Source organism: Rattus norvegicus, chromosome X (assembly GCF_021556685.1).
Source record: "Rattus norvegicus strain SHRSP/BbbUtx chromosome X, alternate assembly SHRSP_T2T, whole genome shotgun sequence".
NCBI classification, from domain to species: domain Eukaryota; kingdom Metazoa; phylum Chordata; class Mammalia; order Rodentia; family Muridae; genus Rattus; species Rattus norvegicus.
Genome location: NC_141554.1, coordinates 77,254,076 through 77,542,433, shown reverse-complemented (window position 1 = coordinate 77,542,433; position 288,358 = coordinate 77,254,076). Strand labels below are relative to the sequence as shown.

At 38.3% G+C, this 288,358-nt stretch overlaps 1 protein-coding gene across 1 annotated transcript; it reads left to right on the top strand.

Annotated features, from left to right (window-relative positions):
- Positions 1-75,297: 75,297 nt before the first annotated feature.
- On the top strand, positions 75,298-216,473 carry Abcb7 (ATP binding cassette subfamily B member 7). The gene is given in 16 exon segments (NM_212518.1): positions 75,298-75,477; positions 141,874-141,951; positions 150,178-150,264; positions 164,494-164,613; positions 185,303-185,435; positions 186,285-186,553; positions 187,474-187,562; positions 187,652-187,739; positions 189,370-189,544; positions 190,388-190,545; positions 191,447-191,610; positions 191,761-191,890; positions 198,699-198,870; positions 199,554-199,657; positions 201,756-201,863; positions 216,161-216,473. Coding segments are annotated over 16 exon segments (2,259 nt in total). The 5' UTR covers positions 75,298-75,309; the 3' UTR covers positions 216,377-216,473.
- The last annotated feature ends 71,885 nt before the right edge of the window (positions 216,474-288,358 follow it).

The following is a 288,358-nucleotide window of genomic DNA, read 5'->3' as shown; positions in this document are numbered from 1 at the left end:
GCTAGCTAATCTTGAAAGGTCGGGAGGTCAGATCCTAGCAAATAGGGAAAAGACACAGTCATGACCACCTAAGTCAGAAAAAAAGCCAAGTTCACTTCCTGTCTTTGTGCTCACTCTGCCGTGCACACACACCCTTTTGGTCAAGAGTAAAGTTCACCTTGGTCCGAGACTTTAACTGGGGTAGTGGTCTGCTTTTCTGCTTCATCAAACTTATTGCTAACTGATGTTTTCTCTTTCTAGATGATTCTAGCTTTTATCAAGTTAAAAAAAATAAAAATTAAAAAGAAAAACTAAACCCTTTGACTAAGAGTTCCTTATTCCCACATCCCACCAGGCCCGGCAATCACCATTTGTACTCTCTAATTCATTTTTTTTATTTCAGAGCATATGTCCAGTATGTGTCTTTCTGTGTCTGCACCATTTCATTTATATCCTCCAAGCTAACTGATTTTTACAGGATTTCAGAAACTCTAATGTCTTTTTAAATATGTATTGCTTAATCATTGGAAGTTAGCTTGCTGAGTACAAAGCCTTCCCTAGAGATAGATCCTAAGAGTCTCCGGCAAGTATGTGGCACAGTGTAGGCAGATCTCATATAAAAGAGTGCACATTATAATGTATAAAAGAAAGTATACAAAATTGGCATGCTAAGAACCGAGATCTTAGCATTCCAAGTTCCTGGTTTCTGGTTAGTTTCCTCACTTCTTAACCCCTTAATCATTAATAAAGTGTTTATTTAAAAAAATCAAAGAGAAAGACAGCATAATTCTTTTGAACTCTGTGAGAGGCTTTACCGTGAGGAGTAAGGCATGGAATGAAAAATATGAAATATGAAAACTATGAAGAAACTGGTATAAGTAAATGGGGCAGGGAAAGTGGGATGCAAAGAGAGACAAGTGGGATGGATACTGACACCCCCATCTTCCATGAAGAACTTTAACACTAAGCCCTTTGCCACCTGCAATGCTACCTTACCAGATATGCAACAGCTAATTCCCTCACTAAGAATGATCCCAGGCTGAGTCTGAGAGATCTGCTCTGTTCAATGTACGGCACACTGTTTTATTCCACAGGGCAGACTGCATCCTGTGCGAATATAAAGACTCCTGTCCTTCTGTGGTGGTTAGTTTCAGTTGTCAGTCTGGTTGGACTAACGAGCATGGCATTAATGAGACATGCGTGTCTACCAGAGCTTTTCCAGAGAGGATTAACTGAGGAGGTGAAGGCCAACCCTGAGTGTGAAAAGGTACTGTCCCCAGGGGTGTGGTTCAGACGGAATACATAAAGAAAAGAGGGAGGTCAGCCTTCTGACATTGCTCCTTTCCCTGTTCTGGAGCTGCTGAAATGTGAGCAAGCAATTGCCCAGTGCACATGCAGTAGCTGCTCGGCTGCCATGCCTTCTCCACCATGATGTGCTATATTCCCCGAACCAGGAGCCAAAATAAGTCTCTGTTCTCAGAAAGTGCTTCTAGGAAGATATTTAGTTGCAGCAACAAAAAAGGAAACTAATTTATCCTGACTTAATTTGAAGTGCCCAGTCCAATCCCCTGAACTTCTCTTCTCATTTGTTGCATCTCTCTCTCTCTCTCTCTCTCTCTCTCTCTCTCTCTCTCTCTCTCTCTCTCATTTTGTTTTGTTTGTATCTGGCAGTTCTGGAATTCACTATATGGACCAAGCTGGCCTCAAACTCAGAGAGCCTCCTGGCTCTGCCTCCCAGCCTCCAGACTGACTGCTTAGGATTAAAGGACTGTACCAAGCAGGGATCAATGATACTTTTTTAGTCCATGGCAAATATTCTTAAAAATACTTCCCAAAGAACAAGAATACCTTTGGCAGGGAATAGAGAGGCAAAGATTAAAACAGAGACAGAAGGAACACCCATTCAGAGCCTGCCCCACCTGTGGCCCATACATATACAGCCACCCAATTAGATAAAAATGGATGAAGCAAAGAAGTGCAGGCTGACAGGAACCGGATGTAGATCTCTCGTGAGAGACACAGCCAGAATACGGCAAATACAGAGGCGAATCCCAGCAGCAAACCACTGAACTGAGAACGGGACCTCCGTTGAAGGAATCAGAGAAAGAACTGGAAGAGCTTGAAGGGGCTCGAGACCCCATATGAACAACAATGCCAAGCAACCAGAGCTTCCAGGGACTAAGCCACTACCTAAAGACTATACATGGACTGACCCTGGACTCTGACCTCATAGGTAGCAATGAATAGCCTAGTAAGAGCACCAGTGGAAGGGGAAGCCCTTGGTCCTGCCAAGACTGAACCCCCAGTGAACGTGATTGTTGGGGGGAGGGCGGCAATGGGGGGAGGATGGGGAGGGGAACACCCATAAAGAAGGGGAGGGGGAGGGATTAGGGCGATGTTGGCCCAGAAACCGGGAAAGGGACTAACACTCGAAATGTAAATAAGAAATACTCAAGTTAATAAAAAAAATTAAAAATTCTGTCAAAAAAAAAGAGAATACTCCCCAAATAAATTTCCTTCATTCAAACCTCTACTTTTGAGCCTATTTCTGAGGTATCCAATCTGTGGCAGAAAGAAACATTATTGCAGGTAACCTCATATCAAAGTGCCTGCATGAACTTGATTCAAGCTGTCAAAAGAAAATCAAAAGAGATCATGCTTGCAGTTGATTGAACTTTTACTTTGGAAATTGCAGTATCAGACCTACTGATCAGTGATCTGAATTGACAACATTAATTAAATGAGTTCCAGCTTTGACTGTTAAACTGGAATTACAAGAGTATGAACTAGTACGTACCTGATTACACCTATACCTTAATTATGCTGAGATGAAATCCCCTTGGTAAGTATGAAATCATGTATTATATAGTAGTTCTGCCTTAGTTACAGTTTTAGTCTTCTCAATTTCACTTACTCCCAATAAGCCACAAGATCTTTGGAGAGAGTCAATGATCTCTTACTGTGTTTTATACTTACAAATGAAGTTGTTCATGTCTATGGAAAACTCTCTCTCTCTCTCTCTCTCTCTCTCTCTCTCTCTCTCTCTCTGTGTGTGTGTGTGTGTGTGTGTGTGTGTGTTTGTGTGTGTATTTGTTGCAAGTAAGGAGTCACCCACCATACTACATCTGGTTTATATTATATTGTGTTTGCCTATCTTAGGAGTTCTCTTCAGTTGGGGTAGCCCACATAAGACATTAGACTAAAAGAAAAGAGAAAAGATGTTAATTTCTCCATTTTGCTCCATGTAGCAATTTAATCAAGTTTCTTCTGCTCTGTGGGCCTTGTGTTCTTCAGTCATGAATTGTAGAGATGGTGGTTCAGAGTTCCTTTCAGATATCAAACTACTCTATTTTTTAAAAGATTTATTTACTTATTATATGTAAGTACACTGTAGCTATCTTCAGACAAACCAGCAGAGGACAACTGATCTCATTACAGATGGTCGTGAGCCACCATGTGGTGGCTGGGAATTGAGCTAGGACCTCTGGAAGACCAGTCAGTCCTCTTAACCACTGAGCCATCCTCCAGCCCAAACTACTCTATTTTTAGGGTATTGTAAGGCTTAAAGTGAGTCTTGACTACCAGGAGACCCCCTCCCAAGTGAGACACAAGAATGGAGTTCGATGCAATCACAAGAGGTTTTATTTTCCGGCACGTTGGAGTCGACCTTCAATCAGCCCCTCGTGGCGAGTGACTAGAAGGTGACCCTGAATGGCTATAACAAGCAGTTCTTACACTTTTTAGGTGTACAGGTTACATCAACAAAATTACAGTTTAAACTTATTGGCTAAGCATATTGACCTTTGAATCTATTGGCTAGCACCATATGACATGCGTTCAAACTCTTTCTGAGACCAGAGGGTCAGGTGACTATCAGTAAATTCTGCGATTTTTTTCAAGAATGTCCCTGCTCCTCCCGAGAACTATGGGTAGTGAATGTAACTTGGCCTAGCCTTGACCAGAAGTAGGAAGCTGGTACTTGGCCTAATCTTGACCTGAGGTGGTGGGTGTAAGGCTGGCGAAAGCCCCTAGGGTCCTTCACTAGCTATAAAATCTATTGATGGTCTGGAATTAGACTCTATAATGAGAGACTAATGTTCTGAGTAAAAGAATGAATGAAACTGATCTGGACTCTGCATCCAGGCCCACAACATTTATATTCCAAACAAAACTCACACCACCTTCACTCTCTTCTCCTGAAGCCCATGCATATGCATGCATTCAAAGTTCTGACTATACCAGTTGATAGAATGTAGAGGGAATTTTAAACCAGCCAGTTTATCTCAACTTGATCAGGGGAGACCTGTATACTCCGAGATTGGGAAAGTCTGTCATGACCCAAATGATGTCTAGATCAAGTACCTAGTGACTAGATTAGATGGTGGGGCTGAGCTATATTAGACACTCAAAAGCTCATTTCCCTATGAACCCAATTTTTAATGAGGAAAAAGCTCCCCTGCTTCACTCAAAAGCTGGTAATTCAGCCATTTAGCAAATATTGATAACCAACTTTATGCACAAGTCTTCTTAGAGTTGGATGGTAATAAATAAAAAGGTCTTTATTCCTGTAAGTACTATAACCAATTGGCAGGAACACAAAGAAGCATTAAGTAAACTATTCATTATTTTAAAGAGTGGCAAGCAGGAAGGGAAATGGGAAGTGTTATTAGTTACTTTCATGTCACTATGACCCAAATACTTAACAACTTAAGGGAAGTAAAATTTTCTTTAGACCTCACTTTCAGAAACTTTGGTCTATCGTTGCAAGAAGGGAGAAGGAAGTCATCATCTGTATCTGTGGGAGGATAAGGGAAAGCTGCTCTCGGGGTCACAAACCAAGAATCTGTTAGTACAGGTCAGAGCCAGTGACATATTCTTAGTGACCTACTTTCACCACCTAGGCACGCAGCTTTCAAATTCGTGCTACAGCTGGAAAGGAAACACTCAAACTGCAAACTTGCAGGGACATTTCTGATCCAAATTAAAATGGACAGTGATGGCAGAGAGGACATCAGGTTTAAATGGGAATGATTATAAAAGCCTCCTTGAAAAGGTGCTGTAAGAAGAAAGACCTTGGGACGGCAGGGGGGAGGTTGGATCTCACTAAGCATTTAACATGTATAAAGCCCTGCTTTCCATCCCTGCGCTGCTAAAAACAAGAACAAAGACATGAAGGAAATAAGAATACAATTTGCGGAAACAGGTGAAGGAAGAGTGTCCCTGGCAGATTGAATAAGAAATAAATGCAGAGGTGCTGAGAGAAAGCACTGTGTAAAGGGGCGGAGTAAATAGGGTGGTGTAGCCTGAGGGTGACAGATGACGGTAATGGCTTGGGGTCAGAGGCTGAACTGAACAGGGAGAAGAAAGCAATTGTGGGCTCAATGAGGGCATTTGTAAGAACATGGCCTTCTCTGACATCAGATAGTTGTAAGAAGAGGTGTACGATGGTGCAATTTAACTTTTAACCAGATGAAACTGGCCTGTCAAGCAACCCAGGGAAGTCCGCTGAAGGTAGGCAAAGGATCAATCAGAAAGCTATCGCACTATTCCAATGAAGAGATAATAGTGCCTAAGACCTGGCCAAATATTTGTGTGTTTTATAGATAAAGGCATGTGATGTAGGATAAGATTAAGGAAATGGGTATAGATAATTTAACAAGAAGAGATTTAAGCACAGACCTTTATTTAAGGAAGTGACTTCTGGCAGGAGAGGGTAATCAATTCTGCTAACCTACATCCCAATACAATTAGTGAAATAAGCTAGCTAGTATTTCAAAACCACAACCTTGAAAGCCTCTGGGAATGGTCATAAAAACAAATATAAGGGGGTTGGGGATTTAGCTCAGTGGTAGAGCGCTTGCCTAGCAAGCGCAAGGCCCTGGGTTCGGTCCCCAGCTCCGAAAAAAAAAAAGAAAAAAGAAAAAAAGAAAAACAAATATAAGAAAAAATAAATCTACGAGAACAACCAATATTATTCTTTCTTCCCCCAGCTCCCAGCTCAATGATGAGCAAACTTAGTTCAGACTGATGCAGGCACACTCTTGGCTCGCACCTAAGAAGCCGGAGGACATTCTTCATAGGAAGAGGAGAACCCTAGTTTTAGATTAAAGCCCGGGCACTATGATGAGTTAAGTGGAACTCCTCTGCTGCTCACTGTAAAATAGAACTTCTAACTCGAGCACCTAATGCAATCCTGGTTCCATAGCAGGATAAGTAAATGGGAAAGAACTTTGGTCACTGCAGCCCTGCACAACAAATGCTCAGCTCCCACAGTGGGATGAGCTTCGCACATGGGTGTGGGATGCTTGCCATTGTCTCCACCTCCAGCTCAAAGCCTTGGCTAACAAATTCTTCCTAAGAATCAGAGGTGATGATGGGGTTGGGGGAATAACCAGGTTATAAAATGGATTGTTCTCCACCTCTTCTTAAAGGAACTGAATTCATTTGCAACTAAGTTAGAGCTGTTTAGCCCTAAGAGCCCTCACAACAGAATGAGGTTATAATGAAGGGATTTGGGAGGAGATTACTAGATCTAATGACAACAGAGCCTAGAATATTGGCAGCAAACATGCAGGAGACAATGAATGAATAAAATAAATTGAAAGAGCCTGCCAGAGTTCAAAACAAATATCAAACATTGACTAAAATATTCCTTTGGATCAGGTATTGGGGGAGGGGGCAGGAATGATGCCCTGAGGCCAGCAGAAAGAATGGAAACAGACAATTTCTGGAGGTACGAAGTGGGAGGACTCTCTAAAATGTACCAGAGACCTGGGAAGTAAGAGACTCTCAGGACTCAAAGAAAGGGACATTAGATGGAATGCTCAACAGTGGGGAGAGGGAACTTGTAGAGTTGACCTCCAGCAGAAACACAGGACATCACATGGAGGGATGAGGTTGCCATCCCACAGTCAAAAACTCTGACCCAGAATTATTCCTGTCTGAAAGAACTGCAGGGACAAAAATGGAGAAGAGACTGAGGAAAAGGAGATCCAGTGACCTGCCCAACTTGGGGTCCATCTCAAGGGGAGGCCCCAAGGCCTGACACTATTACTAATGCTGTGGTGTGCTTACAGACAGGAGCCTAGCATTGCTGTCCTCTGAGAGGCCCTACCAGCAGCTGACTGAGACAGATGCAGATATTTACACCCAAACAATGGACAGAAGCCAGAGAACCCTGTGGTTGAATTAGGGAAAAGCTGGAAGAAGCTGAGGAGGAGGGTGACCCCATAGGAAGACAGTAGTCTCAGCTGACCTGGACCTCTCCCACCTCCTGAGATCTCTCAGACACTGAGCCACCAACCAGACAGCATATACTAGCTGGTCCAAGGTCCTCAACACATATACAGGAGAGGATTGCCTGGTTTGGACTCAGTAAGAGAAGATGCACCTAACCCTCCAGAGACTTGAGGCTTCAGGGAGTGGGGAGGTTTGGTGGGGTGGGGGTAGGGAGGTGAGGATACCCTGATGGAGATGGTGGGGGGAGGGTGTATGGGATGTGGAACAGTTAGAGGGCAGACTGGGAGAGGGATAACAACTGGACTGTAAAAAGATTAAATAATAGTAGTAATAATAATAATAATAATAATAATAAACAGGAACTCTCAGTTTCCTGCCCCTCCCACCATGTTTGTGACTTGATCATGTGCTTTTGCCTCACCATAATGGACTCTTATCTCTCTGGAACTGCCAGATAAAATAAACTCTGTTTTCTCAAGTTACTTTTGTTGTTTTATCATAGCAACCGAAAAGTAACTAATACAATTAGATTACAATAGTTCTCCGATAGCCACCAGTCACTCATTCCAGGATACCCAGTAGATTATTAAAACTGCAGACAGTTCCAAAACTGTGTGTGTGTGTGTGTGTGTGTGTGTGTGTGTGTGTGTGCGTGTGTGTGTGTGTACATGTACATATAAACGTATATATTCTAGTATACATCGAGCTTCTCCTCAGCACATGTACCTTCCAGAGATAGCAGGGGCGGAAGCAGATCTGTGCTACCGCCCACAGCACCATAAGGAAATCCCTTCCTTCTTAAGGACCTCCACTTCAATAAATCAGAACAAGTCAGTAAGAAGTACACTTAGTTTTAAGACACGTTTTTAAAGATTTATTTATTTTATTTATATAAGTACACTGTGGCTGTCTTCAGACACACCAGAAGAAGGCATCGGATCCCATTATAGATGGTTATGAGTCACCATGTGGTTGCTTGGAATTGAACTCAGGACTCTGGAGAGCAGCCAGTGCTCTTAACCACTGAGCCATCTCTCCAGCCTCCACTATACAACACTTTTAACATAAGACCTTAAGAAGGGGGTCAAGACAAAGAGAAGTTCTCTGGGAAAGAAAGGCTGACAGCATAGGTATATACTTCTCAAAGTAGAGTCATATCTCATTTTCCTTACAGTGACCGTGTGTGTGTGTGGGTGTGGGGGCAGACAGATAGACAGAGGTAAAGACACAGACAGGCAGAACGAGCTTGTGGTTTTGTTTTGTTTTGTTTTTTACATTGCTCTGTATATAGTTTACAAGGTTAAAAGGTTAGGCAAGCTTAAAATTTTAAGTAAAATTTAAAACGAAATAAAATATATGGACTTGTTTATTTCTTTTACAGAATTTCATCTTGTAAACAAAATTGTAAGTTGGTTTTATGTGGTGTGTTGTTTAGATTTGTGGATAATGGAAGAGTACTGATGGTAAAAACTTAAGATTATAAGCATTCCAAACCAAAGCAGACTTGGGTCTCCTATTATCCTTTATATCCTTGTTTGGAATATCCTTTGGAAAACATGCTTTTTTTTCTGCAAGTAATTTTGTTTTTATCAATAGTATGGAGTCTCTTGATTCTTCCAGAAGAAAGGCAAACTGTATCCCTTAATTTTCTTTTTGTTCTGTCTCACCCGCTGATAAAGCTTAATTTATAAATTAGAAACAGTAATAGATTGATAAAAAAGCAACAACAACAGCAAAACCCAGAACAAGTATAATAATATACTGGTAAAAAAGTTGAGTTAGGGGGATTGGAGAGATGGTTCAATGGTTAAAAGCATTGGCTGTCTTCTAGAAGACCAGACTGGATTCCCAGCACCCATATGGTCATATGGTATTTTACAACTATATGTAACTATAGCCCAGAGGATCTAATACTCTCTTTTAGTTTCCATTGGCATCAGAAAGACAAATGGTACACAGACATACAGATAGGCAAAAAACCCATACATATAAAGTAAAAAATTAAATTTAAAAAATGCTGTGCTTAGTCTTTCTCTTTCTTGCAAGATATTGTACTATATTCACCCTATTCTTCTTTACTTGATGTGATGTGATAACACTACCTATATGATTAAATAAAGTGAGCTACATGATATAGGGAATGGTGATACAGTATTGGGCTGCTACTTGGAAGTCAGTACTGTAACACCCAACAATTAATCTGATTTTTTTCACAGTGGCTAAAATGTCTACTAACAAGTGGAAAGTGTGGAAATGTTCGACAAAATGATGTTTAATGTCCTGAGAAAGCTGAACAGAGATTTCAACATACTGCTCAGAACATATACAATTTAAATTAAGAATTCTTTGTTTCTGGAATTTTCTATTTGATATTTTCTGATTGCCGAATACTGAAACCATTGAACACTCGACTACAGATAGAGGAAGACAACTTTGAAGTGGAATGTATGCCCCAAAACTCATCATGGATGTATAGGATCTCAATGGTTAGATGTGGTTAGGGAATGAGTAAAAGAGAATGACAGTACCAGTGCACTATTGTGCCTAGTAGCTGGCATGCCCAAAGCTATATGTGTGTGAGGAGCACCATGAGATGCTAACCACTGTGGCTTACCATGAAGAGAAAGAACAGATAAACTTCATTGCAATAATTCAGCCACTCTAGAAGCAAATAAGTGTAATTTGGGAAGTAATACCCTGAGCTGCTGCACTATATCAACTAATGTCCAGTATCTACCAGTAACAACAGCAACAACAACAACAGCAACAAAAACAACAACAGCAACAACAACAACAGCAACAACAACAACAACAGCAACAGCAACAACAACAACAACAACAACAACAGCAACAACAGCAACAACAGCAACAACAAAGCATGAGTGGAAACAGATCAGCCTGCAAGAATGACCAGGTACAGGATTTAACAGGATAATAATATTATTATCTAATATATCTATGGAACTAAAGAAAAGCTTGATTCAAGAATTAAACAAAGATAAAATGTCATTGTGGCATCAAATGGAAGCTATCAAGAAACACAACTTACTTAAAATAAATAAAGGAAGTTTGGGGCTTGAAAAATTAGTAATTATGGCCTACAACTTTAACCCCAGCATTCAGGAGGCAAAGGCAGGCAGATCTCTGAGTTTGAGGCCAGCCTGGTCTACAGAGTAAGTTCTAGGACAGCCAGGGCTACACAGAGAAACCCTGTCTCAAAATAAAAAAAGGAAGGAAGGAAGGAAGGAAAGAAGAGAGAGAGAGAAAGAGAGAGAGAGACAGACAGACAGACAGACAGACAGAGAGAGAAATTAAACTCAAATTTGGTAACACTTGTATGTAATCCCAGTACTTAGGAATAGAAGTGATAGAGTCGAGAGTTGTAGATCAGTAAAGAATGAAAAAAACAAATATGAAGAAATAAACAAAGCCACAAGGAAATGTGGGGGATTATGAATTACACAATGTATCTAATAACTATAAAAAACAGAAACAGGGCATGAAAAATATTTAGATAAATTATGGCTAAAATTCCCTAACTTTATTGACAAAATCCTGCACATTCAGGAGGCACAATAAAACACAAGTAAGATAAATGCCAATAATCCATAAACAGTTACAGTACAGTAAAAATGATGAAAGTCAAAGACCAGGAGAAAACATGAAAATGACAAGAGAAAAATCTATGTCACTTGTAAGATCTTTATAGCAGAGACAATGAAGGTCAGAAGATAGAAGAATACCATATTCATAGTTGTCTATGAACAAACTGTCAACCAATCATCCTATGTTTAACAAAGCTACTGTTAGTAAATAATCATAGTACCTGAGTACTCATTTTTACTGTGGCTCTATTCAGAATATCCAGGTTTGAAGTCAAAGGGCCTACCGACAGAAGAACAAATAATAAAAATATGACATGCATACATACATAATGGAGTTTTATTTAGCCATATTGAAGAGAATATTATTTGAAGGATAATGAGAAACTGGAGAAAACATGTTAAACAAAATAAGCCAGACTTGGAGATACAACTATTAAATATGTGCACTCTCATCCAAAGAAACTTACACTTTAAAAAAAATAGAAGACCTGAAAACACAAGGAGGCTTATTTTGGAAAAAGAAGGGGTATCAATGAAAGCAAAAAGGGAAACAAGATAGGAAAGTGGGAGGCTCAAAGTACATTAAATACATGTTGTTTTCAAAATTAAGATTTAGAAGCTGGAGAGAAGGTCAGTATTTCAGAGGACATGGGTTCAATTCCTAGCATCCACATGGTGGCTCACAGCCATATTTAACTCCATGCCCAAGGGATCTAACACTCTCCTATGGTCTCCATAGGTACTGCACACATGTGATACACAGACATACATTCAGGCAAAAGACCTATACCCATAATTTTAAAATAAATTATAAAAAGCATCAAAAGAATTTTTGAAGTACTATTGAGATTTTACAAATTCATTTTAATATACTGCGGTGGCTTGGATGAGAATGGTCCCCATAGGCTCATATATTTGAGGTCCTAAGTTAGTGGAACTGTTTGGGAAGGATTAGGAGGTATGGCTTTGTTGGAGGAGGTGTGTTACTGGGGCTTTTGAGGTTTCAAATGCTCACACTGTTCTCACCTCTTTCTACCTCATGGTTATGTCTCAAGATATGAGCTCTCAATTACCCAGACCAGGCCTGCCTATCTTCTTCCATGCTCCCCGCCGTTATTGTTATGGACTCACCCTCTGAAACTGTAATCCCTCCCAAAACTATTTTTTTCTTTTATAAACAATTGGATATTTGATGTATTTACATTTTAAATGTTATCCCCTTTGTCCCCTCTCCCTTACACCCTCCCCCTCCCCCTGCCTCCCGCCCTCCCACCCACCCATTCTAACCTCAACATCCGGGCATTCCCTACATTGGAAAAATGAGCTTTCACAGGAACAAAGGCTTCTCCTCCTATGATGCCAGACTAGGCCATTCTCTATGACATATGTGCCTGGAGCCATGGGTTCCCTCTATGTGTACTCTTGGGATGGTGGTTTAGTCCCTGGGAGCTCTGGGGATCTGGTTGGTTGGTACTGCTGTTCTTATGGGGTTGCAAACCCCTTCAACTCCTTCAGTCCTTTTCTCTAACTCCTCCATTGGGGTCCCTGTGCTCAGTCCAATGGTTAGCTGCAACCATCCTCATCTGTATCAGTAGGGCTCTGGCAGAGCCTCTCATGAGACACCCGTATCAGGCTTCTGTCAGCAAGCACTTTGTGGCATCAGCAATAGTAACTGGGTTTGGTGGCTGCATATGGGATGGATCCCCAGGTGGGGCAGTCTCTGGATGACCTTTTCTTCAGTCCCTGCTCCACTCTTTGTCCCTGTATTAACTCCTGTAATTATTTTGTTCCCCTTTCTAAGAAGGACTGAAGCATCCACATTTTGGTCTTCCTTCTTCTTGAGTTTCATATGGTCTGTGAATTTTTTCTTGGGTATTCTGAGCTTTGGGAGTAATATCCACTTAGCCAGTTGTGGTGATACATGCCAGTGGGACTTGCTCAAGGAGGAACAGGTAGAAGGATCACAAGTTCAAGGCCAGCCTGGGCTACACATTTAAGGGCTGGAGAGATGGCTCAGCCCTTAAAAAGGCTAGACTCACAGTCAAAACTATTTTTTCTATAACTTACATTGGTCATAATATGTTATCATTGTAAGAGAAAAGTAGCTAAAACATAGGCTTTCCCAGAAAAACAAAACTTGAAGTAATTTATTTCTATTATAACCATTATATAAGAAAAACTTATGAAAATCATGTAGCTTAAAACAAAAACTTCTGACAATATCTCGAATCCATAAGAACAAAAAAGGAGTATCCATAGTACACATAGGTAATTATGTAAGCATAATGCACTCGCTATTGATGGATTTTTCTACTTTCTTCTTTTTTTTTTTTTTTTGTTCTTTTTTTCGGAGCTGGGGACCGAACCCAGGGCCTTGCGCTTCCTAGGTAAGCGCTCTACCACTGAGCTAAATCCCCAGCCCTACTTTCTTCTTTTAATGAACTTAAAAGGCTATAGTAAAATAATAAAAATCAGTATTTATTGCTGAACCTATAATATATAGCAATGTTTACACACACATACACAAGCGCGCGCGCGTGCATTGGCTTTCAATACCAGCAAAAAGGAGAAAAATAATAATAGGTTAAGAAAATTATAGCAAATGGTAAAATGTCAATAACAACAATATGTTGTTGAGTTTGTAGTATGAATAACTATATACTAGCTTTTTGTTAGTAGACTAGGAACTGAAGTTAATTAACTAATACAAATTAAAAGGTTTATTTGGGACTTCAGGTTTATAGATTTCAGTCTACCATCAATCAGCCCTGGGTTTGGGCTTTGAGTTTGTGGCAGCACAAAACTACCCATCTCGTGGATTAAAAAATGAAGAAGAAAGTTAGAGGAGGATACCAGAATACAAACTTCCTTTAGACATGTTCCAAATGGCCAAAGGACTTCCTACTAGTTCATAAAAGTTCTATCCCCTTCCCAAAGTATCAAACTACTACAGATCTAGCCTTCATGGTATGAGATGTTGGGTTATAGTCCAAGTCAAAACTATAGCACAATAGTACTGTAAGGCAAGGAAAAGAGGAATAGAATTACTAAGATATCTATTGGTGGAATTAAGCAAATCTGAGCTTGAATGTGATATGTTAATGTGCATGTCTATATTAAAATCCCTAGAGCAACCACTAAAAATAGAAAAATGTTGTACAATTATTAGTAAAACGAATATACTACATTAAAATTATTCATTTGAAGTTAAGGATAGCAGTAAAGAAAGAAAGCAGAAGACATGAGTGCTGATAAACAAAGAAATGTGGCAGGCATAAACCCAAAGTATATCTATAATAACAGGAAATGTGAGTCAATTCAAGAATCCAATCGAAAGGCAGCACTGTTAAGACTAGGAAGAACCATGGTCGGGACTGGAGAGATGACTCAGTGGTTAAGAGCACCGACTGCTCATCCAGAGGTCCTGAGTTCAATTCCCAGCAACCACATGGTAGCTCACAGCCATCTGTAATGGGATCCGATGCCCTATTCTGGTGTGTCTGAAGTCAGCTACAGTGTGCTCATATACATAAATAAATTTTAAAAAGCCTTAAAAAAAAAAGCAAGAACCATGGTCCAACTATGTGTTGTCAACAAAAACAAAAAAAAATATACTTTAGGTTCAAAGATACAAATAGCTTGAAAGTGAAGGAATGGATACATGCTGTGAGAGCAACACCAGGAAGCTTTGGTTACACTAATGTCCAACAAAATATATTTAAAAAGCCATTACTAGGGGTTGGGGATTAAGCTCAGTGGTAGAGCGCTTGCCTAGGAAGCGCAAGGCCCTGGGTTCTGTCCCCAGCTCCGAAAAAAAGAACCAAAAAAAAAAAAGCCATTACTAGATGGGTGCATACTTCAACAAATAAAAATCAGCACACAGAGATGCCAGCATATCCATTTTTATCTCAAAACTATTCATAAGACACAAGTTATGGAACCAGCATAGGTGCCCACCAATGAATGAGTAGATAAAGAGAATAGGGTTGGATACGTGCTTAAAGAGAAAAGTTACATTATTTGTAAGACAGCGAAGGAAATTGGAGATCATCATGTGAAATGAGCTAAGTCAGGCTCAGAAAGACAAATTTCACGTTTTCTTCATATGTGGGATCCAGATTGGAAAAAGCTGTCAAAGTAAAAGACAATTTGGGAAGAGAATGGGAACTTTGGGGAGGAAGGACAGAAGAGAAGGTGATGGGTAAATATGATCAAAGTGCAGTATGTACATATCTTAAAATATCATAATGAGACCCATTATTGTACACAATAAGCATAAAATGTTAGAAATTGTGGGGAATATTTTACAATTATAAAAGGACCAAGCTGTTATTAACATAGATTGCAATAACAGCACTAGAAAACGTAAAGCAAAGACTGAAAGAAACGAGGGAGCCAGAAACAGTTTTACAATAGTAGCTGGAGAATTCCAAACCCTGTGCTGTGAAATGTATTATAAGTGTGTGAATGCAAAGTGACTTACAGAACACAGTGACCAGAAAACCAAACTACTGACATCTAGGATCTGACTGGGCTAAAGAGGGAAAGTGTCTGGGCTCTCAGCTGGAGAAACCACAGCAGCCTGGAAGCTCAGCATGTTTATTATATAGAGTTGAGCACAGAGGTGGGGTTACAGCATACAGATGAGTAAAGAGGCAGGATTTACAGTATACAACTGGATCAAGGACACAGGATTCACTAATCTTGGTAGAAGCAGTCTCTGTAGGGGAGCAGGCTTCAGGCTGTAAACATTCAGGGGAGTGAAAGCTGTAATTGGCATTTTGTGTACACACTGTCAACACTTGCATCCAGTCTCCAAATGGTTCAGAGATTTGCCATGCCTCTGAAGCTCACCCCAGGGTGAAGGCTTTACCATACTTTCATGGATCTGAGGCTCTGGGATCTCTGACAAGGCCTATTCATCTTAACATATAACACATTCGCCAAGGGCTTTCTCCACTTCCTACACTCCTTTTCAAGAAGATTGGCTAGATTGTAGGGAGCCCTAATAATCCTGTCAAGCATTGAGGAAATGAAGCGAATAAGCACATGGCTTAGTACAGCACCAGTAACTTTATACTTTTCACAGTTTATAGACATTTGGGTACAGGGAATGATGTGACAAGTTCCCTGTATTTCCTTTTACTTTGCTATCTTGGACTAGGTTTGAGAGAGGTTAATAATCCCGAAACACCAATGGGCACAAACCAAAATACTCTGATAAAGCTTTCCTCTAGCTTGGCTTTCATCACAGCTAACAACAAAGAAACCTTTCTCAACAAGGTAGAAAGCACGGATGGTCACCCGAAGTTGTCTTCTGAAAGCACACACACACACACACACACACACACACACACACACACACACACACACACACACACGAGAGTAAGGGTCTCAAATAGGTAATTGACATTTGTAAAAACACATGGAAAAGAAAAGAAATGCAAAGGATCCGAAGGAACGAACTAATAAAGAACAGAAATCGACACAATTGAAAACTGAAAATCAATAAAGTAAAAGAGGGAGGAAAGGGCTGCTTCTTTGAGAAAATGGATCCAAACAACTACTCCAGAGAACAATTGGAATGCAAAAGAGGAATTCCCCCCAGACCCTTGTAGCTGCCACAGCAGGACTCAGGCTGCCCCACCCTTTGAAAGGCGGGCCTGATTTCAAACTATTTGCAGCATACTCTGATTTGCTCCCAGGCTGCCTGGCCTCTAACATTATGACTCATATTTCCATTACTAGCCTCACAATTTGGCAGAGCAGAAATAAATGAGCTCCGTAGTTAGAGCTGGATTTTGTTTCCTTATGCTCTCTAAATTTTGAAGCCAAAATAATTGCCTTGAGGCTCTTTTTCCTCCTGAGGATATTGAAAAGCATGTGATTTCCCCTCTCTCAGGCTTATCCTGAGAATGAAAGAAAACTGGCATGTACATTGTTAACAAATGAAGGACACTCAGAAAATGTGAATTCTCTCTCCGCTTGTCACAATTGTACTTCCGGACGATGCCAAAAGAATTCGTGGAGGCAATGATGTCTTAAAGCAATGACTGAAAGAAAACTGATCAATGCAACTTGTCAGAAATCTTAAAACATTGCCCATGATAGTCTACTGAATTCCCAAAAGGATAATAGCTCGGAGCTTACTGACGTGCTGATACGTTAACAGGCTGTGCCCCTCAAGGACAAGGTCATGGTTTTCACTTTATGTTTGCAGGGTTTATCACAGGAATGTGTACAATGGTCTATATGTTAGATCAGTGCCTAGGATGAAGAAGACTCGGAACTGCTTTATCATTTTGACTTACTGTTAATAAGTCACTCCCGAGTTATCTTCATATGAATAGAATCATTCAGACCATCTTCTTAGACCACCTGATACAAAAATTTCACCCAAATCCATGAAAATTCACCAAAGCCATAAGGTGAAAACAATCAGTATTTACTTGATCTTTGTAACTAATAAATTGGATGCATTTATTATCTTTCCAACTACTAAAGTTACAGAGAATATCACTGATTATTAAAGCATGGTTTATCTAGAAGAGGAAGACATCCGGAAAGTCATAGGACTATTTACTTATTTGTCTATATTTGTTATAGTCTGAAATAAGTTATTTTACAATTTAAGACAAAAGTAAAAAGAAAAATGCTTTTGAAAACCATTTAACATCATCTATCTTTTAATTAAAACCAAGAAAGAATTTTGCTTTCCTCATCAAAGAAAGACAGTATGAGGACCTTTGCACATGCCCACTTACATTCAAGTTTTTGGACTATTCCCAAAACAGGACCAAAAATATTCTTGCATTTTCTTTTATTGCACCCAAAGAAAACAAAAATACACATGTACTGTCTATGGTACAAAACCTTTACCTTCAGTTACTTTGGTTAGAAAACATTTGTGGCTTCTTATTGGTTATTAATTATATAGAATTCTATTCAAAGGCAAATGAATGGGAAGTATCAGAATTCAATTAGCAGGTGTCTTACAAATTTGCAAGGCTTTAACTTCCTGTGCAACAATTTCCCATTTTTTTTTAAATCATGAACTTCTGTATTCATAATAAAATTACCTTATACTGATCCATACATTAACCAAAATGAACTCTTCCTTCTCTAACCGCCCACAGGTACAAAAATGTCCCTAAAAGGTTCCACTCATTTCTGAATTAGATCTTTTCAGATCATGCTTACCGTCAGCTCATTTTGAAACAAACAAAAACATGTTCTTTATAGGTGAGAAGTTCTTAACCTAGGCAGACTATTATCAGGTGAATGGTCAAGCAGAATAGATTCGACATTCCCATGCACAGAAATCCCCTACTAAAATTGTGAATGTCATCCTCTTCAATGCAGTTCTCTTTAAAATACGTAAGACCCTGTGCAATGCCACGCATATCATCCCATGTAGTTATCACTCACTCTTCTCAATATGCTGCGTTTCCTGATTCTAGCAACAAAACCCTCAAGATGACTTCAGAGAATTATTCAAATTTTATTTTAATAAGCACCCATACTCCTCATTCAAGAGTAGACATACATATGACTCAGGTTACTCAGAATTTCTATTTCAATGACCATGTTGTGTGGAGCAGAGAACTTGAAATAAGGCTCTGCAAATTGTTAGCGCTACAGTTTCCATCTCAGAACCATTTCTTCCTTCCTTCCTTTTTTCCTCCTCTCTCTCTCTCTCTCTCTCTCTCTCTCTCTCTCTCTCTCTCTCTCTCTCTTGGATATTTTATTTATTTACAATTCAAATGTTATTCCCCTTTCTGCTTTCCCTTCCACAAACCCCCTTCCCATCCTCCCTCCTCTTTGCCTCTGTGAGGGTGCTTCCCCCATCACCCACACCTACCTCACCTCCCTAGCATCCCCCTACGCTGCGGCATCAAGCCTCCAGAGGACCTAGGTCCTCCCCTCCCACTGATGCCAGACAATGCCATCCTCTGCTACATATGCAGCTGGAGTCATGGGTCCCTCCATGTGTACTCTTTGGTTGGTGATTTAGTCCCTGGGAGCTCTGGGGGGTCTGGTTGGTTGATATTATTGTTCTTCCTATGAGGTTGCAAACCCCTTCAGTTCCTTCATTCAGTCCTTCCCCTAACTCTTCTTTTGGAGTCCTGGTGCTTAGTTAAATGGTTAGCTGTGAGTATCTGCATCTTTATTACTCAGGTGCTGACAGAGCCTCTCAGGGGACAGCCATACCAGCATCCTGTCACCAAGCACTTCTTGGTATCAGCAATAGTGTCTGGATTTATCACCAGTAAGTAACCCATCATTTAATCTTCACTGAGAAGGCACCAGAACAACACTACAAAGAAAACCTAAGAACAAGGCATGGTAGGACACATCTTAATCCCAGAGCTCAGAAGGCAGAGGCAGCCAGATCTCTGTGAATTCAAGGCCAGTAAGTTGCAGGACAATCAGGGCTACAGTAGAAAGATCCTGTCTAAAATGAAAGAAAGAAAGAAAGAAAGAAAGAAAGAAAGAAAGAAAGAAAGGAAGAAAGAAAGAAAGGGAGAAAGAAAGTGAAAAACATAAGGTGTGGCTCTTGGTAGGTTGACTATTCTCCAGTGGAGGGGTACACAAATAAGAATATATGTAAAACTCAAATTGTACTCATTGGTTTTTTTTTTTTAATTAGGACACGAAGTTGGGCAAATGTGGAATGGAGTAAAGATCTGGGAGGAGTTAGAAGAAGAGTGAAAATGAGCAAACTACAAACAAAATTCTCAAAGAATCCACTAAAAAAAGATGACATTCATAATTTTAGTGGAAGATAACTGTGGAAGCGTGTTTTGAGTATATTCTGTTTGACCATTCACATGATAATAATCTTTCTTGAGTTAAGAAGCTTTCACCTTTAAAAGAATTTGAATTTAAGTCCTTATGCTTGTATGGAAAATTCCAGATGTTTCTAGTTTAATCAGCTGCAGGGATCAAATGAGGGGGTAACAATTTATAAATCAGACCTCATAAAACTAAAAAGTTTCTATACAACAAAGGAAGCAATCAGTCAAGTGAAGAGGAAGCTTCCAGAATGGGAGAGAATCTTTGCCAGTGTACATCCAATAGAAGAATAATATCCAAAATATGCAAAGAATTCAAAAATTAAAGAAATAAAAGGAGCAACTCAACTAAAAATGGGCTTTACTTGAACAGAGAATTCTCAAAAGAAGAAATAAAAATGGCTACAAAGTACCTTTAAAAACTGTTCCGCATCCTTAGCCATCAAGGAAATGCAAATTAAAACTAATTTGAGATTTCATTTTATCACATTCAGAATGGCCAAGATTAAGAAAGAAAATGACAACAAACACTGGCAAGGATTTGGGGAAAAGAGAACATTTTACTGTTTGTGGGGATGCAAACCAGTACAGCTACTGTGTGTGTGTGTGGGGGGGGGGGGTTCTTCAGAAAACTAAACATAGATCTACCATATGACCCAGTTCTACTGCACCTTTGCATATACCTAAAAGAGTCAGCATCCCGATACTGGCTCAACCTTATTCCTCGTCATTCTATTCACAATAACTAGGAAGTGGAAACAGCCTACGTGTCCATCAACTGATGAATAGATAATGGAAGTATTGTGCATACATACAATAGAATTCTATTCAGCTGTGAAGAGAAAATAAATCATAAGATCTGCAGGTAAAAGGACAGAAATGGAAATTATTATACTGAGTGAGGTAACCCAGACCCAGCAAGATAAACACTGCATGTTCTCTCTTTTATGCAGATCCTACCTTGAATCTTAAGGTTTGAATATATAATTTGGAGTAACTGTAGAAGCCAGGAAATTAGGAAGGAACCACAGTGGGAGGTAGGGAGAAGGAGCTATAAAGGGAAGCACAAAATACAAGTGTTATGAAAGGGAAGGGGAAAAGGGGAAATACAGGGAGAGGGAGACCTAAGTAGAGAAGAATGAGAGGGTAAAGTAGAGAAAGAGGAAGGAGGGAAGAAGGACAAATACATTGTGGTTGTTTGAAAAAGCTATAGGAATCTTACTATCTTATTACATTATACATATTATGGTATATAGATTTTATATACTTATGAAATATATAATATATATTTATATAAAATATATTTACATATTTATATTTTTAAAATATAGTTTTAATTGGAGTTGCCTCACACAAGGGTATAATGCTCCTCAGAAGCCATAGGCTAACAAAAACCCCACTGACAGAGGCCTCCTTCAAGAGACCCCCAAACAATACAGGATATTACCATTACTATTGATCGCCTGGCAGAACTTGATGGAAAGATTCTGCTGCTGAAAACACCACATACTTGAGTCACAAAACATGGAAAAATCAAATTCAAATTGTTCTAGAAAGCCTCCTCCCTCACTGATAGCTTTTATAATGTTGAAGGTGCTCTTCAAACTACCAAGAGAACAAATACCCAGCTTTAAAGACTGCAAACTACAATAATGCCTGGTCCTGTAAGATACACCTAATAGTGCAAGATTGGCACTAAAACCTTGAGGGCGACCAACAACTATCTGATCAGACTTAAGGCCAATTCAACAGGAGGGAATTCAGGCCCAGTGCTATAATCCTAGCCAAGACCTCAAGTCTGCAGTAGTCATGAGCTCTAGAGGAGATTTTATCACTATCATTTTAATAATTTAAGATGGATTCCAAGTAACTGTCTTCTAAGTATTTTCCTTACACTCATAGATAAGTGCAGCTCTCATGTCAAAGAAGCTTCATTTTTGCAGAAGATAGATGCTATCACAGAGAGTCACAATTAGTCAAACTGCAGAAAATAAGTGGCTATCGAGTACCCAAGAGTCATCTGCAAGCAACCACTACATCCCAGCGAACATTAAGGAAAAGGCAGCACAAAGACTGTACGAACTAGAGGACTGGGAGAATTACTGTGATAGAGTGTCTTCTGGACAGCCATTGCAAATGAATTCTGGAATAACTTTGTTATCCCTCAATACATCTTTAATTTATTTTATTTTTCTTTATTTCTCTTGTCGTATTTTGTGAGTAATATCCTCGTCCTGTCTATTACACAGTGTTTGCGGGTGGACAGAGTTCAGATAAATGAAGGAATTATTGTACATTAGCCCTTCTCCTGGAGACACATTCCCTTTCAGTGAGACTGCTAAGTAGTGGGAAGGTCTCTTGAAACTAATCATTTTAAACTTTTTACTTGGAGATAATTAATTTTAGAGTTCCTGAAAAATTATAAAAACGGAAGAGGGAATATACACACATCCTTCCTAAGATTCTCTAACATCAATAATTTACATATTCAAACCACTATAATAAAACCCTCTGTAGGAATAGTTAGTTTGATATAAATACTAAAGTAACACAACATTACGGATGCAATTTTAGCAGTATTTCTTTGAAAGTCTGTTCTTATTTTCTAGTATTTAATTCAAAGTCTCACATGGTATTAGTTGCTGATACTCCCTGATCTACTCCAATGTGTGACAGCTCCTCAGCCTTTCATAGCACATGACCTTAACACTTTTGATGAATATTTAGCAGTTACTTTGTAGGTTCTCAAAATTTGAGCACATGTGGTATTTTCTTTTGATTTGAGTTTTGGCAAGAATACTACAGAGATGATTTCTTTATATCGCACCATACCCACAAAAGGTTGGCATGTTTTACTAGGGATGTTATCTTTGATCACTTGATAAAGATACTTCCTACTGTGTTTCTACTCTGAAAAGTTACTATTTTTTTTCTTTATAAATTATAAATATATTATAGCAAATGCATTGCTATTATGTGAATATTCTTGTCTTCTCAAAATGCTACCTTCCATTTTTAAGATATAGCAGTGGGCTTTTTTTTTTAAAGAAAAGTTTTCTTTGTGTGACTCTGGCTGCCCTGAAACCATGCAGACCAGAATGGCTTCTAACTCACAAATCCACCTGCCTCTGCCTCCCTCTGTCTCCTGAGTGCTGGGATTAAAAGTGTGCACCACCACACCCAGCACATCAGTGGACTTTGTGTATAACAATTATTACTTGGATATTTTCCCAACTGTGATGGTCTGTTTTGTTGATTTTTACAGTTAGCATATAGAGTACTGAGTTCCATCATGGTATTTTAGAAGTGTGTGACATTATATTGTTCTCAATTATTTACCTCTCTTATTGCCCTTTTCCATGTCCCTTAGGGCATTCCCTGGCTAGCTTCTTTCCTTCCTCTAGATAATCTCAACTTCCACTTTTGTGTCTCATACGGTCCATTACTCAGTGTTTGCCCTCTTCCTTTGGGATCTCTCCTTTCCCTCTCATGCTCTCTACATTGTTTTTGTGGCACCCACTCCCACACACATGCACATACACACAGAGGCAGTTTGTTTTGCCCTGTTATGGTTTGTTTGTTTTTGCTTTGTCTTATTTTATTATTCTTTAGATGCCTGTTTGTTTTCCAAGGAGAGACAGAAAGGTTGTGGATTCAATTGGGAGGGGAGGAGGGAAGGATCTTGGAGGAGTTGCGGGTAGGAAAACATAATCAGAATATATTGTATGAAAATAAATCTATTTTCAATAAAAGAAAAACATTATCTAAAAGTAAAACAAACAAACAAGTTTAAAATACACATGTTGGCTACGTCGATTCCTTCTGTGGGCCATGACATAGAATCTGTTCTATGCGTTCTAGCTTCTAATTGGTTCCTGGCATTCTTTGGCTGATAGACGTTTTACTTCAATCTCTTCCTTCATTTTTACCTAACTCTCTCTCTTCATAGCATCTGCCTTCTGTGTGTGTTTGTCTCCATGTCCAATTTCTCCCATTTTATAAGGACCTAAGTCAAACTGGATTGGGGACCACGTGTTCAAATAAATGAATTTATAGGGAGCATTTCTCATCCAAACTACCACAGGACCATTTTGCCTTGATTATTCCTAGTTCCAAGCAAAAGCACATTATAAGGCAAGCGATTTAACAAATTGCTATCGGAAGACACATTTTAGTCCACCTAACTCTCACATTAGTATTTTCTTCCTCACCTTTGTGAGTAATACTATAGTTATATTGTACATTTATAATCCAGTCACGTATAGGAGCTACTCTGTACTCCGTTTTAGGCCATTCCTGTCTCTCTACCTCCAAGATGACTGATTTTAATTATTTAATTTGAAAGCATGTGAACCCTTCCTATGTTATTAAGTGTCAATGTTATATAAAAAGGCATAATCAGACAGGGGTTATTCCCCTCTCATTCTACATATTCTGATTTGCCCATTATGTAAATCTCATTCACAACTGAACCGTGTGTATAACAAATCATTTTCCTATTTGTTCTCTTCTTTTTATACTCTACACAAATGACATTCTGAATTTCTAATATTTCCTTTACTTTTATAAAGGGGAATGTTCTTTAGATATTATTTTATATGTTGTTTCTTAATTTAACAGTATGTACTAGAAAGTATGACACAACGGTAACTAGCTTCTTCATTCTTTTTGACAGCTACATAGTGCTTGAGACAATCTGAGTCAAAGGCTGGGCTATGATCTCTGCCTCCTGAGGTTCATACCTTTGTGCAATTCCCTTCCCCTGACTGTAGACATACATACTTGGTAAATTTCCCTTATTTAAAAGAATAAAATAGAATATGAAAAAGTTAATGAGATGACACTTCCATGATTATTCTGTATTATTTCATCTACTTGCTGTGTATATTGAGTTTTGCAGGGTTTGTTTTGTTTTTGCTAGCTTTGCTGATGGATATGAATAGTAAAGGCCACACACCAGAGAACTATGAGAAACCTCCCATTGCTGAAGACAGATTCCATGTAATCTTAGGGTCTCCAGGAGAAGGTTCAGGAGTCATATACAAGGTATCAAGGTTTTAACTAACCTCATTGAGTGAAAGGTTTGTGTAAATAAAATTGATAGTTCCTCAAGTCCAAAATTCTGAAGATCTTGGTTGTTGTTCACAGTGAAATGGTATGAGAAGAATGTCTTTGGGAAATACACACACACACACACACACACACACACACACACACACACACACACACACATATACACTAGGGCTGGGAGTGGCATGGTAGCAGAAGGAATAGGGGTTTTGCAATAAATATCTGACTCCCAGTCTTAGAATGTCCTGTTACTAAAAAAGTGAATTTGATGAATTTTCTGAAACTCTCTCAGGTCTATTTTTTATCCACAAAGATATAAATAATGTCAATTTCCTGACAGGTTGCTGTGAAGATTAACATCTCCCCCACCCCACCTCTCTCTCTCTCTCTCTCTCTCTCTCTCTCTCTCTCTCTCTCTCTCTCTCTCTCTCTCTCTGTGTGTGTGTGTGTGTACTTCTCATGAATAGAAATTTTATCTCCTCCTTTTTACTCCTCTCATTGAAGAAAAAAGTGAGAAAAGTAAAAATTACAGAAATGAGTAATAAAGCCAGGGATAGTGATTGCATGCCTTTAAAGTCAGCATTTGGGAGGCAGAGACAGAAGGGTCAATGTGAATTTGAGGCCAGTCTGGTCTACATAGTGAGTTTCAGGATAGCCAGAACTACTAGAGCTCTATCTTGGAAAAAAAGTAATAAAATAATTACTTATATTCTGGGCTTTCAGAAACCATTTCAGAATTTAAACAAAGTTTAATATAGAAATTATATTCTTGGTTGAAATATGCTCCTCTTACTCTCTACTTCACCATACCTTATTCTATCTAGATGTATTGGATCTGTATAATTATGCCACACTTTCAACTACTTAGTCATTTTTACACATTCACATAAGAATTTATTGAGCACAGGCTGCCCTGTGGGAGGCCTTATCACAGTCATACCATACAATGTCACAGCATAAAAAAAGTTTGGATATGACCTGGTTTGACCTTAACATTTTGACAAATTAAAAGAAATAAGCCAAAAGAAAGGCATTCACTTACCCAATATTTCATAGTAAATTAACTATGGGAAACCTCCCATTGCTGAATACAGATTCCATGTAATCATAGGATCTCCAGGAGAAGGTTTGGGAATCATATGTAAGGTATGAAGGTTTTAAATAACCTCATTGAGTGAAAGGTTTGTGTAAATAAAAACTTCCTAACAGCAGAATCCTAAGAACCTTGGTTTCCTAACACTTGAGCCAATGAGAATTTCTAAGTTTATTGTGGAGTTTCTATGCTCTCTATATAGTCTATAAGTTAACCCATGAAACTTTTTGAGAAGAACAAAACAAACTAAAATTAGTAAGTAGTTAACAGAGGGCTGGCTGCCCAGGGCAACAAACAGTCTGATGGACGACAATGTGATTTCAACAGATGGATTTCTCAGTCCCTTTATAAAGTCCAGTTTGCTGCTTCTACTTCTGGCTTGCCTAAACTTAGGCTATGTTCATTAGAAAAGAGAAGATATATGAGTCTCAGACTTGGCTTCTTCACTTTCCTCCACATCAGAGGACAACAAAGCATATTTTGGTTAAAAATAGTTCTCCAGGGCCCCACACTCAAGAGGCAGGTGGATCTCTGAGGTCAGCCTGATCTACATAGCTAGTTCCAGAACACCGACAGCTAAGACTCTATCTAAAAAAGAAACAAACAAAACATAGTTCTCCAAAGCAAAGGTTTGTTTATAACCAGACTGCATCCTGGGTCTTTGTAGCTGTGAAAAGAGGCAATGAAAGATAATTCAGGTCTAAGAATTAAATCTTTTCCCAAAGAGTCTGTCCAGTGCCCGTACTCATAGCAGTCACTATAACACTGTCTTCAAGGCACCTAAAATCTACTTATTCACTGCCACCAAGAACAAATCTTTATGATATAGGGGGTTTGAAATAGGTGCTACAGAAGAAGCCCAAATAGTCTGCTGTAGGAACAGAAAAGGAGTAATAATTACTAACAATTACTTTCCAGTGAAGCAGATAAAATTGGCTTCAAAGAAAGATGGCATTTTAGTTGGGCTGTGAAAGGTAAGGATTTTGTTGATTACAGAACAAGTAAAAGGACACTTTGCACTTAAGAACTGCAGAAGACAGAGCCTAGGGGGTGTTAAAGGAACTGACTTTGCTGCAAACAGGAATTATAGACATTTAGGTTAAGTGCAGACTTTTTACATGTGACTCTGGCAAGGCTAGGCCATTTAAAGAAAATGTAAAAGCCGTGCACATTAAATGTTTGGACTTCAATATATGCAGATATGTTTTTTAGAAAAAGAATGCTCTTTAAAAGCCTCTTTAAAGGAATACTTACGGACTGGGTAAACAGCTTGATATCCTGGTGTATGTGGGGCTCTGGGTTTTACCCCAGCACCACAAATATTCTTAATTTTTTATTCTTAGTAATGGTGTGCTCCTGTAATCACAGCACTCACAGAAAGAGGAAGAATTATTGCAAGTTTGAGGCCAGCCTATGCTATATATGTGGAGACCCTGCCCAAAAAAATTAAAATGAAATAAAAAATGGAATTCTTTTAACAGCAATGTGGGGCTTATAGCACAACCATGGGGGCTACAAACAAAAATGAGCCAGTGCAGGAGTCCAGTGATGGCGGAGGTAAGGACAAGGCAATGAAGATGGAAGAAAATAGATTATGAGCATATTCCAGAAATAGAACAGATGAAGTAGACAAATTGCTCTTGCTACTAGGGAAAGAACGCACCAAAGGATTTCACCTGAAGGACCAATTGAATTGCCATTAGCCAAAGTAGGGAATAAGGGAGAGAAACACAATTTGGAAGATGAGAAGATGATAGAAGATGATAAAATCCCAAGTTTGGTAGTTATTTTATGAACATAAAAGTATAGCGTTCAGGAAATAAGGCTGGGATTCAAGATGAGAGTCATTGGCTGGCAATAAGGTTTAGCAGGTAAAGCAGCTTGCTGACAAGCTTGATAACCTGAATTCAACCACTGGGGTCAACATGGTGGAAGGAGAAAAACCCACTCCTACAGCTTCTCTTCTGACCCCCACACATATACTGTGAAATACCTTCAACAGAAATTAAAATTTTTTTATTTGTTTGATTTGGTTTGGTTTGAGACGAGGATTCACTACATAGTTCTGACTTAGAACTCACTCTGCACACCAGGCTGGCCTTGAACTCACAGAGATCTTTTCTACTTCCTGAGTGCTGGGATTGAAGCATATGTCACCACCTCTGGTTTTAATATATTTCTAAAGGATTGGATAGTTATTTAAGCAGAGTTGAACTGGATGTAATGGTGCATATCTGTAATCCTAGTACTTCCGAGTAGAGGCTGGAGGATTGGGAATAGCTGGTTAGTCAGAAATATCCATTAAAATGTCTCAAAATAAAGCTAGCACCTAAAGTCATTACATTTATCACCTGGAAAGAACAGGACTATACTCCTCATGGAATCTGGGGTCATTTCCCATTATATGAAAGGATGTGTAAATGAAGGTTGTTTATTGCTTAAACTTTTCTTCATAGGCATTCATAAGTTTTAAAAATGAAATAAAAGCATTGTGTCAAAGTTTATAAAATTTATTGTGTCAATATGTTGTGTCAAACATTACAAAATTTCAGAACAATACCTGTATCTACATTATATCAATATTATTTTCTCATTTATTCATGTTGCTTTCCAGTCTTAATGAATTTCTAAAGATGCACTTATATGACTGCAACTGATAATTATATGCTATTTTCTCTTTTATTCAATTTAGTTTTCCATTGTAACTTATTTTCTTTTATCTCTTTTTCTTGAGCTTTGTATAATTCCATTAGGTTGATATATCATAATTTAGGTAGCTATTTCAAAAATCATCTGTAAGAACTTGACCGAGACTCTCCTTCATTCTTCCCTCAGGACAATGGCAGGAAGCAGGGGGACACAGATCGGAAATGTTTGGGACTACTGTTTGGTAAATCTTTTCAGGGCATAAAAAGTAGTGTAATCATGATTCCCAGGAACAATGTCTGCATGTGAGTAAAAAGTTCCTTTTTCAAGTATCCACAGTTCAAGGATAAAGCCAAAAACTTTACTTCTCTGTAATTTTATTTAGGGCTTATGAACAACCTCCAATTCATGCCACTCTTCTGTTACAGAACTTCTGATTAAGCCATGAAGCCACTTGCCCATGGCATCTGAATCAAAATTACTATTGCTTCCCCCACACCCTACCTTCTGCCATATGCCCCTGTGCTGGTTCCTTTTATATCAAGTTGACACAAACTAGAGTCATTAGGAAGGATGACACTTCAACTGAGCAAATGCCTCCATAAGATCTGACTGCAAGCAGGTCTATAGGGCATTTTCTTAATTAGGAATTGATGACAGAGGGCCTATCACACTGTGGGTGTTACCATCCCTAGGCCTTGGGTTTTATAAAAGAGAACAAGCTCAACAAGCCATGAGGAACAAGCCAGTAATCAGCACCTGTCCATGGCTTCTATAGCAGCCCCGCATCCTGGTTCCTGCCCTGTAAATGAGGGACAACGGTGTAGAAGTATAAGCATGCACAATTTGCTTTTGGTCACGGTGTTTCATCATAGCAACAGTAACCCTAAAACAGCACTCAAAACAATTCTAAAATTCTCTCCTTCTCAAGCTTATTGAGCTTGAGTCTCAGCTCCAGTTTGAGCTCTTTATCTGTTCCTCTGTTTTCAACCCACTGCTTTGTTCCTGCGTTTATGGTTCATTTGTTCTCTCTGCTTCCCACCTTCTGCTTTCCTGACTTAATACTCAACACACTGACTCCTCAGGTTTGGACCTAGCTGTTTGGCCTCAGAGTTACATCAAAGACGTCCCTCTTGTCAAAGAATGCCAGCATTCCTGAGCCCTGAAAGATCAGGTGCTGAAACATATTTTTCTCACTTCTCCATAAATCAACCTTTTCTCCAAACACCACTTTCATTTGAATTTTATTCCTTTGCATTATCCAACTCTAGGGAATAATTTAGAATGTCAGAGTGACAATGACTGTTCTTCAATGACTGTAGATTCACAGTCAACTCTAATAGATAATACTTTCAGGTTTCAGTACAAGATATAAAATCGAAATGCGAATTTTTATTGTAACTATAATTGCATAATTATAAAACAATAAAAATGGAATATGTTAACAGATACAAGCAGTACTGATAGTGTAACTGGGAAGACATGATTTCAAACTGGCCAAATAAATTCATTCATTTGTTTGTCCATATTAAAACTGACAGTCTGGGGAGGGGCTGCAGTTCATCTCCCAAAACTAATTCTTGGGAGGAAAAAGTCACATGTGTGTGGGGAGGGTGGGGGAAGGGTTAATACACACAAAGGTCAGAGGTTAACATGTGGCAGTTAGCTCTTTCTTTTCATCCTGTGGGTACCAAAGATTGAGTTCAGGTTGTCGGGCCTAGCAGCAAGTGCTTTTACCCACTGAGCCATCTGACTGGTCCCAAACTAACTCTGGAGCATGACTGTTTAGGCCGGCCACCCATATTGATTCGTTTCTAGTCTTATCTCTTGCTAGTTACCTTCATGTGCATAATACAAACTCGTATATATTTTCTATTTGGAATGCAATTTGGTTTGGGGGTATTTTCCTGCACTAAGCAGTTTACATTATTTGATCTCAAATAGTCTTCCTAAGTGTTTGCTGTGATTGGGTATCATATAATTACCTATCCTCTCTCCCGTCTTTACAGATGAAGAACCTGTTGCCAAAAGCGATGCTCTGACTCAGCAGAGGGGAGAGAAAGACTTAGCAAAGGCTTTGTGATTTGAATCCAATTTAATATCACTCTGGAGTACATATTCTTTTTTTTTTTTTTTTGGTTCTTTTTTTCGGAGCTGGGGACCGAACCCAGGGCCTTGCGCTTCCTAGGTAAGCGCTCTACCACTGAGCTAAATCCCCAGCCCCTGGAGTCCATATTCTTAAATACATAGTTATTATATTTACCACCATCTCCAAGGCCTAAATTAAATGGGGATCTGAGCTTTAGAGAGGACCCAGTTTTCCTTTGTTAATACTATAATTAGTAGCCCAGGAGGTCTGGTTTAACCCCCTGCTGGAGGGGTGTGATTGTGAGCAACAGACTGACATTTGCTTTTTCCTTCCTTCTACATTGTAACAATTTTTGTGTTCAGGTCTGAGAAAGCAAGCACTTGAGAAGGCTGTTAATTTTCTTCCATATACTTTGTCTCCAATTAGAACAGACTGTCATCAAGTAAATGGTAGTAATTTCTTTATCATCATATGGTTTCAACATCTAGACATAATTTGGTGGAGAAAAGAAAGGATTATGATTTTCACTTCAAATTTGCTTTTCCAATACAACAAAACTCTTAAGACATCGGTGATCAGTATCCAGCAACCTATGAAGATGGTCCCTATACGAAGCTGAAATGACATGACTTTGTGGGCCTGCCACTCATACTGAACTCTTTCTGATCTTATCTCTTGTTACTCATCTTCTTGTACTTAATACAAGCTCTTGTTTATATTTTCAATTTTGGAATGCCATTTCTTAGTCAGTGGCTTTCCAGTATTTTCTTGATCTCTAATAATCTTCCTTTTATCATAGAGTTATTGTCAGGATTCAATTTCTAAATACAAGTGAAGTGAAAAGCATATAATAAGGGTTAATAGTTCTTATTATAAAATACCACAATTATATTATAAATGTACGGAAATTTTTGAGATGATATTTAAAGAAATACAAGCACCAATTTAGAAAAATTAACCCATAAGTCCATGTTCCTTACTCATTTGTGGGCGCAGACAGCATCTTCCCATGTGGCCCCAAGCTAAGGAAGTCTTTTCCTCAAGTCTTGCAGTTTTTGACAGTCACCACACAATACTAGAGTATCTCTAGATTCTGCATTTGTGTATAGGTCTGTAAGTGACCTAGTGGGCAGGATTCTATCAGCAAACACTGAACATTTGCCATGAACCATCTATGTGGCAGCATTGCCTTTTGCAATTCCATGACCCATGAGCCGATCAACTGTACTCTTTAGTGACTGATAAAAAAAGAAAGCTCTCCTTTTACATCACTGCAAAGCTAGCATTGCCTTATGAACCAATAGCAATGTTCCCTACTTTATGCTGCTATTGCTTTGTTTCTGTTTCACCATGCTGGAGATTGATTGCAAGACTTTGTGACTATTAGGCAAGCACTCTACCATTGAGCTCTATCCCCACATTGCTACTGTGCTTTTATTTATGTATTTTACAAAACATATCTCAACATAGTTTTCTTTTGGAAATTTGAAGTTTTGAGGCTTAACTATTAAATAAATGCTATCACAATTCAGGATTTTCCAGTCAGAAGACATAGGGGGTTAAAATGAAGCTCCTCTGCTTTATTGCAGTTAAAAGAATCCCCGTCTTGCAAATAACCTATTCAGAAATAATTGAGAGCACGTCATTGTTCTTCAGTGTGGTATTGCTGTACCTTTTCTAGCCACTGTTGAGCTTTATTACTTTGACGGCAAATATAAAAACAAATACTGAAGGTTCATGAGCGACCTAACATCGTTAAATTTTATATTAAATGTCTTGTGAAAACCACAACCCAAACAGCCATAAATTAAGCTAGATATTCAGATTTGAAATCTGTAAAGAGCCAGCCACATCTTCCGTTTCGTAGCAGCAGCTGGCTGAAGCAACAAATACTGCCTTTAATACAGAGTGAAAGAAAATGTTGTATGCCTCTCCACTGTCTGCCGGAGCCATCAATGTTGAAGGCACTTGAAGTATAACAAGGCTTCGGAAGCAGCAGTCGGCATCAAATTGTTTTTTACGGTGTGCTTCCTACTTTAAGGCAGAGCAAAACAATCAGCTGCCATTTGCCATTAAGTACAGCGCTGCAATCATGAGCAGTGTTCTATGTAGAATCTGCTGTAATAATCATTGCCCTATAATTCCAAGTGCATTAAGATGAATACAGATTTGGAAAGGCATGGCAGGTAACATTCACATCATAGGCACGAGAGTTGCAGTGTGGTTTCTGAGTATGAGGCTGAAGACACCTCTGCAAATTTTTTCCTTCATCATTGCTTAGTGATAGAATAAAAAGCATAACATCTCACTATCAAAATGTACCAACTGGCCACACAAACCAACCAGCTAAATAATTATTAAATACATTTATATTTAAATATATATGTAAATACTCAATCCAGTGCTGGACTTGTTATGAGCAAAATGCAGAGAAAATATTCTTGTCACAAAATATTGGCATTATGCTCATTTTGCCAGCACATATACTAAGATAAAAATGATACACAGATGAGCATAATCTCTGCACAATAGCAAATGTTTGATGTGATGGATATGCAAATTACCCTGATCAGATCATTACAGATTATATATATTAAAATGCCACACAGTATCACACAAATATGTACCCATACACAATGTCTGTTGAAAATAAAGAAATATAAAAAAGCTTATTTACCAAAAAATTTATTGATAAACATACAAGTCATATGTATTAAATAACAACAAATAATAGATATAGAGTTAAACTGTGATGTAGGTTATATTTAATAATACTAACTTGAAAAACAAAAACAATTGACAGGATTTTAAGCTGGACTCGATGTAGTCTGGGCTAGCAAAGAAGATGTAATCAAAGACAATTGGATAGGTGGGTGCCAGAAGGAAGAATGAATTAACAGAATTAATAATAAGCAAAATGTCCTCAAATTTGCTACATAGTTCAAGGTAGTCAGGAACTCTTGATCCTCTTGCCTAAGATTCTCAAGTTCCAGGATTACAGGTATGCACCACTATAGCCAGTTACAATATAGTAGAAGCTCTCAGAAAGTGATTGCCAGGGCAATATATAATGTGTGTGCATGTGTGTGTGTGTGTGTGTGTGTGTGTGTGTGTGTGTGTGTGTATTGTATATATGATATATATAATAATCAATATATATAATCTCTATATATAATCAATATATCTTCAGGTTTATCTTAGTTAAGGTTTTATTGCTGTGAAGAGACACCATGACCAAGGCAACTCTTATAAAGGACAACATTTAATTGGGGTTTGCTTACAGTTTCAGAGGTTCAGTCCATTATCATCAAAGTGGGAAACATGGCAGCATCCAGGCAGACTTGGTGCTGGAGGAGTCAAGAGTTCTACATCTTCATCTGAAGGCAGCCAGGAAGAGACTGACTCTTCCGCACTGGGCAGTTTGAGCAGTAGGAGCCCTCGAAGAGAGTTTACACAGTCACACACTTCCTCCAACAAGGCCACACCTATTCCAATAAGGCCACACTTCCTAATAGTGCCACTTCCCATGGGGCAAGCATATTCAAACCACCACAGGTTCTCTAGAGGAACAGAAATTACAGAAAGAGAGAAAGAGTATTTATCAGAATGGCTTACAGATTGTGATCCTACTAGTACAACAATGTCTGTCTACTAATGGAAGGTCCAAGAATCCAGTGGTTGTTCAGTACACAAGGATGGATGTCTCCATCCTTTCTTTATGATATGCCAGAATCTCAAAGAAATAGACTTTTATGCCAATGAAAGAATGGACTTGCTAGCAAGAGTAAGAGCAAACAGGCAAGCTTCTTTCTTCCACTTCCTTTATAGCCATCACAAGTCTGCCCCTTGTACACTTGACATACAACCATTTCTCCTTATGTTATACTCAATTTCCAAATGGAAGTAATAACCACTTCATAATTATGCATAATATGATATAACTATCCCTCATAAAACAATAATCAAATTATGTATTTTAGACTAGGTGGCAATGTCTTTTGAGGGACAATCTTTAGGTAACTCAAACTTATGTATGATAATTACTGATATTTTCTTAGTTTATGTTACATTACATAATAAAATCAAGACAAGAACATAAATATCTATATGAACACATTCTTAACTAAATATCACACTTGTGTCAACTACAATCCTCCTTTCTGCTGGCATTTATAATTGCTTTCCTCTACTATCCATTCTATATTTCCTCCACTGCCAGAAAGCATCTCAGCAGGTCTTGGCATTTTTTCTGGAGTAGTGATCCATACTTTCATTCCTGAAAGATCTGTGCCATTTTTTATCCTGCCTAGATTGGGTTGTTGTAGTTTCCTGTTGACGTTAATCACCAGACACGGTAGCACCAAGAGACATCCTGAAGGATCCCCTGCACTCCAGATATAATCTTTTTACCTCCATTGTGGAGAAGCAATCCAATTTCCCCTTGGTAATCTGGATAGATCATCCCTCCTAACACTATTATTCTTTCCTGAACCTGTCAGCTTAAGGCCAAAGTGGACAGGTGGAAGTCTGAACTTCCAGCTCAATAAAATAATTGTTGTGTTTCCTGATAGGAACACTCCCACCTCTGGGACCAAAACTTCTAAGCTGGCAGAACTTAAGGTCGTGGGATCAGGAAGCAAAAATGTTAGGGAGTCACTAGGGGTGATAGTGAATAGAACTATTCCCTTTTCCACTCTTTGATCCCAGATGCTCGCAAGTTAACAACCAAGAATAGCCATCACAATCAGAAACTGGGAGAGAGGACAGCAAACTCTACTTTACCAAGTTATCCAAATGACTTTGGCCAATTTTTAACATTTGAAAGCCACTGATGTGGAAGAGTGGGAAAGTGATATAGAGAAATGAGAGTGTGGTAGGATATGGGCCTCGAAAGTTGAGCAGAAGGTATTTCCTTTGACATACTAGCAAATGCTTACTTGGGGTTTTGGAGAACAGAGGTAAAAAGTATTACTGCAATAGCTGACCAGAGAACAGGGAATCTGTGGGAGGCTGTAGTAGCCATTCAGCATTAAGTGACCCTCAGTTAGCAATATCAGAGATGGAGAGACATGTGTGCTCAGCACTGTGCTACGTCCTTTATTCATGCAAACGTACTTAAATTTCATACCAATCGTGAGATTAATACTGCTATCATTTCCATTTCACAGAAGAAGAGTTTGGGCATCAGAGCCTGGTTCTGAGGGGACATAGTAATTAGGTTATACATAATAGTTCTTATATTTAAACTTGGGAAATTTTCTTACTTTTTCCTTGACATAAACTCTTTATCACATCTGAAGTATACAGATGGCCCTTCCTAGGCCTCCTCCTGCCCATTTCTGAGCTCTAAGGAAATATAGATCACCAGGGAATTCAAAATTAATTATTTTTACTTTGGAAAGCTTTTAGAATCTGAGAAACATACCAGAGCATTTTATAATTCAGTTCACTTTTGTTTGATTCAAAAATTTAATGTACTATATAATTATCTCAATTACGGGTACATAATAGATGGGTACATCTCAATACAGAAATGATTCAGAGTTCATATATTTTTAAATGCTAACAAACACGCTGGAATTTCAGAATTTAAAAATAGTACAATGTGTAGAGGTCCACAAAACCACCCTGAAGATCAGGGATTAGCTAGAAATATTCACAAGACTCAAAACATAGTTGTATTTATGGCTGACATTTATAACAGCAAAATGATCGAGCACAGTAAGAGAGGAAAAGATTCATGGGGTGAAATATGAAGGAAAACAAGTACAAACTTCTCCGAATCTCCAAGTAGAGTTATACAGACGTGATTCCTCTACTACTGAATTGTCACTGCATATATAAAGACTGTATCACAGCAGCCCATTCCTCAGTGGCAAGGTTTTCTCTTGGGAGGTAGTGAGATACATAACTGACTGCCTAACATGTACCAGAACTCCTGTCTTGAAGAAGGGATGTCTGAGAGCTAAGGCTCATACATTTAGGCACTAAGCCGGCCTAATCAACTAAGGTATTATGGAAACCTACCAGAAGTCTAAACCGCCAGATACAAGAGAAGGTACAACTCTATAAGCTATTCTTACTGAAAAAGCACGGTCTCAGGCTGTCCTGTACTGTAATGAACTCTTGCCTGCACATATGGCATGCTGGAACACCAGAGAATCTAAACTATAAAATTGTGTCTCACATTTGATCTTATTCTAGTCCCAGGTACCTATAGAGCTATATGCATCTGATGAATAAAGAATTAAATCAGTAACTCTGTGAAACCATGCAAATAAATTTATAATTGCCTTCTACCCCGCTTAACTTGTTTGAACACATGAGAATGCCTTTCACTCTTTCTCTCTAGTACTATAAAGGAGACTCAATTTCTCTGAAATAATAACCAAGACTTGTCTATATATGACATTCTACTAGATTTATACTATACAATTCTTTTGTAAATTTGATTATGGAATGTGTGATCAAATTTGAGGCAAAGAAAAATACCTTTGGAGCCATTTTACACAAAAATAACACATCCGTCCCGGTGAGTATGCATTACAGTGATGGGTGCTGTCAAGCTTCTGATAAATGATACAGATGAATAAATTCATGTACTACCAGCTTTCTTCCACCTAGCTCATCATATCAATCTCTGAAAGACATTAAATATTAGGAACATTGCTGACATTACCTGCTGTTACCAAAACCACCTAAGGAAACTACATGTTAATATCCGTGTAATCCAATAATTTAAATCATCATTGTAACTCAGATTTAAACCATTTCACCCGACGATATTTATCTAGTGCACTCCCACGATAAACCAATCAAAGTGAGGCACTGATTCCCAAGTACAATACAGATACCATAGAAATAAGAAAATAATGTCATTAAAATAGAAATAAGAAAATTATGTCATTAAAATTTCAAGATTGTTAAGGTTAGGAAAGACTTTCAAGGTTGGCTGTTTTTGTTGGGCATTAATGGGAGGAGAGGCCCTTGGTCCTGTGAAGGCTTGATTCCCATTGTAGGGGAATGCCGAGGGGGGGTCCGGGGGGGAGGGTAGGCAGGAGGGGGTAGGTGGGTGCGTGGGGGAGCACCCTCATGGAGGCAGGGGGTAGGGGGATGGGATGGGGGTTTCCAGAGGGAAAACTGGGAAAGGGAATAACATTTGAAATTTAAATAAAGAAAATATCCAATAAAAGACATAAATATCCATGTAACCCAGGCTGACCTCCAACTCTCATCCATCTCAGGATGGTAAAACAATTGGAACTTGAAGGTAGTCCTTCTAATTGGGCACTAGTTTTCTAATTGGGCACTCAAGTCTACTGTTGGGCTACTGTCTCTACAGTAAGCATACATTAAAGTGAGCATGGAGAAAGAGTCTATGTTAAGAACTAATTCAGTAATGACTCAGAAAAAGTGATCCCTTGATAAATGGCCAGGAATGTCCTTTAATTTTTCTAATCTTTTTCTCTTTCAAATTTTTTTAACTATTTTACACTTAGTTTTCAACCTCATTACCCTGTATCATCTCCTGACTCCCTCCTCCACTGAAACCTTTCTTCTTCCCAACCAGCTCACTCCTATTTTAGTGACTTTCTTTTCAGTTTAATTATGGTTGCTGGCATGAGCAGGATGTATGGTGGTGTTTGGTTTGTTTGTTTTGACCATTTTTACTTACATTCTAGAAATGCTCTATGTGATGAGTTCTGCAGAAAAAAAATATCCAAATATATTTACTTCTCCTAAAATCACAGTATCTTATCCTCTTAATCCCTAAGAGTGATATATCCGTGAGTCCAAACGAAAATATTACTCTGAAAATGGTAAAAGAATTGCTGCGAAACCTGCAGACATGAGTTCAAGTCTCCAGATCTCACATCATATGATAGAAGGAGAGAACTGACTCTTACAAGTTAACCTCTGATTTCCATAATATGAAAACATACACAATAAATAAATAAATGTAAATTTTAGGTTTTTATTTTGCTTTGTTTTTTGAGACAGAGTCTCATAGAGAAGCTGGCTGCTCTGGAAGTCATTATGTAGACCAGACTAGCCTTGAACTCACAGAGATCCATCTGCCTCTTGAGTGTTGGGGATAGAAGGCATATGCCACCACACTGGAAAGAAATGTAATTAAAAAAAATCCTTGTACTAAAACAGCACTGAACATTCAAAAGACATTGTAAATAGTATTCATGGATAAAATTAAATGGTAACTATTCTTACCAATTTTCTAAGACAGTTTGGCATCTATGTAAGGTATTAATTAATTACTAAATGTGGCTTCTGGATATTTTTCACTAAGGAATATTTTAAATAGATGATATCTATCACATCACAATTTACAAGGATGTTAATGTTGCTTTTTTTTTTTTTTTTGAGACAGGTCCCGTGCTGGCCTCGAGTTCCTGATCCTCTTGCCTCAGCCTCCCAAGGAGGGAGATTACAGATCTTCACAACCAGGCCAGGCTGTAGAGATAGGTTTTTGAACCCATAGCCTAGGTTGGCCTCACATTCACAGCATTCCTCTTACCTCAGCCGTCTAAGTGCTGGGATTAGAGGTGTACTACCATGCCTAGATGGAAAGCTTTTTCAATAGAAACAGACATAAGGCCAGTTAGTTTTGGGGATGGTTTTTTAATTGCACTTCATGAATAATTACTTGTGTTGCTGGATTAAGCTTTTAAATAGAAGAGTCTCAAGAAAATAATAACTTGTTTTATTATTTACCCTCTCTTTGTCTGACATATCTCTATTGTTTGAAAAGATCAGAATCTAACTCACTTGAAAAAAATCAAAGGACTCTTACTCTACAGGGATATATTATTTAATATTTTGCAGAGTGTATATAAGCCAAAACAACTACATTTCCTATGTATCTGGAGGAAAGAGATAATCATAGCTGTTCAGTGAGATCCCACGATCAAACATTATATACTTTGAACAAAGTTCTTTTCAGTGAATAAAAAAATCTATGAAGAAAAAAAAGAATCTATGAGCCAGGATTCTTTTAAAGGGTCATTCTTTTGTTTTGGTTAGTTTGTTGTTATTGTTCTATGAGATAGAGCTGGTCATGTAGCCCAGGCTGACCTCCAATTCTCAGTCTTTCTGCCTGCATCAGAATGCTTTGATTATAGTCATGCACCATTAAGCATAGCTAGACTCAAAAAACCATTCTATAGTTTTAAAACACTGTAGCTAAAAGTAATTAGTGGGATTATTTCACTAAACTCTTTTAATTACCTGAAGTATAGAAATGAAATTATTAAAAATTCATGAGATCACTCAATAGGAAAATTGTCTCTTACTTTTCCTGCTCTGAATTAGCTAGCTGAGAGTGTTCAGCTGAAAATGCACACACCGTTCATGATGCGCTTACTTTCATTGGGAAGCATCGACAGTAACTTTGCAGGCTGGTGCGTTTCTTGTGATTTTATTATTTTATGTGTAAGTTGCTGGATTTTAAATTCATCTGTTTTAAGAACTTCTGTGTCGCTGCACAAATCTCCTATGAACACTTTTACCGATATGAGTTTATTCTACATATGCTGCTAAGCCATTTTATGTATCTGTCAGTAGACTGCCTAAAACACGCGAGCCAATGAGAGCTACGTGGATGTGGGAAATCATTAGCCTCTAGAAATGATGTTTTTATTTCTTTTTACTCTAGGATTGGAATACTTAAAAGTGAACCTTTAAACAGTGATGGAGAAAGCATCTTTTTTTTTTTTATTAACTTGAGTATTTCTTATTTACAGTTCAATTGTTATTCCCTTTCCTGGTTTCTGGGCCAACATCCCCTTAACCCCTCCCCCTCCCCTTCTTTATGGGTGTTCCCCTCCCCATCCTCCCTCCATTGCCGCCCTCCCCCCAACAATCACGTTCACTGGGGGTTCAGTCTTGGCAGGACCAAGGGCTTCCCCTTCCACTGGTGCTCTTACTAGGATATTCAATGCTACCTATGAGGTTGGAGCCCAGGGTCAGTCCATGTATAGTCTTTGGGTAGTGGCTTAGTCCCTGGAAGCTCTGGCTGCTTGGCATTGTTGTTCATAAGGGGTCTCCAGACCCTTCAAGCTCTTTCAGTCCTTTCTCTGATTCCTTCAACAGGGGTCCCGTTCTCAGTTCAGTGGTTTGCTGCTGGCATTCGCCTCTGTGTTTCTGTATTCTGGCTGTGTCTCTCGGGAGAGATCTACATCCGGTTCCTGTCAGCCTGCACTTATTTGCTTCATCCACCTTATCTAGTTTGGTGGCTGTATATGTATGGGCCACATGTGGGGCAGGCTCTGAATGGGTGTTCCTTCTGCCTCTGTTCTACACTTTGCCTCCCTATTCCCTCCCAAGGGTATTCTTGTTCCCCTTTTAAAGAAGGAGCAAAGCATTTGCATTTTGGTCATCCTTCTTGAGTTTCATGTGTAGCATTTTTCTTTTTTTTAATTTTTATTATATATTTCTTTACTTAACATTTCAAAGGTTATTCCCCTTCCTGGTTTCCTGTACATAAGCTCTCATTCCCTCCCGTCTCCCTCCCCTATAGGAACGGGTATTCCCCCATGCATCCCCGTTATTGCCCTCCCCCATCCATATTCCCCTGCACTGCGGGTCCAACCTCGGCAAGACCAAGGTCTTCCCCTTCCACTGGTGCCCCAACAAGGCTATTCATTGCTACCTATGAGGTCAGAGTCCAGGGTCAGTCCATGTATAGTCTTTGGGTAGTGTTTTAGTCCCTGGAAGATCTGGTTGGTTGGCATTGTTGTTTTTATGGGGTTGCAAGCTCCTTCAACTCTTTCAATACTTCCTCTAATCCCTCCCCCCCCCCCTCTCTCTCTCTCTCTCTCTGTGTGTGTGTGTGTGTGTGTGTGTGTGTGTGTGTGTGTGTGTGTGTGTGTGTTTGGAGTACAGGTGCCTGCAAAGGGAGCTGGCGTTTGTAGGTGATTGTGAGCTGATTGATATGGGTGCTGGGAATTGAACTCAGGTTCTCTGGAAGAAGAGTATGTGCTCTTCGCTACTGATATATTTTAAACCTTTCCATCATCCTTATATGTTAAGCGTTTGCCCTCTGCACCCTCTTTATTTGTCAGGTTTTTTTTCCCTGAGGAGAGATTGCATTTGAGAAGAATGACAGTGTGACAACAGCCAGGACATCAGATTTCCCACTTGACAGGGAAAAGTTTGGAGAGCTCAAATTTGGCAGTTTCTCTCTAACGTTTGGTAGAGAAGAGGAAGCCTGAAAGAGTTTGACATCCTTCTTTGTAGTGAAGGTGACTACATGATAAGATGGTTTGATGCCCCAGTCTTCAAGACCACTCAGATTCTCTGGGCAATAAATAGCACTTGACACTGAGTGATGCCAATTCTGTGGCACCAGTCCTCACAAAAAGAAAGAACTTTATTGCAAGGAAAACAAAAATGTCAAATTCACTTTTTCCCCTGATGTGTTACTATGGAGGCGTTTACAAAAATGGAATGGAGCGTGGTTCTTGTTAATGGGCTGGTAAGAACAGAAGGCTTTAGGCTAATACTTCTTCATGGTTGCACATTTCTGTTCCACAATCATCAAAGATATTTGAACTTGAGTGTCACAAGGTCATTGTCAGAATAAGCAGTCTTCTTTTGTGTGTGTTCCTTCTTGAAATGCCAATCTCAAACTCTCCTGAGAAGATTCTTGAGGCGTTTTCTGGAAAACATTTAAGCACTTTGTTATTAAAGGGATGTATGACTGGTATGTCTACACCTTAACTGATTTTACCTTCTTTCTCTTCTTCATTTTCTTATCACTTTTATGGCATAGAATGTTAATTGGAGTCAATATGTGAGTATGACTTAGAGGGCTGGGTTCCCTAGCACTGCGAAGAAAACATAATTAAAAGTATGAAATGGAAAGGAGCATTTCTGTGAATTCTTTTCAAAAACTGACCATATTCCAAGCAGCTGCCAGTCATAGGGGAAAAAATCTGAGCATTTAGAATGCCTAGAATCACATTGAAATTAAAGAAACTTTTAAATCCCTTCTTTAGATATTCATGCCCTTATTTTCAGTTTTATTTAATGGACTGTCCTAGTTAGGATTACTATTGCTATGATTAAAACCATGACAAAGCAAGCTGGGGAGGAAAGGGTTTATTTGGCTCACTCTTCCACGTTGTAACCCATCACTGACAGGACCTTAAACATGACAGGATACTGAAGACAGAAGCAGAGGCAGAGGCCATGACGGAGCTTTGCTTACTGGTTTGCTCCCCATGCCTTGCTCAGCCTGCTTTTTTATATAATCTAGGATGCCACCACCCACAATAGTCTGGACCTTCCCATATCAATACTTAGTAAGAAAAGGCCCTACCACTGAATTTTATGGAGGCATTTTCTCACTTGAGGTTCCCTTTTTTTCAGAGGACTCTACTCTGGTGTCAAGATGATTTTAAAACTAGCCCTCACATGGACTCACACAGAGATACTGGCATCCAGTACCTTTTTTACACTTGTTTGTTTGTTTGTTTGTTTGTTTGTTTGTGTTAGAGGAAGGTAGCCTATGCCATGGTGCATGAGTGGAGGCCAGAGGACAACTAATGACAGTTGCTTCTTTCTTTCTGGCATATGGAAGGAAGGCTTGGCAGCATATAATTTTAACCACTGAGGCACGTTACTGGCCCTATCCAGTATTTTTTTTTCTGAGACAAGGCCTCACTACAAAATCCATTCTGCCTTTAAGCGCATAGTTTTCCTGCTCATCTTCTTAGGGGCGAGAATTATATGTGCACCACCATACCTGGCTCACATGTAGTTTTATTTTATGATGATTTTTGTTACATCAGTATTTTTGCCAACATTTTATTTGTCAAGTAAATCCTGATGGTTCAAAAAACTGTATTACATATTTTTATTATCATGTAGTGTTCCTTTATATAAATATGCCTCATATGTTCCTCTGTCTTCTTATAAATGCACATTTGGGGGTCTGGTGAATCATCCCTTGGTGCATACACTTTTATCTCCTTGTTCTGTTGTATGATAATATCTCCACACTTCTAATTTTTCTGTTTAGTTGGAACTTTATACAGTTTCGCACTTTAAAATATATTTTCACAATTAATATATCCTCTTAGAAATGCTTATTTACAGCTTTTACTAACTTTTATATTTTTTTTATTGTTGTTTTACCTTTTTGAGACATGGCCTCTGTGTATTGCTGCGATTAAAGGCATGCCACCATGCCAGGCCCCAAGGATTCATTTGTAATATTTGATGACATGCCTTTATTCCTTTACTTAGGAAATTTGTTTTTATTCTATTAAGTCTCTATTCTTTCATGATTATCAAAATTCTCTACATTTATCTCAGAGTTATTCGGTTTCCTCAAATTTATTGTACATTATCTTATTTAAGTGGTCTGCCTTTGTGTTTAGTTGTATTAAATACAGGCATTTCCAACCACTTCATATAGTATCTTTAAGCAAGGTATTTCAGTAAAGATTGGTGTGGGGAGGACTTCAGGTAATATTTTCCAGCCACAGTTACTGAATTTGTTTAAAGAAATGCCTCCTTTTAAGACCCTTGGATATATTAAAATTCAAACTCATCATCATCAATATCCTTGCCAACGTTTGAGCAAGGGCACCAGACACTAGGAAGTGTAACAAGACTTGTGTGACAGTGGAACCATTAGTATGCAACTTGCAGCTGATGCATACTGGGCCCTTTCGATAGTGGCAGTCATGACTCTCTTTGTGGTTTAAAATGCCAAGGGAAATGAATGAGCTGTTACTCTGACTTAAAGGAAGACATTTTTATGATTGAAATTCTGCAACCATGTATATTTTTGGATAAAGAACTTTAAAGATGGTTCATTGAATTCATATGGTGCCAATATCTGTCTGTCTATGTGGTCTGCCAGACCCACAGCTGCAACATGTTCCAGAAGATACTCACTCACCTTTCCCAAACTTCTCATCCACCTACCCCAAGACCTACTCCTCTACAGCATCTCTTTTGTGTAAGTACACTGCCGTCTTCTCAGTCATCATGATTAGCGATGCCCTACTTCTTTCACGTTTCTATTTAAGTAACCACCAAATCCTCTCCAGTCTACCCCTCCAATATCCAATCTGTCCTCTCCTCATTTCCTCCACTCCTACCTTTTTCCATCTTATCTTCTTCTTAAACTGTTCCCTGGCTTACTAACAGGTGTTTTTGTTTTCCTTAGTATCCCTTCTTCTCAGACATCCTTCTCACTCTTGCCAGTTAGCTTCCTAACACAGGACAAATCATAGTCATGCTCTCAGACGACTTATCATTGCTTACAAAATAAACTCCAATATCCTGAAGTAGCAGGGCCTAGTGATTAAGAGCACAGACCTGTGACTAGAGCAGATCTGCATCTGAACCTTTGCGAGACTACTTCCTCCTTGTTAATTATAAGGCTAACCTCTCGGAACTTTCCTTCATCCTCCGTAAAATAAAACTCACCAGATTCTGCTGTATGCTTCTTATAGCATAAGAGCTAGTAAGTGTTAATTTTAATTATCAGACTGCCATAATCTTAACTTGCCCTACCCCTACAGCCTCATCTGCCACTGCATTCCTTTTACTGCATTGCAAAACATTCTTGTACGGGCGCCTTTTCTGGTTCATTAACCTGGAATGCACCCCCCAACACACAGTCTCATTTTTTCTCATCCTGGAATTCTATCCTCCCAGACTCAGGTCAACTACTTTTTTTTTTAATGTCAAAATGACTTTCTTCTCTCTCACCAACTCCATCTCTTTATTCTTCTATTTGGTATATCGTTTACTCTGCCTTTCATTACTTGTTTACTTCTCCATGCCCTTTGCTAAAGTTTGAATTCTTTAAAGGACAATGATCCATTACTGTGACATTTAATTTTTTCACCAATTTCAGTGCTTCTTAAATGTTACAGTGCCTTGTTACACAAGTGCTCTGAATGAATAAATGAATGAATGAATGAGTGAATGAACGAATGAACACATAATGTCCATTAAGGGGGAAAGGGAATCTTTTATATCTACATACTTTTTTTAAGTTGTAGGAGGTCTCTTAAAATTATCACAAAATTTAGAAATCCATATTTCAACATCGTTTCACTAGCTTTCAATGAAATGTGAAACATAATTGCTAGATATACAAGTCACAAAAAGTCTGGTACAGAAGAGCAACAAGAGATAAATTAAGAACTGCAAGGCACGTTCTGTGGCCATATCCACAACTAAGAAAATGATAGCAGAGGAAATGCTAATATAGACAGGGGCATCGAATGAAAAATGTCTGAAGAATCAAATGAATTTCAGCACTTGTACATTATGGGGACAAAGATAAGGATAAAAATCTCACTCTGGCCAAAGGGATTGTAAGAATAATGTGGTAATCACCATCATATTTTCCCAGTGGCCTTCTTGACTTTGGTATTCTACAGTCTTATTTGGTATTCTACAATCTTAGCATATTTCTAATTTTGCTCACATGAGGATTGTTGGTTACATTAGAGCTTCTGTGGCTTTCTGGGGAAAGTAGTTCATACCTGTAATCACAGCACCAGAGAGGCTGAGGCAAAAGGATTGGTACAACTTCTCGGTTAGCCTTGGCTAGATGGTGAGTTCCAGATCAGTTTATATACAGGAGACCCTCTCTGAAAACAAACAAGAAAAAGAGCCTCATTTGCTTTAATATAATTACTACTATCAACATCAACGTGAGCTCTTTTGCATTGTTTAGATTTATGTGAATCTTGCAATAAGTGTAATTTTATTTCACCTTTGGCATAGGTATTGTTTCTTTTAAACTTTTCAATTGAGTACCCAATCTTTTTAGCCTTGAAGCCATTGTGCACATGAAAATTTAAAGGAGTCCTCTTTTAAATGTTGTGGGGGAAAATGTTATATAGTAAAGTGTGAAAATTACCTTTGAAAATATTCATATGTACAAAACAGTCCATGACATTTAAAAGCTACACAGAAATCACCTACCATCTTCTTCAATTATGTAATCCAAATCTTGCATGTCAGTCAGCTTCACACTTCTGTATCAAAATATCAGATAAAATTAATTTACACAGAGGAAAGGAATATTTTGGCTCACTGTTATAGAAGTTCCAATCCCAGACCAGCTTGTTGTTTTGAACCAATGTCAAAGGCAGTATGTCATTGCACACTAAATTTCTTGTATCAGCAGGAATCAAAAGAAAGAGATGAGATATGGTTGATATATTCCCATTAGGCTTATACCCTCAATGATCTAAGAGTCCCACATAAAACTCTATCTCTCAAATGCTCTACTATTTACTAATAGGGCATCATTCTTGAGACCAGGCCATTAACACAGAGATGAAATGTAGCTATTTCCTATGAATTGGAACATTCTTTCCCAGGGAAAGGAGAGTGCATACTGAGTTTCAGAAGGCAAAGTTAACATATAAGACTCAGGAAGCACTAGAAACTTGCAAGATTCATAAGAGCACCCCCCCTTTCAAAGTTGTATTAACAGTAAGCAACTGCTGGGAAGAATAGATACTCCAACTAGCCAAGCTGCCTACAAGTTGTGTAGGGATTAAAAAAAAGTTGTCCAAGGATAAAAATTGTATGAATCATCACCCATGCTAGGATGGGCTTTTTCTGTGATACATTTTTCAGCAACAGTGCCTTTCCTATAAGTATCCTCAACCATACTCTTGTGATTAAACCCCCAGTATATTCACTGATTCATTAAGCTAGACTCAGGAACAATCATGTATTAGGTATAGCATCAATGCCCTTTCTGGTATGAAGATACTTCATCATGTTTTCCCAGGAAAAGTCATAAAACAGGGTGGCATTCAGTAGATAGAGCAGTTTTAACTCTGTTTGGGAGCTACTGTATTGCTTAGTTTCCAAAAGATACTTAAAGACACGTAACGTTCAAGTCCATGGATCACTTATAAAGTGATCACTATGTGTTTGTGTGTGTGTGTGTGTGTGTGTGTGTGTCTGTGTCTGTGTCTGTGGGTCTGTGTGTATCTGTGTCTGTGTGTCCATGCATGTGTTTCTACATTTAAAAGTACAACCTTCTCAGTCCATATAATGTTACTTGTATGTATATGAGTTCAGGGCTGACCATTTGATATTAGAAAAACTTTTGGTCATAGCGCTGAGTGCCTGCAGAAAGAAACAGGAAAGAGCATATGTCAGCAGCTTGACAGCACACCTAAAAGCTCTAGAACAAAAAGAAGCAAATACACCCAGGAGGAGTAGAAGGCAGGAAATAATCAAACTCAGAGCTGAAATCAACCAAGTAGAAACAAAAAGGACCATAGAAAGAATCAACAGAACCAAAAGTTGGTTCTTTGAGAAAATCAAAAAGATAGATAAACCCTTAGCCAGACTAACGAGAGGACACAGAGAGTGCGTCCAAATTAACAAAATTAGAAATGAAAAGGGAGACATAACTACAGATTCAGAGGAAATTCAAAAAATCATCAGATCTTACTATAAAAACCTATATTCAACAAAACTTGAAAATCTTCAGGAAATGGACAATTTCCTAGACAGATACCAGGTATCGAAGTTAAATCAGGAACAGATAAACCAGTTAAACAACCCCATAACTCCTAAGGAAATAGAAGCAGTCATTAAAGGTCTTCCAACCAAAAAGAGCCCAGGTCCAGACGGGTTTAGTGCAGAATTCTATCAAACCTTCATAGAAGACCTCATACCAATATTATCCAAACTATTCCACAAAATTGAAACAGATGGAGCACTACCGAATTCCTTCTACGAAGCCACAATTACTCTTATACCTAAACCACACAAAGACACAACAAAGAAAGAGAACTTCAGACCAAAATCCCTTATGAATATCGACGCAAAAATACTCAATAAAATTCTGGCAAACCGAATTCAAGAGCACATCAAAACAATCATCCACCATGATCAAGTAGGCTTCATCCCAGGCATGCAGGGATGGTTTAATATACGGAAAACCATCAACGTGATCCATCATATAAACAAACTGAAAGAACAAAACCACATGATCATTTCATTAGATGCTGAGAAAGCATTTGACAAAATTCAACACCCCTTCATGATAAAAGTCCTGGAAAGAATAGGAATTCAAGGCCCATACCTAAACATAGTAAAAGCCATATACAGCAAACCAGTTGCTAACATTAAACTAAATGGAGAGAAACTCGAAGCAATCCCACTAAAATCAGGGACTAGACAAGGCTGCCCACTCTCTCCCTACTTATTCAATATAGTTCTTGAAGTTCTAGCCAGAGCAATCAGACAACAAAAGGAGATCAAGGGGATACAGATCGGAAAAGAAGAAGTCAAAATATCACTATTTGCAGATGACATGATAGTATATTTAAGTGATCCCAAAAGTTCCACCAGAGAACTACTAAAGCTGATAAACAACTTCAGCAAAGTGGCTGGGTATAAAATTAACTCAAATAAATCAGTTGCCTTCCTCTATACAAAAGAGAAACAAGCCGAGAAAGAAATTAGGGAAACGACACCCTTCATAATAGACCCAAATAATATAAAGTACCTCGGTGTGACTTTAACCAAGCAAGTAAAAGATCTGTACAATAAGAACTTCAAGACACTGAGGAAAGAAATTGAAGAAGACCTCAGAAGATGGAAAGATCTCCCATGCTCATGGATTGGCAGGATTAATATAGTAAAAATGGCCATTTTACCAAAAGCAATCTACAGATTCAATGCAATCCCCATCAAAATACCAATCCAATTCTTCAAAGAGTTAGACAGAACAATTTGCAAATTCATCTGGAATAACAAAAAACCCAGGATAGCTAAAGCTATCCTCAACAATAAAAGGACTTCAGGGGGAATCACTATCCCTGAACTCAAGCAGTATTACAGAGCAATAGTGATAAAAACTGCATGGTATTGGTACAGAGACAGACAGATAGACCAATGGAATAGAATTGAAGACCCAGAAATGAACCCACACACCTATGGTCACTTGATTTTTGACAAAGGAGCCAAAACCATCCAATGGAAAAAAGATAGCATTTTCAGCAAATGGTGCTGGTTCAACTGGAGGGCAACATGTAGAAGAATGCAGATCGATCCATGCTTATCACCCTGTACAAAGCTTAAGTCCAAGTGGATCAAGGACCTCCACATCAAACCAGACACACTCAAACTAATAGAAGAAAAACTAGGGAAGCATCTGGAACACATGGGCACTGGAAAAAATTTCCTGAACAAAACACCAATGGCTTATGCTCTAAGATCAAGAATCGACAAATGGGATCTCATAAAACTGCAAAGCTTCTGTAAGGCAAAGGACACGGTGGTTAGGACAAAACGGCAACCAACAGATTGGGAAAAGATCTTTACCAATCCTACAACAGATAGAGGCCTTATATCCAAAATATACAAAGAACTCAAGAAGTTAGACCGCAGGGAAACAAATAACCCTATTAAAAAATGGGGTTCAGAGCTAAACAAAGAATTCACAGCTGAGGAATGCCGAATGGCTGAGAAACACCTAAAGAAATGTTCAACATCTTTAGTCATAAGGGAAATGCAAATCAAAACAACCCTGAGATTTCACCTCACACCAGTGAGAATGGCTAAGATCAAAAACTCAGGTGACAGCAGATGCTGGCGAGGATGTGGAGAAAGAGGAACACTCCTCCATTGTTGGTGGGATTGCAGACTGATAAAACCATTCTGGAAATCAGTCTGGAGGATCCTCAGAAAATTGGACATTGAACTGCCTGAGGATCCAGCTATACCTCTCTTGGGCATATACCCAAAAGATGCCTCAACATATAAAAGAGACACGTGCTCCACTATGTTCATCGCAGCCTTATTTATAATAGCCAGAAAATGGAAAGAACCCAGATGCCCTTCAACAGAGGAATGGATACAGAAAATGTGGTACATCTACACAATGGAATATTACTCAGCTATCAAAAACAACGAGTCTACGAAATTCGTAGGCAAATGGTTGGAACTGGAAAATATCATCCTGAGTGAGCTAACCCAATCACAGAAAGACATACATGGTATGCACTCATTGATAAGTGGCTATTAGCCCAAATGCTTGAATTACCCTAGATCCCTAGAACAAACGAAACTCAAGACGGATGATCAAAATGTCAATGCTTCACTCCTTCTTTAAATGAGGAAAAAGAATACCCTTGGCTGGGAAGGGAGAGGCAAAGATTAAAACAGAGACTGAAGGAACACCCATTCAGAGCCTGCCCCACAGGTGGCCCATACATATACAGCCACCCAATTGGACAAGATGGATGAAGCAAAGAAGTGCAGACCGACAGGAGCCGGATGTAGATCGCTCCTGAGAGACACAGCCAGAATACAGCAAATACAGAGGCGAATGCCAGCAGCAAACCACTGAGCTGAGAATAGGTCCCCCGTTGAAGGAATCAGAGAAAGAACTGGAAGAGCTTGAAGGGCCTCGAGACCCCAAAAGTACAACAATGTCAAGCAACCAGAGCTTCCAGGGACTAAGCCACTACCTAAAGACTATATATGGACTGACCCTGGACTCTGACCCCATAGGTAGCAATGAATATCCTAGTAAGAGCACCAGTGGAAGGGGAAGCCCTGGGTCCTGCTAAGACTGAACCCCCAGTGAACTAGACTATGGGGGGAGGGCGGCAATGGGGGGAGGGTTGGGAGGGGAACACCCATAAGGAAGGGGAGGGGGGAGGGGGATTTTGCCCGGAAACCGGGAAAGGGAATAACACTTGAAATGTATATAAGAAATACTCAAGTTAATAAAAAAAAAATAAATAAATAAAAAAAAATAAAAAAAAATAAAAAAAAAAAAGAAAAACTTTTGGAAGCTCTTCCATGAGGTCAACTATCTCTCTAGTTCACCACATTCCTACTGGGAAGAGTCCAGAAGAAAGATCACAAAGATTGATTGTAAGAGTCAGAGGGGCAGGAAGTTCCCTTTGAGATTGCATCTCCTAGAATTTTCAACACCCATAAATCTTGACATTCATTTTTTAAAAATTACTATTGTCTACAAGCCACCATCTGCTCATTTGGTCAGCCTCAGTTCCTTTCCATGTAAGATTGAACCATATGTCAATTTTCTTCTTAAAGCCAATAAAAGAAAACAAGAAAAACCCCTATCAAGGTGGGTGCTACATTTTCTATGTGTTATCATTTAATTTTGACAGAAACAACTTAAGAGAGGAAACACTTACTTTGGCTCACAATTTCAAAGGTCTGCCTAATGATTACTTGACACATTTCTAGGAGAGGCAGAGCATCCAGACAGTGGGAGCATGTGCTAGAAGCTACTCACTGCTGGCAGAATGTATAAAGAAACAAAACCCTATAACTTTCAAAGATATACCTTTACTTGCTCTAGCTAGACGTGCAGCCCCATCTCCCAAAATAGTACCACTATCTGGACCAAGCATTCAATTTATGAACCCATGGGTAATATTTCATATATAAACCATAGTTGGGTGTGCTGGTACAAGCTAATCATAGCATTCGAGAGGCAGAGGCAGGTAAATATCTCTGAGTTTTAGTACAGCCTGGTCTATAAATTGAGTTCCAGGAGATCTAGGGCTGTTACACAGAGAAACTCTATCTCAAAAACCCAAACAAACACTTATCAGTAGCTAATCATATCCATATCATATAGCTTTTTTTTTTTTTTTTTTTTTTTAGTTATACGAATGCCTGGATGAAGATTTTGTGGTCGACCCTAAAGTTTGTCTGCTACCAAGAAATGTTTGAAATCTAATTTCCTGGAGAAACTTGTACATGTAGGCATCAAGAGAAATGGAGCATCACTATTTATAATAAATAAAACCTTTAAAGAAATCAACGATTCATAGAGGATTGGTTGTAAAGTGCATTGTAGTCATAAAATAGAGTGTTTTGCGGAGTGAGAATGAATGAAATGATAGCTACATGAAACGATACGAACCAATCTTAATAACATGATAGAGAGAAAACGAATGGGTTTCCAAAGTACCTGCGTCATGATACTACTTCTACACAGTTTGTCCAATTGGAAATGACTAAAGATGCAATATATGAGAAAAAATTAGGAAAGAAAGCAAAGCAACAATAAGGGCAAATTTTGGCCAGAAGCTATATCTGCAGAGAGAACAAAGGCAATAAAATTTGGCATGGTTTGATGATTTATATATAATCAGCCCAGGGAGTGGCACTTTTAGAAGGTGTGGCACTGTTGGAGTAGGTGTGGCCTTGTTGGAGTAGATGCGTCACTGTGGTTTTAATACCTTTATCCTAACTGTCCAGAAGAGCCAGTATTCTACTAACAGCCTTCAGATGAAGATGTAGAACTCTCAGCTCCTCCTGCACCATGCCTGCCTGGATGCTGGAATGTTCCTGCCTTGATGACAATAGACTGAACCTCTGAACCTGTAAGCCAGCTCCAATTAAATATAAAAGTTGCCTTGGTCCGCCAAAGCATGACAAATACAGAAGCAAATGCTAGCAGCCAAGCACTGAACTGAGAATGGGGTCCCCATTGGAAGAGTTAGAGAAAGGTTTAAAGAAGCTGAAGGGGCTTGCAACTCCATAAGAACAACAATACCAACCAACCAGAGCTCCCAGGGACTAAACCACTACCCAAAGAGTACACATGGACAGACCCATGGCTCCAGCTGCATATGTAGCCTTGTTCGGCCCCAATGGGAGGAGAAGCCCTTGGTCCCACCAAGGCTGGACCTCCCAGTGTAGGGGAATATCAGGGCAGGGAGGCGGGAAGAGGTGTGGTTGGGGGGGAACACCCTCATCAAAGAAGGGGGAGGGCGATGGGATAAGGGCTTTATGGATGGGAAACAGGGAAAGGGGATAGATAACATTTGAAATGTAAATAAAAAATATCCAATAAAAAGTGCCTTGGTCATGGTGTCTGTTCATAGCAATAAAACCCTATTTATGACATATGGATTCATGATTCTCACAAATTGGGTAGAGAGCTAGAGTATTTTAGAAGTATGTGGGCTTTGTGGTTAGAATCAAATTCTAGGCTTCACACATGCTAAGTAACTGCTTTACAACTGTGCAACATTCCTAGTTCTAAGAGATATGTGATTCTTTGTTTCTGTATATATTTTAAAAAACACTGCCAACTCAATATTTAATAAAGACAAATTTTAAAATTCAAGTTCCTATTTGTTAATACACTGGCCAATTTTAGTGTTGAATTCAAGAGGATCTGAAACATTACAGATTTGAAGATCATTTCTCTGCAAAAAAGAAGGGCAAAGAAAAATGTTTTGTCCAATACAGAGGTCAATGCTAGCAGCAAACCACCGAACTGAGGAGAGAGAGAGAGAGAGAGAGAGAGAGAGAGAGAGAGAGAGAGAGAGAGAGACAGAGAGACAGAGAGACAGAGAGACAGAGAGACAGAGACAGAGACGGAGACAGAGACGGAGACAGAGAGGGAGGGAGGGAGGGAGGGGAGGAGGGAGGGAGAGGGAGAGGGAGAGGGAGAGGGAGAGGGAGAGGGAGAGGGAGAGGGAGAGGGAGAGGGAGAGGGAGAGGGAGAGGGAGAGAGAATTTAAAGTCCGTACTAAGGATTTGGGGATAATGTTGTTCTGGATAGAATCTGCAGTCCTGCATAATCTTCTTGTGTGGCACATGGGTGAAAACACAGCATTCGGAAGGTAGAGAATCAGAAGTTCAAGATCAGTTTTAGCTCCATTCTGAGTTGAGGTCAGACTGAGATCTATGACACTATCTCAACAATAAATAATAATCAGGCTCAAAAGGCGAAGAGTGGGAGCTCATGGTGAAATGATGGCCTGAGGTAATGATTGGCCAGATCATGCCTAGACTAGGATGAGCTGAACTCCGACCAAGAGAGCTCCCAATCAGGTCAACATGTAGAAGAATGCAGATCGATCCATGCTTATCACCCTGTACAAAGCTTAAGTCCAAGTGGATCAAGGACCTCCACATCAAACCAGACACACTCAAACTAATAGAAGAAAAACTAGGGAAGCATCTGGAACACATGGGCACTGGAAAAAATTTCCTGAACAAAACACCAATGGCTTACGCTCTAAGATCAAGAATTGACAAATGGGATCTCATAAAACTGCAAAGCTTCTGTAAGGCAAAGGACACTGTGGTTAGGACAAAACGGCAACCAACAGATTGGGAAAAGATCTTTACCAAATCCTACAACAGATAGAGGCCTTATATCCAAAATATACAAAGAACTCAAGAAGTTAGACCACAGGGAAACAAATAACCCTATTAAAAAATGGGGCTCAGAGCTAAACAAAGAATTCACAGCTGAGGAATGCCGAATGGCGGAGAAACACCTAAAGAAATGTTCAACATCTTTAGTCATAAGGGAAATGCAAATCAAAACAACCCTGAGATTTCACCTCACACCAGTGAGAATGGCTAAGATCAAAAATTCAGGTGACAGCAGATGCTGGCGAGGATGTGGAGAAAGAGGAACACTCCTCCATTGTTGGTGGGATTGCAAACTGGTACAACCATTCTGGAAATCAGTCTGGAGGATCCTCAGAAAATTGGACATTGAACTGCCTGAGGATCCAGCTATACCTCTCTTGGGCATATACCCAAAAGATGCCCCAACATATAATAAAGACACGTGCTCCACTATGTTCATTGCAGCCTTATTTATAATAGCCAGAAGCTGGAAAGAACCCAGATGCCCTTCAACAGAGGAATGGATACAGAAAATGTGGTACATCTACACAATGGAATATTACTCAGCTATCAAAAACAACGACTTTATGAAATTCGTAGGCAAATGGCTGGAACTGGAAAATATCATCCTGAGTGAGCTAACCCAAACACAGAAAGACATACATGGTATGCACTCTCTGATAAGTGGCTATTAGCCCAAATGCTTGAATTACCCTAAATGCCTAGAACAAATGAAACTCAAGACAGATGATCAAAATGTGAATGGTTCACTCCTTCTTTAAAAGGGGAACAAGAATACCCTTGGCAGGGAAGAGAGAGGCAAAGATTAAAACAGAGACTGAAGGAACACCCATTCAGAGTCTGCCCCACATGTGGCCCATGCATATACAGCCATCCAATTAGACAAGATGGATGAAGCAAAGAAGTGCAGACCGACAGGAGCTGGATGTAGATCGCTCCTGAGAGACACAGCCAGAATACAGCAAATACAGAGGCAAATACCAGCAGCAAACCACTGAACTGAGAATAGGACCCCCGTTGAAGGAATCAGAGAAAGAACTGGAAGAGCTTGAAGGGGCTCGAGACCCCATATGTACAACAATGCCAAGCAACCAGAGCTTCCAGGGACTAAGTCACTACCTAAAGACTATACATGGACTGACCCTGGACTCTGACCTCATAGGTAGCAATGAATATCCTAGTAAGAGCACCAGTGGAAGGGGAAGCCCTGGGTCCTGCTAAGACTGAACCCCCAGTGAACTAGACTGTTGGGGGGAGGGGGACAATGGGGGGAGGGTGGGGAGGGGAACACCGATAAGAAAGGGGAGGGGGGAGGGGGATGTTTGCCCGGAAACTGGGAAAGGGAATAACACTCGAAATGTATATAAGAAATACTCAAGTTAATAATAAAAAAAAAAGTGACCAGAAGGAAAAAAAAAGTAATTATACGATATCAAAAGTGATGCTTTCTTAAAGTTTTAAAAATGAGAAAATAAAAGGAACAATATTCACCATTCACAAATATTATGAATATAAACTAATTTCCAGAAGAAAGTTTAAAATGATCAATTCCATCAGTAAGAATTTTATTGTTTTTATTATAATTAAGAAACTGTACATTTAATACCAAGATTAAATGCACAAAAAATAATTTCTTCCCAATTTCTGACAAAAAAGTCATATTTTCTGTTCATCCTGATTTTCAAATTTGGAAGTAATGATTTAATACGGCATCTTATGTGGATTAATTCATTATATTGTAATCTTTCCCAATATTGGATGTGACCATATCCCAATTGATTTCTCTATGGTTTTCAATCCATAATCTCATTTAGGAATAACTCAATTATTTTATATTGTTATCTATAAATATACTAGGTATCTACTATGTTACACTAAATATTCCATAATCTTTTCTATAGCAGCCATGTATTTGAAACTCTTATAGAGGTAAACTATTTTCTCAGGTAACATAAAGCAGAAAGGAGGTCACTGAGCTATCTCCAGAGAAGTGACCTAGGGAAATCTACAATCCACTTTCCTCCCCATTCATGCAAACAGCTAACATAATTGTAGTGTCAACATACCCTCAGACAACAGAATGTCTTCAATAACTGTGAAGCACATGTAATATTCAAAATGGTCAGGGAAGTGAATAAAGGATTGCCATTCTGAAAAAAAAAAAAAGAGAGAGCTCCCAATCGATGCTGTTGTTCCCTTCTCCTATATAATGCTGAGGCCATTGTAAGCACTCTGAAAACAGAATGAATTCAGTAGGTCTGTGTATTTACCTGTGATGCCATGCTATTAATAAGACTCCTTATCCTGCTTTCGTCACTTTAAATGGCTTCCCATGATGACCAGCTGGATATAGTCCTTTTGGGCTTCCTGGAGTCACAGCTTTTGCCTGCACATACCTCTGGCATGTGAAGGACCACCAAAACACATTATATTTAAAATCCTAAATTTACAACATATTGTATTATGTACTTTGGTAATGGTTTTCTACCCTAATCCTACTAATAATCGGTCTCCAGAAACACACTGTAGAATGAGTTGTGTTTCAGACACTTCCCATGGCATGTGAATTCTCTTGTCATTTAAATTTATATTTAGTGATAGTAACAATAGTGATAGTATTTTGAAACAGAATCTCATATAGCAGATGCTGGCACGGAAATCCCTACATCTCCAAAGATGACCGGAAACTTCAGATTCTCCTGCTTCTATCTCCCAAATGCTAGAGATTAAGTATGTATGCCAATATACCTGGTCTACATGTATTATTTAATAAACAAGAAGAATATTAGAAAACCACTAAAGTTCTTAAAATGACAAGTGCTTATATGTAAATATGCTTAGGGCTGACCGGTTGGGATTATATAATCTATCAGAAGGTTCATCCGTGGAGAAGACTGAACCTTTCTTTCTTTGTAGACATTAATTGCCTATAACTCTTTCATCTGCTGCTTAAAATTTTAGAGAATTGTAATTCCTACAGGATCTTCTTAGTTTTAATAAAACGAAATGTTTCTTTCAGCGCCCTCACTCTTCCTTTGACCTTTGCTTTAAACATTACACGGTATAGACAGATTCCTGAGTAAATCTTACTTTTAAGCCTGACATCCTGCTTTGTCTCATATTATAAAAAAGATCATATGAAGGGCAATGATATTTCAATTTATGAGTAAAGGTTAAGGAAATTGGACTTGTTTAGCTTTGAAACTGGATTAGTTCATTGATGTGGGGAAGAAGGATTGAGGGATTTTAAATAAAAGATTTGGAGTAAATGAAAGGGTAGACAGGATTGAGCAACTGTTCTCCAGTTCCATTTAAAATGAAAGGGAGCAGACATGTTGGGGTAAGAAGGATCTTTGCCCTGGAAATATACAAATTATATCAAGCCTTCAGAATTGATGTATTTGGTGCTGTTATCAAGACAGCCTTTGAAAGGAATTACAGAGATCCTTTCTTGACTGCAAAGCTACATAATAGAATGCATATTAATTTAAAAATTGTATAGTATTTTGTATAATAATTATTATTCTCTTCCTCCTTACAATTTCTTATTCAAATTTCATAAAAACTGGGAAGTAGACATTATAACTGATTAAAGACAGTATTGTGTTCACTTAATACCATATAAGGATGAGGAAGCTGAGTTTGAATTTCCAAACATCAAAGAAGTTAGCAGGTAGTAAAATTTGATTATTCAAACAGCTTAATAGATATAATTTTATATGACATAATTCACCCCTTAAAGCATAAAGTCAATGGATTTTAGTATATTCATACGGTTTTACAACCATACCACCATCAAATTTAGAACATTTTTATCACCTAAGAAAAAGAACCTAATCCTAGCTGCAGGCAATCACTAATGCACAGTCTTTCTGCATATTTGCTTACTCTGACCATTTCATAGCAACCGACTTGTGCACTGGATGCTTTTCTTGATCTTCTGACTGAGCAAAATGTTGTTAAGGTTCATCCATCTTGTACCAACACTTCATTCCTTTGTATGGCTGGATACTATTTCATTGTATGACTTTATGACATTGTTTAGACACTGGTGATAGACATTTGGTATGTTCTCCATTTTGACTATTATGAAGACTCATCTTTAGAATATTAAAATTTTTAGAGTTTTTGGCTTCTATGAATATTCATGTACATATATTTGAATGGGTATATTTCACTGACGAATTAATGTTGAATGTCAGGGTTTTTGTTGTTATGAGTAAAATTCAAGATAGTTCCAATGATCCCTACTTTATAGTATATATGCCATATAATAACCTCCTTCCTTGGATGTGGCTGGGGCTTTTAAATATAATGAGGTTATACTTCCTTGATTTGATTATACAATATAACAAAGATGAAGGGAATTTATCCATATAAGAAATGCTCTCAAACAGTTTACCTTAATTTAATCAAAAGGGAGATTTTAGGTGGGCTTTCCTTAATCAGATAAGCCCTTTAAGTTAGGATCCAGGTCTCTCCTGAAAGAACAATTCAAAACGAAAGACATTGTCCTGCTGGTTTGGGAGAAACTATCAAGTAACTACTTGTCTACGTGTCAAGGAACAGAAGATTCTGCTAGAAGTTGAGAGGAGTTTCTACAAGAGCAACAATTTCAGAACTGTAATCACAAGGGACTGGTTTTTACCAGTAACCAGTGTGGTTAAAAGAGGATGATTCCCAGGCCAAATGTGGTAGAGTGTGCCTTTAACTCCAACACTCAGCTAGTAGAGACAGGCAGGTTTCTATGAATTCAAAGCCAGCCCGGTCTACATATGAGTTCTAGACCAGCCAGACAAATAAATAAACAAAAATGGCCTCCACGTCTCAGATGAGACTGAACCCCTGGATGGCACCTTGATCTTATTGAGAACTGAATAGAGTATGACTCTGTACTTAGATTCCTGACACATAGAAATTGTGAAATAATGGATAGCTTTCAGCCATTAAACTTCTTATTGTCTAACAGCAAAAAGTGAAAACAATGTTTTGTTGATGCTTTTACCACTACAACACACACAATACATTCATGTACATGAGTTTCCCTCCTTTTCCACTATTTTCATAGTATTTTATAATTATTGTGTTGTCTAGGTAATAACAGAGCTTTAAAAACTACTTCTATAGAGCCTCAATAAATATAATGGAAGTAGTAATTCTGATTCACAGTCTTAGGCACCTTAGATGTAGCTGATTATGCATCTTCATCAGGCTTAGTATTCTTTTTTTTCATCTTTATTAACTTGGGTATTTCTTATTTACATTTCGATTATTATTCCCTTTCCCGGTTTCCGGGCCAACATCCCCCTAACCCCGACCCCTTCCATTCTCTATGGGTGTTCCCCTCCCCATCCTCCCCCCATTACCACCCTCCCCCCAACAATCACATTCACTGGGGGTTCAGTCTTAGCAGGACCCAGGGCTTCCCCTTCCACTGGTGCTCTTACTAGGATATTCATTGCTACCTATGGGGTCAGAGTCCAGGGTCAGTCCATGTATAGTCTTTGGGTAGTGGCTTAGTCCTGGAAGCTCTGGTTGCTTGGCATTGTTGTACATATGGGGTCTCGAGCCCCTTCAAGCTCTTCCAGTTCTTTCTCTGATTCCTTCAACGGGGGTCCTATTCTCAGTTCAGTGGTTTGCTGCTGGCATTCGCCTCTATATTTGCTGTATTCTGGCTCTGTCTCTCAGGAGCGATCTACATCCGGCTCCTATCAGTCTGCACCTCTTTGCTTCATCCATCTTGTCTAATTGGGTGGCTGTATATGTATGGGCCACATATGGGGCAGGCTCTGAATGGGTGTTCCTTCAGTCTCTGTTTTAATCTTTGTTTCTCTGGTTTTGTCATGGAATATCTTGGTTTCTCCATCTATGTTAATTGAGAGTTTTGCAGGATGCAGTAACCTGGGCTGGCATTTGTGTTCTCTTAGGGTCTGTATGACATCAGTCCAGGATCTTCTGGCCTTCATAGTTTCTGGCGAGAAGTCTGGTGTGATTCTGATAGGTCTCCCTTTATGTGTTACTTGACCTTTCCCCCTTACTGCTTTTAATATTCTTTCTTTATTTTGTGCATTTGGTGTTTTGACTATTATGTGACGGGAGGTGTTTCTTTTCTGGTCCAATCCATTTGGAGTTCTGTAGGCTTCTTGTATGCCTATGGGTATCTCTTTTTTTAGGTTAGGGAAGTTTTCTTCTATGATTTTGTTGAAGATATTTACTGGTCCTTTGAGCTGGGAGTCTTCACTCTCTTCTATACCTATTATCCTTAGGTTTGATCTTCTCATTGAGTCCTGGATTTCCTGTATGTTTTGGACCAGTAGCTTTTTCCGCTTTACATTATCTTTGACAGTTGAGTCAATGATTTCTATGGAATCTTCTGCTCCCGAGATTCTCTCTTCCATCTCTTGAATTCTGTTGGTGAAGCTTGTATCTACAGCTCCTTGTCTTTTCTTTTGATTTTCTATGTCCAGGGTTGTTTCCATGTGTTCTTTCTTGATTGCTTCTATTTCCATTTTTAATTCCTTCAACTGTTTGATTGTGTTTTCCTGGAATTCTTTCAGGGATTTTTGCGATTCCTCTCTGTAGGCTTCTACTTGTTCTCTAAGGGAGTTCTTTATGTCTTTCTTGAAGTCCTCCAGCATCATGATCAAATATGATTTTGAAACTAGGTCTTGCTTTTCTGGTGTGTTTGGATATTCCATGTTTGCTTTGGTGGGAGAATTGGGCTCCGATGATGCCATGTAGTCTTGGTTTCTGTTGCTTGGGTTCCTGTGCTTGCCTCTCGCCATCAGATTATCTCTAGTGTTACTTTGTTCTGCTATTTCTGACAGTGGCTAGACTGTCCTATAACCTGTGTGTCAGGAGTGCTGTAGACCTGTTTTCTTTCAGCCAGTTATGGGGACAGAGTGTTCTGCTTTCGGGCGTGTAGTTTTTCCTCTCTACAGGTCTTCAGCTGTTCCTGTGGGCCTGTGTCTTGAGTTCACCAGGCAGGTTTCTTGCAGGGGAAAAGTTGGTCCTACCTGCGGTTCCAAGGCTCAAGTTTGCTCGTGGGGTACTGCCTAAGTCCTCTCTGCTGTGGCAGCAACCGGGAAAATCTGTGCCGCTCCTTCCGGGAGCCTCCGTGCACCAGGGTTTCAGATGACGTTTGGTGTTTTCCTCTGGCGCCTGGATGTGCACAGAGTGCAGTCTCTTCTGGTTTCCCAGGCGTGTCTGCCTCTCTGAAGGTTCAGCTCTCCCTCCCACGGGATTTGGGTGCAGAGAACTGTTTATCCGGTCTGTTTCCTTCAGGTTCTGGCGGTGTCTCAGGCGCAGGGATCCTGCCGCTCCTGGGCCCTCCCCTACGGGAACCCAGCGGCCTTATACAGTTGCCTCTTGGGCCAGGGATGTGGGCAGGGGTGGGCAGTGTTGGTGGTCTCCTCCGCTCTGCAGCCTCAGGAGTGCCCACCTGATCAGGCGGTGAGGTCTCTCTCCCACGGGGTTTGGGAGCAGAGAGCTGCTGCGGTCCGGGATCCGCGGGTGTGGGACTTCCGGTAAACACAGGAAGTGCCCGGCCTTAGAGGAATTTTGCCTCTGTGTGTCCTGAGTTCACCAGGCAGGTTTCTTGCAGGGGAAAAGTTGGTCCTACCTGCAGTTCCAAGGCTCAAGTTTGCTTGTGGGGTACTGCCTAAGTCCTCTCCACTGTGGCAGCAACCGGGAAGATCTGCGCCGCTCTTTCCGGGAGCCTCCGTGCACCAGGGTTCCAGATGGCGTTTGGTGTTTTCCTCTGGCGCCTGGATGTGCACAGAGTGCAGTCTCTTCTGGTTTCCCAGGCGTGTCCGCCTGTCTGAAGGTTCAGCTCTCCCTCCCACGGGATTTGGGTGCAGAGAACTGTTTATCCGGTCTGTTTCCTTCAGGTTCCGGCAGTGTCTCAGGCGCAGGGGTCCTGCCACTCCCGGGCCCTCCCCTACGGGAACCCAGAGGCCTTATACAGTTGCCTCTTGGGCCAGGGATGTGGGCAGGGGTGGGCAGTGTTGGTGGTCTCCTCTGCTCTGCAGCCTCAGGAGTGCCCACCTGATCAGGCGGTGAGGTCTCTCTCCCACGGGGTTTGGGAGCAGAGAGCCAGTTAGCTTTCTTGACTGTATTGTATAACATTTGAATTTGATATTCATACTTTAAGGAAATAAAGTCAAAAAATCATCTCTAAAGAAAAACTAGTTGAATGGCATAACGATGTTTATATCAGTTTTATTCAAAATGGTATCTTTGAAAATTGATCCCAAATATTTTAAAATAAAAAAATTACATGAAACATATGTATGTATAACTGTTCTGATATGTGGAAGGATATTACAAAATAATGTCGAATGAGTCTGATACAGAAAATACATAAACATTTGTTATGTTGGGATTTCCAGAGAGTATAGTCCAAAATAAATATATAGTGTTTTAAGTTTCATTCACCACCTTTTCCCTCTTTTTAAAAGAACACTGGGGGAGGGAGGATGGAATAGGGGGTTTCCAGAGGGGAAACCGGAAAAGGGGATAACATTTGAGATGCAAATAAATAAAGTATCCAATAAAAAAGAACATTTATTGCTCATTTACTCTGTTTTAAGCACTGCACTAGGTTCAAGTAGTATCATCCAATTTAACCCTCTCAAAGCTCACATAGAGTAGTTCCTGTTATGATCCCTACTTTATAAAGACAAGGAAGATTAGGAAACTTGACCACATGGCATAGAAGTGGTAGGGTGAATATTCAAACCCAGGTCTGAGTCCAGAGCCCATGTTCTTTATCACTATGCCTATCTGTTAATCATGTTTTGCTGTGTAAACTGGATTTTAAAAATTATTTGAGGGCCATCAAGAGAGCTCAACTGGTAAAGACACTAGTCCCAAAGCCCAACAGTCTGAGTTCAACCCCTAGGACCCACACACTGGAATTGGATAAGAAGGTATCACAAATTGTTCTCACTCTATAGCACACACTAAGTAAATGTAATTTCTAAACTTCATGTTATTTCTTTTCTTGTTGCTATGGTAGCAGGGACCAAACCTAGGACTTTATTCATCCTAGGCAAGTGGTGTACCACCAAAGCTATGTCCCCAAACCTCGTGCAATGTTGAAATTATATTTTTAACTTAATACAGGCTTAGATATTTTAGTAAATCTTGATTCTGAATTTAAAGGGGGTTGAAATTTCATGTACATGTAGAAATGTGCTGCATCATTTGGCCTATAACATAAAATAATCATGTTAGTCTTTCTCATGTTTAATAACAGCTATTACTTGCAGAGTGCCAATCTGTAGTAGGAACTTGTTTCATGTTTTACAGACTTGAACTCATATAATCTTTGTTTTTTTTCAAGACACGGATTTTCTGTGTAACCTTGGCTGTAGGGATCACAATAGAAACTCTTTTGAGAGGATTCAATTAGATGATACTACTTGAACCTAGTACAGTGCTTAAAGCAGAATAAATGATCAATAAATCTCCTTTTGAAAAAGAGAGGAAGCTCCTTCAGTCCTTCCCCTAGCTCCTCCATTGGGGTCCCTGTGCTCAGTTGATGGTTGGCTGAGTATCTGGATCTGTATTAGTCAGGTGCTGGCAGAACCTCTCAGAAGACAGCCATACCAGGCTTCTGTCTGCAAGCACTACTTGGCTTGGTGTCAGCAATAGTGTCTGGGCATTTTGTGTCTGCAGACAGAATAGATCTCTAGGTGGGGCAGTCTCTGGATGACCTTTCCTTTGGTTTCTGCTCCATTTTTTGTCCCTGTCTTTCTACTGGACAGGAACAATTCTGGATTAAAAAAGTTGACATCACTGGGTGGTCCCATCCCTCAACCGGGGGCCATGCCTATCTACTGAAGATGATCTCTACAGGTTCTTTCTCCCCTTTGTTGGGTATTTCAGCTAAAGTCATCCCTGTTGGGTCCTGGGAGCCTCTCCCTTTCCTGGAATCTGGAACTTTCTACTGGCTACCCCCAGACCCCACTGCTACATTTTTCTATTCAATTCCCTGACCTTCTGAACTTCTCTCCAGTCTCTTCCCATACCTGATCCTGCCCTCCATTTCTCTCCTCCTCCACTCTCTCTCCCAGGTCCCTCCCTCCCTCTACCTCCTGTGAGTACTATGTTCCCCCTTCTATGTAGGATTGAAGCACTCACACATTGGTCTTCCTTCTTGTTAAGCCTTATATGGTTTGTGGGTTGTGTCATGGCTATTCCAAGCTTTTGGGCTAATATCCATTTAGCAGTGAGTGCATACCATGTATGTTCTTTTGTGATTGGGTTACATCATTCAGGATATTTTCTAGTTTTATCCATTTGCCTAAGAATTTCATTGTCATTGTTTTTGATAGCTGAGTAGTACTCCATTATGTAAACATACCACATTTTCTGTATCCATTCCTCTGTTGAAGGACATCTGGGTTGTTTTCAGCTTCTGGCTATTATAAATAAGGCTGCTATGAACATAGTGGATCATGTATCCTTATTATATGTTGGAGCATCTTTTGGGCATATACCCAATAGTGGTATAAGCTAGGTCCTCAGGTAGAACTATTTCCAGTTTTCTGAGGAACCACCAGATTGTTTTGCAAAGTGGTTGTACCAGCTTGCAATTCCACCAGCAATGGAAAAGTGTTCCTCTTTCTCACATCCTCGCCAGCATCTACTATGACCTGAGTTTTTGATCTTAGCCATTCTGACTGGTATGAGGTGGAATCTCAGGGTTGTTTTGATTTGCATTTCCCTGATGACTAAGGATGTTGAACATTTCTTTAGGTGCTTCTCAGCCATTCGATATTCCTCAGCTGTGAATTCTTTGTTTAGCTCTGAACCCCATTTTTAATAGGGTTATTTGTCTCCCTGCGGTCTAACTTCTTGAGTTCTGAAGAACAATATCAACTAACCAGAGGGGTCAGAGGTTCCCAGGGATTAGAACAAATGGAGGGGTTCATGATCCAGATACATAGGTAGCAGAGGATGGCCTTATCTGTCATCAATGGGTGGGGAGGCTCTTGGTCTTGTGGATTCTTGATGCCCCAGTGTAGGGGAATGCCAGGGAGGTGAGGTGAATGTGGGTGAGTGCGTGAAGGAGCACCCTCATAGAGGCAAAAGGGAGAGGGGAGGGGATGGGGGGATTTGTGGATGGGTAAGGGGGATATCATTTGAAATGTAGATGAATAAAATGATTAATTAAAAAAGAGGGAATGGTGATGAATGAAACTTTAAAACACCAGGTATTTATTTTGGACTATACTCTCTTGAAATCCAAACATAACACACACCTATGTATTTTTTATGTCAGATACAGTCAACATTATTTCACTCATATTTTTTTTCACACATCAGAATAGATTCTATGCATACATTTATTTCATGTAGACCAGGCTGGTCTCAAACTCACAGAGATCTGCCTGCCTCCATGAGTGTTAGGATTAAAAGTGTGCACTACCACTGTGAATAATGTATAAAATAGGCAATGTTCTGTACTGCTCATCTAAACTGTGCTGCCTTTCATGTATGGTATTTGCCCTAGACTTTACCAGGGACAACTGGTGCATTGCAAAGCAATGGACCAGGTTAGATTTGTTTGTTTATATTTTCCCAAGACACAGTCAGCTACATAGTTGAGATTTGCCTGGAACTCACCATCCTTTTGTGCAGGCCACCCACCCTAGTGCTGGGATTACAGGTGTGCACTGCCATACCAACCCTATGGGCCAGTTTTCTTTGGAAAGAATTAGCTTAAGCTGAGGATGTAGCCCAGTGTAGAAATGCTTGCCTGGCATGTGCAGAGCTCTCAGTTCATTCCTAGCCCTGCTCTTGAAAAGCTATGTACTGTGGGAATATTCATTATGGGAACAAATACAGCTGGTACAATAAAAATATCTTGCTTAGTAAGCATGATGGCACACAACTCGAGTCCCAGCCATTCAAGTCTGAGGCAAAAATGTTATTTGAAGGCCATCGAGATAGCTTGACTAGAAGAGGGTCTTCTCATAGAAATCTGGCAACCTGAGTTTGATTGTCCAGAACCAACACAAAGGTCGGAGGGGAGAACCAAATCCACATAATTATCCTTTGTTCTCCACATGCACACTGTTGTACTTGTGTCCACACATACACACCTTGCACACATACACATCAGGATGATGGTGGTGGTGATGATAAATAAAATGAACAAAAAGGATATCATCTGAACTCCAAAATGGATACCAACCTGGCTGATACAGCAAATCCCCTTCTTTAAAAATACATCCATTTGAACACTATGTATGTCATTGCTCAGGAATTGATGAAGTAAAAACCTTAGGCATATTTCCAGGTATATGCTGGTTTCAAGTTTCTTGAAGATCTAATTAGATTCATGTTTTTACTCTTGTGTGAAGGAGCCAGTGAACTGAGAAAATGTCTTATTATCTATGTGGTATGCAGGCCTAATAAGAAGCTGCAGATCAAAAGTTTAGAACAGAAGCTGAAGTAACGGCCATTCAGAGCCTGCCCCACATGTGGCCCATACATATACAGCCACCCAATTAGACAAGATGGATGAAGCAAAGAGGTGCAGACTGATAGGAGCCGGATGTAGATCGCTCCTGAGAGACAGAGCCAGAATACAGCAAATACAGAGGCGAATGCCAGCAGCAAACCACTGAACTGAGAATAGGACCCCCGTTGAAGGAATCAGAGAAAGAACTGGAAGAGCTTGAAGGGGCTCGAGACCCCATATGTACAACAATGCCAAGCAACCAGAGCTTCCAGGACTAAGCCACTACCCAAAGACTATACATGGACTGACCCTGGACTCTGACCCCATAGGTAGCAATGAATATCCTAGTAAGAGCACCAGTGGAAGGGGAAGCCCTGGGTCCTGCTAAGACTGAACCCCCAGTGAATGTGATTGTTGGGGGGAGGGTGGTAATGGGGGGAGGATGGGGAGGGGAACACCCATAGAGAATGGAAGGGGTCGGGGTTAGGGGGATGTTGGCCCGGAAACCGGGAAAGGGAATAATAATCGAAATGTAAATAAGAAATACCCAAGTTAATAAAGATGAAAAAAAAGAATACTAAGCCTGATGAAGATGCATAATCAGCTACATCTAAGGTGCCTAAGACTGTGAATCAGAATTACTACTTCCATTATATTTATTGAGGCTCTATAGAAGTAGTTTTTAAAGCTCTGTTATTACCTAGACAACACAATAATTATAAAATACTATGAAAATAGTGGAAAAGGAGGGAAACTCATGTACATGAATGTATTGTGTGTGTTGTAGTGGTAAAAGCATCAACAAAACATTGTTTTCACTTTTTGCTGTTAGACAATAAGAAGTTTAATGGCTGAAAGCTATCCATTATTTCACAATTTCTATGTGTCAGGAATCTAAGTACAGAGTCATACTCTATTCAGTTCTCAATAAGATCAAGGTGCCATCCAGGGGTTCAGTCTCATCTGAGACGTGGAGGCCATTTTTGTTTATTTATTTGTCTGGCTGGTCTAGAACTCATATGTAGACCGGGCTGGCTTTGAATTCATAGAAACCTGCCTGTCTCTACTAGCTGAGTGTTGGAGTTAAAGGCACACTCTACCACATTTGGCCTGGGAATCATCCTCTTTTAAGCACACAGTAAAAACCAGTCCCCTGTGATTATGGCTCTGAAATTGACTTTGTGTCATCTTTGTCCATATTTGGGATTAAATTTATATTATCCTTGAATATGTAGGACAGTAAAGCAGATAACCATGGTAAAATAGTACATGTCACTCTTCTATTTTCTTTTCCAATTTTCAGCCATGATTAAATATTAGTTCTAGGACAGCTAGGGCAATGTAAAGATACTATCTCAAAAAACAAAAAACAAATATATGTGTCTAGTGTAGGAACAATTAGTGACCTTGCTGCAAGGGACAAATAGGAAACCTATTTCCAACAACTACAGAATGATAATAATAAATAAATATATGCTTTTTTATACATTGAGCTAACTCGGTAAAGTTGTAACAAAGTCTACTTGGTAATGATTTAATTTTTTACACAATACAGAATGAATTTAACATTTTAGTTTTTTCTTTATATTTATGAATTAGATGACTTTGTGTCATCCTTGCCCATATTTGGGATTAAATTTATATCATCCTTGAATATGTAGGACAGTAAAGCAGATAACCATGGAAAAATAATTCAACACGCCAGTCTTCACATTTTTTTTTGCAATTTTCAGCCATGATTAAATATTAGTACCAGAAAGCAATAGGTGGTCTACAAGAACTTTCAGACTTTAATGGGTATATGATTAACCTGGAAAATTCTTCCCCTCTCCCTCTCCTCCCCGCTCTCTCTCTCTCTCTCTCTGAACGGGTTTCTCTGTGTAGTTCTGGCTGTCCTGGAATTCTCTCTGTAGACCAGGCAGGCCTCAAACTCAGAGCTCTGCCCATCAGGCCTTCTGGGTACTAGAATAAAGGTCTGTGCTACCATGACCTGGCTACCTGAAAAGTTCTTAACTCCAAATCTTGAACCTTTAGATCTAATTTGAGAACTGAGATACTGAATTTCCAACAATCTCTCAAAGATAATGTCAATGCTGGTGGTTCATAAATAGGAAGATTTTTTTTTGAAAGGGCATCACGCTGTAGCCTAGGCTGCCCTAGACCTACTATAGGGCCAAGTCTGACTAGGAAATCACTATGCAGGCCAGGGTTGCTTTGAACTTGTGGCCAGGCATCTGTTTCACCCTCCCAAGTGCTGAGTCACTACATGCAGCAAATGACAAATGACTCATTATTTTTTTAAGTATTGTATATTGCATCTAGGGCCTTGAGCCTTGCCCATGATAGAGAAGTGTAACACCCCTGACCTACATTCCCAGAAACCTTTCTTTTTTTACATTTTGCTTAAAGACAGGCTCTTCTAAACTCTCCTGCCAGGGAGAGAAGGGGAAGAAGGTGGTGCAAGGTTCTATCTCTATCTGAGGAGTTATTGGCATTTGGCAGTTGTTGAAGAGTCAGTTTTCTTTAAGTTTCCTGTTAGGCTAACCAAGCTCTATGGCAGGACCCACACCCAAGAACAAACTGGACTCAGAGAAGTTAGAAATAAGAACATAATCAGTAACAGCTGTGGTAACATATTTTCATCAGAGCCCAGGTATCCTACCACAGTAGGCCCTGAATATTTCAACATAGCTGAAATACACACACACACACACACACACACACACACACACACACACACAGAGAGAGAGAGAGAGGGGGGGGACTTTAAAATCAACTATATGAAGATTATAGAGGTCTGTAGAGAGGAAATGAACAAATCCCTTAAAGAAATCCAGGAAAATACAATCAGAGGAAATGAATAAATCTCTTAAAGTAAGCCAAGGGGGGAAAAACATAGTTGAAGGGAACAACAAACGAAACTGTTCAACACATGAGACTGGAAGTACAAACAATAAAGAAAACACAAAAATGAGGGAATTCTGGAAGTAAGAAAAAATTAGTTAAGCGAATAGGAACTACAGGGACAAGTGTCCACAACAAAATATAAGAGATGGAAAAAGAATCTCAGGTACTAAAGATATGATAGGAAAAATAGATACATTGGGCAAAGAAAATGTTAAATATAAAAAAATTCCTGACACAAAACAGCAGGAAATCTGAGACACTATGAAAAGACCAAATCTACGAATAATAGGGATAGAGGAAGGAGGAGAATCCCAGCTCAAAGGCATAGAAAATATTTTCAGCCAAATCATAGAGGAAAATTGGGAGATACCTATAAAGGTACAAGAAGCAGATGGAACACCAAATAGACTAGATCTGAAAAGAAAGTCCCATCACCACATAATCAAAACACAGAACAATGAAAGAATATTAAAAGCTGCAAGGGAAAGAGGCTGAGTAGCTTGTAAAGGTAGACCTACTGGAATTACACCCAACTTCTCAATGGAGACTCTTAAAGCCAGAAGCAGTTGGGCTGATGTGCTGCAGACTCTAATAGAGAGACCATAGATGCCAGCCGGCCCTGATTACCATATCCAATAAAACTTTCAATCACCATAGATGGAGAAAATAAGATATTCCATAATAAAGTCTGAAGGAGTCTGAGGGGATGGAAGACAACAGGACACCTACCAAATCAACTAAGCAGGGCTCATATTCAGAGCTTGGGGAACGCACTGAAAGAGAGGACCGAAAGACTGTTGGAGTCAAAGAATCAAGGATACCACGAGAAAATCCACAGAATCAACTAACTGGGGCTCACAGGGGCTCACAGAGACTGAAGTGGCAAACATGTGGCCCTGCATGGATCTATGCCAGGTTCTCTTTATACATTATGGCTGTTAGTTTGATGGTTTTGTGGGAATAACTGTGGAAGCATGTGTCTCTGTCTCTTTTGCCACCTCTTGGGATGTTTTGTTCTATTTGTTGCCTTGCCCAGTCTCAATATCAGGACCTTTTGCCATGTCTTACTGTGGTTTGCTTTATAAGGTTTGTTTGTTGTCTCTTGGAGGCCTGCTCTTTTCTGAAAGGAAACAGAGGGGGGAGTGAATCTGGGAGAGAGGGTAAGTGGAGAGGAGCTGGGAGGAGTGGAGGGAGAGGAAACTGTTGTTGGGGTGTATTGTAGGAGAGAAGAACCTATTGCAATAAATAAAAAAAAAGAGCATGAAGTTGCATGGGTGGAGGTGGCAGTGAATCTGAGAGATGGGCGTGAATATGACCGCAATACATTGTATGAAATTCTCAAAGAATTAATACAAATAGAATAACTAATTCCCCAGCAGGCCTTAAACTTTCAATGGTTCTTCCTTAGTCTAGTGAGTAGTTTGGATTGCAGGCCTGTGCCACCAAGCCCAGCTTGAATAAGAAGATTTTAATGGAAACAGGGCAATGTGGAGAGGCAATGGTGGCAGGGGGTAGATAAGGTACTCTTAGGAAGCTTTTTTAAGCAGATGACATTTGAGCTGAAACCTGAAGGGCAAGAAAAAGTCATTAACAAATCTGCAGGAGAGATGTTCCAGGCAGAGAGGAAAGCAAGTACAAAAGCCCTGAAGTGAGAAGAACTTCTGGCATTTTCAAGTAACAGAAAGATCCTGGTGGTCTCCGCAAAAAATACACACTGTTTTCTTTAAATTCAGTAGTAATAAGTGGAGAGAGCACCGTATTTGGAGTCATTAAATCTAGCTTTCGTCCCAGTTCCCATTAGCTGTGCAACCTCTGTCAAGTCGCAACCTGTTTCCTCATAAATATGCGATAAAACTGTTAATAAATAATGCCCATCTTCCAGGGTTGATGTGAAAATTAAATAAGGTATAAAAAGGCACTTGATGAGTCGAAAACTGCTATGTACAATTAGGTGAAATTATTGCATAAAGTATTATTGTGCGAGCTGTGGCTGCCCAGCTATTAATAGTAGCTTTTCTTGTTTCTACTTCAGTCTCTTTAAGATGTGTCAAGATGCTGCACACCAAGTTGGCCTGTCTATTGCACTGTTCTTGCTCTATTAATGTACAACTTCTATTTCACCTTATATTCCCAGGTTCTATGGAAATTATACTCGCTTTATTTGGTAAATAAATGTTTGCTCCTTTTTAGCTCATTAGAAAATAACTACTTGAATATTCCAAGGTTACTCGTTTTTTTTTTTTAAATTGAGGACCTTTCCTTAAAATGAACAACACTGTAAAATATATTCACTCCCTTTAAAGACCTCAAAATTGGGGCTGCAGAGATGGTTCAGTAGTTAAGAGTATTTACTGCTTTCGCAGAGGACTGAGGTTTAATTCCCAGCATGCATGTCAGGCAGCTAACAACTGCCTGTAAACTCCAGCTCCAGGACATCCAATACTCTCTTTTGGCTCCCTTGGGCACCAGAAGTCATGTGTACATACCCAACAGACACATACTAAACCATCTCCCAATGAATTAACATTATACAAATTTTTTTTTTTGGTTCTTTTTTTCGGAGCTGGGGACCGAACCCAGGGCCTTGCGCTTCCTAGGTAAGCGCTCTACCACTGAGCTAAATCACCAGCCCCAACATTATACAAATTTAACAGTGCATCTTTTAATCCTCAGTGGAGAATCTCGTCATTAAAACAGAAACACATATCTAGTTAACATTCAGAGAATAAGAGATCATGGCCCTATATGGGATAATTTATACCACATGCCTTTTTCCATGGGCTCAGAGAATGCTATGGAAGAGGAAATAATTTAAGAGTCAAAGGTGGTGGACACAACAGGGCAACTGCACATATGAAATCACAGTGGTTGGGACAGCATGCACATGTCTTGCACAAGATCAAGTCAGAATCCCAGCATGAACAAAGGAAATGGTTTGGAAGTCCAACTCCTCATAGAACAATTGGCAGTTGTTAACTGTTGGGGCAGGGAGGGCCAGTTTTCTTCAGGTATGTGGTCCCTACAAAGCTGTCCATGCTCCAGTATACGGTCCTAAGCCCTTGTACATATAGACAGCACCAAGTGGACTCAATGGATTTAAAAAAACAAGCACACGAAGTTTGCAGAGACAAGTGGTGGAAATAGGGAAGCATTTGCAGGAGAATGGGGGAATGGGGGATTAGAGCAAACTTCATTATACATGTATATTTATGAAATTCTCAATAAAAAGGAGGAAAAAACAAAACAATGTCTGAGAACTTTTGTGTGTTTGATAAGTCAATTCCTGTAATTTTTCTCATTTCATTTCAGAAGAAAAAAATTTAATTTCTTCTCACCTTAAAAAAAAATAAATCTTTAAAGACCTGAAGAATGCTGCTTTATGTCAATAGTACCTGTTGTTATTAAAACCTCAGACTTTGAGAAATTATCTATAGTATCAGGTGTAAGCATTTCATATATTTAAAATCTTTTTCTGATTAAAATGTAGGATTCTACATGGTTTCTTGAATTTTTCATTTAGTTTTATGTTTAAGAAGTAGCTAGTGGGGGCTGGAGAGTTGATTTAGCAGTTAGGAGCACTTGTTGCCCTTGCAAAGGATCTGGGTTCAATTCCTATCCATACAGATGGTAACTCACAACTAATTATAGGTCCACTGAACCTCTTTCTAATCCAACACTTCCACTTAAGCCAGAGTGGTTTAATGGATATATAAATATTATTTTACTCTCCTAACTAAGGCACCCAATAGCTGCAGTATACAGCATTGGCTTCTTAAAACGAAACGGAAGGCCTTTTGCCATCAAGACTTTCTGTTCACCCCTGCTTCATCTCCTCCTATTTTGCCATATACTTTCTGGATGCCTGAGCCTGAAAGTTTTCTTTCTTTTAATATATCCATCTTCTTTACATGGAGGGGAGGGATGGTCAACCTCTTTAATCTGAAATTCTAATTATCTTCTTCCACAGAAACCTGGTGTGTGATATGCCTCTCAGAAGAAGGTGAAGCTAGCTGCATGGGCCATATATATCTTTTGACTTTTTTTTCAGGACATCTCTCATTAGTTTATAATGCTTCTACAGAGTTAATTCAAGATTACTTGCCTGCCTTGGGTAAAAGGTTTGAAAATGAGCCCGGTGTGGTTATGCATGCCTTTAATTCCAGTTCTCCAGAGGCAAGGACAGCAGGACATTGGAATTTGTGGCCAGCCTGGTTTACATAGCAAGTTTCACAGTAGCCAGGGCTTCATAAAGAGACCCTGATGGGGGAAGGGAGAGAGAGAGAGAGAGAGAGAGAGAGAGAGAGAGAGAGAGAGAGAGAGAGAGAGAGAGAGAGAGAGAGAGAGAGAGAGAGAGGTGTGTTGTTTAAGGAGAGATTTTTGAGACTGCATTAATGAAATTGTACCTTTTTGACTCCAGGTTTTCAAGTAGCATTTATATTTGGAAATTGTTTCCCAGATACCTGTAAACATAGTTCCGTGGTATTTGGTTTGATTATAGTGCTGACAAAATAATACAAATGTGTCTTTAAATATGCACTTTACTATATAATATGTTCACTTACCATCCACCTAGCAGTTTTTCAATAAGAGACTCCGAAGAAACCAAAGGGAAGAGCTACAAGGAGGCAAATTAATGGAATAAAATATGTGTGTACCCTGAGAGCCTCATTGTCCCAACAGCAAAAGACCAAAGGCAAATCAGGAAAATAAAAGGTTTTACAAGAAAGGGAGCGACTCTCACTGATGAAGCCTCCTCCAGGGGACAATTTGTCTGTACTTTAATCCTAAACGTTAATGCACAGGGAAAATGAGAGTTATGGAGAGGGTGAAGCATGGCATTGAGTTGGAGACAAGAAAGGAATAGAATGGCAGACAAGATAGGGTTGTCATATTTACCAAAGCAATACTTGGGACATAATTATACCAATACATAATTTGTTATTTATCTGAAATAACATTTAAGTGGGCAATCCTGTATTTTATCTGGCAACACTAAGAAAAGAGAGAAGGACAGTAGTCCAATGCTCTGGGCTGTGCAAGAAAAAGCCCGAGTCTCAGGGGAAAAAGAAAAAAGCTATACCTAAGCACAGGCATCCTCAGATACAAGCTATTTCCGGTGTCGGACGCGAGCAGGGGGGGAGGGGAGAAGCATGAAAGCCGCGGCGCTCAGTCCGCCAGCGTCCCACAATCCTCCTCTCTCGGTTCCTTTTCCCTCGCTCAAGATGGCGCTGCTCGCGATACATTCTTGGCGCTGGGCAGCCGCGGCGGTCGCTTTCGAAAAGCACAAGCATTCGGCAGTTCTGACCCGGTCTCTAGTCTCCATCTGCGGCTCAGGCCTGCGGTGGAGTTCGTACCAGAGCGGCGCGTCAGGAAGCGCTCGGCTGTCCCAGGTGTGTTGCCGCGCTTGAGAGAGTAGACTGAAGGACAGGGGAACCTGATAGGGAAAGGGTTGCCCTCCTGACCTTAGGTCAGAGAGAGCACTCTCAAGAAAGATTGTCAGGACGAACTCACAGTGGCGGCGAGTGTAGAAGCTAGGGTTAGGAATTCGAGGTGGAGAAGAAGAAAACCTTTGGGGACAGCAGAGAGCCAGGAGGTTTCAGACACAGGGCACCTGCAGTGCCCGGGTCCTGTAGGGGTTTGCCGGTTGTTTTTTAAATGTGAGGCAGACGGAGCTGCTTTCAAAAGTTAGTCTGGAATTCGGTGCTAAGCAGCTCGTGCTTCAGGTTGTACTAAATCGGAAGTAAAAATCGCGAGTGCACTTCAACAGGACAGACAGTACACCACCTACAAACAAGTAGCACATTTAATTGGTACGTTAACTCCCTCACTGACAAGCGAGCTCCCTCATAGGCAAAAACCATAATTATCCTTTTCTCCAAAATGTACACTGCTCAGAGACAGAAGCTTTATTATCCTTTGCTATGACTATTCAATTACCTTCTTTGCGCACTCCCTTAGGAGTGACTATGGTACCTCAGAATATTGGCTTCCATTAGCTCATTCAATAATAGTTTGTTTTTAAAAATCATCTGTAGTACTTAGACTTCATTTTATGTTTTTCTCATATATTGACAATATTTAATTGCCACCACGTGTTCATCAGTATAACCTTAACATACTGTCATTTTTGTTTGGAAAACAGTTTCTTTTTTTTTTTTTTTTTTTTTTTTTTACCTTATCTTTTATTTTATTTTTTTTATTAACTTGAGTATTTCTTATATACATTTCGAGTGTTATTCCCTTTCCCGGTTTCCGGGCAAACATCCCCCTCCCCCCTCCCCTTCCTTATGGGTGTTCCCCTCCAAACCCTCCCCCCATTGCCACCCTCCCCCCATAGACTAGTTCACTGTGGGTTCAGTCTTAGCAGGACCCAGGGCTTCCCCTTCCACTGGTGCTCTTACTAGGATATTCATTGCTACCTATGGGGTCAGAGTCCAGGGTCAGTCCATGTATAGTCTTTAGGTAGTGGCTTAGTCCCTGGAAGCTCTGGTTGCTTGGCATTGTTGTACTTTTGGGGTCTCGAGCCCCTTCAAGCTCTTCCAGTTCTTTCTCTGATTCCTTCAATAGGGGACCTATTCTCAGTTCAGTGGAAAACAGTTTCTTAAATTATGATTCCCTGTCAACAAACATTTAATGCGTACTACTATAATCATATAACACCGTTTAGATAATAGAGGCCAAGAGAAGCATACAGTTAGACCTTCGAGGAGTGTATGGTTTGGTTTTGTTTTTACAGACAAGGTCTTGCTCCGGAGTCCAGTTAACCCTTAAACTTGTGATCCTCCTGCTTCAGCCTACTGAATACTGGGATGACAGGCATAAAGTGACAAGGATTGTACAATGTTTAAAATTTAAAAATATTTTAAATTGACAAATAATTGGGTATATTTATGAAGTACAATGTGATATTTGATACATGTATAGAGGTGATCAGTTTAGAGTAATTGGCATAGTTTCATCCTGAACGTTTATAAGTATAGAGAATAATATTTTAGAGCTGAAAAGAGTCTTCACTATAATGCTATGAAATGTTAGTAGTTAGAGCAGCACCTATTTTAGGTGAAATAAAGTAATATAGAAAAGAAACTCTAGTGCTTTTTGAATATTAAGGGAGGAATTGTTTTGTGAATTTTTGTTCACATATTCTCACAGTATGTAATTACTGGGATGACTATGAAATGTATTTTTTTGCACTATGCTCTAGAACTGTAGCCACTAGCTTGCTGCAGCCATTAAAATTTTAAAAATTAATTTCTTGGTTTTATTGGCTACATTCCAGGTATTTAATAGCCAGGTGTGGCTGGTACCTGTCAACAACATAGCTGTTGAAAAATACTGTTTTAAAGAATATGGTATCTAGCCCTACTAATTTTGCAGATAAGGAAACTAAGCCGAAAAAGTTGATAAATGAAAGGTTTCAGGGCTATTCATTCATTTATTGCTTTCTTTGTGTCAGGTACTTATGAAATATGACTCTGGTAGGCACTAAGGCCACAGTAAATGTTGACTTGTACTAATAATGAATAGAGTACTATTAATGGTGGGAAACACCTTAAGTATAAACATTTTTCTTAAACTTGGAGGATTTTATATACTATTTAAAGTGTATAGTTCATTATATAGCCACCACTATACGATATTACTTCTATTAAAAAGATTTATAAATCACATTGCAGTGCTGGGGATGAAATTGAAGGCCTTATAAAAGCTCGGCAAGCATTCTACCACTGAGCTACATCCCAGTCCACGAGTTTATATAAGTTGGAGTTTATTTTATTAATATTTAAAATAGTAGAAATTGAGGTATTATGTAGTTTCTTAGTAGTTTTTAGTATAAAAATTCCTGGTTTGTATTAATCCTGACACTCAGCAACACCCTGTGTTCATTTGTAACTCATCCATTTAAAAGGACATAGTAATGGATCCTACATGTTGCCACATTCAATCGCCTCAAAAAGAAACCTAATTTTTCTCTGTCTTTCTATACCTTTTGTCTTCTGACCAGGTCTAATCAACCACTAACTCATACATTCTTTATATATTTGTCTATTCTGGACATTTAATATGAATAGAATTATATGATATGTGTTCTCTTTGTTTGATGTTGTTTCCTTAAACCATTGTCTCCTGGTCAAGACAGGCTGGCTGGTCTTGAAATCTTTCTATGTAGCCTAGTCTATGTTTGAACTGATTATAAGGCATGTATTACCACACCTCTCAGTATATGATGACCTTTTTTGACTGTTGCTTTGATTTTGCATCATTTTTAAAGGTTTGTTTTAACTATGGCACATGTACGTGCAAACTATTTTTTGTGGAAATAATGGTTTGGATATACAAGGTTTTCTTTTTTTTTTCTTTTTTTCTTTTTGGTTTTTCTTTTTTTATGGACTTACTAAGTAGGCTTGACTGTCCTAGAATTTGATATGTAGGCCATGTTGCCCTGGAGCTCATGGAGATGTTAAGATTAAAGGCGTGTGTCACCATACCTGGCATGGTTAAGGTTAGCCCTGAGTTTCTATTTTTTTTCTTTTAAAAATGATTTCATTTTTATTTTTATGTGTATTGGTGTTTTGTTTGAATGCATGTCAGTGTGAGGGTGTGAGATCTCATGGAAGTAGAGTTGTAGACTATTGTCGGCTGCCATATAGGTGCTGGGAATTGAATCCAGGTCCTCTTAACAGCCTGTGCTCTTAATTGTCGAGCCATGTCTCCCACCACATAGTTTGATAATTTCTTGCTGTCTACTCCTTTTGTGTGGTGTCTTCCTTTTGTTGTAGACCTTTCAATTAGTCAATTAAGTTACTAGTGTGAGAGCTCTCCAATTTTTTAGGTAGGTTCTTATGTAGGTACTTCATTCAGTCCTTATGCGTTTGGATTTTCATTTTCATTCAACTTTAGAAAGTCTTTAATTTTTTTACTTAATTTCTATCTTGACATGTTCTTTTTCATTCACCGGAGAGCCATTGAGTTTCCATGATATCCAGATATAATCTGGTAGTAAGATAAGATTCAGGGTGTTATTTCAATTTTCTTGTATCTGTTGAGATTTGATTTGTGTCTGAGTACGTGATAATTTTTAGAGAAAGTTCCATGAGGTGCCGAGAAGAAGATAAATTCTTCTGTGCTTGAGTAAAATGTTCTGTAAATATGTTAGGTTCATTTGGTTAATTTTAAGTTCAGTTAGCTCTGTTTCTTTGTTTAGTTTCTGTCTGGATGACTTGTTTATTGAGGAGGTGGGATTTGAAGTCTCCCAATGTTAGTGTGTGAGGGTCAGTATGGGATTTGAGCTGTAGTGCTGTTTCTTTTATCAACTTGCATGCCCTTTTGTTTGGGCCATTGATGTTAAAATTGCAATGTCTTCTGGGTGGCATTTGCCTTTGACTATGTCTTTCCCTAACTGTTCTGATTAGTATGGTTGGAAGTCTATTTTGTTAGATATTAAAATGATGACTCCAGCTTGCTTCTTAGGTCCATTTCTCTGGAATATCATTTTCTATTTATTTTATCCTGAGTTGATGTCCTTGATGTTAGGTGTGTCTCTATGATGAAGCGGCAAGATGGATCCTGTTTTCTCATCCATTCTGTTTGTGTCTTTTTATTAGGGAATTGAGACCACTGACGTTGAGAGATGTCCATAATTGTTGATTCCTGTTATTTTATTGTTTTTCTGGTGGTAATGGTGGTGGTAGAGAGTTGTGTGTGTGTGTGTGTGTGTGTGTGTGTGTGTGTGTGTGTGTGTGTGTGTGTGTTTATTTCCCATTCCTTAATTTGCTGGTCTGGGATTATTTATTCCTTTGCTTTCTTGCATGTGCCTATGTGCCTAACCATTTTAGGTTGGATTTTCCCCTCTAATGCCTTCTGTAGGGCTGGATTTGTAGATAGATGTTCCTTAAATTTGGTTTTGTCATCAAATGTCTTTATTTTCCCCATCTATTTTGATTGAACATTTTGCTGTATATAGAAGTTTGGGCTGGCATCTGTAGTCTCAGAGTCTGTAGACCATCTGTCTAAGTCCTTATGGCTTTTAGAGTCTCCATTGATAAGTCATGTGTTATTCTAGTAGGTCTTCCTTTATGTGCTACTTAGTCTTTTTTCCTTCTTTCTTTGTTCTGTACATTTAGTGTTTTGATTATTATGTATTGAGGGGACTTTCTATTCTGGTCCAGTCTATTTGGTGTTTTGTATGCCCATCTTTAGGTTAGAGAAATTTTAAAAAATATTTATTTTCTCTTTTATTGAAAATGGGTTCTTTTCTCATCTTGTATATCCTGATTACAGTTTCCCCTCCCTATACTCCTTGCAGTTCCTCCCTCCCACCCGTCCTCCCATCTGGATCCACTCCCTTTCTGTTTCTCATTAAAAAGGAGACAATAAAATATAAAAAACTAAAATATAGTAAGAGAAAGCACAAGTTTTAGAGATCCACTTGTTCACACACATTCATGAGTCCCATTAAAATACTGAAAGCTATAACACATATACAGCGATCCTGGTGTAGACCCATGCAGCTCTTGAGTTTTCTACTTTAGTATCTGCGAGTTCATATGAGCTTTGCTTAGTCAATTTAGAGAGACTTGCTCTCCTGGTGTCCTTCATCCACTTTGACTCTTACAGTCTTTCTGCCTCTTCTTCTGCAGGGTTCCCTGCACCCTCAGGGAAGGGATTTGATGGAGACATTCTATTCCATTTAGACCTGTGTGTTCCAAGACTGTCAGCCTCCCTACCTCCCCCCCCCATGTCTGGCTGTAGGTCTCTGTATTTGTTCTTATTTGTTGCAAGAGGAAGCTTCTCTGGTGGCTAAGTACAGCACTGATCTATGAGTAGACTATAATTAGGTATAGAGGAAGGGACCGGGGACACATGGGTCTCTGAGAGGAGGAAATAGAATAGATTTTATGGGTGGACTGAGGGCAGGGGTGGAAGTTAGGAATGGCAGGATCAGGTGGGTTGGTGAAGGGAAGTGGGGATGAGGAGGGAAAGGCAGCTAGAATTTAAGGGCACTTGAAGGGTAGTGGAAGCCTCTGGAAGGCTAGTACAGTGGACAATTCCTCCAGCTTTTGAAGGCAATCCTAATGAAGTCTCCAAATAATGGTGGAGACAGAGTCTCAGTTGACCATCTCTTGTCACCAAATGAAGCTTCTAGTATGAGAACTGGGATAGTTGAATTGTTTGTCAAAGGAGTCCCATGGAAATTTCTCCAAACAAGCAAGCTTGATACCAAGATAATAGGTTGCTTCCCATAAACTGACATCGAGGCCCCATTGCTGCAGACAGTACCTGTACAATTCGCTGAACATGGATAAATCTAGCTAGTTAGTAACTACATAGAACCTTCCCCCTATGTTTTAGTATCTTTGATAAGGGAAGGTACTCTTCAGGCCAGAAGAGAAACCTAAACACCAACCCAGCCATAAAACCTTTGATCTACAATGCTCTAATAACAGCAAAATATGCTAGGGCAGTGTTGGTGCAAAGCTTGTGGGAGTAACCAACCAAAGTTTGATTTGACTTAAAGCCGTGAGATGGAACCTATATCAGACATTGCTTGGGTTACTGAGAACCCAGAACCAGTAGATAGCTCAGAGAACTGTGGTAAAAACAAGGACTTCTGATCTTAAAAACAACAATAATAACAAAATGTAAACCTGGGGTGGTGGCATACACTTTCAATCCCAGCACTTGGGAGGCAGAGGCAGGTAGAGCTCTGAGTTTGAGGCTAGCTTGGTCTACAGAGCAAGTTCTAGTGCACCCGAGGTTGTTAAACAGAGGAGCCCTGTCTTGAAAAACCAAAAAAGAAAAAGGAGTAGAGAAATTTAATTTTATTTTATGACGTTTTAAAAAATATTTTCTGTGTCTTTGATCTTCTCTTTCTTCTAATCCTATTATTCTTAGATTTCATCATTTCATAGAGTTCTAGATCTCCTGGATGTTTTGTGCCAGGAATTTTTGTAGATTCAACATTTCCTTTGATGTCTCCATTTCTTCTATTGTATCTTTATTGCCTGAGATTCTTTCTACCATCTCTATTGGTGAGGCTTGCCACTGAGTTTTCTGTTCAAGTTCTTAATTTTTTCATTTTTAGATTTCCCTCAGTTTGGGTTTTCTTTATTGATTCTCTTTCCATTTTCAGGTCTTGAAAACTGTTTTATTCATTTCCTGCCACTGTGTGTTTGCGTTTTCATAGATTTCTTTAGGGGATTATTCATTTCATCTTTAAGGATTTCCATAATATTTATTAAGGCTACTTTAAGGTCATTGTCTTGAGCTCCTGCTATGTTGTAATACTAAGGGTCTTTGGTAGAGTTTCTGGCCTCTAATGAAGACATTTATTGTCTTGGCTGTTAATCATTTTTTTGTTTGTTTTTATATTGGCATTTAGGTATCTGGGTTTGGGGAGATTTTAATTCTAGATACTGATATCTGTTTTTTGTTGGGTGGGTATTTCCTTGCTTTCTGTTGCTCTCTCTCATTCTTAGGACAGTGTGGGAGCTGTGTGCTGCCTGGTGGGAAAGTCTCCTGAGACCCTCATAGCTGTGGGCACTGAGTGTTCCAGGTAAAATGTGTTCCTGGTTATTGCAACCTGAGACTCAGGGATGGGCATTGGCTGGGGGCAGTGGAGATGAGACTGGGGGATTGGATTTGGAGGGGAGGATAGAAGTGAAGATTGCCAGTTAGTCTGACTGCTGTCCTGGTCTGTGAGGTTGGTGTGTTTTCAGGGAATGTTTATTTATCATTTCTATCTCTCTCCACTTGTTCTTGTGTGTTTGAGTTACTATCTGGAGTTATTTCCCTAGCTCAGTGGAGCTGTACTCTTCTTTGGGATGTCATTTGCAAATGCATTGCTAAAATTTTAACACATTACATAAATACATCAGTAATTTTATAGTTGCCTTTTACGTCAGATTAAATATGAAAACTGGAAAATTATGCACTTATCCTTGTTTTATAATTATGTAATTACCTTTTCTGATGCTCTTGTTTTTTTTTATATTTATAAACCTGAATTATTATTGCACTCACCCCCTTTTTGTGAGAATTTCCCCCAGGTGTTCTTTTGTAAATGGTTCTTTTGTATTGGTTATTTTATGTATTTACATTTCAAATGTTAACCACCAACCAAAGTGTAAATGGTTCTTTACTAACCCACTTCTCTTCAGGTTTTGCTCCTATAGGAATATCTTTATTTCATGCTAGACTTTTTTGTTTGTCTTTGTTTTTGTTTGTTTTTGTTGTTGTTGTTTTGTTTTTGGAAACAGGGTTTTTCTGTGTAGTCCAGGTTGCCCTGGAACTCACTCTGTAGGAGAGGCTGGCCTCAACCTCGTAGATATCTGCCTGCTTCTGCTTCCCAAGTGCTGGGAACAAAGTGTGTCCCACCGTGCTCTGCTTCACTGCAAGTTTTGAGTGGTCTTTTTGCTTGATAGCTCCCCCCAAAAATTAAGAATATTTGTATGTGTTAACTGATTGTGCTCTGACTTCCTTTTTTTTCCCTGCCAAGAAATCTGCTCTTAATTTGGGAATTCATTTGTTGGAGGAAGTCATTTCCTTGAAGAGTTTCACCTTGTTTTTGGCTTTTAGTATAGGTGTCTGAGGGTGTTTTTATGTTTCTTTTTTTCTGCATGTTAAGCATCTTGGGTGTGTATATTGCTGTGGCTGTTAATGAACTTGGGAAGTTTTCAGCCATTTTTTCATCAAATGATTTTTCTTCCGCTTTTTTACTCTATATCTGATATATGTCATGTTTAAAATTCTCATATTTTTCTGGAGTTCCATTTGTTTTTCATCACTCTTGTTTTCTATTATCCAGTTTGTATAATCTGTTGATCTGTCTTTACAATCACTAAATATTTTGCCATTTCAAATACACCATTAAGCTCTTCTAATGAATTCTTCAGTTATAACACTTTGTACTCCAGTATTTATGTTCCTTTTAAAAATAGTGTATTATCTGGGCTTCATGGTACACACCTTTAATCCTAGTAGTTGGGAGGCAGAGTGAGACAGATCTCCAAGTTTTGAGGCCAGCCTGGTCTACAGAGCATGTTCCAGGATGGACAGGGGTATACAGAGAAACCCTGTCTTTTTTTTTCTTTTATTGGATACTTTTTTATTTACATTTCAAATGTTATTCCCTTTCCCTGTTTCCCAGACATAAGCATCCTCTTCCCCTTCTTCTATAAGGGTGTTCCCCCTCCCCAAACACCCTCTTCCTATTCCTCTGCACTGGGGGGTCCAGCCTTGGCATGACCAAGGGCAAGAAACCCTGTCTTAAAAAACCAAAATCCAAACAACCAAATGAAACAATACAAACAAAAAAATAGCTTATTGATACTCTCTGTCATGACATCTTTATTTTTTCAGCATAAGTCACTTTAGTCTTTGAGCATATCTATAACAACTATTTTAAAGGCCTGTTTTCCTTAATCTTATAATGTCTCTTTATATCTGTAGACATTTCCTTTTGACTTTTTTCCAGGTCATATTTTTCTGGTTCTTAACTTGTGCCATGCTTATTTTTGTTTTTAAAGCCAGACATTTTAGATAATATTTACAGCAATTCTGTATACTGGTCTGCTTCCTCCTGCAGCCCATTATTGACTTATTTGTTTAGGAACTAGTGGGTCATTTTAGTGCTTTCTGCCTTATTACTGCTGGTTCCTCTATTAACCCTTTTACTTTGCTTCTCAGGAGGCACAGTCTATTTATTGTATGCCTGCAGTCAGCCCGGGATGATAATGGTTTGCGCAGGGATCTCTTTGTGTCTTGCCCAGTTACCTACAGTAGTTGCTGGCAGATTGTTTTCAACATGCCCTGGGGCATAAATTGTTGCACTTACTCAAAACTGAGTTCTTTTGAAGAGATGGTTGCTAAGGTCTGTGTTTGAGACATTTTTTCTGACTCCTAGAAAGCCTTTTCTGGTTGTCTCACACCTCAGATTTTTGGTTTTCTCAGGCACACCAGTTTACCTGGTTTAGCTTCTAAGCTACAATTCTACCAGTCCCTTCCTAGTTAATTGTTTTTGCTTTTAAGAACAACTTTTACTCTGAAATGTTTTTTATATCTAGTGGCAAGTGTCATCAATTATTTTTAAAAATTTGTTTTTGTTATATTAACTATGCATATGTGTGTGTCTGTGTGTTTGTGTGTTTCTGTGTATGTAGGTATGTGCATGTATGTTCAGGTACCTGCAGAGGCCAGAGAAAGGAGCAATTCCTCTTGACCTGGAGTCCCACAGGAACTTGTGTGTCTCCTGAAGTGGGTGCTGGGAATTTGAACTTGGGTCCCCTGAAGAGCAGCATGGCAGTATGTGATCTTAACCTCTGAGCCATCTCTCCATCCCCTGCAGTCAATTCTCACTCCTATCAAAATCTCCCAGAAATAGCCGGGAGCTGGAGTGGGCAGTGGTTCACTTGAGAGTGATAGCCTCACCAATTTGGGGGTTGAGTGCTGGGGTGAAGAAGCGGAAGCAATGACTTACCTCATATAGAACCAATGTGTTATAAGCCAGGACCAAGGTAATTGATCTTCCCTCTCAATAGTAGCATACCCAAGATAGACTTTTATTTAGCTCTTGAGCACAGTAGATCAGAGTTTAGCTTCAGAATGCAGTCACTGGGGTCAAGGGGGAGCAATGCTGATGTTTTACCATTCTCAGAAAAGTAGCAATTAGACTGGAGCCTTCAGGAATGACTCTGATAATCTCAAGTAGACTTTCTAGATTGTGACCAGGGAGGGAAACAGGGAATGGGTTCTGAGTCATCTCTTAAGTGATTTTACTCTTTCTGAGCCCTTGGAGACTTTCTAATGTAAATCTTATTTCATATGCTAAGTGGCTCTTTTATGATTTTTTTTTTACCAGTTTTGCTGGGGGTACCACTTCACTAAGAATGTTTGTATCAATTGTAGAATTTTCCTTTTTGCTCGTGTTTGAAACAGCTTCTTGTAACTGGCTTGCCTAGAATTTTCTATATAGACCAGACTTGTTTCAGACTTAGTGTTTGTTCTTGTCTTGGCCTCCCTACTGCTGGAATTACAGCCATGCCTTACTGATAATCCCATGCCTTTACTATATATAACAAAACAGTCTTGTTTTTTCTCTTTGGTTTGTAGGTGATTGTCTCAGTGAGGCCTGGAACACTTTTTATGTCAGTATGCTTTCTTTGCATGTTTCATGTGGAAGTTGTTTTAGATCCTATGGTGGTTTGAATGAGAGTGGCCTTCATAGGCTTATACCCTTAAATACTTAGTCTTCAGTTGGTAGAACTGTTTGAGAAGGATTAGGAGGTATGGCCTTCTTAGAAGAGGTTTGTCACAACATCAGGCATTGAGATTTCAAAAGCCTGCCATTCCCAGTATGTTCTTTGCTTCCTGTTTGCATTTTGAGATGTGAACTCACTTCCTGCCACTGTGTCTTTGCGTTGCCATCATGAACTCTAACCCTCTGAAATCATAAGCCTGATTAAATGCTTTTAAGAAATATATTGCCTTGATTAGGGTTTTATCACAGCAATAAAAAAGTAACTAAGATAGATTCCTTTTTTTTTTTTTTTGAAGAATCTCTACATAGCCGTGGCTGTCCTGGAACTCATAATATAGATCAGACTGGCCTCAAACTCACAGAAGTCTGTCTACTGCCCTTTGCCTCCCAACTGCTGCAGTTAAAGGCGTGTGACAGTATTCCCTACTGTGTTCACTTGTTGGTCTTGACCCCATGAACAGGGGATTGGGGCTTTGCTTTTATTTGGCTCTCCCCATTTTTCCACATCTCACTGGCTGCAGATAGTTAACCAACAATAGAAAAGTTAAACGACTTCTTCTGGATGAATGTAAATTCACCGAAGTGGAACTATAACAACAGCACTAGGCAGCAAGTAATTGTGATTCTATTTTTCAGAGATCCTAGTTCACATTCAATTTTGATAACATAAGGTGCATATTAAGAAATTACAGTGATTACTGAGAAGATACCAAAAGGAATGGAAGTAAAAACTAAAATCACAGGAAACAGCAAAGAGGTCTTTACGTCTTAGTACAGAATTTGAAAGAGTAGGGTGTGAGTCAATGACATTTAAATTATTTGAAAGATGATTATTTAAACAAAATTAAAAGCTTGTTTTACTACTTCTGTGGTAGCCATAGTTATTGCTGATATAACATAGAGCCATGGAAGTAACTGGAAGAGCAATTTAATACATAAAAGAATGGCTTAGACTAATACGTCCATTGTCATTTGGGCTATTGTAACAAAAGACCATAAATTGGATGGTTTATGAACAGTAGGAATTTATTTTCCACAGCTCAGGTTACCAGCAGATGCTGTGTCTGATCCAGGCCAATTTCTGGCTCTTAGGTGGTACCTTTCCGCAACATATTCGCCTGGTGAAGTAAACTAGCTGTGTGTGGCCTCATTTATAAGGGTACACATCACGTTCATGAGGACTATCTTCTTAATGCCCTATTTATTTCCCAGTGGCCTCAGCCTTTTAATTCTGTACAAGTGTGTGTGCGTGTGTGTGTGTGTGTGTGTGTGTGTGTGTGTGTGTGTGTGTGTGTGTTAGGTTTTGTTATTAAGGTGATGTCTTAATTAGGGTTTCGATTGCTGTGAAGAAACACCATGACCACAACTCTTAAAAAGGAAAATGTTTAATTGGGGGGCTGACTTAATAGGTTCAGAGGTTTAGTCCATTATCATGGCAGGAAGCATGGCAGTGTGCAGACAGACATGGTACTGGAGAGGAGCTGAGAGTTCTACATCTGGATCTGCAGGTATCAGGAAGAGGGAGTGATACTGGGCCTGGCTTGAGCATTTCATTCAAACAACTACATTCCAATCCCTGGCCCCCATAGACTTGTAGCCTTATCATAATGTAAAATGCATTTAGTCCAACTTCAAAAGTCTACATAGTCTGTAAGAGTCTCAACATTGTTTAAATGTCCCAAGTTCAAACTCACTTCTGTGACTCATGGGACTCTCTTAACTGTAACCCCCTGTAAAATCAGAATTGAAAAGCAGATCACATACTGGTAACATATAATGGCACAGACTATACGTTACCTTTCCAAAAGGAGGAAAGGTATCATAATGAGGAAATACTCAACCAAAGCAAGATTCAAACTCAGCTGAGCAAACTCCAAGCTCTGCATCTCCATGTCTGATATTCAGGGCTCTTTAGATCTGCAGCTCCTTTCCGCATTGCTAACTTTAACACACCATTCTCTCTCGGGCTGGTTCTATTCCCCAGTACCAGTTTTTTTGGCAGATAATCCATGCCTCTGGCATCTTCAACATCTTGGGGTCTTCAAGGCAGTCCAGGCATCACTGTCACAGCTTCACAAAATGTCCTCTCTGGGTCTCCATGCAGACATCCTGGCCACCTATCTAGCCTCAGTGGCTTTCCTTAGTCTTGAAGGGAGCCTCCATAACCCTTTTCTTGACTCCAAAGCCAGAATCAAATGGCCGAAGCTGCCAAGTTCTGTTGCTTACTGGGGCTGAAGCATGTACATTTTCTCTGACTTTCTGCTTTTGATGTTTTCTTTCACTGCCTAACCTCTGCCGTCTTAGACATTGCTCTGTAGACCAGGCTGGCTTTGAACTCTGAAATATATCCATACATTGTCTATACAATGTTAGTTCCTAAAGGCAGACTAAATAGCTGTTAATCATAGTTTACATAAGTTTTTTGTTATTTTAAATAGTATGTGTCTGTCTGTGTCTCTGTGTGGGTAGGGTTTGTACGTGTGAGTACAGGAGGCCATAGAAGCTGGGGATGTCCTCTGGAAGAGCACCGAGTTATTAACCCTAAGCCATATCTCCAGCCCTAAATAGGTATTCTAAAGATAGAATTCGCTTTGTATCATTCAAGAATGCAACTTACTTTGTTGGCTAATTTAGTAGAAGTAACACAGGTAAAGCATTGGTCACAAGAGTTAGATTGTGTTAAGAGATTCTAGAAAATAATCATTAAACTATACAATAATTAGACAAAGATTGTTAGGAAGAGTTTTTTTTTTTCCTTCCACTGGGATGGAGAGGCAGGATGGGGTGGAGCAAGGTGTCACTGTGTAGCTCAGGCTGGCTTCAAGCTCATCTCCCTTCCTCAGCTTTCAGAGTGCTGGCACTGCTGCACAGCTCCATTTTATGGAGTAGGAAACGTGCTGAACGCAGCTTTGCCTTAGTGTCAGTCAGGACGGTTCCTTGGTTGTAAGGAAGAATAGCAACAGTGTTATAAAACTTTTAAATAAGAATGAAACTTCTAGAGACAAGAGTGATAAGGAATGGTAAAGTTTTAGTGTGAAAGTGGCACTAGAGATTGAGAAGATGAATTCTGAAGATGCATTCAGAATAGTTGAATAAGTAACGCTTTCTCAGCCTTTGACACATTGTTTTGAATTAGTTATTAAGATTATAGAGGGAATAAGTTTCTAACAATGTTTCTAAACTGTGATAATAACACTAGGCCCTTTGAGAATCTACAAAAAAATGAATATACATGCATGCTTAATTTCTAATGTAGTTTCAAGGGGATTATGAACTGTGTCATCCTGATTAAGAATGCTGACTGGACTGGTGATATGGTACAGTGGGTAGAAATGCTTGCCGCACAAGCCTGACAACCTGACCTAAGGTCAGTCCCTGGACCTCGTGATGGAAACAGAGAACCCAGTGAAACTTGCATTCTGATCTCTATACCTCCCTACCATACATTTAAAAAAGAACCCCTGATATTCTGATATAACATGCAGGTTAGTGGGTCTCTAGTCAAGTTCTCTAATAGCGGTAGGATAAAGGGAGCCTGTCTCTGAGTAGTGATGCTTGAAATGGAATGGAAAACTACACAATTTTTTATTAAGTCCATGTTATGTTGTTATGCTATATGAGGTCTGGTAAGATGGCTTACTGAGTAAAGGCACTTGCCAGCAAGCCAGATGACTTAAGTTTGATCCTGGATTCCACATGGTAAAACAAGAGAATCCATTCTTGTAAATTGTCTCTGCCCTCCATATATGTACTGAGGTAGGTATGTACACACACACACACACACACACACACACACACATACACACACACATACACAGACACACACACACATACACAGACACACACACACGTATGCACAGGTGTACACACACGCGCATGCATGCATGTGCAGCATGTCCCAAATAATAAATAGAAATATAATAAAGTTTTAAAAAGAAGTATACTTTCTCATATTCTAACATAAGGTATATAAGAGATAAAATGACATCTTCTGTATTTTATCTTTTAGTGTAGTTTGCGTTTTTAATTGTATAACACAGTATTTAAGAAAACACAATAAAAACATCAACCCTACCTCTTAAACTTTCTGTTCTCCTTTCTGATCTCTATTCTGGTAGATAAGTCTTTTAATTAAGATTTAGGGTTTTTTGTTTTGTTTTTATTTTTGTTTTTTGTTTTGATTTTTGATTTTCAAGTCAGAGTTTCTTTATGTAACCCTGGCTGTCCTGGAACTCACTCTGTACACCAGGCTGGCCTTGAACTCAGAGATCTGCCTATCTCAGCTTCCTAAGTGCTGGAATTAAAGACATGTGCCACTGCACTTAGCTAAGAGAGAAATAGGTAAATATTTTGATTTTTTTAAAGATTTATTTATTAAATGTAAGTACACTGTAGCTGTCCTCAGACACACCAGAAGAGGGCATCAGATCTCATTACAGATGGTTGTGAGCCACCACGTGGTTGCTGGGATTTGAACGCAGGAACTATGGAAGAGCAGTCAGTGCTCTTAACTACTGAGCCATCTCTCCAGCCCTTATATTTAGATTTTTAAACAGGTGGTTTTTCTTTTTTAAAATACTATATATTAATTATACAAAATATGCAAAATAGTGTATATTGTTATGACAGACATAGAGCATATCTATCATACTCTATGTACTGTATAGTATTCCTTAGTTATTAAAAATGGTTATAGCTCCTTCTGTCCTTTGTAATGTTTTAGCTTCTGACCTAGTTTTAGGCTCTTGTTATTATATATGAAACTTCTTCCCCAGCTCCATACATAAGAAATTGCTCTTCTAATGCATCCCATATAGCCCTTCTTCCCAAAGCACACCCTTTGCCACGTCACTTCCCTGCTTATAAATTTCAGTGCTCTTTACATGGTAGGTTGACATTTAAAGTTCTAAAGCCATGTTATAAAGCTATGAATTGTTATATAGCTATATTAACTATTTCTCTAACACTTTCTAGGATCTGCTATCCACCGAGATTAGTTTCTTGTTTTGGGATCTTTGTGCCTTTTCATGTTCTTCATGTTTGCCATCCTTGCCTATCTGGGATCCCGTTTCTGACTCCTCCCTGCTTGTTTTCAGATCTTAGTTTATTCTAGAGTGTCATTTGTGTAGGCTCCTAAGACACTGTTTTTTTTTTTTTCTCATCTGAGTACCTGTAACACCAATTCTTTTTTTTTTTAACTTTTATTAATTGGATTTTTTTATTTACATTTTGAATGTTATTCCCCTTCCTGGTTTCCCATAACCCCCCTATCCCATCCCCCTCTCCTTCTTCTATAAGGATATCCCCCTCCCCAAACACCCCCCTTCCCGACTCCCACCCTGACATTCCCCTACACTGAGGGGTCCAGCCTTGGCAGGACCAAAGGCTTCTCCTTCCATTGGTGCCCAACAAGGCCATCCTCTGCTACATATGTAGCTGGAGCCATGGGTCTGTCCACGTGTACTCTTTGAATGGTGGTTTAGTCCCTGGGAGCTCTGGTTGGTTGATATTGTTGTTCTTATGGGGTTGCAAGCCCCTTTAGCTCCTTCAATCTTTTCTCTAATTTCTTGAACAGGGACCCTGTTCTCAATTCAGTGGTTTGCTGCTAGCATTCGCTTCTGTATTTGACATGCTCTGGCTGAGCCTCTCAGGAGACAGCTATATCCAGTTCCTGTCAGCATGCACTTCTTGGCTTCATCAACATTGTCTAGTTTTGGTGGCTGTGTGTGTGTGTGTGTGTGTGTGTGTGTGTGTGTGTGTGTGTGTGTGTGTGTGTGTTTGTGTGGCCATTCCTTCAGTCTCTGCTCCAAACTTTGTCTCCATATCCCCTTCTATGAATATTTTTGTTCCCCCTTTTAAGGAAGACTGAAGCATCTACTCTTTGGTCATCCTTGAACTTCCTGTGGTTTGTGGACTGCATCTTCCATAATCTAAGCATTTGGGCTAATAGCCACTTATCAATGAGTGCATACCATGTGTGGATTTTTGTGATTGGGTTACCTCACTCAGGAAGATATTTTCCAGTTCCATCCATTTGCCTTTAAATTTCATGAAGTCATTGTTTCTTTCCAGCTTCTGGCTATTGTAAATAAGGCTGCTGTGAACATAGTGGAGCATGTGTCTTTGTTGTATGTTGGAACATCTTTTGGGTATATGCCAAGGGAGGTATAGCTGGATACTCAGGTAGTTCAATATCCTATTTTCTGAGGAACCTCCAGACTGATTTCCAGAGTGGTTGTACCAGCTTGCAATCCCACCAACAATGGAGGAGTGTTCCTCTTTCTCCACATCCTCCCCAGCATCTGCTGTCACCTGAGTTTTTGATCTTAGCCATTCTGATTGGTGTGAGGTGGAGTCTCAGGGTTGTTTCGATTTGCATTTCCCTGATGACTAAGGATGTTGAACATTTCTTTAGGTGCTTCTCAGCCATTTGATATTCCTCAGCTGAGAATTCTTCGTTTAGCTCTATACCCCATTTTTTAATAGGGTTATTTGGATCTCTGCAGTCTAACTTTGTGAGTTCTTTGTATATTTTGGATATTAGCCCTCTCTCAGATGTAGGATGGGTAAAGATCTTTTCCCAATCTCTTGGTTGCTGTTCTGTCCTAATGTTCTGTCCTTTGCCTTACAGAAGCTTTGCAGTTTTATGAGGTCCCATTTGTCCATTCTTGATCTTAGAGCATAAGCCATTGGTGTTTTGTTCAGGAAATTTTCTCCAGTGCCCATGTGATCGAGACTCTTCCCCACTTTTTCTTCTATTAGTTTGAGTGTATCTGATGTGCTGTGAAGGTCCTTGCTCCACTTGGACTTAATCCTTGTACAGGGTGATAAGCATGGATCGATCTGCATTCTTCTACATGCTGACCTCCAGTTGAACCCACACCATTTGTTGACAATGCTATCTTTTTTCCATTGGATAGTTTTAGGTCCTTTTTCAAAGATCAAGTGACCATAGGTGTGTGGGTTAATTTCTGGGTCTTCAATTCTATTCCACTGGTCTATCTGTCTGTCTCTGTACCAATACCATGCAGTTTTTATCACTATTGCTCTGTAATACTGCTTGAGGTCAGGGATGGTGATTCCCCCAGAAGTTCTTTTATTGTTGAGGATAATTTTAGCTATCCTGTGTTTTTCTTATTCCAAATGCTTTTGCAAATTGCTCTTTCTAACTCTATGAAGAATTGTGTTGGAATTTTGATGGGGATTTCATTGAATCTGTAGATTACTTTTGGCAAAATGGACATTTTTACTTTATTAATCCCACCAATCTATGAGCATGGGAGGTCTTTCCATCTTCTGAGATCTTCAGTTTCTTTCTTCAGAGACTTGAAGTTCTTGTCATACAGATCTTTTACTTGCTTGGTTAAAGTCAAACCGAGGTATTTTATATTATTTGGGACTATTATGAAGGGTGTCGTTTCCCTAATTTCATTCTTGGCTTGATTCTCTTTTGTGTAGAGGAAGGCTACTGATTTATTTGAGTTAATTTTATACCCAGCCACTTTGCTGAAGTTATTTATCAGCTTTAGTAGTTCTCTGGTGGAACTTTTGGGATCACTGAAATATACTATCATGTCATCTGCAAATAGTGATATTTTGACTTCTTCTTTTCCAATCTGTATCCCCTTGACCTCCTTTTGTTGTCTGATTGCTCTGGCTAGAACTTCAAGAACTATTTTGAATAAGTAGGGAGAGAGTGGGCAGCCTTGTCTAGTTCCTGATTTTAGTGGGATTGCTTCAAGTTTCTCTCCATTTAGTTTGATATTGGCTACTGGTTTGGTGTATATTGCTTTTACTATGTTTAAGTATAAGCCTTGAGTTCCTAATATTTCCAAGACTTTTAACAAGAAGGGATGTTGAATTTTGTCAAATGTTTTCTCAGCATCTAATGAAATGATCGTGTGGTTTTTTTTTTTGAGTTCATTTACATAGTAGATTTCATTGATGGATTTCCATATATTGAACCATCCCTGCATCCCTGGGATGAAGCCACTTGATCATGATGGGTGATTCTTTTGATGATAATACCAGTTCTTTTAAGTAGCTATCATATGTGTTTTGAGGAGATAAACTTTTATGGGCAAAAGTGACAACTACATTTCTCTCATCTTTTTTCATCCATAGAGCTCAGCATATTTTCTTTCATGGCATTCATTTGTGAAATAAACAATGAGATCCTTAACTCCGCTAAATTGAAGTCTCAACAAAGAATGAATAATATTTATTTTAGTGTTTTTTAGAATCAAAGCCTCAGTTTCTTGACAAGAGCTTCATAAGTAAGGTCTTTGCGTTTTGTCACTGATATACAATATTGTGGTAGGGTAGCATCACTTTGAATTGGGCTTTTTTTGTTTATTTTGTTTGTTTGTTTTTTGAGGCAGGGTTTCTCTGTGTAGCCTGTCCTGTCCTGGAATTCCCTCTGTACAACAAGCTGCCTCCGCCTCCTGTGTGCTGGGATTAAAGGTGTATGCACTGCTGCTGCCATCAGCACACAGTTTGAATGTTTTTTACTTCTAGAACTAAAGCTCATATATTTTTTATCCTATTTTTTTTTGTAGTGCTCCGGCTTGAACCCAGGGCCTTTCTTGTATTTGCTGGCTGAGCACTCTGCCACTGACCTACATCCTCTCTTATTCAGAACTTTCGGTTATACCATTTTTGTAGCTATCTTATTCCAAGAACAAATGGCTTGTAGGATAGATCTCTTTGAGGAGTAGTACATAAAATCTCCTCGTTGTAAAAATTTTACCTGCAGGCTATACCTTGTTATGCTCATTAGTTTTCTGATCAGACTTTCTTTACTATTTCCAGAGGGGAAAAAGATGTTAGAGTGGAGAAAGTATATCCTAGGGGTGTACATTTCGTTTCTCCTGTACTGATGTTTTATCTGAGTTGCCTTTCAAGCCTGTTTTTTTTTTAACTTATCAGTTATTTTTACTGATGTTGAATAAGTTGTGCTACAACCGTTAATTGTTATATATTTTTATATTTTAAATGCATCTTTATTTGCCAGGTATGAACACTCTTCAGCTATTCTAATTATATTGGCTTTACAACTATATAACTGCATATATGTATTTGTTAGTTTGCTATAGCTGCCATAGCAAAGTATCACATATAGACTTCTTTTTGTATTCTGTGATCTTCTGTGTGTGTCTGTGTCTGGATCTCTATAATTTTCCATTATAAAGACGTAATGTCTTTAAAAAGTATATCTAAGTGAAGTCACAATACTGGGGTGTTAGCACTTCAATATGTGAATTTAGAAAGCAGGAATATTTTAGTTATAATCGTGTGTGTGTGTGTGTGTGTGTGTGTGTGTGTGTGTGTATGTGTATGTGTGTGCGTGCATGGGCATACACACATACATGGTCACAGGCTACTGAAGCAAAGCATAGCAAGTTAGAAGGCTGAACCTAAACGTCTGGGGAAAGGATTGGTTAGAAAACTAGTCTAAAAGACAGTCTTCACCTTGCTTTTATAGATACCTGGGCAGTTTAATCTGTTTTTATAATACAAAACAATTAGGCTTTTCAACTAGTGAACTGGCCTTTTCAAATAGGTTGTATTCGTATGTTAATTTATTTGAAGTCTTACTGGGTTTTATCTCCTAGTATTGTATTTTAACAACCCTGAATATTTATTAACATAGGTATTCTTTAACATGTTTAAGAAAGCTTTCCTGAAGTATTCTTCCGTTTCCTTATTCATCTGAGTTTTTCTTTATTATTTTATTGGGGGAACTGAGGTATTCTTTAAAGATTGGGGCTCAGTGTTTCTTGTTCATATTGGTGGGTTCTTCTACATCACAGTGCAGACATTCTGTCTTTGAATCTCTCTCTCTCTCTCTCTCTCTCTGTGTGTGTGTATGTGTGTGTGTGTGTGTGTGTGTGTGTGTGTGTGTTTTATAATTCTTACATAAAGTCCTTCAACTGTACAAACCCACTTCAGGAACACACAAAGTCCAAGAAAGCCGTGCCAGCACTCAGCATCCTGCCACTTAGGTAGAACCTGTACTTACAGTAATAGCAGCTCTTTGTAAAATGCTTTCAGTTTTTACTTCTTCCTGTCTACTTATTTATTTATCAGGATTGGGAAAAAAGGCTCCTCACTTCTTAGACCTTTACTGTCCAGTACTGTAGATAATGGTTTGCACATAGTTGTATAAATATCAATTTAATTATAATGAAAATTTGTTACTTAGCCTTAATAGACAGAGTGCTAAGTTAAATTCAGTTAGATACATGAGTGTCCATCATATTTGACCACACAACAGATGAGCATTCTTTCTCTCATCCCAGGAGGTCCTGTGATTTAGGGACTATTAATAAATATAATTGGCTCTTTATGGATTTCATATCCATGGCTTCAACTAGCTACAGATTAAAAATATTCAGAAATAGACAGACAGGTGAACGGTTCAGTGAGTAAAGGCTGCTAAGCCTGATGACCTGTGTTTGATCTCTAGGACCTCATGGTACAAGGAGGGACCCAACTCCTGCAAGTTATCTTTTGTCCTACACATACACACACACACACACACGCACACACACACACACACGCACACACACACACACACACACACACACACACACGCATGCACACATGTAAGTAAGTAAAAGGTTAAAAAAATCCAGGAAAAAATTTTCACCTGGACTACAGAGATACAATATTCAGATCCCATTCTTTTGACTAATCAGAATCCTGCAGTTACAGTTAATGGTTTTGTAAGCGGATGATGATGAGAGAGGGACCCATCCACAATGACCTTCCATCCTGCTAATATCTAAACAGCTACTTAACACAGAGACGTTCTCATCATTTCCTAAACAATGAAGTATCACAACTACTTACATAACATTCACACTTGTGTGGATTATTGTAAGTAATTTAAAGATGAGTTTAAATATATTGGGAAAAAAATGTAGGTTATATGCAAATATTATATACCCTTTTATATAAGAGACTTGAGTGTTCTCAGATTTGGATTATATGAAGTCTTGTAGCTAATCCTCTATGGATGCAGAGGGACGACATTGCCAAATTTGTTTTAGGAGTGTGGTTCTGGTTACAATTTGAAGGATATATTAAAAACAGACAGAGGATGGAGACAGGGATATTATCAATTAGGAGGATATTGAGGTAATATAGGACAGAAGAGATAAAGGCCTCTACTGCCTGTTATGAGTGTTGTCAGGATTTGTCATCAAACATTCTTGCATCGTGGATAGAGGACAGAATTTCAGGAACAGAGTATCCCTGTGCCTGTATCTCGGTGCTTTACACCATCAAATGGCCACATGAGTAGACTTACTTTACCTATTTCATATAATCCTTAGGAGGATCAAGTGCGATGAAATATGGGGAATGTACTTTCTAAGTTGGAATTCTTTCAAGTTTGCCATTGCGATTGGGCGTATCTATTCTGTAATAAAATGTAACTCTAGATTTTGTGGCGATTGTAGTGTGCCATGTAGTTGGGCTACCGTGGTTATTTAAATTTTGAAAAATTTGCAAGCATTCCAGTTATATTCCATCTAATTAGTGGCACAACTGTAACTTAGGGCTTTAAAGTGAACTTTTCTTTTGTATGTATGTGTATGAATGTGCTGGAGTGCATCCACCTATGCATGTGCATGGAGGCCAGAGAGCAGTGACTTCTGCCACTTTCCTTGTTAGTTGTTTGACATAGTGTCTCTTGGTGAACTTGGAGAGAGGGTGTAAGACAGCAAGCCCCAGTGATCATCCTGTTTCTGCTAACATACTGCTGGGATTACAGGGTCAAACCGTGACCACACTCAGCTTTTCTTGCATGTGTTCTAGGGATGCGAAGACCTAGGACTTGAGCCTGGCTTGCTGAGCCATCTCAGCCCCAAACCAGGTCTTTTGACTTATTCTTCCTCATCCTGATAGCTCAATGATTGACAACTCTTACTGGTGGAGTATACTCTCTATTTATTGTATCTGATCCTTTGTATACCTACCCATTGTCTATTTCCTGGATGAAGAATTAGTTTATAGCGATTTGAATAAGCCTGTAAAACTGTCTTTGTTCTATACTAGTAGCTTAGTATATTGTAATACATACAAAGGTAGCAAAATCATTCTAAACTAGGGTTTATGAGGACCTAACCTAGTTCCACATTTGAAAAAGGAACATGTCACTATCACCAAAAACAGTACTGGGGAACAAATTAAAACATTTTAAACAAATATGTTAGGGACTTGTCATTTGGAAGACATAACTAGGCACTGAGACTACAACAATGGGTGAATCATAACCTGCCCTTCAACAAATCAGGATTTTGAGGGAAAACAGTTTAGTAAACTAACGATTCAAATAAAATGTGACAAGTGTTTTAAAAGCGCTGCGTGTAAGATTTTAGGGGAACCAGAAATGGAGAAGCATTTTTAGTTTGGAGAAGACAGAGAAGAGCTTCTAGATGATAAGTTTGCAGATGAGTATTGAAGACATATTGGTAGGTGTTGCCCTCGCAGATGAATAGAAAAAAGATTTGGGGATAAATAATAGCATTTCTTTGAAAAGGTTTTAGTTAGGAATGTAGACAAGATTGGAGGAATGGAGAATTTTTGTTTGATTGTGCCGCAGTAAAGTGTTACTGCAATATTGGAAAAAAGGAAATCATTAGGAGGTAAAATTGACAAAAGTGAGCAGGTAGTTGACAGTAAAGAACAAAAAAAAAGTAGAGAATAAGCCCCATGTGTCTAGGTTAGACATCTTGGGTGGGTAGTGATGCTATTAGTTAAGATAAGGAAGAACAATTTTGGACAAGTTAAAGAAGATTGAGAAAATAAACTCAAGTCCAATTTGATTTATCTAGACTCTAATGTCAAATATATCAGGTAGATAAGAAAGAGGTCTAGGCTTAAGATAAAGTTTGAGAGTCATTGTCAGGGGAGTGCATTTTTATAGTGGATACTTTCTTGAAATTACAGGATAAGAAAAAAAAATAGGAGTCAAGGAACCAACCTCTGAAACTATTAACTATATGAAAAAGGAGGACCAAAATCAGCTATGACAAAGAAATGAATCAAGTGGAGAAATTTGAAATTGCTAGAGGCCAAGGGAGAGGGGAAATTATTAATAGTGTTATGCTACACGGAGTGTAATATGAACACGTAAAGTGCTTTTGAGTTTAAAAATTACTAACTCAATTAGTATTCTGGTAAAAACAGTTCCAGTAGTCATACATGGGTTCAAGCCACCTTACAATGCCTTAACTAGTCAGGCATTATGCAGTGTCCTTCTCAGTGTATCATATCACAGGACCAGGAGAGTGCTATCCCCACCACTGGCAGTGTCCCTCACTTGGTTAAGATTGTATATCCTGAACAGTATTATTTTCTTCTTTGTAATTAAATACCTTGGAGAAGATTCTTTGAATATGCAAATATCATGTTTCTCCCTAAAGTTTTACCAGCTAATTTTAGCAAGCATCAGTGGATCTTGTCTACAGCCGTTATTACTATGGTGTTTGCATAATTACATTTTTCTATTTCTCTCATTCCTTTTACATTTCTTAATTGGAATTCTGAAAGGAAGAGTCATCCAGTCTCCTTTATTTAATTATTATTTATTTATCTTAGGATAGACCCATATATGTTAATAAGCCATATTGTATGGCAATAGTCTAATATGCCCATTAGTTATCTTTCTCTGTTATTTCAGTTGTGGGCTATTGAGCACTTTAAGTTTGGCTCCTGTGTCCTTTGGTTATAACCTTGTCCCCTGCTTCCTGCTCTCCTTCTCTCCCATTTTCTTTTAAGACAAAGTCTCACAAGCTTCAAGTCTCAAACTCAATGTGAGGATGTCTTCGATCTGATGCTCCTACTTCCACCAATTCACCGTCATGCCTGGCTACATTTTAACTTTTTAAGTTTTGAGTCAGGGTCTTATGTAGTCAAGACCTGATATTCCTGCTTTAACCCACCAAGTGCTGTAATTACAGATGTGTGCTGCCATGCTTGTCCCGGACTATACAATTTTTAAAACATAATTGGTTCATAAGGTCCAGAGACTGCTACCATCCACAAATAAATGCATTTCTTGCCTTATTAATAAAACTTTATAAAATTTTTACTTACTGGTGTTATTATTTAATTTCACATAAAACCTAGGAAATCCTTTACTCTAAAGAGAGGTGATAGAGAATATTACCTTTAAAAACATTTTTTAAATAAGATTATTTAATTGATAAACACTGTATGTTCATAAGTGTTGGAGTCTTCATACTTCTTATTCAGGACCTTGATAAATATAATTCTTTTATAGGTTATTGAGGTAAGAGTTTCATAACATGAGATTTACCAGTTTTCAAGTGGGTAATGTGGTGCAGCTGCCCCCTCTGTCTAGTATTTCCATTATCCACCATAAAATTTATTATGTATCGAGCACTTTCTCTCCATGCACCAATCCCTAATCCCTGGCAAGTAGTCTCTACAGATATATTCCTTTTTTTTTTTCTGTAGTAGTTCTCAGGGACGAAACTAGTTTTTGGACATGCTGCGTAAGAATTTAATGCTACTGAGATTCATCCTCAGCCTAGTTTCCATTTTTTAAAGTATTTATTTATTTTTATGTGTGTGAGGGTTTTGTGTGCATGTATGTTTGTGCACCGTGTGTGCACCTGGTATTCTTGAAGGTGAGAAGGCAGCAGATCCCTTGGAACTGGAGTTACGGCTGATTGTAAAGACACTGTGGGCGCTAGAAACCAAGCCCAGGTCCTCTGCGAGAGCAGCCTGTGCTCTTAACTGCTGAGCCATCTCTCCAGCCCACACACAAGGTTTGTTTTGAAGCAGAGTTAAGGTTTCTATTAAATGACATTTTTTTAACAGAGATTTAAAATGTTTTAATCACCGAAAGTGATGACTATTGGAGGTGAAAAAAATACTGATTAGTTTCATCCAATTATTCCATTCTATATACCTATATCAAAACATCACATTATGCATCAAGACTGCATATATTTCAAAGTGAAATAAAGTCTAATTAATTACAAAGCCCATATTTAAATAATTTTAACAATAAAAGTCACCTTGTTTTCTATTATTTTTAAAAGTGAGATACTTACAAAACCAAATATATAATTCCATCTGCAAATTATATTGCCTAGTCAAAGTAAATTTGTGTGTGCTGCCAACTGAAAGAAAATAATATTCATTTTACTAATTAGATATTTCTAATTTTCTTTTATTATTTCATAATTAGAACCAGTGTGTTGGTTTACCTATTATTGTATAATAATTTTTTTTCTTTTTTTTAACTTCTTATTGATTATTTTTTTTATTTTTTTTCTCTATCTTTATTAACTTGGGTATTTCTTATTTACATTTCGATTGTTATTCCCTTTCCCTGTTTCCGGGTCAACATCCCGCTAACCCCTCCCCCTCCCCTTCTATATGGGTGTTCCCCTCCCCATCATCCCCCCATTACCACCCTCCCCCCAACAATCACGTTCACTGGGGGGTTCAGTCTTAGCAGGACCCAGGGCTTCCCCTTCCACTGGTGCTCTTACTAGGATATTCATTGCTACCTATGAGGTCAGAGTCCAGGGTCAGTCCATGTATAGTCCCTAGGTAGTGGCTTAGTCCCTGGAGGCTCTGGTTGCTTGGCATTGTTGTACTTTTGGGGTCTCGAGCCCCTTCAAGCTCTTCCAGTTCTTTCTCTGATTCCTTCAACGGGGGACCTATTCTCAGTTCAGTGGTTTGCTGCTGGCATTCGCCTCTGTATTTGCTGTATTCTGGCTGTGTCTCTCAGGAGAGATATATATCCGTTTCCTGTCAGTCTGCACTTCTTTGCTTCATCCATCTTATCTATTTTGGTGGCTGTATATGTATGGCCACATGTGGGGCAGGCTCTGAATGGGTGTTCCTTCTGCCTTTGTTCTACACTTTGCCTCCCTATTCCCTGCCAAGGGTATTCTTGTTCCCCTTTTAAAGAAGGAGTGAAGCATCTGCATTTTGGTCATCCTTCTTGAGTTTCATGTGTTCTGTGCATTTAGGGTAATTCCAGCATTTGGGCTAATATCCAGTATTCATTGAGTGCATACCATGTGTGTTTTTCTGTGATTGGGTTACCTCACTCAGGATGATATTTTCCAGTTTCATCCATTTGCCTCTGAATTTCATGAAGTCATTGTTTTTGATAGCTGAGTAACATTCCATTGTGTAGATGTACCACATTTTCTGTATCCATGCCTCTGTTGAAGGGCATCTGGGTTCTTTCCAGCTTCTGGCTATTATAAATAAGGCTGCTATGAACATAGTGGAGCATGTGTCCTTGCTATATGTTAGAGCATCATTTGGGTATATGCCCAGGAGTGGTATAGCTGGGTCCTCAGGTAGTTCAATGTCCAATTTTCTGAGGAACCTCCAGACTGATTTCCAGAATGGTTGTACCAGTCTGCAATCCCACCAACAATGGAGGAGTGTTCCTCTTTCTCTACATCCTCGCCAGCATCTGCTGTCACCTGAGTTTTTGATCTTAGCCATTCTAACTGGTGTGAGGTGGAATCTCAGGTCACTTTGATTTGCACTTCCCTGATGACTAAGGGTGTTGAGCATTTCTTTAGGTAATTCTCAGACATTTGATATTCCTCAGCTGAGAATTCTTTGTTTAACACTGTACCCCATTTTTAATAGGGTTATTTGGTGTTTTTGGAGTCTAACTTCTTGAGTTCTTCATATATTTTTTATATTAGTCCTGTATCACATATACAGTTAATGAAGATTGTTTCCCAATTTGTGGGTTGCCATTTTGTCCTATTGCTTGTTCATTCCCTGTGTAGTCAACTTACTAAAGTTTTACTCTTTCAGCCAGGGTAGTGGCACACTGTAATCCCAGCACTTAGGAGGCAGAGGCAGATGGATCTCTATGAATTTGAGGTCAGCTCAGTCTAGAAAAAGTCAGGGCTATGTGGATGGTCCTTATGTCAACATTTTTTTCTTTATCCTTTTACTTACAGGAAATACTGTGAGGCTTCTCTTCTGCATATCCAAATTGTCAGCATCCTGACTTTTGTGCTTTGGAGCCATTATTAAGCAAAATAAGGGTTACTTGCAAACAACGACCGCAATCCCCTCAAAGTCAATATGATAGCTAAGATGTTTGTAATTTATATATCTTAAAGGGAATTAATATTTTAAAGATTTGCACCAACTTCAAAGTCTGTTGCATAGCTGCTGTAATAGAAACAATATGATGTTGGCATAAGGGCAGACATAAACCTAACTAGCAAATTATTAAAAGTCTAGACATAAACATGTGGGCAAATGTTGTTTTCCCTATTCAGTGAGTTGTCATTTTCATTCTTTTGATTGTTGATTGTTTTAAGTACAAAGGGTTTTATTTGAGTAGTCTTTTTTTTTTTTACTTTCACTGCTTATGATTTTTATGTTAACTCTAAGGATTCATTGCCAGATCCACTGTCATGAAGTTTTTCATCATGTGTAATTCTAGAATTTTTGTTGTGGAGGGTCTTCTATTTTACTTTAGTACATTTTAAATTAATATTTGTGTATAGTATAAGGGAAGAGTCCAGCTTCATTCTATTGCATATCCACTTTCCCAGCAGTTTGTTTCTCAGATGTGGTCTTGGCACTCTCCTCAAATACCATCACATCATATTTTTTCTCTTCCACCAGTGTGTATACCTTTATGGTAGTACTGCATTCTTTTGTATATAGCTCTGTAATATGTTTTGAAAAACTGTCAGGCTTTAGCATTTTTCATTTAGAGATTTTTTTTGCCTATAAATTCCTAGAGAATCCACATGAAAGCAAGTCCCTTTTCATTTCTGTGAAGAATACCATAAGATTTTGATAGAGACTGAACTGAATTTACAGATCACTAAGGACTGAATGGATAGAAATTCTTTTCAGTCCATAAGCCGGGGATTTCTTTGCTTTGTTTGTGTTCTCTTTACTTTCAGAGGTACTTTATAGTTTTATAGTTTCAGGGAACGTGGGCACATTGGTTAGATTTGTTACTAAATATTTTCACGTCATTATGAGTAGAATAGCCTTAGTTATTTTTCACACTGATCATTGTTAGTACCTAAAATGTAGTTGACTTTTATTTACTGATTTTATATCTTACAATATTTCAGAATTTTTTTTATCTACAGTAGTTGTTTTTGAGAAATTTTTTTATAGTTTCTATATTTAAAATGTCATTTATTGTCAGGTAATTTTTATGTCAGACTAATTTGCAAGTCCTATGGCTATAACATCCAGTATTACATTTAATAGTAGTAGTAAGAGTAGGCATTTTACCTCATTCTTAATTTAATAGGATAATTTTTTAAAATTTCACTGTTGTGCATATTGTCTGTGGGTTTATCAATCTTATTATATTAAGGAACTTTCCTCCTATTTGTGTTAAGCAGTTTTATAATAAATAGCTATTGAATTTTATCAAATGTCTTTTCTTAGAACATTCTGTACTTTTTAGATGTTTTACATGGTCTGCAGTTTCTTCTGCTAGACCAGGGAACTGAACCCAGGAACTTGGGCTCATTAGGCAAGTGCCCTGCCACTGAGCTAACCTCCAGTCCTCAAATGCCTTTTCTGTATCAGCATAATCCTGTGTTGTTTTTTAGATCCTTCCCTTATTGATTGATTTTTATCTGTTGAATCATCCTTGCTGTCTAGGAATAAATCCAAGACTTTGAGGTTTATAAACAAACTTAACCTACTTAGTTTTTGATAGCTAGACTCCTGTATCTAAGTCACTTACAACAATATTTCTAAGCCCTTCATTTTGTAAGAAACAATAAATATTAGTCTTATGTTATACACTGTAAAACTTTTATAAAGACTTCAGATCCTTTTATCTCTTCCATCTTGTAAGACTTTTATGTAAATGTTTTAATCTTGTTACCTGGGAAAACTGGTTTTCAGAAAGGCCCTTTTGTATTCTTGGAACTTGGTGTGTTTCTCTTTCTCTCTCTCTCTCTCTCTCTCTCTCTCTCTCTCTCTCTCTCTCTCTGTGTGTGTGTGTGTGTGTGTGTGTGTGTGTGTGTGTGTGTGTGTGTGTGTGTGTGTTTTGACAAGTTTTCTCTATGTAGCCCTGGCTGTCCTAGAACTCACTATACAGACCAGGCTGTCCTGGAACTCACAGAGATCCTCCTACTTCTGCCTCACAAGTGCTAGCATTAAAGGTGCGTGCTACCAACCTCACCTGAACCAATTCTTTTAAAACCACCCAATTGTGAAGGATGAAATCAGACCATAGCCTATGGCGAGAGGATACAGTCTCCACCAGATTAGAATAAACACCAAGTGAGCTGAGAGCTACTTTTTCTTTGTTCATGTGTTCCTTTGTATGATACCAAGATTATTCTTTATTTCTAACAACTTTTGTACTTTAACAGTTAAAGTTGCCACTTACAGTAGAAAACCTGTGTGACCAGCAAGTCATGAGGTTTTAAAGCTAATCTGGCTTTCAGCTTATTATCATGGCCTATAATATAACATTTACCTTTGTTAAAACAGCTGAAAACATAATGTAGTTTTCTTTTATTTAGTTTACTTTGATTTTTGATTTACTAATTTTAAAATTGCAGAAGGCCTTCTTGTAAAACTTCTACTTAAAAATAGAGCTTTAGCGAATAAAAAGACAGATTTCGGTGGTTGTTGTATCGGAAAGCCAACTGTTTTATTCTTTCCAAGTTTCATTTAACTAAACTTTGTTAATATTATTTGGATGACATTTCCAATGGCTTGTTAACTTGTGTTTTAGTTGCCAGCAAAGGCAGTTGCTTTTTTTAAGTTCAAGAAGTGATTTTATATGGAATCTTAAATTTTTTAATCTCATCATTAAAGGAAACTGGGGATAATGCGTTCTGCTTTACTGATCGTACAGTTGAGAAATAAAGAATCATGAAGTTGGTAGAACAGTGAAATAATGAATGACCCAGAGCTGAGTAGAATGCTCCTCCCACCATATCATTTTGGGGTTTTTGAGTTCCGCTCCTGTAAGCAGACATTTATGTATATTAACCCTGGAGTTCTTGAAATTTTGACCCAAGGCTGCTGCAGTAAAAGTAAGTTAGGGAGTTGGTGTGTTGGCACTTTTAATTCCAGCACTTGGAGGTAGAGGTAGGTGAATCTCTGAGTTCAAGGCCAGCCTGGTCTACAGAGTGAGTTCCAGGACAGCCAGGGATGCACAGAGGAGCAATCCCACGAATTGAGGGATAGGTAAAGCTGTCACTCCTTTTCTAGAGTTCATTCTTCACAATCCAGTGTTATGAAGCTTTCCTCCTATGCTTGAAACCGTTGTGAAAGTCAAGACAGTTGAACTATTTTTGTAAGAGATTTGTTAGTAATAGAAATATCAACTTATATCAGATGTACTGTCTGTTCTTTGCTTACTTGACAGACTTTCATAAAAAGACTATATTGTGTGCCAAGAAACATAGTCCTCTGGAAATCACAGGAGACAGGATTTTTTTCCCCTTCATGGATCCAATGAACTAAATTAATGAGGCAGCGGACACATAGACATGAAATGATGCCAGAAGTGCAGATCCAGGGCTGGGATTGTGGCTAGGTGGTATACCTACCATGTATGTGTGGGGCCGTGGCTTTAACCCCTAGCATTTCAAGAACAAGATTTGAACTGTGAAATTGGGAAAGTGCCAGGTGCTGTACCCAGAAGTGCATGCTGCCGTAAGACTTACCGCAGAGACTTTATAGGAAGGAGGGACGCTGGGAAGCCTTCCTGTCCACAGCGTCCTTGGTTTAAGGATGAACTTGAGATAATAGGGCAAAAAGAAAAGAGAATTCCCGGCAGAGAAAAATACATATACTAAAGCGTTGTGTTCTTTAGTGCATGTCATGTCACAGGGTACAGGGGTACAAGGGAACACTGCAAAGATGGGGATGCAGCTTCCTTGGTAGAATCCTGCCTAACATGCCAAAGCCTGGGTTCAATCCTGTGTACTGTCTAAACTGAGCACAAACCAGTATTCTTGGCACTCTAGAGGTGTAGGCAAGATCAGAAATTCAAGGTCATCATCCTTTATTATGAAGTCCAGCCCAAAATATTTGAGACACACACACACACACACACGCACGCACGCACACGCACGCACACGCACACGCACACACAGAGAGAGAGAGAGAGAGAGAGACAGACAGACAGACAGACACACACACACACACACACACACACACCATGGTTAAGAGCGCAGTTGCTGCTCTCCTGGGTAACCTGGGTTCAGTTCCCAGAACCTATATGCTACCTTACAACTGACACAACTGACTGTAACTCTAGCTCCAAAGGATCTGTCACCCTCTTCTGTATTCCTTGGGTACCACCAGGCACACATACGGCACACAGGCATACATGCAAGCAAAGCATCCATACACATAAATAAAATCTTAAAAGTAAAGTTGTTATGAGTCACATTAATAAGCTGACTAATCTTAGTAATTATAGCAACATATTATTAGGTAATTATGAGTTATTCAAGATATCAAAAAAGTTTTGCCTTAGGGCTTAAATGGGGGTGATTCTTGAACATGATCTGTGGGTCCTACAATTTGTTTGTTTTGAGGCTGAGGGTCTCATTCTGTATCCCAGACTGGTTTTGAACTCAAGATCTTCTTACCTCAGTCTCAAAAGTTGCTGGAAATTACAGATGTTAGATACCATGTCCAATTTATATGTAGACTTTTAATCAATCAATATATAATAAGTATAGGCTAGGATAAAATTTTTTAAATAGTTTCATGTCTTGAGAAGATGACATTTAGTTCATAGAAAATATAATGAGGGGGATTTTTACTGTATAAATAGCAAATATACACATCAATAATAAAATAATGTAGAATATTTGAGACCAATTTAATCAAAGCAAAACACTTTACTGAAGTAAATTAACTTTGAATACATGGAGAAAATGCTAAATTATTTAACATTGTTGATTTTCTTTTAAAAAATTAGTAGATTTAACAGAGTTTAATAAAAATCCTCCAAAATATTTTAAGGTGATCTTGATGAGATTATTTTGATAACTTCTCTGGAAGAGTAAGCTAGGGAAGTAAGCTAAGAAAATTTTGGAATAGTTATATAATGCAGGTACATTTGAAAGGAGAAAGTGATTCCATCAGCTATTAGACTATATTATAGAATAAATAATGCGATAATAGCTTATGAATAGTCAGGCACATTACCATGAGCAAATATGAAATGACAAGGTATAAATAGGATATAGATGTTGGTACATTTCTTCAGTATCCATATCACTAGAGTTAGATCTTAGTACCAACCCCAAACTGTTCATGGATTAGTTAGTAAAGAGCACATCAAACCTTGAAATAATGCAAAGAACTGATAAACGCATTTATTCTCAGAAAAAGAATGGATTTTAAAGAATAAGAACAAAGGAATAAATAAAATGAACAAATTTGATGAGGCGAAATTTTTGAGACAGGGATTCTCTGTGTAGTCCTTGCTGTCCTGGAATTCCCTAGCCTTGAACCCACAGAGATCCACCTGCTTCTGCCTCCTGAGTGCTTAAAGGTGCATGGTACCCATGCCCAGCCTGTAGAAAATATCTTTGTCAAAGATGACTGGAAATCCTAAATGTTTAAAACCAGCTAGGCCCAGTTAAATAATATATTGGTGTACATAACATATAAAGAACTTATATAAATAAAACTTTTTGAGAACATCAAAAATTCAAGTAAAAACAAAGAGTTAGGCAGGCTATTCATAGAACAAGAATCATGAAATGCATAGTCACTAAATACATGACAAGATGATCAGTTTCATTGGCAACATCAGAAAGGAGGTAAAACCGGCCATAAAGTAAGCTATTTGGTATTGCCCAGTGGAGGAACATTAGCCTACCCCATAGGCAGTAGGTTTGCCCCTCAGTACTGCAAACGAAGTAGCCAACCAACCAGGCAAAAAGTGGAAAAATCTTTTCAGTCAGTCCTATTGACCATCATAGAATAGATCCATAGGATCTGTTCTACTAGCTTGGCTGCCTTGTCTGACCTCAGTGGAGAGGAAGTACCTAGTCTCAGAGAGACTTGGAGTGCCAGGGTGGGGGATATTCAGGGGGCCCTCACCTGCCCAGAGGAGAAGGAGGAGTAGGAGGATGGGGGAGGGGTGATGGGGAGGGGATAGTAAAGTGAATAAGTAAAAACTCTAGTATTATTGCATGTTAGATACAACATACCATTATATATAAGCTCTAATATATTCTTAATATATTATACTTCAAATTTATAGTGAGCATTAGGTGAATATTGATAAAAAATCTACCCATGCCAGTGTTGGTGTAATGAAATAAATCTTAGACACTGTTATTGGAGATGTATTGGCATGACATTTCTGAGGGAGTAGTGTGCCATTTTTTTCTTTACATTTTAATTCTTTATCTAGATTGAAGGCTGAACAAAATATAGAATAGCTTCCCATGTGGTGCCACAAAAAGGTAGTAGAATCAATAATGATTATTTCAGCCCTCAGAGCTTTGGCCTTTTCATGGTGTCCCAGAGTTCTTATGTGCTCCTTTTATTTATTTTTTTCATAATCTTTGCTTGAGTGATTCTGTTTATCTACTGTATTTTCACATCGTGATATTTTTCTATCTGACACTGGTAAGGCTTTCCTGAGTTTTCTGGGTGGGCCATTACGTTTCCCACTTCCATCTTCATTTCAGCCTGAGTTCTCCTCAGTATTTGTCTCTTTACTCAATTTAGTTTTCAAATCCTGAATTTTCTTCATTCTTTATCACTCTGTATATTTGTATTTCCTCATCATCCTACTTAATTTCATTAAGCTCCACTTATGTCTTCTTTAAACTAGAATTCTTTGATAAAGTTTGTGATTTTAAAAAAGTTCTGGGGTTCATTAGGGCTAGTGGGTTTGAGGGGAACAAATCATCCTGGCCTTTCATATTATTTGTATTTTTGTGACCTGAGCTAGGCATGCAAATTTCTTTTTTTGATGTATATCTGAAGTGAGGTTCTAGTCTTCTGCAAATTGAGACAGTACAGGAGGTAGGCCAGGGGCAGCCAGTGCTTGAACTGCTGAACTAAGAGTTAGGCTTGGGAGTATAAAAATAGTTTCAGGGCTGGTGAGGGACATGGGAGCTTAGTAGGCAATGGTGAAGCATGGCCTACCGTCATCTTAAATTTTGAAGTGTTGTCTCTCGCTGAATCTGGAGCTCACTCACTTCAATATACTGGCTGTCCAACAGTGTCCAAGGGTCAGCTTTTCTCCCAGTCCTGTGCTGGGCTTGCAGATATAGACCCTTACAGGACGTTTTTACTTGGACACTGGAGATACAAACTTACTCACAGTTGTGTAGCAAACATTTTACTTACTGAATCTTCTGTGCAATCACGAAGTATGTTCTTTTCTCTGTGTCACATACACATGAATATTAAAAGAAGACAAGCAAACCAGGACACAAAATTCAATAGGCCAAATGATTTTAATATTTAAAATTAAAATCTGAGGCTAGCCTTGAACTCAAAATCTTCTAAATTCCCAGTGCTAATATTCCATTGTGTTTGGATCAAATTAAATTAATTTTTTTTGCTTTATGTGCATTGGTGTTTTATCTGCATGTATGTATATCTGTGTGAAGGTGTAGAAACTCCTGGAGCTGGAGTAACAGACAGTGATGAGCTGCCATGTGGTTGCTGGGAATTGAACCTAGGTCCTCTGGAAGAGCAGCCAATGCTCCTAATCATTGAGCCATCTTTCCAGCTCTCAAATTTAATTTTTAATTGACACATACTACTTATACATATTCATGAAGTACACTGATAATTCAGTACATATGCAATGTGTAATGATAAGAATAGGGTAATTAGCATTCTCCAGTCCTTCAACTATGAAAAATTGTATGTATGAGAAATAAGATTAAACTGGTTATGTTGGTTTATGCCTTTAATCCCAGCACTTGGAAGGCAAAGGCAGATGTTTGTTGTAAATTTGAGGTTGGACTGATCTACATAGTGAGTTCCAGGACAGCCAGGGTGATGGAGAGACAGACCATGTCTCAAAGGAAAGGAAAAAGGAGAGAGGGAAGATAGGAAGGAAGAACAAAAGATAGGAAGGAAGGAGAGGAAGGAAGGAAGGAAGGAAGGGAGGGAGGGAGGGAGGGAGGGAGGGAGGAAGGAAGGAAGGAAGGAAGGAAGGAAGGAAGGAAGGAAGGAAGGGAAAGATGGCTAAAAGAAATCCCACCCAAATAAAAAAGAATTGTCTGTCTTTGGGTGATAAGATGATGGATGCATGGTTATTATTTTCTGTTCTGTTTTCCAAATGTTCTGTAATGAACCTGCCTTGTTTTTGTGATACTGCAGTATGTCAAATAAACATGCAGTTTAAGATCCCAGTTATCATTTCCCTTTTGCTGTATCCTTCCAGCTTCTCGGGCAAGCAGCTGCTAGAATCTGAGCTGCTTTCTGCCCATGAGGCTTGACATAATTATAAGATGCACACATGCAGTGGGTGACTTTAGCTTGTTTGTCCTGTGCTCCACAGTGTATACTGAATGTATGGAAGTTAAGTGTTTTTAACCTTTACAAGGTTAGGTCATGGTCATAGAGCTTCTACTTCCTTTCCTAACTCTAACAGTTCCAGAGTAAAGTTTTGAAGACTACAAGAATTTGCTACAGAGGGAGGGAAAATGATAAGAGAAAGAAATTGGCCTTGGTTTCTTTGCTCTTGTTCTTTGAAAGTCTCAGTCTATAGCCCAAGCTGGCCTGGAATTTGCCATGTTTCTCAGCCTCCTGAGAAAGCACTAGGGTTCCACATATATGCCAACAGAGCCTGACTTTTGGCCTTGATTTCTGCTGTCTAATGACACTATTGATTCTAGACTCTCTTTTCCTTTCCACATCCTGCCTTGAGGGATGGATGGATTTAACTAAATAGCAAGGGAGAAAACATTTAGGCAAGAGACCTGATATCTATAAAAATTCAAAGCATGTATCTGTAAAGGATTGGGACCATGATTTATGGGAGCCCTGGTAGGGGAACACTAAGATTTTCTGATACTTAAATTCCTTATGAAAAATATCATAGTAGTTACATCAGCAATTATCTTTCTGTATATTTTACACAATTTCTAGATCATTACTTGATACATGTAAATGCTTTGTAAGTCACTGTTACACTTGACTTTTTAGGGACTAACTGGGGAAAAGCCTTATATCTTAGTATAAATGCAGGTTGATCCTGGGTTGAATGAATCATGAGCATGGAACCTATTGGTCAGGAGTGTCTATTCGTGTCATTTTGAATTAAGTGCTGACTTTATGAAATGGAGCTAAGAGAACTGTGGTTTAAAAGGTTAGAGCCTGGAGAGATGGCTCAGCTGTTGAGGACGATAGCTACTCTTGCACAGTACCCAGTTTCAAGCCCTAGCACCCACATGGCAGCTCACAGTCGCCTGTAATTCCACTTCCAGGGGATCCAACACCCTCTTCTAGCCTCTACACGTACCTACATACATGCAGGCAAAACAACCATACATATAAAATAAAAATAATTTAAAAGAAAGTAAGTGGGTGAGTGATAACACCTGAATGAAGACCTAGTTCCCAGACTCAGCAAAAACAACAGCAAAACTGAAATCGTGGAGATCAAAGATTAGTTGGTGTTCAGGTTGGTGCAGAAGCAGACGAGTGATCCCAGGTGTTGCAGTTAATAGTGTGTCACTTGAGGAATCAACAGAAGGGTGAACTTTTTCCCTTGTAGGAAGAGTATTTTTCAGACAGGGTTTCCCTATATATCCCAAACTGGCCTGGAATGTGTCTGTCCGTAACCCAGGCTGGCCTTGGACTTAACATTCTAGGCATGAACCAGCACGCCTGGTTAGGACAAAAGTTTTATAGGGTTTTAAGAAGATGAAATTTCAGTTGTGTGTAGGTATGGTTCACAAATGTGGGCTTGAGTTTAGGTGTTGTAATAGCTAAATCAGAATTACCTTGAGGTCTTTCAAAAGAGGCTTAGAAGTGAGGTGTAGTGGCTTAGGAGCTTGAGGCACTGTTGGGAAGTGAGTTCAAGACTAGCCTGGGCTACATAAGAAGATCCTTTCTCAGGATGAAAAGAAGGGAAAGCAAAGGAAAAGAAGGAAGCTGAGGAAGGGGGGTGGGTAGGGAGATATGCTTTATATATCAATTTTTTAAATAGCTAGAAAATTGTATACAAATTATCTTTAATTACTATCATTATTAATACTTTGTGTAGAAGACTATATATGAAGACCTCTGTCAAGACTTATAAAGAAAAATTCTAAAGTAGACAACAGTAAAAGAAAAGGAACTAAACATATATTTGACTAACTGAATCACCCACTTAGACCTTGTGTATGGGTATATGTATCTGTATGTATACATACAAATCTGTGTAGCTGCAGAATACATCTTCCTTTTTTCCCTCTCAGACATCATGTATGTATACCTCCTCATCTGCACTTCTATTTCTGAAGTTTCAGTTATATTTGCTCACTTTCATTCTGAAAATCCAAAATGCAAAGCTTCAGAAAGAAATGCTTCCTAAGTTTTATGTGCCATTCTTAGTAGTGTAAGGAAGACTAGTGCTAGAGTGTCAGTACATGGATCATCCTTTTTGTTGTTTTAATTACTTTCCTTTGGCTGTGACAAAATCCATAACAACACAAGCAACTTAGGGGAGGAGAGGTTTATGTTGCTTAGCATTGAGAGTATGCAGTCCATCATGTCAATGAAAAGCCTCGTACTAGAACTAGCTCCTATCTGTAGCAGTGCAGCTTGCAGTGTTGCATTTCACTTAGCATAGACCAGAAAGCTTGGGCAGTGAACAGTGGCCCCTATTCTCTATAATGCTTTCTCCATAGTGACCTACTTGTGCCCCAAAGCTTTCACTACTTTTCTGAACAGTGCCCACTACCTGGGGACTAAGTTTTCAATCATATAAACTTGTTGTGGGCATCTTGCATTCACACCATAACACTGCCTTGTCTATGCTTTATGTGCCACCGCCCAATAATCATTTAGCTTCTTGGATTATCTGATAGATCACAGTGTCACACTGCTTACCTGCAAGTAATTCTTATTTAGTACTATCTAACAAAGCACTAGAGTGGTGAGTCTGGCAATTTGGATATGCTAATAATATGTTAAGCCTCAGAGCAGTAAAAGGTGAAAATTTACAACTTAATACAGAATAAAAATATATGTAAGTTGAAGTTGTGAAGATCTACTATAAGAATGAAACTGTTTGTATAAGGTTTGGTACTGTTCAGAGGCAGTAGAAATGTGCTCCTAGAGATGAAGAGGGGAGTCCTGTGTGTCAAAGGATTCTCCCTTCCAGTTTCTCCAATCCTTGTGAGTTGTCCTTCGTATTTCAGCTAGACATGGAGTGGTGTTTTAGTCCTTTCAACTTGCAGTCTCCTAATGGCTAATGGCTTTTGAGCATCTTAGGCTTTTCTAGAACCTTTTTTGGAAAAAACATCTATTAAAATTTTTTTATGGGGCTGGGGATTTAGCTCAGTGGTAGAGCGCTTACCTAGGAAGCGCAAGGCCCTGGGTTTGGTCCCCAGCTCCGAAAAAAAAAATTTATGTTTGGTTTTCCTTTCCCATGTTATAAATGCACATTTTATATTTTTGATATTTCCCTTGCCAGTGATATAATTTGCATGCTTATTCTCCTGTGAATTGTCTCATAATTTGAAGCACAAAGGTTTTACTTTTTGACTATGTTTACTTTATCCAAGTATTTCTTTTATTGCTAATGCTCGTGATATCTTGTATGATAAACTTTTGCGTAACCTAAGATCGTGATCAGATCCTCGGTGTGCTTTCTTTTAGGTTTTATGTTTCATATTCTGTCAGTTAGGTATGTAGGATATTTTGATAGTTTTGTATGTGAATATGATTATACTGAGAATATTTGATGAAAAAGTTTTTTGTCTACTTTTATGTTTGTGGCATCCATACAAAAATCAATTAACCTAAAATGTTTACATATTTACTTCTGAAATATCAGTTCTAGTCTATCAAGCTATCCTGTTGTCCTGATTCCTGTAGTTTTGTGGTACCTGTTGGAATTGGGATGTGTTCTTTCATTTTTCTCCTTTGTGGATATTGTTCTAGGTCCTTTTTGCCTATGTTCAGTTGTGTCATTTTATCTGGAATCCTTTTTCTGCCATGCTTTTTTCTGATTTTTAACATTTTCTTTTTACACTTGCCTTTTTTGTTTTTGATTTTTTTTTTTTGTAGTGCTGATGGTCTCTAGCGCTAGACAATGTGCTAGACAAAGTGCTGAGCTCTATCAAACCACCCTTCCTTTTGGGATGGTTCAGTGTTTATTTATTCTTGTTTTTTCCAGATTTGAGCTTCTAAAATATTATTTTCTAATCTTTTTCAGGTTCTCTAATCCTATTCTGAGTTTACACAATTTGGTTTATGTCATATCTTTTATTATTTTCTTAATTTCTTTTCATCTTATTTTGAAAGAATTTGTTTTTACTTTTAAGGTAGTTATTTTATGACCTCTTCTAAGTATGAGTTCTTTTACCTTTAATTTTTGGCATTTTTTTGTAAATATTTCTTTCCATTTCGGCTTTTCTTCTGACGTATTAAATAGATACTAATATAGAGCCCTTTATTTTTTGTTCCTTCCAGTAGCTAATATTTCCATTCTGTTTTCAAAGCCCTTATCTTCTTCTGGCTTCTTTCTTCCTAGGACTTTTAGTGTCCCTTCTTGCCTCAGGCATATGGCTTTATATAATTTCAACAAATGATCACAGAAGGCCAGTCCAGGTTCAACTTAGTTTGGTAAGCCCGTGAATCTGTGTTTCAGGAACCTGCCAAATCAAAATGTGTAACCACAGTTCACTGAGCCTAGGGACAGTGTTTTCCCTTGTGGTCCAGTAAGCCATGCTTGAAGTGTAGGCTCTAGGCGTGTGGAAGATGCAGCTTATGTGTGAGTAAGCACAAATCTCACATACTATTTTCTGAGAATTCACAACAGCTTTCTTTTTTTCATGATGTTCTCGGGTTGTTTTTAGTTTTTCACTAGACTTCAGAGTTCACTTAAAAGTTGATTCATGTGTGACAATTTTTGTAAGTTTACTTTTCATGAGAGGTGCCTTGTTAACAGAAAAATCAGCCTAGATGTTGCAAAACAATTACTGATTTCTAAATTCACTCGTTCAAGTGAATTGCTGATATTGCTGTAGTGATAGGGTTAAGGATGGATATATTCCGGCTGCTGCTTATTGACAGTATAGCCTTAAGCAAGCAGCCTTTGAGCCTGGTTTTCTGGCCTGGAAATGGGAATATTAACAACAGCAGCGGCAGCAATAGGATCCTACATTATAGGGGTATGATAAGAAGGAAATGATGTAATATTGTGCCTTGTGCTTGCCCAGTAGCATGTACTTAGGAGTAGTGGTCATAGTTATTTCTACTACAGTGATTATAGAATAGCTATTCCTAATAAACAGTCTATATAATTAAGCATACCTTAGCAATTTGAGATCAAAATGAGACTATGTAATGTAATTAAATACTACATTTTTCAACAGATTTGCTATATTGTTCTTAACAATAAAAATCTAGCAGGATTTTTAGGGTAGATGAAGGTAGTAAGGTAGTCAAGGTATTATCTCATAATATTTGTGTTGCTGTGGCATTTATTTTTGCATCTTTCTCTTTTAGGCTAAAAACAAAGACCATGTATTTTGAAATCATTGTTCTGTCCAATGTCCTAAGACAAAGCCCATTGGTTTTTTTTTTTTTTTTTTTTTTTTTTTTTTTTTTTGACATTTTTTTTTTTTTTTTTTTTTTTAACTTTCTTCTTTTTTTTTTTTTTTTATTAACTTGAGTATTTCTTATATACATTTCGAGTGTTATTCCCTTTCCCGGTTTCCGGGCAAACATCCCCCTCCCCCCTCCCCTTCCTTATGGGTGTTCCCCTCCCAACCCTCCCCCCATTGCCGCCCTCCCCCCATAGACTAGTTCACTGGGGGTTCAGTCTTAGCAGGACCCAGGGCTTCCCCTTCCACTGGTGCTCTTACTAGGATATTCATTGCTACCTATGGGGTCAGAGTCCAGGGTCAGTCCATGTATAGTCTTTAGGTAGTGGCTTAGTCCCTGGAAGCTCTGGTTGCTTGGCATTGTTGTACTTTTGGGGTCTCGAGCCCCTTCAAGCTCTTCCAGTTCTTTCTCTGATTCCTTCAATAGGGGACCTATTCTCAGTTCAGTGGTTTGCTGCTGGCATTTGCCTCTATATTTGCTGTATTCTGGCTGTGTCTCTCAGGAGCGATCTACATCCGGCTCCTGTCGGTCTGCACTTCTTTGCTTCATCCATCTTGTCTAATTGGGTGGCTGTATATGTATGGGCCACATGTGGGGCAGGCTCTGAATGGGTGTTCCTTCAGTCTCTGTTTTAATCTTTGCCTCTCCCTTCCCTGCCAAGGGTATTCTTTTTCCTCATTTAAAGAAGGAGTGAAGCATTCACATTTTGATCATCCGTCTTGAGTTTCGTTTGTTCTAGGGATCTAGGGTAATTCAAGCATTTGGGCTAATAGCCACTTATCAATGAGTGCATACCATGTATGTCTTTCTGTGATTGGGTTAGCTCACTCAGGATGATATTTTCCAGTTCCAACCATTTGCCTACGAATTTCATAAACTCGTTGTTTTTGATAGCTGAGTAATATTCCATTGTGTAGATGTACCACATTTTCTGTATCCATTCCTCTGTTGAAGGGCATCTGGGTTCTTTCCATTTTCTGGCTATTATAAATAAGGCTGCGATGAACATAGTGGAGCACGTGTCTCTTTTATATGTTGAGGCATCTTTTGGGTATATGCCCAAGAGAGGTATAGCTGGATCCTCAGGCAGTTCAATGTCCAATTTTCTGAGGAACCTCCAGATTGATTTCCAGAATGGTTTTACCAGTCTGCAATCCCACCAACAATGGAGGAGTGTTCCTCTTTCTCCACATCCTCGCCAGCATCTGCTGTCACCTGAGTTTTTGATCTTAGCCCATTGGTTTTTTTATATTGCAAAAGTGAGCTCCATTTAACAAAATTGTTTGGACAATTTAAAATACTGTTTGCTTACTCTTTATTTGAAAGTTGTGTGTGTGTGTGTGTGTGTGTGTGTGTGTGTGTGTGTGAGAGAGAGAGAGAGAGAGAGAGAGAGAGCAAGACAGACAAACAGAGACAGAGACAGAGAGAGGCAGAGACGGAGAGAGGCAGAGACAGAGAGGAAGGGAGAATGCATGTAGGAGTCCGAGAGCTTTTGGGCATTTGTCACCTTCCATCTCGTTGGGTCTGGGCCTTATTTCTTTCACTGCACAGCATACATTAGCTAGCCTACTAGCATCTGGGCAAGTTTCCCATCTCGTTGGAGGAGTGCTGAAAGTATAGATGTGAGCCGTGGCACCTGGCTTTTTGCATGGGTTCAGGCGCTCAAACTAAGGTCATTAGGCTTGTGCGGCAAGTGCTTTTACCTGCTGAGCATCTCCCTGGTCCAAGATTTGTTTACTGTTAAAGCATTCTAAAGTGACTTAGAGGCTCTGCGTACTTCTTTTCAAGGCAGTTTTAAAATTTCAGCTCTTAAAATGCTTCTAGGAGAGCTGTCAGATTTCTTCCTGGCATTATGTGAAAACAAGTGTTTTAACTGTTGTATGAATTACGGTCACCTTTGAGAATTTTTGAAGTGCAGTTGAAAAGAAGAGTTGATATTTTTAGAAGAAAAAGTGACAGATTTTCAGGGCTTAAATAGACCTACAGAAAAAAATGAGAGGGAGCAAAATTAAGACATTTTTCTGTATGTTTGTTTTGAGGGCAATTTTGTGATATATTTTGGAAAAGTTCCCTGTTTTTTTATTGGAGAAGCTGATTCAGTTGGTTTGGGTGATACATTACTTTTATCAGAAAAAGACAGTCCATTTTGTTCTATGTCCTTATATAATTAGCTATGAGGAGATAATGGAATAAGGGTTACCACCTTCCTCAGGCTTGACTGGCATTAGCAACACGAAACTATCAATTAAAAACAAGAAGAACAGTCAATGAACATAAAAAGAAACAAAAAAATGGGTTAGAAGGAGACAGAAGGTACCATTTTGAGGGGAATAGCAGAATGGTATCAGAATTCACATCAAAGGTCTGTTTTTACCTATTTCTTTTTTTTAAATTTTATTTTTCTTGGATATTTTATGTTTTACATTTCAAATGTTATCCCCTTTCCTCCTTCTACCATATCCCGTCCCCCCTCTCCTTCTGTGAGGATACTCCCACTCCCACCCACCCATTCCAACCTCAACACCCTACATTACCCTACATTGTAGGCATTACGCTACATTGGGGGAAAAAAAAAAGACTTCACAGGACCAAGACCTTTTCCTCCTAGTGATGCAGGACAATGCCATCTTCTCCTACATATGTGTCTGGAGTTATGGGTCCCTCCAAGTGTACTCATTGGTTGGTGGTTTAGTTCCTGGGAGCTCTGGTGGCGTCTGGTTGTTCTTCCTATGGGGTTGCAAACTCCTTCGGCGCTGTCTTTTCTCTAACTCCTCCACTTGGGTCCCCTTGTTCAGTCCAAGGTTAGCTGCAAGCATTCTCATCTATATCAGTAGTGCTCTGGCACAGCTTCTCAGGACACACCCATATCAGGCTCCTGTCAGCAAGCACTTCTTGGTATCAGCAATAGTGACTGGGTTTGGAGGCTGTATATAGGATGGATCCCCAAGCCGGGCAGTCTCTGGATGACCTTCAGCCCATGCTCCACTCTTTGTCTCTGTGTTTCCTCCCATGAATATTTTGTTTTCCCTTCTAAGAAGGAATGAAGCACCCACATTTTGGTCTTCCTTCTTCTTGGGCTTCATATGATCTGTGAAGTTTTCCTTAGATATTTCAAGCTTTGGGGCTAATATCCATTTATCAGTGAGTGCATACCATGTGTGTTTTTTCTGATTGGGTTACCTCACTCAGGATGATATTTTCTAGTTCCATCCATTTGCCTGCAACTTTCATGAAGTCATTGTTTTTAATAGCTGAGTAGTACTCCATTGTGTAGATGTACCACATTTTCTGTATCCATTCTTCTGTTGAAGGGCATCTGGGTTCTTTCCTGCTTCTGGCTATTATAAATAAGGCTGCTATGAACATAGTGGAGCACGTGTCTTTTTTATATGTTGGGGCATCTTTTGGGTATATGCCCAAGAGAGGTATAGCTGGGTCCTCAGGCAGTTCAATGTCCAATTTTCTGAGGAACCTCCAGACTGATTTCCAGAATGGTTGTATCAGTCTGCAATCCCACCAACAATGGAGGAGTGTTCCTCTTTCTCCACACCCTTGCCAGCATTTGCTATCACCTGAGTTTTTGATCTTAGCCATTCTCACTGGTCTGAGGTGAAATCTCAGGGTTGTTTTGATTTGCATTTCCCTTATGACTAAAGATGTTGAACATTTCTTTAGGTGTTTCTCAGCCATTCGGCATTCCTCAGCTGTGAATTCTTTGTTTAGTAGAAAGGAGCTTTCAGTATGCTATAAACACTCTGTATATAGATAAGCTAAAAACAATTTAAAATTCAGGAAACCAAGTATCTTCTTTAATGTTCCTTCTCACTTTAGTGCTAATCAGGAACTTATTACTAGGTACCATTTGCAATCCCTGATCTTAGATTTGTGTTTATATTGATAATCTCCTAGTCTACCCTCTTATAAGCAAATTGTATCTTGAATTTTATACCAAAGTGATGCCATGTATCAGCATTTGCTTATAAGGAGAATCGAGGCATTTTGGTTATGAGCTGTATAGTAAGCCTGGTAAAATGACCCACATAAAAGAAAAATGCTGTCTTCTATGAATTTAGGGTAATTTTCCAGGTAATTTAGTCATTAGTAGCAGTCTAACACATATATAGAAAGCAACACACATAAATGAGAATTTATTAAAAAATAACTAAACAATGTGGTAGATCTTCCATAACAGCTATGGAAATGAGAGTTAGAAATGTTGTTTGAGGATTCTCTTCTAAGTAAATAAAAAGAGTAAGGCTATCATATTGCCCAAATATGAAACTGTTAAGTACCCAAAATAGGCCCAATCCCATATTCTTTGAATTTTTTCATATTATCTCAGGATTCTGCTGCAGATGGAAATGTGTAATAATGTGTAAAAATGTGTAATAGTGACTCCATTGTATATATAAACATAGTATGGCTGGAAACCTTAGGAGTAGTGTGAGATTGATAAGAACTTTCTAAAATTCTTGGGATCTTAGCCGAGTGAAATATTTGATTGTTAACTGAGCTCTCAGTAAATTTACTTGGTGCAGCATTGTGATTGCTGCTTAGTTTCCTTCTTAAAATAAGTTCTTTCTGACTTGTGTACTACTTACTTTTTTGTGATTCTGTCAAATGAACCAGGAGCCTTGCATATGCTAGGCAGGCCAGCACACACCACTGAGCTACAGTCTCAGCCAGATCACTGGTTTTCACAGACAAATGCTTTGTAATTTATTGTTAATGTTCCATCAAGCACTGTGGGGTTTAATACCGTTAGCTACAACATAAGGAATAGTGGTTACGTTTCATGTTGACAAAATCATGTTGCACAGGTAAATGACTAAGCAACTTACTTTCCAGAAGTTTACCTAAGTGGGCATTCCAATTTCTGTGAGGAATCTTTGATAAATAGAATTTTCTGCTGATGTTATGTTTCAGAAATAATAAAAATTAGAAAATAAAAGGAAAAATACTTCAGGAAGAGAGGGAATCTGTACATATTTTTATATATTGGTGTTTTGTGATGACACTTTCTCTTTTATTGTATTTATTTACTTAAGATCTCAAGAATTTTAGAAAGTTCATGTCAATCTCACATATGCTGTGACACACATGGGGAGATCATGGGACAAGTAATGGTGTTAATTATACAGATGGGAGGAGAAAGACCGCTGACCCAAATATGGCCAAATTAATTAAAGCAAGCTTTAATTATGTACAAGACTGTGTCTCCCTAAGTTGGGGTTCAAGAGATCAGCATTGGACATGGGGAAAATAAAGGTTTTTATAGCTCTGAAGTAGGGGGCTTCCAAGTGGGGGATTTGGCAGGCAAATAGGAAGGGTTACAGGAGTTGAGCATTAGCATAACATGGTCATAACAACCTCTTGAAAGAAACACAGGCTTACAAGGTGGTCCTAGCAACTTTGTAAAGCAAAGGCATGGTTGCTGTTTCCTAGGACAGACAACACAGACCATTTGTAGTTAATGTTACAGGCAGGCATAGGCCAATCTTTGAGAAATTGATTTAAGCATTAAGAGGAATGAAGTTAGTTTCTCTTACTGTAAGATAGCTTTGAAGCCCAAGGTCGAGGCAGACTGGCTTGTCAGTGGGGGTCAGTTCCCTTCTAATGTGTAGAACCTGGGAATTGAATCATCAATCTGAACCATCTTGTCAGCCTGCTAATGGTCATGTTTTTCATGAAAAACTTTAGCTTAGCATATAAAGTGATAGGTTTCATCATGTTCATACACATGTTGTTATGCATTTGGTTTTTTTTCCCTGCTGACAGAGACTTTCACTCTTCCTCCTCTCCCTCCCTCTGTGTCCTTAGAGGTTGAAGGAGATTATCTCGAGCACAGTTCAACAACTCAGCAATTTATAGCAGTTGTGTCAGATTGAGTTTATGTATGACTTATGTGCTAAGCAGTTTTAAAACAATTTTTAGCCGTCAGGGAAACAATCAAAAGAAAATATATTCTGATGAATTATACTCAAATGAAATTCAGATTTCATTGCTCACAATTAAGTTTTATGGGAACTCACGACATTCATTCATGTATTATCTGTTGCTGCTTTACTACTTCAGTAGCCATGATGAGTAGTTGTGTAAATGATTGTATGCCTGCAAACCAGTAACTCTTTACTACTTGGAAAAGGAACTCAAGAACTCTCACTTATTGTAGCCTTGAAAAAGAGTAAAATACTTCACCATGGAATAGGTACAGGAATAAATATAAACAAGGAGATGAAAGATTATTCAAAATTGTTAGATATTGAAAAAAGAAGTAGATGACAGAAGCAAAAGGAAATATATGCTGTGTGGTATTCATAGATTAGAATTAATACACCAAAATGTCAATACTATCCAAAGTATTATTATAGCTAGTTAATTGTATTGGAACGTAGCTTAGTTCTAGTTCTAGAATAGTTGCCCATTGTGCATGAGCCCTGAACTTGAATTCTGATCTCTCTCTCTCTCTCTCTCTCTCTCTCTCTCTCTCTCTCTCTCTCTCACACACACACACACACACACACACACACACACACACACACACACACACACACACATGCACGCACGCACAAGTACATACATAGAATTTTTAAAACCAAATTTGAAAATAGCAATCCTAATGTATGTATGGAATCATGAAAGATTCTGATTAAGGAAAGCAGTCTTGAGAGGGACAAATTGAAAGCACCCTGATTCTTAATTTCAAATTGTATTGCAAAACTACAGTGATGAAACAATAGGGTACTAGCATGAATACAGACATACAGACCAATGGAATAGAACAAAAAGGGAAGACTTGAACCTACATATATACAATTCATTGTGCAAAGAGTAGTCTCTTTATTGTGTTGAGAGAAATAGATATATGCCTGCAAAAAAACCCAAATTTGATCCTCATACCATGGACAAAAATCACCTGAGAATGGAAAAATGACTTAAGATTTGAAGATAACTAATTATTTTATTATAATGTTTTAATATTTTATTATTTAAAATAATTTTCAATTTTATATGTATTTTGAACTTATTTTTCCCTTCCTTAAATTCTTACATATCCTCTCCTGCTCTCTACTCACTCAAGTTTAACAAAAACAACAACAACCCCACCACCACACATACCAGGGGACAAAAAATAAAATACTACCCAAAAAGAAAAAAACATACCAAACTGTAACCAAATAAAAAGCTTACATACATACACAAAAACCCTGTGGCGTCCATTTTATGTTGGCTAACTACTCCTGAGCACAGGGCCTTTCTTCATCGGAGAAAACCAGTTTTCCTTCTCCCAGCATATATAAATGACAGTTTAGCTGTTACCTTTATCTACCATAGTGACTGAATGTGCTCTCTCTCCCCCTCCCGCTCCCTCTCCCTCTGTGTGTGTGTGTGTGTGTGTGTGTGTGTGTTTCTCTTTCTTCTTCTCTCTGTCTCTCTCATTCACTTTTTAAAAATATAACAAAATAAAATATAAAATAAACCAAAAACTATCATATTGAAGTTGGACAAGACAAACCAATAGAAGGAAATAGACACAAGAGAAGGCATAAGAATCTGAGACCCACTCCTTTGCATATAGGAATCCAATAAAACTATACTGGGAGCCATAATGTAAGGACAGAGGACCTAGATGACCTTGCAGGCCCTGTGTATGCTGCTTTAGTGTCTGTGAGTTCATATGAGCATTGATCATGTTGATTTAGAGGGCCTTGTTTTCTAGGACAGAGTGTTCCAACGTCTCTCACTCTCTGCGTTATGTTTGGCTGTGGGTCTCTGTATTTGTCTCCATCTGCTATAGTAGGAAGCTTGTCTGATGATGACTGAGCAAGGCACTGACCTATGAGTATGGCAGGATGTCATTAGGAGTCAATTTATTGCTATGTTCCTTTAGTAAAATGCAGTCCTGGGTTTTCTGCTATGTCCATGGGTTTCTAGTCCCAGGTACTTGGTCACCCAACCAGTGTCAGATATAAATTCTTATCTTATAGTGTGAACACAGTGTCAATTACTCGCACAGTGCCACCATCACCCTAGCATATCTTGCAGGTAGTACACCATTGTAGAAAAAGGGTTTGTGGCTGGGTTGGTGTGTACATTCCTCTTTTGGTAGTCTGCAGAGTACCTCCCTGAACCAAAGACATCAGAATGTGGGAGTGAAGGCTCTATGTGGTTATCAGCTTGACATCTCCATGTTCAATAAGTTGTGTGGGTGTTGTCTTCGGCAATAGGGCCTTGTTGTCAGTTTGTGGAGAGCAATGTATAGTCTTGGGAATGGTTTGGTTTGTTTGGGTGTTCCCATGGGACCCCTTTAGCTAAGAACTCAATTAGATGTAACCCAATCCTAGAACTGGACACTTAGTTTGGTGATAAGATGGCTAGTTGGGGCTATCTCCCCCATTATTTGTGCATCCCTTTTAATTTTGCTGATCTAAAGTCATTTATTTCTTGTGTTTTCATGGCTGTAATTAACTTCTTTACGTTGGAATTTACCATCTAGCATCTTCTGTAGGGCTGAATTTGTAGATAGATAGTATTTAAATTTGGTTTAATCATGGAATGTCTTTTTTCCATCTATGGTATTTGAATCTTTTGCTGGGCATAGCATACTAGGCTGGGATCCGTGGTTGCTTAGAGTCCACAGTACATCTATCCAGGCCCTTATAGTTTTATAGTGTCTCCATTGAGCTGTTATTCTAATAGGTCTGCCTGTATATGCTACTTGGTGTTTTCCCCCTGCAGCTTTTAATATACTTTCTTTGTTCTGTATGTTTAGTGTTTTGATTGTTAGTTGCTGAGAGGACTTTCTTTTTTGATTCAATCTATTTGACATTCTATATGTTTCTTGTTCTTTGACAGCCATCTCCTTTAGGTTAGAGAGTTTTTGCTGTGATTTTGTTGAACATATTTTCTGTGTCTTTCATCTGGATTTCTTCTCCTTCCTTTATTCCCACCATTAGATTTGATCTTTTCATAGTATACCAGATTCTCTGAATGTTTTGTGCCAGAAATTCCTTAGATTTAACATTTTATTTCACTAAGGTATCCATTTTTTTGTCATGTCTGTAATACCCTAGATTCTCTATTCCATCTCTTGTATTGTGTTGGTGAATGTTGCCTCTGTGGTTCTTGTCTGCATTCCTAAAGTTTTTTATTTTCAGTTTTCCCTTGATTTGGGTTTACTATATTGATTACTTTGAGTTTTGAACTGTTTTATTCACTTCCTCCCACTGTGTGTGTTTTCAGAGATTTCATTAAGGCATTTATTCATTTCCTGATTTAGGGACCTCTATCATATTCATAAAAGATAATTTAAGGTATTTTTTGTGCTTCAGTTATGATGGAATATTTATGGCTTGCTGTGATCAGGTCGTTGAGTTCTAATGGAGACCATATTGTCCTGGTTGTTATTTTTTTTATTTTGGTTCTTTTTTTTTTTTTTCGGAGCTGGGGACCGAACCCAGGGCCTTGCGCTTCCTAGGTAAGCGCTCTACCACTGAGCTAAATCCCCAGCCCCTGTCCTGGTTGTTATTTTATTGTATATTTATGCTGGTGTCTAGGTTTCTGGGATTAGAAAAATTGTTATTGTAGGTGCTGATATCTGGTCTTGTCTTTGTTGGCTAGGTGTTTTGTTCCTTGCTTCTGTTTCTTCTCTGGATTTTAGGAGTGTGTAGCAGCTGTATCTTTCCTGTAGGAAAATCTTCTGAGACCCTGATAGGTGTTTCAGGTAAATGTGTTCGTGGTTATTGCTGGGACTTAGAGATGGGCACCGGCAGTGGGGCAGCTTCACATAGAGGGAAGAAAGCAGGGTATTACTCCAGGATCTTTTCAGTCCCATGGGAATAGGGACAGAGAATGAGGAGAGGCCACTGCAGAGGGTCTGCCAAAGAACTAGGGATGACTGTGGGAATTGGAGGCATGGAGGGGGAGGGGAGGATCTCAAGTTAGCCTACTCTAACTTAGCCTAGTGGCCTCTGTGTTCTCAGGGAGTGCCTGCTGGAGTTGGGGCTGGGACAAAGCAGTGAGTAGGGGAAAAGTTTGAAGGGAGAGATCTTTGTGGTCCACTGAAGATGGGTACAGGAGGGAAGAGAGGCCTGTTGTTCTGCTACAGAGCTGGGGATAAGAGTAGTGGATTTGTCTTGGAGGACAGAGGAAGAGGTGAAGATCTGCAATTAGCCAAGCTGCTTTCTGCCCAGGATAGCCTGAAGGTCCCTGCAGGGAGAGACTGCTAAAGTGTGAGGTGGGACCAAGCAGTGAGGTAGGGGAGGAAGGTTAAGAGGGGAAACCCTCTGAAATCCTCTAGAGATGAGGTGGGAGGGGGGCTGCCACTGCTGTTCTGCTACAAATCTGGGGATGAGACTGGGGCATTTGGTTTGGAGGAGCAGCAGAAGTATAAAGGTTTTCCTCTGGCCTACCTGCTTCCCTTGCTGGAGTGGCCTGGGGGTTCCCAGGGAGTGTCTGCTAACGTTTGGGGGCTGCATAAAGCAATGAATATTGGGAGGAACAATAGAGGAAGATTTGTGTGGTCCATTGGAGATGGGAGTTGGGGAGGCTGCAGCAGGTTGTCTGCTCCAGGACTGGGCATAAAGCTGGGAACTGGATTGTGAAGAGGGGAGGAAGAGTTGAAGATCTGGACTCAGCCTATCTGTTTCTATGACCAGAATGGCCTGTGGGTATCCAGGGAGTGAAGCTAACGAAGCTCTTCAAGGAAAGCAAGAGAATGTCCTTGACTTAGCCTTGGTAACTACTTTTTGCCTGTGACATCACAAATGTAGACAATCAAAATTAAAACAAATAGGATAGCATTAGACAAAAAAGCTTTTATGCAGTGAAACAGCCAACAATGTGATAAAGGCACCTTTAAATTGGGAAAAATTACTTACAAATTATGTATCTAATAAGTAGTCAATATTGTAAATCTGTTAGGAGTTCTCATACAACATAGTAGCAAATGAGCATAGGATCTGAATAGACATTGTTTAAAAAGAAGTAATATAATAGCCAACAGCTATATGATAAAGTGTTCAAAATCACCAATCACCAGGGAAATCCCAATAAAAGCAACAATGAAATCATACTCATTAGGATGACTATTTTCAGGAAAATATCAGATAACAGATAAATGAGGTTGTGGAAAATGGAGAATCACTGTATACTGTTTATAGGATCATAAATTGTTATAGCTGCTATGTATGGGGGTTTTGATTTCATCAAAATTGAAATTGTTATGGTCCACCAATCTTGCTTATGGTTGTATACCATAAGGATATAAATTTGGCATGTCACAGAGATGCTGGCACTCCCATGTTCATTGAAGCATTGCTCATAGTACTCAATACATAAAGTACGTGGAAGCAGAAATTGGTGTGTGTGCACATGCAATGGGGTATTATTTAGCTTTAAACAAATAGGAAAATTGGCCATTTGCAACAATGTACTTAATCTGGAGGATATTCTGTAAAATCAAAACAGACCCAGAAAAATATCACAGAATTTCACTCCTGTATTGAATGCTAAAACTGTGAGTATGTAGATATACATTGTAGAACAGCAGCCAGTGGAGGGGCACGAGGAACCAAGGGAAATGGACAGGCGTTGGCCAAAAAAGTGCAAAAATGCAATAATATAAAACAAGTAAGGCTAGTACAGCACCATCACTGTTGTTGGTAAACATTCCATTTTGGGTTTTGGATTTGTGTTTCTTTTTATTAAAAATCTTTTAAAGTTTTTAATTTTCTTTTATTATTTTATTGGTGTATTTTATTTTCTTGTATATTTGTACATTATGTGAATGTGTGCAGTGCCTGCAAAGGCCAAAGAGAGGCATTGGATATCCTGGAGTTAGAGTTACAGATACACGAGAGCTGCCATGTGGAGTTTGAGAACTGAATCTCAGAGAAGAATAACCAGTGCTCTTAATCACTGGACCATATTCCTAGCCACAATAATTCCATATTATATATAAAAATTGCAAAGGGTAGATTTGAAGTGCTGTAAGCACAGACAAAAAGGTAACTGTGAAAAGATAGCTATGTGATTAATTAGCTTACCTATAATTATCTCCTTATTCATCATATTGTACATGTTTATATGAGCACTGAACAATGCTGGGCATAGAAATTAGAGAGAAATGTTTTGCTTTATTGTATGTGATATTCTTCCATAAATTTAGCTGTACCCTTGTTATTTTTATTGAAAAAAATTCATATATTATGATCATGCTTTCCCTCTCCCTCAGATCCTTCCTGCCCATTCATCTCCATGTCCTTTCTTTTCTCTTAACAAAACACAAACACATTCTTTTTGTCCCTCGTCTGTCTCTGTTTTTGTCTCTTTCTTCGTCTCTGTCTCTCTGTCTCTCTCTCTGTTTCTCTCTCTGTGTTTCTCTCTTTCTGTTTCTCTCTCTCTGTTTCTCTCTGTTTCTCTCTCTCTCTCTCTCTCTCTCTCTCTCTCTCTCTCTCACACACACACACACACACACACACACACACACACACACACAGAACCCCACAAAAATGGAATCTGAAATATACAAGCAAAAGACCAACAAGACAAAAAAAAATGCCCAAACAAAACAATGTGACACAAAAAGTCTACAAAAATACCATTCAGTTTATGTGTTCTGGCCAACAACTCCTGAGCATGTAGCCTACCCTGAACTGTGGTTATTATAACCAGTGAGACTCTGTAACTCCCCCTTTTAGCACTGGGACCCCATTTGGCTTGAACCTGTGTAGGTCCTGTGGATGCTGACACAACCTGTGAGTTCTTATGTGTCTCAGACCTTACCACTTTTAATAATATTCTTTTAAAAATGTAAAGCTACCAACACTTATTCTAGAATCATGGTTTTGTGACTAAGAGCTGATTGTCCAAAATTCTTAATGCTATGCTACCATTTTCTGTGTATTCATCAGTCATTTTGAGCATTCAACACAGTAAAAGTCCTTTTTCATTCAGCTTTCATTTGAGAATTATAATTACAAAAGAAGTTTGCCTGCTATTTGTCTTCCTCTCCCCTCCTCTCTGTTGCTTTCACTTCCCCCTACTCTTCACCTCTAGTTTCTCAGTAGTTGGAAAGAAAACCAGATTTTATGGCAGTCACATTTTTAATACTTTAAAGTTGATTAAATGCATAATAGGTTTATATCACAGCTGTTTTCCTTTAAGAATGTAATGAGAGGTTAATTTAAATGTTTTATATTTTGATCACAGATGACTAATGATCAGATAATAACAGTATTCACACATGACTTATAGATAATGTTAAAAATTATAAGCATCAAGGATACATAATTGTAAGCTTACTTTTGTTCCTAAAGTTTCACAAATGGAGAATATGTAAATGACTCAAATCCCTTGTGTTTTGTTCTCCTTTATTTCTCTAGTGCTCAGAATCCAACTTAGGGCCTGTGAATGCCAGTTAGTTTACCATTGACCTACATACCCAACCTTTATTATCTCTTACTATTAGTTAAAACTCTAGGTATCATAAATAATGAACATGAGTTTAATTACAAAAGTTAACTATAATAAAAGAATATAAGCAATAATTACTAAATAAATATTATTAACATTTTTGCAAAGGTTGAATTTTGCCTTAAAGAGAGAACATAAATGTAAGGAAAAGAAAGTTTAATTTTGTTAGTCTTTTCTCTTGGGTCTTGGTCACATTTACATAGTTAGTTTTGCCTACTAGGTCTTTGTTTTTAGTATTGGTATTCATTTTATTAATCCTTACTGAACATCTACGTACGGCATAGTATGTTTCATGGTTAGTAGATGAATGGTATTAGTATAAGTGGGAGTATAGGATATGCTTAAATCATAGATTCCTTAAAATTTAGTTCTTCCAGCTTTTAAAAGTTGAAATAAACACAGGTCTCCAGTGTATATATTTTTAATTTACTTGTCTCCTAAAATGGACAGACAGGTTGCTATTTTCTGCATATTGAATTTCTTTGGTATTCCTGTATGTTTATCACATCTGTTAACTTTAGTAGTATGTGACTTATTGTTTCTTTTGGTGTCCAGTTTCCTGAATTAGAAGCTTACAAGAAACAGGAAAATGGAGTAAAGCTTGTATAAGGAGAACAGTGAGGAAAGCAGTAAAGTACCAATACACATTGTGATGGTTCACTTTAATTATTGACATGACACAGACTAGAATCATTGGGGACAATGTGTCAGCATCCACAGGACCTACACAGGTTCAAGTCAAATGGGGTCCCAGTGCTGAAAGGGGGAGCTACAGAGTCTCACTGGTTATATTCACCACAGTTCAGGGTAGACCACATGTTTAGAAATTGTTGTCCAGTACAAATAAACTCTCCCGGCTTGTAGAATTGTCTGAATTAAGTTCATTTACGTGGGAAGACCCAGCTCACTATGAGTGGCATCATTCCCTAGGCATGAGGTACTGAACTGTGTAAGAATGGAGAATTCAAGCTGAATACAAGCAAGCAAGCATGCATGGATTAATTTTCCTCTGTTCTTGACTGTTGATGTGATTTGACTAGCTGTTTGAAATTCCTGCTTTAACTTCCCCACAGTGAGAGGCCATGGCCTGAATTAAACACCTTTCTACCCAGGCTTGCTTTTTGTCAGTGTATTTTATCACAGCAACAGATATGAAACTGGAGCTGACATTGGGGATGGATGGTTTGCTTACAGATTATTTGTTAGAGATTATCTGAAATAAAAGAGGTTTGTCATGATACTTTGCATATAGGTAGCAAGAGTCTACTCTTTTGCATATGTCATGTTTTCATTTATTTAGACCTTTTGGTATTTTGTAAGTATAACATTGACATATAACCCATTTATAGCTTAAGTAGACACTATTGGTTGCCTTTTGTGAGAGACTGGACCTAAGAAACATTCCTTTTCACTGAATTGATGTGTATTTCAGATAGATATTTGTCAATTTTACAGATATCCATCTGCTGTTACCATGGAGAAATTATTTTTCATTTGTTTTTATTTAGAAAAAAATTAGTTTCCTAAGTTAGCATACAAAGTAATTGATTTTATTATGGCATTTTGGCACATATTTTGTTGTGCAAAATCCTTAAAGTTGTTGTGCTATGCTGGTCTGGTTGTGGTTCATTGGAGTTGTAGCTGGGTAGTACTATTCGTCACCTCTCTACCTTAGCTTGCATGGCCCCTTTAGGTACCATGAAAGCCAGTCCTCAGGGAAGAAGCTTTCAGGTTAGATTGAGCTCAGATCTTCTAGTTTCTGTATCCAAAGTACAAGACATCTTTAGCAATAGGAACTTACCTGTACTTTAGAAGGGCAACTGCAATAGCCTGTAATATTCTGGGCTTATCTTAGACTTCTGGCCAAGAACTCAAAAGGCTGGCCTTCCCTTATTGGTCCATTTGACTCCATTATTAGCCCTCTTCTGATGATATGTTATATGTATTCCATTAAGTTTTCCCCTTTCCACCCCTTACTTGTGATTTCTTCTCTCATGGTCCCTTATTTACTTCTATAGCATACTCCCCCACCACACACACACACACACACACACACATTTGTTGTATGGATTTGGAATGGGAATAAAATCTAGGATCAGCATGTGAGAGAAAATATGCCACTTTTCTTTCTGAGTCTGGCTTATTTCACTTAAAATTATGATTTTACTTTTTTATTGTTGCATGTATATGTATCACACTTTCTCTTTCCATTAATCTATTGCTAGACATCTAGCATGGTTCCATTGTCTGGCTATTGTGAACAGTAAAGCATAGGTATCAAAGTGTATTATAGTAGGGTTTCGAGTTCTGTCCTGGTTTGCTTCTCTGTTGCTTTGGTAAAGGAAAGGGTTATGTCATATGGCTTAGACACCATGATCAGGATTGGTTGGTAGATCATTGAGCAGGAACCTTGATGCAGAGACCATGGAGGAATGCAGATTACTGTCTTGTTCTTCATGGCTTGGTCAATCTGCTTTCTTAAACAACCCAGGAATACCTGCCCAGGGGTGGTACCTACCCCACAATGGGCTGGAACCTTCCACATCAGCCATAAATCAAGATAATTCCTCATAGACATGCCCACAGATCAATCTTTAGGATCTCCCCACCCCCTACCCCACTAGACCTCCCCACTCTCTGGGGCCTCCAGTCTCTTGAGGGTTAGGTGGATCTTTTCTCACTGAGCCCAGACCTGGCAGTCCTCTGCATATACACACATAATTTGTTAGAAGTTTTTCTCTTTAACTGAGTAGATTTATTTCTGTGTCCTCTGTTCTGTTAGTCTGTGTATATATTTTTGTGACACTCCCCATTTTCTTTGTGTCAGGTATTGTGATACTCCGAGCATTAGTCCTTCTGTTTGTGGTAGCCTTGGCTGTTTGTGATCATTTCCATTTCCATATAAATTTTAGGATATTTCTCCAGTTCTGTGAAGAATGTTGTTGGAATTTTGATAGGGATTGTGTAAAATTATAAACTTCTTTTGCTAACATAGCTATTTTTATATTAACATGGAAAGTCTTTCCACCTTCTAATGTCTTCAGCCTCTTTACAGCATACTGTAAAGTTTTCATTATAGGAGTATTTTTTGTAGTTCTTATAAATGAAATACTTTTCTAATTTGTTTTTGCTGAATTTCTTATTTGTATAGAAACAGTGATGATTTTTTAAATGTTGATTTTATCAGATTTGAGAGATTTTCAGTAGAGTATTTGGGATGCTTCTAAGATTGGATCGTGTCAGAATATGGGTTGATGTTACTTATTTTTTATTGTCTTAGTGTTCTAGCTAAGCTCTATATTGAATAAAAGTGGAGAAGGTGCACACTTGTCTCATTTCAGTTTTTAGAGGAAATGTCTTTGAGTTTTTGCCATTTCATATAATTTTCGCTATAGTTTTGTTCATATACTAAAACATGTTGCTTTTCTTTTTAGTTGAACTTTTTTTGTCAGTTGTCTTCTGGGTCTACTGAGATGATCATGTAATTTGTATTCAGTCAGTTTATATATTGTATTACATTTGCTTTTTTGAGCCTTCCTAGAATGAAGTCAGCATGGTGGTTGTATTAGTTAAGAGTTCTCTAGAGCAACGAGAGAGAGAGAGAGAGAGAGAGAGAGAGAGAGAGAGAGAGAGAGAGACTCTCTCTCTCTTTGTGTAAGGGAGTTTATTTTATTAGAATGCCTTACAAGGTGTGGTCTGGCTACTCCAACAATGGTTGTCTCCTGGTGGAAAGACCAAGAATCTTCAGTCCAGGAGGCTAGATGTCTCAGCTGGTCTTCATCTTCATTAGAATCCTGAAGAAGTGGGTTGTAATGGCAGTGAAGGAATGTCTCAGCAGCAGAATAGGTGAACTTGACAGCAAGAGAAAAGGCAAGCGGGCAAAAAGCAAAAGCCTTCCTTCACACCCTTTTATGTAGGCTCTCACCAGAAGGTGCTGCTCAGGTTAGGGTGGACTTTCTGATCCCATTGAAATAATCAGAAAATTCTTCACACACGTGTACAGCTGCTTGAGTTCTAGTCAGTTTCTTATAGAGTTAACCACCAAGATTATCCATCATAGTTATGATGTACGATCTTCCTGGTATGTCCTTGAATTTTGCTTGCAAAGATGTTGTTGTATCTATGCTCATAAAGGAAATTTGTCTATAGCTTAAGTGTTTTCTTCATTCCAGTTTTGATATCAGGGTATAATACTTGCTTCATACAATATATTTGGTAGTGTTCCTTCTCTTATTATTTTATGGGACAGTTTTAGAAGTATTTGTGTTACTCTTCGTTTCCAATGGGTAACACTCAGCAGTAAATCCTGCTGCGGAGGCCTTCATTACGATATACTGCCTTGGTATATTGAAGATCTTCTTGATTTACTTTGATAGGATAGATGTGTTTGTACATTTATTTGTCTCAATTTCCCAGTTCTTTCTAGAATATATGTTTTACAGGTATTCTCTAATTACCTTCCTAATGCCCTGGAGTCTGTTGTAACATGTCTCTTTTAAATCTATATGTTTATTATTCTAAGACCTTTTTGTTTCTTTCAGGTAGTTTGACTAGATGTTTGTCAGCTGTGTTTACCTTATAACAGAATCCATTCATGTTTGAATGAATCTATGTACTTTTACTGTCTATTTCATTAACTTCTGTCCTAGTCTTTATTATTCTTTGCTATTTACTGCATCCAAATTTGGCTTGTTCTTTTTCTGGGACCTTGAGGTATATCATTAGGTTATTTTTGTGAGACTCTTTTTTTCAATATAAAAAAGACTTCCTAGGTGTAGACTTTCTGCTTAGAATGCCCTTAGCTGTACCACAAAGTTCCAGATAAGTTGCACTATCATTTTCATTTGACTCTGAAAATTTTTTTTGTTTTGTTTCTTCAACATCCTAAACTGTCAGTTCTCAAATACATTGTTCAATATCCAAACAAGTATTTCTTAGTTTCTGTGATTTCTCATAATATTAGTTTCTAGTTTTAGTCTACCATGTTCTGCTTAGATACAAGAAAGGATTTTTCTTTCTATTTGTTTAGGCTTGGTCTGAAGCCTGTAACGGGACCAATAATAGAGAAAGTTCTGTAGGCAGTAGATACCTGTTTACATCTGATTGATCTGTGGTCTGATTTAGCGCTGATGTTTGGTCTGTAGTTTGGAAAAACTTGTCTAAAGATGAGAATGTGATAATGCTGACTCCCACTGTTATAACAGAACCTTTGAATGCCTTCAGTATTTGTTTAATGAAGTTGTGAGTGCTGTAAATACCTATAGTTGTTTTACATTCATATTAAGTAGTTCTTTTTTATCAGTATATAATGGCCTTCTTAATCTTTTCTAAGTAGCTTTGGTTTGAAATCTATTTTATTAGATAGCAGAATAGCTTTTTTTGGTTTGTTTGTTCTCTTAAACTTATCCCACAATTCTTGGAAATTTTGGTCATGCTTATTAAAATGCATGTCTAAATAAATAATTGTCTTCCACGCCTGAATTTTGTTCTTCTGTATGGCTGTCTATAGGTGATGGTTTCTGCTTTTTCATTTTTATATTTTTTTGTTTATTTCTTTTATTAACTTGAGTATTTCTTTTTTTTCATTTTTTTTATTAACTTGAGTATTTCTTATATACATTTCGAGTGTTATTCCCTTTCCCGGTTTCCGGGCAAACATCCCCCTCCCCCCTCCCCTTCCTTATGGGTGTTCCCCTCCCACCCCTCCCCCCATTGCCGCCCTCCCCCCAACAGTCTAGTTCACTGGGGGTTCAGTCTTAGCAGGACCAAGGGCTTCCCCTTCCACTGGTGCTCTTACTAGGATATTCATTGCTACCTATGGGGTCAGAGTCCAGGGTCAGTCCATGTATAGTCTTTAGGTAGTGACTTAGTCCCTGGAAGCTCTGGTTGCTTGGCATTGTTGTACATATGGGGTCTCGAGCCCCTTCAAGCTCTTCCAGTTCTTTCTCTGATTCCTTCAACGGGGGTCCTATTCTCAGTTCAGTGGTTTGCTGCTGGCATTCGCCTATGTATTTGCTGTATTCTGGCTGTGTCTCTCAGGAGCGATCTACATCCGGCTCCTGTCGGTCTGCACTTCTTTGCTTCCTCCATCTTGTCTAATTGGGTGGCTGTATATATATGGGCCACATGTGGGGCAGGCTCTGAATGGGTGTTCCTTCAGTCTCTGTTTTAATCTTTCCCTCTCTCTTCCCTGCCAAGGGTATTCTTTTTCCTCATTTAAAGAAGGAGTGAAGCATTCACATTTTGATCATCCGTCTTGAGTTTCATTTGTTCTAGGCATCTACGGTAATTCAAGCATTTGGACTAATAGCCACTTATCAATGAGTGCATACCATGTATGTGATTGGGTTAGCTCACTCAGGATGATATTTTCCAGTTCCAACCATTTGCCTACAAATTTCATAAAGTCACTGTTTTTGATAGCTGAGTAATATTCCATTGTGTAGATGTACCACATTTTCTGTATCCATTCCTCTGTTGAAGGGCATCTGGGTTCTTTCCAGCTTCTGGCTATTATAAATAAGGCTGGGATGAACATAGTGGAGCACGTGTCTTTTTTATATGTTGGGGCATCTTTTGGGTATATGCCCAAGAGAGGTATAGCTGGATCCTCAGGCAGTTCAATGTCCAATTTTCTGAGGAACCTCCAGACTGATTTCCAGAATGGTTGTACCAGTCTGCAATCCCACCAACAATGGAGGAGTGTTCCTCCTTCTCCACATCCTCGCCAGCATCTGCTGTCACCTGAGTTTTTGATCTTAGTCATTCTCACTGGTGTGAGGTGAAATCTCAGGGTTGTTTTGATTTGCATTTCCCTTATGACTAAAGATGTTGAGCATTTCTTTAGGTGTTTCTCAGCCATTCGGCATTCCTCAGCTGTGAATTCTTTGTTTAGCTCTGAACCCCATTTTTTAATAGGGTTATTTGTCTCCCTGCGGTCTAACTTCTTGAGTTCTTTGTATATTTTGGATATAAGGCCTCTATCTGTTGTAGGATTGGTAAAGATCTTTTCCCAATCTGTTGGTTGCCGTTTTGTCCTAACCACAGTGTCCTTTGCCTTACAGAAGCTTTGCAGTTTTATAAGATCCCATTTGTCGATTCTTGATCTTAGAGCATAAGCCATTGGTGGTTTGTTCAGGAAATTTTTTCCAGTGCCCATGTGTTCCAGATGCTTCCCTAGTTTTTCTTCTATTAGTTTGAGTGTTTCTGGTTTGATGTGGAGGTCCTTGATGCACTTGGACTTAAGCTTTGTACAGGGTGATAAGGATGGATCGATCTGCATTCTTCTACATGTTGCCCTCCAGTTGAACCAGCACCATTTGCTGAAAATGCTATCTTTTTTCCATTAGATGGTTTTGGCTCCTTTGTCAAAAATCAAGTGACCATAGGTGTGTGGGTTCATTTCTGGGTCTTCAATTCTATTCCATTGGTCTATCTGTCTGTCTCTGTACCAATACCATGCAGTTTTTATCACTATTGCTCTGTAATACTGCTTGAGTTCAGGGATAGTGATTCCCCCTGAAGTCCTTTTATTGTTGAGGATAGCTTTAGCTATCCTGGGTTTTTTGTTATTCCAGATGAATTTGCAAATTGTTCTGTCTAACTCTTTGAAGAATTGGATTGGTATTTTGATAGGGATTGCATTGAATCTGTAGATCGCTTTTGGTAAAATGGCCATTTTAACTATATTAATCCTGCCAATCCATGAGCATGGGAGATCTTTCCATCTTCTGAGGTCTTCTTCAATTTCTTTCTTCAGTGTCTTGAAGTTCTTATTGTACAGATCTTTTACTTGCTTGGTTAAAGTCACACCGAGGTACTTTATATTATTTGGGTCTATTGTGAAGGGTGTCATTTCCCTAATTTCTTTCTCGGCTTGTTTCTCTTTTGTGTAGAGGAAGGCTACTGATTTATTTGAGTTAATTTTATACCCAGCCACTTTGCTGAAGTTGTTTATCAGCTTTAGTAGTTCTCTGGTGGAACTTTTGGGATCACTTAAATATACTATCATATCATCTGCAAATAGTGATATTTTGACTTCTTCTTTTCCGATCTGTATCCCCTTGACCTCCTTTTGTTGTCTGATTGCTCTGGCTAGAACTTCAAGAACTATATTGAATAAGTAGGGAGAGAGTGGGCAGCCTTGTCTAGTCCCTGATTTTAGTGGGATTGCTTCAAGTTTCTCTCCATTTAGTTTAATGTTAGCAACTGGTTTGCTGTATATGGCTTTTACTATGTTTAGATATGGGCCTTGAATTCCTATTCTTTCCAGGACTTTTATCATGAAGGGGTGTTGAATTTTGTCAAATGCTTTCTCAGCATCTAATGAAATGATCACGTGGTTTTGTTCTTTCAGTTTGTTTATATAATGGATCACGTTGATGGTTTTCCGTATATTAAACCATCCCTGCATGCCTGGGATGAAGCCTACTTGATCATGGTGGATGATTGTTTTGATGTGCTCTTGGATTCGGTTTGCCAGAATTTTATTGAGTATTTTTGCGTCGATAATAAGGGAAATTGGTCTGAAGTTCTCTTTCTTTGTTGGGTCTTTGTGTGGTTTAGGTATAAGAGTAATTGTAGCTTCGTAGAAGGAATTCGGTAGTGATCCATCTGTTTCAATTTTGTGGAATAGTTTGGTTAATATTGGTATGAGGTCTTCTATGAAGGTCTGATAGAATTCTGCACTAAACCCATCTGGACCTGGGCTCTTTTTGGTTGGGAGACCTTTAATGACTGCTTCTATTTCCTTAGGAGTTATGGGGTTGTTTAACTGGTTTATCTGTTCCTGATTTAACTTAGGTACCTGGTATCTGTCTAGGAAATTGTCCATTTCCTGCAGATTTTCAAGTTTTGTTGAATATAGGCTTTTATAGTAAGATCTGATGATTTTTTGAATTTCCTCTGAATCTGTAGTTATGTCTCCCTTTTCATTTCTGATTCTGTTAATTTGGACACACTCTCTGTGTCCTCTCGTTAGTCTGGCTAAGGGTTTATCTATCTTGTTGATTTTCTCAAAGAACCAACTTTTGGTTCTGTTGATTCTTTCTATGGTCCTTTTTGTTTCTACTTGGTTGATTTCAGCTCTGAGTTTGATTATTTCCTGCCTTCTACTCCTCCTGGGTGTATTTGCTTCTTTTTGTTCTAGAGCTTTTAGGTGTGCTGTCAAGCTGCTGACATATGCTCTTTCCTGTTTCTTTCTGCAGGCACTCAGCGCTATGAGTTTTCCTCTTAGCACAGCTTTCATTGTGTCCCATAAATTTGGGTATGTTGTATCTTCATTTTCATTAAATTCTAAAAAGTTTTTAATTTCTTTCTTTATTTCTTCCTTGACCAGGTTATCATTGAGTAGAGCATTGTTCAATTTCCATGTATATGTGGGCATTCTTCCCTTATTGTTATTGAAGACCAGTTTTAGGCCGTGGTGGTCTGATAGCTCGCACGGGATTCATTTTTATATTTGATTGATCTTTATTTCCAACATTATTTTTTCCCAGAGTTTCACTTCCTGGCTGTATTTTTTTCTTCCGTGTTTTAAAATTTATCCTGTAAATTCCTGAGCACTTTATCTACTTTCTCACCCAGGTCTTCAATAGGTTTCTGTATGTCACTTATTTGTTTGAATCTTCTGTTTTGCCATTGAGCCTTTGATTGTATGATGCTGAAATACCTTTCTGATGCTTGCTTTCTGGTACTAAGGACTTAGGAGCTTCTGTCCATGAAACAAGAAAACACAACAGAGAAATACTTTCCCCACCACACAAGGGGTGGGGGTGGGATGCTCATCCTAAGAGCTTGTTCAGGCATGATACAAGCTAAAATAAAACAATGATTACAGTATAAAAGTCTAGAGTAAAATAACAAAAATAAGAAATAAAATAGAAGATATTATAACCACAATTATTTTTTATTACACTTTTTTTTATTAACTTGAGTATTTCTTAATTACATTTCGAGTGTCATTCCCTTTCCTGGTTTACGGGCCAACATCCCTCTAACCTCTCCCCCTCCCCTTCTTTATGGGTGTTCCCCTCCCCATCTTCCCCATCCTCCCCCCATTGCTGCCCTCCCTCCAACAATCACGTTCACTGGGGGTTCAGTCTTAGCAGGACCCAGGGCTTCCCCTTACACTGGTGATCTTAGTAGGATATTCAATGCTACCTATGAGGTCAGAGTCCAGGGTCAGTCCATGTATAGCCTTTAGGTAGTGGCTTAGTCCGTGGAAGCTCTGGTTGCTTGACATTGTTTATAACCACAATTATTATCATTTCTAGTCACCATGATGTGGCTTTTCTCTCCTCCTGGATTGTCTTCTGTAGCAGTGTCTAAGGATAGGGAAAGTAGGGAAAGGTGCTTATTATCTCAGTAATTCAATCAAGCTAGATTTTCATGTTTCTATTATACTTTCCCATAATTCCCCAGATTAGACTCTTCACCTACTAGTTAAATAAATATCAAAGATATTTATTTATTTTATGTATATGAATACACTGTAACTGTTGAAGATACACACTGTAACTGTTGAAGATACCAGAACAAGTATTGGGTTCCATTACAGGTGATTGTGAGCCACCATGTGGTTGCTGGGAATTGAACTCAGGACCTCTGGAAGAGCAGCCAGTGCTCTGAACCACTGAGCCATCTCTCCAGCCCCTCTTCTTAAGCTTTTAACTGTAGGATGTGTAGGGAAACAAATCTCAGCTGTAGACTCCTGTATCTCACTTCTACATCTGTTACTCCAATCTGTCTTCCAGTGGCCATAGCTCTGGTTATGTTATAGTATATCCAAAACCTGGTTGTGTGTCTTTAGCCAAGTCTGTCTCTCTGCAACCTTTTCTTGTGAAACGCATGACCAGGAGGAGAGAATACCTGCCTGGCAAGTTACTCAAACTCTGCTCTGGAAGCTTGCTGTGGCTACCACTGGTCTGTGTATAAAAGCCATTTAAAAGGGAAGTGCTGTTATAACCTTTGGGGATTTTAAAAGCAAAGATATAAACTAATAAGAACAAATAAAAACAACAAGTAAACTTGATATTATATAATATGTAAATAAATCCACTTGGATATTTTAATGAGTAATATAGTTTAAGCTTTATCCACATTTTTTGTCTTTTTAGGCATGTATTAAAGATGTAACGAGCCCTGTTAACATTGACAATGGTTTTAATTTTAGGTATGCTTTGAACAAAAGAATAATCTTAGAATATTAAGTACATTCTGAAATTCTATTCTAACTTTTTAATCTTTTCAACAGACTACAGAATCATTAAGAAATTCTACACAGCAGAGATGGGAAAAAAACAACTCAAGACAGTTACTAGATGCTTCAAAGGTAAGATTTAGCCAACATTTCTACAGTTAGTAAGAAAAGTTTGCAAGCCCATGGAACATTTACCAATTTATGCTGCATATTTACTATATGTTTTACATTTCAGAAATACTTTCCTTTCTCTTGTTTTTATTATAAATACTAGCAGGAAGGTATATTTCTACTAAGAGTGCGGAAAGAAATCTTGGTATTATCTAGTACTGCAGAAATCTGTCTGAATCCCTTGAGATCGGTGCCAACTAGTGGAACATTTCAGAAAGCTTTTGTAAATGTAATGGCAGCTTTTTGACACCCAAATTTACCCTAATTTGTGACTGATACATAGAAATTGCCATTTTTCCGATGCGGAACATTCCTTTACCTTAGAAGACGTTCAGATAGTAGAATACCATGGGATTCGAAGTTCGTTAGAGCCCCAGGGACAAGTGATGCTGAGTGTAAATATTGAGGAGGCTTCTTTTCATTGTTAATTTGCAAGAAGCATATCTTTCATAATTACCACTGCTTCAAAATGAGACATGTAAATCTCTATAATAGAAAAAGAACAAAAAGTTATGAGGCTATTTGCACCCTGGGAACTTTATTTTTCCCTTTGTTTAGTAATTGTTTGCCATTACGGCACAAAGCATTGTTCTAATTTATGGAGAAACTGGACAAATGAATTTGTTTTCCACTATTAAATTAAATCTTTAAGTAGAAAATATGTTCAGGCTCTCATTATCGAAGATATCACCGAATTTGTTTATATTTCAGTCTTCTACTTCATTGAAGACCTCATCATATTATGTGATATTTGCCAGAACCCTTACTACAACTTGATGCTTAGCCTTTTAGAGGAAAAAGGACAAACGAGATGCTATCAGAATAAAGATCACCTTTTTATGCTTCCCTCTTACCAAGTGCTTTACAAGTGTTAATCTAAAAATTGATAACGCATTTATGACTATTATTTTCTATGTGCCATTAGTAAGACAAGAAGATACTTTTACTTTTTTTATTGGATACTATATGTATTTACATTTCCTGTTTTCCCACTCTCCCATCCTTCCTCCCCACTCCCCTACTTCTATGAGGATGCTCCCATTCCCACCCACCCACCCTCACCTCAACACCCGGGCATTCCCTACACTGGGGCATCCAGGCCTCACAGGACCAAGAACCTCTCCTCCAAGTGATGCTGAACAATGCCATCCTCTGCTACGTATGCAGGTGGAGCCATGGGTTGTTCATGAGTACTCTTTTCTCAGTGGTTTAGTCCCTGGGAGCTCTGAGAGGTCTGGCTGGTTGATACTGTTGTTCTTCCTATGGGGTTGCAAACCCCTTCAGCTCCTACAGTCTTTTCTCTAACTCCTCCATTGGTGTCCCCTTGGTCAGTCCAGTGGTTAGCTGCAAGCATCCTCATCTGTATCAGTAGGGCTCTGGCAGAGCCTCTCAGGAGATAGCTATATCAGCATGCACTTCTTGGCATCCACAATAGTGTCTGGGTTTGGTGTCTGCTTATAGGATGGATCCCCAGGTAGGGCAGTCTCTGGATGGCCTTTCCTTCAGTCCCTGCTCCACCCTTTGTCCCTGTATTTCCTCCTGTGAATATTTTGTTCCCCCTTCTAAGAAGGAATGAAGCATCCACATTTTAGTCTTCCTTCTTCTTGAGCTTCATATGATCTGTAAATGGTTTCTTGGGTATTCCAAGCTTTTGGGCTAATATACACTCATCAGTGAGTACATACAATGTGTGTTCTTTTGTGACTGCATTACCTCATTCAGGAAGATATTTTCTAGTTCCATCCATTTGCCTGCAAAGTCATTGTTTTTAATAGCTCAATAGTACTCCATTGTGTAAGTGTACCACATTTCCTTCCTTCCTTCCTTCCTTCCTTCCTTCCTTCCTTCCTTCCTTCCTCCCTCCCTCCCTCCCTCCCTCCCTCTCTCTCTCTTTCTTTCTTTCTTTTTCTGTATAAAGGACAACATTTAATGGGGCTGGCTTACAGGTTCAGAGGTTCGGTCCAGTATTGTCAAGGCAGGGGAGCATGGTAGCACTCAGGCAGGCATGGTGCAGGAGGAGCTGAGAGTTCTGCAACTTCATCTTCATCCATACTTCTTTCTTTAGAGACTTGAAGTTCTTGTCATACAGATCTTTCACTTGCTTGGTTACAGACACAGCAAGGTATTTTATATTATTTGTGACTATTGTGAAGGGTGTCGTTTCCCTAATTTCTTTCTCAGCTTGCTTATCCTTTGAGTAGAGGAAGGCTGCTAATTTGATTGAGTTAATTTTGTATCCAGCCACTTTGCTGAAGTTGTTCATCAGGTTTAAGAGTTCTCTGATGGAACGTTTGGGGTCACTTAAGTATACTATCATATCACCTGCAAATAACAGTATGTTGACTTATTTCTTTTCAATGTTTATCCCTTTGATCTCCTTCTGTTGTGTAATTGCTCTGGCCAGGACCTCAAGTACTATCTAGAATAGGTAGGGAGAGAGTGGGCAGCCTTATCTAGTCCCTGATTTTAGTGGGATTGCTTCAAGTTTCTCTCCATTTAGTTTGATATTGACTGCTGGTTTGCTGTTTATTGCTTTTACTATGTTTGGATATGGGCCTTGAATTTTTGATCTTTTCAAGACTTTTTTTCATAAAGAGGTGTTGAACTTTTGTCAAATGCTTTCCAAGCATCTAATGAGATGATCATGTGTTTTTTTTCTATGTGTTTGTTTAAATGGTGTATTAACATTGATAGATTTCCATATATTGAACCATCCCTGCATTTTTGGGATGAAACTTACTTGATCATAGTGAATGATCATTTTGATATGTTCCTGGATTCAATTTTTGAGAATTTTATTGTGTATTTCTACATCGATATTCATGAGGGAAACTGGTCTGAAGAGCTCTTTCTTTGTAAGGTCTTTGTGTGGGTTAGGTATCAGATTAACTGTGGTTTCATAGAACAAATTGGATAGTGTTCCTTCTGTTTCTAGTTTGTGGAGTAGTTTGAATAGTGGTATTAAGTCTTCTATGAAGGTCTGATAGAATTCTGCACTAAACCCATTTGGTCCTGGGATTTTTTTGGTTGGAAGACTTTCAACAACTGCTTCTATTTCTTTGGTACCTGGTATCTGTCTAGAAAATTGTCCATTTCATCCAGATTTTCCAGTTTTATTGAATATAGGCTTTTATAGTTGGATCTGATAACTCTTTAATATCCTCAGACTCTGTTCTTATGTCTCCCTTTTCATTTCTGATTTTGTTAATTGGATAGTGTCTCTGTGCCTTCTGCTAAGTCTGGCTAAGAGTTTATCTATCTTGTTGATTTTCTCAAGAACAAGCTACCTCCTGGTTTTGTTGATTCTTTGTATAGTTCTTTTTGGATTTTACTTGGTTGATTTAAGCCCTGAGATTGATTATTTCCTGCTCTGGGCTCTTCTTGGGTGTATTTGTTCGTTTTTGTTCTAGAGCTTTCAGATGAGCTCTCAGATTATTAGTGTATGCTCTCCAGTTTCTTTTTGGAGGTACTCAGAGCTATGAGTTTTCCTCTTGGCACTGTTTTCATTGTGTCACATAAGTTTGGGTATGTTGTGCCTTCATTTTCATTAAATTCTAAAAAGTCTTTAATTTCTTTTTTATTTCTTCCTTGACCAAGTTATCACTGAGTAGAACATTGTTCAGCTTTCATGTGTGTGTGGGCTTTCTGTCGTTTTTGTCATTATTCAAAACCAGCCTTAGTCCATAGTGATCTGATCGGATGCATGGAATTATTTCAATCTTCCGGTATCTGTTGAGGCCTGTTTTGTGACCGATTATCTGGTCAGTTTTGGAGAAAGTACCATGAGTTGCTGAGAAGCTGGTATATTCTTTTGTTTTAGGACAAAATGTCCTATACATATATCTGTTAAATTCATTTCGCTGTTAGTTTCACTATGTCTCTGTCAATTTCTCTTTCTCTGATCTGCCCATTGATGAGCGTAGGGTGTTCAAGTCTCCCACTATTAATGTGTGAGGTTCAATGTGTGCTTTGAGCTTCAGTAAAGTTTCTTTTATGAATGTGGGTGTCCTTGCATTTGGAGCATAGATGTTCAGAATTGAGAGTTCATCTTGGTAGATTTTTCCTTTGATGAATATGAAGTGTTCTTCCTTATCTTTTTTTGAAATTTTGGGTTGAAAGTCGATATTAATCATATTAGAATGGTCATACCAGCTTGTTTCTTCAGACCATTTGCTTGAAAAAATGTTTTCTAGCCTCTTATTCTGAGGTACTGTCTTTGTCACTGAAGTGTGTTTCCTGTATGTGGCAAATTACTAGGTCCTCTTTCCATATTCAGTCTGTTAGTCTACATCTTTTTATTGGCGGATTGGGTCCATTGATGTTAAGAGATATTAAGGAATAGTGATTGTGGTTTCCTGTTATTTTTCATTGTTAGTGGTGGAATTATGTTTGTGTGGCTATCTTCTTTTGGGTTAGTTGAATGAAGATTTTTCTCATCTTTTTTTCTAGGGTGTTCCTTCCCTCCTTGTGTTGGAGTTTTCCATCTATTATCCTTTTTAGGGCTGGATTTGTGGGAAGATGTTGTGTAAATTTGGTTTTTCATGGAATATCTTGGTTTCTCCATGTATGGTAATTGAGAATTTTGTTGGTTGTAATAGCCTGAGCTGGCATTTATGTTCTCTTAGGGTCTGTATGACATCTGTCCAGGATCTTCTGGCTTTCATAGTCTCTGGTGAGAAGTCTGGTGTAATTCTGATAGGTCTGCCTTTATATGTTACTTGACCTTTTTCCCTTACTGTTTTTAATATTCTCTCTTTGTTTTGTGCATTTGCTGTTTTGACAATTATGTGATGGGAGGAATTTCTCTTCTGCTTCAATCTATTTGGAGTTCTGTAGGCTTCTTGTATGTTTATGGGCATCTCTTTCTTTAGGTTAGGGAAGTTTCCTTCTATGATTTTGTTGAAGATATTTACTGGTCCTTTGAGCTGGGAGTCTTCACTTTCTTCTATACCTATTATCCTTAGGTTTGATCTTCTCATTGAGTCCTGGACTTCCTGTATGTTTTGGACCAGTAGCTTTTTCCGCTTTACATTATCTTTGACAGTTGTGTCAATGTTTTCTATGGCATCTTCTGCTCCTGAGATTCTCTCTTCTATCTCTTGTATTCTGTTGGTGATGCTCGCATCTATGACTCCTGATCTCTTCCCTAGATTTTCTATCTCCTGGTTTTTCTCCCTTTGTGATTTCTTTATTGTTTCTATTTCCATTTTTAATTTCTGGATGTTTTTCTTCAATTTCTTCACCTGTTTGGTTGTGTTTTCCTGTAATTCTTTTATTTATTTATTTATTTATTTATTTATTTTTATTAACTTGAGTATTTCTTATTTACATTTCTTTTTTTTCTTTTATTTTTTTTTATTAACTTGAGTATTTCTTATTTACATTTCGAGTGTTATTCCCTTTCCCGGTTTCTGGGCAAACATCCCCCTAATCCCTCCCCCTCCCCTTCTTTATGGGTATTCCCCTCCCCATCCTCCCCCCATTGCCGCCCTCCCCCCAACAATCTAGTTCACTGGGGGTTCAGTCTTAGCAGGACCAAGGGCTTCCCCTTCCACTGGTGCTCTTACTAGGCTATTCATTGCTACCTATGAGGTCAGAGTCCAGCGTCAGTCCATGTATAGTCTTTAGGTAGTGGCTTAGTCCCTGGAAGCTCTGGTTGCTTGGCATTGTTGTTCATATGGGGTCTCGAGACCCTTCAAGCTCTTCCAGTTCTTTCTCTGATTCCTTCAACGGGAGTCCTATTCTCAGTTCAGTGGTTTGCTGCTGGCATTCGCCTATGTATTTGCTGTATTCTGGCCGTGACTCTCAGGAGAGATCTACATCTGGTTCCTGTCAGCCTGCACTTCTTTGCTTCATCCATCTTGTCTAATTGGGTGGCTGTATATGCATGGGCCGCATGTGGGGCAGGCTCTGAATGGGTGTTCCTTCTGCCTCTGTTTTAATCTTTGCCTCCCTATTCCCTGCCAAGGGTATTCTTGTTCCCCTTTTAAAGAAGGACTGAAGCATTCGCATTTTGATCATCCGTCTTGAGTTTCATGTGTTCTGTGCATCTAGGATAATTCAAGCATTTGGGCTAATAGCCACTTATCAATGAGTGCATATCATGTGTGTTTTTCTGTGATTGGGTTACCTCACTCAGGATGATATTTTCCAGTTCCCTCCATTTGCCTATGAATTTCATAAAGTCATTGTTTTTGATAGCTGAGTAATATTCCATTGTGTAGATGTACCACATTTTCTGTATCCATTCCTCTGTTGAAGGGCATCTGGGTTCTTTCCAGCTTCTGGCTATTATAAATAAGGCTGCTATGAACATAGTGGAGCACGTGTCTTTTTTATATGTTGGGGCATCTTTTGGGTATATGCCCAAGAGAGGTATAGCTGGATCCTCAGGCAGTTCACTGTCCAATTTTCTGAGGAACCTCCAGACTGATTTCCAGAATGGTTGTACCAGTCTGCAACCCCACCAACAATGGAGGAGTGTTCCTCTTTCTCCACATCCTCTCCAGCATCTGCTGTCACCTGAGTTTTTGATCTTAGCCATTCTCACTGGTGCGAGGTGAAATCTCAGGGTTGTTTTGATTTGCATTTCCCTTATGACTAAAGATGTTGAGCATTTCTTTAGGTGTTTCTCAGTCATTCGGCATTCCTCAGCTGTGAATTCTTTGTTTAGCTCTGAACCCCATTTTTTAATAGGGTTATTTGTCTCCCTGCGGTCTAATTTCTTGAGTTCTTTGTATATTTTGGATATAAGCCCTCTATCGGTTGTAAGGGATTTTTGTGTTTCTTTTTTCAGGGCTTCTACCTGTTTACCTATGTTGTCCTATAGTTCGTTAAGGGAGTTATTTGCGTCATTCTTAAAGTCCTTTAACATCATCGTGAGATGTGATTTTAAATCAGAATCTTGCTTTTCAGCTGTGTTGGGGTTTCCAGGACTTGTGTGGTGGGAGAACTAGGTTCTGATGATGCCAAGTAGTCTTGGTTTCTGTTGCTTATGTTCTTATGCTTGCCTTTCGCTATCTGGTTATCTCTGATGTTAGAGATGTTGGTCTTGCTGTCTCTGACTGGAGCTTGTCCCTCCTGTGAGCCTGTGATCTTATGAGTAAGAGCAGTTATGACAGACCAGCTCTCTGCTGGCAGGTTTTGGGTCCGGAGGGCTGTGGGACAACCTTCCCTCTAGGCGCAGATTGAGTACAGAAGCGATACTTTTGGTTTATATAATTCTATTTTCATATCTTGGTTCTTAGCTTATACTGTTATACTGTATATAGCATCGATATATATATTTTTATAAAAAAACCATGCTCTTTGTATTAATTATTGAGTTTTATGAATATTGCAAAACATCTTTGTCTATTTACTTCATTTAGTATTTTTAATCATGACAACTTTCAGTATTAAAAATCTAAATATTAAGCCTAATTGTCATTATCTTAGTAATTCTTACATTTTTCCAAATGATTTTACTTTTATATATGTCTGAGTTTAGCAATAATATTAAAGCCATTGAAAAGTACAATATGTAAGATATTGTATACGATTACTTAGGAGAGTGTATGTAGCTCTTATTTTAAAGTGAATCCAGAAGCATTGAAGTCTACTTTGCCTATTTATAAGAAACCATCATATGTACCATAGAAGATAAAAATGAGTCAAAAAGTTTTGTTCTTAATTTTAAGAAATTTACTGTGCACTAGTGAAAACAAAATATGACTGCAAAATATTAGATCATAAGTTTATTAAATATTAAAATTTTGTAAATACATTTGTAAGATACAATAATAATAATCAGTTGTATAAACTTGATTTCATTAATTATATAAATATCTATACTAGGAAAGCAAGTAAAATATGAATCATTCAGTATATTAGCCTTGTTTGCTTACTTACAGGATTATATGAGTGATAGATGGGAAGTCAGGATAAATTAAGTAATATGATGTTAGATAAATCAGTTAAACTAATTTTAAAAGCTATTTAGAGAAAGTAACTTGAGTGTTTGTTATATTTAAATATTCGTTGTATAAATAAATTTATCTGTATGCTAATTTTCAAAGTGTTTTGCTTACTATGCTAGGCTAGACGCAATCCCTTGAATTTATTTTAGGGACAGTTGTTATATTAGTTTCACTATCTGAAATTCTATAATACCTAATAAATAGACTGATTGTTATCATTTTTAATTAGGTTCTTCAGGCATGGCCATTGATAGAAAAGAGAACATGTTGGCATGGGCACGCAGGAGGAGGACTCCACACAGACCCAAAAGAAGGGGTAAGAAGTTCTATTAAGGCTTTCTATGCTAACTTTACAAACTAATTCTAAAGTAGTGAATGACAGCTCACTAGAAGTTTGTGGTGATCACTATATTTGAGTGGAAGTTATGTCTTTGAAAATGTCATAGTCTAATACTGTTTGGTTGGCTCAACTAATGATGCTTTCTCATGCAGAAAAACACTTAGAAATTAGTGAATATTAAACAGATGTGATCTTTGATTCATAACAAAAATTCATGGCTGAATAAACTATAAAAAAGTATTCATGGGGCCAGGTGGTAGTGGTGCATGCCTTTAATCCCAGCATTCAGGAGGCAGAGGCAGATAGATCTCTGGGTTTGAGGGCAGTCTGGACTAGAGAGTGATTTCCAGGACACCCAAGAGACTACACAGAGTTCCTGTGTTGAACCTCCGCAACCCCCCAAAAGACCTTTATTATTCACTGAGAAGAGAAAAAAAATTATTTATTTTTTGTCAACTTCATTGTTCTATTGTGGTTGCTTTGTTTTATTTCTTTTTTATTGGATATTTTTATTTACATTTCAAATGTTATCCCCTTTCCTAGTTTCCCATCCATAAACCTCCTATTCCATCCCCCCTCTTCTTCTGTGAACCACCCACCCCTCTCCACCTCCCATCCCTGTCATTCCCCTACAGGAGGAGGGCCAGCCTTGGAAGGAACAAGGGCTTCTCCTTGGTGCCCAACAGGGCCATCCTCTGCTTCATATGCAGCTGGAGCCATGGGTCTGTCCATGTGTACTTGGATCTTGGATGGTGGTTTAGTCCCTAGGATCTCTGATTGGTTGGCATTGTTGTTCTTATGGGGTTGCAAGCCCCTTCAGCTCAGCTCCTTCAGTCCTTTCTCTAACTCCTCCAATGAGAACCCAGTTCTCAGTTCAATGGTTGACTGCAAGCATTCGCCTCTGTATCTGTCAGGCTCTGGCAGAGACTCTCAGCAGACAGCTATATCAGGCTCCTGTCAGCATGCACTTCTTGGCATCAGCAATATTGTCTGGGTTTGGTGACTGTATGCATATGGGCTGGATCCCCAGGTGGGGCAGTCTCTGAATGGCCTTTCCTTCAGTCTCTGCTCCAAATTTGTCTCCATATCTCTTCCTATGAATATTTTTGTTCCCCCTTCTAAGAAGAACTGAAGCATCCACACAATGGTCGTCCTTCTTCTTGAACTCCATGTGGTCTGTGGATTGTATCTTGGGTAATTCGAGCTTTGGGGCCAATATCCACTTATCAGAGAGTGCATACCATGTGTTTTTTGTGATTGGGTTACCTCACTCAGGATGATATTTTCCAGTTCCAACCATTTGCCTACGATTTTCATAAAGTCATTGTTTTTGACAGCTGAGTAGTACTCCATTGTGTAGATGTACCACATTTTCTGTATCCATTCCTCTGTTGAAGGGCATCTGGGTTCTTTCCAGCTTCTGGCCATTATAAATAAGGCTGCTATGAACATAGTGGAGCATGTGTCTTTGTTATATGTTGGGGCATCTTTTGGGTATATGCCCAAGAGAGGTATAGCTGGATCCTCAGGTAGTACAATGTCTAATTTTCTGAGGAACCTCCAGACTGATTTCCAGAATGGTTGTACCAGTCTGCAATCCCACCAACAATGGAGGAGTGTTCTTCTTTCTCCATATCTTCGCCAGTGTCTGCTGTCACCTGAGTGACACCTGAGTCTTAGCCATTCTGTTGAAAATGTTTACTGGCCTTTTGAGTTGGGAATTTTTGCTCTCTTCCATACTTATTATCCTTAGGTTTGATCTTCTCTTTGTATCCTGGATTTCCTGGATGTTTTGGGCTAGGAGCTTTTAGTGTTTTACATTATCTTTGATGGTTGTATTGATGTTTTCTATGGAATCTTCTGCTCCTGAGATTCTCTCTTCTATCTCTCGTATTCTGTTGGTGATGCTCGCATCTGTGACTCCTGATCTCTTCCCTAGGTTTTCTATCTCCAGAGTTGTCTCCCTTTGTGATTTCTTTATTGTTTCTATTTCCATTTTTAATTCCTGGATGTTTTTCTTCAATTTCTTCACCTGTTTGGTTGTGTTTGCCTGTAATTCTTTAAGGGATTTTTGTGTTTCCTCCTTAAAGGCTTCTACTTGTTTACTTGTGTTTTCCTGCATTTCTTTAAGGGAGTTATTTATATCCTTCTTAAAGTTCTCCATCATTATCATAAAATGTGTTTTTAAATCTAAATCTTGCTTTTCCACTGTGTTTAGATATCCAGTTTTTTCTTTGGTGGGAGAACTGGGCTCTGATGATGCCAAGTAGTCTTGGTTTCTGTTGCTTAGGGTCCTATACTTGCCTCTCACCATGTGGTTGTCTGTTGTGTTAACTGGTCTTGCTGTCTCTGACAGTTGCCTGACCCTCATGTAAGCCTGTGTTTCAATACTCCTGGTGACCAGCTTTCTCCCAGCAGGATCTGTGCTCTCATCATTGTCTGTACTTCTGAGAATCCAGCTCTAGTTACAGAGCTGGTTACAGAGGTGTGTCACAGGGGTCAGCTCAGGGCACAGGTAAAAACCAGAAGGATCCTGTCCCAGACTGTTCCTGAGTTTGTGTGTCCTGAGGACTCCAGGCTGATCCCTCTCACAGGTGTGTCAGAGCTCCTGGAGACTGGCTTTCAGCTCAGGGCCCAGGTGGAGACCAGAAGGATCCTGTCCCTGACTGCTCCTAGGTTCCTGTGTCCAGAGAGCTCCTGGCAGGTTCCTCTTGGGCCAGGAATGTATACAGAAGTGCTGGTTTCACCTGTGCTCTCAGGATTGCCTGCACTTCTGAGAGTCCAGCTCACTACCCACAGGATCTGGGTACAGAGAGCTGTGTTCCAGGATCAGCTCTCGGCGCAGGCAGAAGCTGGAAGGATCCTGTTCTAGGCTCTGCTTTGGTTGTTTTTAGTACAGAGTCTTACTATATGCATGTCATTGTCACTTTAAACTCAGGATCTTTATGTTTACATCTCTCAGGCCCGGGTTTTTGGTCCTATGTCTGTTCTAAATGCCTTAGATCTCTTAGGTAACGTCAACTGACTTTCTTATGTAACCTAGCCTTATAAAGAAGTAGGCAAATTAGGTTTAGTAATTTTAAAGAATTTATGTTTGTTAAGGCCAGTATTTTCCCTCTATATGCTTAGGTCTTAGAATATCGGTTAACTTCATAGTAAATTCTCTATGTACATGATCTAGCTATTATTGATATTCTTTAACATTATCATATGGGCATATGTTAAACAAGTAAAGCGTCTGAAATAGAAAGATTTATTTGGACTATACTTTCACTGGTCAGTGAAATGTCACCAGAGTACTGTTACATATTTCTTTATCTGCTCTTTTTTCTTGGGGCTTGCCTCAACCTGGTCATTCTTCCTCCTTTTTTTCTTCCTTTCTTCTTATCTCTTCTTTGTCTCTCCTCCCTCCTCCTTCCCTCTGTCATTTTGTCATAAAAGATTAGGATTTTGAAGTAGCAATGAGTTAATGAAACAAAATTTCGTGAAGAGTATGCAAAATATAGGTGCTAAGTGAATATGAGTTGCTGTATTGGTAAGAGAACTTTCTGTTTTCTTGGTAACTAACTAATGCTGCTCTTCACCTTCCCATAAATGAAAGCATATTGCATCCATTTCCATTTCTGTATATGTCACTAGCCCTCACAGCTGTCTTTGGAAGTAACACAGTATAATATGATGGAGTTTGTCAAATTTAGCTAAGTAGGTGATATTTGTTTATCCCTGTGTTACTCTTTGGCGTGGTGTTTGTCAGGTTTCAGGACCTTATATCAGGGAGGACTCTTAAAGATAATTGCTAAGCATGCTCTAACTATGACCCGAGATGGATTGACTGAAAAAGGAGAAGCAGACACTTCTCTTAAGCTTCACTGGACAAGAATTTTATGTATTTTGTATTGTTTAAATGTTGACAGTATTTTCTCATCCAACAATAAAATTTTTATACTGATACATTTAAAAATGACAGAGACTATAATCTAAGATAATTTCTTTTCTGAAAAATTAGAACAAAGCAATTGTAATTGTAATATTCTATATTGTTCTCTACAACTCTTTTTCTCTTGTTATCTTTATATAATTTTAACTTTGTTGGTTAAATGGAATCATAAAATAATAGGACTTGTTGGCCAAATGGAAAAGAAAAAGAGACATAGTATGTAATTGTTGAGAGCCTCAGCTCTGGATCGACACTGGATTTGAGTCTGGGCTCCATCACTTCCTAATGGAATGGCCTTGAACAAATCATGAAATTTTGGACATTTCAGGATCGTCTATAAAATAGGGTTAAAATAATGCTAGAAGGAAGTTAAATGAAGTAATTCTTCTCACCATGTTAAAACTCCTAAATACTGTCCAGCATATAGGAGGTGCTCAGTGAATGCTAGGTACTATTATAGTGTGAGATTGGAAGGCCTTCGTCAATCACAGTGTATTCATTTATAAAGCATATGTCTGATCCAATAAGATGATTCAGCATGTGCAATTGCTTGCTGTCAAGCCTGACATCCTTGTGTTGTCCTCTGCCTTCTGTGCATGTGTGCATGTATACAAACATACATATGTATATGCAATATAATAAGAAACTTAATTTTTAAACGTTTATGTTATGTACTTGCTTTGCGCCAAACTTTATGATAGGTATAGGAGATACAGTACTTAACAAGACAAAGTTCCCCTATTTAAAATGTAACTGTTGACATGTCAGAATATATAAACCAGTAGATACAATATTTACCAACATAACAAATAATAGAAACCGATACATTCACAGCTTGCTTTTTAAAATTAATTTTCCACTTGTATGTTCTTTAGGAATATTGCTATTAACAATTACAGTTGATTTCAGAGTATATTTAAGTGATCTGTTTATCTCATGTGGTAGTCATAAAGAGTTGTGAAAAAGGAAGGAATGGTAGTTCAATACTTGAAAATATTGCTTTTTAAAATAGATGAATGAATTGTTTGTTTTATAATACAATATTGATTTTAAAAAAGATTTGAGATTTTAAACAAAGATTTTTCATTTCTGTATAAATATGTATTGATACATGCAAGCATGCAAATGGCATGGTACACATGTAGAGGACGACCTTCTAGAGTGTATTCTTTTCATTTTGATCTAGGTGTGGGGGATTTAATGCAGATTGCCAGGCCTGTATTATACAAGCACAGTTACTCACTAAGCCATTTTGCCATCCAGGATTGGGGATTTCTACTCCTACATTTAAATATTGAGAGATATCTTTCTGTAGGAGCATCTGTCTGTTCTATATGGTCTGCAGAATGATGTACAATAGCCATATTATTAGTTTTTAAATTTTGAATGAGTGACTTCATTAAGTGTATAGCAAGCCACAATAAATAATAGATGGCATGGGAAGTAAGTGGGTAGATATATAGGTAGATAAATGGTCGATAGATAGAAATACATCATCAAATCAAGTGTTTAAAGCATTAAGCAGAAATCAAAAGGGAACGTTGTGTTTAGACAGGCAGCTGGAGTTCCCAGTAAAGATTGTGGGTAGAATGGAGTACCCCTCAGGGGACGCTTCAGAGTAAATGAACAAATAATAACATAGAAATGACAGCATCAAATCAAACACACTCTCCAACAAAAACCAATTAGGGAGGTTGAAGATATTAGCTAGTTTTCCTGATTAAGCTTTCTCTCCATGACTAAGCCTGCTATGGCTAAGCTTCTGGCTTCTCTGGCTTCCTGGAGGCATTTTTTATATTATTAAACAATAGTAACCTCTGTTGAAAATAGCTTACCTTCTAGATGTTCTCAAGGACACCGTGTTTTTTATTCTTGGTCTGCTTTGCTGTTGTCATCCCTCCTTGTCACAGAGTTAGCAGGGTCATTTCCCTTGGATGCCATGGAGGACACTTGACATAAACATGCATGGATCTGAAGGGTGGAGGAAAGGAGCAGAGTCCTTTTTTAGAGCTGGCTTCTCAGTGAGATAAAATACCATATTACAATTTACCAATATATTATACATCACACTGTTAGTGAATGTAGTTTGAACTCAATGAAAGGACTACTTAACTAAAGAAGAAGTACTCTGCTTCCTAGTCTTTTTTGTTAGAAATAATTCCTCACTGATTGGATACCGTCTAAAGCCTGTGATAGTAAAGGCACGTGCTAGAGCAATCAGGGAACTTTAGCATACATCTTGATATAACCAGAAGACGTGAAAAGGGATCCTGGAATATTGAAAATTGGAAGATTGGCAAAATAATATCTAAGCTTGCTAGAATGAATGAGAATACAAACCAGTGAAGAGGGTACCTGGAGGACATTGGGAGCCAGTTCTTTGGCTCTGACTTCATACATCATCAGGCAGCCTAAGGATCTTCATTTGCTCTATCAACTTGACTTGCTTTTGGGATAAAGAACTTACTGACTGGCCAGTGTGGACATCAGTCTGCTCGTTAGATACTGTTTATGGTAAGTTGTTAAGTGGACTATCAGGTACAAATGTATCTCATGTGAGGAATAATCCATCACCCAGGTCCTATCACTACTGCATAAACTCTTTATTGAGATTTTAGACTAACCAAGCTTAGAAAACAAACCCCGAGGTAAAGAGAAAATAACAGTAATTGCCAAGCCTTTTCTGACAGTTTATATTTTCTTCTTCTACTCCAAACACATTACAGTTATAATAATGTAGGAGGACTTCTCTGCTTGCTCTCTGGGGCTTTGTGCAAGACATCAACTGAACTTGCTTTTCTTTTGACCTAGCTTTTATCAAGTCACTGTTATCTCTACAGTACTGTAGTATCCTTTTTAATTATTCCTTTAATTGAAGATGCCATTAGCTTGGGTTAAAAGACAGTTTTCTTCCCTGAATGGTTTATCTGTCCCTAAAATAATACTAAATTAGTTCTTTAGGGAGATGACATTCAGCCTATATGCCAGATTTTACAGAACAGAGACTATTCCAAAAGTTTGAGTCCTTCCTAACCAAAAGTTTTATCTCTAAGTAGTTTATTTTAAATACAGTTTGATTTTGTAAGTTAGTCCATTTCCTTCTATTAACGTTTAGGAATCTCTGGGGCTGGAGAAATGGCTCAGTGGTTAAAAAGGATTCAATTCCTAGCACCCAGTTCCCAGCTCACAATTGTCTGTGACTTCAGTATCAGGGGATCCCACATCTTCATACAGACATACATATAGTCAAAACACTAATACACATAAAATAAAAATAAAAATGAAATAAAAAATATGTCTGTAAAACCAGTATTCTTAAATTCTTCAGCAGCTAAGGAAAGGACAGTTCTACTAACCTTGTCAAAGTCTTAATTCTTTATTTTTTTATTCTCACTTTGTGAAAGCTCAGTGGAATATATTCTCTTGAAATGAATGAACTCCTTATGGAAACATTTGCTATTTATGCTTGACAACTTTTTTGGCAACCAATACAAAGCTGCCTGAACAGCAAACTATATATTGAATTTATTAATATAGTTATACTTAATATCTAAAAATTCTCCCAAGTGAACCAGCTTACATGTTTTCATTTTTAAGTTCTTTTGCCCTTTTTATAGTTATTAACTATAGGTCTTCTCTTGTAGTGCATTTAGTCATGGGCTTTCTCTCCTGCTGTTAAGTTGAGTGCTGTGCCATGTTGAATAGCCATTATTATGATGAATACTATTCCATGTAATAAGGATGATTTTTGGCGTAAAGTTATATCCTATTAACTTCACATTTATTTATGCACGATCACATGCCCCATAATGAGGTTTTGGTCAGCAAAGGATAGTGATGGTCTCTTAAGATTTTAATGGAACTGAAAACTTCCCACTTCTTAGTAAACTTATGTGTCTGAAGAGGGGGCAAGAGAAAATAAAAACATATGAATAAAAAGGGGAAAAACCCTCCTTCACTGGGATTTGATAATTAAAGAAGGAACCTTGAATCTGAGCAGGAAAGGGCACAAAGGGAGTTGGAGAGGGAAAGAAGATGTTGTAATACACTACTCATGTATGAAATTCTGAAAACAAAATAGGTTTTGAAAACCTGGGGCTATGGGTATGACTCACTGGGTCAAGCATGGGGACTGGTCAAGCATGAGGACACGAGTCAGATTCTTTGCAGCCATATTAAAAATAAAAACAAAGCTTGTAGTAATGATGTCTACCTATTGCCCCAAGCTGTGGAGTGACGACAGAAAGATCTGGGCTCACCAGCCATTGTAGCCAACTAAGAAGCTCCAGTCCAGTGAGAGACACCGTATGCCTCATAAAAGAAGGTGGGGAAACAACTGAGGAAGGTATCTGGACATTACCCTCGGGCTTCCCTATGCGCACAACACCACATACCCAACACACACAAATACACCACGTACCAGCTCCCTCCCCCCCGCTCCCCCAGGCACACAAGTTGAAAAACACTCACTGTGCGGGTGTCTCTAATAGAGAGGAATGTTTATGGCGGGTTAGCTCACAGTAAGCGAGGTTTTGATGGAAGAAGAAATAAACTAAGTAAACTACCATGAGCACATGTCTGAAATAGTGACACTCTCCAAGATGAACTGTGGGCTAGTTAGTCCTTTTGGAGATATTCCAGAGAAAAAAATCATCATTGTTGAAGATGACAGTTCCATTTGTCTGAGAATTTTTCACTGAGAGGAAATAAGAAGACCGCATATAGACTTAGATCAGTGTTTGTGCAATTGTGCATTTTTTAGTATATTTAAAAGCTTGAAGTAAAAAAAAAATAGAGAAAGGCTTACATAAAATGATGTAATATCATTTGTGCAGTTATAAAATGTGGGTTAAGCTACATGTGTTAGTTATGTTTTACTGCTATGACAAAATGCCTGAGAGAAACAATTTAAGAAGAGGAAATTGTATTTTGGCTTATAATTTCACAAATTTTAATCCTTCATCAGCCAGCTAAGTTGTATTTAGGCTGCTAAAGGCACAAACTTGGCGAAAGAGCACAATGGAGGCAAAGCTGCTTACCTCATGACAACTAAAAACTAGCCTGCCTCATGTCACCTAAGTCCCTCAGGCTTCCCCCTCTTAAGACCTCATTAGTCTCTGAACATGTCAGTGTCCTCATAATGTAGTAACCTCAGTAGCACTATCAGCTAAGGACAAAATCTAAGGCCCTCATGAGCCTTTTAGAGACATGGTTATCTACTAGCCATTTGACTGTTACTACAAGGAGACCAAAAGTTCCAAAAAATTAAAAGTAAAAGTTTTAACAAACCAGAGTTAATTTACTGAATTTTTAAAACAAATTTATTATGTCATATGTAGAGCATTGATAAATCTCTAGTAGCACTTGGTAATTTCCTAGTTCTTCATGTCTACTTGTTCTTTACTCACGAACTTAACCAGAGCAACCTGTGATCTTACAAGCTTTTCTTGGTTTTAAGTGTCTTAGACAGGTACTATAGTTTTTAAAAATGCACATATTCCTCATCCCTTTCATGTTTTTAACACATGTAGCTACCACTATACTGTAACTTCTAACAGTATTCAGTCCAGCTACATGTTTTTTTTTTTTTTTTGGTTCTTTTTTTCGGAGCTGGGGACCGAACCCAGGGCCTTGCGCTTCCTAGGCAAGCACTCTACCACTGAGCTAAATCCCCAACCCCTACATGTTATACATATACTTTGGTCTAGGAGCAGTGGGGTTGACTAGAGAGCTTAAGTGTAGCACACACTAAGCAGTCTTAGTTTCTATAAACACATTCTGTGATAGTCACACAAAACTACCTAACTCTACATCTCCCAGAACGTATTCCTGATAGAGGGAATGCATAACTATGTTGGTTTTGGGTGCCCTATGTGACCATTGGGCCATTTTGTTTTCCTGTGTATAAATAGATGTTTCCTTCCTTATTTCTTTTTACTTGCCTATCTTCATTACACTTATGAAGCTGTGTATTGATACCAAATTAAATAACCATTTAAAACTCTCAAAACTTGTAGTGATTTAATAAATCAAGTACTGGATGGACTTCAATAATATAAAAATTTGTGCTTATGCATTTTAAAATGGGACAATGAATGCTTATTGAGTGTTGTTTCCTGTAATGGCCCAGTTTGTATTTCTGATAACTGTATCTCTTAATGTTTTTCCTCTTGGACCAACTTGTTTTTGATAATTTTCATCCCTCTGTTAGCTCTCTGAGATTTCCAAATACTTTCTTGTAAACTCATTTTTCCAAAAACAAAAACAAAAAAAAAATTTGAAGGAAGATGAGCTGAGCTACATTTACACTCTAGATGCCTGTGTGGAGTCAAACAACAACGTCGAAGGAGTCTACCAAAGTAAAGGAGACATGAAATGAAAGCAGAATTACCAGACTTTCGTCCTCTTCTCACTTATCCTGGGTCCCAAAAGAAGAATCAGAGCTATGGTCGGTTTTGTTTTGTTTTGTTTTGAAAGCAAAAGCAGCTTCTAAGTACCTGTTAAGACCGATACTCAATACTGGTTTTGCAGTGTAATGAGCCTTGAGTATCATTTCCATGTTTTAAATGTGAGGCTATTTAGCTACAGCAAGAGAGCTACATTGTATGCATTTGCGTAGTGGTGGAGGAAAGAAGATGCTCTCCAAGGCTTATAGCCCTTTAAAGTACATTTCTATAGCACTCCACCCTACAGAGTCACGCTAGAGTCATCAGTAGATTTTGTTTTGCCTTTCTATTTTTTTTTTTTTTTTTTTTTTGGAGCTGAGGACCGAACCCAGGGCCTTGCACTTGCTAGGCAAGCGCTCTACCACTGAGCTAAATCCCCAACCCCTGCCTTTCTATTTTTTATGTAGAATCTTACTAGGAAATCTAGGCTGGCTTCCAACTCATGATTCTCCTGCCTCTACCTCCAATATTATGTTTCAAAATATTGCTTTTAAATTCTATTGTGAAAATTATTTTAGAAAATGAATTTCATAGTTCTTATATATAAGGGATACTAAAAGAAAAGCTGTTAGAATATCATCAGTCACTTCAGCCACTTCTACCCATTCATTTCCTTTAATTATTGCTTGATAGGTTTTTCTATATTTTATATGCATTTACTCCTTTGTCCCATGAGATATTTGAAGGTCAGAGGGCCACTTGTTGCTGCTGTCATTTCTCTCCTTTCATGATGTAGGTTTCTACCCAGGTAGCAGACTTGGTTGCAAGCACCATTTCATATTTTTCAAAGACCAGTTATTGTCATCATCTTGATAATTACATTTTCCAACCTTTCTTTAAGAATGTGATCTTGGGGCTGGGGATTTAGCTCAGTGGTAGAGCGCTTACCTAGGAAGCGCAAGGCCCTGGGTTCGGTCCCCAGCTCCGAAAAAAAGAACCAAAAAAAAAAAAAAAGAATGTGATCTTAAGGGGTTATGTATGTTGCTTTCGGCATTATTTAATTATATTGACTGAGTTGACGTTGCAATGCATAGTTAATAGAGAGGTGAAAAATTAGTTTTAAGCTACTGGCTAGTGGCTATGGCTAAAACACATTTGTTCGTCAGGGTGACTACTGGCTGTCTAAAAATGAGGTAACTGCTGCTTTTGGAAGGTAGGATATTATCTTTCAGGATCTATATGAAGATTCCCCAATTTTATTTTCTCTGGTGCAGTAGAAATAAGTTGGTTTAGAATTCTTTATAACTGTCTCAGGCCCTAAAACACTTCTTTGACTTGGTCTCTATTTTTAAAAAAGTCGTTTTTCAAACTTTATAGTTTATCTAAACTCTAACTGAAGTCATGTCCTTTACAGCTTAATGGACTCATAATGCATGATTACACAACTTCAGAACCCATTTGGTTAAATGAAGTGGTGACATTTTATGCACTATTAAGCCAACTAGAATAATTTTCTTGCTCTTAGCCGTAACTTCTCTGTGTCCTTATTGAAAAATTTCTGGGGTGTGTTGTAGAAGGTTTTGACAGGAGGGAATGTTCCTAAAGATATGTGGAAACAGAGCCTTTGTTCCATTACCCCATCAAGAAAAATTAGGCAGACAAACTTGTGAAATGGGAAAATGGTTGAAATGCCCCCACTTGTGTTATAATGCATTGAATTATATTTATTTTGTGATTGTTCGATTGGGAAAAGTGGACTTTAAAATTATTGCTTCATTCTTTTTTAAACTGCCTTACTAACTCATGAGTATGTGTGAAATAAAACACAGAAACTGTTCTTTTGACATTTCATATTTTTGCCATCTGAAGAATTTGAAACAGCTCAGGATGACAGTCTTTCTGTTTTTGTATAATAGGAGCAACTTTATTTCTCTTCCTCTTTGTACAATAAAACTGCCTAAAAGACAAGTGAAGTAGTTCGCTAAACTTTATAAGGGTGATCAGAATATAAAAGTGTCCTGGGTTTACTGTTCTGAGTTTGTTGTATGTTAGTGTATGTTAGTGTATGTTAGCCCACTCAGAGCTATACATATTTACTTTAGATTGTATAACTTTTTTCCTTTTTGAAGTCAATATGAATGTAGTATGGATTACAAGAAATATAAACATATAAAAGAGTATAAACATTTATCAGTTATTCTCTTGAGCTACCATTGTTAATGTGTTTGGAGTATTTTTTAATTTTGTTTCTATTAAAACAGTCCAAGCATAAACATTGTTATAGCCAAATTTTTGTTTCCTTATTTAGCATTTTTTAAATTTTAGTTAATGCTGGTGTAAAGTCTTGTTTATTAACATTTTATTTTTGTTCAGCATACAGAATAATGAGTTTCATTATGAGATTTTTGTACACATATCCTACTGTGCATGGCTTGTACTTGCTCTATATCAACTCCTCTTCCCTGTCTCACCAAGTAGTTCTCCTGCGTTCATATGTATAGACCTATACTCACGTAACACATTTAAATTTAAATTATTCATATGAGAAAAAAGATGATATTTTTATTTTCCCCAATTACAATACTCCCTTATATCATTGTCTTCCCTTCTTGTAAAGCCTTTCCTTTTAGCACATAGTCTCCCATAGTCAAAGTGGATATTTGAATATGTATTTTTCATTCCATATTGACTAAATACATGCTGTCAGCCGTTCCATTTGGTATTAAGATATAACTATGAATATAAACTAGAGTTAATGTCAAAATGGCATTTGTGTTCTAGTAGAAGCAGATGTCAAGTAATTGTACACACACACACACACACACACACACACACACACAGTTTCTTCCTCCTTCTCTCTTTCTCTCTTGTCCCTTTCATCCATCCTTTACCTCCCTCCCTCCCTCCCTCCCTCCTTAACTAGGTTTCATGTATGCCAGACTGGCTGTGGACTTTATGTAACCGAATCTGACTTTAAACAATCATTTACTTGCTTATTTCTTTATTTGGAGGTGGAGCATTGCCATAGTGCCTCTGGGAAGATCAGAGGATAACTTGCAGAGGTTGATAGTTCTCTTTTAACTACGTGGATGTAAGGGATAAAACCTACGTCATTAACCTTGGTGGTATGTCTCTTTACCTGATGCTAGCTAGCGCCATATATGTGGTTTCTAACTGAAATAGATTCTTTGAAAGGAAGGAATCATGATCTATGAGGGAAAACAGAAAAGGGGCATTTAATTCTAGGGTAAACGTACTAGACATGCTGGATATGGAATAGAGTGAGTTCCATAAGATAAGTTTGAAACCTATTACAGTGGTTTGGGGTTTTTTTTTTTGGCAAGAATTAATGATAACTTGGATTATATTAGTGATTGGAAATGGAAAGAATTTGACAGATTTAAGAGATTTTTCAAGTAGAATAGATTCAATTTAGAATACAATATTCAGATTATTTTTAGCAGAAGTTCTCAGAAGTGGATATTTGCAATGTTTTTCTGCATTTCTTAGATTTTTATATAATTCTACATTACTAAATTTTGGGGTAACTAGTGAGATTGCTCAGCAGATAAAGGTGTTTGCTGCCAAACTGAAGAGCCCGAGTTCATTTCCAGGAACCTGCTTCGTAGAAATGAAGAACCAATTCTTGAAAATTTCATCTTCTCACTTCTGCACGCATGCTTTGCCTTGCGTGCACCAACACACACACACACACACACACACACACACACACACAGAGAGAGAGAGAGAGAGAGAGAGAGAGAGAGAGAGAGAAATTTATGAATGAATGGGTGTACTATAATAATTTCATCATAATACAGGAAAAATTGTTTACATTTGAAACAGCATTCCTTAGTGCTTTGTTTTCTCTTCTTTCAACAGTTAAAGGATGTTGATACTAGAAAAATCATTAAAGCCATGCTTTCTTATGTGTGGCCCAAAGACAGGCCTGATCTGCGAGCCAGAGTTGCCATTTCCCTGGGATTTCTGGGTGGTGCAAAGGTAAGGATACATTTTGTTAAAATATACTATAATTTTTTATAGTGGTAAGCTCTGGGTTAGAGTAAGCAAGTTACTGTCAGTGAAGCATGGTCAACTTTGAGGACTTTCATTGCTTTGCGTAATTCTTTCATTCATTGAGCAGAAATTGTATGATACAAAGTGGTTTCTGATAGTTATAGTCTGATAGTTATAACTAATGGAATTCATTCTTAAGACAAGTATATACAGTGCAGAAACATTGTGTGTAAGAAAGCATATTGAATTCTATAAAAGAAGTTCCTCAGAACCATGGTGGCCTTCTTCTGATAAATAGAAAAGAAGACAAGCACATCTGTAGCCATAAGTGCCAAATAAGAGCTTAGTTGAAGGGAGAAAGGAAGATAAAAAGCCACAAATCCTGAGCGCTTTCGGTGCTTTAAGTGTAGGAGTCTTGAGATATTTTAGAGACCCCCCTCAGTTTTAAATTCATGTGTCCTATTATTTGCTCATTCTTTCCCCTGCCCTGAAATATATTAAGAATGTATACAAAATCCTGTTTTGATATTCACTATATAGTATTCAAATGAAAAAGTTAAAGGATTCATACAAACTGAAGAGAAGCCACAGTATAGGTATTCAAATGTAAGTGAGGTAATGTAGATAAGGCAGATTTCTTCCCTCATCTTACAGGGGCAAGGCAATTTTATTTTATTCTAATTTATTTTATTTTATTTTATTACTGTGAGACAAAATGGGTCATAAATGATTTAAAGAAGTACCATTCAACTGTTGTGGGGTTTTAGAGGAAAGATAGGTTACAACCTACCTATCTTTCCTCTAAAGATGACAGGTGAGGAGTGAGGAAAGATTTTGCAGGGGAAATGACATCCTTTAGAGCCCTGTATAAGTCAGATTGCTAGAGAAGTAGAGCTCATTTGGACAGTGGCCTAGTGAGAACATATAGTATGTGTGCGAAGTGCATAATCCACCTTGACTCCATTGAAGGAGTAGTGCTTCAGAGAAATTGGAAGTCAGTCTAGAGAGATTAAGTTCCTAATGTAAAATACCTATACCATAATGTAAGACTCATAATATAACAAATAAGAGCTTAACTACTGAGTAAGCATGCTAATATGTTTAGAAGTATGTTTTAATAAGTTACTCTGGCTCTGTTGTAGAAGATATACTAAAGTAGTACCAGATCTACTCTAGGAATACCATCCCCCCATTCTATGTTTTCATATGGCAAATATTTTCAGCTACTTATGAGACCAGTAGTAGTCTAGGTAAGGAGTAACAGCAGACTGTACTGAAGTCATGGTAGAAAAATGCTTACAGGAGAGAAAGAGGCCAGAAATGTTGTGAGGCCCGGAAACCGGGAAAGGGAATAACACTCGAAATGTAAATAAGAAACACTAAAGTTAATAAAAAAAAAAAAGAAAGAAATGTTGTGAGGCAGAATTAAGACATATCAACAGATTGGTTATTAGGAAGTCAAAGGTGATGCCAGGAACACACTAATGATACTGCTTTCAACACAAGTAGGTAGTAAGTCAAATCTTGTTTGTAGAATGGAGATAGCACTTTTGGACGTGTTGAGATGCTAGCACATCTAGATAAAGAGCAGTTCATTCAGGGATATAACTGCAGGGCAAGCTCAGGAGAGAGCCCAGAGTTGGAGAAATACAGAGATGATAGTCAATGATTACAAATTATGGAGATTGCCAAAGACATGGACAGGACAACTGAGGACAGAACCTTTGTTCCATACAGAAGTAAGCAGAAAGAAAAACAAAATAATTGAAAAGGTAAAGTCAAGTCATAGCTAGACTCCTCATTTTTCCATCTTTCTCACCTCCGGGCTCTGTTGAGGACCCTCCCACTGAATCTGACCCATTCTTGGAGGGAGCGTCTTAACTCAAGCTATTGAACTAGGCAACAGATCATAAGCCTATGCTTCACTATATTTGTTGAAGCTGAATAGAGAACAGTATTAGAAATTAAGTTGGTAGCTGATGTTGAAAATTTTAACATTCATATACATTTTAGCACAGTGTTGGCTGCTGGATTATCTTTTACATGTAAATTATTAAAGAGAAAGATTGTCTAAACTACTATTCAAGGCAAAAATAGTGAATTGGTCTTTATTTCTTTATTAGCTAAATGTACTTACATTGTTAACAAGTAAAAAGCAGATGGTTTTCTGGACTTTCTTGTGAATTGAAGAGGGCAGGTTAGAACATGACTAATTAATCTAGCTAAAGGGAGGAGTCTTCAGTAATGACATTTACATTAGGATTTATTTTTAGAGTGAGTCCCAGTCCTTCAAAAATACAGATTTCTGTTGCTTGGTGACAGGTCAATATCAAGGTGTGAAATCTAGCTAAGCTAACATCGTTGATGATTAAAATATTTTTAGAATGCTAATATTTGATTCTTTACTCAACAAATAGAACTCATAGAATGAAAATTGCTGTTCCAAATTCTTGTTAGCTAATTAGAAGGAAATCAAAATGTATAGAGAAACTCTTTAAAAACTATATTTGATTTCTTTTAAATCTAGAAAAGGAAGAGGTAAATGGAAATTATGAGTATATAGAAAATAGCATAGAGAAGATACTTTTTAAAAACTGAAAATAGGTTCTTTTCTCATACAATACATCCCAACCAGTTCCCCTTCTCTCCACTCCTCCTAGTTCCTCCCCACTTACCCTCCTAGATTCACTCCACTTCCATTTCCATTCAGAAAAGAACAGACCTCCAAGAAAAAACAACCATACAAGATAGAATAGGACAAGGAGAATCAGATCTGTTCTTCCACTGTTAGGAATCCTGCAAGAACAGCGAGCTACACAACCATAACATATATACAGAGGACCTAGCTGAGACTCAAACGGGCTCCCCATGTCTCTTCAGTCTCTGAGCCCTTCTTAAGGGATTTTGTGGGCTGTGTTCTTGTGCTCTTCATCCCCTCTGACTCCTACAGTGTTTCCTCCTCCTTTTCCAAGGAGGTTCCCTAGGTTTCAGGGGACTGACTCAAGAGAGACCTCCAATTTAGACTGACTCTCATTCTCACGCACCCTCCCTCCTTTCTCTCACTGTCTCTTTCTCACTCCCCCTCACGCCCTCCCTCCCTCCCTGCATAATGTTTGCCTGTCTCTGAACCCACTCGCATATGCTGCTGGAGGAGCCTCTGTGATGATGATTGGAAAAACCAGCCATGTATGAGTATTTTCAATGACCTCTCTATGTTCAGTGAGCTGAGTGGAAGTTTTCCTCGGCAATTGGGTCCCTGCTGTCAATTTTTAGAAAGCAACCTTTGCCCTAGCATCATCCTGGGGTGTTGAGAGATCTTCATAGGACTGCCTTGGCCAATACGTCAACCAGATGTAACCTTGTTCCACCACTGGAAGCCTCGGGTAGCTACAAAAGGCGGCCAGTTGACATTCCGGATCTTCCATGACTACACACCAGACTCACTCTTTTACACTCCAAGAAGCTTCTACTGTTTGCACAATACCATCAATTACCCCCAATTCCAGCTGTCTCTCTTCCACACTTTCTCTCCATCCCCTTCACCTGATCTCCTCCTCTTCTGTCTCTACCCATCCCCAGTCCACACATAAAATCTATTCTGTTTCCCCTTCCCAGGGAGATAGATCTATGTCCGCTCCAAACCCTCCTCCATACCTAACCTCTCTGGGTCTATGGATTATCACTTAACAGCTAATATCCACTTATTTTTTAGGTTGATTTTAAGACTTTTATTTTTATTTTTCTTGGATATTTTATATATTTACATTTCAAATGTTATCCCCTTTTCCCACATAGCATTATCTCTCCAGGTCTGGGTTACCTCACTCAGGATGGAATTTTCTAGTTTCATCCATTCGCCTGCTAATTTCATAGTGTCATTGTTTTTAATAGCTGAGTAATATTTCATTGTATAAATACCACATTTTCTGTATGCATTCTCCCAGTGAGGGACATCTAGGTTGTTTCCAGTTTCAGGCTATTATGAATATAGCTGCTATGAACGTAGTTGAACAAGTGTCTTTGTGGGATGGCGGGACATCTTTTGGGTATATGCCCAGGCATGGCATTTCTGGGTCTTAAGGTAGATTGATTTCCAATTTTCTGATAGACCACCATATTGATTTTTATAGTGGGTTTATATGTTTGCACTCCCACCAGCAATGGAAGAGTGCTCCACATCCTTGTCAGTGTGAGCTGTAATTGTCTTTTAAAAAAAGCCTTTCTTTTTATTTGGGGTAATTTGAGACATTAGAGCATATTAGCATCAATGATCATTCTAGAAAACATTTTCTAGTTTCTAAAAAATATTAATGTCCAAATCTTTAAAAAAAATGATAATTGCTTTCCTTCTTACTTGTGGTACAGTTGTTTTGTAGTTGATTTGCAAAGATGGATTGTGGTACTTAAACCCGTGTGAGAGTAGAAGTGTGTTGGTTAATATGAAATATGCCAGCTATCATTTTGATACTGATATCTAAATTTAATTTTGTTGTTATCTAAGAACACACTTTATATGATATGTATTCCTTTTAATTTGTTAGGATTTATTTTTGGCCTAGAATGTGCTTTATTTTGGTGAATGATTTTTGTGAGCTTGAGAAGAATGTGTGTTCTGCTATTGTTGGATGAAGTGTTAATATTTTATATATCATTGATCGATAATGTTTACTCCAACCATATATCCTTACTTGTTTTCTGCCTGTTAATTGTAGGGATTACTAATGAAGTGGTTCTGAAAGTCTCCAACTATAATAGAGGATTCTTCTATTTATTTATTTATTTATTTATTTACTTACTTAGATTTTACCTCAAACATTTTAGCTTTTCATTGTGTCTACACATTACTATTGTTATATTTTTTAGACTTGGTCCTTTCATTATGACAGTTGCCCTCTTTATTTCTGTTATATTTCTTTGATATGAAAATTGCTTTTTACTATACATGGACTGACCCTGGGCTCCAACCTCATAGGTAGCAATAAATAGCCTAGTAAGAGCACCAGTGGAAGGGGAAGCCCTGGGTCCTGCCAAGACTGAACCCCCAGTGAACATGATTGTTGGGGGGAGGGGGACAATGGGGGGAGGGTGGGGAGAGGAACACCCATAGAGAAGGGGAGGGGGAGGAATAAGGGGGATGTTGGCCCGGAAACTGGGAAGGGGAATAACAATCGAAATGTAAATAAGAAATACCCAAGTTAATAAAGATGGAGAAAAAAAAGGAAATTGCTTTTTGAGATCAATAATTTCAGCTTTTTAAATTAATTGTAATTAATATTACTATGGTATGTATTCATTTATTTTCTTTGAATACATTCTGTGCTTTATTTAAAGTTGTGTCATGACACTTGTTAATTCATCCTGACCATCTTTTGTTACAATTGTTTTATTAATATTGACCATGTGTATAATTTTTCTATTTACTGTCGTGGTTTGAATGAGAATGGCCCAATAAGCTTATATGTTTGAATACTTGGTTCCCAGTAGTAGAACTGTTTGGAAACAGTGAAGTATAGCCTTGGATGAGGTGTGTCACTAAGCCCACTCCATTCTCAGTTAGCGTCGTGTCTGTCTGTCTCCTGCTTGTGGATATAAGCTCTCAGTTACAGCTTCAGCACCATGCCTGCCAGCCTGCCTGCCTGGTGCCATACTTCCCTCCATTAGGGTCATGGACTCTAACCCTCTTGGACCATGAACCCCCAAAATTAAGTGTTTTCTTTGATAAGTTGCCTTCTTTATTATTACTATTATTTATTATTTAATCTTTTTTTACAGTCCAGACCTTATCCCCCCTCCCAGTCCACCCTCTGACAGTTCCACATCCCATACCTCCCCCTACTCCACATCTGCAAGAGGATGTCCCCGTGTCCCACCATACTTCCCCATTCCCTGGGGCCTCAAGTCTCTTGAGGGTTAAGTGTGTCTTCTCTCTCGGAGTCCAGATCTCTGCTGTATATGTGTTGGGGGCTTCATCTCAGCTGGTATATGTACCTGGTTGGTGGCTCAGTATCTGAGAGATCTCAAGGATCCAGGTCAGTTGAGACTGCTGCTCTTCATATAGGGTCACCTTTCTCCTCAGTTTCTTCCAGCTTCTCCCTAATTCAACCAGAGAGGTCAATTGGTTGGGTGTAAATATCTGCATCTGACTCTTCCAGGTGCTTGTTGGGCCTTTCAGAGGACAGCCATGCTAGGCTCCTGTTTGTAAGCACACCATAGCATCAGTAATAGTGTCAAGACTTGGAGCCTCCCCTTGAGCTGGATCCCACCTTGGGCCTGTCACTGGACCTCCTTTCCCCCATCTCTTCTCCATCTTTGTCCCTGCAGTTCTTTCAGACAGGAACAATTCTGGGTCACAGCTTTTGACAGTGGGATGGCAACCCCATCCCTCACTTGATGCCCTGTCTTTCTGCTGGAGGTGAACTTTATTATAGTTCCCTCTCCCCACTGTAGGGCATTTTATAGTAAAAATGGCCATCCTACCAAAAGTAATCTACAAATTCAAAGCAATCCCCATCAAAATCACAACATAATTCTTCAAAGACAGGGAAAGAACAATTCTCAAATTAATCTGGAAATGCAAAAACTCAGAATAGGGAAAACAATTCTTTACAATAGAAGAACTTCTGGGGGAAATCACCATCCCTGACCTCAAGCTATAACTACAGAGCAGTAGTGATAAAAACTGCATGGTATTGGTACAAAGACAGACAGGTTGATCAATGGAATAGAATTGTAGACCCAGAAATAAAGCCACACACTTCATACACTTGATCTTTGACAAAGAAGCCAAAAATATACACTGGAAAAAAGAAAGCATCTTCAATAAATAGTATTGTTTTAATTGTCATTCGGTATAGAGAAAACTGAAAATAGATCCATATTTGTCAGCTTGCACAAAGCTCAGGTCCAAGTGGATCAAGGACCTCAACATAAAACCAGATACACTGAATCTAATAGAAGAGAGAGTGGGAAAGAGCCTGGAACTCATTGGCGCAGGGGAAATTTTCCTAAACAGAACTCTAATAGCTCAGGCTCTAAGATCAAGAATTGGTAACTAGGACCTCATGAAACTGGAAAGCTTCTGTAAGGCAAAGGGCACTGTCAGTAGGACAAATTGGCAACTTATAGATTGGGTAAGTTGCCTTCTTGGTCATTGTGTTTTGTCATAGCAATAGGAAAGTAAGAAAGACCATTGTCCTGTTCTTTGGGTTTTGCTTTTGTTTTCTTTTTAATCTATTTCTTCTGTCTTTAAGCACATTATGATTGTTTTCTGTGTCTGTTAACATTAGAATGATTGTTTTCTGTGGGCTGTGGAGCCTCTACTAAACATTTAGAGCTAATCTAAGTCTACTTTCATGTAACACTTTACTGTCGCATGGGTAGTGTAAAGAATAGTATTTCAAGTGTAGGCCTCCTGTCATTTAGGCATTGTTGTCATTCCTTTTGTTTATTTGTGAGCTCTGATTATTCAATATTTTGTATTATTTTGAAAAATCAGTTTTATTTTAGATCAGATAAAAACAAATGTCTGTTTTATGTACATTTATTTTTTCTCTAACAAATATCTATTTTTACGAACATTAAAATTTTGGTCATTTTCTTCTTCTTTTTGATAAACTTTTTAAAATAGTTTTTAGAGGCAACAGATCATGACAATGAATTCCTCCAAATTTTGCACTTTAGAAAGCATTTCTTCTCCTCTTTTAAAGGAAAATGTCAATGGGTACAGAATTCTAGGTTGTGGGACTTATTTTTAATTCTATAATTTATGTAGTTTTACTGTCTTTTTGTTTAAATGTTTCCAGAAGAGAAGCCTAATGTTATTTTTATTTGTGTTTTACAGGTAGAGCAGTTTTTCCTTCAGCTTCTTTTAACTTTGTCTTTGTTTTCCTGTGGTTTGAAAGTGATAGGCCTTGCTATACTTTTTACTTCCTCTGCTTGGTCTATAAGTTCCTATATCTCTGGCTTGGTGTTAAAAATTTTAGAAAAATAATTATTATGATATATTTATTTTCCTTTTCTTATATTATAATATTCTTATTATATATATGTATATATATATGTGTGTGTGTGTGTGTGTGTGTGTATAGAACAGCTTTTGAAATGGTCTATGATTTTCAATATTCTCTTCTACTTTTTTCATTATTTTCATTTTCTCCATTTCACATGGTTCAAATATGTCAGGTTCATTAATTTTTGATTGTCTTATGTCTATCTATTACTTCATTAAACACATTCTATTTTCTGTTATAGTATGTTTGATTTCCAGTCTAACCTTTTGATTCTTCCTTATGGACGGTCCTTTTCTCTACATAGATTACCCACCTGTTCTTATATTCAATCTTACGGTTTGAAGCCTGGCCTGGTTCCACTGGTCTGTAATTTCAGTTGTTTGCGAGGCTGAAACAAGAGGGCCAGGGTCAGTCCAGGGAACTTAGTGGCATAGTATCTCAAATTTGTTAAAGATCATGTTTTAAAAGCTGAGGATATATTTCAGTGTAAGAGTACTTATGTAGCATGTACAAAGCCTAAGTTCAGTAGCCAACATTGCAATAAAAAAAAATACATTCCTGGTTTGATTATAAACCATCCAAGTTTTATTCTAATGCTTATTTTGTCAATTTATGTCTTTATTGCCTTTTAGTTTGAATTGTAATTTTGTTTTAGGAACCTGAACATGATATGTCGAATAAAAGGTACTAAGGTAAATAGGCCTTTAGTGTGAAGTTCTATGTTTGTATGGGTAAAATTGTCTGGGTCTATTATAGCTGTACATACCAGCTAAATTTCATGTTTTGTCTCAGCTTGTTTTAATGTTTTTTTAAAGAAACCTTTTATATCAATGTGTATGTAAGTGAATGCTACACATGTCTAAGTGCCAGTGAATGGGTGAACAACAGGAGAGGGTGTTCACTTCTGAACGCACATTCTCTGTAAGAGCAACAGCTCATGACCCCAGGCCCTTTTCCTTAAAAGTATTTTTATTTTATATTTGGTTGTTACTAGAGTCTTCTTTTTAAATAGGCTTGTTTATATTTTATTAGTTTTTATTTCACGTATATGTGGACCTTGTGTAACCCTGGTTCATGCAGAGGCGAGAAGTGGGAGTTTAATCCCCTGGAACTAGCATTGCAGATCTGTGTGAATTTCTCACATGGGGAATGGGAACAGCATCCAGGTCTTCCAAGAGCACCAAGTGCTCTTAACTACTGTTCCATCTCTCCTTGTAAAATGGGTTCTCAAAGTTGAAGTCTCTTGAGCTGTAATCCCTTGCTATTCTAAAGGAGCTCTATTGATGTGGTTATAAATGGTTTAAAGAAAATACTTTTATAATACCATGATCAGGTCTTAGATTTGGAATGAATCTCTGACCCTTTGATGTGACCTTTACAATTGCCTCTCAGCTTTCACCTCTGCAATTAGCTTTGACAGAGCGGCTCAAGAGGTACAAGTGGGTGTCTCCCTTCTCCAGGGTTTATTATAGATTTATAAAAGTCAGGTCAGTTAGTCTTTGGTAAAATAATATCCTTGGAGGAAAAGACTTTGTTAATGAGAACCCAATATCTGGACCTATTTCAAAACTTACTTTTCTCCTTCACCCTACTTTAAATAATGAGGGTATTTCTTTACTCTTGTAAAACTTGGGTGTTGAAGGCTTGTTCCCAGCTCATGGTATCACTGGAAGATGGTTTTAAGAGGTAGAGTTCATTTGGAAATCTTATGCTCATAGGGCTTGAGATCTTGGTTTCTCTCCCCCCCCCCCACTCTCCCGTTCTTTCCTGGCCTTTGTGAGTTGAGCAGGTTATTCTTCGGGGTACACCTACCATGGCGTACTTATCATCACAGGCCAAGAGTCTGGTGGAAAGCCCTAAGACTGTGAGCTTAAATAAACATTTGCTCTAATTGAGTCAATCACCCACAGTACATCTCCATAGAAATATGACTTATAAGTCAAAGTATAAGCCTCCAGGACCTAATCTTAGTCTAGCTCTCCCTATCTCCATCAATTATACTTTTAAGTTTACCTGTTTTTTGTTTTGTTTTGTTTTGTTATAGATACAGTTTCTCCCTCAAAGATAGGATTTTGTATACACATCTGTCTGCCTTTTAAGTTTTGGGGTTACACATTGCCGTTTGTTCCCAATTCTTGTTAGAGCCAAGAAAAGTTATGGTTATTCAGTCTAACTTTTATCATTGTAATTTCTATGTTCTTTATATATCAAACAGGAAACTAGGAGTCCTACCTATGACAGGATGGCTTACATTAGCAATTTATCCAGATGCTAATGTTGCTTCAAACAGATTAATGAATAAAGTAAAAACTTCATGTAACTTTTTTTTTTTCGGAGCTGGGGACCGAACCCAGGGCCTTGCGTTTGCTAGGCAAGCGCTCTACCACTGAGCTAAATCCCCAACCCTTCATGTAACTTTTATAAGATGCTTATATTGCGATTTTTTGTTAAGGGTTAGTCTGATATACTCCTAAATTGTCTCTTAGATGACTTATATATGAAAAATGTATTTACTAGATTTGATTATTAGAGGTAAGAATATATAAACTAATTGCTTTCCCATGTCCATTAATTTAGTTTTGGTTCTGTATTCTAGCTATAAAATCAAATAAATTATTTTCTTGTGGTAATTTTGACCTGTAGATTTTTGACTTGTCTGTAGCATGATTTAGGTATCTGTTATTTGACAACAAAATGCAGATCCTTTGTATTTTTCTTACCATTGTATGTTTAATACTTCCCTGATCAAACTATTATGTTGAGTAAAACATTGAGCTAATTTCTTAGAAATATAATGTTTCACTTTCATATGGAGATTTGTTATGTAATTCATGCATGTAAATCATTTGTACATCTTGGCACACCTTCTCAAAGTCCATATTCAAATATGCTGCAACAGTCTGGTTTGAGAGGTTGTTTTCTGTTCTGGTTACTCTTTAATATGCAAAGTAAACTTTTGAAACATTTTTCATTTATTTGCTTACTTGATTGTATATACACATTATCTGTGCATGTCTGTGTGACCTGTGAGGTCAGAGTACAGCCTGATGGAGTACAACTCTGCTTCTATTGTGTGAGTCCCAAGGATCGAAGGAATGCTGCCAAACTGTGTGCCCAGTGCCCACCCATACCCTCTAAGTCAGTTTCCCAAAGTAAACTTTAAAAGCAGGTATGCTGGCTAGCTCTATATTCTCTTTGATACCAGGGAGAGTCATTAGAAAAGAGAATACCTCAATTGAGAAAATGCCTCTTTAAGAATGGGCCATAGACGGTAATGGGGGGAGGATGGCGAGGGGAACACCCATAGAGAAGGGGGGGAGGGGGATGTTGGCCTGGAAACCGGGAAAGGGAATAACAGTTGAAATGTAAATAAGAAATACTCAAGTTAATAAAGAAAAAAAAGAATGGGCCATAGAAAAGCCTGTAGGGCATTTTTAAAGTTAGTAATTGATGGGTAAGGAAGACCCAGCCCATTATAGCTAGTGCTGCCCCTGGGCTGGTGGTTCTGGGTGGTTCTGAGCTCTTCTATAAGTAAGCAGGCTGAGCAAGCCATGAAGAGCAAGCCAGTAAGCATCACTCCTCAGTGATCTCTGCATCAGCTCCTGCCTCTAGTTTGTTGTCTTATCTGATTTCAGTGATGAACTGTTATATGGAAGTTTGAATGAAAGCCTTTCTTCCCCAAGTTGCTTTTGGTCACATTGTGTTTTATTGTAACAATAGTAACCTTTACTAAGACAGCAAGCTAGAAGAATTGTATTTATATGATAGAAATCTTTATTTTTCACATTTACTCTATTATTTTTTGAGAATTTTATATGAGTACTATATTTATATCATTTTCACCCAAAAGTTTTCCCTCTACAACTCTTCCTGAATACTTCCTAGTCTCTTTCAACTTCATGTCTCCTTTAATTATTGTTACATGTACATGCATACTCATACAGGTGTGTATATGTAAGTAAAACTTGCTGCTTCTACTTAATGTTGCTCATATGGACATGTGTTTGGGATAATCACTTGAAATTACATAGCCTCTCATGGCTCATCCCCAGAAAAGATTGTTTCTTCCTCTCTTAAACAGCCATTCATTGCCTGTAGCTCTTCATCTAAGAGATGGAATTCTTTTAAGACATTTGCTTTCTTTCTCAAATCTAATTTTAGTGAGTTAATTACTGACTTTATAAAACATAAAGGATTTTACATCTGAACCTTGCAAATCACTTTGTTTTTGTTTTATATTTGCCTCGGTCTTTCTCTTTAATACGAATAAAGACTTCAGTTGTGTAAAGGTCCTACAGCTACCTGATAGTCCTTACAAACTGTGTAGCAACCTTTCTCTTTTTTTTCATTGTTTTGTCCTGCTCATCAAATATCCCTATAGCTTTGCTGGTCTTTATTTTCCCCCTCCTTTTGTGACTAGAGAGGCAGTTAACAAAGGAGCAAAATTCCCTTTCACTTTTTCAGATATCCATTCTTTCTTGGCAGTAGTACTGTCAGTGCCCTTAGTTAATGAAGGCCACAGTGAGCAAAATTAATTATCGAAGACTTCAGATATTGAAGAGTCTGAAAGAATCAGGTTCCTTACATGACAAAGTTATGATTAGAAAAAGGAAAGTCATAATTAACTGGCTTTTGAGGGACTAAGCAAACTGACTTATTTAGCTAGTAATTTTCGTATCATGTACATATGACTTATATTTGGCTGTTCTTTATGGTGCCTTAGTCCATCTTCTGTTGCTACAATGGAGTATCTGGGACAAAGCAGTTTGATGCCCAATGTTGTGGCACTTGTTTTTAATCCCAGCAGTAGAGAGGCAGAGACAAGTGAATCTCTTGAGTTTGAGGTCAGCCTGGTCTACATTGTGACTTCCAAGACAGCTACAACTGTATACAAAGAGAGGGAGAAGAAAAATAACATTTATTTTATTTGAGGTCATGGTTCTGAAGGCTTGGAGGTCCAAAAGCATAGAGTTGGCATCTAGTCAGCATCTGGCAGTGCCATCATACTGTATCAACTCTAGTATATACAAGGGAAGACAAATGGCTATGTATAGGACCACCCACCTGACATACTTCCTCCAACAAGGCCACAGCCCCTAATCCTGGTGATTAAGCATTCAAATAATGAGCCTGTGGGTGCCATTCTTACTCAAACTACTACCTTCCCCACAGGCTTGTACTCATATCATAATGCAAAAATAATCCAACTGCAAAAGTCCTTCTAGCTTTTCAGTATTAACACTGTTTAAAAGTCAAAAAGTTCAAAGTCTCTTCTGAGACTCATGCAGTCTCTTAACAGTAACCTCCTATAAAATCAAAAGCAAAAAGAAAATCACATACTTCCAAAATAAAATGGCACAGAATATGCATTACCATCCTAAAAGGGAAGGAGTGAAGCATAGTGAGGAAAATCTGGACCAAAGCAGAACAAACTCCCAAATTCTGCATCTCCATGTCTGATACCAAACACTCTTCAGTTCTCCAACACCACTTCTTTCTCTTGGGCTCATTCTAAATCTAATCTGCAATTTTGCTTGGTAGATATCCCACAACTCTGGCATTCCCAACATCTTGGGATCTCCAAGGCAATCCAGGCATTACCACTTCACGAAGTGGCTTCTCTGGGCTTCTATGCAGGAGCACCTCTGATACAAACCTGGCTTTATTGGCTTCCCTTAGCCTCTGAGGGAGATTTTACAACCCCTTTCTTGTATTCTTGACACTAAAACCAGAACCATGTGACCAAAGCTGCCAAGTTCTGCTGCTTACTGTAGCTGGAATTTGACCTCCTAATTAAATTATATTTGTATCAGCTTTCTGGTTTTGTTGGTTTCCTTAAATGATTGAGCTTTCCTTTAATTAATTTTCGTTAAGTTGAAAGCTTAGCTATGTGAGGTCTTACCCTGAGGCCATCACTCCCTTTATTCCATTTAAACGTTTTATCTCTTTGAGCACTGGACTTGGCTCCAACACTACATTTCCTGGGGCTCCTTCTCTCTTCAATCTGTACATTTTGCATTTTTCCTTTTTCAACTTGCTCTTTTTCATTATAGATCTTCATAACAATGACCCTAATAACAAAATAATTCTGTCAGTACTAGGCTGTCTTGAAATCTTCTCTGCCCATACTACTAATCCTACACTCTTCAATATAGCTTCAGTCAGATTTTTTAGGACAAGGGCAAAAAACAACCAAATTCTTCACCAAAATATCTCAAGAATGATCTCTAGGCCATTTAACAGTATTCTTCCCCTCTGAAACCCCTTGGCCTGGGTCCCCACAATTCAAATCTCCCTTAGCACTGCCTTCCATGTTCCTACTAAGATGACCCATTAAGCCCCACTTAAAGTGTCTGTCTTAGTCAGGGTTCCTATATCTGCACAAACATAAAGACCAAGAAGCAAGTTGGGAAGGGAAGGGTTTATTCAGCTTACACTTCCACATTGCTGTTCATCACCAAAGGAAGTCAGGACTGGAACTCTAGCAGGTCAGGAAGCAGGAGCTGATGCAGAGGCCATGGAGGGGGTGCTGCTTACTGGATTGCTTCCCCTGGCTTGCTCAGCTTGCTTTTTTTTTAAGGCATCTCACTACTTAGTCCAGGAGGGACTCTGTTAGGAGACAAAATCGTTTTATCACCTCATGACAGACTTATTGCCTTGTCTTCCAACTTTGCTACTCATTGACAATGTAGCCAGTGTTTCCAATAATAAATGTTTATTTCATTTATCCATGTAATCCAAAAGTCCTATTTCTTCCTCAATATATGTATTTTCTAGTTAAATTTAATTAGGCCAAAAGGGAACATTCTAGACATATCAGCTTGATCACTTATCATGCACATGCATCAATTATATAAAATTTTATATATAAAAATAAATCTATGGTGTTCTGCATACCCTGTGATTCCTACAATCTTTTCTCCCCGTCTTAAATCAGAGGGAATGCAAGACAGCATAAGAACATGGCCCACTGCCTTACAGGCTCTGCTTCCCAGTCTGTGGGTGTATGACTAGCCTGAACCTACAATCTGTGAATCCCAGGAGGGGAAGATAGGCAGGATGGCCAGGAGTGGAAGAAACCTCAGGGGGCAGTGGCTTCCAGGACAACTTCAGGGAGTCAGCTCATTTAATGGAGAGAACAACAGCTACATAAAACTTTGGGGATGAGTAACTATGAGTATATATCATTGTCCAGGGCCAGGGATGCCTCATTTTCAGCTTGCTTTTTATAGAACCTGGGACTACCAGCCCAGGGATGGCACCACCCACACTGGGCTGGGCTCTCCCACCCTTGATCACTAATTGAGAAAATGCCTTACAGCTGGGTCTCATGGAGGCATTTCCTCAACTGAGGCTTCTTTTTCTGTGATAACTTCAGCTTGTGTCAAGTTGACACACAAAACTAGCCAGTACAGTGACCAACTGCTTTTCTCATCCAAATTCCCAAAGTCTTCCATATTCTTCCAACAAACAACATGGCCAGACCTTTCACAGCAATACCTTACTCCCTGGTACTAAATTCTGTCTTAGTCACTATTCTACTACTGTGAAGAGATACCATGACCAAGGCAGCCCTTATTTTTAAAAAACATTTAGTTAGGTGCTTGCTTGCCATTTTAGAGGTTTAGTTTGTTATCGTGGTAGGAGCAGTAACTGAGAGATACATCCTGACCCATTGTTTAACCCATATCATATTGCAATAATTTTATCTTTCCCTTGAATCTGTTCTTCAAGTAATTAGTATCCCCAATTTTATACTTTTGTGTTAGAAATTAAGTAAATTCATTTTATTTTGTTGATTATGATGAGGTATCACTATGTAGCCCAGGCTACCCTCAAACCTGTGATCCTCCTGAGCAGTTCCCCAAGTACTAAGATTACAGGTATGAGCTACCCTGCCCATATGAGTTCAGTTTCCTACAAATATAGCAGTCTCTGGAAGTTTGAGACTAATAGCAGACTTAAGTTTTTAGTCAAAGAGAAGAAACAGATTTATAAGGATAAGTCCCTTTATTTTTCCAATACTTAAGTTATTGTACATTGCAGTTACAGAGTAAGTGAATCTTTGCACATATTTATAATCTAGTAAAAACATCAGTTTATTTCTTTGAGGAAGGAAATAGAGTTATGAAATTTGGAAGTATATGATATATTTATTTTCATGTATGTTCTATACCTAGGAAGCCAGGTCTGCTGTCACCTGTGACAGGACAGTTATTATTATACATCTCTGTTTTTTAAAACACTCACACAAACACATGGGCATTTACACATGTACACACTGTCAGTCAGAATGCAAAAAAGTGCCCTAACAAATCTCCCTTATGTTACCCTATTCTAAAACCCTAACAGCTGGAAAACATTGATTTGTCCTTTCATTATAGTTTTCCCCATTTTTAGTGTACCATATTTTTAGTCCATTTTCTATTGGCATAACAAAATACCCAAAGCTGATATTTCAGAAAGAAAAGATTATTTAGCTCACTGTTTTGGAGGTCGAAGAGCAGAGTGCTAACATCTTGCATTCCAAGTCCATCTCTCTTAGCAACACGATAAATGGCATCTTAGCAGGGACAAAGGAGATGTAGGGAGGAGAGGTAATCTGAGAACGGGGAAAATTCAGGAGCTAGGCTCACTCTTTCAAAACAAAACAAAACCAAATTGTATTATTCTTTGAAATTTTCACACAATATTTTTGGGTTTTATGTTCTCTTGTCATTATTACTTTGAAGTTATAATGCAATTACAACATTTTCCCTTTTGCTTTCCTCCCTTCAAATATCCCCATATATCCCTCCTCACTCCTTCAAAATTCATGGCTTCTTTTTTCATTAATTATTATTACATGCATACATATTCCTGAATATAATCTACTCTATATATTATTTGTATATATATTTTCAAAGCTGACCATTTCTCTCTACCTCAGTATCTTTTTTCCCTCTAATGATCCCAGTCCTTTAGTTTTATGACCTGTCTCTATACTCAAACCCACATATACACACATGCATAAATTAAAAGCTGCAATTCATCTACAAATGACAACATGTGCTGTTTGCCTTTCTGAGCCTGGATTAAGTCATTTAGCTAAATTAATTTCTGGATCTTTCTACTTAACTACAAATTTCATAATATAATTTTTCTTTGCTGCTGAGTGAAATTCTTTTGTATAACATTTCATTATCCATTCATCTATGATAAATATCTAGGCTAATTCGATTTCCTTGCTATTGTGTACAGAGAAGCAGTAAATATGTGTATATACGTTTATTTATGGTAGGATTCTTTCATGTATATACCTGGGAGTGTTATAGCTGGCTCATATGGTAGTCCTGATATAAATATATATATTTCACACTGATTTCCAGAATGGCTCTACCAGTTGACCCACCCCATCTGTGAATAAAGGTTCTTTTCCCCACATCTTCACTAGCATATGTTGTCGTTTGTTTTCTTAGAGAAGTGTCCTAGTTATCAGTTCTCTTCTTCCTCCTTGCTTGAGACAATCACTCTGGTTTGCTGCTGAGCTGTGTGATTTTACCCACCAAGCCATCATTTATTTTCTTGTTAATATACATTCTGAAAGGAATGAGATGGAATCTCAACATAGCTTTAATTTACATTTCCCAGATAACTAAGGATGTTAATTTTTTCTTAATATGTTTATTGTATCCCTTTAGAGAACTGTATGGTCATTTCCTTAACACATTTATTGATAGCACTTGGGTGTATGTGTTGGAATTTAATTGTGTAGCTTATATATTCTATATATTAAAATTCTGTCAGAAGTATCTTTGAGAACTGTTCATTTCATTAACCTATTTTTGGATTGGTCATTCGGATTTGTGTGTGTGTGTGTGTGTGTGTGTGTGTGTGTGTGTGTGTGTGTGTAGTTTTGTAGTTATTGATATGGTGCACACTTTCTTTGTTCTGTATATTCAGTAATGTTTCAACTGTGGTATGCCTTAGGGAGTTTCTGTTCTGCTCTTTTCTGTTTTGTGTTTTGTGTGCTTCTTATATCTGTATGCATATGTTTTTCCTTACTTTGGGGGAGGTTTTCTTCCATAATTGTGCTGAAGATCTGGTCTATGTTATTGACCTGGCTCTGCTCTCTCTTCTATGGTTATAATTCAAAGATTTGATGTTTGTATGGTCTCAAATTTCATGCCTATTCCTTTTATGTGTTAACTTTTTTTTTTTTTTTGGTTCTTTTTTTCGGAGCTGGGGACCGAACCCAGGGCCTTGTGCTTCCTAAGTAAGCGCTCTACCACTGAGCTAAATCCCCAACCCCTATGTGTTAACTTTTTAAATAGTCTTTGTATTTGTGATCTAGTTTTTTTTAACTTTACCTTCAAGTCCTGATATCCTGACTTCTACTTAATCCTTTCTACTTGTGAGACTTACCCTCTGAGCTTTTGACCTGAATTTTTTTAAAATCATTTCATTTTTAATTTGCGTTCTCTTCTATATTTCTCTTTATTGAATTAAGTTTTCAGAACAGTATCAGAGGAGAGTATATACAAAGAAGCACAAAGAGTTCTGTGTACTTGAGTAATTATGTACCTTGGTAGTGTTTATTTGGATCTAGACATGAGATGCCTAGAAACACATACATCATACTCATATGTTGGTCAATTCAGGTTACATACATTGAAAAGCAGAGTGAGTTCTATATTTTCTTTGAATAGTAATGCAGCAATGTTAAATTCCTGGTTTTGATCCAAAACTGGAAGTATATTAGATATCATACGAGTTGCTGTTTGAAGGGTAGACAGATCTTGGTCAAGTCTCTTCTTGTGAGGATATGACTATTTCAAATAAAAGGTTTCAATCAGTGGTTCACATTTGTCTGGATGGTTTAAGTCTAGTTTTGCTGAAGGTGGAATAATATGGAAAGCCATTTGCCACACGTTGCCCCTACTGTATCACAAGGCCAGAAACTAACCCAGACAGACATACCCAATGAAAATCTGCATGGAAGATAACCTCTCATACTTTATTACTATTTAAGTACACATATTTCTTTGCTTTTCGAGAGTATTTTTATGGGAAAATTGACAGTCTTCAGTGATATTTAGTGTTAGTGCTTGTTCTGTGCTATATGTAATGCTTTTTCTGCCAATTAACAAGACACGACAAATGACATTTACATGTTCTACACACTTATGGCAGTGTGCTCCCCAAATTGACCAAACCTAAAAAACATCTTCAAGAAAGTGAAATAGTGCAACTTGAATGTGTTAACTTCTGTCATTAGTCACTGTAGCTGTGGCAAAGGTATAATAAGCTGGGAATTAGGAGAATTGCATGGTTGTTTTAACTATCACTTTCCTTTCTAGTCAAAATGTATTGGAATGCAGATGAGGAAATTATACTTTTTTATATGGAAAAATCTGGAATCATCTCAAATTTATTTAAATTACTCATATAATTTACAATGACTTCAATAGTGTATTTGAAAACACTAATTTTAAGTTACAAAAGAAGAAAAATGTATAGGTCCTGCTTTGGACCCAGTTGATATAGCTGTAGCATACTGGAACTTTTTCTGACTTCAAGTACCATGCTCCAATTTTGATCTCACCTCTGCTGCGTACGACTCGTGTCATTAAGCCATAGAGCACCTGCCTTTCCTCAGTCATTGTGTATAGCATGCACATACATAAAAGTTCCTAAGTATATCACAAGAGTGATATTATTGAAGTACAAACTATAAAATATAGGTCTTAGAAAATGTGCTGCAAGTTCTAAGAAAGTGTCATGAATGGTAAGAGATTCAGATTGAGCTTTGGAAAGTGAAAAAATAGTGGAGAAGAGTGAATAGTTAGAAACCTTAAAAATTCAAGTCTGGTACTATTCCATAGTACAGAAAATTGAAGTCTTGATTGGTGAGATTTACACAGATTCTATTAGAAAATAGTTTATTCTTATGTTTAACAAGACAGTAACATAGCAATAAAGCAGTTGGTATCTTTTCAGTGTGCCTAATAGCCATATTCATTGTTTGCATTTTTAAGTCTGTAATTTAATCTTTTCAAAAGTATTTTGGTAGTCTGATATATTTGCTGAACCTAAGTGTGGGCTTTTAGTATATTCTAAAAGAAATGCAGGGCAAGTGAAACCATTCGATGTTTGATAGGTTTGTTTTGTATTATAGTAGAACAAAGACTCTTGTGGGCTAAACAGATCTGGCAGTGGTATTTTTCCCAGTAGTGAATCAATCACAAATACTTATCATGTTTTAGCTTTTATATCCTCTTTAGTATAGAATTTCAACTTCAACTTGTCTGGTAAAAAAAATCACGTTGAAATATGTATGCCCTCCTATATGCAAAACATTATACTCTATTGTGGTAGGACAAAAAAGAGTAATACGATGTAAACCCTCAAGGATATAATTGGAAAGAAAAATATATATAGATAACTATAATATAAAACATAATTTGTAAATTAATAATAACATGGCAGTATGGCATAGGAATCTTAAAATAGCAGAGCTTCCAGTGCCAAAAATTTTTATCTTTATAAATTGGAAAAAATCATTTTAATTCCAGCAAATGTATTCCAGTAAACATTACCAGAAATAATAATTTAAGGAAAATATTTGTACTTTTATAATAAATGTTTTATATATGATGGGTAATTAATGTTTTTTATATTTTTAGGCCATGAATATTGTGGTTCCTTTCATGTTTAAATATGCTGTAGACAGCCTCAACCAGATGTCGGGAAACATGCTGAACCTGAGTGATGCACCAAATACAGTTGCAACCATGGCAACAGCAGTTCTGATTGGCTGTATGTGTGATTCTTTAATCTGTCTACAGGTGTTGACTTTCTCCAAGAAGGTTTCATCATATTTGAGCAGATGACCTTTTAACTACAAATACAACTTAGCATTTTGGATTTTTATTATTTTATGGGAGATTTTTTTGATCTGTTTTCAAAAATTCATTGTATGATATGCTTTGCAAAACTTCTGTGATACAGCAGCATTTTCCATGGTTGAGAAAAGGATAATATAAAACAAGACATTAATTGCATTGCCACCACTTTCACTACACTTTTTATTCTCTAGGAAAGCCAATTCTTGTCTCACTGTTAATATTAAATGAAAGTAGCTAATTAATGATATATGAACATCCGTGCTTTGTTAAAATATACTCAGTGGCCATGACAAACAAATACAAATTGAAAATGTTCTCTCAAATGCACTAGGGCTCCATATTTTTGAAAGGACATTTTATTTTATAAGACTTCAGAGCAGAAGCAGAGGCTTGCTAAAAGCACTTGACTCTTCAGCATCTAAGCCTTTCACATTTGTTATTTGAGAGAATTGAATTAGATATTGTGCACTTACCCACAATGAGGCCATCTGGGCTATTCTACATTAAAAGTATTTTAATTGGAAAAAAATCTTTCAGCATCTGAAATCTAGGGTCAAATAACATGGAAAGGGATTCATGATGATGAAAGGTTAGTATTCATGCGAGTAGATGAGTTCTAGGCTTCTTTTAATGTAAATATTCTGTGTTCTATTTATTGGATGAACTGTTCATTGTAGAAAGATTTCCTGCAGCCTTGCCACTTACACTGCTATGATTCTAACGTGTCTGTGCCCCTCTGCTTTCTTCTTTGTTGTGTCAGATGGTGTATCAAGAGCCGGGGCTGCCTTTTTCAATGAAGTCCGAAATGCAGTATTTGGCAAAGTAGCACAAAATTCAATCCGAAGAATAGCCAAAAATGTATTTCTCCATCTTCACAACTTGGATCTGGGTTTCCATCTGAGCAGACAGACAGGAGCCTTATCTAAGGCTATTGACAGAGGGACAAGGGGCATTAGTTTTGTCCTCAGTGCTTTAGTATTTAATCTTCTCCCTATTGTGTTTGAGATGACGCTTGTCAGTAGTGTTTTGGTAAGTAATATGTTTTTCATAGTAAGCTTTTGTCTTACAGTCTTATTAATAGCAAGTGAATATTCGAAGCTGTTATGCTTCTGCATACCATGATGCCAGAAAGATTATGTAGTTTTTTCATGATTTTGCCACAAGCGACGGAGGACTGTCTAAATTCTCTATTACTCTTTTAGTCACCTAGATCATGGATTAGTGCTTCTAATGTTTTTTCCCCAAGAATTTTGTATGTCACAAGAATATTTACATTTCAATTTATGAGTCCTAATGCTTTAAAACAATGTAATCTTTTAATTAATTCCTCTTCAGGCTTAAACTGTTTCAGTGTTACAATTTGATGGTTTAATTGTGGTGGGAACCATTTAACTTTCTTTTCTTATTAACTTGAGTGATTTTCTAAGGTATTTGATTTTTAATTCACTATTGATTAATGTAACTTACCAGCATGATAGTCTTTATATTCTTTGACTGAAATTTGCTGCTGTGATGATTTAAAGTGAGAACATCAACGCTTTAAAAAACTGTTTCACTTTATTGTTTTTAAAACAATAATTTTAAAAAAAGAAATGCTTTGTATTTATCTGAAGTCCATAGTATTTTAAATAACACTTTCAATGAAAGCAATAATATTCTCTACAGGCTTTCCATTTTGCCAAGTTTTATACTTAAATGAAAATGCTATATCCAGTTATAATTTTGATTCAAAATATAATTAAGCATGATTCATAATCATATTTTACTAAAATAACTATTTTCACACTTTTACAATGCTCCTTTATTCCATTTTATTTTACATGATAGAGAATGCTGCCAGTTTCTTTTTACATACATGATAATCTCTCACTTTTCTTATTTATTGGTGAATGATGAAAGTCAAAGACAATTTAACCACTTCTTGTTTCTTCTCATGACTTCTTTTTCAGTATTACAAATGTGGGGCCCAGTTTGCATTGGTAACCCTGGGAACACTTGGTGCATATACAGCATTCACAGTTGCAGTTACACGGTGGAGGTATGCTATTCCCCAGCGGCTAGTCAAGAATGCAGAAATGAGTTATGGTATAGCATGTGTTTCATGATATGTAAATCTTTGTCTTACAGAACTAGATTTAGAATAGAAATGAACAAAGCTGATAACGATGCAGGGAACGCTGCTATTGACTCACTGCTGAATTATGAAACTGTGAAGGTAATCTGTTTAAGTATCTTGTCTGCCTTTCACACTAAGATTTGGTCTGTTATTTAATTTAATGGTCGCTATAAGAATATCAGATTAGATTGTGCAGACCTGGCCCAAAAGGTTTCAGTGGAGACTTTTTTTTTTGATATTTTAGTAAAAATGTCCACTGAAACCTTTTGGGCCAGGTCTGCACAATTGAGGAAGTGAAATGGAGCCTAATCCTGTGCTCTAAGAGAGAGCAGATTCAGGGAGTGGGACTTCGGAGCAAGATCCAACGCAGCTACATTTAAATCCAGACATGATTCTACATGTTTTTAATCCCACAAGATAAAGCCAAGCAGATCTCTGCGTTCAAGGCCAGCCTGGGACAGAAGAAAGGTTTAAATCCAGGTGTGGTAGTATATACCTTTAATCCCATGAGACACACGTGCATATTTCTGACTTCAATGTCAGTCTACAGAGGAAGTTCTAGGCCTGCTAAATTTAGGTAGTGAAGAAATTGGAAAACAGAAAGCCATTGATGATGTAATAAAACAAGAGGGGCCATGTTCCAGCTCCAGCAAGCAGCAGAACTTCGGTAGCCTTCAGCCATGTCTTTAGATAGAACTCTCAGCTCAACCTATACAATGCCTGCCTAGATGCTGCCATGTTCCTGCCTTGATGATAATGAACAACCTCTGAACCTGTAAGCCAGCCCTAATTAAATTTTGTCTTTGAAAGGAAAAAAAAAGAATATCAGATTAGAATAGGATCTCTAGGTTTGATGAACTACCTATTCATAGTAGTACTATTTCATCATACTACTTCATTTTTCTTTTGTTTACAAATGTTCTGTCTTTTCTCTTCAGTTTTTAATTAGAAATATCAGAATTTTGCCTTCTGAATTAATTTATAAATGATCATAAATATGATTAGCATCCTGATTACAAATAAAATTAGCTAATTAAGGTGATGTGCAAGTTCTTTTTATTCTTCAGAGTGCCTAGTATAGTGCTTTTTCTTAATTATCTCATTCCTATTTATATCCACTCCCTGAATAATTGCTGAATTCCTGTCATGCGAAAACCACTATGCAAAGAGCTATAATGGGAGGAGGTGGTGATTTTATGATATGCTAGAAAAGTAAAAAAAAAAATCTAGATGACTCATCAAAAAGGCATGGTATGGTGAGGGCAGTGGGAATGGAAGGCATCAGGGCAAGGCTTTGTGAAGGAAGTGTCACAAATAGAAGGCATGTTTAAATTATAAGCTTTAGGTTCCAGTTAATTAGCTAGTTACTAAATGTTTATTGGATGAATTTTTAATACAATCCATTATTTAAAAACTTTCAGAAATATCATAATCTAATATTGAGAGGCAATACATATATAATATATACATATATATACTTATATATATTTCTGTTTTAATTTTTGACAATTTCATACATGTATATAATGTATTGTGATTTTATTCACATTCCTCTATTGTCCCTTCTTAACCCCTCCCCACTCCTACTGACCCATTTTTTCTTCAAAGTTCAACTTTATATAGGATCTATAATAAAGTATATCCATATATCAAGTGTAACAAAATTTATACCAATTGCATGAGTATATATTCTGTTTCATCCATAGTTACTATTTTTATATATTTGTAGTATTTTAACAATGAAAAATATGAAGCACAAAGATATGATGGATTCTTGAAGACATATGAGACTGCTTCATTGAAAAGTACCTCTACTCTGGCTATGCTGAATTTTGGCCAAAGTGCTATTTTCAGTGTTGGATTAACAGCTATCATGGTGCTTGCCAGTCAGGGAATTGTGGCAGGTAATGGCTCTGTGGCTATCATGTTTAGAGACTATTATAAGTGGGTTAATGGAAGGAATAAATGTTTTGTGTTAATTGTAAAGTGTGCTCAACAAGATAGCCATTTTAGAGTGCTTTTCTTTTCCTATCAGAATGTAGTTTATTGATAATTCTTTTACTTCCATTTGGTTAACACTGACTTACTCATTGAAAGTAAGAATTCTACTGTTTATTCATTTTATGGGTCTGTAGCCCAATTCTTTAGGAGAAACATTTTTTTAAATTAACCATGTAAAATTTTTATTTTTAGGATGCATTTAAAAATGTTTTTACTAATTTGAGACATCAAACTTTTTAGTATCTAACATTTTTAATTTTTTTTTAGACTTGGAAAGGACTGGCATTAATTTACTATTTAGTTCAAATGACTTGTTTTATAATTACCATTATCTTTCTTGTAGTTTTTTCATTTATAAATAATATTTGTGCCTGTTACTCATTCATATGTTGTGACATTAATATGAAATATATGATTATTCTTGGTCATGATAGCCATTTACTCCAAATTTTACTATATGTTCTTTTACAAATTTTCTTCTTTATACTGTACAAGAAATATTTACTTATGCCTTACTTCTATCATTACATAAATCATTCATTTTGCATATTAAACCTTTCCATAAAATGTACACCAAGTTCCTACCTTACCTACTTCATGTATTCATATGCTGTACAGTTTCTGTCAGTTTAAATGTTGCTGATTATGTTCACTTAGAACAGTTTGTCATGGAAATTGGCTATAAAACTCTGTCCTAAGCTGGGAAAGTTTATACCATTTCTTTCTTCTTCTGATTACATAATAAGGTGCCCTTACTGTTGGAGATCTAGTAATGGTGAATGGACTGCTTTTTCAACTTTCATTACCCCTTAACTTCTTGGGAACTGTATATAGAGAGACACGGCAAGCACTCATAGATATGAATACCTTGTTTACTCTGCTCAAGGTAGACACGCGGATTAAAGTAAGTAATGTATATAGTAGTTTTTTCAAAAGAGCATGAACACTGTCTCACGAATATTGGGTTGTTGTAGAACAGTTGTTCTCAACCTGTAGCCATGACCCCTTTAGAGAATCGCATACCAGATATCCTGCATTTCAGAGTCACAACATTAGCAAAATTACAGTTATTAAGTACCAACAAAGTAATGTTATGATTGGGACACCACAACATGAGGAACTGTATTAAAGAGTTGCAGCTTGAATGCCAGCAGCAAACCACTGAACTGAGAACAGGACTCCCGTTGAAGAAATCAGAGAAAGAACTGGAAGAGCTTGAAGGGGCTCGAGACCCCATATGAACAACAATGCCAAGCAACCAGAGCTTCCAGGGACTAAGCCACTACCTAAAGACTATACATGGACTGACCCTGGACTCTGACCTCATAGGTAGCAATGAATATCCTAGTAAGAGCACCAGTGGAAGGGGAAGCCCTGGGTCCTGCTAAGACTGAACCCCCAGTGAACTAGACTATGGGGGGAGGGCGGCAATGGGGGGAGGGTTGGGAGGGGAACACCCATAAGAAGGGGAGGGGGGAGGGGAATGTTTGCCCGGAAACCAAAGAATTATTATTAAGTATTAAATAAATTAAAAAAAAAGAGTTGCAGCTTTAGGAAGGTTGAGAACTACTTTTCCAGGAGAATATTCTTATGTCACTATGTTAGACAAACAAGTTCTTTACCACATCATTCTTTCCCAACTCCTCACCAAGAAAATATTTCTAGCAGTCAAATATATAGGAATTTCTTATACACAAGTATTTGTATTGTTCCCATAGTTTTCCTTTTCTGTGTATTAATTAAAAACATTGTATGCATAGCTTACTCTAAATAATAAGTTGTTTCTGTTTTTTCTTCCCTGCTAGGACAAAGCGATGGCATCTCCCCTTCAAATAACACCACAGACAGCCACGGTGGCCTTTGATAATGTGCATTTTGAGTACATTGAAGGACAGAAAGTCCTTAGCGGAGTATCTTTTGAAGTCCCTGCAGGAAAGAAAGTGGCCATTGTAGGAGGTAGTGGGTCAGGGTGGGTAATTTAGTTATTTATAAAATTCTACATTATTGACTTATAATTCTAGATGTGAATTTTTGTCACAGGGAAATAATTACTATAGTGAAATGGAGCTTCCCTAATGACAACAGATGCTGATTAACCTTTCTTCGTCTCCAATTTCAGAAAAAGCACGATAGTGAGGCTGCTGTTTCGCTTCTATGAGCCTCAAAAGGGTAGCATTTACCTTGCTGGTCAAAATATTCAAGATGTGAGCCTGGAAAGTCTTCGGCGTGCAGTGGGAGTAGTACCTCAGGTATTTTTTTTCCATCTTTATTAAACTGGGTATTTTTTTTTATTTTTATTAACTTGAGTATTTCTTATTTACATTTCGAGTGTTATTCCCTTTCCCGGTTTCCAGGCAAACATCCCCCTCCCCCCTCCCCTTCCTTATGGGTGTCCCCCTCCCAACCCTCCCCCCATTGCCGCCCTCCCCCCACCAGTCTAGTTCACTGGGGGTTCAGTCTTAGCAGGACCCAGGGCTTCCCCTTCCACTGGTGCTCTTACTAGGATATTCATTGCTACCTATGAGGTTAGAGTCCAGGGTCAGTCCATGTATAGTCTTTAGGTAGTGGCTTAGTCCCTGGAAGCTCTGGTTGCTTGGCATTGTTGTTCATATGGGGTCTCGAGCCCCTTCAAGCTCTTCCAGTCCTTTCTCTGATTCCTTCAACAGGGGTCCCGTCCTCAGTTCAGTGGTTTAATGATGGCATTCGCCTCTGTATTTGCTGTATTCTGGCTGTGTCTCTCAGGAGCGATCTACATCCGGCTCCTGTCGGTCTGCACTTGTTTGCTTCATCCATCTTGTCTATATGGGTGGCTGTATATGTATGGGCCACATGTGGGGCAGGCTCTGAATGGGTGTTCCTTCTGTGTCTGTTTTAATCTTTGCCTCTCTCTTCCCTGCCAAGGGTATTCTTGTTCGCCTTTTAAAGAAGGAGTGAAGCATTCACATTTTGATCATCCGTCTTGAGTTTCATTTGTTCTAGGCATCTAGGGTAATTCAAGCATTTGGGCTAATAGCCACTTATCAATGAGTGCATACCATGTATGTCTTTCTGTGATTGGGTTACCTCACTCAGGATGATATTTTCCAGTTCCCTCCATTTGCCTATGAATTTCATAAAGTCATTGTTTTTGATAGCTGAGTAATACTCCATTGTGTAGATGTACCACATTTTCTGTATCCATTCCTCTGTTGAAGGGCATCTGGGTTCTTTCCAGCTTCTGGCTATTATAAATAAGGCTGCGATGAACATAGTGGAGCACGTGTCTTTTTTATATGTTGGGACATCTTTTGGGTATATGCCCAAAAGAGGTATAGCTGGATCCTCAGGCAGTTCAATGTCCAATTTTCTGAGGATCCTCCAGACTGATTTCCAGAATGGTTGTACCAGTATGCAATCCCACCAACAATGGAGGAGTGTTCCTCTTTCTCCACATCCTCGCCAGCATCTGCTGTCCCCTGAGTTTTTGATCTTAGCCATTCTCACTGGTGTGAGGTGAAATCTCAGGGTTGTTTTGATTTGCATTTCCCTTATGACTAAAGATGTTGAACATTTCTTTAGGTGTTTCTCAGCCATTCGGCATTCCTCAGCTGTGAATTCTTTGTTTAGCTCTGAACCCCATTTTTTAATAGGGTTATTTGTCTCCCTGTGGTCTAACTTCTTGAGTTCTTTGTATATTTTGGATATAAGGCCTCTATCTGTTGTAGGATTGGTAAAGATCTTTTCCCAATCTGTTGGTTGCCCTTTTGTCCTAACCACAGTGTCCTTTGCCTTACAGAAGCTTTGCAGTTTTATGAGATCCCGTTTGTCGATTCCTGATCTTAGAGCATAAGCCATTGGTGTTTTGTTTAGGAAATTTTTTCCAGTGCCCATGTGTTCCAGATGCTTCCCTAGTTTTTCTTCTATTAGTTTGAGTGTATCTGGTTTGATGTGGAGGTCCTTGATCTACTTGGACTTAAGCTTTGTACAGGGTGATAAGCATGGATCGATCTGCATTCTTCTACATGTTGACCTCCAGTTGAACCAGCACCATTTGCTGAAAATGCTATCTTTTTTCCATTGGATGGTTTTGGCTCCTTTGTCAAAAATCAAGTGCCCATAGGTGTGTGGGTTCATTTCTGGGTCTTCAATTCTGTTCCATTGGTCTATCTGTCTGTCTCTGTACCAATACCATGCAGTTTTTATCACTATTGCTCTGTAATACTGCTTGAGTTCAGGGATAGTGATTCCCCCTGAAGTCCTTTTATTGTTGAGGATAGTTTTAGCTATCCTGGGTTTTTTGTTATTCCAGATGAATTTGCAAATTGTTCTGTCTAACTCTTTGAAGAATTGGATTGGTATTTTGATGGGGATTGCATTGAATCTGTAGATCGCTTTTGGTAAAATGGCCATTTTTATTATATTAATCTTGCCAATCCATGAGCATGGGAGATCTTTCCATCTTCTGAGGACTTCTTCAATTTCTTTCTTCAGTGTCTTGAAGTTCTTATTGTACAGATCTTTTACTTGCTTGGTTAAAGTCACACCGAGGTACTTTATATTATTTGGGTCTATTATGAAGGGTGTCGTTTCCCTAATTTCTTTCTCGGCTTGTTTCTCTTTTGTATAGAGGAAGGCAACTGATTTATTTGAGTTAATTTTATACCCAGCCACTTTGCTGAAGTTGTTTATCAGCTTTAGTAGTTCTCTGGTGGAACTTTTGGGATCACTTAAATATACTATCATGTCATCTGCAAATAGTGATATTTTGACCTCTTCTTTTCCGATCTGTATCCCCTTGATCTCTTTTGTTGTCTGATTGCTCTGGCTAGAACTTCAAGAACTATATTGAATAAGTAGGGAGAGAGTGGGCAGCCTTGTCTAGTCCCTGATTTTAGTGGGATTGCTTCAAGTTTCTCTCCATTTAGTTTAATGTTAGCAACTGGTTTGCTGTATATGGCTTTTACTATGTTTAGTACCTCAGGTATTTAAAAGCAAAATGTAATTCTTAGAGGGTTGGCGGATATATTACTATAATAGTTTGAATTTAAGGAGTCAACGTATGCTAATGAAGTAGATGACGTTAGACCTTTCAAATGAAATTCTGCTGCCACGGGCTCACCATGGAGTCCTAGCTGGCATGTAACTCAGTATGTAAAACACGCTGTCCTCACAGGAATCCACCTGCCTCATCAGCTCTGTGGTGCTCATCTCACTTTCCTCGTCATAAATAAATACTCTTTATTATTCTAGAGACTACACACACACACTCTCATACACACTCACACACACCCCAACACAATACTCACATTATGAATGTTCAGAAAATTAAAAGTAGTTTTGAATAGCTTTCAACATATTAATTTATAATTACAAAGTAGTTTATCTACCAAACTTAGGTTTTATGCCTTATTTGCTATTGTGTGTCCTCTTCACTGTGAGGCATACAGTGTGTGAGTCATCGTAATAATTTTAAAATGTTTACTGAGTGCTGTTGGGACAGGAAAGGAAATTTCTTATTAGCAGAGAAGAAGGTTTATTGTAGATGTGTGAGAGAGCATACTCAGAGGTGGGACATCTGGGAGAGTCCAGAGTGGACATGACCAGGCTGAACCGGGCCTTGTGAGGAGAGGCGGGAGGGAGAGGGGAAATGGTGCAGCAGGCAGGAGACCAAAAGGTACAAAAAGAAGAAGGTAATCAAAATGTCTGGATTAGGGGTTGGGGATTTAGCTCAGTGGTAGAGCGCTTGCCTAGGAAGCGCAAGGCCCTGGGTTCGGTCCCCAGCTCCGAAAAAAAAAATGTCTGGATTACATAGGGAAGAGTCTCTAAGGGAAGGGCAGCCTAGCCCTGTCCTGGAGGGCAGGGTATGTCAGGAAAGGAAGTTTATAGTAAAGCCTGGGAATACAAGAAGTAGAGAAGTCTTAAAGGGAGTGTGGTTTTATCTTGAAATTTTATAAAGGAAACAGAGGCTCTGCCTAAATGGTAGAACACTTGTCAGATTCATAAAACCAGTGTAAGGTCTCTCGGAGAACAGATCATGTCAGGAAAGGAAAGGAGAAAACCTGTAAGAAAATAAGGAAGGACATGGTGATCACACCTGCAATTCCAGCACTTGGAAAGCTATGATCTGAACATTGACTTCAGTTTGAGGGAACCTGGGCTCCAGTGCATTCCAGGTAGGTCTGGAATGCAGAGTGCGATTCTGTCTTTAAAACACACACACACACACACACACACACACACACACACACACACACACACACACGTAGGTCTGGAATGCAGAGTGCGATTCTGTCTTTAAAACACACACACACACACACACACACACACACACACACACACGCGCGCGCGCGCGCGCGTCCCAAAGGTGCCCAAGTGCTCCTGCATATGGTATTCCTTTCTATCCTGTATTTTCCTGACAATTCCAAATTTTAGTGGGTATAACCATAACCCTAGGGAAATTTTTGAAATTCCACTCCTTTTTCATATGCTCTGCTGTTGATGGTGGAGTGCATTGTGAGCCCAGAAACCTGGCTTTTTAATATTCATCTTAGATGATTCTGATAGGTAAAATAAATGTAGTCAGTCTGCCTGGACTGACTGACTGATTGACTGACTGACTGACTGACTGACTGACTGACTGACTGTGTGTGTGTTAAGAAACATTGACCTATACTGTTTGCCAAATGAACTGCATTCTGGGCTGTAACCTCATTGGGTTCTGTGGTCTAATTCATAGACGTCTAATTCTGCCATTCCATTAGGCTATAATAATTTCACTCATCTTTTTGAAAAATTAAAACATTAAATTGACAAAGGAAGAAAAGCTGCCCATCCTTTTAGAGACATTAGTAATATAAAATTAAGTGAACACGAAATAACACTTTTACTTTAATCACCTTGATAAAGATTTTGAAATGTAGGGTATCAAGTTTATTCACAACTCTGTGAAATGGGAGTCTTGCTCTACTGAGGAAAGTATATAACTTTCATAAGAAAATGGAAACTACATAACAGGTTCTGGGAAAGTGTTCTAATAGTTCTGCCTCTAGGAAATTGTAGTAAAAAATTAAAAGGTACAACATGTGTTTTTAAATAAAATGTTCAGGACACCGTTATTTCTAATGGTGAAAATTGTAGATAGTATAAATACCCAATGGTAATTGAATGCTTGAAGTCTTACAGGATCAAGTGACATGTAGCCATTTTTATTTGTTAAGTTTTCTCAAATTACATTGTTGTTGTTTACTTAACATATATGGGTATTTTGCATGCATGTACATCTTTGTACCTCATGTGTGCCTGGTATTGAGTTCAGAAGATAATTTTGGATCCTTTGACTCTGGTGTTACATATGACTTAACTATGACTATGGGAATTGAAGTCAGGAAAGCCTCTAGAAGAGCAACCAGTGCACTTAACCCCGGTGCTCTTAACCAGTAAGTTATTTCTCAAGCCCAGTATTAAAGTTTAAAAGAATATTGAGTAGTGTAAACAGTGTGTCATTACAAAGTTTGCTGAAAGATATCAAACAAGATATTCCAGCTATACAGTATAGATCAATACTTGTAAATAGAGAAAAAGATGGAACAAATATCAAAGCATTAATGTTTTTCTACATGATAAAGTAATACATTATTTAATTTCTTAAATTTGTAAAATTTATTTCTATTTAAAAGTTGTATAACATAAGATACCTATAGACAGTAATGTGGTTACTTAATAAAATTCTAACTTAAATAAATTAACAATTGCACTATACCCCCCCCCCATTACCCTTATTTACTGTGTGCTAATAGTATTTAGCACACACTGTGAGAAAGCTCCATTTGCGTTGTGCTTTGGAGCTAGGCTGTCATTTTTGAGTGCAGGTTAGCATCTAGCTTCTGCTCTCCTCCATCCAGTTCTGAGTGCTGGGACTACAAGAGTGGACTACCATACCTGTTTAGTTCATTTTCATTTTATCACATTTCGTTATACTTTTCTTTTTCAGTTAGCATTTGTCAATTTTTCAGATATGAAATATTATAAAATAGTTCTGCGTATAGAACTTTAAGTTTATTTGATACTAACTCAGTATGACAAATTTATGTTAATAGTAGATATATAAATGACTAGAATATTTTTTGAAATAATATCTGAAGTTTTGAGCCTGAAACCTATAAGTAGGATTCCCTGGTGAATATTAACAATTTGAGCCATTTAAAGACTGATAAAAAATAAGAGATAATGCTCACTTGAAATAAAGTATCTTTAGTATGCTATGTCAGAACAAGTTGAATTATCAAATTAAGGCTTGCAGTGGACTTACCTAATAACATACATTCATGCTGAAGAGATTATTTGTTTGCTTCTTACAAATGCATGGAAATATATTTAACCTCCTCAGTAATTAAGGAAATGCAAATGTAAACAGAAAGCATATTCCACTCGAAAAGTCCCAACGAGTGAAATGTGTAATAACCCGGTCGCTAATGCTGTGCAGATCTAGCAGCTGTGCATAGTACTGGGTAGAGCATGCCCATCCATTGCTAGCTGCCTTCGCAAGCTAGCTGAGCAGCAGTGTCAGAGGGTGAACATAAGCTCAACCCTGACCTCTCAGTTGACAGGTAGAAATACTCAGGCGTGTAAAGCCATTTATAAAATGCTGTCTTATTCTAATTTATTATTCTTATTCTTATTCTAATTTGTTAATCACATTAGTATACATTAATAGGGGAAAAGTAAGTTATATCTGTAGCATGAAATATATAACTGTTAAAACAACAAAGTGTCTTTCTATTACCCAAAATGGGCAAGCTCCACCATATGTTAAATAGAAAAAGCAATTTATAAAATAATTTGTGTAGACTGAGTTCCCTTGTATTGAAAAAACATATGGTTAAGCATATAAATGTCTCAGTCTGGAATGAACATAACGAATCATATATATGTGGCAATTAGGTACATAAAGGGACCTGAGACTTCAGGACCCTCCTCAAATAAAAGCGTTTGCCATGGTTTGCTATTTACTATTACTTTGTCTTTAAATATGTATGTACACACACTCATACACACATGTGTCTATATGAATCTGCTCAGGATGCTGTCCTCTTCCATAATACTATCTACTACAACCTCTTATATGGAAACATCAATGCGTCACCAGAGGAAGTATATGCAGTCGCAAAATTGGCTGGTCTTCATGATGCAATTCTTCGAATGCCACATGGATATGACACACAAGTAGGAGAACGAGGACTCAAGTTATCAGGTCATCAAAAATTTTAAATCTTTTACTTTTATATTCTGTTCAAACTTACTTATTGGGAGCACTTATATTATTGACAGAATTTCAGATGTATTAGTGTTAATGTATAATCCATAACCCTTATATTTAAAGAAAGCAAAGATTGTTACTCACCTGAAAAGGATTGGAAAAGTAGAGTTAAGTAGTTTAGTGCTGAATAGTCTGTCATCTCATTTCCTAGGTTAGGCTCAGTTGTCTAAACCTCCCACTTATAAATCATACATTTAGATATTCATGGTTTCATGTCCTTACGTCATTTTCCAGTTTCAGATATTGGATTTGTCTTTTGCTTTGTTGATTCTTTGCTCTTGTAATTTTTTTTATCTAAGGTTCTTGCATATTGAAATATTCGTAATATAAAATAACATGATAAACATGTTTCTGGTGAGAATCATTTGAGAATCAAAATTGTTTCTTCTCATATTATGTCACTGACATGAATCAGATTAAGATTACATTTGTATTCCAAGGAATATAATTTGTCAAAGGATATCGTATATAGAATGAGACTGAACAATTCAGTAAAGTGGTGAGTGATAAAGAGTTGATGTAAATGTTGCAAGTATAACTTGATGATTTTAATCAACAGAAATGCTAGAAACAGAATAAATATTCTTATATTTCCTTAAATTAAACTTCTTTTCCAGGAGGAGAAAAGCAGAGGGTAGCAATTGCAAGAGCCATTTTGAAGGATCCCCCAGTTATTCTCTATGATGAAGCTACTTCATCATTAGATTCGATTACTGAAGAGGTAAAATCCTTTTTCCTTGGAAGTTTCAGTACACAGCCAGCATTACTTAGCTAGTGCTTCTCAACCTTCCTAACGCTGTACCCTTTAATACATTGTTCCTCATGTTGTGCTGACCCCAACCATAACATTTTCATTGCTACTTCATAGCTATAAATTTGCTAGTTACAAATTATAATGTAAAGATACAATGTGCAAGATAGCTGATATGCAACCCCTGTCTAAAGATCATTCAACCCCCACAAAGGTCATAACCCTCAAGTTGAAAACCACCAACTTCATGTTTGGAATGAATTTTAGTAGGAAAATACATAACCTCTTCTTCCTGTATGGCAAGTGTTAATGAATGCTACAAAAGCCAGGCTGCATTGAACCAGTGAATCTGTTCACAAATGCGCTTCCTTTTGGAAATGTGTGATACTCCATGTTGCATCTTGCACGGCTGTACACATTACTCAACATGTCTTGTTTAGCACCCCTTAATAGAAGTCATGTAAGTGACTGTGACACAGTACATACCAGAATGTTTTTTCCTTACTATTGCTGTGCAAGCCAAGCACATACAACCCTTAGAACTGGTATCAATTTGTAGTCATTTCACAAAAGAGTTGTATAATGGTAAGATGTTGTGACAATGATGTCATGATACTATACAGAAAGTACATTGTTATAACAACATCTTTAGAGTATACAAAAAGTTTCAAGAGCAACGATAATTTCATGTAGGTTAATCTACAACCAAAGATAAGCAAGTGTCTCTAATTGTTACTTTTCACCTACTATGTGATAGAACTGTGTTAAGGTAGAGGTCCCCTTTCAGTTTTACCAGCAATGTAATAGAATATTTATATGTGGAATTAAGTTTTAGGGAACATTATTATTATATCAGAAGCATACTTAAAACTATTCAAAATAGATTCATTTGAGAATTTATTATATTTGAGTGAGCATTTAACAGGAATAGATCCCATTCAAAAGAAATATCAGCCTATTTGTGAGAACTTTACACCTAAATATATGTTGTACAATATTATATGTCACAAGCTGACAAGATAGAATTTATAAGAGCAGTTTTTAAGTTGTATAGCATTATTTTGTCAGAGAATATAACCCAGTAATCATTTACAAAGAATTCCTTAGAGGAAGAAGTTTCGAAGGGCTTCAGTGAGCCCTTTTAATAGGTTCAGGGGATTCACAATTTAAGTTTTTATATAGGAGAGAGACTATCTATAAACATCAGGGTTTTGTTTTGTTTAATATTGGCCCTATACTTGATCATTAGTCTGTCCTAGTAAGGCTTAAGGTCATCTTTTCAGAAAATTGTCTGCTCCCAGTAATTACAAGCTTTTAAAAATGAAATGTTTAGAAACACGTGTGGGAAGAAGCCAGTGACTATATGGTCATCACCTACACTATCTTCTCTATCCAACTGGCTTCGGTTAGGCCCAAGTTTCCAAAGACAATTGAATATATGTGTGATTGTCTCACACTTCATAGGCAGTAAACAAATACTTCCTAGAAAGTATTAAAAACTCATAATGTGGCCCAAAACAGTGACATACACTTTTAATCCTAGCAGTTTAAGGCCAGCCAGATCAACACAGTGAATCTTATGACAGCCAGGGCATTATACTGAGACTTATGTCTCAAAAAAAAAAAAAAAAACCCCAAGAACTCAAAATGCTTTCAAAAAAAGGGCTTCCTCAAGTTAAAAAAAAAAGTACATGGATATGCTGTGCCTTTGGAAGAACAGATGTTCCTATAAGTTTTTAGACTGCTGTCTTTCTTAGACTTTTTTCTTGAATATGTACTTTAGTTTTCTTCATGTTCCTCATATCACCAGAGTTTTTTGAAACATAGAAAACATCGCGTTCTCCCACAAATTTTAGTGGCATGCTGCCTATCTGAATGGTCATTTCATGAGGGTGTACTTATGTTTACTTTCCAGTTTTCTTTGATGTTTTTGTCTTTGTTTTATTTCCTTTAGTAAGTATTAGCGGTAGAAGTTCCTCTAGGATAGATACGGTTGTTTCATACACTAACCTACCTAACACTAACTTAGCTCCCGTTTGCTCTTCTCCTGCTCTTGTCAAACTTGTAGACTATTCTTGGTGCCATGAGGGATGTGGTGAAGCACAGAACTTCTATTTTCATCGCACATAGATTGTCAACAGTGGTTGATGCAGATGAAATCATTGTCCTGAGCCAGGTAAGAGACGAATTTACAAGTTAGTATTCATTGCTATTCAACCTTAATTACAGTTGATAGGCAGTGAATGCAGCCACTCAGGCCTGCTCAAGGTGTGGAAAAATAACTGGCAGTTAGTGCTCAGCCCCAAACAGCACATTTATACCACTTGCTCTAATGCTCAGGGAACATGGAAGAATGAGGCAGGAGGTTGGGGGGATAAAGAACCAAAGGTAGGGGGAAAGGCTATGAAATGCTATTAGTCATTTTGTAATCATGATGTTACAGCAACTCGAGGTACCTGCACTGGCTCTGTACAAGACTGGGCCCAGTCAGAAGTCAGATCATGAATACAGGAAGGACTCAACAGGGCCATACCCTTCCCCAGGAATTATTAACTGTTTATAGATTCTATGGGAGGGAGCGCAGTCATTGTCTTCACTTATGTACTCAAAGGTGACCCTACCAGGCTCCAGTGGATATTTCTAAACCAGTCCTTATGTAAATTGTCATGGTAAAACTCAGTGGGTCAGAAAACCAAAGGACATGAATGAAGAAGGAAATGCACTTGTAGGGGTGGGAGGAGATGGTACATTTTAAATACATGTATTTATGTATCTATGAACTCATCAAAGAACAAATTTCCTAGAAGATATAAAAAAGGAAAAATAATAATATTTGAAGTAAATTGGAACTAGTAATAGGTACCTGAAATTTAATTATTGTGTCTAAAATAATATTATGGAATTTGTATTCTTTGGATGACATTGGATCCTAATAGTATATTGGTGTTAGTCCCTTTTGTAGGAAGTAATATGTGAACTTTTGAAAAAGAAGAAACTGTAGTAACTCATTCAAAGTACTAAAAGCAAATATTTGATCAGAAAAGTATTTTTCATATTTTCAAGGAATGTCTATATAAAATAATTTTTCTGCATTCATTTTTGTCTAACTAAATCTTTGCATGGTGTTTTTGATATATTTTCATTGTTCTACTGCTGTACTTAATCTTAATATTCTAAATATTACAGTAAGATAAAAATGATCATTTAAACATGACCATTTACATTGTTGTTTTCCTTATACACAAAGTAAGAAAATACCCTATTTTCTGTCTTAGGGGCTTGCTATACAAGCTTACTACTATCTACATGTTCTCAGCAAATCAAAGTATCATTGTTGTGATTGCAGTTGAAAATATTTAATTATTGCCCTTGATTCATTTCTGTAAGGGTCTCTTTCCCTACCTGTTAGTGTTTGATTATTTCTAACACTGTTCAGTTTTTCATATCACATTCAAGGCCTTTTCCATCACTATCTTTCTACTCAAATCACTACTTCAGTTGTTTGGAAGCCTATGTACAGAGAGTTAAGGGATAGAAAGCAATTATGTAGTTTCTATAGTTTTGAATAATCTAAGAGGGGTATGTTTTTTAATTTTATTTTTTCTTGGATATTTTATGTATTTATATTTTAAATGTTAGCCCCTTTCCCCAATCTCCCATACCCACTACCCCACCCCGTGCTTCTATGCTCCCACTCCCACCCAGCCACTCCAGCCTCAACACCCTGGCATTCCCTACATTGGGGAAAAGAGCCTTCACAAATCAAGGGTTTACTTCCCATTGATGCTGGACAATGCCATCCTGTGCTACATATGTGACTGGAGTCATGGGTCCCTCCATGTGTACTCATTGGTTGGTGGTTTAGTCCCTGGGAACTCTGGTGGGGTCTGGTTGGTTGATACTGTTGTTCTTCCTATGTTGTTGCAAACCCCTTCAGCTCGTTCACTCTTTTCTCTAACTCTTCTATTAGGGTCCCTGTGCTCAGTCCAACGGTGAGCTGCAACTATCCTCATCTGTATCAGTAGGGCTCTGGCACAGCCTCTCAGGAGACACCCACATCTGGGTCCTGTCAGCTAGCACTTCTTGGAATCAGCAATAGTGACTGGGTTTGATGGCTGAATATGAGATGGGTCCCCAGGTGGGACAGTCTCTGGATGACCTTTTGTTCAGTCCCTGCTCCACTCTTTATGCCTGCATTTCCTCCCATGAATATTTTGTTTGCTCTTCCAAGAAGGAATGAAGCATCCACATTTTGGTCATCCTTCTTCTTGAGCTTCCTGTGCTCTGTAGATTGCATCTTGGGTAATTTGACCTTTTTGACTAATATCCATTTATCAAAGAGTGCATACCAAGTGTGTTTTTCTGTGATTGAGTAACCTCACTCAGGATGTTATTTTCTGGTTCATTCCATTTGCCTATGAATTTCATGAAGTCATTGCTTTTGATAGCTGAGTAGTACTCCATTGTGTAAATATACCACATTTTTTGAATCCATTCCTCTGTTGGAGGGCATCTGGGTTCTTTCCTGCTTCTGGCCATTATAAATAAGACTGCTATGAACATAGTGGAGCATGTGTCTTTGTTGTATGTTGGAGCATCTTTTGGGGTATATGCCTAAGAGAGGTATAGCTGGGTCCTCAGGTAGTGGAATGTTCAATTTTCTGAGGAACCGCCAGACTGATTTCCAGAATGGTTGTACCAGTCTGCAATCCCACCAACAATGGAGGAGTGTTCATCTTTCTCCACATCCTCTCCAGCATCTGCTGTCACCTGAGTTTTTGATCTTAGCCATTCTCACTGGTGTGAGGTGAAATCTCAGGGTTGTTTTGATTTGCATTTCCCTTATGACTAAAGATGTTGAACATTTCTTTAGGTGCTTTTTGGCCATTCGATAATCCTCAGCTGAGAATGTTTTCTGTAGCTCTGTACCCCATTTTTAATAGGGCTCTCTGGAGTCTAACTTCTTGAGTTCTTTGTATATTTTGGATATTGGCCCTCTATCAGATGTAGGATTGGTAAAGATCTTTTCCCAATCCGTTGGTTGCCGTTTGGTCCTAATGACAGTGTCTTTTGCTTTCCAAAGATTTGCAGTTTTATTAGGTCAATTTGTCCATTCTTGATCTTAGAGTGTAAGCCATTGGTGTTTTGTTCAGGAAATTTTCCCCAATGCCCATCTGTTCGAGACTCTTCCCCCGTTTTTCTTCTATTAGTATGAGTGTATCTGTTTTGATGTGGAGGTCCTTGATCCACTTGGACTTAAGTTTTGTACAGGGTTATAAGCATGGATGGATCGATCTGTATTCTTCTACATGCTGACCTCCAGTTGAACCAGCACCATTTACTGAAAATGCTATCTTTTTTCCATTGGATGGTTTTACCTCCATTGTCAAAGATCAAGTGCCCATAGGTGTGTGGGTTCAATTCTGGGTCTTCAATTCTGTTCCATTGGTCTATCTGTCTGTCTCTGTACCAATACCATGCACTTTTTATCAATATTGCTCTGTAATACTGCTTGAGTTCAGGGATAGTGATTCCCCTGAAGTCCTTTTATTGTTGAGTATAGTTTTAGCTATCCTGGGTTTTTTGTTATTCCAGATGAATTTGCAAATTGCTCTTTGTATCTCTATAAAGAATTGAGTGGGAATTTGATGGGGATTGCATTGAAGCTGTAAATTGCTTTTGGCAAAATGGCCATCTTTACTACATTAGCCATGCCAATCCATGAGCATGGAAGATCTTTCCATCTTCTGAGGTCTTCCTCAATTTCTTTCTTCAGAGATTTGAAGTTCTTGTCATACAGATCTTTCACTTGCTTGGTTAAAGTCACACCAAGATATTTTGTACTATTTGGGACTATTATGAAGGGTGTCGTTTCCCTAATTTCTTTCTTGGCTTGTTTCTCTTTTGTGTAGAGGAAGGCTACTGATTTATTTGAGTTAATTTTATACCCAGCCACTTTGCTGAAGTTGTTTATCAGCTTTAGTAGTTCTCTGGTGGAACTTTTGGGATCGCTTAAATATACTATCATGTCATCTGCAAATAGTGATATTATGACTTCTTCTTTTCCAATCTGTATCCCCTTGATCTCGTTTTGTTGTCTCATTACTCTGGCTAGGACTTCAAGAACTATATTTAATAAGTAGGGAGAGAGTGGGCAGCCTTGTCTAGTCCCTGATTTTAGTGGGATTGCTTCAAGTTTCTCTTCATGTAGTTTGATATTGGCTACTGGTTTGCTGTATATTGCTTTTACTATGTTTAGATATGGGCCTTGAATTCCTGTTCTTTCCAGGACATTTATCATGAAGGGGTGTTGAATTTTGTCAAATGCTTTCTCAGCATCTAATGAAATGATCATGTGGTTCTCATCTTTGAGTTTGTTTATATAATGGATTACATTGATGGATTTTCATATATTAAACCATCCCTGCATGCTTGGGATGAAGCCTACTTGATCATGATGGATGATCGTTTTGATGTGTTCTTAGATTCAGTTTGCAAGAATTTTATTGAGTATTTTTGCATCAATATTCATAAGGGAAATTGGTCTGAAGTTCTCTTTCTTTGTTGGGTCTTTGTGTGGTTTTGTTATAAGAGTAATTGTGGCTTCATAGAAGGAATTTGTTAGTGCTCCATCTGCTTCAATTTTGTGGAATAGTTTGGATAGTATTGGTATGAGGTCTTCTATAAAGGTCTGATAGAATTCTGCACTAAACCTATCTGGTCCTGGGCTCTTTTTCGTTGGAAGACTTTTATTTTTTATTTTATTTTATTTTTTTTATTAACTTGAGTATTTCTTATTTACATTTCGAATGTTATTCCCTTTCCCGGTTTCCAGGCAAACATCCCCCTAATCCCTCCCCCTCCCCTTCTTTATGGGTGTTCCCTTCCCCACCCTCCCCCCATTGCCGCCCTCCCCCCAGCAATCACGTTCACTGGGGGGGTTCAGTCTTAGCAGGACCAAGGGCTTCCCCTTCCACTGGTGATCTTACTAGGATATTCATTGCTACCTATGAGGTCAGAGTCCAGGGTCAGTCCATGTATAGTCTTTAGGTAGTGGCTTAGTCCCTGGAAACTCTAGTTGCTTGGCATTGTTGTTCATAAGGGGTCTCGAGCCCCTTCAAGCTCTTCCAGTTCTTTCTCTGATTCCTTCAACGGGGGTCCTGTTCTCAGTTCAGTGGTTTGCTGCTGGCATTCGCCTCTGTATTTGCTGTACTCTGGCTGTGTCTCTCAGGAGCGATCTACATCCGGCTCCTGTCGGTCTGCACTTCTTTGCTTCATCCATCTTGTCTAATTGGGTGGCTGTATATGTATGGGCCACATGTGGGGCAGGCTCTGAATGGGTGTTCCTTCAGTCTCTGTTTTAATCTTTGCCTCTCTCTTCCCTGCCAAGGGTATTCTTGTTCGCCTTTTAAAGAAGGAGTGAAGCATTCACATTTTGATCATCCGTCTTGAGTTTCATTTGTTCTAGGCATCTAGGGTAATTCAAGCATTTGGGCTAATAGCCACTTATCAATGAATGCATACCATGTATGTCTTTCTGTGATTGGGTTAGCTCACTCAGGATGATATTTTCCAGTTCCAACCATTTGCCTACGAATTTCATAAAGTCGTTGTTTTTGATAGCTGAGTAATATTCCATTGTGTAGATGTACCACATTTTCTGTATCCATTCCTCTGTTGAAGGGCATCTGGGTTCTTTCCAGCTTCTGGCTATTATAAATAAGGCTGCGATGAACATAGTGGAGCACGTGTCTTTTTTATATGTTGGGACATCTTTTGGGTATATGCCCAAGAGAGGTATAGCTGGATCCTCAGGCAGTTCAATGTCCAATTTTCTGAGGATCCTCCAGACTGATTTCCAGAATGGTTGTACCAGTATGCAATCCCACCAACAATGGAGGAGTGTTCCCCTTTCTCCACATCCTCGCCAGCATCTGTTGTCCCCTGAGTTTTTGATCTTAGCCATTCTCACTGGTGTGAGGTGAAATCTCAGGGTTGTTTTGATTTGCATTTCCCTTATGACTAAAGATGTTGAACATTTCTTTAGGTGTTTCTCAGCCATTCGGCATTCCTCAGCTGTGAATTCTTTGTTTAGCTCTGAACCCCATTTTTTAATAGGGTTATTTGGTTTTTCCAGTCTGCATTCGTTGGGAAACTTTTAATAACTGCTTCTATTTCCTTAGGAGTTATGGGGTTGTTTAGATCGTTTATCTGTTCCTGATTTAACTGTGTTACTTCGTATCTGTCTAGAAAATTCTCCATTTCCTCCAGATTTTCCAGTTTTGTTGATTATAGGCTTTTGTAGTAGGATTTTTTGAATTTTTTGTAGTGATGATTTTTTTAATTTCTTCAGATTCTGTTGTTATGTCTCCCTTTTCATTTCTGATTTTGTAATTTGGACACACTCTCTGTGACCTCTGGTTAGTCTGGCTAAGGGTTTATCTATCTTGTTGATTTTGTCAAAGAACCAACTCCACCTTTTGTTGATTCATTGTATAACTCTTTTTGTTTCTACTTGGTTGATTTCAGCTCTGAGTTTGATTATTTCCTGCCTTCTACTCCTCCTGGGTGTATTTATTTCTTTTTGTTCTAGAGCTTTTAGGTGTGCTGTCAAGCTGCTGATATATGTTCTCTCCGGTTTCTTTTTGCAGGCACTCAGAGCTATGCGTTTCCTTCTTAGTACCGCTTTCATTGTGTCCCATAAGTTTGGGAATGTTGTATCTTCATTTTCATTAAATTCTAAGAAGTCTTTAATTTCTTTATTTCTTCCTTGACCAAGTTATCATTGAGTAGAGCATTGTTCAACTTTCATGTGTATGTGGGCATTCTTCCCTTATTGTTATTGAAGACCAGCCTTAGGGCGTGGTGATCTGATAGGATGCATGGGACTAATTCTATCTTTCTGTATCTGTTGAGTCGTGTTTTGTGACCGATTATACAGTCAATTTTGGAGAAGGTTCCATGAGGTGGTGAGAAGAAGGTATATCCTTTTATTTTAGGATAGAATGTTCTATAAATATCTGTTAAATCCAATTGGCTCATAACTTCATTTAGTTTCTCTATGTCTCTGTTTAATTTCTGTTTCCATGATCTGCCCAGTGATAAGAGTGGGCTGTTGAAATCTCCTACTATTATCGTGTGAGGTGCAATGTGTGCTTTGAGCTTTAGTAAGGTTTCATTTATGAATGTGGGTGCCCTCGCATTTGGATCATAGATATTTAGGATTGGGAGTTCATCTTGGTAGATTTTTCCTTTCATGTTTATGAAGTGTCCTTCCTTATCTTTTTTTTTTTTAATATTGTAACCAGTGCTCAACTGAGTGCAGGCTAGGGCAATGGCTAAGCTTGCGCCCAGACTATTTTTTTAAACATTTATTTATTTATTATGTATATGTACATCATACAGCTTTCTGCCTGCGTGTATGCACCTGCAGGCCAGAAGAGGGCACCAGACCTGATTATAGATGGTTGTAAGCCACCATATGGTTGCTGGGAATTGAACTCAGGACCTCTGGAAGAGCAGTCAGTGCTGTTAACCGCTGAGCCATCTCTCCAGCCCCTTCTTTATCTTTTTTGATAACTTTTGGTTGAAAGTGGATTTTATTTGATATTAGAATGGCTACTCCAGCCTCTTTTTTGAGACCATTTGCTTGGAATATTTTTTCCCAGACTTTTACTCTTAGGTAGTGTCTGTCTTTGTCAATGAGTTGTGTTTCCTGTATATAGCAATATGCTAGGTCCTCTTTATATATCCAGTCTGTTAGTCTATATCTTTTTATTGGAGAATTGAAGTCCATTGATGTTAAGAGATATTAAGGGATAGTGGCTATTTTCTGTTATTTTTGTTGTTAGAGGTGTAATTATGTTTGTGTGTCTCTCTTCTTTTGGGTTAGTTGCAAGAAGATTACTTTCTTGCTTTTTCTAGGGTATAGTTTCCCTCCTTGTGTTGGAGTTTTCCATCTATTATTCTTTGTAGGGTTGGATTTGTGGAAGGACATTATGTAAATTTGGTTTTGTCATGGAATATCTTAGTTTCTCCATCTGCTAATTGAGAGTTTTGCTGGATACAGTAACTTGAGCTGGCATTTGTGTTCTCTTAGGGTCTGTATGACATCTGCCCAGGGTCTTCTAGCTTTCATAGTCTCTGGTGGGAAATCTGGTGTAATTCTGATAGGTCTGCCTTTATATGTTACTTGACATTTTTTCTCTTACTGCTTTTAATATTCTTTGTTTTGTGTATTTAGTGTTTTGATTCATGTGTGACATGAGGTGTTTCTTTTCTGGTCCTGTCTATTTAGACTTCTGTAGGCTTCTTGTATCTTCATGGGCATCTCTTTCTTTAGGGAAGTTTCCTTCTATAATTTTGTTGAAGATATTTACTGGCCCTTTAAGTTGGGAATCTTTGTTCCTTCTATACCTATTATTCTTAGGTTTAGTCTTCTCATTGTGTCCTGGATTTCATCAATGTATCTTCTGCCCCTGAGATTCTCTCTTTTATCTTTTGTATTCTGTTAGTAATGCTTGAGTCTTTCACTCCTGATTTCTTTCCTAGGTTTTCTAGCCCCATGGTTGCCTCTCTTTGTGATTTATTTTATTGTTTCTATTTCCATTTTTAGATCCTGGATGGTTTTGTTCAATTACTTAACCTGTTTGGTTGTGTTTTCCTGTAATTCTTTAAGGGATTTTTGTGCTTCCTCTTTAAGGGCTTCTACTGTGTTATTCTGTATTTCTTTAAGGTAGTTATATATGTCCTTCTTAAAGTCTTCAAATCAAATCATCAAATTCCGATGTAATTTTAAATCCAAATCTTGCCTTTCAGGTGTGTTGAAGTATCCAGTACCTTCTGTGGTGGGAGAACTGGGTTGTGGTGATGCCAAGTAGTCTTGGTTTCTGTTGCTTAGGTTCTTGTTCTTGCCTTCACAATCTGGTTATCTCTGATGTTAGTTGGTCTTGCTGTGTCTGACTGGAGCTTATCCCTCCTGTGGGCCTGTTACCCTGTGATCTTTGGAGTGAGAGCGCTCCTGGCAGACCAGCTCTCTGCAGGCAGGTTTTATGTCTCAGGGCTGTGGGATAGCCCCAGCTCTGGGTAAGAGGGATATTTTAATGATGCTGAAGGTTGAACTCAGAGCCTTATACATGCAAGCATGTGGTCTACCATTGAACTATATTCCCAAACTGAGAGGGTGTTTTTTTCATTCTCTTTAGACAGTATTTGGAATTGTGATGGCTATACTCTGCTCTTTAAGGGATTTGTATACTTGTTACTTTAAATATATTAGTTTGTTCATAAATCTTCAGACAAGTTGTTTTTCCCCAATATGATTACACCAAAATATCTTAAATGGTAGTTTAATCCTTACTGTATCTTTGATATTAAAGAACCTGAGATTTTGGGTCTTTTTAACTAAGCTTACCAATTGTATGCCATCGTGCTCTCTGAGCTTTTGCTTAGTAATAAAATGTTCAAATTTCTTAGCAAATAATCTATCTGTATATCTGTGCAGTTTTTTCACACATTGGTCCTTGGGTTTTGAATTAGAATTAGTGTATTGATACATTAATAGTATCTATATCTACATACACAATTTTAGTATTTTTATTTGTTGGATCTCTAATTGCTTAGTTATGTGACCTTATTTTCAACTGGTAGTCTGTCTGTCACCTCAGCCACTCTATCAATATTTGTTTATGACATTTCTATAAAGATGACATATCTATAAAGACATCTGATTGAACATGGAAGATTATACACATTTATCTCCCTTCTTCCATTCAAAATAAAACAAAAATATGAAAGAATAAAATGAATATAATTTTAAGTCAACAAATGTACTATAAGAGGAATTAACAGTGGGCAAAGAATTTCACCAAACGTGGGGAAAATGTTAAGTATGTAGATTAAAATAACTGAGAAATTTTAATAGTATTATCTGCCAAAATAGAGAGAAAGCAGTTTTTAGAACTGACTTGGTTCATACCTTAGAAACGTGAAATGGCTCAGAAATTGGAGACATCTGGGTAATATGGAAAGTGAAGATGAGTATGAGGCTAAAATAGCAGAATTTGTGTTTATATAAGAAATAGAGGCCAGGCTTGTTCACACAAGTTTGTAATCCGAGCTACTAGGGAGGGGGAGCCTGGGCAACTTAGTAAGACTTTCAAAATAAAAATATAGAAGAGGGCCTGGTATATAGCTTAATGATAGCATTGTGAAGCTCATTGTGTACTAACGAAAAACACGAAAATAAATCAGGGACACAAAAACATAAAAATTAAACACTAACAAGAAACATCACTGTCACATTGATAATAGAGCCAACCCTTGTAATTTTTTAACACAGAGAGCATGGGGGAATGCTGCTTACTGACTCGTTACCTCTGGCTTGCTCAGCCTGCTTATTTATTCACCCCAGAACTACCTGCACAGGGATGGCACCACCTACAGTGTGCTGGGGTCTACCACAATAATCAGTCAGTAAATGCCCTCCAGTCTTGCCTACAAGCAGTCTTATGAAAACATTCTCTCAGTTCCTTCTTCTAAGATGCCCAAACTTGTGTCAAGTTGGCAAAAATAGAACACCAACAACAACAACAAAAACCCTGGGTATTTTTGTATCTAGCAGAAATGTATTATAAGGCTAAGTAGTCCAAAAGAAATAGTGGGTGATTTTATGGAAGTACCCATTTTGAAATTATTTTCTATACAAGACTGAGCAGCATATGCTGAGTAAATGCACTGCTCTTATATCAGAGATCTTACTTGGGAGAAGAAAGATGCGAGTAAAAAAAATCATCACAGGAAGCAAGACCCTCACAAGGGTAGGTTTAACAGAATTCTCTATCTGAGTTTCTGATACGAAAAGTATTCTAATTCTGTCCAGTGAAAAAGCCTGGATGCAATGAAAGTCTCTGAGTAATGAGCATTCCCGGTACACAGATCTTGGGTACTAAATTACTGTGTCTTACTAAAAGGAACCAAACCTCCTTCGATAAAAACTGATCTGGGGCTGGGAAACTAATGAACACATGTCACAAGGACATAGGAACCACTTTGAATGACCTCCCACTGGCCAAATGTGGGATAATTAGAGCAGTAAAAAGAATAATGGCACTAATGAGTTGTAACACAATGAATAAAAAACTAATTTCTGTGTTCATGATGATACTTTTAAAATAAGAGCTACCAAGAGGAAAAGGAAAGCCTTTTAAGAATACCAGTAGCCAGCCTGTAAAAGGAATGATAAATTGAGGGAATCAGATTTTTTGACCACCATTGTGGTAATTGTTTTAGAAACAATCATCATAGGCTGATTAAACCATTGAGGAAGACATTATTCAATCAGTTTGAAAATAAATCCCATAGATTATATATTATTACAAAGATAAAAATTTGACAGTTAATTTGAGAAATTGTGTAGATATCCTTAAGCATGTGATCAAATTTTGTATGAGTAATGAAACGAGCTGGTTCGTGTACCTCCTGACGTAATGGTGCATTGAGGGCATGTTTAGCCTTTTAACAATTGACTGTTTCTAATTTTGTGTGTGTTTGTGTGTGGGGGGGGGAGAGTATGACAATGTGAGTGTGAGTGAGTTAGAGAGAGAGAGAGAGAGAGAGAGAGAGAGAGAGAGAATGACAGTGTGTGAGTTAGAGAGAGAGACAGAGACAGAGAGGAGAGAGTGTGTAACTGTGAGGCTGTGAGGTATGGGGATTGTGCATGTGGCAGTGTCAGAAGATGCCCGAAGTAGGCCTTGGGTCCCCTAAAGCAGGAATTACAAGCCATTATGAGCTGCCCAAGGTGGGTACTAGGAATCTGGTTCAGATCCTCCAAAAGATGAGGAACAATAGAACCATTTTTGGCCCCTCATGACCTATTTCTAATTTTTTCAAAAAAGTTTCGCCTAGATCTAATAATCATGAACAACTAGATGAATCCAAAGTGAAGGGTAGTCTTTATAAAAAAAAATTATAAACCATTTAGACCTGGACTTTTGTGAAATTTCAGGGCCACAAAGAGAGAAGAGTAGCACGCAGTTAGAAACTCTGTGTGTAAATTTTGCACTGCACTCTGTTCTTCGTCTGTGTGTCTGTGGTGGGGGTCTTTTATTCCCTTACGTTTCAAATGTTGTTCCCCTTCCCCATCCCATTCCCCTGCCTTTGCCTCTATGAGGGTGCTCTCCTACCCACCCAACCACTCCTGCCTCACTGCTGACATACTCTTATACTGGGGCATCAAGCCTCCACAGGACCAAGGGCCTCCCCTCACATTGATGCCAGAAAACACCATCCTCTACTATATGGGTAGCTGAATTCTTGGGTCTCTCCATGTATACTTTTTAGTTGGTGGTTTAGTCCCTGGGAGCTCTAGGTGTGTGTGTGTGAGGGTGATGGGTAAGATCTGGTTGGCCAATATTGTTGTTCTTCCTATGGGGTTGTAATCCCCTTCAGCTCCTTCAGTCCTTCCCCTAGTTCTTCCACTGGGGTCCCTGTGCTCAGTCCAATGGTTGGATGTGAGTATCCGCATCTGTATTAGTCAGGTTCTGGTAAAAGCTCTCAGGGGACAGCTGGATCAGGCTCCTGTCTGCAAGCACTTCTTGGCATCAGCAATACTGCCAGGGTTTGGTGTCTGCAGATGAGATGGATCCCTAGCTGGGGTGCTCTCTGGGTAGCCTTTCCTTCCGTCTCTGCTCCATTTTTTATCCCTGTCTTTCGTATAGACAGGAACACTTCTGGGTTAAAATTTTTGAGATGGGTAGGTGGCCCCATTCCTCAAAGGCCACTGTGCCTATCTACTGGAGGTGGTCTCTACAAGTTCTATCTCCCCTTTGTTGGGTATTTCGGCTAATGTCATCCCTGTTCGGTCCTGGGAGCCTCTTGCTTCCTTAGCATCTGGGACTTTCTAGTGTCTACCCCTAGTTCCCCATCCCCTACTGCTACTTATTTCTGTTAAATCAACCGACCCTCTACTTCTCTCCTGTCTCTTCCCATACCTGATCCTGCCCTCCTTTTTATTCCCTTCCCATCCACTCTCCATCCCATGTTTCTCCCTCCCTCTACCTCCCAAAGTTTGCACTCAGTTCTTTAAAAATTAAAAACATTTAAGTTCAATATTTTGGTTTTCTTCAGATTCTAGATGGAAAGAAAGCAATAAAAGGGATTAACTGGAACAGTTAAAAATGAAGTATATGTTAGATAAGAGTAATATGTCATGGCTAAATTTCTTGAGTGTGATATAATTATACCAGGAATATAAAATTATTCCTTATTTTTAAGAGATACATATTAATGAAATATTTAGGATTATAATATAATTGGTATCTATGACCCATGCTCAGATTGTTTGACAAAAAATAGTGTGTGTATATAAAGTAACATTATTGCATGTGTGTGTGTATGTGTGTATATGTGTGTATGTGTGTGTGTCTGTATATATATATATACATATATATATGATAGAGAATGAATGAATGGATATAAAGTGAGACAAAGCAAGTATGGAAATAAAACTAAGGAAATTAGGTAGTAAGTCTAGGTAGAAAAGAAACCTGTGAGAAAATGTATATAAAATCCTAGCACCTACATGAGTCAACAGAAAATTTGTAGTCCATAAAGTAAACAACACAAAACACACTTGAATGGTCATAATAAAACAAACAGAAGTAAAATTTGTGAAGAATCCAGCAGAGGGGATGTAGGATCATTAGCGTACTAACTCTCCAACTTCCTTAAGTTGATAAATAATGCCAGAAATCAATAAATGAAGAAACGAATATAAACATATATGTATACAGCCATATGTGTGCATAAATCCAGCACTTGGGCATTGGCATAAACTTCATTAATATTACAGAAATATTTGGAAAGCTCCTGTCAATGGGAATGCCTATGAAAGTCCTTTTGTCTCCAGTTGTGTTTAACAAATGAGTTGTGGGTCAATTTGGAACCCATGTCAAATTAATGAAATGCTGTGTTTAATAGATATTGTTAGCAAAGGGAGCTACTGGATGGAGTAAGCTTCACTTTCATGAAGTTTTCTTTATTTCATGAAATTTTATTTCAAAATTCACATGGATTTCACAATATTGTTTTTAAATCCTTTAAATCCCTGTATAAATAACAGTGCTTTTGATTTGAACATTTGCTGATTACAGAAAAGATCACCTTTTTAGAATTTTAATCTTTCCTTTATGCCTTCCAGAGTGAAAATAAAACAGTAAAGCTTTATTTTCCTTACATACAGTAGTGTTTATGCTATTAGGACTCTCCTCATTTTTGTTTATGGGGGCTGGGTAGTATATCAGCGAAGAAGCATTCCTACCTCAGTTTTTTGCACTGGGGCTATGAATGAGGAATTAAAAGAAGTATTTTAATGAATATAGGCCTTTCAAATATTTCCTCATAAATTACTATAGTGTTAGATATTATGCTAGTTAACTGACCTTGGTCCACATTTACCTTGTGTTTCCTTTGCAGGGAAAAGTAGCTGAACGTGGTACCCACTATGGTCTGCTTGCTAACTCTAGCAGTATCTATTCAGAGATGTGGCATACACAGAGCACCCGCATACAGAACCATGATAACCTTGGATGGGATGCAAAGAAAGAGAGTCTCTCTAAAGAGGAGGAGAGAAAGAAGCTCCAAGAAGAGATTGTCAACAGCGTGAAAGGCTGTGGAAATTGCTCCTGCTAAGGAACACAGACATTTTCTCGTCTTTCTTTTTGTTGTCTTGTTTGGTTTTGAAATATGCATTTGCACTGAAGTAAAACCAGTTCACAAAAACACAAATCATACATTCCCATTCCTTTAATCCTATTAAATATGATTTGTTTAAAGGAGGTTTGATTTTTATGTCTTTCACCATCTTTTCAATGTGACATCTATAATTATTCCCAAATTATTTTCTTGTTATTGCCCCAAGTATGTTCAGTACATAATTTTGGTTACAATTTGATTTTACCCTACAACTGTGTTTGAAGTCTGACATCCATTTGATATCAATAACCAAACGAATTAGAGTGGTTTCTGAATTTAAGTGCAGTCTTTTAAAACCTCCTTTATACTGACAAGTTGTAGGGAGACCATATTTTTTTCTCTTAAATTTAAACAGGAATAAAAAAGAAGAGTGTATTTTTTCCTCCACTTTAGTTCCTCCAGTTGTATTTCCTTGTCAATCTGAAAATTAGTTTGAAAACACATAAGTTAGAATTTACCAAAAAATGAACTATATTTATACTTTGGGCATTTTACTTTTAGATATCTATAATTACAGTTTTTATTGTGTCCTTTTTGGAGGAAAAACTCATATTGGTGGATAGAATATTATCTTTAATCACCACTGCTGCTCTTACCTAGTGATTAGAATTTTATTTTTACCCCAAAATTTTTGTTTTGGATTAAATTTTAATTTTTTTTAATTTTTCTTTAAAGTCTCACGAATCTTGATGTCACTTGAGACTTATTATACTGCAAATGATCCCAAAAGCTTAGGGAGTTAATAGCCTTTCCTATTTCCAACTTAAGTGCACTGCTTTTGCTATCTGTAAAAAAGGACGTTGTACATCCACACGTGTCTGTCTGTGTACATACTCATACATTTATGTAAATCAGTGTCCAGTTAAAACTATCTAAAATGTTTGGTAAATAGGAAAGGATTCCATATATACATATAATGTTTAGATGACCAGGTATCTTGCTCTGTTTTGACACTTCACAATTGCTATGTTTATTATAAGGCTTTTTTATCCATAATTTAATGGATTCTGTTAAGTCTAATGTAAAAAAGAGAATGAGTGGTATATCAAGTTTTACTGAGAAAAAATAGAAAATCATTTTACTTACTAGAAATAATTATTAAAATGAGATGCACATTTCACTTAAAAGTTGTTCTCTTAAGCTAGACATGGTAGTATGAACCTGGAGTCCCAGCATCAGGTTGAAGTCAGGAATTTGAGGCTAGCCTGGGCAATATAGCAAGACCCTGTCTCTTAAAGTTAAAAAAGACAAAAAGTTCTTCTCTTGATTCAATATGAATTTAATTTGTTTGATAGTACCCATTCAGTTCAAAACACATGCGTATCTCATGAATTGCCACATAATCATATGTAATATGGTTTTATTTCACAGGAAAGGTCCTAAACTGCTTATTACATTATGGTTTTAATGTGTTTAAAATGATAATTCAGTGTGGGAGAGATGAATATTTTTTGATTTGTACATTAGTATTAATAAATAGCTTCAATTATATTACAATAATTTGATAATCTGAGGCCAGTATTTCAGTTAGTCTTTGATAGCAAAGTAAGTTATGTGGGATCTTGCCTTTAAGTTCAAAGGTTAACTAAATAGTTCAGTGTGTCATGACTGCGAACTAGCTTTGGTCTGCTTTGTTGGTGTTTCTTACTTTCAAGACATAGGCATCAGTGCTTTTCTCACAGGGAGCACATCCTTTGAATAAATCAGCTACATCACTGGAGATGTGGCTGAACTTAGATAAAAATCTTGCTTCTCTGTTAATTCCCATGTTTACACTGATGCTGATAGGAATGATGGAATGCAGTTACACAGACAAGTAGTGTGTAATAATCATTAGTAAGAATTGTTCTTGACACATACACCCCAGCATTCAAAGCAAGTTATTTTGTGATATGGGGAACATTTTACTCCAAAGGAAGTAGGAATATTTTCAAGGTAATGATAATATCCCCACTAAGATTTTGAAACTATTTTTTCATATGATTACAGATGGTCCCTAGGTCACTATAGTCATTAACCTATTATCACCTAACAGAACTTAAATTATCTGGTTTAAGTGATGGTTCAGAGGCCATCACTAAGTCTTAAAGACATCTTTTTAGAAACTCCATCATCCTTAGGTAGTTCTAAAAGGGAAATAATAGACAGATTAAGACGAAAGACAAGCTTCCTGGGATGACTCAGTTATAGGAAATGCCAAGGAACGGGCATTTAATTATAATATACTAATTTTACATCACAACATTACATAATTACAAAAGAGGATAATGTGTATACATTTTTAAAAAATTAGCATTGCAGCAATGCATTTTAAATGTATTGGGAGGAATAAGCTATAGTTTACAAATTTGAGCTCTGAAAATAGAGGAAGATGATGGGGATTCATTTTTTACATTTCCTTATTTTAAAGATTAAAAATTTTACTACTTTCTTCTTAAAGGAATTCCAGTTTACAAAAATTAACTTGAAACCAAGGTAATGTAGGATCATAAAAACGGGGCCAGATGCCTTCCTGATTGTCCTTAACATAGAACTGTCATGGTGTACAGATGGGCTTCTTTGTGATCTGGGAGACCTTTGCATCTGGACGTGAACAGGCTCAAAATATGCATTGACTTTTCCTTTACAGGGATTTGCATCTTTTCTATACCGTAAGAGAAATGTTCTGTCTTTCCCCTCTATGTCGACAGATCTCAGTTTGCGTGGATGGTTGTTTTTTAAAACTCGTTTTGCTCTAAAAGCCAGGTATTTAAAAACCTGTGTGATTTCTTGTTTCTAGACCACCGTTTCCCTACTGCCATCTTGCTCCTATTCTTCCTACTTGCCAAATACATCACCAAGTAGCAGCCTTTGCCAGTATGTATTCCTAATTTCCCATCTTGTGACTTATTACAGGGTATTCTGTTGTAAATTAGCAGTTTAAAGTGTTTAAATATGTTTGTAATTATAGTTCCTTTTTAATTATAGAAAAATTCCTTCTTTCCCTCTCTCTGAGTGTATTGATTTGAAATGTAAACTGGTAAATCATAACATTGAGTGAAACACTCTGGATAAAGATGATTAAGACAAAACATCTCAGCCAAGCATTTACCTTAGCACAGTTCTCTTGTTTATAGCAACCTATGCGGATAATCATTACTGAATAAACACGATGGCTTTGTGCCTAGAAATGAGTGTCTGATGGAAATCACTTTTTTGCAATGTTCAGGGAAAGTGATGTTTTGTCCCTCATGCACTTGGACTAAATGCAGGTAATTACTAAGCACTTTGGGAATATGGCCTCACAGCTTTGTACAAAAGGTGAAAACTTGACATTTCTTCAGAAGCAGAGTAAACATTTGCAGAGTTCATTATGGAGGTAAAATGGTGGCAAATTATAGTGGTTTTATTTAGCCTTAAGCTGTCGTATTTTTTGATAGCCAACCAGTGAAAGGTCCCTAGTTTCTTACTTGTCCCCAGTTTCTCAGTTGTAATGATTAGGAAGGAAAGCTTGGGGTAGAGAAATGTCTTGCCTGCATTTTGATTACCTAGGTAGAATTGGAAACGAACTGTGTTCTAATTAAAAACAGATTGGAAATTTAAAAAATACAGATTGTTTCCATATTTCATGTTCTCATATAGCTACAGTAAAATGTTCACTGGTGCCTTTCTGTTTCTATCCATAAAAGCATAGGGTTGAAAGGTCATTTAATACTTTTCTCATTCTGTAAATGAGGAAGCTGAACTTCAAGAGAAACCGCCACACTGGATGAAAACCCCAGTTCCTGAGACTCAATTCATGGGCTGCACCACATTTCCACTCAGAAATCACTTTTGAAACTAAGTAGAGGGGTCAGCATTAAGAATGGAGAAGTAAAAAAAAAAAAAAAAAGAATGGAGAAGTAAAGAGCACCACAGGCCTCCTCTCCAACAAAGCAACAATATAATGGCTCTTTTTGACATTTTTATGGTTATTTTATTTATGTACATTTCAAATGTAAATTTTCCTAGTTTCCCCTCCTCAAACCTCCTAATCCCCTGGCCAATCCCCCCTGCTTCTATGAGGTTGCTCTCCCACCTACCTACTACCACCTCACTGCCCTGACATTCTTCTACCCTGGGTCATCAGGCCTCCACAGGACCAAGGGCTTTTCCTCCCATTGATGCCAGACAATGCCTTCCTCTGCTACATATGTGGCTGGAACCATGGGTCGCTCCATGTGTACTCTTTGGTTGGTGGTTTAGTCCCTGGGAGCTCGGAGTGGGGGAGGTCTGGTTGGTTGCAATCCCCTTCAGCTCCTTCAGTCCTTCCCCTAAATCTTCCACTGGGGTCGCAGGGATCAGTCCGATGATTGGCTATGTGTTTCTGCATCTGTATTAGTCAGGTTCTAGTAGAGCCTCTCAGGGGACAGCTATACCAGGCTCCTCTCAGTAAGCTCTTCTTGGCATCAGCAGTAGTGACTGGGTTGGTGTCTGCAGATGGGATGGATCCCCAGGTGGGGCAGTCTCTGGATGACCTTCCCTCCAGTCTCTGGTCCACCCTTTCTCCCTATGTTCCCTTTTGACAGGAGAAATTCTGGATTAATATTTTTGAGATGGGTGAGTGGGATGGGGAACTAGGAATACCCAGTAAAAAGACCCAAATGCCAGAGACCCAAGATGTTCCCAGGACCCAAGAGGGGTGATGTTAGCCAACATACCCAACAAAGGGAAGAGAAAACCTGTAGAGACCATATCCAGTGTCTATAGGCACAGCCCCTGGTTGCAGGATGGGGCCACACCCATCTCAATGTATAACTGCTTTTAAAACCTGTTTTAAGGGCCAGAGAGATTACTCAGTGGTTAACAACACGTACCTGCTGTCATAGAAGACCCAAGTTCAGTTTCTAGCACCTAAATCAGGCAGTTTTTAACTGCTTATAACTTCACTTTCAAGCATCCAACACCCTCTTCTGGCCTCTGAAGGCACCTACTTATACTCAGGTGCACATATTCACACAAACACACTTTGCATGTACATACTTTAAAAATATAAATAAATCTATTTTTAATTGTTTGAAAAAAGTCTATTGAAAGCTTCTGAAAATGTCCTAAGGACGTATAGGAAATGGAGAAGCATTTAAGACAGCCTAATCTTAAGAACAACAGGAGACTGTGGCCTTTACAAAATGCTGTGTTCCATATGCTGTGTGCTGGAAGCTCTACCCTGGGCGTTCTGCTCTGAGCAGGTGTGAGAAAGACGTGAAGATAGTGGGGGTACCTAGGACCTCATCTCCCAGTTCCCTACTTGAGGCTGCAGTTTTCTTCTGTCATCAGAGCTACCTGTTGTTTTTTTTAAATCCACATCCTCTCTTCCTCCCTTATATGTGTCTTAGTCCACTTTCTGCTGGCATGTCAAAATGGGAGCAAATGAGCTATAAAGATTTGAATTTTATTTGGCTATGATGCTAATCATATGATGCCAATGTCTGATTGACATCTGATGAAAGATCTTTTGCTGTTTCTTAGCATAGTAGAAGATATACAAGGGGAGACAGAGGAAGCATGCTCGTCATGTCTCTTTTTTTTTTCTTTTTTTTCAGAGCTGGGGACTGAACCCAGGGCCTTGCGCTTGCTAGGCAAGCGCTCTACCACTGAGCTAAGTCCCCAACCCCGCTAGTCATGTCTCTTAAAAAGACCATGGTACCATCATGGGCATCACACTGTCGTGATCTCATTTTACCTCCCTGGGATCCCACCACCAAATACCATTAGCGTGAACTTTTTTCAACACATAGAAACTTGAAGTATACATTTAAACCATGGTTGAGTAGAAGCTATATTCCATGTGTAAAGACAATATGATGCTAATTTTCTTCTCCAAATTACTCATTGGGTAAAAATTTCACTCAAAATTGGCCCTACTCCAGTGTAGTTCAGTATTGCAGAATTTCTGATCAAGGGGAAATATATGTGATTAGGGCAAAGAATCCCATACATCCGTCTGTGGGTAATGACTTCATTTGAAAGCATTGGAGAACTCCTTTAGTTATGACAGTGTCAAAAGCAGTGGAGGTCTTGGAAAAGTTCTATTAGGACATTGAGAGCCAACCTTCCTAATGCTATAATGTGCTATAATGTGTGGTGACCCCCAACTATAAAACTATTTCATAGCTACTTCATAACTGTAATTTTGCTACTGTTATGGATCATAATGTAAGTATGTCTTCCCATGATCTTAGGAAACCCCTGTAAAGGATCTCAACACACAAGTTGAAATCTGCTGAATTAGGAGGAACTGGTATTAAAAATAAAACAAACACGGGATTGGGGATTTAACTCAGTGGTAGAGCGCTTGCCTAGCAAGCGCAAGGCCCTGGGTTCGGTCCCCAGCTCCGAAAAAAAAGAAAAAAGAAAAAAAAAGAAAACAAACAAAAAGCCCAGGAGAGTAGCCAGGATGTTGAGCAGAAATAAAAGAGGGAAAGCCTTCGTGAGATCAATTTAGAGTTTGGAAAAATTACAAATCTTCAAGGAGAACATTTGTTTCTATAATTGTCATAGGAGTTTGTCTAAAATATCCAGGTTACAAGACGAATGTTGTAAGGCACAAAAAAAAAAAAAAAAAAAAAGAGAGAGAATGTAACCCAAACATGGAGAACATAATATTAAATACTGCCATAGTGGGGCAGTCATCATCATGTACAAAAGAATCCCAGATTTCTAATAACAGTTGATCAGATGCAAAAAGCCCAGAAGACAGAGTAGTGATATTCAAATTGCTAACGTTTCATTAAAAAGTATTATATTCCAGCCAGATGTGCTCACTGGTACAATAGTGGCATGACTTCTATTACCATCTAATTAGATTTAAAGCCCATTCCACAAGAAGTAATTCATGTCAGGTACTATAAACTTGGACAAAATCCCTGATTGAAGTCATGGGCCCTAGGAGGAACCTACTATTATTGCTTTGCTAAGTGAATATTCTGTCAAACTACCTTCTAGGTATTTGTGTTTTTACCCTGACCAGAAGAAATTTTGGCAGTGATCAGTGATTGATAAAAAGACTCATAACTAGTCAAAATGCTGAGAATAAGTGACTGATTGAAAGACATTGTAGAAAAGGGGCTTGGAAAGAAAGTAAGCTAGAATATGAGGAGTGCTGTGCAATTCTAGATATGGCATGGCCATTGCTCTTAAACTCATAGCAACTGTGCTTACCTGCACAAGTCCGAATTCCCACATGGATACTGGAGGGGACCCCAAGGCCCCACTCCATTCAGGGAACTATTGGCAATTAATGGCTACCGAGGGAGGAAGAGTCATTTTTATTGGGGAGTGAGGCTATTGGTAGGTTATTCATGCTTCTGTGAATGACTCTATATCCATAGGTATATGGGTAGTGTTAATTGGACTCAGTGGGTTATAAAGAAAAAAGGACATGAAGTTGGGAGGGGGATATGTTGATTAGAAGGGTCTGGTGGGAATTGGAGGAGGAAAGTAAATGCATTGCATATATGTATGGAATTTTCAAAAAAACAAAAAGACAAAATGTTACTTGTAATTTTACCTCAAGCGATCATTTTAAATTGAAGATAAAATCAACGGGATTCCACACACCTTGCATTAAAATACGTTGTCAGTAAACCTGCAAGAAATACAAATGAATATTTGCAGGTCCAAAACAAGCAACCCAGGAAGTAATTCAAATCTACAGGAGAAAAACAGTACCAGTGGAGGCAGTCTAGTGGGTTCTTAAGACAGTATAACATTTATACTTTCTATACCATTATGTGTATAACGTAAAAATATAACATTTCTTTTCCTATCCTTAACTCATAAGGAACTACATAAGACAATCTATACCATTCTTTTTGGAGTGGGGATAAAGCTGTCTTAGACTAATGGGTTATTAATGGTCTCTCAGATCCATAGGAACAAGTAGGGAGAGCCATACATCTTACATAACAAGTTAATATCACAAGCCTATCTACGCCTTCCTCTTTGCTTTTTTAAAAGTAGTTATTATATTGTATTGATTTTTGACAATAACAATAATATAAAAATGGGAGTTTGTAAAGGAGCAATAGAGGAATGTGCTTTATTTCCTTCGGACTACATAGTGTAATTTTGAAGTCCATTCTTTTAAATTACACTGCATATTGGAAATACCAGGATAAAACCAACAATAACTCTAAGCATATATTTAAAACACCATTAAAAGGATAAAGTGATACACTAGACAATGGTTATAAACTACTAAAGAATTCTATGTAAGAGGAAGAGGAGTCCTTTTTCAAAGGAGAAAGCATATAGAAAAAATCAAAAGTATAAGTTTCGCTCAACTGTTGGTATCAGATAACTGTCAGTAACTATTTGACAATATAAAAACAAAAGGTAGAGATTGTCAATTGGTTTGAAATATCAAGGGCCTATTGTATGTCATCTGTAAGAGATGCCACCTAAATGGGTTAAAAGTAAAAGTCTATGGAAAGCATTCCATGGAGGTAACAACCATAAAAATTGGAGTGTTGCCCTAATATCAGACAGTATACTTTATAACAATGACCAGAATAGTGATTTTGTAATCTGAACTCTCTACCCTGGACCAATATATTCCATCTTCTTGTGTACATGGAACATCTACATAGCACATGTGGTGAACATAAAGCAAACCTCAGTAAATTTAAAATAATTGAAAACATACAATAAGAATGAAATTAGAAACCATCATAAGAGAGAAACTTGGAGATTTCTGAAATATACTAAAATTAAACAATGTACTTTATAGGCTGAAGATGGAGAGAGAGAGAGAGAGAGAGAGAGAGAGAGAGAGAGAGAAAGAGAAAGGGAAAGAGGGAGGGAGGGAGGGAGGGGGAGAGAGAGAGAGAGAGAAAGAGAAAGGGAAAGAGGGAGGGAGGGAGGGAGGGGGAGAGAGAGAGAGAGAGAGAGAGAGAGAGAGAGAGAGAGAGAGAGAGAGAGAGAGAGAGAATTTAGAAAATACTCCAAGAGTAATGAAAATGACCAAATACGGTGAGAGGTCTTGGACCAGGGAAGTTCATCATTTTATTTTTTTTAAATTTTATTTAATCTTTTTTTACGGTCCAGATTTTATTCCCCTCCTGGTCTGCCCTCCCACTGTTCCACATCCTATATCTCCTTTCTGCACCCCCTGTCTCCACAAGGATGTCCCCACCCCACCTCCTACCCCACCAGACCTCTAAACTTCCTGGCGTCTCCAGTGTCTTGAGGGTTAGCTGCATCTTCTCTGACTGAACCCAGACCCAGGAGTCCTCTGCTGTATATGTGTTGGGGGCCTCATATCAGCTGGTATATGCTGCCTGGTTGGTGACACAGTGTCTGAGAGATCTCAGGAGTCCAGGTTAATTGAGACTGATGGTCCTCCTACAGGGTGGCCCTCCTCCTCAGCTTCCTTCAGCTTTTCCCTAATTCAACCACAGGGGTCAGCAGCTTCTGTCCATTGGTTGGGTGCACATATCTGCATCTGACTCTTTCAGCTGCTTGTTGGGTCTTTTGGAGGGCAGTTATGATAGGTCCCTTTTTGTAAACACCCCAAAGCTTCAGTAATGGTGTCAGCTCTTGGGGCCTCCCCTTGAGCTTGATCCCACTCTGGGCCTGTCACTGGACCTTCTTTTCCTCAGGCTCTTCTCCATTTCCATCCCTGCAGTTCTTTCAGACAGGAAGAATTATGGGTCAGTTTTTGATAGCAACCCCATCCCTCACTTGATTCCCTGTCTGTCTGCTGGAGGTGGATTCAATAAGTTCCCTCTCCCCACTGAGGGCATTTCATCTAGGGGTCCCCCCACTTTGAGTCCTGAGAGTCTCTCACTTTCCGGGTCTCTGGTACATTCTGGAGCGTCCCCCAACCTCCTACTTCCCGAGGGTGCCGGTTTCCATTCTTTCTGCTAGCCGTCAGGGCTGTAGTTTTTCAATTTTGAGAGCAAAATTTAAACTTCCATCTTCAGAAAGGATAACAAAATAAGCAATCATAAGTGAGTTGACAAATTATTACAGCAAAAGTTAAGGAAACAATAGAAACTCAATGGAGAAATTTAACAAAATCATGAGGTTTTCTAAACTTCGTGGTATGCATTTAGGTTCTGCCATTTGTCATAACATGAGAAAACTTAGAGAACAATAGTATGTTTCCTTAAATATACCAGAGACCAATAAAAATACTGTACGTTCTCACGTGGGGAATTTAAATGAATAGCAATGAATAAAACTACTTGCCAGAGTCAGGGTTGAGAAGAAATGGGAAGATGTAGATCAGAAGATATAAAATAGAAATAATACATGAAGAAAGACAAAACCCATCAAAACTGATATGAGGAAATAGCCACTGTGAAAAGATCTCTAACAAATATGTTAAGGAATGAAAACTACCCACCGAGACAAACACGGCCTAGGCAGCGTCATCACTGAATTCCACCAAACATTTAAAGAAGCAATTAACTAATACCAACACTTCAAAAACGTGCAGCAAACTGCAAAAGATGAACTCCTCACAGTTCACTGTTATTCTGACACACAACTAAAGACAACACACAGAGAGTAGTAGCTCTAACATTAACAAGTGCACAACATTTTAAAGGGACTAGCAAATGAGCCTGTATTGCTTTTGCATTGTTGTGAGTAAAATTAACAACAGAAACAAGAGATGAAAAGCTTATTTTTGCTTGCCCTTGCAGTGGATTTCAGTCCCATTGTGCCAGCAGGAAGGAGTGCAACACTGTTCAGAGCAAAACGGACGCAACTCCAGGTTGGGACCACAAGCCAGGCTCCAGTCATCAAAGGCTGGCTTCTTGTGACTTGTTTGCTAGCCAATCCCCATTTCCTACAGGTTCCACAGTCTCCCAAAACAGTGCCACCAGATAAGTAACAAGCATTTTAAAACAGGAGCCTTTGGGGAGCATTACAAATTCAAACCATAGCAGAATCTTATAGCATTTCAGAAAGATTGTACAATATGCCTAGTGGGGTTTATCTTACATCTGCAAAGTAATCTAGCATCTAAGAAATCGTTGTAAAAATTATGCTAATAGAATAAACGACGAAATAAATATGGTTAATTCGATATTCAGAAAAAATAAGTATAACACCTTTTCATGAAAGCAATGTTTAATAAACTAGGTGAAGAACAATGTTTTTTGTTTTTCTTTTATTGGATATTTTATTTATTTACATTTTAAATATTATCCCCTTTCCTGTGATCCCCTCCAGAACCCCCTATACCTCCCTTCCCCTGCCTCTTTGAGGGTGCTTCCTCACCAACCCACCCACTCCCTCCCACCTCCTTGTCCTGACATTCCCCTACACCGGGGCATTGAGCCTTGATAGGACCAAAGGCCTCTCTTTCCATTGATGCCTGACAAGGCCAAAAGAACAATATTTTAACTTGATTAAGGTCATAATGTAAAATATAAAGACTTTTTAAGATTTACTTTTATTACCTAGGAGTATGTGTGCCCCATGTGTGGGTACTCACAGAGGCCAGAAGAGGGTTTTGGATCTCCTGGAGCTAGGGTGGCAGCCAGTTGTGAGCTGTTGGATGTGAGTGCTAAAAAATGAACTCTGGTCCTCTGGGAGAACAAGTACTTTTAACTGTGGAGCTATCTTTCCAACCCCTGGGTATGTATGTATGTATGTATGTATGTATGTATGTATGTATGTATGTATTAGTATTAAGTGTATGTTCATGAGAAGGGCAGAGGCCCTGCATGTGGAGGCCAGAGGTCTACTTTGTGTGGTCAGTTTACATAAGCTCTAGGGGTTGAACTCAGGCTGTCAAACTTGTTTACCTGCTGAGCCACTCAGGTAGTACAACTTACTTTATGATGAAAAGCTAAAATTCTAAGCTCCTAAGTCAGGAGCGGGACAAGAAATGTTTACTTCTATTTAACTATTTCTATTAAGTATTTCCCTGAATGTTGTAGTTACAATATTTGGGGAATGAAAACTCTCACTTCCTAGTTGCAAAATTCGCCAAAATATGGCATCAGCATGCAGCTAGAAATATACGTTGCTGTAATAGAATTTACAGTCTAAAACAACCCCTAATATTAATTGTGAATTAATTTCTGATAAAAATTGTCATGCATTCAATAAGGAAAAAAACGGCTCCAACAAAGAATGCCAAAACAACTGCATATCTACTTGCAAATTAAGGAAGGCACAGTCTACACAAGGTATGAAAATGTCAATTTCACAATAGATAAGAAACTAAAATGTAAATGCCAAAACCACAGAACTTCTAGGAAAATAAACGTGAGTAGATATTTGTGACCTTGGGTAAGCAATGGTTTTGTGGATATGATACAAGCAGTAAACTTTACACAAAAGAAAACTGATGTGTGTTGTTTAGATGGAGGAGTGCACAAGTGCATGTGGTAGTCACAGATAACTTCGAGTGTTCCTAAGATACTATCAACATTTTGAACAATTTGGAACAAAGTCTCTTGTTGACCTGGAACTTATTAAGTAGGCTCATCTGGCTAGCCACTGGACCCCAAGGAGGTGTCTCCACCTCCAAGATTTGGCACTGCAAGAGGGTACCACCAACTGTGACTTTTTTACAACGTGGATTCGGAGGGTTGGACTCAGGTCAGCATACTTTTAAAGCAAGTACCTTATTGGCTAAGATACCGCTACAGCCCTAAAGTTCAACCTTTGTGTTTTAAATGACACAATTAAGAATGTAAAATGACAGCCCTAGAAACATATAAATGATATGTAAATTACATTAGAATTCTAAAAGGTCACATGCCCTGGTTAGTTAGTTTGTTTGTTCTGTTTTGTTTTGACAGCTTTACACAAGAAAGAGTTATCTGGATAGAGGAACCTCAATTGGAAAAATGTTTCCATCAGATTGCCAGGAGGAAGTCTGAAGGGCTTTTGCTTGGTTAAGGATTGATGTGGGAGGGCCCAGCAAACTAGGTTGGCCAGGTTTCTGCCCTGGGTTCTTGCTGTGATGGACTGACATGGAAGGCAAGTGAAATAGACCTTTTCCTCTTCAAGTTGCTTTTGGTTATGGAGTTTATTACAGCAATAGAAAGCAAACCAGGATTCTACCCAATAAAAATAGGAGGAAGAACTAAATAGAAATTTTCAAAAGAAGATATGTAAATAGCCAATAAGCCCATGAAAAGATGTTCAGCATTATTAACCATTATGGAAATGCAAATCCAAAAATGGTGAGTTGCCACTTCAGGCTCCCTAGGATGGCTGTAATCAAAAAGCAGATAATGAGAATACTGGCAAGAATGTGGACAAATTGGAACCTTTATACACTGCTGGTGGGCACACAGAAGTGCAATTGCTTTGTTAAACAATCTCAAAAAAATTAAAAGCAGTTATGATACAACCCTACATATAATTATTTGATAATAGAAAAAGAGTGGATTGCGACTACATAACACTGATTAACCTTGTAAACACACTAACTCAAAGAAATTAATCACCATTGAAATGCAGCTTTCCAAACAGGTCCAGTTCCCAGCTGCCTTGGAGTCAGCTTCCAGGGTCACCTGTGTCCCCTGTTTTGCCCAGCCTAGCTGGCAGAGCTGCGTGTTTCCATCCTTTTTAATTCTTTTAGTTAAAGCCACAATTGAAATCAAAGACATGTCCCTCTTTTGTTGTGTTTCAGCATTCTGGTCTCCAGCTGTGCCAAACTCAAACCATGGCCACTGTCATCTGGCAGGGCCACTTGTGGCTCAAGGTCTCTAGCGCCGAGGGAGGGTTAGGCTGCTAAGTTTCTTTATGGATTTTGCTAATGGAAAGCAATGTAAGTGCACTTTGAAGATATCGATTGTTTTGGAAAAAATTAGAAATGGGTAATTTTGTTCCTCAATAATTTGGTCTAGCAACTGTTGATTCTGTGATCTTTTCTAATGTAAGTGCAAGTTTTTATAAATACTTTTTTTTGAAATTGACAAACTCATCTTGTATGGTTCATAAAGAATGGAAGGCCTGGTAAACTCCCTGCTCATTGCCATGGCTATTCCTATCCTCTTGAAAGGGAGAAACTTTCTTATCCCCCACCCACAGCTGCTCAAAGCACCCATACTCTCAGCAGTAGTCCACTGAAATGCTGGTCTTGGAAAACGAAAGGCAAGTAGGAAAGAAGGAAGAAGAAAGCAGTCACAAAAGCCCACATGCTGTATTCTTCTGAAATTCTACAATATACAGATCTATGGAGTTGGAAGACAGCTTAGTACCTGCCTCTGGCTGGGGTTTGCGTTAGAGTGCGTTGTGGGAGACTGGAGAGATTCCGGCTAACATGTATGCTGGCTAGCTGGCAATGTACCATGTTGTATGTTGTTCATTATACAAAATGTGTTTTGTACATATACTGATACTGTAATATATTGTGAGAATCTCTTTTTAAAAGTCATGCCATTGAAATAAGAAACTAAAGTCCCCAAATAGATTTTTCTTTTTATTATAATCATACTAGTCTCTAGATGCTCCATTTTTAAGGTTCATTTACAATGCTTAAAATCATCATGTGACTGAGTATGGTGGTGCTATTGACAGGGCAAAGACAGTGTAGAGCTTCCTCCTTCTTGTAGTCTTGCTGAGGCCATTTCTAGGTTTAACTGGACTTTGATCTCCTTGATGGAGAATCTCATGGAAAATTACCCATCTCTATTCTAGGAGCCAAAGGTCAGGACGTCCTAGCTATTTTATCTTAACTTTTGTTAAAGCTGCTCATTTATGCGGGAACCCCCTACGGCTAACTGTTCGTCTTAGCTGCTTGTTTGTGCAAAAACCTGTTCCCACTGGCTAACCACTTATCTTAGCCTCCATTAAACTGTTTGTTTCAAACAGCTTGCTTTGCAAAACTTCCCCCTGAAGCTTCCAAGCAAGATGCTTGGATGGTCCCTGCCCTTGAGAACTCCTGTTCTGGACACATGGGGCATAGTCCTAGCTGGCTGGAATAGACTTTCAGATGGCTATACTCTGTGCCTGAGTAGTCATCTATGGTGAGAGCCTCATAACCCTTTATGCCTGTGATCCCAGCATTCAGGAAGGCGAGACAAAATAACAGCTAGTGTGAAGATGTCCTGGGCCACATAGGATCAGAATATAATAGCCCATGCTTGTCCTCACAGAACTGTAACACAGGAGAATTGTGAATTCTCCAGTCTGAATACTTAGTTTGTGACTAGCGTGAGTCACATTTGAGACCCTGTCTCAAAACAACAAGCAAAAAAAAAAAATCAGTCTAAGATAATGTGGGCTGTATGGGAAGGTTTGGATGGAAAAATGGAAGAGGAGACTAATGTAATTAGTAGTGTTATAATCTCTATAAAAGAAGCAATAGAAAATCTCCAGAGATGGTAGCCTCTTTGACTGTAGTCATGAAAAATGAAGAACAAAGTCAAGTCACCCATAAAGGAAAGCTATTGCATAAATTAGAAGCGGAAATTGCATGCACAGACTGCAATTGTAAAGTATGTAGCTGATATTTTCATCCTTGTATAGAATATCACAGTAGGAAGAAATCCAAGAACTTAGTCAAATAACCTTTCCTAGACAGGAACAGATAATATTGAAACTTTACTGACCAGCTCTTCTGGTTCCCAACTAATTGACTTTGCCGTGGTAGTGCAAATGCAGCTATATAAACAGTACAAAAAATGAATGACAGTTACTGGATCCCAGTAAGACTTTATTTACAAACTACACCTTCAAGTACCTTCAATTCCTCCACTTCCCCTTTGAAGAAGCAAAGGCAAATAGAAAAGATATGTACTTTAGCCAGGTTCCGCATGGAAATTGAGTGTAAGTTCTCTCAGAATCCATTAGTAGCCCTTAGGGGAGCGCTATTATAAATGGAGCAAGCCTAGCCCTTGCTTCCTAAAATGTGCTTACTCCAACAAAGGTTGCCAGCACTACCATCTGCCATGATGTGTCACACATAAGCCTCTGCCTCAGTATTGAGGCAATACCCTCGAATCTCCCAACTGTGAGCTACATAAACCTCCTATTTCCATAGAGGTAGCTACCTCAAATATTTCATCCTACTAGTGGAAAACTGACTAACTCAGAACATGTAATGGGGAAACATATTGTGTTTTCAAGAAAAAAATGACCTATTATGTGTTTCATCTTGTAAAAGCTTTCAGCTGTCATACTAAATATAAGTAAGTACTCACTGTTGCTATGCTCAATGTTTGACCCTTTAAAAGATTGGACTGTGTAAGTAATTACCAGGTTCTGCTTAATTGGCATCAAAGTAATGAAGTCTTGGTGCTGTTTACCTATTACAAATGAATCTATTATCATTAAATGTCACTAGTGTGCAATACTGAATATCATTGTGTTGTGAAAATATAGGAAGTCCAATTGTCTCCCTCTTTTTCTCTAATCAAACTTAATATCAAAAGGTACCTGTCTTGTCTTTATCTAATGCTTTTCTTCTCAGAACATAATCTGACCTCCTGTATGTAGAAAACCCATCCACATACACAATGCCATGTTTATCTTTGTTAATATAGCTTATGTATGTTCTAGCCATGCATGTCACTCCCTCTGAATGGAGTATCTCAAACACTTATACAATAATAGTGATTACAGAAGCAGTTATCAGATGAATTCCTTGGAGTTAAGACTTCTGAGAAATCGTTAAGCCCCATTCCCCAATCAGAGTAATTAACATAAGAAAACCTCTCAGAATGGGGCAACAAGATGACCAAAGGTCTGGGTTGGGGATTTAGCTCAGTGGTAGAGCACTTGCCTAGCAAAGCCCTGGATTCGGTCCCCAGCTCAAAAAAAAAAAAAAAAAAAAAAAAAAAGATGACCAAAGGTCTGTGAATACGGAGGGAGAAATTTGAGGCAGTAGCGCCTGGGAAGGAATTTGGAGTTATGCAATAAATAGAATTGCCCAAATGAACAACTTGGTTCTCCAGCACACATCTCATCTGATAAATCTCTGTGGGTCAATAGCTTTCTGGATTTATTGACGAACGTCCCTTTCAAAACTTATATTTCAGTACAGAATTTTGGTTTTCCTAAAGTCCTGCCATTTCTTGTGATATGAACTGAGGAAAAAAGTGGAAAATATGTTCAAGTGAAGCCTTCATCTTAATTTTAAATGATCATATACAGTCTCAGAGGTCTGATACTACTCTGCATATTTTACAAGGACATGAAATACATTAACTTAACGTATAGCTCAGAACACAACTTATTTGCATGGTCTCTGCATCTCTCCTTATAGGCATCCTAATTTAATGCTTGATATTGTAATTAGTAGTCTAAGAAGTGGTGGTTAACATCTGACTCTTAAAAATATTTGTGCGAATTAAGTGCCATGCTGATTTTATTGACTATATAGAACATGAATAGGGTAGAGATTTCCAATAAAATTCATCCTGACTATGAACTGTTCTCAGATTCTAGTAATTGGGTCTTGTGTGAAGAATTTTTCAGTAAATATCACTCACTGAGTAAATATGATAGAGGAAAAATTGTAAAGATAAACACAAGAAATGCCTGTGCCTGCCAAGAGCTGAAGACACAATGTCTTGGCCCCATATATACCTTGGCTTTGGATTCCTAGCCTCCGGGATTTTGACTGACTAGAGGTTCAGAGTGACTACATAAGAAGCCCAGAGCCAGCCAACTAACATTAAGCAGATGCAGGATCTGTCTTGAATTTCAAATGCCCAAAGGACCTCAAGTTTTGTAGGAGTCAGAAAATGTGTTTTAGCTCCTAAATTCAGACTACACAGCTAAAGGATCCAGGAAGAGTAAGAAACCTTGGACTAATGGGTCATAATTTCTCAAGAAGTGATGAGGATGAGAAAAAGCCATGTGAGAATTCATTCTGGTCAGATGGCATCAAACCACAGAGGTAATTAGGTTACATAATTACTAGGACAGGAGACCATCAGCTGCAATGAGATCTAACATATTCTCTTGAGCTTTCTCTCATTGACCATTTTGACTCAATCACTAGCTTATACAATTTATCTATATTGTGACCCTAGCAACACCCCTAACTTTCCACATGCTACAACATTACTTCTCTTACTAAGGCTGTGTGGGACCTACTCCTCCATATCTGGGAACATGAGGTCTTTCTTCTATTATATTTTTGATTTGTTATTGTCTCAGTATGTGACTCAGGGTGACCTGCTAGGTAGGCTACCCTCAAGTTCACAGTCCTCCTGCCTCATCCACCAAAGTGCTGGGATTTCCATGTCTGACATCATAAGTGTTGTGGTGGAATTAATAGATTGAGTTAATTGAAGTACACAGATCTACCATAAACGTGGGTTGCACCATTCTATGGGTTAAGGTTCCCATCTGAATAGAAAGGAGAAACTAAGTTGAACACCAGTATTTTTCCTCTCTCTGGATCTCTTTTTATGTGTCCCTGGAAGTCTTTGTGTGTCTGTGTGTCTCTGTCTCCCAGTCTCTGTCTCTGTCACTCAGCCTTTCCTGTCTCCCTGACTCTTTCTGTTTCTGTCTCTCTCTCTGTGTGTCTCTCTGTCTCTGTCTATGTCTCTGTGTCTGTCTCTGTCTGTCTGTCTGTCTGTCTCTCTCTCTCTCTGTGTGTGTGTGTGTGTGTGTGTGTGTGTGTGTGTGTCTCATTGTCTTTCTCTCTCTTTACCGAATATAGATGCATGAGACCAGCAGTCCCCTGATAGGTTATCTCACTGTAACTGTCCTGACAGGAATGAGGATATTTTAAAACAGACCTTTGTGCCCCTACCTTTGATTATCCAATTATTGAAACAATGGACCCCAAGAAACTTAAATTCTTCTAAGATTTTCATGTTGGGAATAAAAAGTTTGAGAAGTTTGAGGCCCTGGGTCAGCCAGAGGCAGAACTTGTCTCCTGAAAAAAGATTTATAGTTTGTCAGATAACCTTTTAGGAGAGACTGGAGTGGAGATATTGGTGACAGGTGGAATCACACCTTGCTCTAACTGCTGAGTTACGAATACCTCTGGATATCTATTTAAATCTGAACCTAATCTTCACACCCTGACAATGGGCTTGGGTATCAATTACTGGACCTCTTTGTTCTTTATGTGGCCACACTGAATGCATTTTCCCCATTTTCACTATTAATTGCGTCTTTAATCAGCTTAATAAAGACAGGCATCTGGTCATTCCTTGCTACACTTCCATTCCCGTCTCATTAAACAGCAATCTTTACTCTGTGACTTGTTTTTGATGATTGTAAGGGCTCACAGTTGATAGATTTAACTCTTAGAAGAGATTGATTCCTTCTGAGCAATGTTGGAACTGTTAAAGACTAGGGGGACTTTTGAATTAATAGTAAAAATAATTAATAGTGAAAAAAACGGGAAAAATGTTTTCAATGTGGCTACAGAAAGAACAACGAGTTCCAGTAATTGACACCCAAGTCCATCTTCAGGGTGTGAACATGAGGCTCAGATTTAAATAGATATCCAGAGGTATTCGTAACTCAGCAATGTATTTTACTTTATAATATGGCCATGAGCCTATGAAGGACCCTAGGGGCTTTCGCCAGCCTTATACTCACCGCCTCAGGTCAAGAATAGGCCAAGTACCAACTTCCTGCCTCCGGTCAAGGCTAGGTCAAGTTCCATTCTCCACCCACAGTTCTTGGGAGAAGCAGGAACATTCTTGAAAAACCACAGAATGTACTGACTGATAAGTCACCTGACCGTCTGGTCCCAGATTGAGTTCGAATGCATTTCATATGCTTGCTAGTCAAAGGTCAATATGCTTTGCCAATAAGTTTAAACTGTAACCTTGCTGATGTAACCTGTACCCCTAAAAAGTATAAAAACTGCTTTTCATAGCCTTTTGGGGTCGCCTTCTAGTAACTCGCCATGAGGGGCTGATTGAGGGTCAACCCCTGGAAAAATAAACCTCTTGCATTTGCATCAAACTCCGTTCTCGTGTCTCACTTGGAGCAGTCTCCTGGTAATTAAGACTCACTTCGAGCCTTACACCTATAGGGACAACAGGTGGAAGTCTATGGCTTAAAAGCTATGTGTTTGGGTATCAAATTGATAAAGAGTAGAATTGTGAGGCTTAATATTTATTGTCAACTTGAAATGATTAAGAATCACGTAGGAGACAAGCCTCTGTGTGTATTTGTGAGGATTGGTACAATCATTCCATGTCCTGGACTGGATAAAGAGAAACTGATCTAAATGCTAACATTCATCTTTCTCTGGCTCATGAATATGACTGCCATGTGACCAGCTGTCTCATACTCCAGCTGCCAAGCCTCCTGCCACAGTAGACTATACCTTCAAACTATGAGTCAAAATCAACCCTTTCCTCCTGAAGTGATCTCATAAGGGGTTTTGTCACATCAAGATAAGCAAGAATACCAACCTCTTTCACTTGGTTTGGGGAGTCTGGAAGCGCATTCCCTGCAGATGTAAATAAATCAGGAGCCAAATGAATGAAATTAGGAAAAATATAGAATCAGTAAAAGTACAAGCCAGCCAATGCTGTCATGAGACAATTGTAAATCTTAACATGAAGGCAGAAAGATTGCCACCAAATCAGGGCTGACGTAAGATCTGTAGTTCCATCCAGGATGGGATAAACAGTAAGATCATATAGAAAAGCAAATAGAAAAGCATACATACATATATATATATGCTTTATATAAAGTTATATATAATATATAAAGTATATATATAAAGTGTGTGTGTGTGTGTGTGTGTGTGTGTGTGTGTGTGTGTTAGGAGGCTTCTACTGTAAGAGGTTTCCATACAACCCTTCAAATGCCCCTAAATTCTAGATGTCCCTCTCTATATTTCCTTCCTCATCTCCCCTCTTTCCTCCCCCTTCCCACTTGTTGGAGTAATATTCCACTGTGTTTTCTTTATTCATTCATCTGTTGACAAACATCTAAGTTGCTTTCAATTTCTGAAACCTAGTTAAGCAAGTGTCTCAGTAGTAGAATGAAGCATTCTTTGGGTATATGCTAAGAGTAGTACAGATAGGTCTTGAGGCAGATCAATTCCTATCTTCCTGAGGTGCTGCCACACTGATTTCCAAAGTGAATGTACAAGTTGACATTCTCACCAGCAATGGAGGAGTGCTCTCCTTACTCTACATTCTCACCAGCGTGAGCTGTCATTTATTTGATTGAACGTAGCCATTCTGAGAGCTGCAAGGTGAAATCTCAAAGCAGTTTTGATTTGTATTTCCCTGATGACTAAGGATGTTTAAATTTAAGTGCTTTTTAGCCATTTGAGTAGCTTTTATTGAGAATTCTCTGTTTAGATCTGTACCTCATTTTAAAGATTGGGTTGTTTTCTTGATATCCAGTTTTTTTGAGTTCTTTTTGTATTTGGGATATTAGTCTTCTATTGGATATGAAGTCGATATTTTCCCTATTCTGTAGGCTGCCACTTTGTCTGAATGATGATATCCTTTGCTGTGCAAAAGCTTCTCAGTTTCATGAGGTCAAAATTATTAATTGTTGATCTTAGAGACTGTGCTATTGGGGTTCTGGTCAGAAAATCTTTTCCTCGGTCAATGTGTTAAAGGTTATTCTACCACTTTCTTTTCTTTCATATTCAGTGTATCTGGCCTTATGTTGAGGTCTGTGATCCATTTGAAGTTGAGTTCTTAGTAAGTACGGTTATATTTGGATTCCTCTATATGCAGATACCCAAATTGACTAGCACCATTTGTTGAAGATGCTGTTTTCCCAGTGTGTATTTCTAGCTTGTTTATAAAGTGATCAAGTGTACATAGGTCTGTGGAATTATGTATGTGTCTTCCGTTCTATTCCATTGATCACCATGGCTGTTTTGCTGCTAGTATCACGCTGTTTTTATTACTGTAGTGAAGCTCAAAAGCAAGGACAGTGATACCTCCAACAGTCCTTATATTATTCAGGATTGGTTTAGTTATTCTGTGTTTCTTTTTTCTTTGTGTGTGTATTTATTTCCATATGAAACTGAGAATTGCTCTTTCAAGGTCTGAGAAGAACTATGTTGGAATTTTGATGGAAATGTCTTTGAATCTGTAGAATGCTTTTGGTAGGATGATCATTTTTTACTATGTTAATTCTACGGATCCATGAGCATGAAAGATCTTTCCATCTTCTCAAATCTTAAATTTATTTTTTCAAAAACTTGTTCTATCTTAGAAGTCTTTTACTTGCTTGATTAGAGTTACCTCAAGAATTATTTGAGGCTATTGTGAAAGGTGTGGTTTTCATGATTTCTCCCTCAGTCTGTCTGTCTTTCTTTCTTTCTTCCTTTTTCTTTCTTTCTTTCTCTCTTTCCTTCTTTTTCTTTTTCTTTTTATTTGCACACAGGAGGGCTATTTTGCTTCCAGACACTTGACTGAAAGTGTTTTTCACCTGTAGGTATACCCTGGTGGAACTTTTAGGATTACCTATGTATACTATCACATCATCTGTGAATTAAAAGAGTCACTGTGTGTTGCTTGGTGGGTAATGCTTCTCAAGTCTTGCTAGGTGAAGCTACTGGGGTTCCCGAGAACAAGGTATTATTATTGGAGGATGAGATTATTGAGATTATTGAGATTATTGAGATTATTGAGATTATTGAGAATGGGGATGCTGTAGGAAGGTTCACAGGAAGGAGGAAAACAGGATGGTCCACAATGCTTTGCTTAGTCCTCTGGGCACTGGCAAAAGAACCATGGTTAATTAGAAGTCACTGCCTCGGACTGGAGAGATGGCTCAGCGGCTAAGAGCACTGACTGCTCTTCCAGAGGTCCTGAGTTCAATTCCCAGCAACCACATGGTGGCTCACACCATCTGTAATGAGATCTGATGCCCTCTTCTGGTGTGTCTGAAGACAGCCACAGTGTACTTATATAGAATAAATGAATAAATCTTAAAAAAAAAGTCATTGCCTCAAAATTGAGTAAAGTAGCCATGTTACTGCAAAGAAAAGAGTGGACAACATTTGTCACTAAGGGTGATATTTAAGCTTTCAGGAAAAATTCGAATCTACCTCTGTGAGCCTGAAAGCTTCCCAATCAGTGAATTTTCCAAAGAGATCAATGATGGTCATATATACGGTGTTCTGGATATTTTATAATGGAATGCAAAGCTACAAAATATTTTCCATATAATGAATGTCTGTTCTTCTGAAATCACGCATGGTGAAAGTTCCACCCAAGGCACAAGATACACCAGTATATTACATTGTAACAGAATCTGAACAAACTTTGATAGGATGTCAAAGTTCATGTTGTCATCTTTCATTTAAAAAGCACTTCCAAGTGTGTTGCAGAATCAAAAGGGAATATCCAAAATTATCAGACTGTGCTATTAAAATATTTCTCCCTTTTCTAATCATAAAGTCTTTCAAATCTAAATTTTCTTCAAACAGAAGGTTCAATTCACAAGTATACATGATGTCAAGCTACACATTAAAAGAGATTTTAAAAACTGTAAAACACTCTTCTCAGTAGCATGTTGTAAATTATTGTTTTCTTCATTAAATGCCACATTTTAATCTTTAAAAACATTATAACTTTGTTAGGTTGTAGATTTCCTATTTTAAGTAAAGTAATAAACAGATTCATTAAATTTTGTAAAATTTAATATCCAGTATAGAAAATATTGGTCTACTTAAACAATCAACTGCGGTTTGGGATCTCCAAGAAGTCTGAAAACAATAAAAAGTGTCCTAGGAACAAAACATTTGGAGAATATAAGATGCATATTTGTGACTTGAAGTTCTAAGCCTTGTCAGAAAGGAAGCCCCTTGTCAAATGTAGAAGCTGGCTTATGGGCAAACGACAGTCATGGTCTTAACTGTGACTTTGAATGACATATGAATACTGTGCAAATTAAGCAAGTTCATTCTTGAAAATAAATGTATTTTCCTACGTTTACACGGCTTTATCATATGGCAAAACAAGATATATCGGGAAAGGCAGATTACTAAAATAAAAAACAATTGGGTAATTTAAGGTCCACTTTAGACTTTTTTCAATATCGAACTATAGTGTGTTATTCAAAAGAAGAAAAAACCCACAAAAATTTATACTTTATTCTCCTCCATTTGGGGCTGGAGAAATGGCTCAGCTATTAAAGGCTAGGCTCACAATCAAAAATATTCTCCTCCATTTTACTTGGAATTACCACGTTTTTCAGTTAAGTCATATTTTTGTCTGTGCTGTATCAATATAGTCATTAGAAATAATATTTCAAATATGTTTGTATATGCATATTCAAGTATATATATCCACATATGTGGATTCACATGTTTATAGTATATATACACCCATAAGTACACAGAAATTATAACCATGTACATATTGTGTTCAAGAACTGGCAGCCCAAGGAAGGGTCCAGTGTTTAGTAACTCCGAGGTGGGTTTCCTATTCCTCATTGATTACATGTACCTTTGCCAGCCTATAATTTCTATCACACCCAGCAGGTAATAGAAACTCAATTTGTTGTCTGAGTGAGTAGTCTCAGAGGAACATGACTAACAAAAGCATCTGGACAATAATTCCCTGCACCAACATGGGATCCAAGATTTAAGGGAAAGCAGCTGTTGAGGTCAGGTCAGTACATTCACAGGGAATATCACACACCGCACACTTTTAAAAGTCCCCATTAATAGTGGAACTTGTTGAACATTTAGACTCTAAATTTTGTCAGGGCTGTGGAGGTTTGGGAATCTGCCTCTAGTAAATTCTGATTGTAGTGCCTTTTAAAATGTTTCCAGTGATTAATGTTGGGAACAAATAAACTGTCCTAAACTAATTATAGTCAATAGTTTCCAAAATGGCAATGGTTTGACTTAACTTTTTGTAAAGTATAGTCTACAGAAAGAGTGGAAGTGGAGTTTAGAATGCGAGTAAAGAAAGATGCATCCCAGGCCTGGCTCTGCTGTGGACTATTTCTGAGGATCCCTGGAGAAATGACTTCATTGTATACACTAAATCATGTCTGTTTCCTGAAGCCTTAAAGAAATGGCAGAAGAGAGTGAGAATGTATGCAAAAGCATACATATTGAACTTCTTAAGAGAAAAAGTTCAGTGATACAACTCGACTGAAGAATAAAGTTCTCTTATTTTCTGATGGGTAATTTATTTTCCTTACATAACCTGAGAACTATTAAAGTGTAGAGTTTAAGGCAGGCAACAAACTATGGGTCTAAACCAAACGAATCAAGTAATTCATTATGAAAAACAAATGTAGCTCTTTTTCCTCCCTCGATTAAAGCATTAGCAGACCTTTCAGTTTTCCCGACTTGCATGCTATGTTTTCTATACAAACTGTTTTGTCCACTGCTGTAACTCCCATACCATATTGGAAGGCCCTTGCTATGGCAATCTGTAAATGTATATTATATAAAATTGATTCTACTGTAACACTGATTGTAGAGTTGCTTACATTTTAATTCTTTTTTTTTATTTTATTTTTTTTATTAACTTGAGTATTTCTTATATACATTTCGAGTGTTATTCCCTTTCCCGGTTTCCGGGCAAACATCCCCCTCCCCCCTCCCCTTCCTTATGGGTGTTCCCCTCCCAACCCTCCCCCCATTGCCGCCCTCCCCCCAACAGTCTAGTTCACTGGGGGTTCAGTCTTAGCAGGACCCAGGGCTTCCCCTTCCACTGGTGCTCTTACTAGGATATTCATTGCTACCTATGGGGTCAGAGTCCAGGGTCAGTCCATGTATAGACTTTAGGTAGTGGCTTAGTCCCTGGAAGCTCTGGTTGCTTGGCATTGTTGTACTTTTGGGGTCTCGAGCCCCTTCAAGCTCTTCCAGTTCTTTCTCTGATTCCTTCAACGGAGGTCCTATTCTCACTTCAGTGGTTTGCTGCTGGCATTCGCCTCTGTATTTGCTGTATTCTGGCTGTGTCTCTCAGGAGAGATCTACATCTGGCTCCTGTCGGTCTGCACTTCTTTGCTTCATCCATCTTGTCTAATTGGGTGGCTGTATATGTATGGGCCACATGTGGGGAAGGCTCTGAATGGGTGTTCCTTCAGTCTCTGTTTTAATCTTTGCCTCTCTCTTCCCTGCCAAGGGTATTCTTGTTCGCCTTTTAAAGAAGGAGTGAAGCATTCACATTTTGATCATCCGTCTTGAGTTTCATTTGTTCTAGGCATCTAGGGTAATTCAAGCATTTGGGCTAATAGCCACTTATCAATCAGTGCATACCATGTATGTCTTTCTGTGATTGGGTTAGCTCACTCAGGATGATATTTTCCAGTTCCAACCATTTGCCTACGAATTTCATAAACTCGTTGTTTTTGATAGCTGAGTAATATTCCATTGTGTAGATGTACCACATTTTCTGTATCCATTCCTCTGTTGAAGGGCATCTGGGTTCTTTCCAGCTTCTGGCTATTATAAATAAGGCTGCAATGAACATAGTGGAGCACGTGTCTTTTTTATATGTTGGGACATCTTTTGGGTATATGCCCAAGAGAGGTATAGCTGGATCCTCAGGCAGTTCAATGTCCAATTTTCTGAGGATCCTCCAGACTGATTTCCAGAATGGTTGTACCAGTATGCAATCCCACCAACAATGGAGGAGTGTTCCTCTTTCTCCACATCCTCGCCAGCATCTGTTGTCCCCTGAGTTTTTGATCTTAGCCATTCTCACTGGTGTGAGGTGAAATCTCAGGGTTGTTTTGATTTGCATTTCCCTTATGACTAAAGATGTTGAACATTTCTTTAGGTGTTTCTCAGCCATTCAGCATTCCTCAGCTGTGAATTCTTTGTTTAGCTCTGAACCCCATTTTTTAATAGAGTTATTTGTTTCCCTGCGGTCTAACTTCTTGAGTTCTTTGTATATTTTGGATATAAGGCCTCTATCTGTTGTAGGATTGGTAAAGATCTTTTCCCAATCTGTTGGTTGCCGATTTGTCCTAACCACAGTGTCCTTTGCCTTACAGAAGCTTTGCAGTTTTATGAGATCCCATTTGTCGATTCTTGATCTTAGAGCATAAGCCATTGGTGTTTTGTTCAGGAAATTTTTTCCAGTGCCCATGTGTTCCAGATGCTTCCCTAGTTTTTCTTCTATTAGTTTGAGTGTGTCTGGTTTGATGTGGAAGTCCTTGATCCACTTGGACTTAAGCTTTGTACAGGGTGATAAGGATGGATCGATCTGCATTCTTCTACATGTTGACCTCCAGTTGAACCAGCACCATTTGCTGAAAATGCTATCTTTTTTCAATTGGATGGTTTTGGCTCCTTTGTCAAAAATCAAGTGACCATAGGTGTGTGTGTTCATTTCTGGGTCTTCAATTCTATTCCATTGGTCTATCTGCCTGTCTCTGTACCAATACCATGCAGTTTTTATCACTATTGCTCTGTAATACTGCTTGAGTTCAGGGATAGTGATTCCCCCTGAAGTCCTTTTATTGTTGAGGATAGCTTTAGCTATCCTGGGTTTTTTGTTATTCCAGATGAATTTGCAAATTGTTCTGTCTAACTCTTTGAAGAATTGGATTGGTATTTTGATGGGGATTGCATTGAATCTGTAGATTGCTTTTGATAAAATGGCCATTTTTACCATATTAATCCTGCCAATCCATGAGCATGGGAGATCGTTCCATCTTCTGAGGTCTTCTTCAATTTCCTTCTTCAGTGTCTTGAAGTTCTTATTGTACAGATCTTTTACTTGCTTGGTTAAAGTCACACCGAGGTACTTTATATTATTTGGGTCTATTATGAAGGGTGTCGTTTCCCTAATTTCTTTCTCGGCTTGTTTCTCTTTTGTATAGAGGAAGGCAACTGATTTATTTCAGGTAATTTTGTGCCCAGCCACTTTGCTGAAGTTGTTTATCAGCTTTAGTAGTTCTCTGGTGGAACTTTTGGGATCGCTTAAATATACTATCATGTCATCTGCAAATAGTGATATTTTGACCTCTTCTTTTCCGATCTGTATCCCCTTGATCTCCTTTTGTTGTCTGATTGCTCTGGCTAGAACTTCAAGAACTATATTGAATAAGTAGGGAGAGAGTGGGCAGCCTTGTCTAGTCCCTGATTTTAGTGGGATTGCTTCAAGTTTCTCTCCATTTAGTTTAATGTTAGCAACTGGTTTGCTGTATATGGCTTTTACTATGTTTAGGTATGGGCCTTGAATTCCTATTCTTTCCAGGACTTTTATCATGAAGAGGTGTTGAATTTTGTCAAATGCTTTCTCAGCATCTAATGAAATGATCATGTCGTTTTGTTCTTTCAGTTTGTTTATATAATGGATCACGTTGATGGATTTTCATATATTAAACCATCCCTGCATGCCTGGGATGAAGCCTACTTGGTCATGGTGGATGATTGTTCTGATGTGCTCTTGGATTCGGTTTGCCAGAATTTTGTTGAGTATTTTTGCGTCGATATTCATAAGGGAAATTGGTCTGAAGTTCTCTTTCTTTGTTGTGTCTTTGTGTGGTTTAGGTATAAGAGTAATTGTGGCTTCGTAGAAGGTATTCGGTAGTGATCCATCTGTTTCAATTTTGTGGAATAGTTTGGATAATATTGGTATGAGGTCTTCTATGAAGGTTTGATAGAATTCTGCACTAAACCCGTCTGGACCTGGGCTCTTTTTGGTTGGGAGACCTTTAATGACTGCTTCTATTTACTTAGGAGTTATGGGGTTGTTTAACTGGTTTATCTGTTCCTGATTTAACTTCGGTACCTGGTAACTGTCTAGGAAATTGTCCATTTCCTGAAGATTTTCAAGTTTTGTTGAATATAGGTTTTTATAGTAAGATCTGATGATTTTTTGAATTTCCTCTGAATCTGTTGTTATGTCTCCCTTTTCATTTCTGATTTTGTTAATTTGGACGCACTCTCTGTGTCCTCTCATTAGTCTGGCTAAGGGTTTATCTATCTTGTTGATTTTCTCAAAGAACCAACTTTTGGTTCTGTTGATTCTTTCTATGGTCCTTTTTGTTTCTACTTGGTTGATTTCATCTCTGAGTTTGATTATTTCCTGCCTGCCTTCTACTCCTCCTGGGTGTATTTGTTTCTTTTTGTTCTAGAGCTTTTAGGTGTGCTGTCAAGCTGCTGACATATGCTCTTTCCTGTTTCTTTCTGCAGGCACTCGGCGCTATGAGTTTTCCTCTTAGCACAGCTTTCATTGTGTCCCATAAGTTTGGGTATGTTGTACCTTCATTTTCATTAAATTCTAAAAAGTTTTTAATTTCTTTCTTTATTTCTTCCTTGACCAGGTTATCATTGAGTAGAGCATTGTTCAATTTCCAAGTATATGTGGGCATTCTTCCTTGATTGTTATTGAAGACCAGTTTTAGGCCATGGTCGTCGGATAGCACGCATGGGATTATTTCTATCTTTCTGTACCTGTTGAGGCCCGTTTTTTGATCAATTATATGGTCAATTTTGGAGAAAGTACCATGAGGATCTGAGAAGAAGGTATATCCTTTTGCTTTAGGATAGAATGTTCTATAAATATCCGTTAAGTCCATTTGGCTCATGACTTCTCTTAGTCTGTCTACATCTCTGTTTCCATGATCTTTCCATTGATGAGAGTGGGGTGTTGAAATCTCCCACTATTATTGTGTGAGGTGCAATGTGTGTTTTGAGCTTTAGTAAGGTTTCTTTTACATATGTAGGTGCCCTTGTATTTGGGGCATAGATATTTAGGATTGAGAGTTCATCTTGGTGGATTTTTTCCTTTGATGAATATGAAGTGTCCTTCCTCATCTTTTTTGATGACTTTTAGTTGAAAATTGATTTTATTTGATATTAGAATGGCTACTCCAGCTTGCTTCTTCTGACCATTTGCTTGGTAAATTGTTTTCCAGCCTTTCACTCTGAGGTAATGTCTGTCTTTGTCTCTGAGGTGTGTTTCCTGTAGGCAGCAGAATGCAGGGTCCTCGTTGCATATCCAGTTTGTTAATCTATGTCTTTTTATTGGGGAGTTGAGGCCATTGATGTTGAGAGATAGTAAGGAATAGTGATTATTGTTTCCCGTTATATTCATATTTGGATGTGAGGTTATGTTTGTGTGCTTTCATCCTCTTTGTTTTGTTGCCAAGACGATTAGTTTCTTGCTTCTTCTAGGGTATAGCTTGCCTCTTTATGTTGGGCTTTACCATTTATTATCCTTTGTAGTGCTGGATTTGTAGAAAGATATTGTGTAAATTTGGTTTTGTCATGGAATATCTTGGTTTCTCCATCTATGTTAATTGAGAGTTTTGCAGGATACAGTAACCTGGGCTGGCACTTGTGTTCTCTTCGGGTCTGTATGACATCTGTCCAGGATCTTCTGGCCTTCATAGTTTCTGGCGAAAAGTCTGGTGTGATTCTGATAGGTCTGCCTTTATATGTTACTTGACCTTTTTCCCTTACTGCTTTTAATATTCTTTCTTTATTTTGTGCGTTTGGTGTTTTGACTATTATGTGACGGGAGGTGTTTCTTTTCTGGTCCAATCTATTTGGAGTTCTGTAGGCTTCTTGTATGCCTATGGGTATCTCTTTTTTTAGGTTAGGGAAGTTTTCTTCTATGATTTTGTTGAAGATATTTACTGGTCCTTTGAGCTGGGAGTCTTCACTCTCTTCTATACCTATTATCCTTAGGTTTGATCTTCTCATTGAGTCCTGGATTTCCTGTATGTTTTGGACCAGTAGCTTTTTCCGCTTTACATTATCTTTGACAGTTGAGTCAATGATTTCTATGGAATCTTCTGCTCCTGAGATTCTCTCTTCCATCTCTTGTATTCTGTTGGTGAAGCTTGTATCTACAGCTCCTTGTCTCTTCTTTTGGTTTTCTATATCCAGGGTTCTTTCCATGTGTTCTTTCTTGATTGCTTCTATTTCCATTTTTAATTCCTTCAACTGTTTGATTGTGTTTTCCTGGAATTCTTTCAGGGATTTCTGTGTCTCCTCTCTATGGGCTTCTACTTGTTTATTTATGTTTTCCTGGAATTCTTTCAGGCATTTTTGCGATTCCTCTCTATAGACTTCTACTTGTTTATTAATGTTTTCCTGTGTTTCTCTAAGGGAGGTCTTCACGTCTTTCTTGAAGTCCTCCAGCATCATGATCAAATATGATTTTGAAACTAGATCTTGCTTTTCTGGTGTGTTTGGACATTCTATGTTTGTTTTGGTGGGAGAATTGGGCTCTGATGATGCCATTTAGTCTTGGTTTCTGTTGCTTGGGTTCCTGCGCTTGCCTCTCGCCATCAGATTATCTCTAGTGTTACTTTGTTCTGCTATTTCTGACAGTGGCTAGACTGTCCCTATAAGCCTGTGTGTCAGGAGTGCTGTAGACCTGTTTTACTGTTTTCTTTCAGCCAGTTATGGGGACAGAGTGTTCTGCTTTCGTGCGTGTAGTTTTTCCTCTCTACAGGTCTTCAGCTGTTCCTGTGGGCCTGTGTCTTGAGTTCACCAGGCAGGTCACTTGCAGCATACAAGTTGGTCTTACCTGTGGTCCCAAGGCTCAAGTTCGCTCGCGGGGTGCTGCCCACGGGCTCTTTGCGGCGGCAGCAAACCAGGAAGACCCGTGCCGCCCCTTCTGGGAGCTTCAGTGCACCAGGGTTCCAGAGGCTTGTCTGCCTCTCTGAAGGTTTAGCTCTCCCTCCCACGGGATTTGGGTGCAGAGAACTGTTTATCCGGTCTGTTTCCTTCAGGTTCCGGCAGTGTCTCAGGCAGGGGTCCTGCCGCTCCTGGGCCCTCCCCCACGGGAGCCCAGAGGCCTTATACAGTTTCCTCTTGTGCCAGGGATGTGGGCAGGGGTGGGCAGTGTTGGTGGTCTCTTCCGCTCTGCAGCCTCAGGAGTGCCCACCTGACAGGCGGTGAGGTCTCTTTCCCACGGGGTCTGGGAGCAGAGAGCTGCTGCGGCCCTTTTAATTCTTGTAATAGCCTGTTAAGTGTCTTCCCTACCTCCGGTGAACAAATAAGGTTCCATTTTAATTTCTGTTTTGTTTCCAGCTTGTCCTCCTTACTATTATATTCAAGCATAAGAGATGGTCAGACTTCTACTATCATAAATTGTATGAATAGCTATTTTAAAATATTTGAACATTGCAGAAAATTATCCTGTGGGTTTAACTGCAAAAATGAAAGATTCAAGAAAAAACAAGAAGTGCCCAACTAACACTTGTATGAAGCTTTTTTAATTTAAACTCTAGTGCCTGTTGTTACTCCATTGATTGTCCAAAGACATGTTCAGAACAGGATATATTTGAAACCCCCAAAACAATGTTTTTTGTTTTATTAGATTTGTGGATCAGTCACAAGTAGATCCTTCCTTTATTCTTTAACTTGGTTAAAATCATTCCATTGTCCTAATGTTTTTTATGACAGCTTCAAAATCACTTTAAATATAGTATTTTATCAAAGTTTCCCATTAAGTTAACTTTGTTTATTTATTCAGACATGTGCTCTTGTGAGATCTCATTTTTCCTTTCCTCTAGATTCTCATTGTGCTTCTATAATTTAAGCTCTTGTTAACTGAAACCCTGAACTATATTCACAGCTTTTCAAATGGAAAAATCCTGAAGAGGTTGCTACCTCCTTTTCCTTCTCCCTTTAGAAAATTATAAGCTAAATATAGCAGAGATTTCTTTCCTTTTAGGATAAGAATGGAGAGAATCATGAGAGCTATATTCAAACAAAACTTATTTTGTAAATGAAAGATAAAAATAATCAAGAGCTGGTCGACAAGAAACACTAAATTCAAATAAAAAGAGATATCAATGACTAAGAAGGAAACACAAGAAAGCAACCAACAATATTTCAGCAATTAGTAAACGTTTTGGTCACTTTTCTATTGCTGGGGCAAAATATCATGTCTAAAGCAACTTACAAAAGAAAGCTCAGAACTCCACAGGATCATTTCATGACCATGATGGAAAGAAGCATAACAGCAGGCAGGCATGGTACTGGAGCGTAGCTAAAAGCTTATATCTTGATACAGAAGCACAGAGTGTGTTAATAGGCAATGTGGTGAGCCTTTGAAATCTCAAAACCTATTTATTCCTAGTGACATACCTACTCCAGTAAGACCACACCTTCTAATCCTTCCCAAACAGTTCTAGCAGCTGGGAATAAAACATTCAAACACATTGAGCTTACAGAGGCCATTCTTGATCAAATTATCATAGTAAACAGTATCTATTATTAGTAGCCTTGAAAGTAAATGGCCTCAAGTAGTTATTAAAGAAATTCAGACTGGTTAGCTGGACTGAAAAACTAGATCTATCTGTTTAGATATCTAGCTTTCTGTTGGGTTCAAGAACATACTTCAATGGTAAAGATTCTGATAGACAAAGAATCAAAAGATAGAAAGCAATCTACCAAAGTAAACAGAAACCAAAACCAAGCTAACATTGCTACTTAAACATTTAATGAAGTAGACTTCAAATCAATGTGAATAAAAAGAAATAAAGGAGGTAAAGGAGGCTGCTACACATTAATGAAGGGAACAATTCATCATGAGCACACACATTTGTCAATATATGTGCACCAAATATTTGAGTTCCAACTCCATAAGACAAACACTAATGTGTGTAAAGTGTCACATAAGTCCTGATACAATAAACAGGGGTTACTCAACGCTCATGCCTGTGCTCAGGGTTACAAAATGGTTCACTAGGTAAAGACACTTGCACACAAGCCTGGTAACCTCAATTTGATCCCCAGAACCCATGTAAAGGTGGAAGGAAAAACCAAATAGAAAACTGACTTCTGTTCTCTACATGAAAGCAGTGGCATGCCCAGCCCTGATACATCACACACACATACATACACACACACACACACACACACACACACACAGAGAGACACACACAGAGACACACACACACAGACACACACACAGACACACACACAGACACACATGTAATTTTTAAATTCCGTAGAATCAAGTAAAAAGTAAAAGAAATATAGTTCACTAGAACTCTAAAGTATGGCTAAAGCATTTCTTTTTTCAAAGATTTATTTACTTATGGATATGAGTACACTGTAGCTGTCTTCAGACACACCAGAAGTGGGCATCAAATCCCATCACAGACGGTTGTGACCCACCATGTGGTTGCTGGGAATTGAACTCAGATCCTCCATAAGAACAGTCAATGCTCTTAACCATTGAGCCATCTCTCCAGCCCCCAGACTGAAGCGTTTCTAACAGGGAACTTTATATCAAAGAGTGCTTATATTAAAAAAACAAAGCAAAACAAAACAAAGTGAAATAAAACTAAAACAAAATTCAGAAGCAAGACTTGATGGTCCATGCCGTAACTGCAGAAGTTGTAAGACAGAAACAGGGTAATAGAACTGATGCTCACCTTCACCAAATGTGAGACAAGGCTACACTGCATGACGTCCTGTCTCAAAGAGAGACACAAAAGTCAATTAAATCACCAACAAAGTGTATTGACGTATTTGAAGGCCTTATAAAATTACGAATAATCAAAATTGCAAAAAGGAATAGGTGAAAAGAATAAATTCCAGTACAGAAATTAATAAATTAAAAGAGTAATAGATAGAATTAACTAAGCAAAAATATGGTTCTTTGGAAAGGTAAACAGAAATGCATAGCTAAACTGGTAAGAATACAAAGAAGACTCAAATTAATAAAATAATAAAATTTCTCTTTCTTTGGTTTGAGGTATTTTGTGTTTGCTATTTCTTGTGCTCATTCTAAACTTTCTTTTTCTGTTTTAATTAAGAATGTTAGAGATTTATTTATTTTTATCTCACATGTATGAGTATTTTGTCTATCATCATAATTTTAATCACAAATACTGTTGTGTTTTTCTCCCTTTTCTTTTCATTTACACACACACACAGGCACACACAAACCCCAACACCTCTACATAAACACAACTCTGTTCAGTCTCTATGACACTACTTGTAAATATGTGTTTTCAAAGCTGACCACTTAGTATTGGAGAACCAATTCTCTTGTTCTCTGCATTCCTTAGTTACCTTATAGTTCTCTGTCTAGGACTGAAGCCTCTGAGCTTTCCCCTTTCTGCATGTATATTGGTGTTGTCCTTGTTCAGGTGATGTTTGGCAGCCATATTGGTGAGACTTCCTAGCTACAACTTCTGAAATTTCTAGGAGCAAAATTACACAGCAAACTCCCTGTTCCTTTAGTTATGTATGTCTCCCTTTCCATAATAATTTTAGGAGTAGTATAGATGTATCCATTGGGACTGGGCTCTACAATTCCGCAGTTTGATTGGTTGTGGTTTTCTATAATGGTCTCCATCTGTTGCAAGGAGAAGTTTCCCTAATGTGTATGAAAACTATATACGTATCTGAGGGTATAAGAAAAAAACAATTAAGATGCACTTAGTGATTAGTGCTGGCTTCATCAAGTGGTGTTTGTAGGTTCACATCCAAAAGTCATAATTTTACTAGCCCTGGGTTGTTGGCTAAGTTTCTAGTATTTCTCTCTTGTTGAGCAAGTCTTAAGTCCAATTACAGAGCTGTTGATTACTTCCAAGGTATGTGTGCTACTGTTGTGCCCCCAAGATTAGCATGCCATGACAGTAATTATTGTGATTCTTAGGCATCAGAGCTGGGTAGGAATAGGATTGCTTTCCTTCTTTGGAAGCTTGCATGGCACCTTCTGGTGCCATAAAGCTCCTCCTCAGGGAGGAGGTTTTCAGGTCAGATCCAGGTGGGTAGCCCTGGTCCCTGTGTCTAACCTACATAATGTCTTCATTAATAAGGACTTACTTTACTTGGGAGCAAGCAAGAATAATAGTAATAGCCTATAATGTTTTTGGAGTTCCTTGAACATTCCTAACCAACAACTCAAAATAGAGCATTCTATGCCTAGTATTGGGGCTTTATTAGGTGGTCTATAGCTTTTGGTGGGGCAAGGCTTCATTGTCAGTCCAGATGGGAACATTTTGTTTAAATTATATATGTAAATTTATATACTGACTCACATGTATTATAGGTATTCTAGGTAGATAGTTATTAGTACGAATCCTTATGAAATTTTCAGGCATCCTTACTCTTAACATACCCCATGTCTCCTTTTTTCAATTAGCTACCTCCTCAATTAGTCTCCATAAGGCAGATTACAGTTTGTTTCTGGTTTAGGAGTTTGTCCTTGCAAGCTCTGATCCATGTTCCCAACGGCTGAAATAATTATTGTGGAATCGATTTTGTTAGCTATCGATGGAGAATTGGCTACTCAAAGGATTTTTTAAAAGCTGGCTTTGTAGTAATAAATTCCTTTAATCTGTTTTTATCATAGGAAGGTTTTTTCTCTCTCTACATTTGCTTTAATTTGGGTATTAATAGCCTGGATTGACAGTCGTGGTCTTTCAGGACTTGGAGTACATCTTTCCAGGCCCTTTTGGCTTTAAAGGTTTCTGCTGAATAATCTGGTGTTATTCTAATAGGTCTGCCTTTTTAAGTGACTTGACCTTTTTCCTCACAGCCTTCAATAACATTGCCTTTTTCTGTGGTTTTAATGTTTTGACTACAATATGTCATGGGGAGCTTCTTTCCTGGTCCTGTCTATTTGATCTTCTGTAGGCCTTTTTCACCCAGATGGACATGTCTTTCTTTAGCCTCATCAAGGCCAGGAACCTATGGCTAGACAGATCATAGTTCCTAGAGAAGAATCTACTACTATTATTCTGCTAAGTGGACATAGTATTAAACAGATTTCTAGTGACTTATCATTATACCCATAGACTATTGCATCAATCATCCGTAAACAAAGAGATTTTTTTCTTTCTTTCTTTCTTTCTTTCTTTCTTTCTTTTTTTTTTTTTTTTTGCAGTCAATGGTGATTTACATAGAGACCCACACACAAGTGGTCAAGGTACTGAAAAGAGACTTTGGAATGCTCAGCTCTAAATCAGACATTACCATCACATTCCTCCTCCCAAGTCTCAGAGATCATTGTGAGAGAGGATGTGGGAAGATTTTAAGAGAGAAGGTAGAGGGCAAGAAAACAATTTGGTTATTTTTTTGGAAACAGAAAGGCATTGCATATACAAATCCATGGCAGTCAAGACAACACACATAAGACTTGTAGATGCTCAAGCCAAATTAAATTACTGTATGGAAAGGAGAGGTGGGCCCAAAGTCTCACCATAGCTAAGGGACTATTAGCAATTGACAGCTGTTGGGAAAAGGAGAGACAGATATCTTTTGTGAAGACCACATACCCAAGTGTATACAGACAGTATAAATTGGACTTGCTGTGTCTAAAAAAATAGAAAAGAGGACACAGTTGAGTGTGGATGGGGAGGATGGATCTGGGAGAAGTAGGAGGTGGGGTGGAGCAATGTTATAAAAATAATTGTACAAAAACTCAAAGAACTAATAAAAGTGGCAGAGGGAGGAAAGGATCAAAAAAGAAAGAAAATGACCCAGTATCATGGTGCATATCTTTTAAACAAGCACTCCAAAGGCAGAAGCAGGCAGATCTCTGTGATTTCGAGGCCAGTCCAGTCTATATAGCAAGTTCTGGGCCAGTCAGTGCTGCACAAAGAGATGTTGCATTAAATAATCAAGTTCTATATAAACTAGGATTTTAATGTTTCCCATAATGTTGCTTTTCAGCTCGAGGACATTTCATATATAAGATTTCCAGAACTTGGAAGTGACACATATTCCTTTTGTGATTGTGTCATGTGGCACATCTAATCTTATGGTAAAGAGATTGTTTGCAGGAGAGGGGGAGTAAAAAGATGTGTTTCATCTAGCCTGGAATAAAACAACCATCTACATTGTGATTTTCTTATGGAGATAGACAGCATGAAGGAGTTGAGAACACTCCCAGCTAACAGCTAGCAGGAAAAGTATGGACTTCTGTCATATAACTGCAAAGAAATGAATTATCCAATAACCTGGATGAACTAAAGAGCAAATTATTCCCCAGAGTCTCTAGAAAGGCATGCAGCCTGGCCAACATTCTTATTTCAGTCTCATAAGACTCTGAGCAGAGAACTGTAGCTCCACCATTCCTGGACTGCTATGAAACTAGGACGTGATAAATACGTGTTTTCAACAGTTCCCTTTGTGGGGGGTTTGTTGTTGTTACATTTCAAGTAAAACTGAATATAGGCTTTTCTCCTGGTCAGTTTACATGTATAGAGAAGAGCCTCTTAGTGCAACCTTGAGCCATTATTCCTTTATGGAAGTCTATACTAGGATAGTTTAACATGGCTTTATATCACTACCATATTAATTACTACCAGAGGCCTCAGCTATAAGACAAGAACATAGGTTATGTTAGCCACCAATTACTTAGATTAAAAGGTCAAGTGGGAAACCATACCTAATGGATGACTTATATGGGATTTAAGAAGGGAAAGGAAGGAATAGCCATTTCACAAACAACAGAATATAGATTGGCTCCAGCCATGTAGAAATCTGGAAAGCAAATGAGCTGCCCAGGACTCTAAGAAGTTGTAATGGCAAAATGCAAAGACTGAAGGAGAGACATCTAAGAAAACAGAATAAACTGGCAAACATGGCTTGAGACACTTGTAAGCAAGTTAACTAATGTCAAGTGAGAAATGTTATTCAGATGATTGATGTGCATGTATATACATATGGTGCATTTTACTTTTTTAATATTATTTCTTCACATATTTTTCCAACTCTTAAAAATGCTGCCCCAGCATAGGGGGGTGGTAGAGGGCTGAGGTGGGAGTGAGTGGGTAGGTAGGGGAGCACCCTCATAGAGGCAAAGGGGAGAGGGTAGAATAGGGGGGGTTGTGGGGAGGAGACTGGGAAGAGAGACAACATTTGAAAGGTAAACAAATAAAATAGCCAATTGATAAAAAATGATAACACTTCACTTTACAACTTTTCTAAGGGGAATCAAGCAGTGTAGAAATTGTTTCTACTTGTGCTGGAGACATAATAGAAAAATCATGTTCTTCTAGAGGTCAGGTGTGGCTGGCTGTTTGACCTGGGAACACAGTTTCAAGGGAGTATTTTCTGACAGAGTTCACCACGTCAGAGAGGTTAAAGTTTAGTTCCAATTGAGAACTCCCATTGGACCAAATTATAAAAGGAAAGGGGGGGTTCTTTCTGTTGAAAAAAATAGTTTTTTTAATCCAGATGATGGTAATAGTAACATGAGAAAAATTTTAATTTAAAAACTGTAATTCCAAGAGCTAACTGGTAGAAGAAGACGTGTGTACTATGTGTAAGACTCTGTGTTATATTTCTAAAACTGTAAAAATAAATAACCATCCCCCATGAACCTTGAATGAAATCTGAGTTCAGTTAGTAGTAATGTGGCACTCTGAGTTTCCTGGTTTGGATTATGCTCTATAGTTAGTTATATTGTTATTTTTGAAACACAGTGTGAGCCTTGATTTATTTTACAATTTCAAATATTTGATTGACAAAAATCGGAACACTCTTAGATTTCTGGCTTCATACTGAAAATTGTTAGTTTGATGCACTTCAGATCTTGACAAACAACTGTGAGACACTTGCTAAACCCCAACCCTGTGACAGAATCACAGAGTACTTAGCTGCATCTTTGACTGTTTTGTCAACATCAAGGTTGAGAACAAAGTCTTCTAAGTTATCCTTCCTTCCATTGCTAACCCAGTCAACTTTGCGATGGGAATGTATACCCAGAAGTTCAGAACAGAGTGTTAAGAAAAGGCCAACAGCTTCATTGTTGAGCTGATTGTAAGACAAAGACTTGAGGATTCTGATTTACTATCCTGCTGGTACATGCCCTACACCACGTGGCTTTCCTTTATTGTCATCTCTCTTCTAATCATCTTTGTGACTTTACACTATGATATACTGTCTCTCAGGTTAACATGTGAGGTAGAAACAATGGGAAAACTACTCAGCAGAAGGCTCTGTCTTTAGTAAGCATCTGCTTATCAGGTCTAGCTTCCTCCCAGAGAAAGCAGACACCTGACATACCTGCAAGTGAATCAGGATTTGCAGATGTATGCATTTTTTTTCTTTCCCATCTCCTTGTGTGTCTTCATTTTCAAAGTAAGACAAACTCAAAAGTCCACCATCCTTGCTCTTCTTCAAAACCTAGGTTCTGAGAATCGCAGCAAGTGCATCATTCACCTCAAGATCTAAACAAAGGGAAATGAAAAAAATGCATTTTAAGGAAGGACAGGGGTGATAGCAGTAAGAACCCTTTGCCTAGATTAATATCAGTGTAAGGTATGTGTTTTCCCCTTTAAAAAAACACAGCTTGAGTTCTAAACTTAACCAGATGGAAATGTGCCTGCTGGAGAGTTGGAACTAATTCAGAAAAGATTGTTAGCCAATAGATGAGCCAATTTAGACCAGCATATGCCAAAAATGGTCAATCAAGTTGTCCCAAGTGTGACTCCCCCATAGCAGATGTCACTGTCTCTCTAAAGGGTTTTGAGTGCCATTCTTTAACAAGGAGGTAGTTTTTATACATGCACACATAGACATAAATAAAACCTGGGCTTGTAGCCACCCTTCATTTTATAGCATTATGGCCTTATCACTCTAACAGCAAAGAGCATAAGCCCTCTCTTCAGAGTTTTTAAATGAACACAGATTTCAAAATTAAACACAAGCTATGAGTTTACATACACTTAATTCTAAGAAACTATTCTCACTTTTCTAGTCATTCCATGTTTATGATACAAACAATGTAAGTTCAAGATCATGATTGCTTATGCATCAATTAAAAGTCTATATTTTGCCTACCGTACCTTCTACTACTCGCCTCTTTGCTGGTTCAATTTTGACATTTCCAGTTTTCTTAAAAGTAGATGAAAAATGGAAATTTGCTCATCTGAAAATAATCCCACATTCAAAGGGGGTCTGTTTTGCCAAACAATGATGATACAATTCAAGGGGCCCACTTCTATACATTGTCTCATATTTTCTGATAAACCAGCTGTTGATGGGGCTTTAGGAAACGCAATAAAGTACAGGATCTATTGTTTCCCCTGTCCCTGGAAAAAGCATCACAAAAGTCCTTCTTGTGCCAAAGGGCACTGTGAAGACCCTTAGATGAACAGAGTAGGTTGTAAGTGAACTGGATGACATTTGAATTAGAACTCAGAAGACCAAAGAGGTGCCTTTGGACATGTTGAAGTAGCAGGAAAGAGAACAGAAGACATCACCACCAAGACAGCAGTAAGTTAGGAAATTATGTGATGTAGTCAATTAATTGTTGACTGGGGCATAAGCTTTGTGAAGATAAGGCCTAAGAAGCAAGGCTCTATATGGCAGACTATATCAGAGAAATCTCTTTCAACATGTGTTCTGTTATTCACTAGCGATAGGACTTTAAGCAGGAACCTCCCTGTGCTTCAATTTCTTCATCCCTAAAATGCATACACTAGTGTTTACTACTCTAAAGTCAGTGGGGCCACAGAGAATAGAGCTGATAAATGAGACAGACTAAAGCTTCATGCAATAGCCAATTTTATCATAGCATCAAACAATTTATGCTCTGAAGGTTAAGAAGTCACATGAGTAAACTATACAGTCGCAAGGATAAGCTGCATGTGGTAGAAACATGTTTTGCAATAGAGGCATGAAAACAAATAACAAGTCCAAGAAGTGGTGATGCATACCTCTAATCTCATCACTCAGGAAGAAGAAGCAGGAAGATTTGTGTGAATTTGTGGCTAGCCTGGTCTACAGAGTGAATTCCAGGATGGCCAGGGCTACAGAGAGAAACCTTTTCTTAAACAAACAAACAAACAAACAAACAAAACCAAAAAAAGGAAAAAAGCCCTAACCCCAACCCTGAAACCCAGGGCAGGAAGGCACCACTAACATAAACAAATATGTGATGGAGACATAGGACAGGTAGAAAAATGGAGTGTGTCTTAGTGAAGGTTTCTATTCCTGCACAAAGCATTCTGACCAAGAAACAAGTTGGGGAGGAAAGGGTTTATTCAGCTTACACTTCCACATTGCTGCTCATCACCAAAGGAAGTCAGGACTGGAACTCAAGCAGGTCAGGAAGCAGGAGCTAAAAAAAAAAAAAGAAAGAAAGAAAGAAAAAAGAGGAAGCAGGAGCTGATGCAGAGGCCATGGATGGATGTTACTTACTGGCTTGCTTCCCCTGGCTTGCTCAGCTTGCTCTCTTATAGAACCGAAGACTACCAGCCCAGGGACAGCACCACACACAATGGGCTGGGTCCTCCACCTGGTCGCTAATTGAGAAAATGCCTTACAGCTGGATCTCATGGAGGCATTTCCTCAAGGGAGTATCCCTTGTCTGTGATAACTCAGCTTGTGTCAAGTTGACACAGAAAACCACCCAGTACAGAGTGGTACACCCACTATAGAGTGAGGAGGAACTGGAAACATGATGGCAGCAATAGGCTAAGGGGTCGGGTCAGCTGGATGGTGTACAATGGCCTGGACCTTATGCAGATGCAGTATGATCCTCCTGGTTCAGAGCTAAATTGAAGAAAAAATTCATTTCCTGGATTGGACCCTCTCAAAGGACCACGAAGACACCAGAGGCTATGGTGATGACTGTGACCCAAGCTGCTGCCCTAGGACTTGAAGCCTGAGATCAATATGGATGTTGATGTGAGTGGCATGTGTAGTAACACCTAAGGCCATGTTAAGACCCATAACCAGTGCAGCTACTGAGAGCCATGAGTGTGTCAGTCAGTGGTCTGGATATGGCCAAAGGCCATGTAGATATGTATGCAGCCTTTATTACCACTGAAGCCCATGGGGTTGTCTGCCGTCTGGGCTGCTGCTTGAAGCCACATTAATGTTCTTGGCATAGGAGAGCCTGCCCCACCCCTCACAGGAAAGCTGGCCCCACCCCTTGAGGGAGAGCTGACAGCCACATAACTCTTCGTAGTTGATGACTTCTGGTGCAGATGCAGGTGGAGAAAGATTCATCCTTCCAGGGGTGCGGGGTGGCTGGTCACTAGGAATGTGACCAGAGCATGATTGGAATGCATGATGTGAAATTCCCAAATAATCCATTAAGAATTTAAAAACGAGAAGAAAATAAAACAAACCAAAAACCAAAACCCTATAATAATGAATTACATGAAGTAAACTCACTCCTATATGGTACACCTGAGGGGCATGAAATGACATTTTATGAACAACTCTGTTTTTTGAATAAATTGAGGTCACAAGACTTCTTGTGTCTTGCTTTCTTGAGGTTTTCTCACCAGCACTCAGAATTCTCCTCACATGATTCCACTCATTTTGTCTGTGACCTAACACACTATTACTTGTATTAGAGAGTTATCATGAGGATTAGATAGGATAATGCACATCAAGCCCTTAAAACAGTGCTTGGCATATAGTGTATAGTCAGAAAATGTGACCCGTTACTATAACAATTCATTTCTGTCATTTAGCACTGTTTTCTTAGCCTTAAAAATGAGAAAGTTAGACTATATTGATTTAATTCCTAAAACTTTGATGCCTTCAATGCTCATCACCATCATCACAATCATCATCACCCTCATCTTGCAGTCTCCTTTATTACACTAGCCACAATCCTACCTTTTAGCTGGTTGGAAGTTTTGTCTTTCACATAAAGATTATAAGTCCCACTTTCTAAAATACTTCATACTGATGAGTAAACAAGATGTGCCAAAAAAATTAGTCAGCTTCTTTTAGGATAATCATGACTTCAATTTAATAAAGAATAGATCTAATTTATACTGGGCATAGTGATGCATAAATGGAATCCCAGTACTTAAGAAAGAGAGCCATATGCATCTCTGTGAGTTTGAGGTCAGCCTTATACATGTAGTGAGGGGTGGCCCAGTTAAGGCTACTTAGTGAGACCCTGTCTCAAAAAAGAGAATAGAATTAATTTAGGTAAGAAACAAAAATGAGCTGTGCCCAAATGAGCTGTGCCCAGAACTTAACTGAACCAGTCACATAGCTCCCTGCACTGAAATCCAGTGGGAGAGAGAGCTGGACCCTCAGAAGTACAGAGACTCCTGAGAAATCAGAAGAGAATACTTTGTGCCCATATTCCCAACCCAAAAGGAAATCGCCTAGTGCCATCTGTGCCCAGTGGGCACAGAGACCTTTTAAGAGCAGTCAGGGGCAGGACCCTTCAGGTTTCTGTCTGTGCCAAGAGCTGAAAGCCAGTAGTCAGGTGTGTTGACACACCTGAGCGCAGAACTCTCTGTTCCCAGATCCAAGTGAAAGAAAATAGGACAACAGGAGTGCTGAAACACAGGCCTACCGTAGGGTCCAGCCATTGTCAGAGACAGCAAGACAAGTTAACACCAGAGACAACTTGATGACGAGAGGCAAGTGTAGGAATCTAAGCAACAGAAACCAAGACTACTTGGCATCATCAGATCCCATATATCCCACCAAAACAAACACTGGATATCCAAACACAACGGAAAAGCAAGATTTAGATTTACAATCACATTGTATGATGATAATGATGATGATGATAATGATGATGATGATGGAGGAGGACTTTAGGAAGGACATAAACGAATCCCTTAAAGAAATACAGGACAACACAAGTAAACAAGAAGAGGCCCTTAAAGAGAAAACACAAAAATCCTTTCAAAAATTGCAGGAAAACACAATCAAACAGGTGAAAGAATTGAAGAAAACCACCCAAGATTTAAAAATGGAAATAGAAACAATAAAGAAAGCATAAAGGGAGACAACCCTGAAGATAGAAAACCTAGGGAAGATACGAGGAGTCAGAGATGCAAGCATCACCAACAGAATACAAGATATTCAAGATAGAAGAGAAAATCTCAGGAGAAGAAGATACCATAGAAAACATCGTCACAACTGTCAAAGATAATGTAAAACAGAATAAAAAGCTCCTAACCCAAAACATCCAGGAAATGCAGGACACAATGAGATCGTACCAGAAAAAATATTCCTTCCATCACATAAGAGACAAAACACCAAAAAAAACGAGAAACCAGGAAAGAGATTAACATTTTAAATGTAAATTTAAAAGATCCAATTAAAAAAACCAAAAATGATGTTTTACAACATAGATCTGATAAGGATCAATATATAAAATACATAAAGAACACAAACAACTCAATATAGAGTAAGAGACAAAAAAATATGTGAAGGATCTGCACAGAAGACATACAAATTACCAACAGATGCTTGCTTATCCTCCTTATCTGGAAAACACAACCCGAAACCACAGTGAGAAGATGAAAGCTAGGAAGCATTGGTGAGCCTTTGCAATGGCTAGTGCAGCTAGTCTGCATTAGGGAGATCCTTCAAAGAACCCTGAGAATTATAGGTACAATGTAATCATCAGTTCCCCTTGTCGAGTATATCCAAGCAAATGAAGTTGGTGTGATGAATCCACATTGCCACACTCACTGCAACACTGTTCTTGTAGTTAAGACATGAAACCTGTCAAAATGGCCATCAAAAGGTGACTGAGAAAGAAAGTGGGCTACATTTACTGAATGGGCTAGCATTCAGTCTGTAATGAGTAGACTGTGAGGAACTTTCATAATTTGATCTCATATTAATTAATTCTAGAAAATTCATATTACTATCCATATTTTGTTGATTTACTTACTTAGTGTGTGTGTGTGTGTGTGTGTGTGTGTGTGTGTGTGTGTGTGTGTGTTGCACATGTGGATTCTCCCTGATATTTGTTTTGAGGCAGGGTTTCTCTTAATTCTCTCTGGCCCATAGCTTCTTGTCCTGTCTCTGCTTCCCGTTCGCTGTAGGAGCACTGGAATTACAGATTTGTGCCATTGCATCCAGGTTTTTGTGTGGGTTCTGAGGCTCAAACATGGGGTGAAAGGCCTGCCAGGCAAGGAATTTTACCTACTATATATATATCAGCTGGCTAGCGATAGAACTAGAACTTAAATTCAGGTCTCCAGTGTTTGCCTTTCTCAGAACAATTCACCTTTTTCATCATTCAGAGACGTAGAAATGTGTTAATATGCTGAAGTTAATAAAAAAAAAGAAAGACATATTGAACCTTCCAGAGAATTGGAAGACTGTTTTGCCCTCTACTGAATAATAATATTTAACAGAATTCTGTGTGAGAGAATTTAAAACCACTACAAAAAAAAATGGGACACTTTGAAAGACTTTCTGCTTTCTTCATTGTCATGGACAACTACACTATTTTTGTTTTTAAGTAGATGGTAGAGAGAATTTCAGCCTTAAGTTAGGATGAATATTTTAAATAAGTGAAAAAGACAACTTTGCTATGTCAAAAGCTATTTCCAGACATTAGGAAACGCTGACTGTAGTTTGTATTTACTCCATTTGTTTGCTGTAATGTTTATTGAACTGAAGGCTCTTTGAGAATTTGTGTCTTTTAAAATTTTTTTAATTATTTGTGTCTTCTATGATGGTAATCTGCCTTGAACTTAGAAAACAATAGGTACAATAACCACACAACACAGGCACAAATTAAATAACTACCTGCTCAGCGAATCGGCTGGCTCTTTTTTTTAAGGATATTCATTAGACCAGTGATTTCCTTCCTGTCTTGGGTATGTGAAATGAGGGTATCTGGCACCTCCGATAGTGAAAAGAAATTTGATTTGTAGATTTAGGTGGACGGCTAATGTCTCTCCAGGTTCTAACTGAATATCTCTTGAGGTTTTTAAAAGTTCCTGTGCTTAGAAATCAATGGGTGTAGCTTGTGGTCTGTAGGAGAGCTTAGCTCACTGTCCATCCACATCAAAACACTTCATCCTGCCTGGAAGCTTCCTAAAACAGAAAGTAAACAACTTAAAATAACTTCAGGAAGTCCCTGAAAGTAATCAGATTCACTAGGCACCTCTTTTCCCAAGAGTAACAAGGATAGCTGAGGGTCAATCAGATGAGTGGTAAAGAAGTCTCTGAGGCCAGACCTGCTACCTGCAAGAAGCAGAAACCAGCCAGGTAGTCTGTAAAAAGGGCAGAGAGCATGGTGGATGATTGTTTTGATGTGCTCTTGAATTCGGTTTGCCAGAATTTTATTGAGTATTTTTGCGTCGATATTCATAAGGGAAATTGGTCTGAAGTTCTCTTTCTTTGTTGTGTCTTTGTGTGGTTTAGGTATAAGAGTAATTGTGGCTTCGTAGAAGGAATTCGGTAGTGCTCCATCTGTTTCAATTTTGTGGAATAGTTTGGATAATATTGGTATGAGGTCTTCTATGAAGGTTTGATAGAATTCTGCATTAAACCCGTCTGGACCTGGGCTCTTTTTGGTTGGGAGACCTTTAATGACTGCTTCTATTTCCTTAGGAGTTATGGGGTTGTTTAACTGGTTTATCTGTTCCTGATTCAACGTGATCCATTATATAAACAAACTGAAAGAACAGAACCACATGATCATTTCATTAGATGCTGAGAAAGCATTTGACAAAATTCAACACCCCTTCATGATAAAAGTCCTGCAAAGAATAGGAATTCAAGGCCCATACCTAAACATAGTAAAAGCCATATACAGCAAACCAGTTGCTAACATTAAACTAAATGGAGAGAAACTTGAAGCAATCCCACTAAAATCAGGGACTAGACAAGGCTGCCCACTCTCTCCCTACTTATTCAATATAGTTCTTGAAGTTCTAGCCAGAGCAATCAGACAACAAAAGGAGATCAAGGGGATACAGATCGGAAAAGAAGAGGTCAAAATATCACTATTTGCAGATGACATGATAGTATATTTAAGTGATCCCAAAAGTTCCACCAGAGAACTACTAAAGCTGATAAACAACTTCAGCAAAGTGGCTGGGTATAAAATTACCTGAAATAAATCAGTTGCCTTCCTCTATACAAAAGAGAAACAAGCCGAGAAAGAAATTAGGGAAACGACACCCTTCATAATAGACCCAAATAATATAAAGTACCTCGGTGTGACTTTAACCAAGCAAGTAAAAGATCTGTACAATAAGAACTTCAAGACACTGAGGAAAAAAATTGAAGAAGACCTCAGAAGATGGAAAGATCTCCCATGCTCATGGATTGGCAGGATTAATATAGTAAAAATGGCCATTTTACCAAAAGCAATCTACAGATTCAATGCAATCCCCATCAAAATACCAATCCAATTCTTCAAAGAGTTAGACAGAACAATTTGCAAATTCATCTGGAATAACAAAAAACCCAGGATAGCTAAAGCTATCCTCAACAATAAAAGGACTTCAGGGGGAATCACTATCCCTGAACTCAAGCAGTATTACAGAGCAATAGTGATAAAAACTGCATGGTATTGGTACAGAGACAGACAGACAGACCAATGGAATAGAATTGAAGACCCAGAAATGAACACACACACCTATGGTCACTTGATTTTTGACAAAGGAGCCAAAACCATCCAATGGAAAAAAGATAGCATTTTCAGCAAATGGTGCTGGTTCAACTGGAGGGCAACATGTAGAAGAATGTAGATCGATCCATCCTTATCACCCTGTACAAAGCTTAAGTCCAAGTGGATCAAGGACCTCCACATCAAACCAGACACACTCAAACTAATAGAAGAAAAACTAGGGAAGCATCTGGAACACATGGACACTGGAAAAAATTTCCTGAATAAAACACCAATGGCTTATGCTCTAAGATCAAGAATCGACAAATGGGATCTCATAAAACTGCAAAGCTTCTGTAAGGCAAAGGACACTGTGGTTAGGACAAAACGGCAACCAACAGATTGGGAAAAGATCTTTACCAATCCTACAACAGATAGAGGCCTTATATCCAAAATATACAAAGAACTCAAGAAGTTAGACCGCAGGGAAACAAATAACCCTATTAAAAAATGGGGTTCAGAGCTAAACAAAGAATTCACAGCCGAGGAATGCCGAATGGCTGAGAAACACCTAAAGAAATGTTCAACATCTTTAGTCATAAGGGAAATGCAAATCAAAACAACCCTGAGATTTCACCTCACACCAGTGAGAATGGCTAAGATCAAAAACTCAGGTGACAGCAGATGCTGGCGAGGATGTGGAGAAAGAGGAACACTCCTCCATTGTTGGTGGGATTGCAGACTGGTAAAACCATTCTGGAAATCAGTCTGGAGGTTCCTCAGAAAATTGGACATTGAACTGCCTGAGGATCCAGCTATACCTCTCTTGGGCATATACCCAAAAGATGCCTCAACATATAAAAGAGACATGTGCTCCACTATGTTCATCGCAGCCTTATTTATAATAGCCAGAAGCTGGAAAGAACCCAGATGCCCTTCAACAGAGGAATGGATACAGAAAATGTGGTACATCTACACAATGGAATATTACTCAGCTATCAAAAACAACGAGTTTATGAAATTCGTAGGCAAATGGTTGGGACTGGAAAATATCATCCTGAGTGAGCTAACCCAATCACAGAAAGACATACATGGTATGCACTCATTGATAAATGGCTATTAGCCCAAATGCTTGAATTACCCTAGATCCCTAGAACAAACAAAACTCAAGACGGATGATCAAAATGTGAATGCTTCACTCCTTCTTTAAATGAGGAAAAAGAATACCCTTGGCAGGGAAGGGAGAGGCAAAGATTAAAACAGAGACTGAAGGAACACCCATTCAGAGCCTGCCCCACATGTGGCCCATACATATACAGCCACCCAATTAGACAAGATGGATGAAGCAAAGAAGTGCAGACCGACAGGAGCCGGATGTAGATCGCTCCTGAGAGACACAGCCAGAGTAGAGCAAATACAGAGGCGAATGCCAGCAGCAAACCACTGAACTGAGAATAGGTCCCCCGTTGAAGGAATCAGAGAAAGAACTGGAAGAGCTTGAAGGGGCTCGAGACCCCAAAAGTACAACAATGCCAAGCAACCAGAGCTTCCAGGGACTAAGCCACTACCTAAATACTATACATGGACTGACCCTGGACTCTGACCCCATAGGTAGCAATGAATATCCTAGTAAGAGCACCAGTGGAAGGGGAAGCCCTGGGTCCTGCTAAGACTGAACCCCCAGTGAACTAGACTATGGGGGGAGGGCGGCAATGGGGGGGGTTGGGAGGGGAACACCCATAAGGAAAGGGAGGGGGGAGGGGGATGTTTGCCCGGAAACCGGGAAAGGGAATAACACTTGAAATGTATATAAGAAATACTCAAGTTAATAAAAAAAAATGTAAAAAAAAAAAAAAACGGCAGAGAGCAGCTGAACTGCTTGGAAGAGGCGCCTGGAAAGGCCATTCTCCAACCTGTTGAGCTGTCTGCAGGCTGTGCAGTGTTCTCCAGGGTCCCAGCTTCTGTGGGCTGTCACCCATGCTGGGGTGGGTATTGGTAATGCATCCATCTCAGAACCCTTTCTGCTCCTATAAGTAACCCCTCAACCACAATTCTGTAAGTAACCCCAACAAAAGTCATTGATTCACCAAGTTGAACTTCTTTTTTTTTTTTTTTTTGGTTCTTTTTTTTTTCGGAGCTGGGGACCGAACCCAGGGCCTTGCGCTTCCTAGGTAAGCGCTCTACCACTGAGCTAAATCCCCAGCCACCAAGTTGAACTTTTGCAGTATCTGTATTTTGGTCTGTTGTAGGCTCCCTATCTGGGGTGAGTAGGTGTGTGTGTGTGTGTGTGTGTGTGTGTGTGTGTGTGTGTCTGTGAGTTTGTGTCTCTGTGTCTGTTGTTTTCCTCAGTGTGTGTGTGTGTGTGTGTGTGTGTGTGTGTGTGTGTGGGTGGGTGTGTGTGTGTGGGTGTGGGTGTGTGGGTGTGGGTGTGGGTGTGTGGGTGTGGGTGTGGGTGTGTGGGTGTGGGTGTGGGTGTGTGGGTGTGGGTGTGGGTGTGTGGGTGTGGGTGTGTGTGTGCCTCTGTGTTGTGTGTGTATGTGTTGTTTTTCTCCAGGAAAGTCTGTGACACAAAAGCTGTTTTTAAAATCCCTGTCCTATTTTGTTTTCACTTTATGCTAAAACAGCAGGCCAAGTTTCCACCTGAAAAAGTTAAAAGTGAAATGTTTATAAATTAAAAGAGCATTGGTGAAAACCTCAAAAAGTTCCAGATGTTAATGATCATTTGTGGACCACAGCAAAATAAATAGTGATCACATTATTTGAAAAACATAAAATTTCACTTAATCCCCACTACAATCCAGTTTATAGCTAATGAAACTGAACTTCAGTTAAATTAACGAGCCTGCTTAGGACACAGGAGACTTTAAACCCACAAAATTGATTAGTATCAAAGTCAGTGAGTTTGCTAAAGATAAGTGCTTCTTAAACCTTTGCTCAAGACATTTCTATATCTAAGACAAAGGCATGGGGGAAATTAGCCCTAAAAGAAAAACATGAGATAAGGGATGATCCTTTCAAAAGGGTCCTGAGTGTATTTTAAAATTTTAGAAAGTATCTTCAAATTATAAACATTTCAAAAATCAGGGGTTGGGCTAGTGGGGTGTTGACTGTATGAGTAACAGGGGAAGCCTTGAAAACATGATAACATGATGTCAATTCTCAGAACCCACATAAAATGCTAGACTTGGCACATCCACAATCCCAGAACTCTTTTTCGAGGTTGACACCAGAGCAGAAATAAGAGATACCCTGACTCAGTATGGTGGAAGGATAGAACTGACTGTTGAAAGTTATCTTCTGTTTTCCACATATGTGGAGGTTGGTGTTGAATGTCTTTCTTAGTTTCTCTTTATCTTTTATTTTGACTCAGGGTCTCCCACTGAACTTAGAGGTCACCTATTCAGCCAAACTGTCTGGCAAGTAAGCTCTAGGGATCCTCTTGCCTTCTCTCACATCCCAAACTAACATTTTTAGTGGGTGTTGGCGATCCAAACTCAGGTCCTAATGCTTGCACGTCCAATATTTTACCAACCAGCCATCCTCCCAGTGCTATTTTTTTCTGAGACAAGGTCTAACCATATAGCCCAGGCTGGCTTGGTTTTCTCTATGTAGACCATGTAGGCATCAAACTTGAGGTGACCATCATTCCTCTGACTGCCAGATATGAACCATCACACTTTGCATTCGTGCTTTCTAAGAGAAGATATCTCTATACAACTCTGGCATATTCCATATTCATTATAAGTAGCCCAGGCTGGCCACAAACTAACAACGATTTGCCTGCTTCAGCCTTCCAAGTGCTGGGATTCTAGGTGTGTACTTTCACGTTTATCTCAGTGTTCTATATTACATACTATTTTTCTTCCTTGTGGTGCTGGATATGAAACTCTCAGCTTCATGCATTCTTGCAACTGTTATACCAGAGTTCTCCTCCCTACCACCAAGACCAGTGTGTGCTTTTAAACTGGTCATTTGGTTCCAATTCCTTGTATTATGAAAGGCATCTTTTGGTTTTGGTTTTGTAATGAAAGACATTGACAATGTGATTTGATTCACAAATGTGGTTTGTGGGGAGGTAGATTTGATTTAAAGTAAATATATTCAAATCACAGGTTAGGAAGATTTGATTTTATAGACCATAAAATATTGGCATTGAAATGGAAATTAGAGGTCATTGAGAGCAACCTTCTATCCGACTCATGAATCAGATTATTAACTACAACAATCCTGACATTTTTTCCCTAGAAAAGTGTTTTTTTGTTGTTTGCTAGAGCCTTAATACACGTTCTTCAACTTAGCAGTAGAAACAAGTTTCATTTTAAAATGTGCACTCTAATAAAACTCAAAGCAATGACTCATTTTTAAAAATTCCTTTCAGACTATTTTCACATCTACATAAGGAAAGTAAATAATGAATTTTTTCCAAAACTAATTGAAGCAGATACTTGGGAGGTCATCCAGAGGAAAATCATCCACTATTCAGCAGGTTAATAATGAATAATGGTGAAGAGTTCTTTTGCCAGACTGTATTTAAAAAGAAAATTAAGATATTTCATATGAACAAAACAACCAACTTATTATGGGATTTTTTTCTTTGCTAAAACATATATAATTGCTTTAAAAAGATGTGAATATGAACTTTCAAATTGTTTATGTAGTGAGATATGTGTATGCATGTGTGTTAACCATAATTTTGAATAAATCAAGTTTATTGTCACTTTTTAAATTAAAAATATTTTATGTAAAAATTCCAGTGTTCATCCACAGCTCCCTTTTTCTGTATACTTGAAGGCATGGCTACTGTTTTTCTTTTCTTTCTTTTTTTTAAAATCTCAGATATAAATAAATTTCTCTGAGCATGATGCAGTGGCCTATGCCCTATAATCGCAGCATTGTGAGGCAGAGGGGAAAAAAGCAAGAATTCAACACCAGCTATATGAGACTATATCTTTTAAAAACATTATTGGAAGCATGGTAGTTTGGGTGAGAAATGGACTCTCTAGTCTTGAGCATTTGAATACCTGGTCTTTGGCTATTTTAAGCTGTTTGGAATAGTTTATGAGGTGTAGCCTGGGTTGGAAAATATATATCACTGCAGGTCGCCTTTGAGAGCTTAAGGCTTTGACTTGCTCCTAGTGTGCTTTCTCTGCTTCTTACATGTAGTCTAAAACATGAATCCCCAACTTCCTCATTGAGTTGCCTTCACTTTGCCATCATGAACTGTTATCTCTCTGACTGTAAGCTCTTCTTTTCCAACTTGCCTTAGTTATGGTGTTGTTTCATAACAATAGAACATAGCTAATAAAGGGAAATTTTCCCTTTATTGGTATATGAAGTGTCCTATTATTAAATCCTGTATCCATCACTGTGGGCATCTGAATGCAAGTGTTTTTGAAGTATTCATCCATTTGCTTTTAAGGTAACAGCTTTTGTTGTAAACCTTAACAAGACCATATTAATGATCATTAACAAGTTTTTCAGGATTCCAAATCTTTAATGGCTTCTGTCTTAGGGCCTGGTAACATACAGATGATTTCAATCTAAATCCACTCTAAAACCTTGAGTTTAGTGAAAGTTAATCAGAGATTTTTAAAAACTATAGTAATACAATATATTATCATTGAGATATATGTAACATAAAAGACAAATTGCCTAATTTTTCTGACTTAGGAAGGAAGTCATGAAGAAATTGACTTGTGAATTGAAAGGGTGGATAAATAGGTGTATTCAGACAAATAGGTGTAGACAGAAAAATGGAGAGGGCAATCTGAGCAAAGAGAACAAAATGTGAAAAAGTGTGAGGACATTCTGAGACAGAATAAGCATAGGTAAGGGACAGAAAAGAGGAAAGGATGATTCTGGGCTTCAGGGGACACAGGATAGAATTATCACAAAGAAGACAAATGTAGTCTGGTGTGCTTGTAGGAAACAAGTAAAGAGGTCAGTTGGTATATTTATTTGGTTCAGAAATATGTTTGAGATGGTATTATGGCAAGACGCTCACATATATTGGTACCAGACTCTGTCTTTCACCTTTGCTAATATTAACTATTAAAAGAGAACAAAAGATAAATAGAGCTAGTCACATGTTCTAATACTTTACAAACCTTTGAGAACCGCTGATTTGCAAAGAAAAATTTCTAATTTGTTCTGCTTTAGATAATTAAAAACTATCATTTATATTCTACTGAATCTTCAATACACAGTCAGTACATGTACATTGGTCACCAAGGGTCATTAGGTTAAATGCTTACTCTTTAGGCTAGGACTTGAAAGTTACAATAGCGACAGGATTAAGTTCTAGTCTTCCAGATGATCAGAACCTAGTGAGACATATGCAGAGATCTTCCTGGTATTCTTGCAAACACTGAGGTCACCTTTTTATTTTCCTGGAGTTTTACTCTGGTTTTAAGAAAGTCTGGGTTAGTTTTTAAATAGTAAGTACCATTGTCTTTCTAACTTAAGGTCATGCCAAGGTGAAATTTTCACACATAATATCTTTGGTTTCATCCAATTACTTTGAAAACTCACTACAATGTGCACCCACATGCCTGAGACTTGGTATGTTGGTGAGGACCATAATTTTTCATGATGGCAACTTTCAGCCTTTCCTTCTGACCCATCTCCAGTCCTTTATGACTCCACTGACTCACAGAAACCCTGTCTGTCCAGGGACCCACAGCCACAACACTTGGCTATGACTCAGTTTGGGCAACAACAACCAAAGAATGAAACACCCACACACCAAAGGAAAGACCAAATATCTACACCAAGAAGCACCTCAAACATCATAACTCCAGATGCCTAGATGCCAGTAAAAAGGCACAAACATGAACAACCAAGATAATGTTGCTTCCTCGAGAAGCCAGCAATTGTGTTAGGCCTCAAGGAAAACAATTTAGCTAATGCACAAGCCACAAACTTCAAAATAGCATGAATCTGTTCAAAGGTCTTAAAAAATATGAATAAATGCCCTAATGAAGACTGTGAAAACACAAGTAGTTGAATGAAATGATCAAAATAATTCAAGGCATGAAAGTAGAATTTAACAAAGAAATAAAATCACTAAAGTAAACATGACTTGAAATAAAAGTGGTAAGGAAATACTCAGGAAACCAAACCAAAACCTCACAATAATCTTTATCAACAGATTACGAGACATGGATAAGAAAATTTCAAGTCTTAGAGAAAAGGTAGAAGAAATGAGTAGCTCAGTCAAAGAAAATATTAAATTGAAAGAAACAAAAAGTGAAACAAAGAAAGACAAAAGAAAATAAAAAACCATACACAAACAATCAGGAAAACTGGGACACTCTGAAAAGACAAAAATAAAGAATAATAGATCTAGAGAAAGAAGAAGAAACTGAGGTCAAAGGCACAGAAAAGATTTTTAATAAAAACATAGAAAAAAATCCCCCTGCTTTACAGAAAGAGGTGCCTGTCAAGGTATAAGAGGAATATAGGATACTAAATAGAAAATCAGAAAGGAAACTCCCCATGACATACAATAATTAAATCACTAAATATATAGAGCAAAGAAAGGATATTAAAAGCTACAAGGGGAAAAGGTCAAGTCATTATATAAAGACAGGTCCATTAGAGTGGTACCTGACTTTTTTACTGGAGACTCTGAAAACCATTAAGAGCCAGGATGTATGTTTTGTAACTTCTAAGAAACCACGGGTGCCAGCCCAGACTACCATACCCAGCAAAACTACCAATCACAATCAACGGAGAAAGAAAAACATTTCATGATTTAAAAAAATTTAAGCAATCTTTACCCACCAATATAGCACTAGAGAAGACAAAAAAGGGAAAGGTCAGTCTGAAGAAAGGGCTAACTGCATCCAAGAGGATACACGGAATAAATCAACCCAAACCAATTAGTCAGAGGAGCAAAACATCAGAATAACAAGTTAATAAAGAGCTTATTAATATTAATGGTCTCAATTTCCCAGTAAAAAGACCTAGACTAACGGGTTTGATTAGAAAACAGGGTCCATCTTTCTGCTGCATCCAAGAAACATACTTCATCATCAAGGACAGTCATTACCACAGGATAAAATGATAGAAAAGTATATTCCAAGCAAATAGAAGAAAGAAACAAGGCACTGTAGCTATTTTAATGTGTGACAAAATAGAATTCAAACCAAAACAAGGGCACCACATCCTCACTGAAGAAAAAAAAATCCACCTAGAGGATACTATGATTCTAAACATTTATGCACCAAAAACAAGGGCACCCATGTTCACGAAGCAAACACTACTACAGCTAAGATCAAATATTGACCCCAGCACAGTGTGTTGTGGTAAAAATTAAAAAGGAACAAACGTTTTCTATCTTTTCCCGAAAGCCGGATGTGCTCGTTCTGACTGCTACTCTGCCACGTGGTCCGCAAGCCATCCTCTCCTGGTTGTCTCCCTTTTAGCCGCCTTCTCTGTGCTTTCCCTTAGAAAGTAGTAGTTACCACGCCCGCGCGCGCGGGAGCATACACACACACACACACACACACACACACACACACACACACACACACACCTCGTTCTGTGGGCCCTGAAAGTTCTTTCTCACTCCCCATGGGTAACAAAACCAGATCCTCACACCTGGTTAAAAAAAAAATCAAAGTTCCAGAAACTTATAATTTAGCAATTAGATTTATATGTTAAATTCTCAATCCAAAATTCATCCACACAATAAATTCACTGTCAACTGATAAAGATGAAAACTGCCCACCTAAACAAGATAAAATTGATCTAGTTCACCTAAATCTGAACCATCCAACTCCATAGAGTCCATCTTGATCTCTTTCCTCGTCTCTCCTGCCTTACAAACTTTGTCCCCGCCCCACTCTCTACTGTCCAACCATAACATCAACCTACACAGTGAAAGTGGGTGACTTCAATATGCCACTCTTCCCAATAAATCAGACAGACACTAAAGAGAGAAACTAAACAGAGAAATGCTGGGGTTAAATAACATTATAAATCAAAGAGACCTAACAGATACCTGCAGAACATTCCACCCAAATATTACAGAATGTATTTTCTTCTCAGAAGCACATAGAACTTTCTCCAAATTGGTTATATATTGGGACACAAGGAGTCTTGACTGATTTAATAATAAAAAAAAAGAAATAGCCTCCTGCATCATATCTGACTACTATGGATTAAAGTTAGATATCAACAATAGAACGAGTGAAAGGTATACACATTTATGGAAGCTGAGTAATTCACTACTAAGTGAAAACTTGGCCAAGACAAAAATCAAGAACCAAATTGAAAACTATTTTGGAATTACATGAAAATAAAAACACAGCGTACTCAAACCTATGGAACACAATGAAGGCTGTTTGAAGAGGCAAGTTGATGGCACTAAGTGCCTACATTTAAAAAATTAGAAAGTAACTTAACTGAACACCCAAAAGCTCTAGAATAAAAAGAAAAATACACCCATAAAATTAGACAAGAAGAAATAATCAAACTCAGTACTGAAAGGGAAGGAAATGGAAACAAAAGAACAGTATGAAAATTTGATGAAATAGTTGACTCTTTGAGAAAATCAACAAGATTGACAAACACCTATCAAAATTAACTAAAAAATGTCAAGAGACAATCCATGTCAATACAATTAAAAATACAAAAAAAATGTCCACTCTAATAGACACCAAGGAAATTCAGAGAATCTTATAGGCATACTTTAAAAATCTGTACTTCACCAAATTGGAAAAAGTAAAAAAAAAAGTCATAATTTAAAATCCAAACAGTCCAGAGCTTTATGGATTCATTATAGAATTTTACCAGACCTTTAGAGAAGAATTAGTGCCAATATTCCTCAAATTGTTCTGAAAAAAAAATACAATAACTGAAGAAAAACTTAATTCATTTTAAAAGATTACTATTATTTTGATGCTAAAACCACAAAATTCTCCCCAAACCCCAAAATTATAAAATTACAGACTAATACCCCTTATAAACATAGATGCAAAGATTCTCAATAAAATACCTGCAAACCAAATCCAAGAACGCATTAAAAAGAATATCACTATCAAGTTGGCTTCATCGCAGAGATACGGAGGTGGGTCAACATACTTGTATTAATAAATATAATCCACTACATAGACACACTTATAAGCAAGAACCATACGATCATCTCATTAGATGCAGAAAACACCTTTAACAAAATCCTTCATGACAAAATCCAGCATTCCTTCATGACAAAAGTCCCGGAAAGAATAGGAACACAAGGGACATAAATAAACACAATAAACCTGCAGCAAGCTCATGGATAGCATTATCAAAAACAGAGGAACTGAAAGCATTTCCACTAAAATTATGAACAAGACAAGGATGTCTAATCTCTTTCCATACCTCAGCTCCAAATAAATTAAAGACCCCAAGGTAATACCAGATACTCTGAATCTTACAGGGCAGCAGTTTTCAATCTGTAGGTCAAGACTCCTTTTGGGAGTCAAATGACCCTTTTACAGTGATCACACATCAGATATCTTGCATATGAGATATTTACATTATGATTCATAACAGTAGCAAAACTACAGTTATGAAGTAGCAACAAAAATAGTGTTATGGTTGGATGTCTTCACAACATGAGGAACTGTATTAAAGGGTCACAGCATTAGGAAGGTTGAGAACAAGTGCCATAGAAGAAAAAGTAAGGAATAGGCTTGAGCTCATTGGCAAAAGAAAGGAATTTCTGAACTGGATACTGATCGCACAGGCACTAAGACTAACAATAAATGGGACCATGTGAAACTAAAAAGATTCAGTACAGTAAAGGATGCCATCACAAACCTGTTCACTATAGTTCTTGCAGGTTTGGCTAGAGCAATAAGACAAGTGAAGGAGATCAAGGAGATCCAAATAGGAAGGGATGAAATTAACATATCTTTACCTGCAAATGATAGGATAGGATATATAAGTGACCCTAAAAAGTTCACCAGGTAAATAAACTCTCTCAGCAAAATAGTAGGATACAAAATTAATACACAAAAATCTATAGCCTTCCTATATACAATGATAAGCGAACCAAGAAGGAAATTAAGGAAACAATACCTTTTACAATTGCTTCAAAAATATCTTGGAATAACAGGAACCAATCAAGTGAAAGACTTGTATAGTAAAACATTTGTAAGACATCAAGGAAAAAACTGTAGAAAACAAAGAATATGAAACGATATCCCATGCTCATGAATATGTATGAGTAATATGAAAAATGACCACTCTACCAAAAGAAATCTACAAATTCAATACAATCTCCATAGAAATTCCAACATGATTCACAGAATTTGGAAAAAGCCCTTCATACAGAAACACACACGCATGCATGCATGTGTGTGCACGCGCGCGCACACACACACACACACACACACACACACACGGGGGTGGTGAAGAAGAGAAAGAGAGGGAGGGAGAGAGAGAAAGAGAGAGAGAGACAGAGACAGAGAGAGACAGAGAGAGACACACACAGAGAGAGAGAGGATAGCAAAGTCAATTCTGAATAATAAAAGAACATCTGGAGGTACCACCATCCCAGATTTCACATTGTACACAGAGCTACAACAATGAAAACCAGTTGTGTTGATCAATGATATAGAAATGAAGACATACATAATTCTACAAACCTATGAACACCTGATTTTTCTTTATAACAAAGTCCCATACACACTGCAAAAAAGACACCCTCTTCAACAAATGGTGATAAGTTGCATAGCTATAAGGAGAATAAAAATAGATTTATATCTACCACATTGCATAAACTCAACTCCAAATGCATCAAAGACCCCAATGTAATACTCGATACCCTAAACCCAAGAGAAGAGAAAGTAGGAAATAGACTAGAGCTCTCTGGTGAAGGAAAGGACTTTCTGGACAGAACACTGATGGCACAGTCATTAAGACCAACAATTAGCAAATGAGACCCCATGAAACTAAAAATTTTCCATCCAGCAAAGGATACTATAATTCAAGGTGGCAGCTTATAGAATGGGAAAAAAACTTTACCAAGTGTACAGCCGATAGAAGGTTCATATCTAGAATTTATAAAGAACTAGCATCCCTCCTGAACTTTAAGAAAACAAAACAAAACAACAACAACAAAATGATTTAAAAATGGAGTGCAGCATTAAACAGAGGTCTCAAAAGATGAAACGCAAATGGCTGAGAGACACTTAAAAATGTTCAACATCTTCAGTCATCAGGGAAACACAAAAGTACTTTGACATTTCATCTTATCCCAGTCAGAATGACCATGATTAATAAAAACAAATGACAGCACATGCTGGCGAGGATGCAAGAAAGGGGAGAATACAAACTCGCACAGCCACTATGGAATTCAATGTAGTTCTTCAGAAATCCGGGAATATGTCTATCCCAAAATCCAGCTGTACCACTTTTGGGCATATACCCAAAGGACTCCATACCTCTACAGAGACAGGGGCTCATCAGTGGTTTTTGCTATTGTATTCATAATTGCAAGAAATGGAAATGGATTAGATGTTTATCACCTGATGAATCAATAATGAAGATGTAGTATATTTACACAATGGAATACCATCCAGCTGCTTAGAAAAAAATGAAATTCTGAAAACTTTCAAATAAATGGATGGTGCTGGAAAAGAATCATCCGGAGCAAGGTAATTCAAACTCCCATTCCCCAATACAAAAATAATGCATGTTTCCCCTTATATGTGAATGTTCACTTTTAAGCTTTATATATGTGTGTTTATATATGTGTATGTTTCGATCTAAATAACCACCGAACTTAGGTAGCCAGCAACGGGTGGGGAGGGGGAGGATAGGGATCTTTCAAAAGAAGAGGAAATAGAGTGTAGTTTTATAAAAAGATAACGGAGAAACTAAAATAGGGATATTAAATGGGGAGAGAGATGGGATTCTAGGGTAATGAAAGGAATAATGGAGGGACAATTAAACACTAAGGGCCCTTGGAAAAGTCATATAGAAACCTACTCACATAGAAGTTTCCCAAAGTATGCACATTTCTGAAAGGAATTTAAATGGAGTAACCATTTAATGAGGAAGAGAGTGCCTAAAGTTAGATATCTTATGCCACAAAGTAAAATCTCCATTGCTAGGAACCTCGAGTTGTTGGGCAAAGGGCTTTCAGAGATGCCCCTCAAATATCACAGGATATTACCATGGCTATTGGTTACTCTTCTGAACCTGATGACAAGGCCATATCACTGACAACTAAACTTACTTATGTAATCAAACACTGAGAAATCTAGCTGTTGTCCAACTGGAAGCTTCACTCCTACAGATTAACATTCATAGTGCTTTAGTACTTAGAACTCCACTACAGGAGAAAAGTAATTGTCAACTTTACCTTGTCACATACAAACCCTGTGACCTATGCTGAGACAAGACTGCAGTATACACTGGTGCAACAGTGACACAAATTTTCCGGGAGTAAACAATGACTTTTTATTGGATTTAAGACCCACACCAGAACCCAGATTCAATGTAACCCACATTACCCTGCTGAACTGGCCAAGAACCTGAGAGTATATAATTCATATATATTATATATATTCCAGAGTTTTGAATCTAGGTTCTTAGGCTTGTGTGCTAGGTGATCTTATCCTCTGCATCATCTTACTTCCCTTTTAATTCTTTCAGAGCACTCTCAGGAAATCAAATCTTAAGCACAGTGTGTAGTCTACCATATTCTCCTTTCCTATGGAACTTATCTGCAGGTCTCTGGTATTCCAGCACAGCTGTCATTACAACCACCACTGCCGATATATATAAAAGCTGGCACTGCCATGAAGAGGGGATGTAGGGCCTGTTGTCTGTGCAACGGTTTGTCTTTTGAGACAGGCCATGTTTCCATTTTCAGGCTGCATTTAAAAAGAAAGACCTCCCAACAAGGTTACGTGGTGTTTTTGTAGTTGGCCTGTTTTCATTGTTATTCAAGTCACATTCTCTTTCTGGTTCAGGGTTGAACCAGATCTTGGTGTCCCAAGATCTGTATCAAAGAATAATCAGAACGGTAAGGTCCTACAACTAGGGCTCTAGTGAGTTTTACCCTCACTGTTTACCTGTTTTTCCTCTGTTTCTTTTAAAATGACATTCTTCATCAAAAGGCTTCTCAGTCCCTCTTCTAAAACCATCCATTAAAAGACCACTCAGTCCTATATTTATGTCCAAATTCAGTAATGAGCCATAACTATTTGCGCTTAAATGTCCTGTTCCAGTGAGCAACTGGCTAAATTCCACAAGACAGGCTCTGTTGTAGGCATTAGCCAATAATGTAATCCCTTTATGGAACTTCAGTCTCGAATGGCATAGACAACAAACAAGAAAACATATTTATTCTTAAGTTATGTTTCATAGGAAAGTATAGACTTCTGTAGCAGAGAATCATGCCAGGCTAAGGTTTAAGATTCAGGAAAGTCCCTGAAGACCTGATGAGTCAGCTATGAAGAAGTTAGCCAGGTAAGGGAGGTTGAGAGAAAGAAAGGTAATGCTTGAGCACAGTGAACAATAGTATTTGATTTATTCACTCCTTCAGTGACTATCTATTGAGTATCTGTTATGCATTGTTCCAAATGATAAGGATCCAGCAGTAGGACAAAAAACAACAACGACCCTAAATTGTGTTTTTATGGAAGAGGAAGAGAAAATAAATAAATAGGTAAAATAACTGGTAAGTGCTGGCGAGATCGTAATAAAAGGAATAAAGGATGGGAGAGGGTACTATTAGAAGAAGGGGGTTGGAAGGCAGTCTGTGAAAGCCAAAAGTACAATCTCCTCATCCTTCCTGTGGGCCGGGAGGAGGCAAACATAGCTATGCAACCAGGAGTGGATCCTCGTCCTGTTGCTAACTCTTCAGACTGTTTTCTATTTATGTAGTGCTTTGTTTGTACATCATTTCTCACACTGCCCAATCTTGCCCAGTCCTTGCCAACACAGCAGAGTTGACCCTTCTTCACCAAAAGCTTTTGATTCTGTGTGTTTTGGGGACAGTTTCCATGGGAACACGCCTTCAACTTTATAGCAGGAGTCAATAGAGAATCAGAAAATTAGGATTCTCTGTACAGAAATGTACTTTTAGAAAACTTCACTGTTTTTCAAATGTGTTTGTGCACATTAATATTTTAAAACTTAAAATTATAGTTTATTGGGTCAGACAAAGTTTCAAGCAAGTCAATGTAATGATCAAATGTGCAGAAGAAGAGAATTTTCCTATCTGTGGATAGGCACTACTCTGACTTCTGCTAGACACGGAACAGTATCCCTGGCTTTTATAGGAAGTGATATGTAGCTCAGTGTTCAGAATCAGGGGAATCAGATGCCATTAGCATGTTTATTGAGAATGAACCTATACTGCATATCCACAATGAGTTCCCGACACGTTATATGGTATTCCAAGAAAAGCGCTGAGAATTAGAGTAGGTACCGGGGCTTAGAGTGGAGGACAGGGCACCAGATATGGCAATGCCTGTCTGTAATCCCAGCACTCAGGATATGCGGCCTTCTGACAGCATCGTAATAGTAGCTCTCATCAATTGGACTGCATGTTTACTAAGTACTTCATGTACAGCCCCACTAATCTTCATAATGTAGATAACCTTACACAGTAAATATTATTATCCTCATGTGACAGATGAGGAAAATGAGCATTAGAGAGTGTTACTTGACAATATCATACAGCTCCAGGTTTAAATCCTAGCTCCAAGGCAGAAAGAAGAAGAGAGAGGCTGATTAGCTCATTTACTTAGTGGTCCACAGTAACCAGCAGAGCTCAGATTAAAACCCCAGAAGTTGTACTCCCAACTTTTATACAATTCTGCACAGGTAGCAACTGAAATGGAGGAAGGAGTTAATTTCTCTGAGAGCACATGAAATGCAACTAATAAATAGCCGAAACAGAGTTCAAATAAAATTTGATTCCAGAGACTGATTCTTTCCTTGTGCAGCTTTCTGACTGAAGCATCATAATAGTAACTATTGTCAGTTGACTGGATGTTTACTAAGGACTTCGTGTATAGCACCACTAGTCTTCATAATCTACATAACCTTATCTGGTTAACATTATTATCCTCGTGTGTTAGATAAGGCAACTGTGCCTCAGACAGTAGCTTGACAACATCACATAGCTCAGGGTGTAAATTCACACCGGCTTCACACCATAGCCTGTGTTTACTGCACCTTGCTACCAATCATATGAAGTGTAAGGAGTGCAGGAGGTCATCGCCAGCACTGTGTGGGTGGGAGTGTGTGACTAAATGCATCAACTGTATGTTTTGGGAAGTTCAGTTAATACCAATTTACACGAAGTTGGTATCAATTAGTGGACACCTTCAAACTCCCATGAAGTCCATCTTCTGAATTAAGGAAGCACATCTACAGATTTCTGGTATCCCTTTCCTTCTAGCTCTTGTTTCTCTCCCTTATATCCACTGTTGTCTCCTTTCTCCTCCTCTTTCCTACTCTATATCCCCTTCCTGGTTCCACCCCTAAACTCTCTCCATTTCTAGGACCATCTGAATTCAGGCAGGAGACATGAGGACATTTTCTGTGGGACAAGTTGCCTTCAGGGTCACATCAACCCTGAAACTTAATGAACCTTTTACAAAGATAGTGGTCCTGGTCAAAGTGACCTCATATTGAATAAGGAACCTGGCAATTGGCCCAGATTCGTCAATTCCTTTTATTAATTTGTTGACTGAGTCATGTATAAGAAAGAACTTTGTGTTCTTTAGTGACATTTCTTAAGAGCAGTGGTCTGTGGGGCTACTGCTAGAGTAGACTGTGCAGGAAATCTTCAGTTCATTCACTTACTTAGATACCTAATTCTTGAAATGTTTCTCGGAGCATCTAAATAATGGAGAATAATAGTAAGAAGGAAGCATGGTGCCTACCCTCGTGGAGCTATGAATTTTCAGTCTAGAAAATATGACCAAATGCATATGGTAAATATTTTAATAAATATTTATACTATACAAGATGGCATAAGAGGCCTGAGGAAATAGTCATTCGTTGTCCTATTAGAAAACTGAACATATTATTTTTTCCATTTACTCTTCTTGACAGTATAAGAGGCCAAAGAAAGTCTCACTGGGGATGTGGCATTTAAACTAAGCCTTGACAGTGAGCAGCAGATCACCAGAGAAAGAGAGAAAGACTTTCCAGGCGGAGCAAATTGCTTGTACAAAAGTACACAGCTTCTGGCAGCAGTAGTTACGTCCTTCTGGTAAAGGTTCAACTCTACCACTTATCAACTGTGTGACTGGGAACAAATCACTTGCCCCTCTTGCTTCCTTTTCTGTTAATTGGTAAGTGTAATAATGCTGATAATAATAATTTCGTCTACATTATATATCTCATAAAGATTATATGAGTAAGAAATGCAATAGTTAACATGGAATTTTAGTACTGTGTGAGGGTGTGGATTTCTCTATTCTTTCCATCTTTTAAATGCTACATGAAAGTAGGTGTGAAATAGCTATAATTGGAAAGCACTATAGTCATGTGCACTGGTGATCCTATAGATCTTCTGGGCCACAACCAAAGCCCCAAAGGAAAGTATACGAATTCTGTTTTCAGCTTTTTGGTTCCAATTCCTTCTTGCCTAGTTTGGTGTTGGGGCTCATCACTCCATACTCTCACCCTCATCAGTACTTTTCTTCAGTATATCTTGGAGAATATGTGACAAGAATATTTCCCTTCTCCCGTCCAAATATTCTGTTCTTATTTCTTTCTTATGTTTTTCAATAAATAGTTTAATTTCTCTTCATTCCACTGTCCTCCACTCTTGGAATTCTAGGAAGCCCTTAGCCCACCACTTTTATTCTTAATTCCAGCATCTGGAATCCCTATGGTCAGATCCAAAGATATACTCACAATGTTCCCCCCAGAGTTTTGTTGGCCTTGCAGACATAACTAATATACCTGTTTGTGGTCTTCTGCAAGTTCACATGCTTTCAGTATAAAATGAATGACTGGATTATTCTGGTGTTTAAACGGTTGGTGATTAGATAGAATCTTGTAAGCAAATATGTTTTCTGATTCATGCAATGGGTGTAGAATGAATATATATATGTCATAAATAATTAGTATTGTTTCATGGAGAGCCGTTGTGTTGAGAAAAAATGGTAAGTATTTCTGACCAAGTCTATGGTTCTAAGTGCTATTGGAGCAATGGACTTTTCTATTTCATTGACATAATTTCATTAATTGTACCTTTTGATAGATATCATGTCTTTCTCAATAAAATCATATGCATTTATCCTTTCATGAATAATTGTTTCTATACAATATATGCATCTCCTTTTCATAGCCTTGCTTGCTAATTGTCATTGAAAGATATACTAACATTCAGAGACAGAATAGTTTGAGTTGGGGATTCTCTAGAAACTCTTCCCATTTGGGTTATAATATCATAGGAAGTTAGAGTTGCCTTCTATAGAAAATCTGCTCATTTCATACAGACAGGTACTTACTCTATAAGATAACCTGGCCCATTATTGTTACTTCATGCTATTTCCCTGTCTCCTGAAATTAGAAGAAAAGCCAGCCATCTTAAAATTTAAACAATAATTAACACCCACATGTGTCAAGCACGGAGATCAGCAATGTGTTTCATGGATGTGAATAAGATAGTTTCTGCCAGAAGGACTTTGTGTGTATGAGAGAGATGGGGGTATTGGATCCACATATTTGTTGTGAAGAAAGAATAGCCAAGTCAAAAATCTTATGAGCAAAACATGTGCTGCATTAGATCAAAAGAAAAGAGTAAGAATTTGTTCTAGAAAGGTTAGCAAGTTGAATGTGGATATCTCAATGTGTCTGAGTTCTAGTCCCTGGCAGTTTGGGCATAAATTTACTTAAGAAAGAGAGATTTTACAGATATAATAAAGTGGCATCTTTTGAGATAGAAGCATCCTAGCTTACCTCAGTGGTGCCTAAACACAATAAAAATGCCAATATAAGATAAGTACAAAACACAAGGAAGAAGGTCAGGAAGATGGAGGGTGAGATTGCAGTTATGGTGCCTTAGTCACAGAATAGCAGGCACTTCCAGAATGTGGATGATGTGTGTAAGGATTCTTCCCTAGACACATGGGAGGAACTGTGACTCCTCTGGCAACTTCTGACCTTTAAATCTATGAAGTAACAATTTTTTGTTGTTTAGCGCAGTAATTTGTGGTTGCACCCCTGGAAAAATCAAGGAAACACCAAAGAAAGGATATGGTATGTCAGCTAAATCTTAAAGGAAGGAAAGTAGTTTGCTGTGGGAAGGGACAGAAAGGGCATTTTAGACAGAAGGAATAACCAGAACCGAGACATGGAGATAGAAAATGGAGAATGTCCCTGGATTTGGAACACCAGCTGTGTGGAACCGGAAAAACAGGTTTGGGCTGTTTCATGATTAGTAGCTTAGGGATTTTGACATTTGTTTTTGCGACTTTAAAGAGCCATTGAAGATTTGGGAGGCATGAAATAACAAAAGGGAATTTCCTGTAACTTAACCAAATTATAGACAAGTATTGTCTTTCCTGAGCAGAGAGTCACATAAGGGTATGTGCTGACTTCACGTGTCATAGGTGCCAGTAGGTTGGCTTGTGTATGGCCAAAAACGTTGCATTTTTGTTTGTTTGTTTGTTTATAGATGAATAAAAACATCCTTTTCCTTACCTAGTCCTGCACCTACTCTTTTGAATCGTACCTTTCATCCCTGGTAGGGGTTTCTTAAGACACATTTTGCTTTGTAATCCCTAGTGGAATATTCTTGGGACTTTGGCTTGAATGCTTATGCGAATGAATCTGCAAGGCTAGCTCAGGAAAAGTCAGATCTCGAAACTGGACAGAGATTCTGTTTCCTTCTTAAATTAATTTTTTACTGTCTTTTATCTGGTATCATTTAGTCCACAGTGTCAGTCATTATTCTCCAGAGTATTATCCCTTCTACCATCAGTATTATCCCTATTAGCAACATTAACAGCTACTAACAGAGCAAAAAGAAAACAGATTAAGAATTTCAAGTACAGACAGAAACAAATTCACACCTTCTGCACAAAAAATATTGGTGTGGCCCCCTTGCAGGAAGGGAAATTTCAAGAGCTTTGGGAATTTTCTATAAATAGACATTTATTCTATGCAATTTTTTCACCATGTGTGTGTGTTTGCCCATAGGTGTATGTGAGTGTGTGTGTGTGTGTGTGTGTGTGTGTGTGTGTGTGTGTGTGTGTGAAGTTCAGAAGTCAACATTGGGTATCTTCCTCAATCACTCTCCATTTTATTAAAATTTACTTTTAGTTTAGTTATGTGCTCTTTTCTGTGTGGGGTGCACACAGAAAATTCAGAAGAGGGGGTAACTCCTGGAGCTGTAGTTATAGGTAATTGTGAGCCATCTGACATAGGTGCTGGGAACCAAACTTGGGCCTTCTGCTAGAGAAGTATGAACTCAATCATTGAGTCATCTCTTCAGCCCCATTACCACTTCAATTTTTGACACAGGGCATCTCACTAAACCATCAATTTGTCTAAAATTGCTTGTCAGATAGTACCAGGAATCCTCCTATTTCTGCCTTCTCAATGGTGGGGTTACAGGTGTGTACTCTCCTACCCTGACTTTTGTGTGTTTGCTTGAAATCCAAACAGAGGTCCTCATCCTCATGTGCTAAGCTCTTTACTGACTGAGCATCACCCCAGCTCCTTGTGAGATGTTTTATATACCTTAACTCATGAGCTTCTTTTACAAGTTCTCTGTGATATAGAGATTATTTCTGTCAGTATAGTTTTTACTAATGGAGGAGAAATACATAGCTTTGAGAAAACTCAGTAAATGTCCAAGATTATATTGATAAGGGACAGAATGCCAGGTTATTTTATTCCTAGCCATGGAAACACAGCTTGTTCTTTCCTTCATGTGGGTGCTGTTGTAAAGAAGGGTAGTGTGTTTTGAGGTGTTGGTTTTTACATGAATAAAAGTATTTTGAGGTACTTCCATTAATGGAATAGCAGCCCTGGGCCAGAGATAAAGCTGAGCTTAATCTATTAATTTCTTCACTTTAGAAGTACCCTTCAAACCATGATACAACATTGTAATTCCCATGAGTACCCATCCATCACTATGAATGAATATCTCCTATACCAAATAAAGTCTATATCATGCCCGAGAAAGGAATAAAGAGCTCACGTCATGCATGTTGTTATAGAGGTATATAACCCAGGGTAGCACCAAACTGACACCACACATTCTACACCTCATCCTCAGACCTGCAGTGCCACTGAGGCACCGAGCTTCATGATGGAGAGTTGCACTTCACCATGACATCTTGCTAATAATGCCTGCTGATCTCTGTCCATGGTCCTGCCCCGGATCTTGCTAGTCCTTCACCCCACCCCTATTCCCAAATTTTCCAGAGCTGCCAGTCCACAAATAGCTTTGGACAGTGTCTCAAACTGTGAAACTGGGTATACTGAACTGCTTGTGCTGGCTTCATCTGGGGATTCTCCCAGTAGCTATTTGCTACTGAAGATGGAAATAGTTTCCCCCAGGTCTCCGTTTTCTAACCGAGTCACTCAGCCTATTCCAGTATATTTCAAGGTCTCATCCTGTAAGGCAGTTCCCAACCTGGGAGTAGACACCCCTTTGAGGGTTGAATGACCCTTTCACTGGTGTTGCCCAAGACCATTTGAAAACACAGATGTTTACACTACAATTCATAACAGTAGCAAAACGACAGCTATGAGGAAGCAACAAAAATACTTTTATGGTTAGGAATCATCACCACAACATGAGAAACTGTATTAAAATGTTGCAGCATTAGGAAGGTTGAAAATCACTGCTGTAAAGGAAAGGTTTCAAGTAGCAGGAGCTGTCCTTTCTCAGACTGATTTCGAACACGGTATTCAAATCATCTAAGGAAATGGGGATTGGACTTTCCAGATTCTTGATCAGTTCCATTGCTTTCCTTGTGTGACTTGGTTTGTGGGCCCCACTATTGTCTCCTCCTTGAGCAACTAAGACTTAGCAGACCTAGCAGCTTAGAATAGTGAGCTTTACTTGATAATTATGGATTGTCATTTCAAGGAAGTAGGAGGGTGAAAACTAGATTCTCTCCAGCAGGGCCTTTGAATAGATGGTCATGAATAGATAACATTATGTATGTAAGAACACATTATACATCACAAAGTTCAACACTGCTATTATCTGAATCCTAAAGGTTACTCACTGACTAGATCATCAATCTAGTGTGTGTCCATGATCTTTCTTTTCCACATGTATAAAGTAGAGAATAAGAATTTAAGAGTAAAGTATTCTAGGATTCCAAAGCCTACCAAGTGGGTCTGACTGATCCCCTCCAAGATTTGCTTGTTCCCTGGAGCAAGTCCTTGGTTTCAGTCATGCTGGAAATGTCACTAATTCCCAAACACATTGCTCGCCATCCTGCCTCAGCACTTCTTAAGCCCATGCGTTTTCACATGCTCCATCTGCTCTTCTCACTATGTAGCATGCTTCTACTTCCCTGGGGCTATCATACTTGCTGAATGCTCAAGGATCCTCTTTGTTCCATGAACTTCTGAGATACTCTTACTTCTCACTTAGCCCTCATTCTGGATACCCAAGACTTTAGCTTTCCAGTGTTTACATTTCATCCACTGGACTATAGGCTTCTTTGAAGCTAAAAGGGGGATACTTTTAGCTATTTCAACTTTGAAGATCTAATACAGGCTTCAAATAGCAGTACTGAATAACCCATAGGGCACGGATACCTTGGCCCCTCCAAGGTCTCTTGAAAGGGAAAATGGAAACTTTTGTCCATTTTGAGGAGGACAAGGTCTACACATTTCCAGTGTTGTTTAAGACATAGGAAGTGTTTATTGGGGGCAACTTATTGGTTCCACTGAATTTAAATGACTCAACACGTCAGGTGTTTCAGTTCAAGCAACTGGAATATCTGATATTGGTTTCAATTTGTTGACCTTCTGAATCTGGGTGCCTTTGAGTTATTTTGTCTCATTCTTTGAAAGTAATCAGGGAAAGGTCCAGTGAACCCTTAGCCAGAGGCTATTACTATGACTTCTATATAGTCTCTGGGTACTGATGCGGCACATTATATGAAAAATAATATGATGGTTCCCTTCACTGTAAGTGTATATGATAGCAAAATACTGTTACTTATGTCATTCAACTTCTACCCTTCTGGCATTACATTAAATTGGGCTGAATAACACCCTCTTTCTATCCTCAGCATGATACAAAGATGCTTCTGTACTTAACTCCAGGATGGCAGCACCTCCTGAGCCCTCAAACATTTCCAGACACTGCACCTCCTTTTACTAAGAGCAGGTGGTGTTGTGGGATTGTTGGGAGAGGTGATAAAGCCAGCAGGAAACCATTGTGTTTTTGGCTTTTGGTTAGCATTCTGAAAGGCTTTGGTTACTTTGTAATACTAGTTCCAGAGTCCACAGACTTAAAATCACCTAGATATGAAAAATGAAAGTAATAAAGGAGTTAAATATTTCCTCTAAAAAGAAGTTGCAGTAAACTCTAGTTTTTGTTACCAAGCTCTAATTTTTAGTAAATACATAGGATGTGCTTTCTACATGCCTCATAGAAAAACACACTCAGAGATCTGGCTAATTGAATACGACACAGCTTGGTTGTGATAGAATTAAGGTCAAAATTCAAGCTCTTATGGCCTATTCTCAAACTCTTTTTATCCTACCTAACCCTAATAATGCTACCGATGGCTCTTAAATAACAGGGCCTAATGGCTCACAAATGAAAATATGTAATCTCGCACTGATTTTGTCATTTGGGTGTGCTTTG